The sequence below is a fragment of the Gopherus flavomarginatus genome, chromosome 5, assembly GCF_025201925.1.
Source record: "Gopherus flavomarginatus isolate rGopFla2 chromosome 5, rGopFla2.mat.asm, whole genome shotgun sequence".
NCBI classification, from domain to species: domain Eukaryota; kingdom Metazoa; phylum Chordata; order Testudines; family Testudinidae; genus Gopherus; species Gopherus flavomarginatus.
In genome coordinates, this window is record NC_066621.1 from 40,141,984 (window position 1) to 40,382,722 (window position 240,739).

At 46.0% G+C, this 240,739-nt stretch overlaps 5 protein-coding genes across 5 annotated transcripts; 2 read left to right on the plus strand and 3 right to left on the minus strand.

The window, feature by feature from the left end:
* The first annotated feature begins 5,022 nt into the window (after positions 1-5,022).
* Positions 5,023-24,726, plus strand: BEST1 (bestrophin 1). Its single transcript, XM_050952845.1, has 10 exons — positions 5,023-5,222; positions 10,538-10,697; positions 12,437-12,531; positions 12,700-12,933; positions 15,739-15,893; positions 16,573-16,650; positions 19,484-19,636; positions 20,581-20,661; positions 21,993-22,144; positions 22,722-24,726. The coding sequence occupies exons 2-10, from the start codon at positions 10,546-10,548 to the stop codon at positions 23,935-23,937; spliced, it is 2,316 nt and encodes a 771-aa protein (XP_050808802.1). The 5' UTR covers positions 5,023-5,222; positions 10,538-10,545; the 3' UTR covers positions 23,938-24,726.
* Positions 24,727-25,922: 1,196 nt separating this feature from the next.
* Positions 25,923-32,087, minus strand: FTH1 (ferritin heavy chain 1). The gene is made up of 4 exons (XM_050952992.1): positions 31,812-32,087; positions 29,373-29,519; positions 27,955-28,080; positions 25,923-26,248 (listed from the first exon to the last, which is right to left on the minus strand). The coding sequence occupies exons 1-4, from the start codon at positions 31,920-31,922 to the stop codon at positions 26,084-26,086; spliced, it is 549 nt and encodes a 182-aa protein (XP_050808949.1). The 5' UTR covers positions 31,923-32,087; the 3' UTR covers positions 25,923-26,083.
* Positions 32,088-68,881: 36,794 nt separating this feature from the next.
* On the minus strand, positions 68,882-94,053 carry LOC127051106 (inner centromere protein-like). Its single transcript, XM_050952995.1, has 17 exons — positions 93,513-94,053; positions 92,669-92,782; positions 88,265-89,040; positions 87,212-87,263; positions 86,239-86,272; positions 84,709-84,826; positions 83,675-83,768; positions 82,411-82,549; positions 82,201-82,335; positions 79,047-79,156; positions 78,587-78,707; positions 75,860-75,955; positions 74,940-75,070; positions 74,641-74,728; positions 74,219-74,320; positions 69,892-70,051; positions 68,882-69,239 (listed from the first exon to the last, which is right to left on the minus strand). Exons 1-17 carry the CDS (start codon positions 93,704-93,706, stop codon positions 69,025-69,027), a joined length of 2,679 nt encoding a protein of 892 aa, XP_050808952.1. The 5' UTR covers positions 93,707-94,053; the 3' UTR covers positions 68,882-69,024.
* A 725-nt stretch (positions 94,054-94,778) lies between these two features.
* On the plus strand, positions 94,779-124,893 carry INCENP (inner centromere protein). The gene is made up of 17 exons (XM_050952831.1): positions 94,779-95,134; positions 95,857-95,967; positions 100,397-101,178; positions 107,869-107,920; positions 109,793-109,826; positions 111,722-111,818; positions 112,523-112,574; positions 114,148-114,265; positions 114,354-114,488; positions 118,386-118,495; positions 118,576-118,696; positions 119,696-119,818; positions 120,600-120,775; positions 121,083-121,191; positions 121,462-121,560; positions 123,538-123,697; positions 124,554-124,893. The coding sequence occupies exons 1-17, from the start codon at positions 94,998-95,000 to the stop codon at positions 124,766-124,768; spliced, it is 2,631 nt and encodes an 876-aa protein (XP_050808788.1). The 5' UTR covers positions 94,779-94,997; the 3' UTR covers positions 124,769-124,893.
* Positions 124,894-125,511: 618 nt separating this feature from the next.
* On the minus strand, positions 125,512-230,819 carry LOC127051015 (NACHT, LRR and PYD domains-containing protein 12-like). The gene is made up of 13 exons (XM_050952802.1): positions 230,717-230,819; positions 212,180-212,319; positions 210,112-210,397; positions 206,461-206,502; positions 204,481-206,179; positions 195,816-195,932; positions 182,349-182,531; positions 172,970-173,140; positions 170,242-170,412; positions 164,205-164,375; positions 149,784-149,954; positions 144,404-144,574; positions 125,512-127,721 (listed from the first exon to the last, which is right to left on the minus strand). The coding sequence occupies exons 3-13, from the start codon at positions 210,395-210,397 to the stop codon at positions 127,547-127,549; spliced, it is 3,357 nt and encodes a 1,118-aa protein (XP_050808759.1). The 5' UTR covers positions 212,180-212,319; positions 230,717-230,819; the 3' UTR covers positions 125,512-127,546.
* Positions 230,820-240,739: the final 9,920 nt, after the last annotated feature.

Here is a 240,739-nt window from a genome sequence, read left to right on the forward strand (position 1 = left end):
CAATAGTTCACCCACTGCAGGGGTGCCCCCTCATGGCCAGATGTGGTGTCGCAGCTTCTTCATGTCTAGTGCCCCCTGCTGACGGTCATTCCTATCCTGCTGTGGTCTCACTTCTCAGCCCTCTGACTAGGTCATTTTAGAACAGGGGTTCTCAAACTGGGAGTCGGGACCCCTCAGAAGGGCATGAGGTTATTACATGGGGGGTCACGAGCTGTCAACCTCCACCCCCAAACCCCACTTTGCCTCCAGTATTTATAATGGTGTTAAATATATAAAAAAGTGTTTTTAGTTTATAAGGGGGGTTGCACTCAGAGGCTTGCTGTGTGAAAGGGGTCACCAGTACAAAAGTTTGAGAACCACTGCTTTATAATCTCTCCCCTTCTGGAGTAAACATGGAGTCCAATAAACAACATTCAGATAAATGTAGCTCTTTGCCCCCACCCAGAATCATTCCTCTGCAGACTCTTCACCCCTTCCCGAGTTTTGTGGGTTGTCCTCCTGGTCTTGTGCGGAGTGACGTCTCCCAGGGCGTTCTACCAGGAGGCTCAGCTCCAGAGTCAGTAGTCCTTCTCGCCCTTGTGTCGGGGTGTTTCTGCACCACCTTTCCCAGTGGATTGGTAGGAGGACCCAGGCTCATTCCAGTCCAAGAACCCTGTGACAAGCAGCTAAGATCTGCTCCCTACTTTGGGCTTCCTTCAGATACCTTCCCACAGCTCTCCTTGCACTTACTGAATATCTGCCTCTCTCTAGGTCCTTCCTTCACTCTCTAGCAGCCAGAGAAGGCCTGCAGAGTTCTTCCACCCTCTCCCTGGGCTGGGGCTTCCTTCTTATCAGGGCTTCCTCCCTTTATGTTCACACTCAGCTCCTCCCCAAGCTAGGCTTCATCTTCAGCTGGACCTGGCCCACCCTCCAGGGACAACCATGTGCCTTAATTGATCTCACTAACTCCAGTTAACCCTTTCAGTGCCACTGTGTGGTATACAAAAATTTGTGTCTGAACATGAATTTGCCCCTTGTAATCCATCTTTCTTCCATGGGGAACCCTGGGCCAGTCACAGCCTCCATGTGCCTGGGGTTTGCTCATTTGTACAATGCAGATAATGAGAATGACCCAAGGCTTCATCACCTGGTCCTACTAAAATGCTTTGCCCCAATTGCCCCTTTCCATAGATATAGCCACAAAAGAAAATTGGAGGTGAGATGCCGTGGGGATTCACCCACTGATGGTAGAATATGTAAAGACCCTAGGGAGCTTTCCATCTACTTTAAACTGAGACATGCAGTACTATTCAAAATACAACAGTAATAGTGCAAGGTACATATGATGGGGCAAGTTCAAAGTTGTGGATATGTCAAGGGGTATCCCTCTTGCAAGGGTTCATGGAAGAGGAGAGTTTTACAGAGGGACTTGAAGGAAGAGAGGGAGGTGAGAGAAGACAAACAGTTCTGAGCCTGAGGGGCAGCTTGCAAAAAGGTGTGAACACAGGTGTCAAGTTTTTTTCCCCCACTTTGAACTTTAGAGTACAAATGTGGGGACCTGTATGAACACTTCTAAGCTTAATTACTAGCTTAGATCTGGTAACACTGCCACCACCCAGAAATTTCAATGTCTAGGGCACTACCTGTCCCCCCTAAAACTTTCCCCTCCCTGGGCTGCCTTGAAGGACTTCATCAATTTCCTCATGAACACAGATTTAAACTCCTTGGATCTTAAAACAAGGAGAAATTAACCATTCCCCCTCCTTTCCCCCCACCAATCCCTAGGGAGTCCAGACCCAAACCCCTTGGATCTTAAAACAAGGAAAAATCAATCAGGTTCTTAAAAAGAAAGCTTTTAATTAAAGAAAGAAAAGGTAAAAATTATCTCTGTATAATCAGAATGGAAAATGCTTTATAGGGTCATCAGATTCCTATAGACCAGAGGGTCCCTCTGTCATAAACAGATAGCTAAGGGTTAATGTTCTTTTACCTGTAAAGGCTTAACACAGGGAACCAAACACCTGACCAGAGGACCAATCAGGAAACAAAACTTTTTCAAATCTGGGTGGAGGGAAGTTTTGGGTGTGAGTCCTTTGTTCTTGGTCTGTTCCCTCTCTCGGCTCTGAGAGTGATTTTTCTATCTCCAAGCTTTCTAATCTTCTGTTTCCAAGTTGTAAGTACAAGGATAGTAAAACAATAGGTTTATATTGTTTCCTTTTGTATTTACATGTGTGTAGTTGCTGGAATGTGTTAAATTGTATTCTTTTGGAATAAGGCTGTTTATTCACTTTTTTTCTTAAGCAATTGACCCTGTATATTGTCATCGTTATACAGAACCTATTTTTAATGTCTTTTTTCTTTCTTTTTTATATAAAGCTTTCTTTTTAAGACCTGTTGGAGTTTTTCTTTAGTGGGGACTCCAGGGAATTGAGTCTGCAGCTCACCAGGGAATTGGTGGAAGGAAGAAGTCAGGGGGAAAATCTCTTTGTGTTAGATTTACTAAGCCTGACTTTGCACACCCTCAGGGTGAGGGGGAAGAGAGATTAGCTCTCTCAGTACTTGTGTTTCCAGGACTGGAAGCAGGAAATCTCCTAGGGTCGTCCAGGGAGGGGAGCCTGGGAGGAAGTAACAAGGGAACAAGGGGAGGGAGTTATTTCCCTTTGTTGTAAGACTCAAGGCATCTGAGTCTGGGGGTCCCCCAGGGAAGGTTTTGGGGAGACCACATGAGCTAGGCACTGTATAATCCCTAGCCGGTGGCAGCGATACCAGGTCCAAGCTGGTAACTAAGCTTGGAGGTTTTCATGCTAACACCCATATTTTGGACGCTAAGGTCCAGATCTGGGAAAAAATGTTATGACACCCTCTCCACAGCCTTAGGTACAAAGTTACAGCAAACAGAGGTAAAATCCTTCCAGCAAAAAGAAACATTCACAAATTGAGAAAACAAACATAAGACTAATCCACCTTGCCTGGCTATTACTTACAATTTTGAAACTTGAAAGACTGATTCAGAAAGATTTGGAGAACCTGGATGTGCGTCTGGTCCCTCTTAGTCCCAAGAGAGAACAACGAAAAAACAAAAAGCACAAACAAAGACTTCTCTCCACCAAGATTTGAAAGTATCTTGTCCCCCTATTGGTCCTCTGGTCAGGTGTCAGCCAGGTTTACTGAGCTTCTTAACCCTTTACAGGTAAAAGAGACATTAACCCTTAACTATCAGTTTATGACAACAGGACTGTGAGAAAAGCACAAAGTTGGTGCTCAGGAGAGGGGGTGATTGCAGAGATGCCAGAAGGGAAAAAGTTGTGCAGGATTTTGAAGGTGAGCATGGGAAGCTTGGACTTGATGTGGAATGTGAAAGAGGATGTGATCAAGCCCAAACAAGGAGTTTACTGTAGCACCAGCATTTTGGACAGAGTTGTGGAAGAAAAGAAGACAGCAAGGTGAGCTCCAGGGAGGCCAGAGCAGAGTAGGTTGGAGTAACCAAGGTTTGAGCTGGCCATGCCATGGCTGGGATGGGAAAGGACAGACAGGGTTTAGAGATGCTGCAGAAAATGCTGTAGCAGGATTTGACATGGGCCTGCCTAAATATGGGTGGGAGGAAGAAGATCAAAGAGTTGAGAACAACATAGTGGTTGCAAACCTAGGAGAGAAGGAAGAGAGGGCCTATGGAGGGCGATGAACAAGGCAGGGAGAGTGGAGGTCTTGGGACCAAATATGAGGAGCTCAGGTTACTAAGCAGAGTTTAAGGAAGTGGTTGGACACCCAGGAAGGACTGTTGGAGAGGCAGGCAGAGAAGAAAGACTGAGCAGAGGGGAAGAGGTTTGGAATTGAAAGTCATCAGCACTGAGATAGTATATGGTAGAGCAGACAATGTCACCCAGGGAGAGAGGATAAGTTAAAGAGAGTAGGAGACTCGGGAGGAACATCAATGAAAGCAGACGAGGGGAGGAGGAGCCACTGAAGAAAACATTGACTGAGAGGTTGGTGAGATATTAGAACCAGAAGAGCCAAAGGAACCCAGGGAGGGCAAGGGAAGAAGGAGGAGAAGAAGGCGATGATGTAGTAGATAGATGGAGAAAGAACAGGCCCTTAGGCTCTGTCAGGAAGAGGTTAGCGGTGATCAAGAATGGTTTCAGGAAAGCAGAGGGAGCAGAGGCCAGATTTCAGGGCACCATGAAAACTAGAGGGGTGGAAATTGAGGCAGTGGGAATAGTGAGTGCACCCAAAGAATTTAGAGGCAAAGGAAGGAGGGAAACAAGATGTCAGCTGGGCAGGTAAATAGGGTTGAGGGTGGCTTTCTAGGGGGCAGAGGTTACCAGATTACATACCAGACTGCAGGAGAGTAGCCGGAGAAGTGAGGAAGGGACTGAGGGGACTCAGACATTAGGAGGGAGGAGGGGTTAGAGGTGGGCACTAGGAAAGAGACAGTGGCAAGGCCCTGGACACGGATGAGAAGAGGCTTTGAGAGGAGTGCGGATTGGCAAGGAGAATCTCTGTGGGCTAGAGGGCCAGGAGTCAGTCAGGGTGCAAATGGCTCTACAGTAGGGGAAGCCCCAGGTCCCTGAATTTTCTCCAGTGGTGCTGGGCAGTGCAGGAGTGAAGGAATTACAGGCTAAAAGAGAGACTGGGGTTGGTGGGGCAGACAGTGCCCCGGGTGGGGACGTCCATATAGCTTCTTGTCCACAGGGGCAAGGCCTCCTGCCCTCTTGCACCAAGGTATGAGCTGGGCCATGGCGGGGCCATGCAGGTCATGAGGGAAAGGTATTTTACAGCATTTGTGGAAAATTCCAACCTCTCTTAATCCCCGGGGCTCCTCTGAAACCGGGACACACAGGAAGGAACCAAACAGGAAAGAATTAGAGGAAAATGCCTCTCTTCTTGTAGCCACCTTGGCTGTGCCAGGAGTTAGCAGCAGCCTCCAAGCAGCCAGCCCTGCCTCCTCCCTCCCCCAGCCGCCTCTGTAAACACACAGGGGCTTACTCGGAAGATTAGAAAGGAACAGCGCAAAAGACAAGAGTCTCTTTTGTAATGGGAGTGGGATTAAAGAATCAAGTGACCGGCTGCAGCTCCCAAGTCTGTTTCAGGCTCCTTAGAGCACCCGGTCTCTGTCAGGTTCAATCCCCCATGAGCCGAGGGGGCGGTGGGAGGAGGGAGGTGGCGTGTGCCGACAAAGGACCCAGCGAGGACACATGCAGGACCAAACTTCCCAAGTATCCCGTGCAGTCCAGAAGCCTTTGCTGGTAAGTACTCGCACCCCATGGGGCTTTATCACATGGCTGGAAAGAGTCCCTCAGGGACTGCTGGTTTGATCTGTCTATCTATAGTATTATACTGTGCCGATCACCATGGTATATTAGCATCCATCTTTCCGTTGTGGACACTTGATTGAGTCTGTCTGTCTGTCTGTGTGAGGGCTGTGAGAGCTGGTTAATGTCCATCAGTTTCTGGATGTGATTGTTAATCCAAACGGAATGACCAGAACTATTCAGCGAGTAACCAGGCAGTGGCTGTGTAAATGCTGGGAGAACAGACCTCACTCATACAAAATGCCAGGCAGCTGGGTATCTGGCTATGCAGACTAACTAGAAATGATGTGCGAGTGTTTTTTTCTCTTTCTGCTTGTCTATCCCAGATCCCGATATGCCAGTCCCAACACTGACCTTATGCTGCATCCCTCAGCCCCAAACTGCAGAGAAAGCCACGCATGTAGTCCCATTCTGCAACATTTCCACCCCAATGGGCAGGATGGCAGGGAAACTACCTTAACCATCCAGAGCAAAGGGAAAAAGCATAGGAAATGGCCCGTGCCCTATGCCTGCAGCAGAGGAATTAGATGGAAGTGGGAAACAGCCATTATTTACATAAAGACGAGCTGAAGTTTTCCATGTTTGGTAAAAATTTATTCTGCATTTGAGTTATGTAAGGAAGAGTCTCCCTGGGTGCTTTGAGACATGACGGGAGGTGTGTAACACACACAACCCAGCCCGCTCTGTGTAATAGGTCCCCAAGACAGCTATGTAAGTGTGTGTACCTTTCTGGTACAGAACCTAGATGTAGGTTATGGAGCAGTTAAAGTTGCAACCAGCCTTCTAAGTCCTAGAAACATATATGAAAATGTACGCATATAACAGGCATTACAAGAGGAGTGATCTACTTGGCAGACAAAGGTCTCAGCTGTGCAGGTTTCTGATATCACAGTGTGGGCTGAGACTCAGCCAATTGTCACTGAAAATGCAACACAAAAGGTACTGCCAAAGCAGTAGCATCTTCAGAAAGAGTAATAACACTGGATATGTGTGTGTTCCTTTTGGGATGGAGGGTCACGTTGGTCTTTAAGATGGTCAGCAATGCAGCTTTCCAGGTCCATTTCCCAGGAGGAGGGTTGATTTCATGCTTTATAGTGCACCTGCAGTTTGGGGGCATCAGCTGGGAGTCAACAGGGTATGTGTGTGTTTGTGCGCTCACTTACAAGTGGGCAAAAGCTAGCAGCTTCAGCTATGGATAAATATTCATGAATTTGAAAAAAGAAGCACACCTCTAACTGTATAACTTGTATTAGTCTGTCCAATAGAGGCCTGCAGGTTCTGAATTGATATTTCATTACATCAATGTTATGGTGGTGTAACTCCTCTTATTAATTATTATTATCATTATTATACACTCACGGTTGTGCTAGAAATCTAGTCATTAAGGCTCACAGTGCCATTAACAGATATTGCTTCTGGGGGGGCTGATTTCATTTCCTGAACACACTTCCTCCCTCAACATGATTCATTAGGAAATATTCTGATTTAATTGATGGCTGGAGGGGTGTTGCTGGGATTGCTGTTCTTCCGACCCTGGGCATGCTCTGTCTCCAGCACTCACGCGTGGTGTCCGGGTTTGCTGTGCCGTACTGTCTTTCAAAATCAGAACAGACCCATCCACCCAACACCCAGCTCAGCATTAGGGGCAGCTGTCACTAGCTAGTGCAGGCAAATACTGTCCATTAGCCTTTATTTGAATCTGTGAAAGAAATCACTCTGCTGGTGTTCTTGCAACTTGTGTGTTCATTTTCCAAAAACATTCTGGGAACAAGCTTCCTGGCAGGCATGGTTGCAAAAAGAAGCAGCAGAATTTGAATTCACAAACCTGAGTCTTCATAGAATCATAGACTATTAGGGTTGGAAGGGACCTCAGAAGGTCATCTAGTCCAACCCCCTGCTCCAAGCAGGACCAATCCCCAGATTTTTACCCCAGTTCCCTTAATGGCCCCCTCAGGGATTGAACTCACAACCCTGGGTTTAGTAGGCCAATGCTCAAACCCCTGAGCTATCCCTCCCCCCATAATAAACACCTGATTCTAGGAGTTAGGCTCATCCAATTAGGGAACAGAAACTATATCACACAGGATCTATGTCCAGTCCAACTAACCAATGCGGCTTGAATTTTGACTATCATTGAGTCCTAATGAGATGAGACAATTTCTTGATAATGGTTCAGTGAATACATTGCATAACAAATAAATGCTAGAACGTTGTAACAGCTCACAAGCAATTCATGGTCAGAAAAAAGGTGATGCTCTTATTTGCTGCAAACTATTCACTCCTCTTTCCACTGTGCTGCTGGAGTCACTTTCCTTCACACCCTGGACAACACTATCATCCACCTCCTCAGCATGGTGTTAGAGCATATTATTGCAAAAGGTGCTATCTGCTACCCTCAGTGTGGTGTCGGGGACGTGGCCTTGCTGAAGGTGCCGTCCTTGAGAATGTGGACATGCACCTTCTTCTGAGCCCAGCATTAATAGGACAGATGCTGTGCTGTTGCAGTGCTGCCCTTCACAGCCTAGACACCTGGGGGGATGCACGCTTTTCTCCCCGGCCTGATCATTGTTCTCATTTGTCCTCAGTTCCCCAGAGGCCTGATGCAAACCCATGAAGTCAAGGGGGATCTTTCCTAAATGTATTTAGTGCTGGGGAAAGTTGTCTGAGCAGCAGCTCTGGGCAGCCTGGACCATTTCTAGGGCCTGATCCACTGCCCTTTGAAGTCAATGGACCGAAAGACTCAGCCTTCTGCTGAGGCTGCCAGCAAGGGGCCAATTCTCTGCTGCTTTGGAACATACTCCAGAGATGTCTTGATCTTGAAACCTCCCCCAGCAGAACTGCAGAGTGAAATGTCTAATAAAATAAACACTGGAAAGCTGTAAACCGTGATATTGAGAAACTGCAAGCACTGACGTAAATGCAAGGAAGGGCCATCCTTCAAAAGAGGGGTCCACAGCCCAAGAGGCTAGGAAACCTACAGTATGAGGAGAATTCAGCCACAGGAAGCTTTCTATTGTCTTCCCAGCCTTTACACTTTCTCCTTGGACAAGCCGCACTGGAGGAGGAGGACTCCCCAAAGCTGACGTGAATGGAACAGGAGGGGCAAGAAGATGTGAATGGCTTCTTCCTTCCACACTGCAGCCAGCACCACTGCCACCCATCCCCACCCCCTGCCACTTGCGCTCATCAAAGAGCCGCAATTCAAGTCAGGGCATTCATTTGCGGGTGGGATCAACCCACTTTGCTGTTCTCTGATGTGTTTAAACTACCTCCACTTAGTCCTGGAGATGTGCCCAAGCCTGATTTAAAACATTTCTTAACGAACTGTCTCCCCTCATCTTCCCCTCCCTCTTCCTCCCCTTCTCCACACACCTATCCTGTTCCCGTTTTGGTCTCCTGTCTCCACCTTTACCTCTCTCCTTCTGCCCCATTCTCTTTCTGTCTTATCTACCTTTCTCTCTCCCCTCCGAGCCTCCTTTCTTTCTTCCTTCCTTTCTTTCTTTCCTTTACTCTGTCTTCTCTTTTTCCACCTTTACACACATTCCCAGGGGCTGTACACCACTTCTCTGGAGTCTGCTTTCAGACCTTTTCCCCTCCAACTACAGCTGCCAATCACCCAGGCTCTAGATCTGTGTCCCAGTCACTTTGTCTCTGCCAGAGCAGCAGGTGTGACCCTTTCTCTCTCATTCCTGCCTTCAGATACTTTAAGCTGGTTCTGCCACCCATCCAAGGGTTCCTACAGAGCTCAAGGAATTGGTAATGAATAGGGAGCCTTTTGCTACTAGGTCACAGTATAAACCTAGACCAGGTCAGTTAGTGGCTGAATATTGATACCACTGCTTGGCTGCTTTGAGGTTTATGTGACGGGATGGGTTTCAGAGTAGCAACCATGTTAGTCTGTATCAGCAAAAACAATGAGGAGTCCTTGTGGCACCTTAGAGACTAACAAATTTATTTGGGCATAAGCTTTTGTGGGCTAAAACCACAAGGACTCCTCGTTGTTTTTATGTGACGTGAGTTAGTGCTGCCAGCCTGGATCTCAGGGAACAGGTCAAAATCCATCATCACAACTGGCTCAAATCTGCCTCCTTGTCAGCTACAGACCAAGGACTGAGTGGAGTCTGTGCTCCCTTCGTGCCCCTGCAGAGACGCTTTGGGAGGGGCATCTAGCACTGCCATTGGCCATGCTCAGGGCTGTCCATGCAGCATCTTCCAGGAGCTCTGAAATAACAGTAAAGAAGAGCCCTTTTTCTGTTCCTGAGCCTCAGTTCAATGGCTGGGAATGACAAGAGTCAAATACCAATCCTAACATAAAGTGACCTTTGCAAAGCATTATCCTGGGAAGGAAGGAAGGGTAAAGCTGGCAAATCCTTCCCCCTCCATGCAGCTGATTGGATTATATTGGTAAATGTCCCAGTTACAAGTGGAAGAATTTATCAGGGAAAAAGGCCTGAGCACTCTCTTCAAAGAGACTTGGACACTCCATCAGCTTCCACAGCACCAGTGCCCTCTGCTCTCCCTGGGATACTGGCCAGACTTCTTGCTTGCAACAAAGTTTGCTCTGCTATAGAAGGCAGCTGTTACGGGTTAGGTTGCTGGATATGGATCTTTTATACAAGACCAATCTGATCCAGGTTTTTTGCAATGGATTCTTTGAGGATTCCTTAGAAAAAACTATGAGAAACATGTATTTTAGCAAGATTCATCTTTCCTGAGACAGCAAATCGACAAGTTCTACAGGCACCCAGATACGGAGCTGATGGGCATGGTATAAACACCTAGATAGATAAATAATGATAAATCAGGGAAAGTCGAGATATGTCCTTCTGAGTCTTCCACAGCCAGACGCTACCAGTCCAGATGTTTCATTAAAGAACAAGGGCGCAGCTCCAGCCTAAACCATAGGAAATTCAATAGGCCCAGTTCCATCTAGCACATATGAACCATCCTCACTACTTCCTGTTGTTCTGGACTGTGTTTGCTTTTGATAAAAGGGCCATGGCATGATTCTCTGAATTGGATTTCTGGGCCTACCTAAAATGGACTTTGGGGTGGCCCCAGGAAGAGAAGAACCTGAGTCTCTGTGCACAGCTGGGATGGACACCTAGTGTTGCTGTTTCTGGACAGTGTCCCCACACTGCACAGAAATCCCTTACTAGCTCAGTCACACTTGCTGTACCACAGCCTCCTTCCACCCCTTTAGCAGTTTTCCTGATGACCTCAGCATCTTCATGTTTTGTTCCTCACAGGCTCTGTGATGACTGTTACATACACAAATCGGGTAGCTGATGCGCGCCTGGGCACCTTCTCGCAGCTCCTGCTCCGATGGAAAGGGAGTATCTACAAACTCCTCTACTGTGAATTCTTCATCTTCATCACTCTCTACTTTAGCATCAGCCTCACTTACAGGTAAGTTTCCTCTTTCACCTGAGCCCTGAGAGACCCATCCAGGTTCTGCCCATTATTCAGGCAGTGTGGGTTTGGGGACAATAATACTGGCTACTGGGGAAAAGGAACTGGGCAAGAAATGTTTAGTACAGGTCCTAGTCTTGGGAAGCAGTGTCAGTGATGGTGCATTGCAGAGGTTCCATTTCCCAAGAACAGCGGAGACTTGTTCCCTGGATCTACTGAGACGTGAAGAGAGGAAAGCTCTTTCCTCACTGTTCCAATAGAGTTTACTAGCTGACAGCTTTTCCTTATCAGTGGGGTTAGAGTTTCTCCCAAGTTACTAGTGAAATATACACAGGGTGACCCTTCTCCTTAGATGGATTCTCCGTGGAGGGAAAGTAAGTTATGTATGATGGATACCTGTCCTTCCAGAAAAGAGCAGATTATGGTTAAATGAATGCACATAAGCTGGATGTGCATATACAGGAGACATCCCCATCCCGCAGAAAGATGGTTTCTCTGGGCTTAGGTAGTGAACATACAGAGGATAACCCCGGAAGGGTGTTTTGGGGAAGAAATCCCTTAGATTGCACAGCATGGCATTTCCTCTGGTGTCTCTTACGGAGCAGACAGAATGATTGGGGCAGCAAGGAGTGTGGGGGCGGGAAGGGAAGAGAGAGCCCAGGGCTTGGGTGGGGGACAGTCAACATTTTTTTTTGCTTGGTGTGGCAAAAAACGTAGAACTGGCCCTGCTAAATCCAGTTCAATGGTACATTTCTGGTATCATACAACATCTCTGTATTGGCCACTACGCCTCTCCTAGGTTGGACATTTGTGTTTTGCCCATAGGGTCAGACAGCAGGTGTCAGGCATTGCTTCCGATAGTCAGGCCTAGTGGCTGCAGCCTGGGTCACAGCTAGGCATAGGGTTGGACCTGAGCCAAACATGGTCCTGGAATCAAGATCTGGGGGCAGGCTGGAGTCAAAACCGAAATCAGAGTCTGTAGCCAGGATTGGAACCATAGCCAGAGTCCAGGTACAGGCCAGAGTTCGAAGCTGGGTGGTCAGAGTTCAGCGACAAGACAAGCTAATACCGGAGTGCAGACATGCGCTGAAGGTAGAAATTGGATAGTCAGAGTTTGAGGGTTGCAGGGAGATCCAAAGACAGAAGAAAGGTTGGAGCAGGTCAGTGACGTGGCTGAAGTGAGGCTACTGCAGGGCAAGGACCGGGCTCAGGCAGGACTGGGGCTGCAGCTATAGTCTGCTGCACTGCGAAGCAGCAGGAGGGCTCCTGACTGGGTAGCACCATTACTCAGACTGACCTGCTCTACAGGTCTGCTGGGGTTGTGGAAATACTTGAGACTGGGGTCATCTGATGTAGTCTCTGCTTGGTGATAGGTTGCTACTGTATGCCTGAGGACTGACTCACTCACTGCAGCACCTGAGCCAGCAGCCCTAGTTTGGTTGCAAGTTTGCCTCACAGCAGGCCCGGAAGTATCTCCTGAGTTGGCTACTGGGTCATTTCCTTTAGCACAGTCATCTCCTAGATGGGATGGCAACACGTTTCATGTGATGCTTCCCCTGGGTAAAACATCCCCTGGGTTGACAGGCAAGGTGTTTCCCATGGAACATCTCCTAGGTCAGAGAGCACAGTGGTTTCATTGGCTTTGCTCATGGACTCCCATCCACGCAGGGCTGGGAAGGGTGAAGTCTCTTCTGCAAGGCTGATAGTGAGAATGTGCCTCTGGGTTTTCTTTTCAGGCTGATCCTAAATGCAAGCCAAAGGCTGATGTTTGAGAAGCTGGCTCTGTATTGCCATAACTATGCTGAACTGATCCCTGTGTCCTTTGTGCTGGGTAAGGAGTGTGGGCCTGGGGGGTGGGATGGTGCTACTCCTTCCTATCTGGACACTGCTCTGTGGGCCATTGGGATGCACTTGGGACATAACTAGCCACTCCTCCCCTGCAGATCCTGGTGTATCTAACAGGTATCTGGATGGACTAAGTAGGCCAATTCCGCCCTAGGTTTCTATGTAGCCCTGGTGGTATCTCGCTGGTGGGGTCAATATGAGAGCATTCCATGGCCCGACCGCATCATGAACCTGGTCTCCAGTAACGTGGATGGACAAGACGAGTATGGGCGCCTCCTGCGGCGCACCCTGATGCGCTACAGCAACCTTTGCAGTGTGCTGATCCTCCGCTCTGTCAGCACCGCTGTCTACAAGCGCTTCCCCAGCACAGAGCACATCGTGCGAGCAGGTAGGTGCCCTCTCCATCTCTAGCGCAGTTGCTAAGCCTAACCCAGAGGCTGCTACAGTCCTGGAAGGGCTGGCTGGGTCAGGTGTGGTGGAAACAACTGCATGACCTCGAGATACAGAGATACCCACTGTAATTCTTGTAGCTCAGGAGACCAGGGCTAGGGGGACAAGCCAGGAAATCCAAACAAATCTATCGGTCCCAAACAAGAAGCGCAGGTGCCAGGCAATGAGCATTATGGACACAGTCCTGTAAAGTGCTCAGTGATTGCTGCAGGTGCTGAGCACCTACCACTGGGATTTCTGGGAAACTGAGGACTCCCAGCACAGCCAGGAATTACTCAGGCTTGAGCCCTGTGTCATTAGCCCCCTCACTACTGCTACCAAGGAGAGAATGCATCTTTGAGATCGACCTAGCCAGTCATGTTTTTTCTTGTTGTTTGAGCTTTGAAATAATGCAACTGAAGGCTAGTTTCTGATCACAATTAATTTTTCCTGTACTGTGAGCACACACACATGTTGGTTATTGCAGGTTTGGGGTTGGGTACTCTGATTTGTTATTGCAGAGCTGTTCCTGAGGACATTGGGCTGTATACACTTGCTCTTTATTGCAGGGTTCGTCAGAAAGCTGTAGTGGCAGGGTCTGGTTTGTTTCTGTAGGGTCATTGGGAAGAACAAGATGGCTTCCATTGATCCCCTTGACACTTTATTATTGTAGGTTTGCTCATGAGCTGTGCTGACACGGTGAAATGCTCCCCCCAGTGCAAAGGGCCAGCAGAGTCCTCTGCACTACTTGAGCCTTCAGCATGAGTCAAAGTGGTGGAGCTTGAATAGGCCTCCTGCACTGGGGAGGATTTTACCCATGATCAGTAATTGCTGTGCATGATTATGCATTGTAAGTTATGCTCATGGGAGTGGTGGCTACTGACAATTTATGTACTGTTGGAGGGGAAGGGGGGAATACACATTAAGAGAATAACACAGATGAAAGAAGCACACAAAGACAAATAAAAGTTGAATCTCTTCATAACCGCAAGTCTCATATGCATTCTTGACTTGATTCTCGGATTGTTGCACTCTCTGGTGGTCATTGAAGGTCATTGCTTTTCATTCAACTTTCTACTTTTTCACCTTGTTTTCTCTGGTTTTATTAAATATGGTTTGTCTTTGTCAGTCGGAAAATCAGCACCTTGAACATGAGGTTTACTTCAAACATAGAGCAGCTCATAGCAAAGAGAATTCTAACAGCAGCTTAGATGCAGGTAACCCAGACAGCAGTGATGTGGTCATAGATTTCATCTCTTTAAAGGCCTTTTGTTGATATTGATTTAGACCAGATAGTATTCGTGGTCAGAGGTGTGTTCTGAGCAGCAGTGCGGAAGCCAGCAATTTGGTTGTTTTAGTTCTCATACTGACTGTGTGACCTTGAGCAAGCCGCAGCTGTCTTGTGCCTCAGTTTCCCCATCTACAATTCCCCCTATTTACCAAAAGGAATTAAAATAGTTCCTATCAGGGGTGTTGTGAGGGTTATTTAGTGGTGTGGGATGTGTTAAGTATTGTTATGGGGGTGCTTCATGGGTGGGACATCTGTTATTCCTCTTTAAAAGGCATGACTGCTGGATGTGAATGACACATTCTAGAGCTAATGCATCGCACATTTGGCCCTAGTGGGCTTCCGTAAAAGCCTGTTCTTACAAAGCAACAGTGAGCCCCAGCATTGAGAACAAGGAGGGAGGAGGCCAGGTTTCAGGGCGTGAGTACTCTGAGACCTAGACAGGCTTCACTAGGTACACAGGATAATTACAGTCTCCTCCAGAGGAGTTTGTAATTACATGGCACCGACCCTGTAAATATCCTGCTCCTCTGTTCTAAACACCTCATGCAATACCTGGTGCTTACAGATGCTTTCCCTGGAAATACCCTGACCCATGGCCCCATCCTATCAATACTCTGCCCCTTCTGGGAAATTACCCTGGAAGTAACCTGCCCTCTTAGGGTAATTGTCTTCAAATACCCTGCCTCTAGATGGCACCTACCCCACAGATATCCTGCCCTTTGGAACTACTCCAGCTTACATAACTAAGAACTACTTAGGCTACTCAAAATTATGCCAGGACTGGTTTGGCCGTAGACCAGGAGAGCAGACAGACAGCTTAGAGCTTTCTCCTCTGTTCCTGCACTGATCACAGCTCACTCAAGAATCTGGGCCACGGAGTGCAATATAGGTGTAAAGAGCTACCGGATCAGATGCACAGAGGCTGTGGCAGCAGAAAATGAGCCCCTCTCTATCAGACAGAGAGTGGGAGCCTGGCCCTTTGAACATTAGCTGATTTTCTACACTGAGAGAACTCTTAGGACAAGCCCAGAGTGTGTAGTGCTGACCTCTACACAGGGAACGTGGAATACAACTGGTGTAGGAGGTGGTGTCACCGTGGAGAGCTCAGAGGTGCATGCCAAACCTTTGTGAGCGGCAAAATCCCCAGACAATCAGAACACCAGTCAGGCTCTGCTGCCTTAGGTAGGGCTCTGCACCTGGATTCTTTCTCTTTCTCCTTGGTCCAAAGCTGGCCTGATGATTTGTAGGGCCAGATGAAGGGGACAGGCACATGAGTTTCCACAAGAGACTGGGCCATCCTGTGAGTGGCAGAACTTCCCTGACACCATGGGATCTCCTGATGTGTGGGTCAATTTGCTTTGTGACCTGAAGACCCACCCACAGGAGCCTGCGGGTTTTTCATGTGTCGAGGAAAGACTGGAAAGGGGAGGCTCTCTATTGTCTTCTGTCCCCCATCTCCTTTTGCCCATTTAGGCCTCATGACCCCAGAAGAGCACAAGAAGTTTGAGAGCCTGAACTCTCCCCACAACAAGTTCTGGATCCCCTGTGTGTGGTTCTCGAACCTGGCTGTGAAGGCGCGGAACGAGGGCAGGATCCGGGATAGTGTGCTGCTCCAGGGCATCCTGAATGTGAGTTCTGGAGACAACCAGAGGGCATGTCAAGAAGGAACCAGCTCTGCCCTCCTCTCTGGGTGGAGCAGAAGGACTTGCTGCTGGTCACCCAGGGGAGCAGGGAGGGTGAGGTGGGGCTTAGAGACTGCACCAATCACACCCATGGTGTAACTCCATTAACTTCAATGAGAAACATGCCCACTCATATCTATCACTCAGTGGAGGGGAGAAAATGTGAAGTTAGTCCAATACGGTGTGGGGTCCACTAGCATGGCAATTGTGTGAGACTGCCCAGGACTTTAGACAAGGAGACTGGCTGTTCTCTCACACTGCTTTACCAGGGTCTAATGCCATTGACTCCAGAGGAGTTACTCGCAGTTTGCACCGGTGTGAGAGGAGAATCAGGCCCTGAATCCCCTCCTGACTTCAGTAAAGAAAAGGTCCCTTCAGGACAAGCCAGAGGTCCCACTGGTGCTCCAGTGTGGCAGTGGGGAGGGCAGAAAGCTCAATATTTAAGAATGGGCAAAGCCCAGGAATGAATGATCATAGAAAGTGAATTCCCTGCTCTACCTGGGAGCTGTGCCCTGCATGGGGTTAAGCGTAGTCTGGAGGGGAAGGAGCATGGCAGGGTGTTAGTATGAGGTAGCTTTTCTGTGGAAGGGAGCCATTCCCTTTTCTCTGTTGTTCCCCACTCCAGGAACTAAACACCTTGCGTAGCCAGTGTGGGCGACTCTATGGGTATGACTGGATCAGCATCCCGCTGGTCTACACTCAGGTGAGTGCAGGAGGCCCTCTGCAGCCACTGCCCCACCCAATGGCCTCTGCAAGGTGAATTACAGCAACCAGAGACACAATGTGCTGGGAAATAGGCAAGGCTCTTTAATACAAATGTGGTTCTCCACATACACCCACCACCGCCCACATGGACCCCCAGATATACCCCAAAACCACACATGGACACCTCACCAATGCACACTCCGCATACACAGACTTTACCCACACACATAAACCGATCCCAGGCATGCATACCCACATTCCTCATCAATTCATAGACAGACAATCCATGGACAAACCTATGGTGGGTGACCCGTGTGTCCCCACACACACCATAGATATAAATGAACTCCAGACACACTCCCATGTATACCTCCTACATATACACCCCTCCAGTACCTGCTCATCAGCCTGTAAATGCATCAGCTTCTCCCCACTCAACAATGATGGTACCTTAGCCCAGATGACACTGGAGAATGCAGCACAGGTCTGAGTGGGAGGTGCCATCTACACTCCCTGTGGACAGGGAAAGCTGTTTATCTGCATTAGACACAACTCACCCTAACCGTTCAATAGCTCTCTGACAGCAACCCCCGGATAGACAGCTTGAGGCCAGCCCCATCTTGTATAATGCAGCTGTTTAGGCAATGCTCACTCCCATTAGTGTGGTCTGCTGTGAAAGAGGAACAACTCCAGTTCTGGATGGCTGCAAAGGTTAGTGGGGGATTTATTTAGAGTCCTGTGCAAATCAGATTCTCCTGCAAACTAGGATCAAAGGCAAGAGAATGTCAAGGCCACAGCTAGTCACAGTGCTGTTCCACAGGAGCTCTGTTACTACGGGTGGCTAGAGGATACTTTCCTGGAGTGCACGGCACAGCGCTACACTGCCTCTGCTCACACCCTCATGCGCACACCCACTGTGCACTAATGCCTTGAGCCAGCAATGTCAGCTCCACACAGCGGTCAGCTCTTCGGGGTGTCTAGGGATCCATAGACAACAGGGAACCGTACAGCCAAAGCCGTGTCCCAGGAGTACAGAGTGGGGATTCAGTTAATAATGGGGCATGGTCAGGGGATTCATGCCACTGCTGGGACATCTGGGCCACCGGCTGGGGCTCCAGTCACCGAGTTTCTCCAGGTCATCCTCTTGGATGAACCTGCCATGCAAGAGGAATGACCCCTTGTCCCCCTTTCCTCATTGCTTGTACCAGGATGTAGGGAAACCTGGAAGCCCCTGCAGTGCCAATCAGCAAAGGGGTGACTCCTCCCACCCAGGTGCCAGTTCATAGGAGCAATGGGACAATGAAGATAGAAAACTGAGAGAGTCTGATGCCTTCGTGTCAACCCTCTTCTATGAGAGACCTGGCTTTTATAGTGCTCCACAGACATCAATCAGCTCCATCCCTATGATCTTCCCATCCAGGCGCCCAGGACTCAAGAAGCCTCCTGCTCTCTCCAGCATCGTGGCCTGTTCAACTTCACTGAGAGACAACTTTGCCAACCTGTCATGGACCCCACCACCCCAAATGCACCATGGATCCTTGGATCCAGGGCCTGAATGCCGAGCAAGACCAGCCTGCTGAGGCTGCACTGCCTGGGTGGGAGGAAGGTCAAACCCTCAAGAAGGAAGAATCTGCCCATGCAGGCTCCTCAGTCATAATAATGGAAACAGTTTCTCTGTGCTTCCAGTCGCCTGAAATGGGAGTTCTGTCAGCGATATCCAGCCACAGTCCCCTGACCCAGGGCCCGACTCCAAGTGCATTGTGAGCCAGGCATGTCCACAAGTGCCCCTGAAGCTTTGCCATCCTGGCTTGGGTGCAGGGATTGTCCAGAGTAGAGTGGAAGGTCACTCGGCAGTGTTGCCAGCTCACAAGTCTTGCAGTATTTTTTTTTTCAGAAAGCCCCAACTTCTGGCATCAGGAGATCGCATGAGAATCTCAGCTTGCATTATAAAACTAAAAGGAAGTTTCCAGCCCTTATGGTTGTAGAGAAAAGCTTAAAAATGTGCTGCAAGTGAAACCTGGAGGTTGGGAAAGCAGAAGACAAATTCAAAAAAGATCTGTATAAAAACCCCTCAAGTTTTAAATCAATCACATCATTTTTGGGAGCCAGACTCATGATTTTTGAAAGTTTGGGGTCGGCAATACTGCAGGTACCACCCTGCTGGGAATTCTAGCAACCTCCAGCATTTGGTCCACACTGGTATCTCTTGGTTTCAGCTGAGAACCAGCCCAAGAACCAGTAGCCCAACAGTCCCATTGCTCCGGTAGGAAAGACAGCACTTTGCCACCTAGCTGAGACATCGGGCACTCAGGGAAGTTTCCTAGGGGTAGGAGAGGGAGACCAGGTTGCACTTCCCAGCTCTGCTGATGATTTGTTATGCAACTTCGGGCAGCTCACACAACCCTTCAGTGCCTTAATTTCCTCATTGGCCCTCACGGGGGTGTTGTGAGGCTTCACTGCCCCTAAGACATGTGCTTTGCAGGTGGAAGGTGCGGTAGAGGGGAAAAGCTAATGACAAGAGTTATATGGTCATTGAGGGAACAGGGAGATAATTTGAGGGGTAGGGGGTAATTTTAAAAATGTCTGCAGCAGAAAGACACATTCCTGCTGAGAGGAAGCAGGTGGATTGGGGCAGTGCCTGTCCAGAGACGCGCCCAGCTTTGCCTTCTTAAACACAGTCTTAGAAAGGCTGCAGAGGGACCAGTCCCACAGAGCTCCTCAGCAGCCTGCGGTAGTTTGGAAGGGTTGGAGGGGAACCCGAGGAAGGATGTCAAGGAAAGCAAGCTAGGAACTGAGATCTGTTTCTGACTGCATCCCCCTGCCCCTCCCAGGTGGTCACAGTGGCCGTTTACAGCTTCTTCCTGGCCTGCCTGATCGGCCGGCAGTTCTTGGACCCAGCGAAGGAATATCCTGGCCATGAGCTGGATCTCTTTGTGCCTGTCTTTACTCTCCTGCAGTTCTTCTTCTACGCTGGCTGGTTAAAGGTGAGTCCAAGGAAACATGCTCTGACCTTTTGGGAGCCTCCTTTTCCCAACATGGGAAGCCTGGAATTGTTTCCAGGCCCAGGCAAGAGTTTCTCATATCACTTGGGGGGGTCATACCACTGTCTGAGTGATCCAGGCCCTGCGCTGCCATGCAACAGGCCCACAATCAAGTCCCAGGGCTTAGCTTTCTCTGTCTAGGCCAGCAGAGGCTGAGGGCACTTCCCTGTATCTGAGGGCACCTCCTTGCAGGAGATCTGGATTCACACTTAAGCCCTATAAAATCGGGACATCTGGTCACCCTAGCTCTGAGGCAGTGGGCTTCGTTGGCCCTGCAGAGAATTGCTCTGTGGCCACCCCTCTGGCTGAATCCAGGAGTTGCAGTGACTGACTGATGGAGGCCTGGCTTCCTCCTCCTCAGCTGCAAGGCTAATGGAGTTTAACACAGTAAACAGCAAACACACATTAGCACTAAGGCCATGGCTACACTGGCACTTTACAGCGCTGCAACTTTCGTGCTCAGGGGTGTGAAAAAACACCCCCCTGAGCGCTGCAAGATACAGCGCTGTAAAGCCTCAGTGTAATCAGTGCTGCAGCGCTGGGAGCGCGGCTCCCAGCGCTGCAAGCTACACCTGTAAGGGATGTGGTTTACGTGCAGCGCTGGGAGAGCTCTCTCCCAGCACTGGCGCTCCGACTACACTCACACTTCAAAGCGCTGCCACGGCAGCGCTTTGAAATTTCAAGTGTAGCCATACCCTAACTGTCCCAGAAGCCACATGGCAGCTAATCTTCCCTTTTTAACCCCCTCACTGCTGCTCATTGCAAGAAGCAATGTAGCTGAAATGTGCTTCCCAGGCCTAGTGCTAGGGCACAGCGTCCCAGTGGCCCTGCAGGATGCTTTCTTGGGAAGGGGATTTAAACCCTTGCCATATGCTCTCAATGCGCAGGTGGCTGAACAGCTCATCAACCCATTCGGAGAGGATGATGATGATTTTGAAACCAACTGGCTCATTGATAGGAATCTGCAGGTAATGGTGCGCCCTGATCCCAAACAACAGGGCCATCAGAGATGAGAGCGGTGATAGGGCAGCACCCAAGGACTGAATAGACTCATAGCTCCAGATCTCCAAACACAAGGAGAGAGGTCAGGGGTGCACTCACATGGCACCTCTTCTCTATCATCCCCAGTTCCTTCTCTGCACTGCAGACAGCATAACTTTAGGGTGGGGGCCTGAGTGTTGCGGGGAGGGGGGAGACAAAGGGGTCAAAGTAAGGAGAAGGAGGGGAAGGAGTAAGCAGAGATTTGATAAAAAGCACTTTCTGCATGCGCGAGAAAGCCCGGCTCCTCGTTCCCTCAGTAGCTGAGGAACCAGCCCACATGCATGGAAGATTATGGGACAAGATCTGCCCCTATAGGACCACACCTCTGAGCATGTGACTTTCTGTGTATGCTGCTCCAGTTGCACATGCGTGAGGGGCTTCGTCCCTTCATGCTCCTCCTGTGTCATTCTCTATCCAGCCCAGGTGGCCTGTGCTCATGTTTAAGGCTTTATGTGACTTGTCTATATCAGGGGCGGCTCCAGGCACCAGCACGTGCTCGGGGTGCCAAGCCAGGGGGCGGCAGCATGTCAGTCGCCATGAGGGCGGCAGTCAGGCAGCGTTCAGCAGCTTTTCTGTGGGAGGTCCGCCGGTCCCACGGATTCGGCAGCAATTTGGCGGCGGCTACACCAAAGGCGCAGGACCGGCAGATCACCTGCAGAACCTCCACCGAATCCACGGGGCTGGCGAACCTCCTGCAGAACCACTGCCAAATCTGCGGGCCCGGCAGACCTCGCGCAGAAACGCCGCCGAAGGCTGCCTGACTGCTGTGCTTGGGGCAGCAAAACATATAGAGCCGCCCCGGGCTATACCTCAATGCTCTCCCACTAGGGCGTTGTGCTGTGCCATTCCTGCCCCGTCTCAAACCCAGCACCCCCTTCTCCCATCGATGACCTTGTGCCTTTTCCACACTGATTCTTGGGCCTAGAAGAGTCTCCATCCTACTTGGGACCAAGCAACAAACTCCACCTTCAAATCCCTCCTAAAACACACTGTTCTATACTCCAAATGCTGACTCCTTCACTTTCCCCTTCATTCCAATTTGTATACATAAAGAACAACCCTAGTAACTAACAACCCATGTACCAAACCCAGCTGCTTATTCATTGGGTGCTTTCCTGTTGTATCTCTTCCCTACTCCTGGGCCTAGTCATATTGCAAACTCTGTGGAAGAGAATTTGTTCTCTTAAATGAAGATACTGTACCATGCAGAATAATAATTTTACCCCCTTGAGTCTGACATTCCCATCATCCCCTGCAGGTCTCCCTTCTCGCTGTGGATGACATGCACCAGGATCTGCCCCTCATGGAGAAGGACCTGTACTGGAACGAGTCCTACCCCCAGCCACCCTACACCGCAGCCACTGCTGAGTATAAGCGGACATCATTTCTTGGCTCAACCTTTGACATTAGGTGAGTGAAGCTTTCCTGCCACATGAAATTATCAATGGAGGCCAGATTCACACCCCAGCCCAGAGCCACATTGTGTCAAATTATCTCTGGATTTTACCAATGCTCTTCTAGGAAGGCAGCAATTCTTCCCCTGCCACAAATGCCCCCCCTCTGGAGTTCACTGTTGCTCAAATCCTCTCTTGTGCATGTGAAAGCATGGTACGAGGTTGTGTCTATATAGCCCAGAGAGAGAGAGAGAGAGAGAGAGAGAGATTCGACTTCCTCAGTCAAAACATGTTTGTGTTTGCATTCCTTTGTGTATAATGATGCCTCTGCCCGTCTCCAACACGAGTGCCCATAACTGTGTGCCAGATACTGCTCCCCATAGCAATATAGAGGAAGACGTCAGGGGCTGAAGTTTGCCAGTGCTTGCCCTGTGCTGCAGTCATCCCCCCTGATCTTCACTGATCTCTACTCACTATTCTAGTGGAAGGCAAAAGTCCATTCATCAAGGTCCCTTCCAACACACTCTGGAGGAAAATTCCTTCCAGAATTCGCAGAGTCACTGTACATAACAGCCTGTTTTGCCTCTCCCCAGCATGCAGAAAGAAGAGATGGAATTCCAGCCGCTGGAGCAAATTAAAGAGAATGAGGAGGCAAACCACTCTACACCACTGCTGGGACATCTGAGCCGCTTGCTGGGGGTCCAGTCACCGAGTTTCTCCAGGTCATCCTCCCGGATGAACCTGCCACGCAAGAGGAATGACCCTTTGTCCCCCTTCCCTCATTACTTGTACCAGGATGTAGGGAAACCTGGAAGCCCCTGCAGTGCCAATCCGCAAAGGGGAGACTCCTCCCACCCAGGCTCCAGTTCACAGGAGCAATGGGACAATGAAGATAGAAAACTGAGAGAGTTTGATGCCTTCGTGTCAATCCCCTTCTATGAGAGACCTGGCTTTTATAGTGCTCCACAGACACCAATCAGCTCCATCCCTATGATCTTCCCATCCAGGCGCCCAGGACGCAAGAAGCCCCCTGCTCTCTCCAGCATCGTGGCCTGTTCGACTTCAATGAGAGACAACTTTGCCAACCTCTCACCTTCCAGGGCTAGTGATGTGGACAAAAGCCAGAGCTCCCTTGGTTCTGCAGTTAAGGAAACTTTTGTTTGGCAAGGAGAGCAAGACAAAGCCCCAGACTCCCTGGTGGTGACAGTAGAGGAAGGAGAGAATAACACGTTGAACAATAAAACAAATGAGGTTGCCACTGTTAGGAGTCCAGGGCCTCAATCTATAGTATCGGAAAGCCCCAAGTTTCCCTTCCTAGCAGAGTCTCCAGACCATGAAAAACAAGGCAGCTTCAAGAGCTTGAAGAGTCTGAAAAGCCACCGACATCCCTGGCTAACTCTGGAGAACATGACACCAGCAGCCACCCCAAACTCAGATAATCCCAGCAACTTTCATACTCCCAGCATGAGAACCCCTGGTAGCAGTGGGCCCCTCTTCTTTTCATTCACCCCCGTGACATCCCCAGTGCTGGAGAGGTCACGTTTAGGGAACTCAGGCACTGTTCCTAGACCAAGCTCAGATGATGCATCTAGTGCCCTGGTACAGGCTTCCATAGAGGTTTCTGGGACTGGAAGAGAGACAGGAAATGGAAATGCTAGTGCTCATCACACTGAGGAACAGAGGAGAGCAGAGAGTCCCTCACCTAATGATTCTGGTATCTCCTTAGCAGATGGTGACTACGTCGGGCTGATGGAGGTGATCATGGAAGCCAGTGAGAATGTGTCTGATGAAGTGGATAGATACAGTTAAATGAAGAGACCAATTGATTCCTTCTGACTGCTGAGATACCCCCCTACTTAGGATACTGCAGTGTCTTTACCCCAAATGATATCGGTGCTCAAGATGCATAAAGCTTCTACAAAGAAGCAATACAACCATACCAGCCATGTACTGCCAAAGTTTGGGGCTTCAGTACCTGATGGATGATGGCATGAACTTGTTCCTAGGGCCAGTTTACTAGCAATGAACCTCATGCAATAGAGTGTACAAGAACAGTTCATGGAACTTCAGTGTCATACCTATGGGAATACCTATACAATTAAAGCAAAAAATGATTTTATAAAATTCTTCATTAATTGCAAGTACCTTAGAATGGAGTAACATAGGACACCAGCAACTTGGGTGCAGATACACATAAAATCAGAAGTCTGTTTTCTAAATATGCCTGGAATGCTGACCCGTTACAAAACAACACCAGCACTCAGCCTTACTGGGGTCTGCCACAAGAGACCCAATAACAAGTGCCCCAATGCATAGTTGCTTAGTTTACACTGAATGGTGGTGGTGTTTCAGAGGATACTGTTTTCCCCTTCCCCTATATATACACCAAAGCTTTCACTAACTTTGCTTGCCCTTCATCCAAACTAAATTGAAGTATGACGACAGTTTTCAGTGGTAGCCATGTTAGTCTATATCAGAAAAAAAAAATGGAGTCCTTGTGGCACCTTAGAGACTGACAAATTTATTTGGGCATAAGCTTTCATTGGCTAAAACTCACTTCATCAGATGTATGAAGTGAAAGATACAGGAGCAGGTATAAATACATGAAAGGATGTGGGGTACTTTACTCTTTAAGTCAGTCTAATGAGATAAATCAATTAACATGATACCCATGGAGGAGAAATAATGTTTGAAGTGCTAAAAGAGTGGTCCATTACAGTTGACAAGATGTGAGTTAACAGTAGGGAGAAATTAGTATTGGGGAAATTAAGTTTAGGTTTTGTAATGACCCAACCACTCCCAATCTTTATTCAGGCCTAATCTGATGTTATCTAGTTTGCAAATTAATTCCAGATCTGCAGCTTCACACTGGAATTTTTGTTGAATTGCCATTTTGATGTCTGTTATTGAGTGACCAGATTGAAGTATTCTGTTTTTTGAATGTTATGATTCCTGATGTCAGATTGTGTCTATTTTGTGCAGAGACTGTCATTTGGCCCATGTACACGGCAGAGGGGCATCACTGGCACATATGTTTTAGATGTGCAGGTGAATGAACCCCAGGTGGTGTGCCTGATGTGATTAGGTCCTATGATGGTGCCCCTTGAATAGCTATGTGGGCAGAGTTGGCACTGAAGTTTGTAGCAGGGTTTAGTTCCTTGGTTACTGTTTGTGTTGTGTAGTTGCTGGTATTTGCTTCAGGTTGGGGGGCTGTCTGTAAGCAAGGCACTCCTTTCCCTGCAGAAGGAGGTCTTTGGAGGCAGCCTGAAAACCTCCTGCTGAAGAGTATTAGTTCACAATTCTTCCATTCTCTACTGAAGTGCCTCACTTTTCTTCTCCATGCCTTTGCAGCACAGGAAGCTAGCTAATAACATGAGGGGTTTCTCAAAGCTTCTGGGGGTGGTATCTGTAAAGAGGTCAGGGCACAAACGTTTAAGAGAACCAAGATTGTTCTTTGGCCACTTCATGATTATCTTCCCCCCCCTGTAGTTTAAGCTAAGCCTTCTCTACATACCAAGTGCATATGTACTCATGGACTAATCCCTACACTAGATCTTAGTGGTAGGGAACACCTCCCCTATTCACTTAAGTTTATGTTAAGTCATAGGCTGCGATCTGTGGTGAACCCAAAGGAATAGTGTGCAGTCAGTGATTCAAGATCTGTCCCCACTAATGTATTCACACAGCTGACCCCCATTCTGAGAGGTCATCCCAAAGTCAGTCAAGAATATGCTCTTAAACCTCCAAATGTAGGATTCACTCCCATATTACAGTGCAAGGCAAATGAAACAAACTTGAAACAAGTCACTTTATTGGATGTAAAGTGATACAAACACAAAGAAACAAAAAGGTGTGATTTTTTTGGTACAGGATGACATTATCTAAACAGTAGATGCATGCACTGCTGGGCAAGCTAGGAGACCTACTGAAACCCATGGGTCGCCTATGTGAGACTTTAGCTCTCGTTGTCACTGTCCCCCAGAGTGTGCTTGTCAAAGAGGTACTCTGCCATCCCATATTTGGGTGCCCCCATCTTGCGCAGGTTGGTCACATAGTCACCCAGTTGTTTGATGGCCTTCACCTGCTCATCCAGGTAGTGGGTCTCAATGAAGTCACACAACTGAAAAAGGGAAGGAGAGAGTTTTAATTCATGTCAGTATTTATTCAAAGGGGAGGTTCTTGACAGAATCAAAGAATGGATCTTGGGTTCTGGCACCTTCTAGAGTATGATTTGGAAGGGGGGCATGGCACTACCTCCTAAGCCAGTTTGTTAGGCATGGGAGTTTGATTTCGTACTACATGGTTTTTTCTAGGGGGAGAAAAGGACTTCCCCTCCCCAAACTCCTTGAGAGAGGGTTATACTCTTGAACTACTAAAGGAGAAAAGCCTTTGATTTACTAGACACACACCAAAACATCGCAAGTTATTTTAAAGTGGACAATCCCAGATCACCTATACATAGGCATATCCCAGTGCCCAGTAGTGCACTGACAGGGCTTCTGTTTTCCAGGGGTTCATTCATTTAATTTTTAGGGGGTTAGTTTAGTAAGTGGAGTTGTGTATGTCTAAAGTTTCAAGGTTTTTGGAGCTCTGTATATACCTTAATGAGTATGGCATTACACACATTACAGGAATATACTGTAATCAGCAATCTTTATAATGTTCCCTAGTTTGCTTTAACATGTACTGTTTCAGGCAAGATCTTTGCTGTACACAGACTAGTTTGTGCACAATACAGTGTACTTTAGTAATCACACCTCTGTACTCCACATTACAGCTCTATGCACAAAAGCCCTTAGATACCAGAAATGACTGTGTTTACTGGATAAACACCAGCTTCATTTTTAGAATCAGGATGTTTTATACTGACATCAAAACCAACTCCAAAGCAGCTCCCACCACTACCCAAAAATATGCTAGAGTTGGTCTCTTGTTCCTTCAATTAATTCGAGCTATGGAAGCCTCCCCCTGTAGTATTTAAATCTCCAATCTTTATTATTTACGCTCTTGGCAACTTGAACACTCCAAGTATTCATTTAGCCATTTAAAAGAACTAGGTATATTTACTCAATCCCCTGATCTTGTTGCTTGCCCCTGAATTTCTACAATTGAATCTCAGAAGATTTTCATGATACATGTTCATGCATCATGAAGTCAACCTCTTCCCACTCCCCTCCAAATTCTGTTTAAGTTTCCAACTTTGAGTCTCCATAAAGTTGTAGTATTCACAGGAGACCTGCTGGTTTTCAGACATTAATTCAGGATTCACAGCTACTTTTACCTCCCATGCATAAGAGCAGCCCAAAGCTTCATGGGCATCTTAGACAGCTATTAGAGTCATATTAAGCTGAGAATCAGAATGAATCCACAGCCAGTTACCAGGCTACTGAGATATGAACAAAGCTTGTTATGCTTATCACTCTAGCTAAGCATTATTTCTGGAAAGCTGACTAAAAATATGTTCTCTGCTGTTGAACAAGCCAGCTCCCTCAAGACAGCCTAATGTCACCCACATGCATATGACAGTGCTCTATCAGCCAATGCAACAACCCATTAGTTCTGTCAATGTTTTTCATAGGACTGAGTGGATGTTTATATTAACAGTAGTAAAGGGGCTAAGATGCAGGATGCCCTCCTTCAAAGAAAGATGCTCCACTCTGAATTCTATCCCTTCCTCAGGTTTGGGAAAGTCCCTGCTTGTGTTACAGAGATTGCATGGTTAGACACCTTCCCCCACCCCCCAAAAAAAAAAAAAAACACAAACAACCCTCCATCCTTAAAGGCTTGCATAACCACATTCCAATCACAGCTTCAGCTTCCACTTACATGAGGGTCATTCTTGTCAGTTGCAAGCTTGTGCAGATCAAGGAGTGACTGGTTCACATTTTTTTCCAGGTGCAAGGCACACTCCATTGCTGTCAGCCCATTCTCCCAATCATCACGATCTGGTTTCTAACATAGGAAAGAGAAAGCACATAACTACAACTTAGCTGCCATCAGAGGCCACACACAGCAGCAGGGTAGTGAGAACACTCAGTCTGACAGAATCTCTTTGGAACCAAGACACTGGACTTAGGTAACTTGCCAAACTTAGATCTTCTTTCTGAACTATGGTCCATCATACCAGATGGTTAGGAATGTTTTTGCCATAATGGCAGCATGGAGGTGCAGTTCAAGAATCTATATAACCCCAGAGCAGCATAGTACTCCTCCAAACAGATTTCAAGAAATGAAGCTTCTATACATGGGCAAAAGTGACCTAGTGTGCAGCCTGAAAATTAAGTATCACAAGAAGACTCACCAGCAGCTCACTACTACAGGGAAAATCTGGTCTTCAGCCAGATAAACCCCTGCTTTAAGCCAACCTAGGTCTCCAAAAGAAGGGGTGAGGAAGTGAGAACCAGAACATTCGTTATGCAAGGGCCAGTGCTCCTGACCCCTGATTTTATTTAAGTGAAGATAGTGTTAAATAATTACTGGTGTTCTGAAAGGCCTTGCAACACATGCAGTCTTATGACCAGACTGATGCTCAAGACACCTGTTATAGCACTGGGGATATGTTAAAAAAAAAAAAATCAAACAGAACAGTTCAACTGCTTCTAGAAGCAGGATTCTCCTGAACACCTTTACATTTGAGACTCACAATTAAGAATCCCTTTAAAGAGTCATGTCTACATCACATGGCCAATACAAAATTATCCAGACTGGCTTGGTGATATGTTGATTACAGGTTCTGCTAATCTGCTCCCATCGAATTCTGCAGTGAAGGCATAGCATGCCATTGGAAACACCATAATATTCATGTTTCCCTGGCAACCATGAATCTAAGCATACTAACATCACTTGCAAGACAAAACAAAAGCTGGGTTGAGGGAGTGCTCTGGTTGATATGATCTGCAAGAGACTAGCAGGGAAGGTGGTTATTTTTGTACAGTGTAGAACCAGCTCTAAATACATCTTAGACTAGATGTGTGGTGTATCACAGGAAAGACTGACATACTGTGAGACTTAACTATACCTTAGTACCAATATCAAACTATCTCTGCCCCGCAATTTCTCTTCTAGTGCCTATTCACAAGTTTATAATACAAAATATCTACGTGTCTACTGTTACACTACTAGTGACTTGTATGCCCATACTGGTTTTCATAGCCCCACTCTTCCAGCCTGGGAACAGATCAGAAGAGGAAGTTACCATACCACACTTTATGCCCTTGAGCTGTCTCCTTAGCACAGCTGCTAACCTTGATGTCCTGCAGAAAGATGCGACCGCCCCTCTGGTTCTGCAGCTTCATGAGTTTTTCAGCATGCTCACGCTCCTCGTGCGACTGGTGCAGGAAATACTTGGCAAAGTTCTTTAGAGCCACATCATCCCGGTCAAAATAGAAAGACTGAAAACAAAATTAAATACTACAATCAAGACTTCTGCATTCATAGGCTCCCAGACTGAAGATCTCAAACAACTGAATTCTGTTATTTCTACTGTTGCCTTCACTCTGCAGCTGTGTCAAGTTAGCAGGCTTTGGGTGTGGAGTACTTTCATTCTGTAGCAGATTGCATCTTGATACTGTGCTCCTAAAAGTGACTTGGTGCACACACACCCAGCCATTTCACCCCTGCACTCCCCTTCACCTGGGTTTGAAATCTACATACATACAGTTCCCAAGGGGGGATACGGAACTGTATCCCTTCTGAGCACCATACTTTAAAAAACTGACAGTAGAAAGGAAGAGAAACTGAATAAATCAGTTTAGCATGAATGAATTCTGTTAAATACCACTACTAGAGTAAAATCTGTTATCTGGCAAGTTGGGGGAATGTGGGAGGTGCCAGTGTCAAAAATGCTGGTTAAGTAAAAGTTATTACCAATGGAGGGAGGGAGTTTGGGTGCAGGAGAGGACTTGGAGCAGGGGGTTTTGGGGTACCAGATCTGGGCATCTCCCTGCAAGCAGCAATAAGTCCCTACTGCTCCTAGGCAGGAGGCACGGCCAGGCAGCTCTGCACACTGCCCCTGCCCACAGGCACCACCATCGCAGCTCCCAGTGGTTCCCAGCCAATGGGAGCTGAGGAGCCAGTGCTCAGGGCAGAGGCAGCACAGAGGTCTGGTGGCTGTTTGGCCTGTTCCTCCTCCTCCTACAGTTGGGACATGTCACTGCTTCAGGGGAGCCATGCAGAGCCTGCCAGCTCTGCGTAAGTGATTTTTTTGGCCTGATGTTTCTTTGTGCTTTAAAAAAAGGACTAAGAAAAAGGGAAGTTGCAGAAAGTTCTGGTCTCACTTTTGGAGAAAGGAACATGTTTGTAAACATTTTTTGCTAAACTAAGTTATGTTTTGAGCTCTGTACAGGACCCAGTGCTATGTTCGTCTGACATCTTGTTTTCTCTAGGTCAGATGTTAAAAAGTGTGTTGTTCTTTAACTTCAAAAGAACACTAAAGTGTGGTTAAGAAGTCTGAACATATGACCAGAATTGGGACATTTGGAAAAATACCGGAATCTGATCTACTTCAGAGAAGATTGGGAAGCTCTTTATGGGTCACTCTGCAAGTGACTTTTTTTTGCAACAGCCATTAGTTTTATAAGCCACTGGGCACATGACAAAGCTAAGCTAAAAACTAGTATAACAGAACTTTGATGCCACCGCAAATGAGCAGAGGTGAGCGTGTGGGAACTCTTTAGGTCAAAGGATCACTGTTTGCAGTATTTGTACAGAGCAGTAGGCACCTACTTAACTGAGGTCATTTCACAACTGAAGGGAGCAGTATGTACAAAACCCTGCTCTTTTCTGATTTCAAATGCCAAGCAAGTCTGAATCTTTATATTTGGATTAGCAGATACCTGAAAGTTTCTAGTTCTGTTGGGGCAATTCATATGGCACCTCAGATGTACACCGAAGACTCCCATTTACTATCAAAGGTAGTCTGAAGTTCTCTTTACCTCAAGGGGCAGCTCTGACTCCATTACTGAGGAGTTAATTATACATTTATGGGTTGTGATCTACCATCTTGAGCTCAATACTAGGGCTCACCAGCAGGGAGAAAGCCCTTGACATACAAAGTCACGATGTCTCTACAAAGAGGACCCCCTCCCAGAAGGAGCCCTAGGGCGAGGGACCCCACCCAGGTGCGGTAGCTGCCTCGCCAGCAGGTTCTGCTCCAGCCCCGACCCCGGGACAGGCTGGCGCCGATAACAGCCCCGCGGGGCAGTTCGGGGGCAGCTGCCTGCAGCGCGCAGATAAACACGGGCCGCGCCCGCCGCCGCAGCTCTGCCAGGAGGCGCCTCCCCTGCGGGCCAGGCCGCTCCGGGACCAGGCCGGAACAGCTGCGTCACGCAGCCCCGCCCCGGGGCACGTTCGGTGCCGAGTCCCCGGCGAGCACGGACCCGGGCGGGGAGGAGAGCGAGGCAGGGGCGCGGGGGCAAGGCCGACACCCCCCCCCCCCCGCCGGCTGCCGGGCAACAAAGGAGGCGAGAGCGCGGGCGGCCCCACAACGCCCCAGGCCGGGCCCCCCTGGATCCTCGGTGTCGCCTCACGCTGCTGACGTGCCTGGTAGAGGCCCAGCCCCCCGGGCCACGCCCCCTGCCCCGCTGAAACAGCCCCGCACCCCCCGGCGCCCCCCATGGGGAGGGGGCAGGACAAGCCCCGGCCCCCGGCGCTCCCCGCGCTGAGGTGCGAGGCGCGGCGCTCACCATGCTGAGGTACACGTAGGAGGCATAGAGCTCCAGGTTGATCTGGCGGTTAACGGCCGCCTCGCAGTCCTGGTTGTAGTTCTGCCGCACCTGGGATGGAGACGAAGACATGGCGCCGCCGCTGTTGTTGTTGTTGCTGCTACGGGAGCCGAGAGGATACAAGGGTAGGAGCTGGGGGGGTCCGAGCGGCGGCGGTTCCGTCCAAACACTGTTGAAGCAGGAACCTCCGGGCTCGGGGCTGTCTGGGTCGCGTGGTCTGAACGCCGCAGCCCCAGCCGCCGCCTTATATAGCCACGTTGCAGAGCGCGCAGGGAGGCCACGCCCAACCGGCGCGCGCAAGCTGGGGCCGCCGCAGTAAAGGAGGTTTAGGGCCTCTTGGCTCAGCGTGACTCAGCAGGGTCCGCTGGTGCGCGTGCCCGGGGCTGGGATGTGTCTCTGCTACCTCACAAGGGCAGTGGCCTCGTCTGTAGCAATGCAACCTCCCACTTCAGGACCCCCGTGCCCGCACGCAGCCAGCCGGCGCTGAGCCACAAGCTTAGTGCAGACAGAGCCTTGCGCTTCCCCTCTCAGCCCCTTCAGCTGAGCAGCTCTGATTCCTTCTCCTCGGGAACAATGATACACACACACACACACACACACACGCACACGCACACTCTCTCTCTCTCTCTCTCTCTGTCTCTCTCTCAATTGATGACAGAATGATACATCCCATTGCTTGGGAAGATGATCTGGCCCAGCTATGTATATGCCATGAAGGACTATCCACGCATGTAGCACTTTGTAATAATAATAAAGAAATAACAATAATTTGCACTTCTATAACGCCTCAGCTACAAGGATCGTAAATTGCTTTAAAAATATGTGTGGGTATCATTGCGTTTAGCTCACTAGCACCTTGCTGAGGGCTGATTTAAAAATATAAACAAGAAACCCTTTTAACACTTTAATCTTAGGTTTAATTTGTTATTTCCCAGACATTACTTTTGTTTCCTGGTGTGAGACAAATGGGCGTTGCTCTGATGATATCTTTTTGGGAACTGAATCTGCTTAGTTATAAAACCCAAGGAGACAGAATGGCCAGAGTCTGCTAGTCCATAATAAAAATGGTCTTGAAGCCAAATTTCTCTTTATGCATAACCCAAGTGAAATTAGTAGGGTTGCCAAGTGGTAAACTGAGGCAGAATTTGGCCCTGAGTGTTTTCAAAGGTAGATGCATAGTCTCCTAGAACTGCAAAAATAATATAATTTTTAACTACTTTGATATGAACGGTCTGAAGTACTTATTAATTAGGGTAGGGTATTTTGGGAAGAAGTAATTTTTTGATCACATACATAACCACTGTTTTTCTGTCAGTTTGTTTTGCAGATGGCTCCAGTTGTACAGGAAATGAGTGTAAATACTCCATTGGGTAACAATGACCGCTGCTAATTTAAGTTTGATATCGTAACAGGCAAGTGATTGGATGGACGTAACACAATGACAATGCAGTTTAAAGACACAATTTCACTCCATGCGGCAGATAACCACAGAAGACTATTTATGAATGACTGATTGGAGGATTACTAGGGTTTTAAAACACTTTTGACAGAGTCTTCCAGAAAAGGCTCTTAAGGAAAATAACCATCTAGTTTCAGTGAAAATCCCAGTGGGTCTTACAAACTAGTCAAATGATAGGGGATTAATTGAGTTGTAAGAAATCTCTATTTCTCAAAGTGAAGGGAATTCTTTGATAGGGTCTTGCAGCAATCAGTGCCTGGACACATGATTTTATATGTTAACGACTTAGAGGAGAAAGAGGACAAATTGGTAAAGCTGACAAATGATATAATAATGGTATGAAACACACAAGCCCTGGTAAGAAACTAAATTTTATCTGCTGGTTCAAGTCACTTGACCTAGGTCAGGGTGAGAAAGTTCAACATCCTTTTCATATGACAGGAATCAGTAATCACTAACTCCAGTGATGTACTATAGGATATTCTTTTCCTTATTTATATTAAATGCACAGGAAAACATGTCAGTTAAAATAAGAACCAAAACCTAAGAAGGCCAGTTAGTAAAACAGTAATAAAGAAGTCATGGATGAAGGTCAGGGTAGACGAGGGGTTCTCAAACTGGGGGTCGGGACCCCTCAGGGTAATTGCTTGGGGGCTGTGAGCTGTCAGCCTCCACCACAAACCGCGCTTTGCCTCCAACGTTTATAATGATGTTAAATATATAAAAAAGTGTTTTTAATTTATAAAGTGGGTCACACTCAGAGGCTTTCTATGTGAAAGAGGTCACCAGTACAAAAGTTTGAGAACCACTGGGGTAGACAATCCAAGCTCTCTGACAGATGGGGGAATATTTTGCATCTTATTGAGTACAGTCAACCCCACATGTTCAAATATCATGAGCCAGGCCCCCAAAATCATGAGATTTTTTAAAAATAATAAATCTTGGGTTTTCTTTCTTTGTTTTCTGGTTTCTGAGCCTTTAGGGCGCACTCTGGTCACAACCAAAGCTAAGGGCTGGAAACTAGCTTTTTCTTAAAATGAAAGCTAAGATTCTCAGGTAACTTCATGATAGGAGCTGGGACTTTATAAAAAACACCAAGTATCAGGAGACTCCTGATAAAACCACCATGACTGAAACTCGGTCCTTTTCTGATCAAAAGTTCACTTCTTGTTCTCAGAAATACAAACTAGATGAAGCTACTATAAGGTGGTTGCATAACTGGTTGGAAAATCGTTCCCAGAGAGCAGTTAACTGTAGTTCACAGTTATGCTGTAAGGGCATAATGAGTGGGGTCCCACAGGGATCAGTTCTGGATCTGGTTCTGTTCAATATCTTTGTCAATGATTTACATAATGGCACAGAGAGTACACGTATGAAGTTTGCGGATGATACCAAGCTGGGAGGGGTTGCAAGTGCTTTGAAGGGCAGGATAAAAATTCAAAATGATCCGGACAAACTGGAGAAATGGTCTCAAGTAAATAGGATGAAATTCAATAAGGACAAATGCAAAGTACTCCACTTAGGAAGGAGCAATCAGTTACACACATACAAAATGGGAAATGACTGCCTAGCAAGGAGTATTGTGGAAAGAGATCTTGGGGTCATAGTGGATCACAAGCTAAATATGACTCAAAAGTGTAACGCTGTTGCAAAAAAAGCAAACATCATTCTGGGGTGTATTAGCAGGAGTACTGTAAGCAAGACACGAGAAGTAATTCTTCTGCTCTACTCCGTGCTTATTAGGCCTCAGCTGGAGTATTGTGTCCAGTTCTGAGAGCCACATTTCAGGAAAGATGTGGACAAATTAGGAAAAAGTACAAAGAAGAGCAACAAAAATGATTAAAGGTCTAGAAAATATGACCTATGAGAGAAGATTGAAAAAACTGGGTTTGTTTAGTCTGGAGAGGAGAAGTCTTGAGAGGGCACATGATAACAGTTTTCAAGTACATAAAAGGTTGTTACAAGGAGGAGGGAGAAAAATTGTTCTTCTTAACCTCTGAGGATAGGACAAGAAGCAATGGGCTTAAATTGCAGCAAGGGTGGTTTAAATTGGAAATTAGGAAAAACTTACTGTCAGAGTGGTTAAGCACTGGAATAAATTGCCTAGGGAGGTTGTGGAATCACCATCATTGGGGATTTTTAAGAGTAGGTTGGAAAACACCAGTCAGGAATGGTAGATAATACTTAGCCCTGCTTTGAGTGCAGGGGACTGGACTAGATGACCTCTCGAGGTCCCTTCCAGTTCTATGTTTCTATGGTTCTATGTTTTTCATTGTCAGTGACTGAATGTGTGTGTGTATTACATCTGTCAGTACAGGAATATGGTCAAAGGCATTATGGATGTCCTAAAGAAATAGCCAATATCCTTCTTGGTTTTGTTTAGCTGTCTTCTGTCCCTCCTGTAGGACTAACCATCAGATATGGTTATCACATATGACCTTAGTGTGGATGATATATCAATTATTTTGGCAAGGTCTCAGCCACTCCTTGTTTGAAATCTTACATTTTTCTCCACTTGTAAAAGAAGTAACTTTTTGACATTCTCATCTCAGGGCTTGGCTACACTTGCAGGCGTGCAGCGCTGGGAGTTACAGCTGTCTTCGTACAGCTGTTTAGGGAAAGCGCTTCAGTGTGGCCACACTGACAGCTACCACCGCTGCAGTGTGGCCACATTCACAGCATTTGCAGCACTGTTGGGAGTGGTGCATTGTGGGCAGCTATCCCACAGAGCACCTCATCCCATTTTGGCGCCGTGGGTTGTGGGAAGGGGACGGAAGGGTGCGGGTCATTTCGCTTCCTGTCCCAACGCCCCGTGGTGCATCGCTTCACATCCCAGCAGTCACTGTTTTTCCGTCCACGTTTGGCGCCATTGTGAGTCTCCCAACGGTTTCTGTGCAGCGCGATTTCTGTGGGAAATGGAGCCCGAGCTGCTGAGGACTTTGCTGATGAGTGTTGCCAGCACATCATGTTTGGCAGTTGAGCTATTCCTTCAGCTCCAAAGTGACAGTGAGGAGTCCGAAGATGATATCGAGTCGCCTGACGTGTATGACACTAAATTGCTTGTGCCAGTCACAGAAATGCTCAGCACCGTGGAACGCCGCTTTTGGGCTCGGGAAACAAGCACTGAGTGGTGGGATCACATTGTCATGGAAGTCTGGGATGACAAGCAGTGGCTGCAGAACTTTTGGATGAGAAAAGCCACTTTCATGGGACTCTGTGAGGAGCTCACCCCCACCCTGCGGCACAAGGACACGAGATTGAGAGCTGCCCTGCCAGTGGAGAAGCGGGTGGCTATTGCAATCTGGAAGCTGGCAACTCCAGACAGCTACCGATTGGTCACGAACCAGTTTGGAGTGGGAAAGTCGACCGTTGGAATCGTGTTGATGCAAGTTTGCAGGGCCATTAATCACATCCTGCTAAGAAGAACCATGACTCTGGGGAACGTGCAAGACATTCTGGATGGCTTTGCACAAATGAGTTTCCCTAACTGTGGAGGGGCGATAGATGGGACGCATATTCCTATTCTGGCACCACCCCGCCTAGCATCTGAGTACATTAATCGGAAGCGGTATGTCTCTATGGTTCTCTAGGCGCTTGTGGATCACCATGGGCGTTTCATTGACATTTACACAGGCTGGCCTGGAAAGGTGCATGATGCACTCATCTTTCGGAACGGTGGCCTGTTCAGGTAGATGCAGGCTGGGACTTTTTTCCCAGACTGGAAGATCACAGTAGGGGACGTCGAAGCCCATTGTGATCCTTGGAGACCCTACTTACTCGTTAATGCCTTGGCTCATGAAACCATATACAGGGAAGCTTGACAGGAGCAAGGACCGGTTCAACTACAGGCTGAGCCGGTGCTGAATGACTGTGGAGTGTGCTGTTGGCCGTTTAAAGGGACGCTGGAGATCTCTTTACGGGAAGCTAGACTTGGAGGAAAGCAGCATCCCTGCGGTTATATCCATGTGCTGTACCTTCCATAATATTTGTGAAGGGAAGAGTGAAACATTTAGTCAGGAATGGACCTCCGAGGTTCAACGCCTGGAGGCTGAATTTGCACAGCCAGAGAGCAGGGCTACTAGAGAGGCCCAGCACAGAGCTACAAGGATTAGGGATGCCTTGAGTGAGGAATTTGAGGCTGAAAACCAACAGTAATGTTTGGTGCCTTGCACGGGAGTGAAGTGCAGTGGTTACAATGATTTGCAGTGCCTGTTTTTTTCCGGGGCTACGGTATCTTTCACTTTCTGCAATAAAAAAAACTGTTTTAAAAGCCAAGAATTCATTTATTGAAAAGAAAATAACTAAAAGGGCAGGGGGGTTGGGTGGTGAACTATACAGTCAGAGGTTTGAATATGTCCTGCCTGGAGTGCTGTGCAATGACTGCTGCACTTCAGGATGAAAATGCTGCATGGTGATGGGGGGTTGAGTGCAGAGGGTAAGGGTCGTAGTTCTCAGGGCTGGTAGGTGAACGTACAGGTGTTGGGGGCAGCTGGTGGTGGTAAGAACCTGGATCCTGGAGAAGGGGGTTTTGAGCTGACATTGGGGCACAAGGGAAAGAGCTTTGGGACTGGGGGGGTGGGGGCGGCATGGTAGTGCTCTGCCTGCATGGCTACGAGTGACTGGATACAGTCCGTTTGGTGTGCCAGGATGCTTATCAGTTGCTTCGTGCTTTTCTTCTTAGCCACTGCCTTTCTCCTGCTTTCTCTTTCCCTCTACTGCTGCATTTTTTCCCTCCAGTCCTGCAGTTTTTTACTCTCTCTGGCAGACTGATTCATAACTGCTTTCACTATATCTTCTTTGCTTTTTCGTGGCTTCTTCCTCAGGTTTTGTAGCCTCTCAGCAGTCTCTGATACAGCCAGTCAAGAATTCAAGGACACTGTTATTAGAAAGACAAAAATTGAAACATTTAACAGAGAGGCAGCATTGTGTATAATCACAGTGAAGGAGTTTACAGTTTCATTTAGCATACTTTCCACATACCAAACAGAGAACACAGAACCCACAGCAGCGAAGAAATGGTGAGTAAGGGGGAATGTATGCAGGAGTTAATCCTGGAAGATATCTCGCTGCTGTGGGTCACCTGAGAAGGGGGACTGATTGGTTCAGGGCTGTACTGGGGTTTCTGTGAGTTGGGGAAAGCAAACAGCTGCAGGGGGACCTACACTGAACACTATCCCAGCATTTTCCACAGGAGTTTATTCTGGAAGATATCTCACTGCTGCAGGTCATCTGGGAAGCAAGGGAGGGTTTCCGCCCTGGCCCCTATGCAGCTTGCCTGTGTGCAGCAATGGTCCCCCAACCCCTCGCGGCACAGTGGCGCGGACGTGTTAGCCTGACTGGGACAAGGACCACAGTGGCTCTCCCTATAAACTTGCGCAAGCGCATTGCCCACGCTCTGGCAGAAACTTTTGAAGAGATTACCAAGGCCGATTACCGCGACGTGATAGACCACATCAACGGACTATTCCACATCTAGGCATGCATGCATGCAGCCATAACCCCGCCTCCTCTCCTGAAACATTTCCATCCTGAAAATAAAAGCTGCTTACCGGGAACCCGCTCCTCTGCTTCTTCTTCACCAACAGGTTCCAGCTGCTGCGACTGGCTACCTTCCTTCTGGCTTGAGAAGAGCTCCTGGCTGCATGCCTCCTGGGACTCCGGGGTGTCTTCCCCCACCCCAGTACCCTCACTCTCAGTTTCCTCCCCCACCTCCCCCTCACCCTCCTCTCCCCGCTCTGAACTGTCCATCGTGGTTGTCGGATTGGCAGTGGGGTCACCCCCAAGTATCGCGTCCAGCTGCTTGTAAAAACAGCAGGTCGTGGGGGCAGCACCTGATCGGCGGTTTCCCTAGCGGGCTTTGCAATAGGCACTCCACAGCTCCTTTACTTTAACCCTGCACTGCACCACGTCCCGGTCATGGCCACTTTCCAGCATGGCCCTTGAGATCTGCCCATAGGTATCGTAATTCCTATGGCTGGAGCGCAGCTGTGACTGCACAGCTTCCTCCCCCCAAACACTGATGAGGTCCATCAACTCATCATTGCTCCATGCTAGGGCTTGTTTGGCGCGTGGAGGCATGGTCACCTGGAAAGATTGACTGATTGATTGCACTCCACACCTGGCTGAGCAAACAGGAAGGGGATTTTTAAAATTCCCGGGGCATTTAAAGGGCGAGTCACCTGAGGCCAGGGCTGTAGAGTGCGAACTGATGAGCAGAGTAGCTGAACAGGCATTCTGGGATACCTCTGAATACCTCGGAGGCCAATTAAAGCGCTTTTGGTGGCCACACTTGCAGAGCAGCGCTGCATCACCAGCACTGCAATCCTTATACCTGAGGCAGAGCAGGAGTACAACCAGCGCCGCAGCCAGGGAGATGCAGCGCTGTATGTGCCTTGCAAGTGTGGACGGTGAGTAAGTTGCAGCGCTGGTGGTGAGTTTACAATGCTGCAACTCTCCAGTGTAGCCAAGCCCTCAGTATTTTTCCTGCTTTAGTTTCCTGCCATATTGCTCTCTTTGCACCTACTTCAGGCTTTTTATTGTTATATTTGGCTCAAGAAATTTGCCACATGTTCACACTAAAGTTTTTCTCGTTTTGCTCATAAGTCTCTAAACCAGTGACCCTAAAAAAATCCTTGTGCAGTGCATGGCAACATTCGAGAAATGCTAATGTTGAACCTACGAAGTGGTGGTTCTCTTGAATCGAGTTCTTTCCTGTTTGCACTGACTTGCCTGCTAATTCTTTTGACTGTGCATGACATGGTGTATTTGAACTTATATAACAGAGAATTGCCCAAATGAATTACCTGTGAATTGTGGGCCAGTGCTATTTATTTTTCCACAAGCTCGTGGTGAACAAACTGTGATTTACAATGTGTTATTACGTTGCTACATGAAACATTGTGCAACAGCTCAGTTTAAAAACACTTGAGCAGTAGTCCGCTAAGAGATAACCTTTCTCATTTAACTCAGATAGTTCTGTGCCAGCCTTAGGCTAAAGGTGATCAGGAATGTCATGGGGTTTCCTCGGTTCTTTTACATTATGTTTTCTGTATTGATTGTAGATTTCACAATTGTAAACCTTAGATTTAATTAGAACATTTATGCCTGGCCAGGTATCCAGGCAAACACAATGAAGTAAGTGTAGCATTTCCAACCCTCATGCTGTGTGTTTTTTATAATATGATGCCCTTTGTGCAGAATCCCTTCATATTCAGCAATTTCATATTTATAATCCCAGTAGATTTTATGCTTGCAGGTTTGTAGGCTTTTTCTCCCTAGGCCATCTATCTAGAAATACTCTTTCAAACTGTTGTAGGTTTGTGTTTCTCATTTGTGTTTGCCGAATACTGTTCTAGAACTGGGTAGTATTTGAGTCATATTTACATCAGACTCTTCTCCCTGAAGCCTTGTGCTTTCACTGTTCATGGAAGCTCTTGAAAACAATTGTGCTCTAAGAAGGTTCTTGCACAGCCTTTATTTCACATTTAATGAGTACTTCTGCAATTTCATTATTATTTGCATACTTTTCACAATGCTTCTATAATAAGGTTTCCGGTGGGTTATAGTCTGTTTCTATCTTAACTGATTACTTCTCAAAAATGTATTCATGGAACTGCTCACAACTGGAAACAATTGCCAGCATTTCTTTTTTAATCTCCACATAGATCTGTTGTGTTTTACTGAGTGCACAAGGAAAAAGAACCTGATAGTCCAAATGTAGTCCTTCTAAGGAGTCTGTAACCTGACCATTATCACAACACCCCAGTGACTGAGCTAACTTCTCATGAGAGTACCCTTGCTTCATTGATTTCTGTCCACCTTGGCTATGGGCTGCTTCTGCAGGCAGATGCCATTGACTTGTTGGCCTGAGATGCAGCCATTTCCTATGCTGCTGGCAGGCCAAGATCAATGTATGGTCTTCCTACACAAGCACCAGATTGTTGGACCCCTGTGTACCTTTGGACAAATGGCGCCAGCTCCCTTGTTATTTATAGTTCAGCCATTTTGCATGGAAGGCAATGTGATCTAGTGGTTAAAGCACAGGACTGGGCATCAGGAATTCTGAGGACAATATCACCTAGCTTCCTCACAGGGTTTTTGGGAGGGGGATTAATTATATGTGCAAAATGCTTTGAGGTTCTCTGATGAACGGTGCTACAAAAACACAAAGTGCTGTTAGGTTATGGGACTGGGTGGATGAGGTCAGAATTTACCTGTATCTAGCATAAGGCAGCTGGGGCCCTGTTTTTGCAGAGCTCAGTCCTCCTGCATCTGTGGGGATTATGGATAACCAGCTGCGCTGGAGCATTTTGGACTCTGGAATGTAACGTTATGAAAGAGAAGCCAAGCCTATTTGGCTCAGGGCAGAGTTCAACAAGTTTTATGGGAAGGAGCACGTCTCACTTATGGTAAACAACTGCACATAGGACTGGGCCTAGCCCAATACTGATAAAAACTTTCCATGAAAATCAATTCTGTTTTTAATGTGATCTAATTCATTTTGACTGTGTCTGTGCCCCCTTTGATGTGAATATCTCAGTGAATGGGTTTGTGGGCAGGAATGTTGGCTTAAACTGTGAATTTTAAGCAAATATTGGAGACTATTTGCAGAAAGTGAATTTTGAACTTGTAAACATAGAAACCAGATATTAAGAGTTGGTCTTATCCAGTCAGGGAGCTAAAACATACCATGTAACCATGTGTCTCAACAATATTAAGTCCCCACTAATGCAGCCACAACTGGATTTAGGGGCAGGCGACCCAGGCGACTGCCAGGAGTGCTGGGCTTGGGGGATACCAGGCTCAGGTTGCTGTTTTTGTTGTTAGCAACAAAAGGGAAAATAGAATGTTTGAAGTAAAATGTTTCAGGTATTCCGTATGTGGATTATTTTTTCACTAACCTCCTTGAATGTTGTGGACCTTTGTAGAATCTCGAGGAACCTTCCAGACTTTCTGAGAATTACATTTTCCTGGAACCTCCTAGAATGTTGTCAGCCATGCCCTTGCAGGTATATAAGGGGCAAGGCGTCGCCAGTCAGTCAGTGAGATATAAAAACGAAGTGAAGCGAAGTGAGAGCCCAGCTGCAACATTGTTAGGGTGACTACTGTTAGGATATAGATATTCAGGCCTGTCTGCAAAGGCCTATGCTTTAAGAATTTAGGTCTATTCTTATCACTTAGCCAGTTATAGAGGTATAAAAGGGAGAATAAAAATCACTGTAAGGGCCTTCTCTTACTATGACAGTCTGAGGCCTGGTTCTTAAGCTAAGGCCATGGCTACACTGGCGCTTTACAGCGCTGCAACTTTTGCGCTCAGGGGTGTGAAAAAAACACCCCCCTGAGTGCTGCAAGATACAGCGCTGTAAAGCCTCAGTGTAAACAGTGCCGCAGCGCTGGGAGCACGGCTGCAAGCTACACCCGTAGAGGATGTGGAGTACGTGCAACGCTGGGACCACACTCGAAACTTCAAAGCGCTGCCCCGGCAGCGCTTTGAAGTGCAAGTGTAGCCATACCCTAAGGCCTTCAGTTAAGCAGCAGAGGCCAGCCATAAACTGGGAAATGTATGTCACATCCTCACATTCCAAACTAGTCACACTGAAATAAGGCAATCTGGGGCTGTTAGGAAGGTGGTCCGATCTATCACCACCAGAGAAAGGGAAGAGCCTAGAAGATGTAAAAGGAAACTTAGTCTGATATCATCCTGTCTGGCAAGAACTCACTTATCAATAGACACAGCTGGAAAACCCTTATGTCTGTATAGATGTAGTTGTGACATCCTCACTTCTGTACTGTTGTGTATGTTTATTTGCATGGTCTCTGTCTGGTCCCATGATTATTTCTGTCTGCAGTATCATTAATTTTGTTGGGTGTAAACCAATTAAGGTGGTGGGATATAATTGGTTAAATAACTATGTTACAATATGTTAGGATTGGTTAGTTAAATTTCAGTAAAATGATTGGTTAAGGTATAGGTAAGCAGAACTCAAGTTTTACTATATAGTCTGCAGTCAATCAGGAAGTGCGGGGGGATGGAAACAGGGACTGGGGATGGGGGTGGGGGAATTGGGATCATGTTTTGCTAAAGGGCGAAATGGGACCAGGGGATGGGAACAGAAACAGGGACACAGTCAAGGCTCTGTGGTGTCAGAGCTGGGAAGGGGGACACTTAGGGTACGTCCAGACTGCCCGCAGTATCGGTGGGTAGCGATCGATTTATCGAGGATCGATATATTGTGTCTAGATGAGACGCGATATATCGATCCCTGAACACGCTCCCCGTCATCTCCAGAACTCCGCCAGAGTGAGCGGCGGTAGCGGAGTCAACGGAGGAGCCGCGGACATCGATCCCGCTCGGTGAGGGCGGGAGGTAAGTCAGGATAAGATACTTTGACTTCAGCTATAGTATTCCCATAGCTGAAGTTGCGTATCTTACATCGACACCCCCCCTAGTGTAGACCAGGCCTAAGGAAGAAAACTGGAATCATGCTTGCTGGAAGTTCACCCCAATAAACATCGAATTGTTTGCACCTTTGGACTTTGGGTATTGTTTCTCTCTGTTCATGCAAGAAGGACCAGGGAAGTGAGAGGGTGAAGGAATAAGCCCCCTAACAACTATATGTCCCTGTTTTGGCCGGGAGAATCCCCTTTTTCAGCTCTGTTCTGCCTATCCCTACTTTTTCACTAAAATTGGGCATTTGTCCCTGATTTGTGCATGCAGTGCTGCCTTCAGAGCTGTCCCCCCGGGCAGCAGCCCCTTCCTCTCTGGCTGCAAAGCAGAGCGGAGAGCAGAGGCTGCTGCCTCGGGGTCAGCTCTGAAGGCAGGCACAGCACCGGAGAAGTGCTACTTCAAATCGGTGTTCCCCATTGCCCCCACTGCATGCTCTCCAGCTGCAAAGCAGAGCAGAGAGCGACAGCTGCTGCTGGGGGTCAGTTTTGTAGGCAGCGTTGCCTACAAGCAGCATTGGAGAACTTTGCTGCTATCAGGTGGCGCTGCTTTCAAAACTGTTGCCCCCCCAGGCAGCAGCCCCCACTCTCTGACTGAACACTACAGGTAGTTCTTATGTTTGGGTCAACCTGGGACAGCTGCCCATTGCTGTTTTGCGTGCAGCAAGCCTGGGAGGGAGGGGGGAGAAGCGAAGCAGTGGCGGCGTGCTCAGGGGAGCAGGTGGAGGCGGAGTGGAGGCAAGCTGGGGAGGCAGGGGCACTTTTTCCCCATGCCCTGGAGTCGGCACCTATGAGGGCCAGCACCAGAATGCCACCCCTAGAAATGTGCCGCCCCAAGCACCTACTTGTTTTGCTGGTGCCTGGAGCCGGCCCTGCCTGCCATAGAGTCAGAGTGCTGTGTTCAGATGCTGGGCCACTTGCAAATCAAATCAATTCTACCCTGTTTCAGAAGCAGATTTACCAGGCCATAGAGATCTCTGGTGTAAACCCTTTGATTTGGAGATTAACTTGACCCATAACAAGGAACTGATTCAGCAAAATGGGGCTATCAGGAGCAGGGTCCCAGCAGAGGCAGATTGGCATCATGTATCCAAAAATCCCTACAAGGAGCATAGACAGTTCCTTCACACACGTTCTCCTTTTTCAAGGGCTGGTTGTGTTAGAAGTAAGAGTGGCTTATGCTACCCTTACTTCTGTGCTGCTGCGGGAGGGGGCACAGTCTTCAGAGCTTGGCACCCCAGCAAGCAGCTGATGCTCTCCATTGCCCAGCTGTGAAGGCAGTGCTGCTACCAATCACATGATGTTGCCAGGTGATGCTTTTGTTCCTTTGGAAGGGGAGGGCCTGTGCATACCTGTGTCCTTAGAAGAATCAATAGTTTGTGTATGGTCATTTTTTGCTATAAAAGAGTCCAGGAAACATCTGTGTAATTTTAATGAAGACCTCCAAAAACAGTTCAAGTTTTTAAAAACAGATACTTCAACAGTGGACAACAGCAAAGCTCTATGCGAGACATGTGGAGCACGTCTCCATTGCCAGACATGTGGAGCATGTCTCCATTGCCCAATGTGGTTGAAATGACATTACCCAGCACCAGCACCTTCAAAGCGAGAAACACAGAGATGCTGATACAAGTAAGCGTTTAACACCAAGTGTTTCAGGATTTTTTCTGAGGCAAGACACAGAAGCTGAAAAAGCTTTTGCCAGTGAGGGAGTGTTTGTTTACCACTCAGTGCAGAACAGACACAGTTTCTGGTCTGGTGACTGTACATCAACATTAATTAGGAAACTGTACTAACCTACATTTTCATCTGCTTGCACAAAATCTGAGGCAATCATTTGCAATGTCTTAGCCCCTTTATCCATTGAAGAAGTGCAGCTTGAGTTGGACAAGTGTTCCTTTATTATGCTTAGTGTTGATGCATCAAACAAAAAGGAGTAAAAACGATTTCCTTTTCTTATATGGTATTTTCTTCCACTGAGTGGAGTTTGCACAAAAATTATTGACTTTTTGTCTGTACCTGGAGAAACTTCAGATTTGCAGTGTGCATTCATCCAGCAAGTGACTGAGGAGGACTCTCTTAGTGACAAGATTGTTGGAATTTATGTAGACAACACCAGTACTAACTTTGGGGGTGCCAGATGTGGAAAAAGCAATTTGTGGCGAAAGCTCCAGGCCAACTTAGGAACGGAGATCTTTGTGGTTCACCTCCAACTGCCTCCAAACTGCAGTCGACTGTCTTCTTTTAGATGTGAAGAGCTTTGCTGTAAAGGTTTACAAATACTTTCATATCTACATGATGTGTGTTGAAGAGCTGAAAGATTTCTGTCGATTTGTTGAAATTGAGTATACCAAATTCCTAGAGCACACGATTCCTCTCATTGGGACCAACAATACACAGGATTTTTTTTGATTTTTGATGGGCTTAGAGCAGTGGTTCCCAAACTTTTCAGCATCATGCCCCCTTTTTAATTTTTGAGAAACCCTCATGCCCCCCACCTCTCCTTTACCATCATCCAACCCTCCGATCCTTGTCCCCTGACTGCCCCCTCCCGGGACCCCCTACCCCAACCACCCTCCCGGGACCCCACTCCCTATCCAACCCACCCTGCTCTCAGTCCCCTGACTGCCCCCCAGGACCTCCTGCCCCTTATTCAACCCGCCCTCCCCCCGCTCCCCGTCCCCTTATCAGGCCACTCAGAGTGGCAGGACTGGCTTATTGGAAAGCCTGGGAAGTGGGCGGGCACAAGCTGCGCTACCCACGCAGCGGCATAACTGCGGGGGAAGGTGGACAGGAGGCGAGGGTCTGGGAGCTTGCCTCCCCAGCCGGGAGCTCAAGGGCCGGGCAGCCTCGCACCCCCCTTAGAATTTCTTCATGACTCCCCAGGGGGGCAAGCCCCCCAGTTTGGGAACCAGTGGCTTAGAGCATATTTTCTTTCTCAAGATAAATGCCCAACACTGCTAAAGAAGCTCTTTGATGATCCTGCCACTCAACTGTGGCTTCTATTTGCCTGCAAACTGCCATGTTACAAAACATAATGGAGATGACAGAGAAAAAGAATTTGTCAGCAACAGAAGCTGCACTACAAATACATTCTCTGCACGATAACTTATTGGAGAGTCTTGGAGAAAGATTTGTCACAACAGAAGTGAAGAACCTACTGCCCACTCTTGTAGAATGCGGGTAAATGAAAGAAAAGGAGTTTTACAATGTAGTTGACAATTTTTACACAACATGCCTCTCCTACATAAAGCACTGGAGATGTGCCTTTGAATGCACCGAAAACTTTGAGTAGGCTTTGCTGAGGAATATGCTGCAGTGGGAGCAAATGCAAGACCAGAATTCCCACTTTAAATATGTTGGATGGGAATCATCTCTTTGACGGGTGGTTTAATGCAAAATCATTTGTCTCCAGTTGTCTTTCAGACTGGAACCATCAGAGAACTCCCACCACTGAAAGGTGGCAGAAGTTTTTTTGAGAGATGGACCGAAATGCAGTACAATACACAAATCTAGCCAAGACTGTGAAATTTGTGCGATGTCTGCCTGGCACTACAGCAACTGTTGAATGTGTCTTTTCAATTACGAATGATATGTGGTCTTCTGAAAAATCACATCTGAATGAAGGCTGTCTTGTGCGTGCGAGTTAACTTTTCTCTAGACTGTACTGCATTCTATGACAAGTTGCTGAAAGACCAGCAAACCCTCAGAAAAATAGCATCGTCAGAGCAGCTTCACATCCTGAAGAACTGCAAGACAAGAAACAATGCCAGTAACTACTGAGTTTTAAGTAAAATATATGTAACCATGACATAAATATATATATATATATTATATATATATGAAACTGCCTTATCTTTTTTGTGTACTGTAAGTAAACTCCCTGGAGCACTGACCATCTTTTACCCAGTGTCCCGTTTTCAGTTTAGGGAAATATGGTCACCCTAGCTATTGTGAACCTCGTTTTATTGTGTAATTGTGAAAGTGTACTTGTGTTTTAAGACTTTGCAGAGTGTAAATAGCGACTAATAAAGGACATATTTAATAAAATGCCAGAGATATCTAGCAAATCCCTACCTATGCAACAATATAAAAGAAATACACCTCTACCCCGATATAATGTGACCTAATATAACATGAATTCGGATATAATGCAGTAAAGCAATGCTTGGGGGTGGGGGGCTGCGCACTCCGTGGGATCAAAGCAAGTTCGATATAAAGCGGTTTCACCTATAATCCGGTAATATTTTTTGGCTCCCAAGGACAGCATTATATCTAGGTAGAGGTGTACCATTACTTCTTTTGCCATGCTTAATACATAATGTCTGATGACTTTCTAAGACTGCGGAACACAGAATTTTTGCTCTCCCTAAGACTGTCCATTTCCCTCCATAGAAAATAAAAGATGCCCCCGAGGAAGCCTTTAGGAGCTCAGTATAGGAAGTGAAAAGCTCAATTGAAATCTTATTTGCAGCAAGGGGCAAATTTGATAGGAAAATATCTGAAACAGAACAACATAGACCAGGCTTTAGGCAGTAGCATTTGTCCCAGTGCAGAAGAAATTGAGAAGCAAAATGCAAATGATGGAAGTCCTAATACTAAGGAATTAGCAGATTAACCTGAAGATAAGGAATGGAAATGTGAGGAAAGTGATTGAGAATCATCCAGTTTACCTGGTGGCATAAAGGAGAGGAATGATAAAGAAGAATGTGGCTCTGTGATGGGGTGACTACCCTACACTCACCCTGCAGGGTTTAATGCAGGCCAGATGGATCAATTAACCCATTAGGCAACTGATTAAGGAGGCTCAGCTGAGCAGGAATAGGCAAGGTCTATAAAGCCCAGAAACTGAAAGCAGATAGGGCAGCTGGGAAATAGCAGACACTTCTAGGAGAAAGGGAGAAGTGAGTGGAGACTGCAGGCTGCAGTCACTCCCTGGGAAGAGGGAGGAGACTTTGGGAATTTGTAGGCCCAGGAAGAGAAGGGGAACCAACAGTAGGAAGAAACCCAGGGATAGAGGAGTGAGGCTAGAGAGAGAAGGCCCAGTCTACTGAGCTGAGGGCTTCTGAGCAAGAACCCGGAGAAGAGGGCAGGCCCAGGTTCCTCCAACAGCCACTGGGTGAGTGGCACTGAGGCAGTGAGTGAGAGGACTGCCTAGGATTATTCAGGAGTTAAATTCCCAGAAGGGGGAACACGGACAGCCGGAGAGCTGAGTCACAAAGGGGACACTGCAGTTCTTGAGGCTGTGAGAGAGGCTGCAGGCAGACAGCAGAGACAGAGTAACAGTGTGCAAACCACGGACGGGGTGGGCGGGTGGAGGCGTATCAGCCTCAAGCTAATCCCCAGAGTACTAGGAGGAGGCGCCAGTCGGGTGGTGAGTGGTGTACCTTGTGACAGGCTCACATGAAAAGAAGAATAATGACAAAGAAAAATCTGGTTTACATGAAAAAGAGAAACAATACAGAAGAATCAACCTTTCACGATGACAGAAACAGCAGTGAGAAAAACTGCACACCACAAATCGATACATCAGATCCTGCTTTATGGCCAGCAGTCCTAAACTCTGCTGATATTGCTCATACAATTTTGAATGGGTCGGGCAAAATCAAGGATAGGACATAGCCAGTAAATGGGCAGAAGCAACACTTCTCAAAGTCACACTGTTCAAGAGTGCTCGAGAACAATGAGAAACTGACTTGACATTGGTTAGTTTATTCAAAATCAATAGACAAAGTGTTCTGTTTTTGTTGCAAAATATTTAACAAGAATGCCAAATCGTTACTTGCGCTTTCCAGGTACAATTACTGGCATAATTTAGCTGATGCTCTGATGCAACATGAACTCCAAATGGATTCAGGCTGAGCCCAGACTCAACCTGAATAAATGCATAGATGCAGAAATGCATAGACCAGCACATTATTAATGTAGAAATCCAGCACTGGAGGAGGAACGTGCTCCAGCATCTGATCTCAATTACCTTCTTCCTTGCAAAGAATAATTTGGCTTTCTGGGCTCTTCATATAAGTTGTTCACAAAATATACCAGTAATTTCCTCGGTTTGTTAGAGCTCCTTGGGAAATACAACAATGTCATGCATGAGCACGTACGTCAAGTAGTTTGTAAAGAAGTTATCGAACATTACTGCAGCAAAACAATTAAAAAAGAATTGATTGGCCTTATGGCAAAGAAGGTGCTTGATAACATTGATGCTGCTCGGCAAAGCAAAGTACTATGCTGTAATAATGAACTGAACTCCTGACAATAGTCACAGTGAAAAGATGTCATTTACAATAAGATTTGTTGATGACAAGGATGGCTGTATCCAAGTAAAGGAATAATTTATCTGTTTTTGGTCTGTGGACAACGCTACTGGAAAAGGCCGAACAACTGTTTATGAACGTTTTGAATGAGAATAAAATAAAGCTTCAGGACTTCCATGGCCAAGGCTACAACAATGGTGTGAACACAAAGGGAAGAAACAGTGGCATCCAGACAAGGATCCTTGCGCTGAACCCAAGAGCTTTCTTCGTGCCTTGTGGCTGTCATTCCGTCAAATTGATTGTGTCAGATGCAGCATCATCTTCTTTAGATTCAGTATCTCTCTTCAGAGTACTGCAAAGAACATACATCTTGTTTTCAGCATCAACTATCAGATGGAAGATCCTCACAGACAATGTTACAAATCTGACCATGAAGCCACTAAGTGACACTCGCTGGGAGAGCCACATTGACAGCATAAGGCCAGTGAGGTATCAAGTGACTGAGGTTTATGACACCCTGATGGAACTAGTGCAGTTGAGTAAAGCTGAGGCTAGAATCCAACACAAGGCTCAAAGCCGGGCAAACCAGATCACTGACTTCAAATTTCTAGTCTCAGTTGTGGTTTGGAATGATATTCTGTTCCAAGTAAATGTTGTAAGCAAGGCATTACAAACTCAGTCGATGGACCCTGCGACTGCCACTACTTTGAAGAGATGTTGCCTTGATTTTGTTGTGGCCTCCAGAGAAAACAGATTTGAAGATGCCATCATTGCTGTCAAAGAAATGGTGGAAAAGTTAGGAGTTGAGCCTGTCTTCAAGGAAACTCATTTTCATTGGAAGAAGAGACAGTTTGGTTACAAGGGCAGAGATGAGGTGATGGGAAGCTTGGAAGAAAAATTCAAGAGGCAATTTTTTTGTTCACTCGTTGACACTGCTTGAGTGTCCAGCAAAGAAAGGTTTGGAGAAATGAAGCACCACAAAAAGACCTGGAGGGGGCGTGGGAGGGGTTGTATGACTTTAGTAAGTTGCTGGCAGACAGGAAAACACTCTTGAACAATTGTATGGACCTTCACTGGATGGTGAAACATGGGAAATGTTTGGATGTCAATGATAAAGACCTCGATGTCGAGTTGGACAACATCCATTACATTCTGAAACATGGGAAGCACTCTCCGTTCCAAGTTCTCCAATTCATTCACGATTACAGCTGAAGGACACTTTTTCTAATGTGTAGATGGCTTTGAGGATTATGCTCATGCTGCCAGTCACAGTCACAAGTGGTGAGTGCAGCTTTTTGAAGCTCAGGCTCATTAAAATATATCTTCAATCGACAATGGCTGATGAGAGACTGACATCACTTGCTATTTTATCGCTTGAAAATGTCATTGACCAGTCTTTGGATCTCTCTGACACTGCTTCAGTTCACAAGGGCAAAGGCGAGAAACGCAACCTTTTGAACTAAAGAAGTAGGATTAACATTCTAAAGCTGTCACATACTGTACCACTATTTAATACTGGTCCACCCAATGTTGGTGCATAGTTAAGTTTCTTGATATTAGTACATTTCAGTTATTCCTAAAGTTAAAAAGTTTTTATAAATTTAGAGGAATTTTTTTAATTGCTTATATATGGCATGAATAAATGCTGATTTACAGAGCCTAGTGTGCAAATTTATAATTGTATATGACAGGGATCACTCATGCATGTGAATTGTGCATCGAAGTAGTGAAATGGGCTACAAATGCAATAAAAGATAAGGCATTCAAAAGATTAACAAATGGAGGGCGGCGCCATTTGGTCTAGGACCGGCCCTGCCTGTAGCAACACCTGTGTAGACAGACCCCTGTGCAAGCACAGAACTCATTTCAGGATCAGAACCCACAATAGCCTGCGGGGTCCTTTTCAAATAGTCTCTGAACTGTTGATGCACAATATCTTATCCACAGAAATTATTCTGTAAATAATTGCAAGCAACACATAAATGTGAGCAACTTACAAGCTGCTAAAGGACAATTTATGAAACAGAATACATGGACCAAATAAATTATTCACTTCATCTCAAGGTCAGAGGTGCATTCTCTCAGCTGACATTCTGTACACAGGTTACCTTCTCTGACAATGTGTCCATCTAGGGATGCCTGCTGGCAGAGCGTTGAGACAGGATTAGATCCTGCTTCTATAGAGTTACAGTCACATCTAAATGAAATGTCACCCCCAACAGCTGCTTCAAATTCTTGTTTTAATTAAGAACTTCCTTTATTGCTTTAAAATAAGTTTTTCATTGGCTAAGTGGATAAAATAACGATAGGGAAGATCTGAGCTTGAAGCAACACATAAAATATTGGTCAAGTCCTGTCAGAAATAGAAAATGGTATGCTCCTCAGGTATTGTGGTTTTGAAATACAGAGAGATTTTTACAGATGAGACCAAGAATATTGTAAACTAGGTGAAAATATTTACAACTAACTATCCCATTGGAGAATTGCCATCCTTTCCATAAACACCAGTGCAAGTCAGTTCGTAGATGTTTACGTAAACACAAAACCAAGCCCTAGCTTAGCTCACAGGCTGGTCACAAGACCGTGGAAACCTGAAACCAGTCTTGACTGTAATTTATGTAGAACATCTGGGGTTTGTGTTTGTTCTTTAAGCTAGTTCCTATATCCGGCTGTACTCTGACATCCCTCCTTCCATCACACTGATTACATATGTGGATTTTATTGTGCAAATTCTTCAGCTGTTTCTCCAAGATGGCAGATTTCCACATCAGGGAATCCAGGTTTTAGGCAATACATTTCACTGAATACGTATTAAATATGCAGAGTATGAAAGGCTGCATCAAGCAGGATTTCTAGTTCCTGGAAAAAGTCCTCAGGCTCAAAACCAAAACTTATTATGGTGGAGCAGTATTTAAAGTTACATTGGGGAACTTTGTTTAAGCAGGGAATAAAACAAGAATATCTGCTAAATATTTTATTACAAAAAAAATCCCAAACATGCAAAATAGAGTGTAGGAGGGATTTACCATTTTCTATGCAGCTGGAATTTGTAGGGGAGTGACGTAAGGAAAAATATGTTGTAAATAAAAACAGATAGTTTTTGAAACTGGGTCCCTGGAGTCTGACTTTTCTTTTGAACCCTTTTGCAAAGAAACCTATGGAGATTTTATACTTCTAGTGTAGACGATTGTATCTGTATAGTTCACACAAATACCACTTTTTTATTTTTCCATTTTGGAGTTAGTAAGGGAAAAATAATTTTATTTCATAACTGATCAGAGCTACACCAATTTTAAAGTGCCACATTAGTGATATGATGGTGTTTGCTAGGCAGTGATTTATGGGGATATGTGGTAGTGAATTTAATTTCAACAGCTTCCTTTAATCTAATGTTGACTTTGACGTCAGCATCACTGATTTGAAAGCATCACTTTAACTATGACAGCATTCTGTGCTAGCTAGTGTCCCACATGTTTTACACATAACAGCAGATTCGGCAGATTGCAATGGCCACATTTAATCTAATGTTGATGTTTCTTCACAGCCAAACATGCACTGCAGCCATCGCCTTTTCTAGATTGTCGTTGTTGTTTGTGAGTCTGTAATTTGCTTTTTATTTTTCATCTCCATATTACCCAGTTTCTTTAAAAACCAAGGGAAATTCACGCAGAAAAACTCTGTTTAATGTTAGCTAAGGTTGCTCTGTTCTACTTTTAAAAAAAATTCCCTCAAATGCTGACAAGCTAGGAATGAAACAATTAAGGCAGGGGTGGGCAAACTTTTTGGCCTGAGGGCCACATCTGGTTTCATAAATTGTATGGCAGGCTGGTTAGGGGAAGGGGTCGTGGCCTGGCCCCCACCTCCTATCTGTCCCCCCCGGGACTCCTGCCCCATCCAACCCCTCTGTTTTCTGATGGCTCCTCTGGGATCCCTGCCCCATCCACACACCCCCACTCCCTGTCCCCTGACTGCCCTCGGACCCCCGCCACCCCAGCCAACCCCTCCTCTCATTCCTGACAGCCCCTCTGAGACCCCTGCCCCATCCAACCACCCCTTCTCCCTGTCCCCAGAACCCCTGCCCCTGACTGCCCCCTGCCACCCCATCCAACCCCCCTCTCCTTCCTAACTGCCCCCATTCAACCCCGTTTCCCCTCCAACCACACCCCCACCCCCTGACCACCACCCCGAACTCCCTTACCTTCTATCCAACCCTCCCTGCCCCCTTACCGCACTGCCTGGACCACATTGCCGCCACCACCACCACGCAGCACAGAGACAAGGTCAGGCCAGGCTCTGGAGCTGCGCTGCCCCAGGAGCTCACAGCCTCTGCCGGTGGTGGAGCAAGCAAGCTGAGGCTGCAGGCAAGGGGCCAAGGGCGAGCCTCCCGGGCCAGGAGCTCGGGGGCTGGGCAGGACGGTTCCATGGGCCGAATATGGCCCATAGTTTGCCCACCCCTGAGTTAAGGTCAACAATCACACTTCTGTTTCTCTACTTACATAGAACTTATCAACCCTTATCCATTACTATCCTTCTACTACACATTGTTAACATCCAAGACTTCAGAAATTACAGTGCAGCTTTAATTGCAACATACACACAAGAAGATCCTTCTTTTCAGATAGGCTTTTGCTTTGGGAGTTCTTTGAAAAATGGAGAGAATAAGTTAACATATATCCTTCTTGTACAGCCTTAACTCCAACATACATAAAAGAACACATGTTGAAGTTGTCATACCTTAAGGTATGGTTTTCTTTTTGGATTTCTGAGAAAAAGAGAACTTTAAACATAAACATCCTTATTGTATGTATATCAGAGCTGCCTGGCAGTTTATGAAGCTTTGGGTTGTTGACAGATATTATTAGCATAGATGAGAAACAGATGCATGGTTGATGACCTTCAATGTTTCAGCATTTGAAGTAAAATGTTATTAAAGTGTAACAGAGCAACTTTAACTAACATTAAATGAAGATACTTCAATACGAATTTAAATTGGCAGCAGGTCCAAGAGATGGGTAATAAATTACCTTCCATGTCTGGTCTACACTAGAGTCAAATCAATGCAAGGCAGCTTACGTCAACCTAACTACAAAAGTGTCTACACTTAAATTTCGCTTCTGTCAATGTGAGTGCCCAGCTATGCTGACTTAACTCCATGTCTGCTTGCGGCGTAGAGTCAAGGTTGATGTAGTTAGGTTGACGCAGTGTCAGTATAGACACTGCGTTGCTTACATTGATTGTTAGTGGCTTTCAGGAGCCATCCCACAATGCCCCACACTGACAGTACAATTGATACAGGCGCTCCTGGTGAGAATGCGAACCACCGACACTAGCAAAGTGTAGACACGAACAAGCAACGTTATTACTGCGGTGGCTGTGTGCCAACGTCAGTTATGTCAATTTAATTTTGTAGTGTAGACTTGGCCCTAAAATCATTCTCCTGTGTGTGATTATCTTTGAACACTAAGTAAACCTAGTATTTGTGACATGGTCTGAATGATAACCCCAGAGCCTCAATTCCTTGGTTTACTGATAGAACAGGAAAAGCATGAGCTGCAGCACGGCAAGCTTCCTCACATCGCTTCCCCTACTATGCCTCACCACTAACCTGCTGGTGTCACTTCTAGCTGGAAGGGGAGAACTGAAACCTCCATGGTCTTCACTCCTCAGTCATTCTGCTGAGACTGAGTATGGGCCTTGCTCAAGCATTCCAAGTTCATACCCCAAACATGACTTAAGGCTCTGGAGTTTGTATACACAAAGAAGCAGGGCTGAGCCCAAAGACGCTGGCGCAGTATGTGAACGTGGGAATCCCAAAGACGCTGGCGCAGTATGTGAACGTGGGAATCCCGTCCGTTAGGAAATGAACTGAGACCCCCAATTCATTTCACAACACTCACACAGCTGCCCGGGAGTAGATCTGAGCTGTGACCTAGTGATTCTAAAACACTCGAGCCAGCCAATCTCCCATACCACATATATTTGTTATTGTAATTATTGTTTATTATTGGGATTGTATTTTAATGGTCTGTGTAGCTCCATGGCAGGACAGGTGTTTTTATATATATCACTAAACCTAGGGGAGGCAAATGCTGGGTGTTCTTAAATGTAGATCTACTCTTCGAAGCATGTTGAAGAAAACAAGTTTATTCAAGGAACTGACAGCAACAGTGCAGCATAAAGATGGAATGTCCTTCCGTTACAAATGTCAGCTCACTGAATAAAGAACTTCAACCCACATTTCAATTTCTCTGTGCCAAGAAATGTTTCTTATGGGAACTTCCAGACCACTGCCCCTGTGCAGTTTCTCTTTTGGCACACGTCATGTCTAATTTAGAGGAACTATGAGGATTAAATCAGTAATTGGCTATCTTCATGTAGTAGAAGATAAGAGAGAGGGAGGGATTTTCCTCACTTTAATCTGCACGGAAGAAAAGTTGGTGCGGGGGGGGGGAGGGGAGTTTCCAGGCCTCTGTGGGCCAGATGGGCTCCTGCTATGACATAGAGGAGTATCTGAAAACGTCCAAGGAAAGGTCAGCCTGTTGTCTGTTTATTCACTCTTGGAATATGTGTGATGATTTGAGGAATGTGTCTGTACAATGTATGGATTCTGGTTGATATAATGAAAATTGATGTATATCAGAATGCTTCTGTGTCTCCATTGCTGACGAGCATTTAAACATGTGCCTCCCAGATCAGAGACAACAGCCGATAGTTGAAGACTTATCAGCTCCTTGTGTGAACAAAGAGTAACCATCTTAGGGAACAGGTTTCAGAGTATCAGCCCTGTTAGTCTGTATCAGCAAAAACAGCAAGGAGTCTTTGTGGCACCTGAGAGACTAACAAATTAATTTGAGCATAAGCTTTCGTGGGCTAAAACCCACTTCGTCAGATGCATGAAGTGGAAAATACAGTACAGAGATATAAATATGCAGCATATGCAAAGATGGGAGTTGCCTTACCAAGTAACCACTGACTCCCCCACTTGGTAAGGCAACTCCCATCTTTGCACATGCTGCATATTTATATCTCTCTACTGTATTTTCCACTTCATGCATCTGATGAAGTGGGTTCTAGCCCACAAAAGCTTATGCCCAAATACATTTGTTAGTCTCTAAGATGTCACAAGGACTCTTTGTTATCTTAGGGAAATCACTTCTCTCCAGCTTCCCTCAACAGGGGGCTGGTGTTTGGAGAATGGAAAATTCCCAAAAGAGACACAGAGACAGAGTCTCTCTGTCATAAAGCAGAGGTTTAAAGAAGACTCACAAGAAGAGGAAGACCCAGAAACACACACAGGAAATGTGGGGCAGGAGAGAGCAAGGAGGCAGAGCAGCCAAAGTCAGAGAAAGCAGTTTGGACCCAAGGCGGCGCCATGTCTTTGAACACAAGCCATGCATTGCAGAAGAAATAGTCTGGGTAGCCCTACAGTACTTGGATCCAGGCCCAGCCCAAAGAATGCCCCAGAGTGGTGAGGAAACTGAGGCAAGGAAATGCCTGGAGGGTTGATTTATTTCTGTATAGATCTGTGTATTTCTCATGCTATTAAAGAAAGACCAATGGAGTAAGAATTCTGTGCAAAGTGTCTGCGTGTTTCATGTGTTACACCTACCACACGCCCCTGGAAGAGGTAAAGTATGGGCCCAGAACAGCCACACCGCTGGAGTTCTGGGAGAAGGCATTTAAGCTGTGGGCGAGTCTGAGGGCTCAGGCGGAGCAGTGTGCTGCATGGCCGCAGCTCTCTGGAGAGTGTGCTAGATGGAGAATCTGAACCCCAAGAGTGTAACCAGAGACCCCAAGGCTAATGCAGGGCCTAGACTCTGTTCAGCTTCCAGTGGCTTAACACCCAGGGGATTCAGCAGCTAAATCCCCTCTCCACAGTGTGGTGAACAGCCACGAGGGAACTGTTAGCTGGACTTGTGACAACATGGGCACAGCACTGTTCACTTAGGACCCAATCTAGCCCTGCTGAAATCAACAGAAGTTTTGCTTTTGACTTCATTTTAGGACAAAACTTTGGTATAAAATAACAGCTGCTGCATACTGTTCAAATACAGTGAAGTGCAGTGCTACTAAAAGAATTTGCTGGGATTGGACAGACAGAAACAGGGTGGGGGAGGAGCTGTTTAAGTTCCTCTCATGGAGCTCTGTCAAAGTACCCCAATACTGACCTTCACCAGCCCTACTCTTCCACTCCTGGTCACTGGCACAGGTCTGCTGCTGCACCTCCCTTCTGACCAGTAACCCTCCCTGACATCCCACCCCCAAGCCCAGTGCTTAAAGTGGTGGCTGTGGGGTCACAAACTTGGCAAAAAAAAATAAGGCAGGTCACTGAGGGGCATACTTTAAACACAATTTTACCAAAACCATTGTTCCCAGATGATGATAGTCCCCACCCCTTTTTTCAGAACACTGTAAGCACTTCTCAACCATACACATCCTAATTCCTGACTGGAGGCATCTCTGATCCCCCATGTCCGACAGTGACCTCATTGCTGAGCTGGAGTCTGATCCAAAGCCCCCTAGAAGTTGGTGGGAGCCTCTTTATGGATTTAAATGGGCTTTAGCTCATGCCACTGAAGCACACGCTGCTATTTTGGGCCTAGGTGCATCCCAAGCAGAAAGCTGCCACCACACAGGAATTTGCAGGTCTGTGATCAGAAGTGAAAAGAGCATCAGACTCACTCCACTTGGGGCTGGAACAAGATAGAAGACAAGAGGCCCTGGGGTTCACTTCCATTGTTATACTTACAGATTATTAACACACATATCTTAAAACACATCCACTAGCTTCAGTTTTCTTACCAGCAGGCGAGGGCTATTCATCCCCCTGTTGGACTAACATCCATTTGCTTTGGTGGAACCAGCATGAAGTCTGGTCATGGTGGCTGATAAACCTTAATTTTCCTAGCACTTCCCCACTGATACATGCTTAGAGGTGGAGGTAATACCTGGGACTAGGAGGAGCCACTTAGTGAGCTGAGGACTGGAACCTGCTGCAGGCTGAGTCAGCACTGTTTGCTTCTGACAACAGCTGCAAGTTAATCACATCTCACTCACTACACAAAGCCTACTTGACTGGCAGTAGCTGCATCAAGAGGGTGGTGTCTTGGCCCCAGGCATCTCCCAGGAATTGCCCCCCTCTCTCTCACACACAGTCTACTCCCATTTTCATCCCTAGGCCAGCAGTATATATCCTGTATGTCAGTTGATGGAAATTTGACAAAAGCCATGGCATCTTTTTTCCACCATTGACTCATCTCCAGCCATTGCTCTGATTCCTCCACACAGTATGTCAGCCAAAGGCCTTAGAAATGGCAAGGGTCACAGAGATGCAGCAAATGACAGATTTCAAGTAATAAAATTACAGCTGATCATATCAATATAACGTGCACTAGGAAAGATTGTCTCTCACAAGTCTCTCCTCCACCTCTCAACAGTCACAACTGGAGGTAAGAAAGACCTGAAGTTCTAAATTTAATGGAGGCTGCTCTTAGATTAACACCCCTCCCCCCCAATTAATCAGCATTCAGCTGCTTCCCAGAATGGAGTTTAGGCTAAATTCCCTTTTACTTCCAGTAATCTGAGAGCAGGAAAAAGAAGCAACTGCCACTTAATTTACATGCCCTGCAGAGGTGAGAGACAATGATTGAAGAAACAATCTGTTTACTGAGCCACACCATTCCCAGTGGTATTGAAACCCCCTTTGAAATGAGGCTTCAGCATCATTTTAGGAGGAAAAGTTTATGTCGTGTAGATTATTAATATTTTTATTACAGCAGTGCTAAAAGGCTACAAGCAGGGGTCCATTGTGCTAGGTACAGAGTGCACTGCAAATTGTTTCCTTGTGGGGGAAGTGTCTATGGAGGAAGGGGGGGAGGGAAAGGAGGGTGCACCCATGAGCACGTCACCACTCTATTGAGCAAAGGCTGTTAAGCCAGTGATCCTTGGCCTCTGCCCTACTCTAAAGCCTACTGAAGTCAACTGAAAGACTTTCATTAGCTCCAGCAGGCTTTAGCTCAGGCCTCAAGGCCCACTGAAGCCAATAGGAATCTTTCCATCCAGTGCAATGGATATTAGACCAGACCCATAAATAGCAACTTTTCAGTAGCTACTGAAAGCAAAAAACATTTCCAAAATAATCAACAGCAAACTCAGTCAGCCACCAGCTGAAAACAACCAGCAAACAGCTGGGCTGTCAGAGCCCCCTTATCCTTCTGGGCTCCTAGAGAGTAGCCAGCTTAGCTTTAGCTCGGGTCAGGAATGTCAACTTTCCTGTCTGGGCTGAGAAATCTGACACTCCATCTCACCCTTGTGGTTAGTATAGGCTCAAGGATGAAAGGAAGGCTGAGAACAGTTAATCAGTAACTTTCTAGTTCTTCAGCAAAAAGCCCTGAGTTCCCTACTTATCCCACACACCCTTGAAGTGGACAACATGGCTGGTGTTGTCACTGCAGTCTGCATCTTTGCCTTTTATTCTCACGGTCACTATGCTGAAATAGACTCATGATAAATTATGGGGGGGAGGGGTGGTGCTCAGGGCCAGTGCAAGGAAGTTTCACACCCTAGGCAAAACTTCTACCTTGCACCCCACCCGCTATCTCCCTCACTGCAACAGCTAATCCCTGTCTCCCCATGGCAACTAACCCTGCCTGGGGAGACTTCCCTCTCCTCCCAGCAGCTAACTCTGTCTGGGGAGACTTCCCTTCCCCCTTGCCAGCAGCTGAGACCTCCTGCAGAAACTTAGCCTGCTCCAGCTCACCTCGGCTCCACCTCCTCCACTGAGCACATCTGCGCTGCTTTAATTCTCCTCACTACCCAGGCTTGCTGCGCTGATTGGAGGAGACTTAGAGCTGGGCTGTGTGCTCAGTGGAGGAGGCAGAGTGGAGGTAAGCTGGGGTAGGGAGTGGTTCCCCTGTGCGCCCCCCCTCGTTATTGCGGGCAACCCTCTCCGCACCCTCCCCAGCTCACCTCCACCTCCTCGCCTGAGGGGGCTTTTAGGCGCCAGCAGCCGCCTAGTTTGCCTAAATGGTTGCACCGGCCCTGGCGGTGCTCCCTTTTATGGACACCCAGCCAGCTCGCTATAAAATCCCTGTTAGTAGCTGTTCTCTACTTGCTGTACTTGTAAAGGTAAAAAGAAGGGAGTGGGCACCTGACCAAAAGAGCCAATGGGAGGGCTAGAACTTTGGGGAAAAAACTTCCCTTTGTCTGTGCTGCTGTTGTTCTCTGGAGAGAGGGGACAAAGCAGGGACAGGGCTGAAATAATGCTGTAAAAACCAGGTATGAAAAATCATCAAATCATACCTAGAACTATTTGGAAACCCTAGCTATGTAAGTAGATCAGGAATGTCTAGGAAGATGCGATTAGGGTTATTTCTTGTTGGCTTGTGGACTTCTCTGTGCTAACCGCCAAATACTTTTGTTTTGCTTGTAATCTTTAAGCTGAACCTCAAGAAGCTCAATGCTTAATTTTTGTAATTTTTTTAAGACCTAGCAAAAAGCCTAAATTCCAGATGTATTTTCTTTCTTTTTGTTTTTAATAAAATTTGCCTTTTTTAAGAACAGGAGTAGGGTTTTTTTGTGTCCTAAGAGGTTTGTGCACATGTTGTTTAATTAGCTGGTAGTAACAGCTGATTTCCTTTGTTTTCTTTCTCAGCTCTTCCCTGGAGGGGGGTGGGGGTGTGTGAAAGGGCTCCTTCCCACAGGAAGGAATTCCCTAGTGATTCTTCCTGGGTTCTCAAAAGGGAGGGTTTTTGCACACGGGTGGAGGCAGCATCTACCCATCCAAGGTCAGAGAAAAGCTTTAACCTTGGAAGTTTAAGACCAGCCTGGAGTGGCCAGTATTAATTTTTAGAATCCGTGCGGGACCCCACCTTCTGCACTTGATGTGCCAGAGTGGGGAATCAGCCTCCACAACTCTGAAAGCTGTTACTAAAGCACTAGTACAGTTACCGCAGGGCTAGTGGCGCTAGTCTGTGATGCCTTCCTCTTGTCCTCAGCTGCATTGCTAGCACTTACACTTCCCTAAGGATTCATTTGTGTCAATGTTTTCAAAACGCATATGGAACAAAGAATAAGCAGAAAGAATGCAGGAGGCAATGGCCTTGCCTCAGGGAACTGAGTAGTAGGATGTGTTCATGTCACTCTCTTGAGGCAGCTAAACATTCAGCACAGACTTTTAGCACCTTTAACCCTTCCATTATGCTTACATAAGGCCTGTTCAGAAGGAGAGGTGTCACTTTATTTTCCTTTGGTCACTGAGGACAGCACAAGCAGTAGCTGGCTCAAGCTACAGCAGGATAGAGCATGATAAGTATGAGGCGGGCAGGAGAAAACTTGAAATTGAAAAAGCTGCCACAGGAATTTTGAGTCCCTGCTCATGGAGATAGTCTCCCTTTGACTAGACAGCCATCTACCAGCACTGGCAGAGGACATTACTACCACACTGGTGGAGACCTCCCATGACAGACCCTGTCCATGACAAATGCTTGGAATGCTAGCCCAAGAGACTGACATCCTTATCCCCAGAACAGGAACAGTTCAACTAGTGGAATCTTCCCTCACAGTGCCTTATGCCTGTCCTGAGGGATCTGGTGACTAGGGTGGACAGTTGTCCACCAAGTCTTGGACTGAAGCTCCAGTTCCCCCCTATTGGCCACTGAACAGTCATTCAATACATTTCAATCTCTAGTAACTGAGGCTGGTGAAAAGATCCACAACCAATCTCGAGTAGAGCATTCACACTGCACATTTAGTTTTCAAGAACCTAAAGAACTGTAGCTACCTTTTAAAACTACTCTCACTTCAGATCTTAACTGTCTTTGCCCTGAAGCAATTGTACTGAGAAAGGGGCACACTTTTGAAGCACTATTTGGCTGCTTGAATAGTCAAAAAGTTTTTTTTTTTCTCATTAGTCATGAGGTGCCAGTTGGCTAAGCACGGGCATCAGCTGAAGTAACAGGAGGTGGGAAATAATGCAGTCTCCTAGTGCATGCTGTGTTGCTCAGGAGGACAGGATGTGCAAATAGATAAAACTTCTGCAATTAAATCACATGAAAACAAACCAGAACAGTAGCACTGTTTCTTAACCCAGAGGAGATGTCAGCAATATCCACTGCTCGAAGAAGCTGAGATTCTCAGTATGACTGCACAAAATAACTAGCTGTCAGCATTTACTGGAAGCCAAAACGTGGCTAGCTCAAGCAACTGTCTGCCTGGGAAAATGACAGAGGTATACTTATTAAAGTCCCTGCGAGTGCCCTGCCCACATCTAAAGGCCCCTCCCCCAGCCTAAGGGCAGGAGCTACTGAACTCAGGGCTCAAGCAAGTTAGGGTGGCAACAAATAATAAAACAGGGACAGAAGTGAGGGTCACAGGGTTGGAAGCAGGGAACCAGAGGAGGACACTGAGCAGAGAACCGTGGACAGCACTCACTGCTCCTCTCAGGTGTCTAGGGAGTCAGCGGCTGCAGCCCAGATGAACTCTGCCTTGAAGCGTGATCGAAGGGAGGAGCAGAAATAGGCCCCACAGTAGCACAGCACCTCCACATCTAGCGTCCACCTCCTGGCATGGTGGATGGGCACCTAGGCAAGCACTAGGAGACGGCTGATGAGGTCTTGTGACTTCATGGGGCCACAGATGGGGTGTGTGTAAATCAGGAGGTGTGGGGAAAAGTGCAGCCACAACCTAAGGAGAAGGTTCTGGAGAAGCCAGAAAAGGGTCTGGCATACTTGAGGTAGATGTGCACCAGGATCTCCCTCACACCACAGAAGGGGTAGACATCATGGAGCGGGGTGAACCGTGCCAGGTACAGAGCAGTGCTCCATGAATGTCCCAGTCAAGCTGTAGGACCAGGGTGGAATACAGACTGGACCATGGGGCTCCTCACCTCCCACAGGTAGTCTGACAGAGGTTTAGCTAAGCATGAAAACTTCTCTGTTCAGGCTGGGTTCATCACCTCTATTCTTCATTTAGGTGACATAGCCATTATTGTGAAACACTGAGGGAAGTTTGGCTACTCCAGCCCACCATCACAACCATACTTGCCCCCAACTCTCTTCATATTTTACACCTACAATTTTACTCTTTTCAATTCAAAACATGGGAAAGAATTGCTTAGGGCTTGTCTACATCACAAAGTTGCAGCGCTGGTGAGGGGGTTACAGCGCTGCAACTTAGGAGGTGTACACATCTGCAGGGCATCACCAGCGCTGCAACTCCCTGTTTGCAGCGCTGGCCGTACTCCCGTTTTGTCTCGGGTGTAGAGGATCCAGCGCTGGTGATCCAGCGCTGGTAATCAAGTGTAGACACTTACCAGCGCTTTTCTTGACCTCCGTGGAATAAGCAGGTATCGCAGCATACCTGAGGAAGCCTCTCTGGTAATCAAGCAGGTCTCCTTCCCCGGTTTGCTCTCGCGTTCCCCGAACCCCCGTGCAAGCAGGTCTCCTTCCCTGGTTTGCTCTCACGTTCCCCGAACCCCCGTGCAAGCAGGTCTCCTTCCCCGGTTTGCTCTCGCGTTCCCCGAACCCCCGTGCAAGCAGGTCTCCTTCCCTGCGGTTTGCAGGGGGGTTCGGGGAACGCAAGAGCAAACCGCGGGGAAGCAGGTCTCCTTCCCCGGTTTGCTCTCACGTTCCCCGAAACCCCGAGCAAGCAGGTCTCCTTCCCTGCGGTTTGCAGGGGGGTTCGGGGAATGCGAGAGCAAACCACGGGGAAGCAGGTCTCCTTCCCCGGTTTGCTCTCGCGTTCCCCGAACCCCCGTGCAAGCAGGTCTCCTTCCCTGCGGTTTGCTCTCGCGTTCCCCGAACCCCCCTTGAAGCCGCCCAACAGCGCTGCAGTGTGGCCACATCTAACACCACTTGCAGCGCTGGTGCTGTAAGTGTGGCCACTCTGCAGCGCTGGCCCTATACAGCTGTACTAATACAGCTGTAACAACCAGCGCTGCAAAATTGTAGATGTAGACATACCCTTAGTCTCATTGTTAAGCCTATTCTGGAGTCAGAAAACCCTAAAGGAGTCAACTTCACCACACTGAACTTAACAGTAATTAAGACTGTCTGAAAGAGCAACAGAATCAATGATGCAGCCCGGAGTGCGAGTCATATTGCTGAGCAGTAGCATCATGGGACTAGGATTTGTTTGCTTGTAAGAGATGCAGGTTTAAGGGCATCCTCTTATGCCCAGCCCATTTTCCTCTTTTTTCACTCCTGAAGGCATTACTGACTGATACTGTAATCACCTCTAGGACAATAAGTTGAGGTCATGCACCTCCTGTCTCCTTTGGAATCAAGGGGTTTCTGACAGACCAGGGCAGATCTTGGGGATAAGACAGCAGCCACCTCCGACCCCTCTTTTTATGACTTGTGTACCAGGAAGTCAATGAAGGCTCCTGGTTTCTCTTCCTCCTTCAAGAAGAGAGCTTGCTTCATTCTCACACACTCTCCCCTTGTTCTCCCCCCACTTAGTCACATCATCTCAGAGACAAGGACTGCCCACCTCTTCATGTCATGAGATTTCCATTTGACATAGAAAGCACTTAGCTTGTATTACACAGCTCAAGGCATGATGGCTCTTTAGAACTCCCCCACCTCCAAAAATGCATCATAGCCTTCGCTCCTCTAGGGAAAGTTTTACAGAAGTTTCCTACCAACACTTTCCTACTACCACTAACACTTGTTGAGCTTCACTAGTGCCACTAATGCTAGAAACTTCCAGTGTAGACAAGGCTCCTGCAGCTGCCATCATTTTCCTCCATGGGTGATTTGTCTTAGCTGGAGCAGGATTTAAAGGCATGGAATTTGAAAGAATTAAAGTGGAAACAGACCTAGACTACCGTTCCTCCACTGCCAACAACAGTGCTGGGAGAAGTAGTATTTACAAGTTTTTCCACCATTGTTGTATTTCCCTAGTATAGACAAGGCTTTTTTAAAGCAAAGATCTGTGTTTCCAAAGACACCCTCTGCTTTGCTAAAGTTTAAAAGGACATTATCCCCCACCGCTGGGCAGGTACGGCACAGCAGAATTGTTCTTCTGTCTTCCCTCTACTTCACTAGCAGAATGGATTTAAATGCTTCTTTCATTTAACTTGGCTGCCCAACGCTCTGTAGAAGGATGACCCTATACATCTCTCCCACCATGTGACAGTCTATAACTCAGAACTCAATGATCTAGTTCACAACAGTGTAAGCTGGCAACTGGGTTAGATAAGCAGGAAAGTTCCCCTTTCATAAGGTCTCTAGCTTATTAATGAAACATTCAGCCAGCATTCAAACAGAAGGTCATTTAAGCTTTGTATCTCTGAGTCACATGTCAAGATAACTTAGGGAGAGCAAAGTGATGCTGAGCAATGAAGCCAGCCTCAGTAACATGACTGAGCCACCCTTCCCTCCCCTCGGGCTCTGCCATTCTCCTACAGTATTTCAAATCTGAGCCGATATAGTGTGAGATTCTGAAACAGATCTGAATATCTAGCTTGACAGTTCCCAGCTTTTAATTACCTCGGTGAAGTACAGGGGACTGGGAGAGGGGCTGTGCAGAGATAGAATCGGCAGGTTTTGTTCAGTATCTTCCTCCTCTGAAGCATAGAACAAACTGTCTGCCAGCCACGCCCCAGGGGCAACACAGACAGTGGCAGGGAAAGCTTCCAATAAGACTTAGTAACCTCTGCAGCCCAAAGGAGTTTGGCTACGTATAGAGAACAAATTTTTCTAGAATCAGCTACTGTATAAGCAACAAGCTGTTGGACACAGGTTTGTATGTTGCAGAATGATTTTTGCTCCAACATCCACATTGGAACCTGGCCCAGTGGTACAGAACTTTCAAAAGCTCGGGTACATTCACAGCAGCACAGTTCCACTCTTTCACAGCATCCAGTGATGGTGTCTTCACTTCCAGCTTGTTGAGTACTTACTCATCTGCTGTAACCTTAGTGATCTAGATCCAGCCAGTGGGCAGGCGACAAGTTGAAGAGCTGAGGGGTGTTACTGTCCTGCATTGAGTATTGTATTGTTGAGTAGGGCTCATGCTGAGTAGAAAAAAAAACAAGATCCTTAGGGGACATATGAAGCAGCAGGGTGGATAAAAATCAATGATTTAAAAAAAAATCAGATTTTTTTATAAAATACTCTTTGAGGAAAAACCCTAACCTAGTTTTAATTAAGATACATTATAGCTCAAAGATCTCATATCATGGAATAGGGATTATAAATTCTAATTCTAAAGTATGAGACAATATATTCATGTAATGTTTAAGAAAAGTTTTGTAAATGAGTTCCAATAGTTCATGGATTATTGGGTTCCCGGGGCTTCTGTACAGATTATTTAGGTTAATTTTTCTATCTACCCCGTGGGACTCAGTCTAGAAGATACCATCAGAGATGCTTAATTTTGCAGTTCTCAAACTGTGGATTTGTGTCTCCAGAGATAACATGCTTATTAACAGCAATAATGTTTTTAAATAAATAAAATAGAGAGGTGAGAAATACCTCCTTAACTCTATTGTCCCTCTGCAAATTTGTGTACAGAGTCTATCCCTTCTCTCTCTCTAAAAAAGTGCAGTTTCAAAAAGTTGAATGAATAGAAGTTGATTGGGGGTGGAATAGGTCTGGACAAGGAGAAGTCTGGAGACAAATGTGAGAAGCGAGGAACATATGCTGGTTTTGTTAAAATATTATGTGTTTGCTGTTGAAGAAAAAAATCCAGAATATTTATTTTAATTAAACAAAACAATTTAAATGTCTCGCTGGTGATGTTCTCTTCCAAATACAGCAAAACAAGAAAATCCTCCAACTATTAATGATTAACCTGATGAATTAGAGATATTTATGAAGTCATTGGGAGCTGAACTATCTGCTTCAATTACCTTTGGTAAATGAAATAACCAAACAATCATTCATTTTCTGATATAGCTGTAAAACGAATCTGAAAAGTTTTCAAAATAAATCTGTTTAAAAATGTATAGTGTCTACCTTCTAAAAATGAAAACTACTTGTATATCTGAGTTGTGAAGAATATGTATTAAGGTTATAACTGCACGAATGCACTTTTATGTAGAAAACTATGATTAAATCCAGTCTTCCTGACTAGTGATTTAAATCAAATCCACCCTTTGAAGAAGTCCACAGGTTCAGTCCACCCCACTTCTTCCAGTGCATCAGACAGGAGTAACTGGTGAGACTAACTGCATGGACTGCCATACACTCAGGATGTCTCACTTTGGTACCTGACTTGAATGTAAGTCTGAAGATGCTCCTTCAGCTGTTACAGATTGGAAAGAAGTCAAGAGGAAAGGCTCCCAGTTGATATATACAGATTAGTAGAACTGCTTTTGAGTTGAGTGCAAGAGCAGCATTTGAAATTTGATTTAGTTTATTTTTTATTTTTTTAAAAACAAAAAACACTGAGTGATAAAAATCCATTCAGGCATACCAAACACTCCAAATAAAAGTCACTTCCAGCCTAAGACAAAGCATGAAGATTTCAGATCAAAGTTAGAGGCCACTATAAAAGCCATACATTTTAACTACTAAGGAGCAAGTGAAGAGCTCAGGCCCTGAAGACAGCAAGTCCTACTCATCTGAGATATAATCTTCCATGCAGCTCTTTTATTTGGGCATTTCGCTTACCCCAAGAAGATAAGCTATATAATGCTGTCAGTTGTCCATTCAGAACATCTGCACTGCCATCCAGAGACATACAATCAGATAGGGATTCTGAAGTACCACACAACAGCATGAGTACACATAAGGGAGCGGGCACAGAAGTAAAGTGACACTGAGGAAGCAGTGCTGTAGTTTAGTAAGCCTCTGCTCTTTCTCCCAGCAAAACGTGAAGTGCCAACAAAAACCCACTCCAGACAGGAAAGAAAGTGGCCCTGATTATTTTAACATGAACTTTTATTAAAGCTTTTATTCTTTGCAAATATTAAAAAAACAGATCTTAAAAAAGATTTTTTTTCTTTACACAAAAACCAGGACAACGTTGAAATGGCAGGTGGACAGAAGAGGGACATTCTCCTTCCTCAGTACTTTTTCAGGTTGTAAGGCAGGCCCAGTGTAGATTTGGTACCGGGAAGGGGTGGTGAGTGCCAGACAGCAGAGCTGGTGCGTTTGAAATATCGCGGCTTGTTCTTGTAGAAAATGTCCTCGAGTTTAGGGCTTATGATCAGCCCAAAGAGCATCTCAATATTTGGAGGGTTGTAATATTGATATGTAACAGCTTGATTAAGCCGAGCCCCTGGGAAAATAACCACCATGTTACACAAGCAATCTAAGTAGCATCTCATGGCTCCTGTTAAACCTCAGTCCCTTGGTACCATGATTACTGCGAATCAGTGCATGAAAGCCAAGATCTAAAAGCAACCCTCCAGGCTCTCTCGCCCTGCAGAAGGGCCCCACAGAGCCAGTCCTGGAAGAGATTTGGGGTGGACATAGCAGATACTGAATTCTCAGTACTGGATCAAGGTAGGGTTTTCCTGGCTTCATATAGAATCTTACATTCCCCCTCATGCAAAGAATATAATTGGTTTCCAAGGCATCTTTCACATTCCAGGTATCCCAAGTACTGTAGAAAACCCATTACTGAAAGAAAGGCACTGATGAAGTCCCTAGCCTTCTGTTTTCAGGCACTGCAAAAGTGCTTCAGTTCTAGGGATGGGCACAAGGGATTCCGAATTAACATTCAAACAAGAGTGCCTGCAGGAATGCAGCTCCTGCTCAGATTACCACTCAAAGCTAATACCATATGGCACTACAGTAAGCTGAAGTCTCATGCACTTCTAGCCTAAACTGTGGCTTCCTCCACTTCTAAGACTCCCTGAGAAATCTAGGGTCTTCCAAATTCTCATAGATGAAGTTTCAGTGAGTATAATAACAAGATCTGCACTTACCAGAGGCCCAGACAGGGATGGGCTTGCGAGGCTGGCTTTCATCATCTGTGGAGTCATCACTGTTCAGATCCAGCCCATAGTTATTTGGATTTACCTTGGGGAATCTGGGTTCTTTTGAGCCTAAAGGGGGCCCTTGATAAGAGTCAGTGACAGGAGATTTCTGTAACCATATAGAAAAGTTAGATATATAGCCTTAAAAAAAACCCAAACAACCCAATTACCTTATAATGATACTTCTACGTAGCGTTGCTGATGAGACAGCTTGAGTTTCTGGGAAGAACCCACTGTTGATTTTGATTAGTCTATTAGTTATTTCTGATAGAAATATTCCAGGTTCTAGGAGAAGGAGATTTACACTGTGTACTCCAAGAATCACTGGTGCCAAAAGCAAGTGGTAGGACAGCAAGTGTCAGCACCAACAAGTTTATTAATATATACAGCATTGCTGCTATCCAAACAACACTAGGTTTGAATCACACATTACTGTTCTGCCATGAGTCTCCATGGGCAGGAGAATGAAACAGATACTCTGCCCTGGAGGGAACAAAGATGAGCCCTGGAAGACAGGAAGTGGCAATGGTGTGACTCTGGCAGTCAATGTCACGTTTACACCTGATCTTCAATCCCACTCCAAAACATCAGATCCAGAGATCACGCCTGTCCATTTATGGGAAGGCAACAATAGTCACATGATAAGTCAGAAGAAATATACTGGTTAAATAATTTGGGCTGAGATTTTTCAATTGAGCCTAAGCGGCTTCCTTAGATTCTTGTCAAAGCTCATTTACAAAAAATAAATAAATAAAAACTTAACTGAGGGTATGGCTACACTCGCTCAGAGGGATGTTTTTTTCATACCCCTGAGCGCGAAAGTTGCAGTGCTGTAAAGCACCAGTGCAGCCATGGCCCTAGACTGGCATCCACATGCTCCAAAAGCAATACTGCAGGGCATTGTCCTATAATAACCACACACAGCAGAGCGTTTCTGAGATGTAAATACCATTGCTATAGGGCAATGACCTACAGAAAATGCAGCTTCCCTGTAACTGCAGAGGGCAGCCTCTGTAGCCACCCAGAAAAGGCTTACAAGCTTAGCTCTAGTCTTAAACTGCATGTTACAGCACAGAAAGTCACTCCATACGCCAGTGCAGATCCTTGTATGGTAAAAAAAAAGAGCACATTCTCTCCCCACCACGCATGCACACCCACCCACCCTGTAGGGACTGAGCAAGCTGTGGCTGAGCAGGCTGCTTTGGCTGTGCTTCCAATTCATGCCAATGAGAGGGTTTGTGAAGGGAGGAATTAAGACTTGAACATGGATCTCTCACATAGTAAGCCACCAGGCTGTGCTGAAGTGTAACATTTTCAGCTACAGGACCGCTGTATACAACACGGTTTACTCAGTTTATCTGAGTCACATTTGATGTCAGATATTTGCTATTCTATAATTAACCTGAAAAAAAATATCAAGCTAAGTGCAGAGACTCATCTAAAGCCATGTGTTGCTGATAAACATTTTTAAAAAAAAATAAGCTGTATACAATCAAAAGATCAACATCAAGAATATCATTCTTGGAAAAGCAGCAAGTTGCCCTGTTTTTTCACCCTATTGGTATTCAGCAGTGCCATCTTTCATGCAACAGGAATAATATGGCTGGAAAGTACAACTAAAAGTAGCAACAACAATTACCCTGATTGTAAACTCACTGATGCTTGTCTATGCAGTACACTGTACAGGACTGAGCACCACTCGCTGTTTGATAGTTCTTAGGGTAGGAGGTGGGAAGATGGAAGGAACAGGTCCTGTTCCTTCCATCTCACTCCCTCCTTACAGCAGCAGAGGCAAGGAAGCTACTTATCGCAGCCTGCTTAGCGCTTCTGTTCTACAGCATCAAAATCTCCTGAAAAGCACACACACCTAAGGGGCTTCGTACAACCACAAAGTGCTTCAGGAGTCGGACCTTTTTCAAACCAAAGGAAGGAGTCGCTGACTCATTTACACATCTTCCCCACACAAAGAGAAGGTAAGTGTCTTGCATTAGTTGTCAGATACTACGCATAGGGGACAAAAGTCAACATTTGAAGAGCCACCCACTTATCGACCTTTGAATCCCTTCTTAAGGTCTCACTCTGCTGTGATGCCTACAAATTGTTTCCATTTGGCACGGGAGAGGCAAGTGCCAAGAAGAGACTTGCATTTTTCTGATAATCTCTGTTCACTGTGTAACTTCATTCCCCTCACCCTCTCCATTTGTCCACTTGTCACGTCCAATCTGACCCTTGAACTGTAATCTCTCTGGAGCAGGGAGTGATTGTGACATTGCAGTCTATATGATTTTATAAAAATATGCTAATAAATGAATATAATGTAACTGGAATAGGCTTCATACAAAAGGTCTCTTGTAAGGTATCACTACAAAGCTTATAATCTACTGAGTGTGATCATCCTATTTGTATAAAGGTAACAGTCTTGTATCTGAAACTAGAAATATGAAATATAACTCTGAGGGCCTAGTGTAATTATGCAAAGTGTGGGCCATTAATGGTGGTCTGGAATTTTGATGACTCATTAACCAGAGCAATTGACTGAATGGCTGTTTGTGGGCAGGCCTTCTTGTGAGTCAGGCTGGGAGGAATGAAGGTTTGGGGTTTTACAGTGACATGTGATCAGGTCACATGAACTGGAATCCATCTTTAATCTGGTGTTTTTCCATCTAGGAGGAGGGGGTGGGAACCCAGAGGGACAAAGGATTCCCGCCTTATGCATAAGATTTTATATATAAGGTGGGTGGAACAAAGAAGAGAGGAGCCATCATGAAGAATCTCCTAGCTACCACCTAAGCTGGAACAAGAGCTATACTAGGGGAAAGAATTGTGCTCAGGCCTGGAAGGTGTCCAGTCTGAGAAAAAACTTACTGAAGCATCTCCAAGGGTGAGATTATCTGTATTCAGTTTGATTAGACATAAAATTTGTGTTTTATTTTATTTTGCTTGGTGACGTACTTTGTTCTGTCTGTTACTACTTGGAACCACTTAAGTAAAAAGTGATTTTATTAAATAGAGAAAGTAGTATTTATTAATTAACTCAGAGTATGTATTAATACCTGGGGGAGCAAACAACTGTGCATCTCTCTCTATCAGTGTTATAGAGGGTGAACGATTTGTGAGTTTATCCTGCATAAGACTTATACAGGGTAAAACGATTTATTTGGATTTAGACCCATTGGGAGTTGGGCATCTGAGTGTTAAAGACAAGCACACTTCTGTTAGCTGTTTTCAGGTAAACCTGCAGCTTTGGGGCAAGTAATTCAGACCCTGGGTCTTTGTTGGAGCAGATGGGAGTATCTGGCTCTGCAAGACAGGATGCTGGAGTCCTGAGCTGGCAGGGAAGACAGGATCAGAGGTAGTCTCAGCCCATCAGGTGGCAGCTCCCAAAGCGGGTTCTGTGATCTAACCCGTCACAGTGTTACTTGTTTGTATAGAGCCTAATACTGTGGGACTATGACAGGAATTCCTAGCCATAATACAAGCCATAAGACAACATGAAGTTTTTAACATTCAGCTCCTGACTACAGGTAAGTGCAACACCTAGTCATTTTTAGAAATAAGCGTAAGAACCCATGAGACGGTCACTTAGGCCAATTTCACTGCTGAGAGCAGAAAATAAGGGCTTTGTTCCAGCATGGCTGAGCAGAGGCAGTGTGTCAAAATGAGACCGACCACCTGCTGCAAGGACATTTCCTATGTGAACCCAATAAAGAGTCCCTTATTTTTCCAGTGAACTATAAAATACAGTCACAGAATACAAGACAAGTCAAGTTTCAGATGGTATCAGGCGTCAGACAACCAGAAGTTACTGAAGAGGCAGTAGCTGGCTGCTTGAAAAAGCAAAGCTGATCCCATGATGCCTTAAGTCTAGCTTTTCAGTTTGATTCACCAAACACATCTAAGCTAGAAACACAGTGGTGTTTCAACTCCAATGGGTGGTACTTAGAGTTTAAAGCAACTGCAGACACGTGGAAGTTTCTCAGCTACCTGGGGGGACTAGTGAGAGGCTACAATGCAGCACCAACTCCCAGGATTCCTCAGGATCCAGTGCCATCATGTGGCCATTTCCTATCACTTGTTTTAAATTCCAAACAAAGGAATTCTCTCCACTGTTTCTGTGTTGAGCCAAGTTTCTTATGGCTGCTCAGATAAGAGAGATCCCCGCCCTCTTTGAAGGAGAATGACCCAAACAAAGAGGAAAGGCCTCCATGGACCCAGGAAATTAGAGCCCAGTAGATACTGGAACCCCTGTCTTTGCTCAGGCTCTTGGCTCACTCACCTCCACTGTTATATTCAGCCATTTACTGGGAACAATAGCAACAGATTCAAGTGGCTTGGTTTTATTTTCCCGCCGTTCCTGCTCTTCTGGACTCTGTTCCTCCTGTTAACAAGTCCAAGTTATGAACAGATCACCCTGTTTTCACTTCTATTCAATCTGACTTGTCCTATATGAGAGACCCTAGTCTCCCATTCATCCCCTCCCTCAGCAGGATGGGACACTACCCAGACACTCTCTCCACAACGGAGGAACAGCAGCAATTCTTTGTCAGACTCCAACACAGCCTCTTGCTCACTTGGAGATTATAGGCCTCACTGCTACCCTTCACTAGGAGAATGCAGCTGGTAAAGCTAAAGGCATGCTCAAGGCCAGAGACATAAATAGAATAAAGTCCACTGCACAACACAGTCTCAACTCCCCACCTTCTTTTGGTTTTCCTCCTCCTCTGTAACCACTGCAAGCTCCATCTGCAGGTGAAGGGCCTTCCCCTTCTCTTGCTGTTTGTGACTCCTGGTAAATCAAAGCATAACCAAGTGAGTCACAAAGGACCCAGGTCACTTCCCATCCAGGATGCTCCGATACCTAACTTTTGCATCCTGAACCCTCCACTATAGCCCATCGCTCACACCCTTCTCCTAGTACTGACAAGATCTGCTTTGCCATTCTTGTCACTCTGCCCCCTTCCCTCTTCTCAGGAGTGTGGAAACAGGCCAGCTCTCACCTCTCCTTTGCCTGTTCCACCTGTTGCTGCTCTGCCAGTTTCTTCAGCTCCACAATCTTCCTCTCTTTGTCATGCTGTTCATCCTCTCTCCTCTTCTGCAGTAGCTCCTGCTGCTTGTGTTCATCCTCCTCCTGGGAAGGCAAAGCAAGTCCACTTCTTCTATGCTAAATGGGGAGGGTGGGTGAATTATGGGTCAAGTGCCCTTTCCTAGCCTTAAACCATAACCTACTCTGACCCATCCTCATCACCACCATTAGTGTCTTGGACCTTAGTTGTGCAGCCCCTCTTCCTGCCTGCCACATTTGCTGCTATAGAAAGAGGGACATCACCGCCCCCAGCACCTATTGCACCTGTGTCTAGGGGAAAGCACAAAGTTACCCATCTCCAGAATTCATTTAGTCATGGAATTGCTAGGAAGTCTGGGATGGAATTATGCACCTGAGCTTTCCTAGTCCCTTAGAGGAAATGGAGGGCTGAGTGTTTGGAAACTAATACCTACGTCTGAAAATTTCAGCCCTATGGAAAAAAGTGTCTATGAAGGAGAAGTCAGTAAAAAACACCATGCACATTTATGGTGCTATGCAACTCATAATGGTGAGCTGCATTAGAACATACTTGGAAAGTGACCGTACCCCACCCTCACTGGGAAGTAAAGAAGGCACTTCAGGTCACAAAAGCAGTAGGAAATTGGGGAGGTGGGGGAGAGAGAGAGTCTGTGTGTGCACGCGTCTCTCTCTCTGTATGTGAGTGTGGAGATAAATCTATTCTGACATACTCACTGGCCTGTTCTCCCACAGCTATTTACTGGTTATTGTTCTGCTCTCTTCCCCATATGAAGCACACTGTGCAGATTTCCCATCATTCTGTTTTTTCCAATGCAAACTCTTCTCCTTACAGATGGGACCTAATCTTGCTCTTACCATCTGCAGCACTTTCTGTTTTCGGGTCTCCACATCCCCAGTCTTCTTAACTAATTTTTTCTTCATCTTTTCTTCTACCACCTTCTCTTCTCGCACCTGAGAGAATCACACACATCAGGTCTGGACCCTGCCCAGCCTCACACAGGCCAGTCTTGACATGTTTATCTACCATAGAAAGAAGAGTCAGGAGCTCTTCAGGAGTATGGGGCTCATCACATCCCATGGGGGAAGATGTCTGGAGTGGAGTGAAAGTCCAAAGCCCCAGTGAAGCGTGTACATATTTTAAAGGCAGATGGCACCCAGTGCAGCGAGTTCAGCCTCAGAGTTCACAGGATGAGAAGACCATCACCAGGAATGACTGGAAAGAGTACATGAAACAGAGTTACACAGAATCCAAATTATAGAATGCCATACTGCTACGTGACCTTTCATCAGAACAAGGGAGAGCTAGCAGGCTTCCTTTTTGCTTGAGGTACAGTTTTCTAGCAGGCAAACTGATGTGCAAAATGAACAGGGGACATGGAGGTAAAACCACAAATGCAAGATTCCTTCACTTTAGCTGAGTGGCCTAGCAATAATCAAGAACATGTGGAGAGGAACACGTGGTTGGACTGTATGTGGTTCTGGCTGTCAGTGCAGGGGAAAGATATAGTTCTTTAGTCTTTCCCCGTAACCTTGAAGGATGGATCCTGAAAAGACCTGCTTTATGCCCCATCACCCAGAATGGGAACAAGCTCTGTAGCTTGTTGAGTTTTTGTCCTCATTTGGAAGGAGGAAGCAAAGGGGTTCAGTGAATGACAACTTTCTCCCAGAGCTTATCCAGACCAACCAAGCTGGATCCCCAGGCTCTTGGATTGCCCCTAGAACAGTAGTTTTCAAACTTTTTTTCTGGCGACCCAGTTGAAGAAAATTGTTGATGCCTGTGACTCAACGAAGCTGGGGATAAGGGGGTTTTGGGGTATGGGAGGGGCTCAGGGCTGGGATGTGGGGGTGAGGGCTGCAGGGTGGGGCCAGGAATGAGGGGTTCAGGGTGTGGGAAGGGGCTCTGGGCTGGAGTGTGGGGGGGGCGGGGGCACTCAGGGCTGGGGCACGGGATTGGGGCGCAGGCTTACCTCAGGCGGCTCCCGGTCAGCTTCCTGCCTGTCCTGGCACCGCAGACCACACTGTGCCCTGGAAGTGGCCAGCAGCAGGTCCAGGTCCTAAGCAGAGGTGCACAAGCCTGGAACTGACCAATGGGAGTGCAGAGCCAGTGCTCAGGTTGGGGGCAGCACGCAGAGCCCCGTGGCCTGCCCCTGCCTAGGAGCCAGACCTGCTGCTGCCACTTCCACAGTGTCGGAACAGGTAGGGACTAGCCTGCCTTAGCCAGGCAGCACCGCCGATGGGACTTTTAATGACCAAAGCTGCCGTGACCAAGTCCCTTCCATTCTGCGACCCAGTTCTGGGTCGTGACCCACGGTTTGAAAACCAGTGTCCTAGGACACCAGGTAGACCACACATAGCACATCTCTAACTCGGCAGCACCTACTGATGAAGTGTAAGAACAGCAGCAATACCCTGGAAGCAAGCAACATTCAACTCTGGAGTATTCTGCATATTCTCCCTGGTCTCTGTCATATGAACAGCCTGCAACAGTGTGCCTCACAGAAGTGGTATAAATAGAGACATCTGTCACACATGCACCTTTCAGCAGAGCTGTGCGTGGTTGTCAGCAGGCTGGAATCAAAGAAAGCAGTTCTTCTACTAGGAACTATTTCATCTAGGTGCAGGGGCATTGGCCTTTGCACTGAAGGTGGATTACAGGAGTAGCCCACATGCTTTAGTGCAGTGTGAACAGAGTGACCTCCCTGCTCCAAGTACAGATCTGTTTGGACCTAATTTTAGGACCGACCAGGACTGGAACCAAGCTCACCTGATCCAAGTCTGAGAGAGTCGAGTTGTTCTCTGACTTAAGTGCAACCCTTCCCATGAACCTCATAGACTCATAGACTTAAGGTCAGAAGGGACCATTATGATCATCTAGTCTGACCTCCTGCACAATGCAGGCCACAGAATCTCACCCACCCACTCCTGTAACAAACCCCTAACCTACGTCTGAGTTACTACCTGACTCAGCAGGATCAGCACTGTGGTGACCAAGTACACCCATAGCTGCATACTGTGTGCTGTGGAGTGAGTGTGCCAAGGAGCTGCAGGGCATGTCACTCCGCAGTGCGCACACAGCACAGTGAAGTGGTGGCAGCTGGGGCACACAACTGGTGCTGGGCTGACCGCACAGGCAGGAGGATGAGAACTGAGCCAACCCAAACCTGAGCACCCCACTCAACACTTGTAGTCTGGTTGCAGGGCACAGGCCTTCCTGATAAGACTTTGATCAGGAGAACATAAGACACCACTACTAGTCCTCAAAGAGCTTAGAGTACCATAGAGACTGAAATCCACGATAGGAGTAAACACTATTGCATGGACTTGACAGAGCAGAGTCTTTCTCTGTTGAACAGAGGACTACGAATAGGCCCTGAAGTGACTCTTTTTGCTCAAATACCAAGTGGCCTCATTACCCACTCATGGCCCGTGGTCAGTGTCACTAGCATCAAGGATTTTAGTAACTGCCGACATGTTTATCATGCAGTGAGGCAATCCATTGCTACCCCTACTAGGTTCACAGCCCATTGCCGTGAGAAAACCCAGCTGTCCCTAGGGGCTCTGTTTCCAGGTTGGTCCTCTTACCTTCTCAGTCTTCTCCTCACTTTGAGAGAATTTCTGCTCCATCCGCTTCTTCTTCTCCTCTTCCATCTGCTCCACTCGTTCACGAGCCTGGAGTGCCTTCCTCAGACGTTCTTCACGCTTCCTGGGGAACGAGTGGGGACAGTTAGCTTTGGCCGTACTGGGGATTTGCCCTGGTTACAGCTATCAAGGCCCCAGCACTGGAGCAGCTAGTGCACTGGTGCAACCCCCCATTGCAGAGTGTAAGAGCCTTGCATTGGCTCAGCCTACCCTTGCTTCAAACTGGGGTAAGCTCCACTGGCACCAGCCGCAGCTGTACACCACCGACACTAGCTGTTTGCACTAACGTAGCTGTAGCTAGCTACCAATGGCGGTAATCAGGGCAAGTCACCAGTGTAGACAAGACCTTGAAGTGCTTCAGAACTGAGCCAGAAAAGGAGCAGCTGGAGGGGCAGCCACTCACAATTTCATCTCCTCGAGGCGCCGTCTCTTTTCCTCCTCCACTTTCTGTTTTCTTAGTTGCTCGGCCTCCTGCTTCTTCCTCAGGCTCTCCAGCCGCTGCCGCTCCTTTTCCTGGGGTGGGCAGGAAGCTCAGATTATACCAAGCTGCTAGGTATAATCTTGTTTTTGCCCCAGGTTATTTGGGCACAGGAAGCCAGAGACAACACACCTAGGAACTGCAGCTTCAGTCAGAGACACATTCACACTCCCTCTGGAATAAGCACATGTGTTAGGAAAGAGACAGTGCTGTTTTTGCAGCAGTGCTAGTTCAACAACTCCATTTCCTGAAGAAGAAAAGTAGCTCGGAGGGTGAGTGGGGCAGTTCCTATAAGACACCTCAGGCCCAACATCCAAGCAGAAACAGTTACTGCAGATGACACATTCAGGCAAAGACACCATCAGTGACTGTGTTGCTATATTCACCACAAACCACCTAACCGCACTAGCCAGTGTCAGTGCTACAAACATGAAAATTCCTCCATTCTTTTCAGAGCCCTGAAGGGGACCTCTTTACGTCCTTTATAGACACGTGGTTTTTAGTCTAGAAGATAGAATGTGAGGCCTTTTAAGTCATCTAGTTCATTCCCAGTGGCCAAAGAATGATTATTCCCTACAGTATATTCTCCAGGGCCCTGGCCAGCCTAGTTTGAGTGACATAAATAGTATCACTTCCACTGTTTCCCTTGGAGAGCATTTTATACACCATGAGATGTCCAACAGCAATCCCCTTCATCAGAGATTCTCAGTTTGTATTTGTTATGGCTAAGTTTTATCCAGGTACTGTTGGATGTTAGTTTGCGGGGGAGGGATAGCTCAGTGGTTTGAGCATTGACCTGCTAAACCCAGGGTTAAGTGTTCAATCCTTGAGGGGGCCATTTGGGGATTTAGTTGGGGATTGGTCCTGCTTTGAGCAGGGGGTTGGACTAAATGATCTTCTGAGGTCCCTTCCAACCCTAATAATCTATGATTCTATGATCCCCTTTGGGCCACTCTGAACAATTCTACTCATTGCCTAGTGTACACACTCTCCATATGCTGCCCAGTACATCATCATTTCGCTCTCAGATGAGACTCAGAAGAAATATTAGGTCTGCATGCAGGTTAGTGGTGAGGGTAAAGAGCTGCCAGTGACCATTAGAGAGGTAATAAATGTGCCCAATATGAGCCCACAGACCCTGTGATTAAGGAGTCGTTACTTACAACAAAATCCCCCTGTTTAGAAAGAAAAAAGAGGAGAAACAAGGATTACTGCTTTTGGAACTAGTCAAGTAAACCCTAGAACCACAACCTTTGGACTCTAGTCTCATCTTGCTCAGTGGTTAGTTATGATGATCAAACAGCTTTGGTTCTCAATGTGCTGCTTGTCTTACAACTGTCTAGCAGCCTGTTGGGCAGCAAAGACCCAATTTCAAATTCTCAGAAGTGTCCACTGACCATCCTAGAGTTTGGCAATCCCAGAATATGATGAGTTTGGGCTGAATGTGAGAGAAGCCAAGATTTCTTTACATGCATAGGAAAGCTTTAAGGAGTTGATGTTCAAGGTCACAATATGTGTTGAGACTTTGATACTAGCTAACTGATATGGGTAATGGAAGACCAGATTCATTATGATTTTAAGGTGCTCCTAATACCATGAAGGGGTTATAAAAATGCACATTTTCAAACATGCAAACATACATCCAAACGGTTGTTTCCCTGCATGATCTTCCCCTCACCTCAATGCAACAGTTGATGCCACCACTACCCCAGGACCAACCTATACTCCTCAGGGAATTCTGTGCCACTGTGCAATGCAGAATTTTGCAGAAATTGTTGGGCATGCAGAATTCCCGCTCCCTGAAATCAGCTGCAGAGATGTGGGCCACCACTAGGGGCTGCTGGACCAGCTCGCAAAAGGACAAGGGCAGAGGGTGGCTGAGTGAGTGATCTGGAGGGTTCCCAGAAGCTGCAGTTCCTAGCAGACCCTGAAAGGAGGTAGTGGCGGTGCACAGGAAACTGTGCAAGCCCAGGACCCAGCATCAGGCTGCTTCTCCCTCTGGATCCCTATGCTCTAGGAAGGCAGGGTCTGTGAGTGTGTGGGCTGGGGAGGGGGTGGGGCATGGCTGGGCTCCAGGGGTGGGGGGGTAGGGAGTGAGTGTGAGTGTCTGACCCCCAACTGGGCTCTGTGGGGGAGATGGCAGAGAAGCAGGAACTGGGTTGTCGTAGGGGTTTAACTCTCTACTCCTGGGGTAGGGTGACCCAGACAGCAAATGTGAAAAATCAGGATGGGGGCTGGAGGAGGGGAGGTAATAGGAGCCCCTATATAAGAAAAAGACCCAAAAATCAGGACCGTCCCAATAAAATCAGGACATCTGGTCACCCTATCCTAGGGGAATGTATGTATGCATGCATGCATGTGTGCGTCTGTAACACACACACACACACATACTTGCTGACTGGTAATTTTGAAATAAATTACCAAAATAATTGAAACTGGCATGATTATATAGTGTTGTTGACAAATAAAATGTGCAGAATTTTGAAATATTGTGCATAGAATTTGTAATTTTTTGCCACAGAATTCCCCCAGGAGTAAACCTACCAGGCAACCATAAAGACAACTGCTACAGGGGAAACTATCCAAACCCAGTACTTGGCATGGAAGAGATTGTCAAAAGGATTTTCAATGGATTAAGCTAGACTACAGGCAGTCAATTTCATGCTGATGAAAGATACCAGCGTGGCAATGCACTCCTATACACCCCTTACCCTGACACAGCCTATGCTGCACTCTTGCTGGGGACAGAAGACTTTGCTCTCCCATAACACCAGCATGTCTCACTCTGGAGGGAGCATCTCCAGACATCAAAGGGGAAAGTAATCTTCATAGCCCATTCAGTTTTTAGCCTCTCTGCCAAGACTACTGAGAGGAGAGTTTGGGTGCTGGATCGGACATTCAGTCAGCATATCAGAATGTGAAGAGTTGTGATTTAAGTTTGCTCCTTGGTACCGTTCCTCATTTGGAATCTTGAGCGGCTTGTGATGCAGATTTGCAGTGAGCATTTCAAAGCAGACAACCCTGCCCCATACATTTGCTCTTCCCTTCTCACCCTCAAAGGAAAAGAGATCGTCTCTACCTTGGAATCCGGTCGGGTAGGAGTGTTGCGTTTGATAAGGTTTTTCATGACACTATTGTGCCCTGTGGACCCTGGGGTCACGAGCAGCTGGTTCTTCTGCACCGTCTGTAAAAAGTGTTTGAATGGACGCACGACCTATGAGGAGAGCAGAGGGCATCAGAAGGGGATTCAGAATAGGCAGAGTGATGTGGGGCCATGGAATCTACTCACCTTGCTGGCTGGGCTGGGTGAGGCTAGAGTCTTGCTTACAGGAGAAGAAGTGGCCTTATCATATGAAGGAGAGCGGTCACAGTCTTCTAGCTGTTGCCCATTACATAGCTCATCCACTGCTTGCTTATAACTCTGTCTCCTGAAAGAGTAAAGGGTGTGTTACATCGAAGCGGCACAGGAAACATCACTCCTGGCCTCCACTGCAGCCTTTGTTTTATACAACCCTTCCTGCCTACTCAGCACCATCAAGTGATCTGTGATGCCTATGTGAACACACCACATATTCAGAACACGCAGCCATGAAGATGCTAGAAAAAGGGGATGGGATGAGGTGCGAAGGATGGAGGGTTCCTAGACTTACAAAACAATAATAGTTGAGATAAAGCCTATCTTACTAAGCAACCACAATGTTATTCTCCAGCCCCAGCTTCAGTAAGTGATAGATGCGAGTTTCCGATAGATGCCAGTTTGTCACAGCCAGCATCAGTAACGCAAGGTGGGGCAGGGCACGTGGCATAGTTGAAAGCGTGTTGTGTACTGTCCATACCCAACACCATGTGAAAGGTTTAGTTTGCTTTGAAGAGTTTTTGTACATTAGCTTATTTGTAGTGCCAGAATTTGTTGCCACTCTTCCCCAACTATAGGAGATGCTGTAGATTTCACAAGATCAAACAGAGCCTCAACAGGGGGACAAGAGGTTGAAAAAGGACAGAACTGAGAGCAACAACTGCATTTAAATTGGCTTTGGTGAATCTTTCACTACCATTCTCTTGTGTATATAGGAGAATCAGGAGCTGCAAAAGCGATGGAAAGAGCCAAGCCATTAGATATTTTAGATGCTTAAGATAAGAGTCTGTTCAATCTGTTCAAACTATTCTATGAAGTTGCTGCGCAGCCATCCTTAGCCACCCTACTCCTCCCCTCCAAGCAGCACTTAGAGATTTACAAACACAATTCCTTACTATATCCCTGGGGGGAAGAGGGTGGAAAGCAGACATAAGTGACTTGCACATTTATATCTAGGGTTTAGTCCATCTGTGCCTAATTCACCAGGCCATGCTGCCTTTCAAGAGACCTATTTTGTATTAAACTGATGAAAATCTATAATCAAAAAATGTTGGTACATTATGTGGATTTGAAACCCCCTTTGATCAATCATACCAAAGCTTTCAACCAAGGTGCTTGATAGATAACAACTTATTCATTCCAGCTCACTAGTCTATTTCTTTTCTCTCTTCCAGCCTGAGGCCAAAGAGGAACATACCGGATACTCGAGGGCTGTTCTAGTGGCTTGGCATTCTGGGGCTGCTCCTTGCTCCCACTGCTCTGAGAAGTGCCCCTCTTTTTCAAATGGCTCTCTGTGAAGAATGCTACAGTTAGTTCCACATGAAAGGCTTCCTACAGCAGAGGTCGAATGTCAGAGGTTCTTGTCTTCATGGCTCCCAAGACAAGCCTCATAAAAATACTGCAGAACATTACTGCTAAGAGTTGTGCCAATCAGAAACCTTATACTGAGAAAACAGGAGCACACTAGCTATTTTAAACACAAGTTTTGTATCTGTGCATTAACCAACATCACGAAGAATAGCATTAGAGTATGCACCTTGTATGATCACACACCCCTCTATGTAGAGACCCTTGATGAGATAGATAGCACGTTAGTCCATAAGAGGACTCTGTCTTATTGGGGTGGGGGTGGAGTGTCCATTCTAAGAGGATCCTCCAACCAATGCCTCTTATGGGATTACACACTTTCTACAGTGAAAGCTGATCCTCACTTTGAGGCAGAGGGAGATGGGAGGGCCTGCAATCTCCACTTATTCCTCCTCAGTTTGTTTCATGTATCTCAAGATAGTGTTACTAGTCCAAACACTAATTACTTGTGCTCTTGAACACTAGACACTGAACCAAACTGAAGCTCTACAGTTCCCCACCCTGGACCTCGACTGGAAGGGCCTCTTCCAGTTGAGGTCCCTCCCGCTCCTAAGGACTCTGGAGTACCAATAAGTCCTTTAAGTTACTTTTACCTCTGGTGAGCGGGGCTGAAGTGGTTTGTACAGACTCTGTCCAATTTCTCTCATTTAGATCTTGTACATTTATGAAAAACTCTGCTGAAAGATCTAACACAGGACAAATCTTACTCTGCTCTGGAGACAGCAAAGAGCCCTTGCAGGGTAAGTTAGGTCAGTAGGTGGCAAAGATGCAAGACAGACTATCAGATCTTTCATAAACCCCCAAGGGACCTCCATAGTCCCATGCTTCCTTGCGCTTCATCAACAGAGTTTTAGCAATGTTTACCTTTACAGTTTCCTGCCTGCTGCTCTGCCCCATTCGGTGGTTCAGTCTGAGCTGACTGTCCTGCAACAGGACTGCCTTCATTTGGAATAATGAAGGTTTTCTGCAGGTGTTTTGGAGCCTGTAGGAGGAGGCAGACTTTAGCAAGACCTTCCACAGAAACAGGGGTTCAGCAAGCATTCTGTGTCCTGGGAAAGGGGGAAAGGAAGGCTGCAAAGCCAGTGACTCTGGATGCACTCTGCACTGACTGCAGCCCTGCCGCAAACAAGCCAGGAACTACTCTTTTTGGTTTGTAATGGCAAGAGGGCAGACCCACCAAGTGATGTTCTGCCTACTACGGACACAGGATGCCTGCTCATGGAGCAAAGGCACAGCAGGGAGGGGGTGTTACAGACACCACCCCTCAAGGAGTCAGATTTGTCCTTCCTCCACTGGGACTTTAAGGTTAACATTTTTCTAGACTGACTAAGTTGTCTCAGGCTGGGCACCCAAACTTCCTAGAGAAATCTGATTTTCAGTCTGTGCTCAGCAATTTCAAGGGGTGGTGGTGGTGGTGGTGGTGGTGGGGAGATCCCTTCAAGAGTTTCTAGTTGGACACCCACAACTGAGGCATCCAAGATCACTAGTCACTTTTGAAAATCTTGGTCAAGCACCGTTAAGCATCACTTTTAAACAGCCCTAGATTGAGGCTGCAAGCAATTCCCAGCTACTAGGGGGGGAAACAACCTCCCCGCACCAGAAGGATTAGAAAAGGCACAAACTCCATAGGCATTAGCACCCCTCTTCTCCTTACAAACCAAGCACTGCACTGTAACTCCCAATGCACACAGCTCTCTTGCATAGACGTGTGAGAAGGGAGGAAAGCGAGTGATTCAGCCAGAAGCCTACACAATCTGGGTGCACAGGTCTTCAGACAGGTCCGTCAAAGCTCAATGGAAGCAAGTTGTAAAATGATGCTGACTTGGGAAGTGAAATTATAAAATGTTCTGATACAAATCTTTAATTTTACTCATGTTCTACGATAGGGCCTAGAGATTCCAATGGAGGCTGGGGCCCAGTTGTGTTAGGCGCTGTACAAAACAGTAGAGCAGTAAGAATCTGTGCCTTAAGAAGCTGACATTGTAAACAGACACAGAAGGGTGAACAAAAGGGATACAACATAAAAGCAGAAGATTGGAAACCAAGACATTGAGGGTAAGGGCCAGATTTTTAAATACAAATATCATTAAAAATCTGTCCCTAAGTGACTCACCCAAGATAATACAGGAAGTCTTGTATTTGAAACCAGGTCTCTGAAGTCTCATAGTCTAGTGACATAATATACCAAGAACCAAGTTGAGGGGTCTTTACTTCCTTAGAAATTTTGACTTCTCAGACAGCTGAGACAGAACAATCCCCCAGACACATTCTCCAGTTTCAGTGACAGTGATTCTATCAGTTCAGCAGAGAGCTCTAGACTCAGGGACTAGCAGCTAAGAAGCAGTACAGTTAACGTACTACATTTGTCTTAGGAAAGCCCAACCTGGGCCTTACCTTGTCACATTCAGCATTTGGTTCCAGTTCAGGCCTGAAGAGAGAGAGGTGTTTTGACAAGTTATCTACTCCCACAGAGGAAGTAAGGAAATTATGGGTTTTATTCTTGTGGTGCTTCTGTCAGAGGCTTCTAGGCACCTTGGAAAAGCATGTTACAGGTGACCAAGACCACAATCTGACAGTCTACTTCAGTATATTAATTATATCTAAGTGTAGTGGGGACAAGATATTCATTCTGCTCAATGGAGGAACTGTTTGCACATGCTGGAGTCAAGACTCATGCACTGAAGTCTAACTCTACAATCTTCAGGCAGAGAGTGAATTTACTTCAGCATGAGACCCACAGACATAACCCTGTTTGAACAGGCCAGATGGGGGTGGCACAGTAAATTGCTGATATATATGCTAGTGAGTTTATGCCCCTTGTAGAAGGTCTTAGCATTGCTCAGGTCAATAGGTAGAATAAGCCACAACCCTGGGGCACAGACAGGTGAACCTGCCCTACCCTGCAAGTCTTGGAGACCACAAACTGCACACCTCTCCAATCTGGTGATGAGGGTGGAAAGGGACATTAGTTCACAGGGTTCAGAAAGTTAGTAAGATACATGGGACACAGCAAACAGGAAATATTCACAGACAGAGCCTAAGGAAACAGTTTCTTAGTCAAGCTGGCCAATATCTTGCAGTGCACTGACATATTCTGCACAAGCTGAAAACAACGCATCAGCACTGTACAGATATCTGAGAGGAAGAACAGAGATCATACCAGCCTTGCTGTCGGAGAGGCTTGCAAGATGGTCAGGGTCTGAGGAAGGGCCATAACTACGTAGCATGAGGAGTTTAACTACCAACCCCAATCACAGGTGAAGGTTACAGCACAAAGTATTAGTTTAGTGACTGGGCACAGGAACGACCTGTAGAGTTTTCTGCAAGATTTTCCATAGTTTCTGCCTATTCGACAGAGCAGCCTCACCTGACATTGCTGCTTGCATCTTCATCCATAAATACCTCCAGGGAGCTGTGGCCTGGAAGGAAAAGGATAAAGCAAGACACTAGCTAGCTTGGTGGTCTTAATCGGATGCATCTTATAAGCCGCTATTCCTGTGCAATACAACCCCTCTCTCCAAGGGACACATTGCATTCCCACCCATAGATTTCCATATAAGCTCAAAGCACTCTTGCTTGACTTTCTACAGCTAGAAATTGCTACACAGTGCAATGAACTTAAGCACCATAATGGCCCAAAAACCATTTCAGTACCTCCCAAGCTTCCTTCCACATCAGCTGGAGTAACTCTGGAAATACAGAAAGACGAACTCAGATCTGTATTATGGAGAGGTCACTAGTAATTCCATAGTTGAAGCTGTGGAGTATTTCAGTTAGAAGAGGGGTTTAAATCCTCATTAGGGATGAAAGTAAGCGTGTTTTGTATTTTTGGTAACTGTGTACTTATTCTGTGGGGGCAGATTCAATATTCTGCAGCATTAACAAGTAACTTGAGTAGGTTAGGACTCAGCAACTACTACCTGAAGTTTCAAGACTGGTGTTTCTCTTGCCCATCACTTTACACACGGTTTTGACTTCAATTGGATTTCCACGGTGTTTCAAGCATAGGTTAGGTTTCCTTTTTTTTAAATTACAGTTTTCACTATTACTGTATGACGACAGCGTGCCATAATAATAATTTGTTTGCCTAAAATCCACCTGCTTTAGCACTTAACTGACCCAGCTGGAAGCCACTTTGCTTCTACAAGCAAGAGAGTTTAAGGAATATCAGCAGACACTGTCAGAGCCCAGAGACTGTGCAGGAGTTTGAGCTGGAGACACAAGAGAACTGGTGTGTCATGAAGCTTTAAGACACTGTAAGGTGAGATTTAAAAATTTCAGTTGTAATACCCCTCCACAAGCAGCATTGCAGGTGGCTCCGAGCCCCTCTAAGTCAAACAGCACACTGAAGGACAGACAGAGCAGAGAGGCTTTGAATAAAAGGACACATTGAATTGCTTTTCAGACTTCACAAACTTACAGCTCACGTGGCTGGAGGCTGAAGAGGACTCCCGAGCTGCCTTCTTCTTAGAGATAGCCCTGCTGATAGATTTCCGGATCATGCTCTCTCTTTTGCTGGCCAGAGAATACTTCTCTGCTAGCGAGGTCCTGCGGTGCTTATGGGACTTACCCCTCTGGCTTCTGCGTGCAGACGGATGGCTCGATTTGGACCCTGTTGAGGTCCCTGTGCTGTCCTTTAAGTCCTGGAAAAGCTCCTTTTCTGGCCCCTGAGCAGAAACATCACTCTCAGCTCCAGGCTCCCCATTTACAGCAGCTTTTGGCGTGGATGTATTTGCTATTCTAAAGTTGGCAGCATCCCGGTCTTCTCCTGTCTCCTTTGCCTCAGGAGTGTCAGGGATCACCTGTGCCGAGGCTGCAGACATAGGTTGAAGTTCAGTAACCTTAGGCTTCTTGGGAGCTTGGTCATCAATACTCAGGGAGATGATCTCCAAGGTCTGGTCTATTATTTCAGGCCTATTCCTCTTCAAATACAAGTCAGCACCACTCTGGTTGTCAACACCGATTTCCGTCAAGGGAACCTGCCCTTCTACTAACAAGATAGTTGGTGTCTTAGCCACTGCCTCCGATGGAGGAGAAAACTCAGCTTCAACCTTCGAGTGGAATCTTGCTGTTGAAAAAGAAGCATTGACTTCCTTTTGAACATCACTGGGTTTTTCCAGTCCCTCTTTGCTTCGGTGCCTTTGGGAAACTTGCTTAGAGGATGCTGGTTTGAGGCTGCTTCTCCTTCTCGATAACCTTAAAACAAAGACTAAGTCAAATGAGGCAGGATTTTTCTCTGTGGCCATTTCAGAACCTAAAATTGACATCACTGACTGCAGACATAACTTTTACATGCAGCTATGCTTATTGTCCAGATACAACTATTTTTAATGAGATTAAGTTAATAAAACACTGGACCAGGACTCAGATCTGGGTTCTATTCCCTGCTCTGCCTGCTGGGCAACACTGGCAAGGCCTTCCTTTGGCTCAGTTCCCACCCGCCCATCTGTAAAATGGGTATGGTGATACTTATCACCTTTATAAAGCACTTTAAGATCTACTTATGATAAGAGCTAGATATTATTACTATCAAAGTGTTTAGAAAGATATTGTATACCAAAAACCTCCAGCAATTGAAACTATCATCCCATTTAAAACCTCATTATTTTTTCCTGGATCATTCTCTCACTCTTTACTAGGAATACTACCATGCAGATAGGATCTTGATATACAAGAGTCCCAGTTGGGGATACCATGAAACATGGGGCGGCTTGCTAGAAAGGAGCAAAGTGGATAGACTCCAAAGAATTAAATATGTAGAGCTTGGACAGGAAAGGGGAACATAAAATGATGTAGCAGTATCTGAAGTGGCAATGCTGTGTATGGGGGAGGAATAAGTACAAATAGGATGAAGTTGCCTAAAGATTTTTTACCTGAATCATCAAAAAAGCTTTTCCTGAAGAATGAGATCTGTGAGATTAGGATGTGTCTCCAGCATCATGGCTTAAATTAATCACAACTGACTCAATGTACAGAGCAAGCAGTGAGATCAAGTGAACCTCTTAAATGAGATCTTGATTCCACACCCAAGTGTCCTTGTGTAACTTGAGAGAAACAAAAATCCCTAGCATCATGTAATCAGATCTTTTTCTAAATGGAAAGACTCAGAGTTCAGGGGTAACTTCCTCATGTACCTTGAGATTTCTTTAAGTGGGAGAGTGTGTTTCTGGAATGCCCAATTTGTCACCTGTTAGACAGAAGCCTAATTTTGAGAAGGTGGGTTTACAACACTTCTGAGAAAGAAAACCCTTTAAGGGATCTCAAGATGTGCACCAAAAAAATATCACATCAGTTTTGAAAATCTTGGCCTAGGTGACTAAGCATAGGGAGGTGTGAATTTCTTCAAGACACCATTCTTTTTTGGAGGGTGGGAGGGGGCTAACAATGTAATTAAGCAGCTAGTTTCTATCTAGACATTTACAATTCCTCCCTGCTCTAGGCTCTGGGGAGGGAGGAGAACATGTCCATTCTTAACCACCTAGTTTCTGCCTCATTTTTAGTTCAAATTTCTCCTCCCTTCCTTCCCCCATGGGTTTAACTGTGGTTACTGAAACAATACTGAGCACAAGGTATCTTATGCTTGCAGCAATTCAGCTGCATACAGTGCGGACAGCTTGTCAGGAGTAGGCAGTTTTTTCCTATTGTATACAGATCATTAAAAACACATGCTCCTCAAATATCAGGTATCAGACAGCACACCTTTCCTAGATGAATTTAACTTTGTGAGCTTTATAGAAGTGGATTGGAAGGATAGATCTGAACGGAAATGATGGGTACTTTGCAAACAAGGTATAGGAGAGGTTCCAGGTCTAAGGAGTGATAGAGAAAAGAGTCAATAAAATAATTTAGAGGGCACAGCAAGGCAGGAGCAGGGAGACAGCAAACATCCTACTTACAACTCTCATATTTAGTTTTTGCATCAGAAAGCAAGTTGAAAATGGTTGTTGGGCCACAAAGAGGATGAGACAAATATTTGAGGTACTAAGACTTCCTGACTCTGTTGTTAGGATAAAGATATTCAGGCCTGTCTGCAAAGGCCTATACTTTAAGAATTTAGGTGTATTCTTATCACTTGGCTAGTTATAGAGGTATAAAAGGAAGAATCAGATCACTGTCTGTGTAATGGCCTTCTCTTAACTGTGACAGGCTAAGGCCTTCAGCTAAGACGTAGGTAGGCAGCCATAAGCTGGGAAGCGTATGGTCATAGCCTCGCATTCCAAACTAGTCACATTGAAATAAGGTGCTATTGGGATATTAGGAATATCAGGACAGGATTGTATTCCTATCACCTCCAGAGAAAGGGAAGAGCCTAGAAGATGTAAAAGGAAACTTAGTTTGATCACATCCTGTCTGGCAAAAACTCACTTATCAATAGACACAGTTGGAGAACCCTTATGTCTGTATAGATGTAGTTGTAAAATACTCACTTCTGTAGTGTTTTGTATGTTTATTTGCATGGTCTCTGTCTGGTTCTTTGATTGTTTCTGTCTGCTGTATAATTAATTTTGTTGGGTGTAAACCAACGAAGGTGGTGGAATATAATTGGTTAAATAACTATGTTACAGTATGTTAGGATTGGTTAGTTAAATTTCAGGAAAATGATTGGTTAAGGAATAGCTAAGCAAAACTCAGGTTTGACTATATAATCTACAGTCAATCAGGAAGTAAGGGGCGGGGGAAATGGGAACAGGGACTGGGGATGGGGGAATTGGGATCATGTTTTGCTAAAGGCGGAAATGGGAACAGGGGATGGAAACAGGAACAGGGACACAGGCAAAGATCTGTGGTGTCAGAGCTGGGAAGGGGGACACTAAGGAAGAAAACTGGAATTGTGCTTGCTGGAAGTTCACCCCAATAAACATCGAATTGTTTGCACCTTTGGACTTCGGGTATTGTTGCTCTCTGTTCATGCGAGAAGGACCAGGGAAATAAGAGGGTGAAGGAATAAGCCCCCTAACATCTGTCTTCCTATTTTCAAGAGTTTCTTCCCTCTGTTGTGTGTGGGGGTTTTTCCCCTCCACAGAGCAATCAACAGCAGAAACTTACAAATTATACAAGGATAATAGTGAAACCGACTATACACAAAGGCTGTCAAATACACAAAGTAAAGAAACTGTGAAAGCCTTAGTTAAAGAAGACTAATAGAAATTGAGAGTTAAGTTGGTAGTGTACCCTAGGTTTAACAATATTTAGGAGTGAAGAGATGTTAGCTTTCTCCACAGTTTTCTTCTTAGGAACTACTTTTCATCTTGAAGGACAGGTGCATAAAACCCTTCTTCCTATATTTTTTTGGAATCACATCTTAATTAAAAATGATATTTAAAAAGCCAAACATGATCAGCTACGTTAGACGCTTAGCTTATAAAAGTGGATCCTGAAAATCTACTTTAAATTTAAATCCATGCCCTTCGAATATTTCTTGCATTTCTCTCACGTTGGGCAATTAAAATAGAAAAGTCAGTTTCATTTTTAATTTATAGTTTCTAAAAATTTCACTTTCAAGTTATCATGCATTAGCACAAAGGATTAGATTGCAAATGGTTGAAATAATATATTTTTAAAAAGAATTCATTAGGATAAAAAGACCTAGGAAGATTTCTATTTGTCTTACATTACTGTAAACCAGAAGTTTATACAAAACTGAGATTTTGAACTAACTCTGACCTGGCAGTGTCATAGTAAGCATACTAATAAATTTTTAAGTTAGCACATGTATTTAGTTATTGATACAGGTGTTTTGTTTTGAAATGGGTAGTTTACTTTTTCCTCTGGCTTGTTTGGTTCTGTAGCCTGTTGGCACAGGAGATCCAAGGCAACCACCTACCTTTTTCTGGTCAGTTCATTGTTCTCGTCCTTAAGAGATAAGGAGCGCTTCTTCCTACGGTATTTCTTCTGTGATGGTGTTTTGGGCATCAGCTCAGGTTCAGCACTTAAGTTGCTGTTCAAAAAACAGAACACAAGAGAAGGACTTTATTTCCTTGCCTGAACACCATGCTGTTCAACCCTTAGCAGCAGCACGTTGTTCATTACAGTGGGGCAAGGCCAAGTGATGCCAAAAGGCCAAGATACCTAGGGAGATGGTGGAATCTCCATCCTTAGAGTTTTTTAAGGCCTGGCTTGACAAAGCCCTGGCAGGGATGATTCAGTTGGTGTTGGTCCTGCTTTGAGCAGGGGGTTGGACTAGATGACCTCCTGAGGTCTCTTCCAACCCTAATCTTCTATGATTCTATGAAGTCTTTCTCATCACCAGCTTGGGGACATTCTAGCAAGACCACAGATACTGAACACTACAGGCTAAAACAAACTGCCCAGCATACAGATAAGGTAAATCACTAACATTTCTTTTTGCCTCCGCTTACTATAGTAGCATCTGGAAAAGCCAGGCTCCCCAGTGGCCTTTAGTTTTAAATCCCACCGAGACTGGTATTATAAACCAGACCCTAAGAACTCTCCATTGCGATGGTTAAAAGTTCCCATTGGCTAATCCTATAAAACAGTAGGAGGAAAATGTCAAGCAAAGACTGCTTTTCACAGGGGCGGATTTGCCCAGATGGGCTCAAGACTCATGAGATGCACTGTTGCACACATCAGAAGGATCCATAGTACTGACAGCTGAGAGACACAGAACAGCCTGTGAATGAGCCCTTCTGCCACCCCGATGGTCCTACCTATCGAACATCTTCATGGCCTCCTCCTCAATTTCCCGTAGCCATGCCAAGTGCTTGTGCTCGACATTGCACAAGAACTCGGCCAGTTTCTGACGGCAAACCTCTAGCAGGTGAGTGGGACCCTCAGCCATGGCTCTGCCTGAAACACGAGGGGGGGGAAACAGGTGTTCATTAGCACCTGCCTGCAGCACCATTCACCTGTGATGTCACAGCCACCCACACTTACCCCCAGCTACTCCCTACATGGGGGCAACGAGACATTGTCTCAGCCCACACTGGAGGCACAGGGCACCCACCCCCCCTGCCAGGCCCTGGGGCTGGGCTAGGCCCAGGCTGTCAAGGCTCCCCAGCCCTCACGTGCCGGGCAGGACACAGCAGCTCCAGCTCCCTGCTCAGAAAGAAAAAAAAAAAAAAAAAAAAAGGACCCAGGCATCCTGCCAGGACCAGCACCAGGGTTTCTCGTGCCCTAGGCGCACAGCCGTTTCGCCGCCCCCCGCGCTGATCCTGTGGCTCCGGTGGAGCTGCCGCAGTCATTCCTGCAGAGGGTCCATTGGTCTGTGGCTCTGGTGGAGCTACCGCAGGCATGCCTGCGGGCAGTCCCCCAGAGCCGCGGGAGCCAGCTAGCCAGCCGACCGTCCATAGGCATGACTGCGGCAGCTCCACCGGAGCCACGGAACAACGGACCCTCCGCAGGCACCACTGCGGCAGGTCAACTGGAGTCGCCTGCCGCCCGCCCCCCCCCCCCAATAATCCTGGCGCCCTAGGCGATTGCCTAGGCTGCCTAAATAGTAGTGCTGGCCCTGCATCCTGCCCTACCCACCGCCTCAGACACTGGGGGGTGGGGGGCGCAGAGCCCCAGCAGCACAGCGCGCGCACAGACAGGGGAATGGCGCCCCCTGCAGGCAGCTCCCCTCCCACAGCTCCCCTCCCCCAGTCCGGGCACCAGCTAGTGCATTTCCCGCAAAGACCTCCAGACCACAGAGAGGACGGCTAGAGCGGCATCTGTAGGGCTTCAAAGGAAACACGTTCCATCAGGCACCACCCAAGCCTCCGGACGCGTCAAGAGAGCCACTCACTAACCGAGACGCGCCGCGCCCCCCGCCCTTCGAGGTCATCCGAGATCGCACCAATCACAAAGCGCCCTGCCGGAGCGCCATATTCATTGGCTTCCGCCTCTGTCCGTCACGGTCAGGAGGGGGCAATCCTCCTAGAATCCCGCCCCCCGCTACTTACTAGCGAGCTCCTCCCAGAGGCTCCGCATCATAGACTCTAGTGGCTAGAAAGGCCTGGGTTGGTCTCTATGATGCGGGCTGCGTACCTCGCGAGACGCTATGTGATTGGGTAGGACGGGTGTGACGACACGCGTGTCGGCTGACAGTTAGATTTGAAAATTGAGGCGGGTAGCAGCGCGCCGCGCACCAGGAAAAGGAGGGTTTCTGCCACGGGCCTGCCCTGGGAGAGCGCCAGCTGCGGACGGACGGAGCCATGGAGGCGGCGTCGGGCCCCGCGCACCTACCCGCGGTCTGTAACCGCAAACTGGCCGAGTTCCTGCGGCAGGTGGACGCCATCGACATGGTCTGGCTGCGGGAGATCCGCGAGGAGGCCGCCAAGATGTTCAGCAGGTAGGAGCCGGCTGGGGGAGGGGAGATCTGGTCCAGCCGCGGGCGGGTTGATCCGGAACTGGGGATAGGAGTGTGCCGGGGGGAGTTCATCCATCACCAATTCGCGGGGAGGAATGGATGGGCTGGTGGGAGGATTGGCCGGGCGGGGCTGGCCGTGCCACGGAAGGAGGAGTTTGGTCCGGCGCTGGCCAGGGGCAGTGAAGCGCACCGGGGTGGTGAACGCTGGCAGTGCTGTCCGCTTTCCCCTGCTGCCCAGCCTGTCCCCGCACCCCGCCAGCCCCTCCTCTCCCCAAATAGAGACCGACGAACATGTGCAGAGACCCCACAGACAGACTGACGCCGAGAGAGGATCCCCACCCTCCACAGAGACAGGCGCGCACCCGCAGATAGAGACAGATACACAAACGAAGAGACCCTCCTCTCCCACCCAGGGATCGGACATATAGAGAGACACTCCTCCACCCCCATAGAGACGGACAGAGAACTCCCCTAACGGACTCAGCTACATAACTGGTGCCCAGTGGCTGGCCCTGTGACTGGCTGGAGCCAAGCCTGTTGCGTGACCTGTAGTATCCTGTTGGACATGGGTCCTGCTCCTCACCTGGTAGAGGCAAGACTTTGTGGCCATCCCTTTTGTTCGCCAACTGGAGACCTACCGGGGTGCAAGTATCTTGCCCTGGTGATGTTGATTTCTCTTCCTTGCCACTTTGTTGTTAAAACAGCAGCTGCAGCGATGAGCCCGAGCTGATGCCAAAAACACCGTCACAGAAAAATCGTCCAAAGAGGCAACTTTCAAGTGTTCAGGATGAGAACAAAGACCCAATCAGGAAAAGGTGAGAGAGGTTGTATCTGCAGGTGTTAAAGTAGACTCTCCTGATTTGGAATATTAGAGATTGTGCATTAAAAAAATATTTGTCCCTGCTGCCTCTGTCAGCCAACTCCCCATCTCCCTTCCCTGCCCCCCCTCCCCCCCCGGGCCTGCTGCTTCTCCTGCCCACCATTGCCATGAGCTCCCTTCTGCAGCTTTACACCCCAACTCACTCTGCTCCTTTCCTCTTGGCCATGATATCCAGTAAGGCCAGCCATCGTGAAGCCCAGAGCAGGATCCCCATGGCTAGAATGGGGAGGGAGGGGCTGAATCCCAGAGCCCACTGCCAGAGCCCCAAGGCTGAAGCCGCAGAGGTGGGGGAGGGGTGAAGCCCATCCCCAGAGTCCTGCGGCTGAAGATGGGGGTGAAGGGAGGGAGGGTGAAGCCTGCTTCCGGAGACCCATGGCTGAAGCTGGGGCAGTGGAGCTGAAGCCGAACCCCGGAGCCTCTGGCTGAATCTTGTGTGTGTGTGAGTGTGTGTGAAGCCCAGCCCTAGAGACCTGCAGCTGAAGATGGGACAGGGGAATGGGACTGAAGACCTCCCCCGAACCCCTTGGTGCTGCAGGGAGGGGCTGCTGCTTTGCCCCCTCCTTCATCTCTAGCCAGGAGACTGTTGTGGCCACAGCAAAAACCCCTGGTGGCCACATTTGAAAAAGGCAGCTTTAAAGTACAATACTGAACTGCACAGACAATGTTCTGCGTGCACACTTGTTAATATTCTCTAACTATAGCAGCCCTAAACAAACTATATATGCACTGCTAGTATTCTGTAACATAGCAGTGCTGGTTAGACTGCTCAAGAAGTTGCGCAAAGGGCATCTAAGATTCTGTGACTTTTTAAATTACAAAAATCTCAGAATCCATGCCAAGCAACCGGTCTTAACTACTGCATGAGAACTTGTGTGAAAACAGGATCTTGCTTCATTAATTCCTGTACTCACATTGCTCTCTACCCACCTAGAATCAGTTGTGACTACCTCAGGACAGAGTTGGAGACATGCCATGAATATCCATTTTCCCAATGGTGCAGCCTACATTTGACTTGCTGAAAAGCTGTATCCCCTCAGTTCTCCAACCTGGCGTGCCTTTACACTGCTTTGCTACAAGAGCAACCACTCCTGGTCTGCTCTCACACAGTCTCCAGCATGTAAATTACTCCCAGTTACACTGCATGAGTGCTATAGCCAGCCACTCATGAATTACACTGCAGAGCAACACCAGCAAACTCTCCAGTCCCAGACTGCGCTGCCAAGCACTCTCCTGGACAATACAAGCTCATATTAAGTCTGTCCTTTATTAATAGAAAATGATATGCACAAGCCTTGATAACCCAAGTGGAATTTTCCAAACACACAGGTTTAGATAAAACAATAGACACATTTATTAACTAGAGAAACAGATTTTAAGTGATAAATGGTAAGGCACAAAAGTCAGAATTGGTTACAAAAGAAATAGATAAAACCACAAGCTAATTCCTAAACTTTACCAAGCTAAATAAGATTGGAAACAAACATCGTTCTTACTACACCAGATGCTCCAGGCAATTCTCGGAGTGTTTGCTCACGTCCATTCCATATTAGATGTGTGCACTTGCCACATGCACTGGTGGTGCCAGAAGTTTTTTCTCTCAGTGGTATCTTTAGGGGACTGGCTCTGGCGCCCCCTGGAGTGGCACACACATGGCATAGTATAAGGGGCACCGCTGGCTCCCTCCACCCTCAGTTCCTTCTTCCTGCCAGTGACAGTGCTGGAACATCTGCTACTTAGGCTAGCTTTCTTGCTTGCTCAGTAGTTAGCAAACTGTTCTTTTAAAAAAAAAAAAAGTTGTAAATAGTTGCGGTTAGTTTTAGAAAACCCTTAGTGTTAGATAAAAATTTAGTGCCGAACAGGACTCAGACAGGGGTTGGGGCATGTCCCAGTTCCCAGGCTACAAATCCTGTAATTCCTGCAGAAAACCTGTGCCCATCAGTGACCCGCACAGCACTTATCTGAGGTGCCTGGGTGAGTCCCACATAACCAACAAGTGTTTAATTTGTAAGGCCTTCAAATCTTGGACAAAGAAGGAGCGAGACATCCGTCTCAGAGCGCTTCCAGTGGAGTCTGTGCTAACTCTGGCACCAGAGCAGCTAGGGTCTGACTCTGCTCCCAGCACTGCGGCATTGGTGTGGAGTGTGCCCCCCACCAGCACCGTTGACGGACCGGTGCCAATCTCCCTCCCTGGCACCTGCCAAGTGACAGAAGACCAGGAAAGGAAGATCTCCTACGTATCGCAAGGGCAAGGAGAGGGCGGGAAATAAGCCAAGACTCAAGGCAGATGGCTCCGATCCTCCTCCTATGTGTGGGGTCCCAGCTCAGAGATAAAGTGGGCTAGCCCTCCCTGACCATGCCTGCATCACTGGACAGTGATGTAGGCCTCAGGCAACTGGATGTCCCTTCAACACCTGAGGCCCTGCAGGCAGCACAAGATATCATGGCACTACCAGTGCCACCCACACCATCAACGGTGGTACCACAATCCAGGGGGAAATCTGCCTTGGGACCGTTCTGCAAGTCCCCATCTGTGCAGCACCACTCCCCATTACAAGTGCCCAGATTGGTGACAGGGGCCTCAGACAAACCATCGGCTACTGTGTCTCGCCCCCATCCAGAGACAGTCATTCCATATGGGGAAACCTCTCAGGTCCACCTGGATCCCGAGGAATGGCCGCTAGGACCACTACCAGAGGTGGCGGAGCCCATGGTACCGACCGACCTCATCCTCCTCGTCCCCGATGAAGCGATTACCCCTGCCTCCCCTCCCCCCAGTTCCACAAGATGACGCTAAGGCGCATCAGGAACTATTAAAACGCATTGCCTCTAGCTTGTGGATCCATGCTGAGGAGCTGGAGGAAACATAGGACTCCTTGTTCGACATCCTCTGCTTTATGGCACCAGCTAGGGTGGCGCTATCCTTAAATGAGGGGGAATCTAAAATTATTAACTCCTTGTGGCAGACCCCCTCATCCCTGCCTACCCTATTTCAAGAAGGGCAGAGCGAAAATACTATGTTCTGGTGACGGGTCATGAATGTTTATACACCCATCTGGCCCCAAGCTCCCTGGTAGTTGTGGCCATTAACGAATGAGAAAGGCCAGGCCAGCTGGGAGCAACCTGAGGGTGGAGGGAGCCAATGGTGCCCCTTATACTGCGGGATAGACGTGCCACTCCAAGGGGCACCAGAACTAGTCCCCTACAGATATCACTGAGGGAAAAACTTCCAGCACCAGTGCATGTGATGAGCACACACCCCATATATGGAATGGACACGAGCAATGCATCTTGAATACCAGTTACGGAACAGGTAACTGTCTTTTCATAGTTTGCAGTTCACAGGCTGGATTTTCTTTCCGCCTGGGACCAGTCCCCTTAGTTCAATGTTCTTCAGATATTCATTGATGTTATCAGCAGAGAGATGTAATGTGGAGAGGAGAGGAGGCCTTCCCCCTCCCCCTGCCTTCTTATACTCCAACCGTTTGTACTGGAAGAGTCTTTGCTGAGTCATGGGGTCAGGCAGTTCCATTAGGTATGTGAGCTGCCAGCTATCCCTCAGGTGAATTGTACATACTTGTGGCCCCTCCCCTGCGGGCTGGTGAATGTCCAGTTAAGTATGGAGGATAGGTTCATCAATGGCTATTAGCTAAGATGGGCAGGGATGGTGTCCCTAGTCGTTGGTTTGCCAGAAGCTGGGAATGGGCAACAGGGAATGGATCACTTGATACCTGTTCTGTTCATTCCCTCTGAAGCATTGTTGGCAGACAGGATACTGGACGAGATGGACCTTTGGTCTGACCCAGTATGGCCACTTTTATTTAAGTAGGTAATGGCTCTTTAACATCTTGCTGGCATGGTATCTTTGTGTCTGAGAAATTGGCTTGTGGGTGTTACCCAGAAATACAACCTATTTTAGTAACCATTATACAGCAAAATCTCATAATTTTACATGTAGTGTTGTTAAAATGTGTGCAACAGGACAGTAATGATCAGCAAATCATGAGTTTTCAAATGATACCTCAAGGTATACTTTGTACAACTTTTATGATAGTCTTGTAAAAGGAGTACATATAGCGGTACAGACACCATCTCTTTCTGTTAATTTTCCTGCTTTTCTCTATAGCATCTCAATTTTGTCTTGTAAGTGCCCCAAACCACACATCATCACTAACACATAGATGTGTACACAGCAACATCAACTTTCCGTAAATGCCTCGGGAGTAAAGAATCATGGAATCATCCACAGAAAGGTGCTTTTTGACTTAAAAAAAAACAAAGCTGTCATCTCCAGCTCTAGCCTGCAAATGTAAATGAAATGTTTGCTTTTATGTGGCTCCAGTTTGCTTCACTGTTTCTGTTATTAGGTTATCAAGGAGAAGTATTAAGCGAGCATCTGCTAAACGATGTTCCAGAAGACTGCGAAGCAAAGAGGACCTGGAAATAATCAGGGCTGTGATGGAAGAGGCCTCCCCGCCTCGAAGGGTGACAAGATCCCGGGCTGTAGTTTCTGATATGCACTCTATGGCACTCCCTGAGAAGTCAGCTGTCCAGCCAGTGGAAGGCAGGGTCCCCTTAGTAGATATCAGTGTCAATGATCGCAATAGCGCTGAGTTGCATCTGAAGAGAAATCTGCCCAAGACAGGTGCTATGGTCTCCAAAGCCATTGTCCTGAGCTCAGATGATGACTCTCCCAAGAAAACTGGGATGGTAGAACTTCAGCCTATGTCTGCAGCCTCTGTGCTGTTGATTCCTGAAACTACTAAGCCAAAGGGGGCAAGAGAAGGCCGGAGTGCATCTAAATTAAAAATAGCAAATACAGCCACTAGCAAAGCCAGTGTAAATAGGGAGCCTGCCACTGTGGAGATGGATGTCTCTGCTCAGGGACCAGAGGGTAACCAAGGGTCAGTAAAGGAACTTTCCCAGGATTTAAAGGATGAAACGGGGACCCCTACAGGCTCCAAATCAAGCCGTCACTCTGTTCGTCGAAGTCTGATGTGCAGAACCTCCATGAGATGCCAGACCTCATTGGCGGAGAAGTACTCTCTGGCCAGCAAAAGGGAAAGCATGATCCGGAAGTCTGTCAGCAGGGCGAGGTCCAAGAGAATTGCAGCTCGTCAATCATCTTTAGCCTCCAACTGCGTGATCCGTAAGTTTCTCAGGTTTACAAGGCAGTTTTGCTTTGCTCCATTCCCAGGCACTCTGCCTGTTTTTCTTCAGCACTGGAAAGCTATAGTATAGAGTTAGTTCTTCAGTGTGGATACAGCAGGTATCCTTGGGCTAGATACATTTCAGTTAATGTCAATGTGTTTAAACTGGCTTGCTAAAAATAAGCACCAGTTCTAGAGAGACTCATCTGAGTGTGACACCTATAGTGCAGTGTTAACTTCACAAAAGCCAGCACTTCTAGCCAGTAACTGGTCACTTAAATAGTGAGTATCTGTGTAGATCAGGGGTGAGTAAAATATGGCCCACGGGCCAAATCTGGCCCATCTAACATTTCTGTCCAGCCTGCTATGACTAATATTTCTGTCTGACCTCCTCCACCCCCTCACAATCTCTGAGTCTGGGCTGCTAAAAGTCCCACAGTGCAATGGGGTGCTCAGGCATGCTGCCTGCCTGCTATGGCCCCAAGCCACTCCTAGAAGAGGCCAGATGCTGCTGGCGGGGGGGCGGTGACTCCGTGTGTTGCTCCCCCCCACCCTGGCCTCGCAGCTCCCATTGGCTGGAAACCGGCCAACGGAAGCTGCGGGACCAGTGCTTGCAGGCGAGGGCAGCGCACAGAGACTCGCTTCTCCCCTCATCCCAAGGGGCACGCAAAGACATGCCAGTAGCAGCTGGCCGCAGCCGCTTCCATAATAGAGGCCCATAATAGAGGCCCAACTTCAATGTATACCCCAAATTAAGAAACACAGTAAAAAAACTAAAAAAGAGCCACCGTGGCGTAACAACCATGTAAAACAAGCCGTGACAGAGAAAAATACTTCCTTTAAAAAATGGAAGTCAAATCCTAGTGAGGCAAATAGAAAAGAGCATAAACACTGCCAAATTAAGTGCAAGAGTGCAATAAGAAAAGCCAAAGAGGAGTTTGAAGAACGGCTAGCCAAAAACTCCAAAGGTAATAACAATGTTTTTTAAGTACATCAGAAGCAGGAAGCCTGCTAAACAACCAGTGAGGCCCCTCGATGATCGAGATACAAAAGGAGCGCTTAAAGATGATAAAGTCATTGCGGAGAAACTAAATGGATTCTTTGCTTCGGTCTTCACAGCTGAGGATGTTAGGGAGATTCCCAAACCTGAGCTGGCTTTTGTAGGTGACAAATCTGAGGAACTGTCAAAGATTGAAGTGTCACTAGAGGAGGTTTTGGAATTAATTGATAAACTCAACATTAATAAGTCACCGGGACCAGATGGCATTCACCCAAGAATTCTGAAAGAACTCAAACGTGAAGTTGCAGAACGATTAACTAAGGTTTGTAACCTGTCCTTTAAATCAGCTTTGGTACCCAATGACTGGAAGTTAGCTAATGTAACGGCCAATATTTAAAAAGGGCTCTAGAGGTGAAACTGGCAATTACAGACCGGCAAGTCTAACATCGGTACTGGGCAAATTAGTCGAAACAATAGTTAAGAATAAAATTGTCAGACACATAGAAAAACATAAACTGTTGAGCAATAGTCAACATGGTTTCTGTAAAGGGAAATCGTGTCTTACTAATCTATTAGAGTTCTTTGAAGGGGTCAACAAACATGTGAACAAGGGGATCCAGTGGACATAGTGTACTTAGATTTCCAGAAAGCCTTTGACAAAGTCCCTCACCAAAGGCTCTTAAGTAAATTAATCTGTCATGGGATAAAAGGGAAGGTCCTTTCATGGACTGAGAACTGGTTAAAAGACAGGGAACAAAGGGTAAGAATTAATGGTAAATTCTCAGTATGGAGAGGGGTAACTAGTGGTGTTCCCCAAGGGTCAGTCCTAGGACCAATTCTATTCAATTTATTCATAAATGATCTGGAGAAAGGGGTAAACAGTGAGGTGGCAAAGTTTGCAGATGATACTAAACTGTTCAAGATAGTTAAGACCAAAGCAGACTGTGAAGAACTTCAAAAAGATCTCACAAAACTAAGTGATCGGGCAACGAAATGGCAAATGAAATTTAATGTGGATAAATATAAAGTAATGCACATTGGAAAAAATAACCCCAACTATACATACTATATGATGGGGGCTAATTTAGCTACAGCAAGTCAGGAAAAAGATCTTGGCATCATCGTGGATAGTTCTCTGAAGATGTCCATGCAGTGTGCAGAGGTGGTTAAAAAAGCAAACAGGATGTTAGGAATCATTAAGAAGGGGATAGAGAATAAGACTGAGAATATATTATTGCCCTTATATAAATCCATGGTACGCCCACATCTCGAATACTGTGTACAGATGTGGTCTCCTCACTTCAAAAAGATATACTGGCACTAGAAAAGGTTCAGAAAAGGGCAATTAAAATGATTAGGGGTTTGGAGAGGGTCCCATATGAGGAAAGATTAAAGAGGCTAGGACTCTTCAGCTTGGAAAAGAGGAGACTAAGGGGGGATATGATAGAGGTATATAAAATCATGAGTGGTGTGGAGAAAGTGGATAAGGAAAAGTTATTTACGTATTCCCCTAATACAAGAACTAGGGGTCACCAAATGAATTTAATAGGCAGCAGGTTTAAAACAAAAGAGAGTTCTTCATGCAGCGCAGAGTCAACTTGTGGAACTCCTTACCTGAGGAGGTTGTGAAGGCTGGGACTATAACAGCATTTAAAAGAGAACTGCATAAATTCATGATGGTTATAAATGGCTATTAGCCAGGATGGGTAAGGAATGGTGTCCCTAGCCTCTGTTTGTCAGAGGATGGAGATGGATGGCAGGAGAGAGATCACTTGATCATTGCCTGTTAGGTTCACTCCCTCTGGGGCACCTGGCATTGGCCACTGTCGGTAGACAGATTCTGGGCTAGATGGACCTTTGGTCTGACCTGGTATGGCTGTTCTTATGAGTGGCGTGGGGCTATGGCAGGCAAGCAGCCTGCCTGAGCCCTGCTGTGCCGCCGGCCAGGTGCTGCCTGTGGTAAGCACCTTCCGGCCAGAGTCCGCACCAGTAGTTCTCAAACGTTTGTACTGATGACCCCTTTCACATAGCAAGCCTCTGAGTGCAAACCCCCCCCACAACTTATAAACTAAAAACACATTTTTATATATTTAACACCATTATAAATGCTGGAGGCAAAGTGGGGTTTGGGATAGAGGCTGACAGCTCACGACCCCCCGTGTAATAACCTCATGACCCCTTGAGGGGTCCTGACCCCCAGTTTGAGAACCCCTGGTCTATACCTCACACCCCTCCTGCACCCCATTCCCTTGCCCCAGAGCCCCCTCCTGCAGCAAACTCCCTCCCAGAGCCCACACCCCTCACCCTCTCCTGCACCCCAACACTCTGCACCAGAGCCCCCTCCTGTAGCAAACTCCATCCCAGAGCCCACACCCCTCACCCTCTCCTGCACTCCAACACTCTGCACCAGCCCAGAGCTCCTTCCTGCACCCAAATTCCCTCCCAGGCCCCACACTCCTCCATTAATATAGTAGAAATGTGAGGCCCATGATGACTTGCCAAAATTCGTGGAGTGGCCCCCTTGCGAAAATTATTGCCCACCCCTGGTGTAGATGGTAAGAGTGTGATTTATGAAGCCTTAGTCCTGGTATCTGTTCCTCTGGAATCTCTTGCCGTTGTAAAGTTGCAGAAAAAGCCAGTGATCGTGATTCCCCTTTTTAAACTGCTGCTGCCAGTAGCTTGACAGGTGGTGTGGGCTCTCAAGACCTGTGCCTTTCCCCTGGAAACAAAGTAGCTATTTTTGTGACCCAGTCACTTAAACAGAAACTGGCCCGTGGTTTTGGAGCCCCCGTTTTCTGGGAAGGCAAGGAGGGGCTGGAGTTTTCAAGACCTAGTATGACTAGAAATGTTCTCATGAAAATATATATAATTTTAATAACTTGCAATGGGAACTGATGTTTGTGGGGGAATAATTGGATTTTAAAGATCCCCATTTTGCCTTGCTGGGAAGCAAACATTGTTTTAGTGCAGGAGTTTCACTTTCTGGCTCTGTTATGGAGCTGAGTGAAATGCAAAAATTAAACAAACACCAGGTGAATGAGTAAGAGAATCCTGAAGTGTAAACACCACAGTCTTTCCCTTGCATCTAAAGAAGGTTTGGAGATAAGCTGTGTGATGAGACTAATTGTGGAAAACAGGAAGAATAGACTTGGCAGGCTGGACAGTTTACTGCCTGTTTGACTGTGATCAAATATCGCCAAATATTCCAGCAAGTATGCTCTGATGTAGGTGGTGACCTTTTCTAATTGCATTACAGTGCATTTAATTGTGTTTTGCATTTTTTAGTTAAAACAACTCAGTTAAGTAACTTGTTCTTTGTAATTAGGCTTAAGTATCTAAGGCTATATGCTTGTTGGAGACTAAAGTCCTTACTCTTAAGTTACTGTTCTAATAAATTAGTACTTTAAAATATGAATATTTTGACATTATTTGACAGTATTACACTGGTCCATTAACCAATTATTTTTCAACTGATCAAATACCCAACCCTAAGAGAGAAGGCTGCTACACTAACATTTTTTTAAGTTCTATTGTTTTGCCTCAGGGGATTCCCAAACTTTTTGCCATCACAACCCTATTTTGATGAAGTACTTCCTGTGCGGATCCCAGAGAGCATAGTGGATTCAGTTTTGTAGCGCAGAATGGTGTCTCTTGTGTATCATGACCTCGCATGCAACATACGTGCGAGGACACATTATGCAAAGCAAAATGGCGTCCTCCGCACAGGGGTCACTGCTGATGGCCCTCAGTTTGGGAGCCACTGATCTATGTTTTTTAGCTGAGGACTTCCATGACTCTTGAAGATAGATCTGTAGCACAAACAGAAGAGCTTTCACAGTTTAACATGCACCATTAACACAACTGCTAAATTGTTTCAATTAAACCATTTCTTTAGAATGACGCTAGAGACTGTGGCCTTGTCTACAGTGAGGTTCTCATGGGTCCTGACAATGGCTCAGCAGAATCTGGAGAATTCTGTATAAATTTCTGCAGCAAAGACTCTGCCCAAAGCACTCTGTAGACAAGGAGATGGAAGCGGTGCTGACAATATTCTCAGCATAGATCTCCGTGGGCCACTATTGAAAACAGTTTTGTACAGTTTGTTAGCACTTAAACCAGGGGTGGGCAAACTTTTTGGCCCGAGGGCCACATCTGGGAATAGAAATTGTATAGCAAGCCATGAATGCTCACAGAATTGGGGTTGGAGTGTGGGAAGTGGGTGTGGGCTCTGGTTGAGGGTGCGGGCTTCAGGTTGGGGTCAGAAATGAGGAGTTCAGAGTGCGGGAGGGGACTTCAGGCTGGGGGGGGTGGGCGCCGGGGATGAGCAGTTTGGGATGTAGGAGGGGGCTCCGGACTGGGACCAAGCCATTTGGAGGGCAGGAGGGGGATCAGGGCTGCAGCAGGGGGTTGGAGTGCAGGGGCTGGGGATGAAAGGTTTGGGGTGCAGGAGGTTGCTCTGGGCTGGGATTGAGAGGTTTGGAGGACTGGGGTAATCAGGGGTGGGGCAGGAGGTTGGGGCATGGGGAGAGGCTCGGGGTGCAGGCTGCAGGCGGCGATTACCTCAAGCAGCTCCTGGAAGCAGAAGCATGGCCCTTCTCCGGCTCCTACACGGAGGTGCAGCCAGGTGGTTCTGTACGCTGCCCCGTCCACAGGCACCGCCCCTGCAGCTCCCATTGACCGCAGTTTCTGGCCAATGGGAGCTGTGAGAGCAGTGCTTTGGGTAGAGGTGGCATTCAGAGCGGAGCCCCCTGGCTGCTCCTAAGCGTAGGAGCTGGAGGGGGCCGATGCCACTTCTTCCAGGAGGTGCTTGGAGCGGTCCCCAATCATGCTCCCTGGCTGGAGCGGGGCAAGCCCCAGACCCTGCTCCCCAGTGGGAGCTTGAGGGCCGGATTAAAATGGCTGGTGGGCCAGGTTTGGCCCATGGGCTGTAGTTTGCCCACCCCTGACTTAAACAGTTGTCATCAATTGGAATCCATTGCTGACAATTTGTCCTTCAGTAGAGTAAACCATAAGCCTCTTGCAGGGGTTTTTGCTCTTAATGCATCTGTAAAATGGCTTAAAAATCCATGTAGATTGGACAGGGCCTTCCACAATGAATGTCCAAATCTAAACACTTTGTTTGATGTAAATACTCAGTGTGGGCATGGGGGCTTGGCAGCAGCTAGATCTTGCTTTGCTGAGCCAATCTATGTTCATGTACTTTGCTTGTACCATTCTAGAGAGAGAACTGCACTATGGGAATCTGATTCATAACTGTCAGCAAGTATTGCATGTTCATGAGTGCTTCACAATGACAACAAAAAGAAATACATCGGTTGCTGGGGCAGTCAAAAGCTTTTGTTCAGTAGTTTACTCATAGACCTATATATAAGTTAGGCTGTTGTCTTGATTTAAGAGAGTCTGCTATTTAAATCTGAGTGATATGGGGAGCTTATCCATTTCTGAGGCAATAAGGGAAGGCAGTCTTCTTGTCGTTCGAGAATTAGTTCACCTCATTTGTAAAGCAATTTGTGGAATCCTGTGGCTGCTTGCATTTATTAAAATATGATCACACTTGGCAGGAACCTTCTCAAAATACCCTAGCCTGATAGATGTGCAGGTCCCAGGTTCTGAGCTTGATTGACAGGAATAGGCTTTGCTGGGACTTGTTTATTTACATTTTGTTTTTCACGCTCTTTTTTTCCCTCAGGTCACACCTCTGTGGAGAGCCTTACGGATGAAGAAAAAAACGTCAAAGTCAGGTAAGGCTACTCATGCAAGGTTTCTCCATTCCTCAAATATTCTTGAGGCCCATCCAGCTCTCCAGGCCACATCCCGAGGAGCTGCTCAAGTGGTCTTCCTGTTCCTTACTAGCCAGAGCGACTACAGAACCAGGCTTTTCTCTCAAATTTGAGCTTCTAGAGTCTAGTATAAATAGTTAAACTACCTGATATTAAATCTAAATTTTAGTATAGTGGATTTCTTACTATTTCATTGCATTTTGTTGCCTTCAGTTTTGGCCAAGGTTGCAAACCCATGCAAGAAATTAGGGTTGACAAGATGTTCTCCTTGCCTCACAAGGTTCCTCGGTTTCAGATGGGCTTGGAAAGTGCCGTTTAGGCATTAGAGAAAGGCATTTGGCTAAAGGCTGTGATGTTTGTAAAGCCTTTTCAAAAAGGGCCCAAAAGAACGATAACACTCTGCTCCAGAGCCTGCTCCTCCAACAGGTTCTGGGAGATGCTGTTCTGAAAGGGAGCCTCTGGACTCAGGGAGGGTGATCTCTAAACCTGTGTGAGAGCTGAAGCCTGATGAAGAATCCCAGGCTAAAAGGGTTCATTCTCTAGCAAAGGTGCTCCATAAGGAATTAATAAAATGGGTTCTGCCAGCTAAGGTCCTGGAGTCTGACTGTGGCTGAGAAAAGCAGCTCTCAGTTACAAGAGGGTGGGTGGCAAGAAAGGTGCCCCGGCAAAGAATCCCCCAGTTGCATTTGGGTTCTGTGGATTTTAGGGTCCTAAGAAGGATAGGGGCCTCTTCAGATTCAGGCCAGTCAGATCAGTCCTCTGCATCAGGGCACCTTTTATTCACTTATTATTATCATTATTGTTTTTGTATTTTCTCTGGAATCTGGACCTTGACTATACCTTGACCAGGGAATTCGGACCTTGACAAAAATAATTGATTATCCCTGCTCTAGAGGAAGAAATATCTGATGCTCCAGAGCAGTGGTTCTCAACCGAGGGCCCATAAGCCCTTTCAGGGGGGCCGTGGAGCCTCATAGCTGAAACCCAGTGTCCCAAGCCCCAGTGCTGAAGCCGGGAACGGTGTGGGGCTGAAGCTGGCAAAGCTCTCCTCTCCCCAGGCCAGGAGCAGCGGGGGCTGAGGCCAGGAGCAGCGGGGGCTGAAGCCAGGAGCCCCAGTGCCCCCCTTCCCGAAGTTGGGAGCAGCTCTGGGAGTCCCACTCTCCTCCCCACATACACAGCTCCTAGCTATCCCCTGCTTGCGCCCCTAGCTACCCCCTCCCTGCACCCAGCCCCTAGCTACCCCCTCCCTGCACCCTGTGTGGTTTTCAGACTTTTTAAACTGAGTCTCCTCCTTTGAGTTATATATTTTGGTTGCATCCCCCCACAGCCTGGGTGGCCTGTTGAGTGAGTCAGGGGGGTGGAGATGGTGCTCCCTCCCTGGACCCCGCTGTGTGGAGCTGGCTCAAGCCCTGCCAGCTCTTGCCCCCTCCCCTAAATAGAAGTAAAACTATGCCTATGCTCAAGGGTCGCACCCCAGCGAGGAGCCCTGAGTTATGTCCCCCCCACTGGGCCCTGGTGTTTTTATAGCATGTTGAGGGAGGCCTCAGCAAGAAAAAGGTTGAGACCCCCTGCTCCAGAGCGCTGAGTAACTCCTTCATTTGTGCTCTTACCTGGTTCATTCTTCCAGAGTTTGGGAAAGGGAAGATTTCTGTGGTGGCTTATTTTAAAAGCAATGTCTGCTTGGAGTGGAGTTCTTGTGCATAAATAAATGCATTGAATTTCATGGTTGGAGGATTTCTTCAATAGTTATCCTGGCATAAAATGTATTATTGCCCGCAGACAGGTCTGAGTTGGTACTGTTTTTGCCACTAAGCATCTAACTCTTTCTTCCAGGTCTGAGCTGGAATCTACCAACCCTTGTAAGGAGGTAAGATCCGGGTAGGGCTAATGCAGCATAAATACTAGGAGAGAACTATGAAAAGCTATTTTTTGTCCATGAGCTCCTTAGTTCAACTTGTCCTGGGCAAATTGATGGCATCACTGTTCCAGAGCACAGCACGGATTGGGGCGGGGGGAGACTTTTGGCTCCTGTTTCCTGGTTCAGTTTTATGTGCTGATGGTGATCAGAAACTTGGTGGGAAAACTCAGAATCTTCAGCCCTTGCCTCAGCAGGCAAACAAATGACTTTTCATAGTAGTGGAAAGTGTTTTTACTGAACTGTTATTCAGTCTGTACACGATTACTAAATTGAGAACTTAAACAGAGTGCAACTTTCAGAACTTTCTTGTTGACCTTTAAATAATATTTAGGTCTAATTGAAGGGCTTGTCCATTTCTGCATATTAGAGAACTACTGAATATTGTAACTACCATGTAGGCTGAAACCACTCCCTCCCTGATTTGTGCTCCCTTCAGTTGGTCTTATGAGGAAAAGCTTCAAGATTGTGTGAGCACTTGTTTCAGCATCACTTGCTCTTTCCTCAGCCGTCTTCAATTCGTTAAATCCATGGCCCAGCACCAGCTCTTTTCTCAGAGTAGAATCCTGTGATTCACCCCATTTTTAGACTGGATCGTGGGGTTACAGCATCCCCCTTTACCAACAGTGTTTGGTACCTGCCAGAGATTTCCCTTTGGGGGCCTGTGATCAGTATGAAAATGTAGTGTTTCTGAACAATCTCTTCAAAGCAAAGTATTTTTCTCCAATTGCCGTAGGAATATAGGAATCAGAAGGGTTAAAACAATTAAAAAAAAAATCCTACAGGCATATTGTCTTAACTAAAGCCTGAGGGAAATGTTAACTGTTAGGGAGGTCTGACTTATCCCTCATGCTCCTGCTCTTCTGAGGACCAGGTTAGTCTGTTTCTCTGCAGACCTGCCTCCCTGGGACATTTCCCAGAGTTATCCAAGGACGTGAGGCACCTCACCACCACCTACGCTTAGTTTAGTCTGAGGAGGTCTCATCTGTGCCTGCTGTAGATGGGCTCCCTGAAACAAGCAGCATTCTGACAGCATAAGCACTGTCTTCCAGAGCTCACTCTCTGTGCCTATAGCAAACCTGTACATAATAATCCCAAACTCCTGTAAGCAGTTCCTCATCCACTGGATGCTCACAGAATTACCAGGCCAACTCAATTCCCTGCTCCCAGCTCTGTCTGGCTGCAGTCTTGTTCCTTGGTGTGTCAGACGCTGCTGCTGGAGCCTGCTAACACTGCAGCTTCCTTGCTGGCTCTTTGTAGATACCAGCTGCCCTCTGTCAGGCTCCATTGTGAGCCTGTTAATGAAACACAGGTGAACTGACCCAGTTCCCTCTTAAAGGCCCCAGGACACCCTGTGACACACACCCATGTAGCAGACAGCAAGATACACATCATATTAATAAAATAGAGCTCTTCTATGTTCCTCCAATCTCTTAGCATGGAATTAGATATCTGAAGTAACAGGCACACAATCACCACATGGAATGTTGATCTGCCCTTGCCTGGACAAGGCTGCAATCAGCAGTTATCCAGCCTTGACTGTCTTGGGTGTCAGATGGCCTGTGTTCAGCCAGCTCAATATGAGCAAAAAAATCCCTGCATGTTGTGGCCACTCTTGTGTTCTATGCGAACAGCTGCTATTTACTTCAGTGCTGCAGCTTGTTACTCAGGTGGGGCTTTCTTTCTCTCTCACAGTTGCAGGGTGGGACTTCACTCAAAGGGTCTGTACCTGTTGTATTCCCAGTGCTTTGCCTTTGCCAGTAGGACACAGAATACTTTAAAATGCTGACAGAGTTTTTATTTCTCTCTGTGGGCATCACACTGAAATCCAGTTGCCTTTTCTGCAGGATCCCCAAGACCCCGGGATGTCCCTTCGTCCTAGGAATGCCAAGACAGCTGTTGGCAACCTTGTCCAGGCAGAGCAGCAGGAGGGGAACAGTACAGGTACTCTCTTCCAGACCCCCATTGCTGAATGAGGTTCAGGAAAGGGCAAGACCCTGCTTTGAGGGTTGGTTAATTTGTCTCACATTCTATTAACCAGGTTCCTTGTGCAAGAAACTGGTCTGATCTTTCAAACTGGGAGTAGTCAGAAACAGTTTTCACATGGCAAAAACAATAATGATGATAAATAAATAAAAGGTGGTCGATTGAAAAGTGTCTGGTTGTCCACATGTGGCCTACGGTCTGCCAGTTCACTGCCCCGTCTCAAACCAAGTGACATTTGGCCGTGCTGGACTCTTTTGTTATAGTTTTTCCTTCAGGCAATATGGTAAATGTGCTTTCCCATTAGAAGGTTGGAGGATTGTTATATCTTACATGGGTAGGGAAGGAGGATCTGAAACCTCTTATGGTTTGATGGAGGCCGTTATCTCGGTGGATCTACATGTAGAAGGCCAGAGCATAGTGCGTACCACAGACAACGTTCGTGGGCTGTTCCCTACAGTGTTTTGTAAAGATAACACTTTGTATTGGTCAGAGTGCTGGGGTTTAGAGATGGCTAAGTCACTTTCTGTTAAGTTCATGGCAACAGCAGAAGAGGTTCCCAGCAATGTACTCGGGGGGTGAGCTGGTAGGCCTGATGACTCTGGCTTTGGACTCTCCTGAAGGGAACCTTTTAGATGGAATTAACTGTAACTCTTTCTCTGCAGAGAGCCATTCCGATAAGAGTGATGAGGCTCAGGAACAGCCCCAGAGTGTCAGGTACATTCTCATCAGAGGGAAGGGGAAATTGTCTGGGTGGGCTGGACTGATTTCATTCAACATTATAGGGTTTCAATGAAAGCTTGTCTGTATCTCTGAAGAAGGGTTTTAATCCACATCTCCTAGCATGGTGTTATAATACCTCATTAGCCAGGTAATTGTACCAGATCAGCAGACAATTGCTTTTAAAAGCTCTGATACACATAGTTTTGTGGCTATGTATTTTTGAAAAATTTAAAATATGTTGCTTTGCCTGTGGGATATTCATAGCGTTATTGATACACTAGTCTCTAGGTAGCTTTTTGTTCCTGCCTCATTGGGAGAGTTTCCCATGGAATCTGGAATGACTCAGGGAATTAATGCAGATGCCCAGTGCTAGTTATGCAGGTACTCATCCCTTTGACTCTTTGCTTTCTGGAGGAAGTGCGCTGGACTGATTTCTTTCAAACCTGGATCAGGAGGCCTGGAGACAGAGCCTCCAAAACTGTATAAAGAGTCAGCCTGGTCTGACTCCGACAGACTCGCTGTGGAACACGGAACTGACAAACTTTTCTGTGGGTGATGGGTAATACCTGGTAGAGCTTAGCATGCATGTAAACTGTTAATTTGTTTTCTGAGTAATGCTTTTATCCTGGGGTGGCAAATGTTTTGGCCTGAGGGCCACATCTGGGAATAGAAATTGTGTGGTGGGTCATGAATTTTTACAAAATTGGGGCAGGGGTGCGGGAAGGGGTGCAGGTTCTGGCTGGGGGTGTGGGCTGTGGGGTGGGGCTGGGGATGAGAGGTTTGGTGTGCAGGAGGGTGCTCTGGGCTGGGATCAAGGGACTTGGAGAGCAGGAGGGGGATCAGGGCTGGGGTGGAGGGTTGGGGTGTGGGAAGAGGCTCAGGGGTGCAGGATCCGAGCAGCACTTACCTCAAGCGACTTCCAGAAGCAGTGGCATGTCCCTTCTCTGGCTTCTATGCTGGGACCTGGGCAGGCAGTTCGGCACGCTGCCCCATCTGCAGGCACTGCCTCTGAAGCTCTCATTGGAGCGCCGGAGGGGGCCATCGGAGTGTGTAGAAGCTGTAGCGGGGACGTGCCGTGGCTTCTGGGATCCATGTGGAGCGGCCCCTGGCTGGAGCGCTAGAGTGGGGCCGAGCCGTGTGGTGTGGCCCCCAACCTGGCACCCCTCTCCCCAGGAGGAGCTTGTGGTCCAGCTTAAAACGTAGTTTGCCCATCCCTGTTTTACCCTAATAAACATTTTGTGCTTTGGGAAAGCTGTCTGGTCACTGATTAACTGTCATTATTCCTGAGAGAGAACTGCAAGTGCTAAATGAAAGTCAGATCTGGTGGAATAAACATTGCAGATTGCAAGGGAACTGCAGCCCTAAAAGTCTGGTCTGGAGGAAGAGCCATGCATGTTCCCTTCACAAGAGAGGTCTGAGTCCTCAGGGGGGTGCTCTTGAGACCACAAAGGATACTGAGGTGCAGTTAACCCTGGAACTGCGACAGTGTGAATCATGAGTGCTGCTAAGATCAGGAGAAGAATTTCCTCTGGGTCGCTGTGTAATAGATATGTATTAACTTTTGCAGGAGAAAGCCAAGTTACAAGAAAGCCGTGGATGAGCTGTATGATGGGCAGCAAGCAGAAGAAGACGGGCTCTCCCCTCCAAGAAAAAAGACTCCGTCACCACTCTGTCCAGCCAGCAAAGTGAGACAGAGTCCCAGCCCCAGCATACTTCCTCTAGGACTCTTCCCTTCTCCTTGAGCTACCAGTACTCTCTGTGCTCTCTTCACAGGTTGTGCGTCCATTTAAGACATTTTTACATACTGTGCAGAAGAACCAGCTGCTGATGACCCCATGTTCAGTGGGGCGAAGTAGTATAAAGAAATCCTTCATCAAACACAACACTCCACTCCGAACTGATCCCAAGGTAAAGCCCTTTCCCTCTGTTAGTGGGACGGGAGGGGAGAAAGCCAGAGTGGCTGCAAAGGCCTGGGTGGGTCTCAATGCAGTGTGGTAACTGTAACCAGCTACTGGCAAGGATGGGACTGGGGTCCTGATTCTGCAAACTGCTCCATGCAAATGGATAGTTAAATCCAGGTGGGGCCACTTACTGCCCTCCACCTTCGAAGTCAATGGCATTCTGGAGGCAGACCCCTGCAGCCACCTAAATGAGCCAAGAAGGTCTGGTTCTAGGTTTATATTGTGATTTCCAAAGGGAGTAACTGTTGTTTTTCCCAATGTTCTGTTTACACAGGGTGAATTTGTCGTAAGTAATGACTCTCCTTAATCATAGATTGGGCTTACAGTAGGTGCATGTTTCACATCACTAATAGGCAGTGGGTGCTTTTTAGTTTGCTCACTACCTGCACACAGTCCTAATATTTTTGCTTTACAACAGTGAGAAGAGAGGTCCTCATTCAAAGGGCAGCAGGAACCAGCCAAAGTCACAGCTGTTTAGAACATCAGTAAAGTACAAAGGGATCAGGTTCACAGGAATGCCCAGTAGAGGCAAGGGTGCCATGGATGTATGCCTTCTGCTTATGCTCGCTAATACAGGGTGCCTTTAAAATAAACAGGAGGTCTGCTTGGGATGGTCACTTGTTCCATTGTCCGAAAATTAATTGAAAGTAGTAAAATCTAAATTGTATGAAATCAGGTCTTGCTTCCAGAAACTTAGACCACTGAGTCCTGTCTGTCATCTACAGCCTGTTTCCAGTAACAGATAGCAGAGCTGCTAGTGCGTTGCTGGGAATCTTTGGGCCTGCACCAGTTGGTAGGTTCTGCTGTACTCTGAAGGTGAACTTCTCTTCTCCACACAAGTAGTGAAGGATTTAATCTCCCTGGTGTACTGCTAGTGACACACGCAAGCTTACTCCACAGATGGTGGTGCCACCCGACATTTTGATTAAAAAACTAGAATGATATAAAATTAACATGGCACACACTAAATGGATTAAAAGCTGGCTAACCAGTAGATCTCAAAATGTAATTATAAATGTGGAACAATCATCGAGCTGTTGTGTATCTAGGGGGATCTTGCAGAGATCTGTTCTTGGCCCTATGGTAGCTGTCATTTTCTTCCATGTCACTGATAAAAAACACAAAATCATCACTAATAAAGTTTGTAGCTGACCCAAAAATTGAGGGAATGGTAAATAATGAAGAGGACAGATCGATGATATAGAGTGATCTGGATTGCTTGGCGAACTGGGGGCAGGCAAACAATAGAACCATAGAAACAAAGGATTGGAAGGGACTTAAGTTATCTAGCCCAGTCCCCTACGCTGAGGCAGGATTAAGTATTTTCTAGACATCCCTGACAGATGTTTGTCTAACTTGTTCATTATTGTAGGTACTTAACTAGATTCCACAACCTTCCTAGGTAACTTGTTCCAGTGCTTAACTTCCCTTCAGTTCGGAAGTTTTTCCTAATGTCTAGCCTGAAACTCCCTTGCTGCAATTTAAGCTTCTTGTCCTGGCCTCAGTGGTTAAGGAGAACAATTTATCACTCGGTATTTATGAAATAATATACATCTAGGAACAGAGAATATAGGTTAGACTTGCAGGGTGGGGGGATTCTGTCCTGAGAAGCTCTGAAAAAGATTTGGAGATTGTGATTGATAATCAGCTGAACATGAGCTCTGAGTGTGACAAAGGGTCAAAAAGGTTAATGCAATCCTTGGATGCATGAAAGGGAATTTTGAGCAGGAGAATACAAATTATTTTACCTCTGTATTTGGCACTTGTGTGACCACTGCTGGAATACTGTCCGGTTCTGGTGTCCACAATTTAAGAAGGATAAATTGGAGAGGGTTCAGAGAAGAGCCATAACAGTGATTTATAATCTATTTAACATAACAAAGAGAAGGTTAAAGGGTGGCTTGATTACAGTCTAGAATTACCTCTGTGGGGGTGCTAATATTTAATAATGGGTTCTCCTATCTGACAGAGAAAGTTAGAACACAATTCAATGGCTCGAAGTCGAAGATATGCAGATTCAGACAAGAAGGTGTACATTTTTTACAGTGAGGGTAACTAACCATGGGAACCATTTACCATGGGTTGTGGTGGATTGCCCATTTTTCCGATGTAGGAAATATTTTGGGGAAGTTCTCTGGCCTGTGTTATACAGGAAGTCAGACCCGTGATCGCAATAGTCCCTTCTGGGAATCTATGACTCACCTACTTGGTGAATGCTTTGTCATTCCTGCCTGGGCTATGCTACTTTGTGCTTCACTCCAGTCACAGCCAAAGGTGATGCAGGATTCCCCAAGTCTAAACAATGCCCCCACAGGGCAGGTTGCCTGTCCAGAGAGTCCTCCCTTTATCAGATGGTTTGGCACAATATAGGTTTTTGTTTGGTTAAGATCTGTCCCCTCAGTTAAGAGCAGGGAGGGGTCAGAGGCGTTACCTAAGCATCCTGGGATGGACTGTGACACTAATACAATGAGAAGACTCTTGTGGAACAAGTGGTCAGAGCTGTCCCTTGAGTAGAGTGAATCAGGGTGACCGCCCTGGGCTCCGCACTTTGACAAAATCGGACTGTCCTGATATTTAGCCCTTTGTCCTGCATCCCAACTGATGTACAATCGGGATGCCATTTGTTCTGATATTCAGGTGAGGAGGCGGGGCGGGGGGCGAGTGGGGTGGGGAGGTGAGTGGCAGGTGGGAGGGGTTGAGGAAGCAGGTTTACAAGGGTGCAGACAGCAAGGAGACTAGCAAGGAGGTGGGTGGGTGAACAGCAAGGAGGAGAGCAGGGGGGGCAGGAGGGGGATGAGGAGGCAGGTGGGCGAGCGAATGGCAAGGAGGAGAGGGTGAAGAGACTTAGTGGGGAGGAGAGCAATGGGGAAGAATATGTGGGGGGTGGGGAGGCTGATTTGTCCCAGGCCCTGCACCCCCTTAGGGACCGCTTTGCTAGTGGCCTCCATTTCCCTCATCCTGGCAGCACATTCAGCATGGGTCACGTGGGATGCGTGCGAGGGGAACTGAGTGCTCTGCATTGATTTATTCATTTGCTGTAGGGAGCTCACTGCTGTAATTGGGAGTCCATTGTAGTCTGCCTCAACAGGAAGCATGGAGGCCACAATTCAAATCTTTGAGAGAACCTTTGGGTGGAAAGTAGGGGCAATGGGGGATCTTGGGGTGTGATGTGAGCAGAGGCAGGAGCGGCGCCAAGGTTTTTGGTGCCCTACGTGCAGGGCCGGCTCGCTGGTCTCGCGGCTCTGATGGACCTTCTGCAGGCGTGCCTGCGGATGCTCCACCGGAGCCACGAGACCAGCGAACCATCCGCAGGAACGCCTGCAGGAGGTCCACCGGAGCACTCTGCCGCCCGCCCAAATCCTGACGCCTAAATGAAAGCGCCGGCCCTGAGCAGAGGATTACCTCGGACATCACCTGTTCTCTTATCTCATGCTGAAGTCTAGCACTGACGCTGGCTGATGACAGTTGAACTTCTGTGGTGAATGCAGCATAGAAATCAGACAGTGTTGCTTGCCCAAATGCACTCTATGCAGTAACATACTGATCTTGGGGTAATGCTTCTGACACACAAGAAGTGCCTCACAGTTCCTCTCCTGCTCCTATAAAATGAGGTGGCTGAATTAGCACTGCTGCTTTGTCTCTCCCATTGCAGCTGGGCTGACCACCTTGCTGAGCCACTGTGGTACTGGGGCCCTTTGTGCCCCCTTCCAGAGAGGTTTGTATTGGCTCTGGTTGCAACTGCAAGTTCCCTGGTGTGTTGTTTTTGGCTGCCTTTGGCCACCCAGACTGCACCAGAAACGAGCCCCAGCAGCTGGGTATAATCTGAGCTTCCCATCCATTGCAGGAGAAGGAGCGGCAACGGCTGGAGAGCCTGAGGAAGAAACAGGAGGCCGAGCAACAGCGAAAACAAAAGCTGGAGGAGGAAAAGAGACAGCGCCTGGAGGAGATGAAACTGTGAGTAACTGTCTCTCCAGCTGCTCCATCTCTGGCTCATCTCAGAATTGCTTCTAACTGGCTCTCTGTGTATCCTACAGGAAACGGGAAGCGCGTCTGCGCAAGGTGCTGCAGGCTCGGGAGCGGGTGGAGCAGATGGAGGAGGAGAAGAAAAGGCGGATTGAGCAGAAACTTGCTCAATTTGATGAGAAGAGTGAGAAGGTAAGTGGGCTCAATCTGACCATGGAGCCTCTTGAGACAATGGTTTTCTCATGGGAGTGGGTAGGGTGGAGACGGGGTCACCTCACTTTGGGTCATGTCCTCTCTTGTATAGGGGCAAAGGGGACTGACGTTGCTCAGACCAAGGGAACCAATGGGGAAATCTTTCATTAAAGGTCTGACTTGAACTTTGGGGCTAAGGGAGTTTGAGTTCCTGCTTTGTTTTGGGATTATAGCTAATCCTGATAGGAGTCTCTGTTGGCTGGAATGATGAGGGAGAATACAGGGGAAGGTGCATTTAGGTCAACAGAGACTCCTTTGTCAATTAATACCCAGTCTGGTTAATAGCCAAAGAATGTGCGCAAATAAACCATCTCCCCCGTTAGCCTCCTGTGTCTGAGGGTCTTAGGCTATTACAAATAGGGCAGGGCCATTCAGATAGGTATGAAGAGCCAGAGCAGCCTTGTCTGTGGAGCCTGCTCTCTTCTGTCCCCTTTGCCACCGTGGGCCATGTTCCCTCTTAGGAAACCCTTAATTTGAACCAGATGGAAACTGGCTTACCCTTGGCCTTTGGTTTGCAATGCAGCTGCCAGAGTCTCTGCTAAGTGACACTCATTCTATTTCAGATATGCTCTGTGTGTTCTGCAGAGCTTCTCCTCATGTGAACTGTCCCAGGTGCTGCTGGACTCACAGCACTGTGTGCTGCCTGCCTTTAAGATAAGGTAGCACCCAGAGGCTCCAACTGGGATTGGAATCCCATTGAGCAGACCCAGGGGAAGACAAGGTCACTGCCCCAAAGAGCTTATGCTCCAAGAAATATGCACAGAACCCACTGGGCCTCTAGACTCTCTGGTACAGGGAAGGGCATCTTTTACCCTTTGGGGAGAGATGTCCCTGGCTCCCCGATGAGCTTGATGTGCCAGAGAGGATGTAATACATACAGGGGAGTTGTCCCATGTGCAACAGCAAGGTCCAGACCCGATGTATGTGTGACTGTCTCAGGTGCGAGAGGAGAGGCTGGCAGAGGAAAAGGTAAAGAAGAAGGTAGCTGCCAAGAAGATGGGAGATGTTGAGGCGCGGCGTAGACAAGAGGAGGAGGCCAGAAAACAGAAAGCACTGCAGCTGGTGAGCTGTGCTGGGGTCCTGTATGCAGGAAGGAAGGTGGGCTGGGGGAATGGGTGTGGTGACAATGCTGCACTCTGCCCTATACATGGCAGGGGAGCAGCCAGAGTAACACTGATCTGTCACAGTCCTTGTACATGGGGAGGAGGGCAGGACTATATAGTGAGTAGCTGAGGGAGAATTAGCCTACAGGAGGGAAAAGTACAGTCTTCTGTCCCCCAAGGTCCCTCGGGTCCCTTTGGGACTCCTTGTTGCCACCCTATCCTTCCCTTCACTACAGACCAGTTTCTGTGCTTTTCATGAGTTTCTAACCATTTCTTCCACATGGTCCATGAGCTGCTTCATTCTTCTCCACATCCTCAAAAGTCATAGTGTTTTGGGGAGCTCAGTGCTTGTTAATCCATCTTCCCCGGTTCCTGGGGTGGGCAGGATGTAAATGGGGAGATCTCAGACATCAGATAATCTTTAAAGAATCTCAACTGCAATTAACAGAGGATCAGAACTCAGGAACCACTGTGATCCTGGGGCTGAGGGCCATCGGCATTCAGGGTGACAGAGCTGAGACCTAGTCGGATATCACTCTCCAGTGCCAGTGGGATGGGGAGAGCTAAGCAAGTGTCTGTGCATCTCAGAAAGGGAAGCAGAAACTATACTGAAAGCTTCAGTCCATCAATGCTGTAGTGATGAGCTGCAGAAAGGCATCAGGCGGCTGACCCTTGTGCTTTTCTGCATATCCCCCTCTTCCCTTGCAAGGTGGAGATAACTGCTTCCTTTTGCTTGTCAGGAGGAGGAGGAACGCCGACACAAGGAGCGAATGCAGAAGAAGAAGGAGGAGGAAGAGCAAGAGCGAGCGAGGAAAATTGCAGAGCAGAGACAGGCGGAACAAGAGAGGGAGAAGCAGCTGGCAGCAGAGAGAGAGCTTGAGAAGAAGAAGGAACAGGAGAGGATTCAGGCAGAGAGGTGAAACATGACCCTCCATATCCTGAAGCTTCTGCCATGACTCTGCAGAGAAGAGCAGAGGTTAAATGGCCCAGTGAAAGGGCCTGGCAAAGCCCTATATTCTGTCAGCACAGCCCTGGAGTGAAGGATGAGCGATGAGCAGCCAGGAAGAAGTTCTGGGTCCTATAGTGGGAGATATGCACTTGGCAGCTGGTGAAGGCCCTGGACACTGGAGCGAAGGAGGAAGTGCAATAGGCATCATGGGGGAGATGCAGTCTGCACACTTGTTCTTTCTGAGCGTGACCTGGTGTGTTTCATTGGTTCCCAGAGAACGTGAGCGGCAAGAGAAGGAGAAGGCGGCTCGCCTACAGAGGGAGCTGATGGCAGCTAGAGAGGAGCGGCTCCAAAAGGAGATGGAAGAAAACGAGAAGAAACGGGTAAGGAGACTCAACATGTATCTGGCTTAAGCAGCCATTATAACAAGTGCTGTCTCCAGCAGCAGCAACTTGGCCACCAGCCACAGGTGGGCTGTGGTGCTCCTGGAATAAATTGTCATAGAGTTTAATCTCTGGGAGAGTCCTAGCTCTCCTGTCCATTACAGGCAGTGCTGCTTGTTCCCTATAGCAGCTGGCAGCCCACCCATGCCACAGAGGGGGTTAGTTACTCCTAAAATCTTAATACTTACGCACTGGTGATTTCTGCTTTAGCAAGAGGAGCAGCGTCTAGCAGAGCTGGAACGGCAGGAGCAAGAGAAGAAAGCCGCAGCTGCTGCCAGTAACCATCTGAATGTAACCATGGACGTGGAGGTGAGAGGGGACATCAGTGAGATGCAAGCCTGAGCACAGCAGTCAGAGGAATGGGGCTGTCCTGCTGTCTCCATTTGTTTTCATAAGAGAGGTGGTGCTGGGTAGTGGTTACAGCAGGAGATCTGGCTTCTGTTCCTGATGCCAGCACTGACCTGCCCAAGATCACACAGCAAGTCATTTAATCTCTGTCCTCCCATCATTAACATGGGGATGAGCTAGATTTGTATGCCATGCTCATCACTGTGGTACCTGAGCACCATCTCCCCTCTCTGTAAATTGCTTTGAGGTTCTCAATGAAAAGGCCTTAAGGAAAAATATCAGTGTTTGTCATGGACCTTCAGCCCATGATGGATGCAGGGAGGGAGGAGTCTCTTGATGTTCTCACTCTTCCCTGAATTCTTCCATTTGAAGGAGACTGAGCCCCACAGAGAGCAGGAATGTTATCAAATGAGGGTGAAGCACGGAAGCTTTAAATAAGAGAAATAGCCATAGGAAGGTGCTGGGTTTCTGTCCTATAGTGTAGCATCTGCAACTATGTGGCTGAGAAACTGCCCCTGAAAACTCATGTGAGTTGCTGACCTTTCCTCAAGTGCTTCCCTCCTGGTCTGATCCTGGAGGGGAATGATTGTGGCTGAAACATTAAAATGAGCACACAGACCGTTGAAGTACATGCTTGTTTTTCTAGAGTGGGGCTCTTTTAAAACAAATTTTAAATGCACAAAAGTTAATGAAGTTGAGGCTTCAAGTAAGGAACAAATTTTCTTTCCCCACTTGCTTGGGGTGGGAATTTTGATTGAAACAGGAGGTTTTAATTCTCCTAGGAAAGGACTGACAAAAATGTTTGTCAATCAGTTAGTACCTTTTTATTATTTTTTTAAAGGTTAAAATAAGGCTTCTTCCTCTTAGCTACACCTTCCCCAGTTTAGTTGTCTCTATCCGCATTCCAGTAACTGTCTTTACACGATTATATAAATCCCCTACTATAAACGTTGCATATGTGGTTGTGATTAAGTATGTGTAGTTTTAAACATAATCAAACAAGACTTCAACTTTAGTCTTACGGGAGAAGAAGAATGAATATTCAGTTTAGATAGTCTGCACCCTAAAATCACCACCAGCTTTGAGAGGAGAGCAGTCATCTGTGATTTAAACTTTATTTACTGTGTAGAATTGCTGCAGCCATCTATTAGACACTCTAGCTTTATCTTGCCAATATGACGCTCACCTAAGTTAGAGAAGGGAACATGAAACCTTGTTTGTACCAAAACACTCACTTTAGGATCCTATCATTTTAATACAAATAACTAAGGCTACGTTTTAGTCACGGGTATTTTTAGTAAAAGTCATGGACAGGTCACGGGTAGTAAACAAAAATTCATCGTCCATGACTTTTACTATATACCTCTGACTAAAACTGAGAGGGGGGCAGCTTGGGGGAGAATCCCTGAGGGCGTAGCCTGGGGGGCACCGCAGGGGCTGGGGAGTTGCTGTGGCTGGGGCAGGTTTCCTACCTGGCTCCTGGGAAGCAGTAACCTCCAGCTCCTAGCTCTGTGTGCTGCCTCCGTCTCAAGCCCTGACTCTGCAGCTCCCATTGGCTGGGAACTGAGGCCAATGGGAGCTATGGGGGCAGTGCCTGTGGGCCAGAGGCAGCATGTGGAGCTAGGAGCTGAGGGAGAGGAGTTTCTATTGCCCTCTAGGGAGCCCCCCCACCAGGTTAGCACACTCCAATCCCCAGCTCTGAGCCCCTCCACACCCAAACTCCTGTTGCTGGGGGGGTGGAGTGGCCCAAGACTGCCCCAGGGCAGCTCCTGGGCCAGCTGCCTTGGCCAATGCAGAAGTGACAGAGCCTTACAGATAGCCTGGTCTACCACCCAAGATGCAAAGTTAGGGGTTCCTGGGGCTCAGTGTGTCACTAGAACCCTTCAGTGTGGTGCTGTTATGATCGCTTAGGGCTGCTTATCTACTTTCTGTTTCTAGAATTCCCCTGTCTGTAATTCCTATCAAATGACCCCGCAGGGCCCAAAAGGGCCTAAGCCCCCCACCATCAATCCAAATAATTACGGGATGGATCTGAACAGCGACGACTCTACAGACGATGAGAGCCAGCCCCGCAAGCCCATCCCTGCCTGGGCCAATGGTATGTGCCAGCTCACTGTGAAATCTATCCCTGACCATTCAGAAACCCCTGCTGGGTCCCTTGGACTGTTTAATGAGACTTGGTGGTAGCTTTCTCTGCCCGTGGCATAGGGAGATGAGATGTTGTGCTGTTAAAGATGCCAGCCTGGAGCTGTGCCGATGGAATGTTATACCGAGATGTACTGAGGCTCTCTGGAGGCGCATGGGACAGCATCAAGATAACAAATCACTTCCTTTGAACTAGCAGCCTTAGCACATAGCGAAAGGATGAATTTTCATGTACGTTTTTGAAACCTACATTTTGGGCCTAAACCTGCTTGCCGGTGACTGTTGTTAAAGACCCTGTGCTCCTTTGTAGGGGTAATACCAATGTCCAGGCCACCATTCCCTCTGAGTGCTGCTTTCTAAGGCTGTGCTCTGCAGCTGAGCTCCATGCTGGCTGCTGTTCTTACACTTGTTATCTCACTCAGTTACCTTATTAACCCCCTTTTGGGATACCTGGAACAGGACTAAATAGATAGAAACCCTAATTTTCTCTCTGAGAGAAGGTGTAGGGTTCTCCTGAGAGATAGGCAAAGTCTCCTCTCCACCTTCCCCGATTTACTGCAGATCCTTTCGTTAAGCACAATTTAATGCTTAGCACGTTCACCCTCTGTGCTACCGAAGTCCATGCCAGGGTTCTGATTTCCTAGTGGGCCAAGGCAAAGGTGCTCCTCCCCAGGGATCTGCAGTCTTGGAGGCGATAGGGGGATGGGGATGTACAGCTTCCAGAGCAGTCTGAATGCACCTAAGTTTCAGTGAAGGAATCAAAGGCCAGTTCAATCAGTCTAATAAACTGTTCACTCTTACTTCTCCAGGGACTCAGCTTAGTCAAGCTGTCATCCACCAGTACTATAACCCTCCTGATGTCACCACACTCTTTGGGGCCATCATAAGCCCTAAGCTGGAGAACATTTTCTACAAGAACAAGCCGCGATACTTTAAGCGCACCAGCTCTGCTGTCTGGAATTCCCCACCTTTTCCAGGTGCCAAAGCTGTGCTAGGCCTGCCCTACAGCCTGAAAAAATACTGAGGATGGAGGAATGTATCTCCTATGGAGTAGTGGGGGTTTAGTCTTTTTGTCTATGGAAGAAAAAGGATTTTATAATATTCAATCTCTGTAAATCTCTTAATGTTTGTAGATGAATAAAGGTCAGATGTTACTGGGGCTTTTCATGTTTTTCGCACATGGGATTTTTGTTGAATTTTCTCTAGTGGGGACGTGGGGGAGAGACCCAAACCTACAGGGGATATTCCCTCTGGTGCACACTACTAGCTTCTTTTGCACACCTTTTCACTGTATGTTCAGTCATTGGAGAGATCAAGGTGTATCCTTAACTAAACTGTAGGAAACACCGATTTAGCTCTCTCCTTTCAGAATTTTGCAAAGATACAGGTATATGCATTAGGCTAATTTTCTTCCACACTTTCCAGCAGATCCTCTACTATGGAAATACTTCAACACAAAGGACTACTGTAATTTTAATAAAACAGTCACTTTTAAAAAACCAAATGCAAGATTTTGCAATAGAGCCTGAAAGAGTTCTTAGCGGAATGAACTGATGACCGCACACAAGGTCCACAAGACAGGAACTGAAAATGAACACAGCTTTGTCTAGTAGATAAATGTATCTATCTAAAACTAATTCCACGCCTCATCATAGGCTAGAACAGATGTTTTTAACCTGTGACTCCCCCATCCCAGGATCCTCTTCAGTGTTTCAGGAAAAAAGATGTTGTAGTGTACAAACTTAATTTACATTCAGCAGTTTAATAACCAAAAGAGTTGACACTTTTCTTAATGGAAGCACAGCTCCTTACCAAAACCATTGCCACCCAGGAAAAGCAAGTTTGACAAACCACCCTGCATGTAAGGTGGATTGAATTTGCACTGGTATGCCTTAGTCATTACCAAAGAGAGGCTAATGCACATTGAGTAGTATAATTAGGTAGTACATGTTTACAGACTAGGAAGATACACTATATCCATACATTCAGATTAATTTTATGTTGAAGTGATGAATTATGCATTTATTTACTAGTTAATTTTTAAAGCATGATTTATTTTGCACTGCATTTAGATGGCACTTGGAATTGTAAAACTATTCATTAAACAAAACTTCCTTAAATAGGCTGGATAAAATATAGACAAATTTATCAAAACATTATGCATTTTAAAATTGATTAATACTTTGTTTAGTTCTCTGCACTTGCAGAAGAAGCTAATGCTGACAAAAGGTTTAGCACCTCAAACTGTTTCCACATGCTTAGCTAGAGAAGTTCAGTGGTTTGACTTTAAAACTTTGTCTGCAACCATGTACTGCTGTGGTATTCAGTTACAAATTTGGGGGGTCTGGATAAGGCAATGTTCAAATGGTGGACCAGAGGGCTGTTCAGGTGTTTTCTCTCTTGTGCAGGTACACTAATTCTTCACTTAACTGGCAGGGATTGGCAACCTATGGCATGTGTCAAAGATGGTGGGTTGGTTTCTGAGTGGCACACAGACTGCTAATCCAATTGGGCACATTTTATACAGGCCATTTATCCAGTTTTCAATGAACTGAAAATCCTGGTTATCCAAATGAGCAGTGTGCTTCCCCTGTTCAGTTGGGTAATTGGGATTTTTGGTCCCCAGAGGGGGGAGAAGGAGTAGCAGCAGCAACAGAAGCCTCCATACTGCTTGAGTGGGGGGAGACCCAGAGGAGCAGGGGCAACTCCCAAGAGCTCATCCCTGCCTGGGCTTGCTCCTGCTCCCAGTTGGAGACTGCTGTAAGGATGGCTCAGCTATTCAGCTCTGACTTCCTGTGCCCCCCGGTTGCAGCACCTCTATGCTAACCTGCCTCTGAGCATGCCACCCTGCAGGCTTACAGGATGCTCTGCAGCCAAAAGGGAAAGGGCTGCCTGGCAGGGGAGCACACAGGCTGGAGCTGCCTCTGAGGGCATGCTAGACATCAGCTGGTTTCCTCCCTACTAGGGGCTCTATTATAAGGGCACTGAGCAGCCCAACTACCTGGCTCCAGTTTGTTCCTGTGCTCCCATACCAACTGGTCCCTTTCACTCCCCAGCTGCAGAGCATCCTCTGTGCTAGATGGAGGGAGGGAAGGGGGTTGCTCAGGAGAGGCAGCATGGGGATGCTGCAGCTGCCAAGGGCAGAGTCCCCAGCAGACCTGTAGCCAGGCAGCAGGGCCCCCCAAGGGGAGCAGGTTCAACAGCTAATGTCCAGAAGGCCCTCATGGGCTAGATCTGGCCCCCAGGCTGCGAATTGAAAAACACTAACAAAACAACATTCAAGCAGTACATCATACTGTTTTAATTAGGTAATCAGTTTAGCCCTTAATATAAGCTGGCATCATTTAAAATTTCACTATAAATGTAAACAACAAGGAGTCCTGTGGCATCTTAACGACTAACAAGTTTGTTTGGGAATAAGCTTTTGTGGGCTGGAACCCACTTAGAATCATAGAAGATTAGGGTTGGAAGAGACCTCGGGAGGTCATCTGGTCCAATGCCCTGCTCAAAGCAGGACCAAACACCAACTAAAACTGACAAAGTGGGTTCCAGCCCATGAAAGCTTAGGCCCAAATATATTTGTTAGTCTTTAAGGTGCCACAGGACTCCTCAATGTTTCTGCTGAAACAGACTAACATGGCTACACCTCTGAAACTATAAACATATATTTCCTAAACATGGATTTAAATAGAGTCAATGATTTTATTCACTCTGCCTGTTTGTCATGACACCAAATGTTAATGGCATTTGCTTAAATGAATAGCCATCCCACAATCCGCAAATGGATTAGAACATATGATTTTTACATTATTATCTTTAGATTGCTTCTGCGACATTTCAGCTCCTTATAAAGATAAGTAACGAAAGGAAAGGCCAGGAGGTTAAACTGTAGATCCAGCTCATTCAGGGAGTGGTTTATACTAAGAGCAAGTGATAGGGCTCTCATACAAGCGTCTTTGAAATAGCAGCTCCTCAACCTAGAGAAGAGAGAAGAACGTTATTGACTAATGTCTCTTCCCCTTTATGGAGGTTAATACATCTTAAAAATAGTTATCTTGTGCACAAAAATCCTCTAGTCTTTTCTTCAAGTTTTTCTATAAGGGCAGCATTTATGTTGTATCATGGAGGAAGGCCTTTGACAAAGCAGTGTATGGTCTCATGAAGAACAGTATCTTTGTGAAAGTGCCCTGCCCTGAAAGATGAGCTCTGCTGCCAGCTGCGGGGCTTCACAAAGATCTCAGTTTTTGTGAAAGTAACCACATCTAGGCTGAAGAACCTTTTTGAAGCTACAAACACTGGGACATGAATCCACAACCACTGCATTGGCCGGTATGGGTTCAGGTTGCACTATACACAACATAACAAGCAGAAAAGCAAGGAAATGAAAAGCTAAGTCATTTGACAGGACGTATGTTCCAGACAGAGCCACAGAAAACACACACACAAAGCTTTAGCTCAGCCCTAGTGAGGATGGCAGCCTTCCAGGCACCTATTTCCCAAACATTAGTAAGTGTGACTTTCCAGAACTGCACAGAAGGAATAGGGATAGGTGAGAGTGGGGAAGCTGGTCTGAGTCTCTCGATGGGGAGCCGAGGATGGAGTATTGGAAGGCTAGCCTCCCTACTGCGGCAGAGTTGAGGTTGCAGTGTAATGGACATATGCAATACATCTTGAAATACAACCATTGTAAAAGGTCAGCAAGCATTTAATGCAGTTTGCACGTTTCACTCCTTCACAAAGTCATTTGCCCCTGAGTATCCCAGTTTGTTTCTCTCCAGATCCAGCTCTCTGAGTCTAGCTGGTTCTAAGAACAGAGGAGAGATCCCCACACTAGCAGTTGTGTGTTTGCAGTAGACAATCTGCAGCAGTCAGAGATTTAGAATAGCCTTAGGATTTGAAATAATCCTTTTTGTTACCTAAATCATACTGCAACCCTCTGGTAAAGGAAAATGAGACCTGCCCTATGTTAAATGGACAAGAGAGAGAAACAGTGACCACTTGTGAATGGCCAAGACACATTAACTACAGGCAAAGATAATGGACTTGGAGTTCAAACAAAGTAAACTCTGTCATTGAGAATATCAAACACATTACAGGCAAAACCTTCACAAAAATCACATAGGTAAATGTCCACACGGTGATGCTTCCCCATCTGGTTTTGGACACTAAAGGTGGAAGGGATGATATTGTTGCCCCTTTTCAACCCAAGCAGCCAGTCAAGGTTCAGGGCCCTGAGGATGTTCACATTGGAATTGATGGACTCTGCTATTTTCTTTGATGTAAATAAACAAGCTTACAAGGAATGTACAAAGTCCTGCTACCCCCAATGGGAGAGGAACCAAGAACAAAAGAAGTAGCTTATTAGCTTACAGCCCCAAACCTCATTAGCCAACAGATCCAAAAGCTCTCACACTTTTGCCAGGGTCACGCTGTGCTCACAAGCTACTGCTCGGCTTTTGCCCTGCTCTCTGTTATTGTCTGTCCCCAGTTCTGTTTGTTCTTTCCCACCCTACCAGGTCACAAGATGCAGTGGAACGCCCCTGTCCACATGGTGCTAGTTTCTGGGGAGACTGTCCGGCTTTGTTATAGGAATATGGGCCCTGTAAGCATGTCTTAGAACTATCTTAAGTAAAGAGTGTATTTACACATCAGCTCGAACAAGGTTTTAATTCAACCCCTAACAAGGTTTAACACAGCACACCGGTGTTTGGAATTGTTTTGAGCTGCAATGGATTAAATCTAAATAGGCTCCAGATAGACACTGAGTCCCCAAGACCACACCTGCACTCCGCCTCCCATATACTATAAGGGAATGGTCTCGAATGTTCTAATGCACCTCCTATGGCTAGGGTCACCAACCTTCTGGGATTGGCCTGGAGACTCCTGGAATCAGCATCGGGCTCCCGAAGGCAACTGAAAGCAAACCAGGAGATTTTAATAGGATAGTTTAAGAAAATGACATTCTTATTCGAATGCTTGCTCATATTGATTCCAATTAGGTGTGCGCGCGCCGCGTGCACAATCGTCAGAAGATTTTTACCCTAGCAACACTTGGTGGGGCGGCTGGGTCGCCCCCTGGAGTGGCGCCGTTATGGCACCGGATATATACACCTGCCGACCCAACGGCCTTTCAGTTCCTTCTTACCGCCCGTGATGGTCGTTGGAACTGTGGAGCGTGGCTTTCCTGATCTCCACTTCCCTAGCATTCTCGTAGTTATTACTCTTAGTTCGGTTTATAGTTCGAGTTTCACAGTTATAGTTAGTGTTAGTTGTTGTGTACATATAAAGTTAGTGTATATATTTGAGGGGGGATCAGGGATTAGCCCCTTCCCTCCACCCCAGTGCTGGGGCTCATGCCCAAGTCACCGGGATTCAAACCGTGCTCGGCGTGTCAAAAGCCAATGCCAACAGGGGATTCCCACGACACCTGCCTTAAGTGCCTTGGGGAATCCCACCTTGCTGATAAAGTGCCATATCTGTAAGGCATTCAAGCCGAGGACGAAGAAGGAGTGGGACTTTCGCCTGAAACAGCTCCTCATGGAGGCGGCACTTAGCCCTGCATCCTCGGTACTGAGCACTCCACATCCTGTTTCTGTAAGGAGTGCCTCTTCGGCTCCTGACCGCCCTGGCACCATGAAGGAGCCATGGCACCGACCATCACTGGCACCGTTGCCGGCTCGGCACCGCTCCCTGTCCCTGCGGCCCAGGAAGCAACCCAGCATTCCAGCTGCCTCGACATCCACACAGAGGAAGGAGGGCCCGTCAAAGACAGATAGCCCAGCACCGTCATCTGCCACGGCACCGTCGACTGCAGCCCCGTCAATTCCGGTCCCGCAAGGTCCGTTGAGTCCGGAGCCTGAACACTCCCTGGCTCGCACTGTGGTCGAGCTTGCACTCCCATCTATGCTGAAGACCTTCTCCACGGCAAGGGAGCCTGACAGCCATGACAGAGACCACGCTGCTTCAACCCCCGGCACCGTCGGTGCAGGTCATCCAATCCATTAGCAAACCTGCCTTGATGAGGCTGCCCTCTGTCAGTCCCGCACAGAGACTTTCACGATCTCATTCTCACCGAAGTTCTCGATCATGCCGCCGATCCCGCTCCCAACGCTGCTCGCAGTCCTGGCACCACTCTCCATCGCGGTACCGGTCACACTCGCAGCACCGCTCGGCCGCCAGTTCACCTGCCAGACATTCTCGGTACCGGTCTGGCTCCCGGTACTGTTCATGGCACCAGGCATCTCGCAGCCGCTCTAGGTGAAGAGACTCGAGATCCCAGTCGACCTCCCGGCACCGCCACGATCGTAGGTCCCGGTCTCGCTCACAGTACCGTTACAGCTCCCGGTACTGCTCCCCAGTGCCGTCCCGTGACAGACCAACCAGAGCCCTCGTCCAGACTAACCCGCGGCATCGGCGGGTTAAAATCGATTGCTCGGGGATCGATATATCGCGTCTAGTCTGGACGCGGTGTATCGATCCCCGAGCGCGCTTACATCGATTCCGGAACTCCATCAATCCGAACGGAGTTCCGGAATCGACACGGAGAGCCGCGGACATCGATGCCGCGCCGTCCAGACTGGTGAGTACCTCGATTTTAGAAATTCGACTTCAGCTACGTTATTCACGTAGCTGAAGTTGCGTATCTAAAATCGATTTTAATTCCTAGTCTGGACGTGGCCAGAGACATGGCTTCCTCGCAGAGTCTGTCAGCACTACCGTGGCCGTTGAGGCACACCTCGGTGTCGTCACAGGCTGGTAGTGTGTCCTATCCACAGGATTGTGACTCTGATGTCCTCAGCCATATATTTCCAGAGAGCCAAGGCCACAAGCAAGGATCCCATCAGTGGTCTTTTTGGACACCATGGGCGTACCACCAAGCCCAAGGTGCTCCATCAGCAGCACCGCGGTCCATTCCGTCTGAACACCGGGCACCAGAGGCAACCATAAGCCGCCCCCCCATGGGTACGGATGTGGCTCCGGTACCGCCTACAGACACCCACGTCCCACTTGAGCCTGACGCAGCTCCTCAAGATCAGGAGCCCCCACAGGACCCTCTTGTCCCTGGCCTCTCATCTTCCTCGCCAGATGAGGCTGTGGCAGGGACATCTTCCTCCGGCCTTCCCCCAATTGACATAAGGACCCATCAGGACCTCCTGCGATGAGTAGCGCAGAACATGAACCTGCAGATGGAGGAGGTCCCTGAAATAGAGGACCCTGTAGTGGACATCCTATCTGCAGATGCCCCTACAAGAGTGGGACCGCAATCTGGTTCTAGCCGAGCTAATGGGTGCTCCTTTCGAACCACTGGCCACCTGCTCGCTGCTGTACCTCTCCTGGAAGACAGCCTTCCTCGTCGCTATTACATCGGCAAGGCGAGTATTTGAGCTCCAGGCCCTCACAGCGGACCCCCCATGTACGGTGTTTCATAAGGACAAGGTACAGCTGCGACCACACCCCGCCTTACTCCCTAAGGTGGTATTTGCTTTTCATGTCAATCAAGACATCTTCCTCCCGGTCTTCTTCCCGAAATCGCACTCGTCCCGTCGGGATCAACAGCTGAACTCCCTGGACGTCCGCAGGGCCCTAGCCTTTTATATCGAAAGAACAAAACACTTTCGAAAGTTGCCTCAGCTTTTTGTAGCGGTGGCGGATCGTATGAAGGGCCTGCTGGTCTCCTCGCAGCGAATTTCATCATGGGTGACATCCTGTATCCGCCCCTGCTTTAACTTGGTTCACGTTCCAATGAGCCACCTCACCGCCCATTCTACTAGGGCTCAAGCTTCATCTGCTGCCTTCCTGGCCCATGTACTCATACAGGAGATATGTCGGGCTGCGACCTGGTCATCATTTCACACCTTTGCATCACATTACGCATTGGTACAAGAGGCCAGAGACGATGCGGCATTTGGCTCAGCAGTTTTACATTCTGTAACATCTCACTCCGACCCCACTGCCTAGGTAAGGCTTGGGAGTCACCTAACTGGAATCGATATGAGCAAGCACTCGAAGAATAAAAGACGGTTACTCACCTTTGTAACTATTGTTCTTTGAGATGTGTTGCTCATATCCATTCCAAACCTGCCCTCCTTCCCCTCTGTCGAAGTAGCTGGCAAGAAGGAACTGAAGGGCCGTTGCGTCGGCAAGGGTATATATCCGGTGCCATAATGGCGCCACTCCAGGGGGCGACCCAGCAGACCCATCGAGTGTTGCTAGGGTAAAAATCTTCTGACGATCGTGCACGCGGCGCGCATACATCTAATTGGAATGGATATGAGTAACACATCTTGAAGAACAACAGTTACAAAGGTGAGTAACCGTCTTTTATGTCATGTTGGGGGAAAAAATCTTCTGGAATAGCTTCAGTCAGAGTTGGCAACCCTACCTATGGCTCCTTATCCTCACATCCATAGGAGTGAGAGTGATAGAGAAGGGCAGAGAATGCTTCTTTCTTTCCTTCATGACATGGTCTGGGATGTTCTAGCAAGTCCTCTCACCCACGTAAATACCTTCACAGCGCAAGGCCAGGATTAGTCTCTCTTGGTTGTGTTTTTTTTAAAACAAAGAAATGATTTTATTTTCCCCACCACTGGAATTATAAAATCACAGCAGCAGAGGTCAATATTTACAAAGTAGCCGAATGCCCACTTGAGATAATGAGAACAAACCCCAGGAACAGTGTGACACTATACTTCATATTCTTTATGAAAATATAGTTATGGTAGGAATATGGCATAACCAAGATATGCTTCATGAAAGATAACTCTTGTGAGCTATCACTGGATAGATTATGAATTACTGAATATGATTATTCTATTTGTATGTCCATATCATTTCTGTATCTGGAATTGGGAATATTGACCATGTATCTGTATTTCAGCTATGTTACTTTAGTTGACACCCCTGCTAACACTTCAAGTACAACAATGGAAAAGCCAGACAGCACTGATGGGCCATCAGCACTGATAATGAACTGTGAAAAGGCTTGGCCTTCCTGAGGCTGCTCCATGCTGCTACAGACTTCTGGACTCCAGGATACTACAGATACTGAATATTACCTGGGACGACTGCTATCTTTCCACTGGAAGGGAAGGGGCATAGGCGCCAACTGCATGGGTGCTGGAGAACCCACAAGAAAAATTAGCAGGTGCTCCACACCTACTGGCAGCCAAGCTTCCCCCCACACCCCCGCACCTCACCTCTTCCCCACCTCCTCCCCCCAGCATGCCACATCCCTGCTCCTTCCCCTCCCTTCCAGAGCTTCCTGCCTGCCGGGAAACAGCTGTTTTGCTGAGCTGAGGAAGCTCCGAAAGGGAGGGGGAAGAGCAGGAGGCAATGCACTCAGGGGAAGAGGTGGAGTGGGGGTGGAGACTTGGGGAAGGGGGTGGAATGGGGGTGGGGAAGGGATGGTGCAGGGGCAGGGACTAGGGAAAGCGGGTGTGGCAGGGAGACGTGGGGTCTTGGGGGAAGGGGTGGAGTGGGAGCAGGACCTGGGGCGGAGGGGGTTCAAGCACCCACTGGCCAGAGGGGAAGGGGGGATGAAGTGGGGGGTCAAGTTTGGGAGACAAAGGATTCTCGCCTTATGTAAATCCTATTTAAGGGTGGGGAGGAAGGCAAACTTGTCTCCTCTCCTCCATGGCTGCCTGCCCAAGAAGAAAGACTATGAAAGCCTCCTGAAGGAAAGGCAAGGGGAGAGTCCAGACTGAGACAGAGGTCCAGTCTGGAAAGGAATATAACTGGAGCTCTGAACCACTGAAACTTTGCAACCTGCTTAAAATAACATTTAGGGTAAGAATTTACATTTTGTAACCTGCTTCTTAAGTATATTGGGCTTAGTCTGTGTGCTCTGTTTTATTTTCCTAGTAATCTGCTTTGTTCTGTTTGCCACCTCCTTAACTATTTAAAACATAATTGTTATAGTTAATAAACTTATTTCTGGTTTATAATATAACCCAGTTTATGTGATTTATAATGGGGCAGGGTGAAGGGGGAGAAGTTGTTTATTCTCCTCCACGTTGAGGGAAGAGGCAAATTTCATATAACTTTGGGTGTGTATCCCAAGGGAGATGGACATCTGGGTGCTGTAGCAAGTTCCTTAAGCTGAGCTTTCTCAGAGCAGATATCTCTCTGTGCAGCTGGGTGTGGCCCTGCCTGTGTGCTTGGCTGGAAGACGTTTGTGAGCCACAACAAGATCAGGATAGGGGCTCAGGATGGTAGAACAGGTTGACTCAATGGAATCTCAGCACACCAGGAGACATCCCAGGGTCTCCCGGGCCCCTGAGAAAGAACAGAGTTAAACCCAAGGAGCTCTGGAGCAGAGCTGCCAGAGACAAGCAAAGGAGAGGGTAAGGGGGGACTTGACCCAAGTGAGAGTGCGCCTTTAAGAGGGAAATATAAAACTATGGAGACACCTTATCATTAGGTGTTAAACTTTAAAACAACTTTTCTAAGAGGGACAGCATGCACTGTATAGGCAACATGAGGAAAGTTGAAAGCAGCCCTCTGCCATAGCCACCCACTTCAGCCTTGTCTACATTAAGAGGAAAAAAAATCAGATGTATGGCTGTATCCAAGAGGAGCTCTGGGTTAAACAACAGATAGTGATAAAAAAAACACCACCTGCCCCATCTATATGACAGCTTCCACTGCCGCTGCTGAAGCTTGATGGATCTGAATTTTGCCAGTAGAGATACAGGCCTCTGTTTTTTCGCTAATGTCTCTTTCCAAAGCCCTGTTCCTCCCAGGTTCCTTTGGCCAGTTCTTCTGAGTGGAACCACTTTGCACACTCAGGGCATGATATTTTAGCTGGCTGCAGGGTAGCTAAACTTTGGGATTCTCTCTAGCGAGTTATCTATCTTAGGAGGATGCCCTGAACAGCTGCCAAAGACCCCTGCATGCTACTCCAGCATCTGTAAAATCAGGGTCAAGGCCTGAGTGAGGGCTGTCCATTCAGGTAGGACTCACACGAAGCACCGACCCCAGCTCTGTCACTGCCATGGCAAAGTGCTCACATTCATTCCTAGCCTGTTACCTGAATCAATTAAAGGACTTGACTGGCCAATGCATTAGACAATTCCCATGTCAGATCCTATAGTTGTCTAGTTTGGAGCTGTTCATGTGTTTCTAATGCTCCTTGCAAAGAGAGATTCTGGTATGTGGGTGGTTGGGGGAAGAGGAATCAAACACTTCCTGAATACACAAAAGTCTGGATTGTTGCCAGTAGATTTGATGCTGTTTCAGCCACTGCCAGTATTAAAATTTCAGCCATTATGGTTTTTCGTCTTAAAATCAACCAATTCTCGATCTTCATGCGTCCCATCACCAAACACTTTTTAAAGGGCCTCTCAAACACCTATCTAGATGTGCGAAAACCAGTTCCACCATGGGACCTCAGTTTGGTCCTGATGTGTGGATGCAGATTGAGAGTATGGAAAGTCCAGTTAGTTTGAGTTCCAGTAGGTAGTCTAGAATAAGCGGTAAAGAGGCTGACACAGGTGTGGTCTGTTTCCACTGGCACCATGATTCGATGTGTTTCCACTTATATATGTATGTATGTGTGCCAGGTAGTTTCCCTATGGCTTTTTAACAATATGTTCTGTACTTCTGTGGAACACGTCATTTTAGATCCTGAGAGCCATGGAGTAACCATGCTTTGAGTTGAAGTTTGTGGGGATCTGGATGGATGATGCATCCTGCAATAGGAGTTGAGGCAGAGGTGGGAGCTTGCGCAGTGAACAGACTGCCAAGCGGAGAAGGTATGGATACCAGGTTTGTCATGTCCATGTGAGTGCTACTAGGATCACTCTGACCCCGTCCTGTGTTATCTTGCTGAGTACTTGGGGTATGAGAGGGATGGGGGGGAAGGCATAGAGTAGGGGGGTGGTCCACTTGTTGTGGAAGGCATCGCCCAGAGAGTGATGGCCAAGTCCTGCCCTGGAACAGAATTGGGGGCATTTGGAGTTTGGAGTTTTGTGAAGTTGCAAAGAGGTGTCTTGCTGGAAGCCCCCACAATCGGAAGGTATCTTGGAACTCCCATTCATGGTCTTGAACCTCCTGTTCAGAGCATCTGCCATGTTGCTTTGGCAGCCAGGTAAGTACGATGCTATCACACGGACGTTGTGTTTGATACACCATTTCCAGAGGCGCATGACTTCCATGCACAGGGAATGTGATCATGCTCCCCCTTGTCTGTTTATATAGAACATACTGGTGACATTGTCCATGAGGATCTGTATTGTTTTGTTTCGGATCAATAGCAGGAAGAGTGAGCAGGCACTGTGAACTGCGTGAAGTTCCAGCAGATTGATATGAATTTGGGACTCAGCTATAGACCAGTCGGCCTGCACGGAATGTGTCTGTAGGTGTGCCCCAAGCCTAGGAGGGATGCATCCGTCATAATGGTAAGGGTAGGCAGATTCTGTGTGAAAAGCACTCCAGTGCAGATGTTTTCTGGGTTGGTCCAGCATACCAGGGAACCCTTGACTCCATTGGGCATGGTGAGGAGTTTGCGTAAGCTGTGCCTGTGAGGAATATACTGTGTCCATAGTCAGGATACAAGACAATGCATGTGTAACCTTTCATGAGGGACAACAAAGGTCGTAGCAGCCATATGGCCTAGAAGCTGTAGGCATGTCTTGGCAGAGACCAGTGGGCTGTTCCGTGCTGTTGAGACTAACATGGTTAGAGTCTGGAAGCATTTTATTGGAAGGGAAGCAGTTGCTTTGAGGGAGTTGAGGTGTGCCCCAATGAATTCGAGGCACTGGGTTGGTGTTAGGGTGGACTTTTGAAAGTTTATTTGAAGCCCTAACGAGATAAAGAGGTGGATCGTACATTAGGTGGACAGTATGGCTGTCTGCAGTGCTGGTGCTTTCAGCAGGCAGTCGTTCAAGTACGGGAATATCATTATGCCCTCTCTGCGTAGGTGGGCAGCTACTACAGCGAGTACTTTCGAAAATACCCTTGCTGCAGTGGAAAGGCTGACGGGCAGGACCTTGTACTGAAAATGGTCCTGTGCTATTGTAAACCACTGGAACTTCCAATGCGATGAGTAGATGGAAATATGAAAATATGCATCTTGGATGTTGAGGTACGAGAACCTCTCTAATGCTGGGATTATGGTGCTTAGCATGACCATTTTGAATCTTTGTGTTTTTACAAATTTGTTGAGTTGCCTTAAGTCTAGAATAGGTCTCCAACCTCCTGTCTTTTTCTGTGTGAGAAAGTAGTGGGAATAGAACCGTTTCCCTCTGTACTCGGCTGGTACAGGTTCTACAGCTCCCACGGATATAAGATGGCTCACCTCTTCGCAAAGCAGGTGTTCATGAGAGGGGTCCCTAAAGAGGGATGGGGACAGGGGGTGGGTAGGGTGGTTGGAGGTAAGGGGGATGGAGCACTCAGTCTTGATTATTTCCAATACCCATCTGTGCTCAGTGATGGAACGCCAGATGGGGTAAAATTGGATTTGAGGATCTCCAAAGATTTTGCCATTGGGCGATGGAGCCAGCATTGAGAGTGATGGGGTTCTCGAGCCCTTGACCAAGCCTTCAAATCTGCTGCCTGGCTGTTGATGACTGGGAAGCAGTAGTCAAGGAAGTGGACTGTCTTCTCCTGGAGGTTTTCTGTTTGCGGCTCTGCTGGTCATTGAACTGTTGCGCTGAGTATGTGAAGGGGTTCAGAATCACTGCTGAGTTTGGTAAGTGATTTGTCATCTCTCGTTCCTAAGTGTGTGGATACCTAGGGATTGTAAAGTAGCCCTGGAGTCTTTCAGTGTGTGTAATGATTCGTCGGTCTTGTCTGTGAAGAGCTTGGCACCTTCAAACGGTAAGTCCTGTACAGTGGACTGTACTGGCTTTGGAAAGCCAGACAGGTAAAGCCAGGAAGCTCTCCTCAAAACAACTGCTGTGGCTATGGATCTCACTGCAGAATCAGCAGAGTTGAGGGCAACTTGAAGTGCTGTTCTAATGATGAGGTGACCCGCTGTAATGATGGCTTTGTACTGTTCTCTTTTGTCTTCAGGAATAAAGCCTATACAATTGGAAAGGCTTGCGTGGTTATTGTGATTGTATTTTGCTAATAGGGCCTCATAATTGGCAATTCTCAATTGTAATGTCACTGTCGAGTATGCTTTGCGACCAAATGGATCAAGCTGTTTCCAGTCTTTGTTGTATGGGGTATTCCTATAGTGCTGTTGTTTACCCTTTCATTTACTGCATCAATTTGGCGTTAGATGTGAGAAGAGAAATTCAGTGCCATTGGCTTGTACATAATATTTCTTATCGTATCTTTTACAGGTAGGTAGAATCATTGCTGGGGTTTGCCAGAGTAATTTGACAGGATCCATAATCGCCTCATTCAAGGGGAGGACGATTTTGGATGAAGTGGACATGTGTAATATGTCCACTAACTTGTGGTGTTATTTCTGGACCTCTTCCAGAGAAATGTCAAAGGATGCTGCCACTCTCTTGAAGAGATCCTGAAACTGCCTGAAATTCTCTGTCGTGGTTGGGGGTGGAGGCATCAGTGCATCACCCAGGGAGGAAGAGGAAAGATGAGTGTCGGTTATGTTATCTGGATCTGAGAATTCTTCCTATTCATCGACCCCCTGTTTGGAGACACTAGGGGGTGCGTGTGATGGCAGCATAGGTGGTTGGTGTGCACCAGTTGCAGGCAGAGTGTTGGGTGTTCCCTGTTGTTGTGGGTATGGTGCCCACGGTTGCCAGAATGGCCACTGTGGTTGGAATGGGAGGCATCCAAGGCTGGCCGAACCAGGGTTGTTTTGCAAAGTTTGCTGAGAAGCCAGTGGCTGGTGGTGCCTGAGTGGCAAGATTAATTACAGGAGTGGAATGTTGAGGCGAGCCTATCATGTCCTCTTCACCCTCATCCTCCTCCCCACTGTAGCAGTGTGTTGACAACTGTGGACAGCTGGGCTGTGAAAGAGCCCTGTGTATAGAAGCACCATTGGAACTGAGAAGGGGAGACTAAGGTACCGAGGAAACAGATAAGTCTCTGTGGTGCAGGAGTTGTTGTGATGTGGCCAAGGTCAGTGCCGGTGTGATAGGTGAGCATGGTATAATGTGCTGCATTGTATTCAGAGGTGTCTGGCTGAAATTCACGGTGCCGACAAGTTTCAGAGTGGTAGCCGTGTTAGTCTGTATCAGCAAAAACAACGAGGAGTCCTTGTGGCATCTTAGAGACTAACAAATTTACTTGAGCATAAGCTTTCGTGGGCTACAGCCCACTTCATCAGATGCATGGTGTGAAAAATACAGTGAGCAATATTATATATATAAATATATATTTTACAGCACATGAAAAGATGGGAGTTGCCTTACCAAGTGAGGGGTTAGTGCTAATGAGGCCAATTCAATTAAGGTGGAAGTGGGCTACTCTCAGCAGTTGACAAGAAGGAGTGAATATTAAGAGAGGGAAAATTACTTTTGTAGTGCTAATGAGGCCAATGCAATCAAGGTGGACGTCGCCCATTTCCAACAGTTAACAAGAAGGTGTGAGTATCAGCAGAGGGAAAATTGCTTTTTGTAGTGACCCAGCCACTCCCAGTCTTTATTCAGGCCTAATTTGATGGTGTCCAGTTTGCAAATTAATTCCAGTTCTGCAGTTTCTCATTTTTTGATTTTTTTTTTGTTGAAGAATGCCACTTTTAAGTCTGTTATTGAATGTCCAGGGGGACTGAAGTGCTCTCCTACTGGTTTTTGAATATTACAATTCTTGATATCTGATTTGTGTCCATTTATTCTTTTGCGTAGAGACTGTCCGGTTTGGTCAATATACATGGCAGAGGGGCATTGCTGGCACATGATGGCATATATCACATTGGTAGATGTGCAGGTAAACGAGCCCTAATGGTGTGGCTGATGTGGTTAGGTCCTATGATGGTGTCACTTGAATAAATATGCAGACAGAGTTGGCAACGGGGTTTGTTGCAGGGATTGGTTCCTGGGTTGGTGTTTTTGTTGTGTTGTGTGTAGTTGCTGGTGAGTATTTGCTTCAGGTTGGGGGGTTGTCTGTAAGCAAGGACTGGTCTGTCTCCCAAGGTCTGTGAGAGTGAGGGATCATCCTTCAGGATAGTTGTAGATCCCTACGCTCTACGCAAAAGAATGAATGGACACAAATCAGACATCAAGAATTGTAACATTCAAAAACCAGTAGGAGAACACTTCATATTGCTGATGAATGCTCTGACTGGAGCCAACGGTGGTAGAGAAGGAAGTGGGTGGGGGATTGGCCACACAGCATCAATTAACCACCTGAGGGAGTGCAAGACAGGGTCTGCGCATGTGCAGCCCAACTGGGCACTGCTACTTTAAATCTCTGGCTATAAGCGCAAGTATGCATCAACACCTAAAGCGGAGCACTCACAGGGACAGCACTTGAAGAAGAACAAGAGGCTACACTGTAGCCCTACAAGTTTATTTAAGCCCTTTTGTAGCTTACCCTACATTTTCTTAGGCCACGTCCACACTACAGAGTAAAATTGAAATTAATAAAATTGATTTTATAAAACAGATTTTATAAAATCGATTTTACGCGTCCACACTAGGGCACATTACTTCGGTGGTGTGCATCCATGGTCCCAGGCTACCATCGATTTCCGGAGCGGTGCACTCTGGGTAGCTAAGTAAAAGAATGGGACCAATAACTTCGATTTCCGTCCACACTAACCCTAAATCGATTTAGTAATATCGATTTTAGGGTTACTCCTTTCGTTTAGCTGGAGTACAGAAATCGATTTTAAGACCCCTTAAAATCGATTTTAAGTGCCTTGTAGTGTGGACGGGTACAGCGTTAAATCAATTTAACGCTGTTTAAATCGATTTAACGCTGTAGTGTGGACCTGGCCTTAGACTCCTAATTTTTCCATTTTTTATGATGTTAGAAAATGGTGAAGTACGTATTTATTTATTACATGAGGATTACATTTTTAGTTACGATTAGTGTTGAGCAGTATTTGAATGGAAATTGGATTTGAATTGAAAATGCACAAACAGCATTTTAAAATAGTTGTACTCAGTAAATAAAACTTAATGTGCTAGACGCATAAGAAAAAAGTATCAAAGCACATTTTACATTTAAAAATAACTGTTTTATTATTAATGTCTTTGTTTATCTGTAGTTATTTAATTGAACCGATTGACTGTGGTCTTCTTAGTGTACACGCAACATGATTCAGGCAGCACATGACCAGGTCCCAACAATGTTCTTCAAGATTTCAGAACTAGTAGATCTTATCCTCTCACACCTCATTTCTGTTCGTAGATTTGAAGAGGAAAACAAACTTTCCACTTTTTCCACTCCCAACTGGTTTCTCAACTTTGAAAGGGGTTGTCATTGAACTGAACTACTTGTATAAACTGAAATGAAGAAAATATTCTGTCTATGCCTGTAGATGAGGCTACTGGTGACAAAAGCTAGGTTATCACTTCAACAAACTCTGGTTCCAGGTGCTTAGCCAGTGACTTCCAACAACTTTTGTCAGCAGTAGCCTCTTCTCCTGATGCAGAGAGGAATGCTTGTTTCTCTTCAGTTTATTCAAGTAGTTCCGTTCAATTACTAGCTCATTCAAAGCTGAGATTGGTAGTTGAAAACACTCTCAAACTGCTCAAAGCACGTGATTTTTGCATCTTTATCTTTAGATTACTTTCTGTGACATTTCAACTACTTGTACTGACAAATAATTAAAGGAAAGTCTCTTTGCAGTGTTGTTGTAACTATGTTGGCCCTGAGATATGACAGAGACAAGTTAGATGAGGCAATATCTTTTATTGAGCCAACTTCTGTTGGTAGAAAGTATAAACTTTCAAGCCACACAGAGCTCTTCTTCAGATCTGAGGAAGAAATTAAAAGTGTCTGAGCTAAATACAATTTGGGTCAGATTGTTAAGCATAAGGGGTAATGCACGTCATAGGAGGCCACCTGAAATGGAGTGGGAAATAACGGTTGGATTCTTATGCAAAAGAGGTATGAGGTGGGCCATTAACAGTTAGCAGGCAGGTGTGTGTTACAAATTTTTGTAATAAACCATGAAACCAATGACCCTGCTAGCTCCATGGTTTTTAGTGTCTAGCAGTGCTATAAATGTGAGTTCCCAGGCTTGCCTTTTGAAGGTGTTGTGGAGGTTTCCACTGAAGAAGAGTATCAAAAGATCAGAAGAGAAGTGATTGCTCAATGAAAAACATTTGCCCCTGGGCAAGAGGGTGTTTTTATCTTATTATTTTTCTGTGTGAATTCACTCAATAAATGGCAAAAGACAAAAGTAAGAGTGTGTGTGTGTGTGTGTGTGTGTGTGTGCGCGCGCGTGTGAAAGAGAGAGAGAGAGAGAAAAAAAACTGGTTTGTTTCTTATGGTGGGGAAAATTGGGGATGGGGTATTGGAAGACTGGCATCCCTCCTATGGCAGAGCTGAGGATGTTATATAATGAACAAAAATAATTAGCATGACTTGCCTGAGTATCTCCAGTTTGCAGGTTTCATCCTTCAATCCTTCACAAAGCTGCTGCACTCCTGAATATCCCACTAACAACATTGAATCTCCCAGTTCATTTCTCTCCAGGTCCAGCTCTCTCAGAGTCTGATTGGTACTGAGGACAGAGGAAAGATCCCCACAACAACCAGCTGTGAGTATGCAGTAAGACAGCCTGTAGAAGTCAGAGATTTAGAACAGTGTTAGGGTTCGAAATCTTCCTTTTCGCTAGCTAATTTGGGGGATAAAGGAAAATGAGAACTGTCTTATGTTAATTCAACAATAGAGAGAAGCAATGAATGGCAGACACACAAACATAGGCAAAGAAAATGCACTTTATATAGACACATGGAAACCAAACAAAGTAAACCAAGCATCTATATTGGGAATATAAAAAGTATTACAGGAAACTTTTTTTTACAAAAACCACACAAATAAATGTCCAAGCGGTGATGTCTCCCCATCACCTTCTGGACACTAAAAATAGAAGTGATGCTATTACAGGTGTTTGGAATTGTTTACAGGTGGGGTGGATTAAATCTAAAGAGAGTCCAAAAGAACACTGAGACTCCAAAACCACACCTCTATTTCACCTCCCAGCTGCTGTAAGAGAGCAGTCTCAGATGCTCACTTCTAGCTTATGACAGGGTGTCCCACTTCTTATGGCTCCTTATCTTCACACTCACATGGGTGAGAGTGATGGGGGAGGGCAGAGAACTGTCTTCTCTCTTTCCTACATGCAGTGTGTGGTTGGGATGTTTTAGTGATACCTCTGACCCAGGTGAACACTCATACCACAAGGCCTGGATTAGCGCTGTTGGATCTGGCCTTAATTATCATTGGCTATTTCTATCATTTATTCAAGATTTCAAAACAGTTACATATTTTGGGCCACAGTTGCACCCTTCAGATGTGCAGTGAGGAGAAAGACCTGTTAGTGAACTATTGGTTGTCACCAGAGCCCTCAAGTTTCAGGAAGATCTGTGCTCAGCATTTCAGCCCCAGGAGCACTTATTTCCATAATTACCCTTTCTGCACCTTTCTCAGGTCTTTAACATCATTTATAAGATGGCACCCAGCACAATGTTCCACTTGCTATCTGTAATGAGCCACATATACACAGACTGGAGAGTGAAGCAGAACTGCACTTAATGGAAAACCATGACGGGAACCCCCAACTACTTACACCAGTCTCTGCAGTTTGCAGTTGGGATGTTTCAATCCTTCACACAGCTGCTTCACTCCTAAATCTCCCAGTTTGCTGCCTCTCAGGTCCAGCTCTTTCAAAGTTTGATTTGTACTGAGAACTGAGGCAAAATACTTGCAACCAGAGGCTGTGATACCACAGTCTCCCAACCTGCAACAGACCAAAAAAAAAAAACAACAGGTGGAATTGTTTGCTTGATTCTCCAAAATTAACTGTATTAATTAATCATAGAATCATAGAATATCAGGGTTGGAAGGGACCTCAGGAGGCCATCTAGTCCAACCCCCTGCTCAAAGCAGGATCAATCCCCAACTAAATAATCCCAGCCAGGGCTTTGTCAAGCCTGACCTCCAAAACCTCTAAGGCTTGGTCTACACTACAGGGTTAGGTCGAATTTAGCTGCGTTAGGTTGATTTTAAAATGAATGCGTTCACACAATCAACCTTATTCTGTCAACTTAAAGGGCTCTTAAAATCGACTTCTGTACTCCTCCCCGGCAGGGGAGAGGTGCTAAAATCGACCTTGCTGGGTCGAATTTGGAGTAGTGCGGACGCAAATCGATGGTACTGGCCTCCGGGAGCTATCCCAGAGTGCTCCAATGTGACCGCTCTGGACTGCACTTTGAACTCTGATGCACTAGCCAGGTACACAGGAAAAGCCCCAGGAACTTTTGAATTTCATTTCCTGTTTGGTCAACATGGTGAACTCAGCAGCACTCAGCAGCACAGGTGACCATGCAGTCCCCCCAGAATCGTCAAGTGTAGAATGTTTCTACGTTCCCTCTATCATCTCCGTCCCTGAGGTTATCACAGATTAGAAGGCAAAAACACCTGAACATGTGATGACATGTTTTCCAAGCTCATGCAGTCCTCCCGCACTGATAGGGCGCAGTTCAATGCATGGAGCATTCAGTGGCAGAGGCCAGAAAAGAATTAAGTGAGTGTGAAGAGCGGAGGCAGGACGCCATGCTGAGGCTAATGAGGGAGCAAACAGACATAATGAAGTGTCTGTTGGAGCTGCAGGAAAGCCAACAAGAGCACAGACCCCTGCTACATCCACTGTATAACCGCCTACTCTCCTCCCCATGTTCCATAGCCTCCTCACCCAGACGCCCAAGAACTCTGTGGGGGAGGCTCTGGGTACCTAGCCACTCGACTCCAGAGGATGGCCCAAGCAACAGAAGGCTGTCATTCAAACAGTTTGATTTTTAGAGTGGCTACAATAGGCAATGTGGCCGTGTCCTTCCCTCTCCCCCACCCCACCCGGGCTAACTTGTCCATTATCTCATTTTTTTTAATTAATAAATGAATGCATGGTTTCAAAACAATAGTTAATTTATTTCGAAGTGGGGAGGGTGGTTGGCTTACAGGGAATTAAACTCAACAAAGGGGGCAGGTTTGCATCAAGGAGAAACACAACTGTCACACTGAAGCCTGGCCAGTTATGAAACTGGCTTTCAAAGCTGCTCTGATGCACAGCGTGCCTTGCTGTGCTCTTATAATCACCCTGGCGTCTGGCTGTTCAAATTCAGACACCAGGCGATTTGCTTCAACCTCCCACCCCACCATAAATGTCTCCCCCTTACTCTCACAGATATTATGGAGCACACAGCAAGCAGCAATAACAATGGGAATGTTGGTTGCGCTGAGTCAGCAGACAGCACCAGCAAGCTTTTAAAGTACATGATGGTGAGCTGAGTAGGCTCCATGCTTGCCGCTGTATGGCATCAGCATGAATAATCCAGGAAAAAAAAAAGACGTGAAATGGTTGACAGCCGTTCCTTTCACGGAGGGAATGGCGACTGATGACATGTACTCAAAACCACCCACACCAATGTTTTTGCCCCATCAGCATTGGGAGCTTAACCCAGAATTTCAATGGGCAGCGGAGACTGCAGGAACTGTGGGATAGCTACCCACAGTGCACCGCTCCGTAAGTTGATGCTAGCCACGGTAGTAAGGACATACTCTGCTGATTTAATGCACTTAGTGGGGACATACACAATTGACTGTATAAAATCGATTTCTAAAAATCGACTTCTATAAAATCGATTTAATTTCATAGTGTAGATATACCCTGAGGAAGGAGATTCCACCACCTCCCTAGGTAACCCAGTCCAGTGCTTCACCACCCTCTTAGTGAAAAAGTTTATCCTAATATCCAACCTAAACCTCCCCCATTGCAACTTGAGACCATTACTCCTTGTTCTGTCATCTGCTACCACTGAGAACAGTCTAGCTCAAGGGTGGGAAAACTTTTTGGCCTGACGCCACATTGGGTTTCGGAAATTGTATGGAGGGCCAGTTAGGGGAGGCTGTACCTCCCCAAACATCCAGGCATGGTATGGCCCCCATCCCCTATCTGACCCCCCCGGCTTCTCGCCCCCTGACAGCCCCCCCAGACTCCTGCCCCATCCAACCCCCCCAGTTCCCTGACTGCCACCAGAACCCCTGCCCCTGACTGCCCCCCGCCTGCCCATCCAACCCCAAGCTCCTTTCTGACTGCCCCCCGGGATCTCTGCCCCCATTCAACCTCTGTGGTCCCTGCCCTCTGACCACCCCGACCCCTATCCACACCCCTGCACCCAACCTCCACCCCGAACTCCTCTGCCCTCTCTCAACCCCCCACCCCCACTCTCTGCCCCCTTACCACGCTGCCTGGAGCACCAGTGGCTGGTGGTGCTACAGCCGCGCCGCCCAGAGCATGAGGACAGGCAGCTGTGCCACCTGGCGGGAGCCAGTCATGCCATCGTGCAGCACAGAGCACCAGGTCAGGCCGGGCTCTGCAGCTGCATTGCCCCAGGAGCTCGCAGCCCCACCACCCAGAGCATTGCACCAGAAGCGGAGCGAGCTGAGGCTGCAGGGGAGGGGGAACAGCAGAGAAGGGGCCAGGGGCTAGCCTCCCGGGGCAGGAGCTATGGGGCCGGGCAGGAGGGTCCCGCAGGCTGTAGTTTACCCACCTCTGTCTAGCTCCATCCTCTTTAGAACCCCCTTTCAGGTAGTTGAAAGCAGCTATCAAATCCCCTCTCACTCTTCTCTTCTGCAGAATAAATAATCCCAATTTCCTCAGCCTCTCCTCATAAATCATGTGCTCCACCCCCCTTATCATTTTTGTTGCCCTCTTCTGGACTCTTTCCAATTTTTCCACATACTTCTTGTCATGTGAGGCCTCATCAATGACAAATAGAGGGGAATGATCACGTCCCTCGATCTCCTGGCAATGCTCCTACTTATACAGCCCAAAATGCTGTTAGCCTTCTTGGCAACAAGGGCACACTGTTGACTCATATCCAGCTTCTCGTCCACTGTAACTCCTAGGTCCTTTTCTGCAGAACTGCTTCCTAGTCATTTGGTCCCTAGGCTGTAACAGTGAATGGGATTCTTCCATCCTAAGTACAGGACTCTGCCCAATCCTCTAATTTGTCTAGGTCCCTCTGTATCCTATCCCTACCCTCCAGTGTATCTACCACTCCTCCAAGTTTAGTGTCATCTGCAAACTTGCTGAGAGTGCAGTCCACGCCAGCTTTCAGATCATTAATGAAGATATTGAACAAAACCGGCCCCAGGATCGACCCTTGGAGCACTCCACTTGATACTGGCTGCCAACTAGACATGGAGCCATTGATCACTACCCGTTGAGTTCGATGATCTATCCAGCTTTCTACCCACCTTATAGTCCATTTATCCAGTCAATGCTTCTTTAATTTGCTGACAAGAATACTGTGGAGACTGTATCAAAAGCTTTGCTAAAGTCAAGGAATAACACATCCAGTGTTTTCCTCTCATCCACAGACCCAGTTATCACATCATAGAAGGTAATTACATTAGTCAGGCATGACTTGCCCTTGGTGAATCCATTCTGACTGTTCCTGATCACTTTCCTCTCCTCTAAGTGCTTCAGAATTGATTCCTTGAGGACCTGCTCCATGATTTTTCCAGGGACTGAGGTGAGGCTGACTGGCCTGTAGTTTCACAGATCCTCCTTCTTCCCTTTTTTAAAGATGGGCACTACAGTAGCCTTTTTCCAGTCATCCGGGACCTAATCCAGTTGCCATGAGTTTTCAAAGATAATGGTCAATGGCTCTGCAATCAGATCCACCAACTCCTTTAGCACCCTTGGATGCAGCACATCCGGCCCCATGGACCTGTGCTCGTCCAGCTTTTCTAAATAGTCCTGAATCACTTTGTTCTCCACAGAGGGCTGGTCAGCTCCTCCCCATGCTGTGCTGCCCAGTGCAGCAGTCTGGGAGCTGACCTTGTTTGTGAAGAAAGAGGCAAAAAAAGCACTGAGAACTTAAGCTTTTTCCACATTCTCTGTCACTAGGCTGCCTCTCCGATTCAGTAAGGGGTTCACGCTTTCCCTGTTTTCTTGTTGCTAACATAACTGTAGAAACCCTTCTTGTTACTCTTAACATCCCTTGCAAGCTGCAAGTCCAAGTGTGATTTGGCCTTCCTGATTTCACTCCTGCATGCTTGAGCAATATATTTATACTCCTCCCTGGTCATTTGTCCAAGCTTCCACTTCTTGTGGAAGTGTGACAGGTTCTCCTTTCCAAAGTCCTAGCATTATAGTAATGCTATGAGGATGGTGTGACAGTTGCCCCACAGTTAAGGCTGAGTTACACAACTCAGTTTAATAAAAACACTTTTTAAAACAAAGTGCAAGTTTCTGCAGCAGAGCCTGAAAAGAGTTCTTATCTGAATGAACAAATATAAGAGCACTGATGCCATCCAGAATAACACTGAGACTCCAAAACCACACCTCTATTTCACCTCCCAGCTGCTGTAAGGGAGCAGTGTCAGATGCTCACTTCTGGCTGATGGTAGGGTGTCCCACCTCTTATGGCTCCTTATCTTCACACTCACATGGGTGAGAGTGATGGGGGAGGGCAGAGAACAGTCTTCTCTCTTTCCTACATGCAGTGTGTGGTCTGGGATGTTTTAGTGATACCTCTGACCCAGGTGACCACCCACACCACAAGGCCTGGATTAGCGCTGTTGGATCTGGCCTTAACTATCATTGGCTATTTCTATCATTTATCAAGATTTCTAAACAGTGACATATTTTGGGCCACTGGTGTGCCCTTCAGCCATGTTGTGAGGAGAAAGATCTGTCGAGTGAACTGTCACTACAACCTTCAAATTACAGGAAGATCTGTGCTCAGCATTTCAGCCCCAGTAGCACTTATTTCTGTAATTACCCTTTCTGCACCTTCCTCAGGTCTTTAACATCATTTATAAGATGGCACCCAGCACAATGTTCCACTTGCTATCTGTAATGAGCCACATATACACAGACTGGAGAGTGAAGCAGAACTGCACTTAATGGAAAACCATGAAGGGAACCCCCAACTACTTACACCAGTCTCTGCAGTTTGCAGTTGGGATTGTTCAGTCTTTCACACAGCTGCTTCACTCCTAAATCTCCCAGTTTGCTGCCTCTCAGGTCCAGCTCTTTCAAAGTTTGATTTGTACTGAGAACTGAGGCAAAATACTTGCAACCAGAGGCTGCAATACCATAGTCTCCCAACCTGCAACAGACAAAAAAAAACAACAGGTGGAATTGTTTGCTTGATTCTCCAAAATCAACTGTATTCATGAATGTGTTTCAACAGGTTCTCTTTTCCAGAGTTCTAGCACTATAGTAATGTCATGAGGATGGTGTGACAGTTGCTCTACAGTTAAGACTGAGTTACACAACAGTTTGTTTTAAAAAAGTATTTTTATTAAACTAAAGTGCAAGTTTCTGCAGCAGAGCCTGAAAAGAGTTCTAATCTGAATGAACAGATATAAGAGCATACAAGCATGTGAGGTGTGTATAATAGGTCAAGGGAGACTAGCATCCCCTACTCCAGGCCGTGGCCCTGCCCATGCTCCACCCAGAAGATGTGCCCTTGCTCACTCTCTCCGCCAAAGCCAGTGGGCACTCAGCTCGGGCAGTGGTTTGGAGCTCAGGGCGTCCTGGGTCAGCAGGCGGCTTGGGCCAGTCTGAGGGCAGCCAAAGGCTGCTTGCATCAGCCTGGATGTTGGGCCACTGCTCAAGCCATTCAGTGATCCAGGACTCGGGGTAGCAGGGGCGGGTGGGCCGGTGCTTGGGGTGGTTCAGCTGGGGCTCCAGCACACGGGGGGGTGGAGGAAAGGCTGCAGAAGGGGCAAGGTAGGTCGAGGGCCTCAGGCATGGTCAGCGGGCTAGCCTCCCCAAAGGGGGGTGCTTCACATGCTGCCCATGCATACAAGTCAACGAGATCTGTAGTTAATGAATTGAACAAATTATCTGTGGTCACCATGTCCTTCCACGATTTCAGAATTGATAGATCTCATCTTCTCACACCTCATTTCTGCTCGTAGATTTGAAGAGGAAAACAAACTTTCTTGCTTTTTCCACTCCCAGTCGGATTCTCAGCTGTGAGTGAAGCAGTCATTGAACTGAACTACTTGAATAAACTGAAATGAAGAAAGTATTCTCTCTGTGCCTGTAAAAGGAACTAGTGATGACAAAAGCTGGGTGCTTAGCCAGTGATTTGAACCAGTTTATGTCAACAGTAGCCTCTTCTGCAGGCACACAGAGTATATTTTCTTCATTTCATGAGAACAGCCAGACTGGGTCAGACCAATTGTCCATCTAGCCCAGTATCCTGTCTCCCAACAGTGGCCATTGCCAGGTGCTTCAGAGGGAAGGAACAGAACAGGCAATCATTTAAGTGATCCGTTCACTCCCAGCTTCTGGCAGTCAGAGGGCTGGGTAGACTCAGGGCCTGATTAAGGTTATGAGGGGCTTAAGGCTAATACGAAGGAAGGGCCTAAGTATGAATCCAACATTAAACAAAAAAAAAAAGACATCACACATTTATCTACGTACATATCTATTTATGTAAAATTAACAAGTATATTCTACTCTCACTACACTCAATTATTCAGACAGATACTTCTGAGTAAGAGGTAGCATGACGGATCTGTCCTTCTTCTTGGGTAGTGGAGTGCTCATCTGTATGAGGATGAACACTGCAACATTCCCTACCTGCTCACCTTTCAGCCTTGTGTTTCTACCCTCAGCTCTCCACACGGCCCACAGGGTAAAGCCAATCCCTGTTGCAGGTGTTTTCCCCAAGCTACGGACTCTACACCACATACCCTGTCTCACTCTGACTGCAGTCTGGGAGGCAGTCAGCTTTTATTATGTAAAAGAAAACCACTCAGGTGTAAAATCCACTGAAGTAGAGGAAGCAAGGCCCCGTCTACACTGGCAGGTTTGTGCACAGTAAAGCAGCTTTGAGCGCTGTAACTCCCGAGGTGCACATACTGCCAAGCCACTTAGTGCACAGAAACTGCACAGATGCAGCGCCCTAAAAAAATCCCACCCCGATGAGAGGCATAGAGCTTTCTGCGCTGTGGCTCCCACGCAGCGGAGCCAATGCAGACACCATGGTGATTACAGAGCTGCAACTGGCCTCCAGGAGGTGTTCCACAATGCCTGTTCTCACCTCTCTGGCCATCGGTTTGAACTCTACTGCCTCGGCCCTCAGTCCCCTTCCTGTTTGTTCAGTGATGCTATGGAACTTGAGGAGAATGGCTGTTGGTTACACAGGGCCTGTAGCGGTGGTCTGTGCTCCTGCTGCCTTTCCTGCAGCTCAGCCATATGCTGGAGCATATCAGTTTGATGCTCCAGCAGTTGGAGCATAGACTCTTGCCTTCTGTCAGCAAGCTGACGCCACCTATCCTCTTCGGCCCGCCAGCTCTCCTCGCATTCCCGTTGTGCTTTTCTGCACTCTGACATCGTCTGTCTCCACTCATTCTGGTGTGCTCTGTCAGTCTGGGAGGACAGCAGTAGCTCTGAGAACATCTCATCTCATGTGTGTTTTTTTTTCCCTTTTAATCTTCGCTAGCCTCTGCAAAGGAGAATCATTTGCAGCAGCTGGGGGAAAATGGAGATTGGTGGTGAAAAATTTAGAGAGCAATAGGATCACTCTTTCCCGTTAAACCTTGCTGTTCACATTACACAGCTCATGTGCTTTGGTTACACGGTAGCATTTTGCCTCTTATATTGAGGGCCTGCCAGTGTGGTGTGAGAGATCACTCACGCAGTGCCAGGCAACAGAATTTGGCTTGCAGGCAGCCATGGTAAGCCACAGTCTTTTGGCTTCTTTAACTTTCATAACATGTGGGAATGGTTTCAAACAGCAGCGCCCTCATTTCCTATACCAAGCGGCCATTGGGTTGGCCATTTAAAATGGGCTTACAATTTAAAAGGAGGGGCTGCGGTTTGTGAGTTAGTGTGCAGCACAAACCCAACCCCTCCGCCCACCACGCTATTCTCTGGGATGATCACTTCACCACTCCCTCCACTGCGTGGCTAACAGAAGGGAACATTTCTGTTCAGCCACAGGCAAACAGTCTAGCAGGAACGGGTACCTCTGAATGTCCCCTTAATAAAAGCACCCTATTTCAACCAGGTGACTATGAATGATATCACTCTCCTGAGGATAACACAGAGAGTGACAAGGAATGGATGTTGTCCGAATGTCAGCAAACACCAGAATTTCCGCTCCATCCCCAGACATTAACAGACTTTTGCAGGAGCTGTACTGGCCGCAAATGCCAGGGCAGATTAATTATTAAACATGCTTGCCTTTAAACCATGTGTAATATTTACAAAGGTACACTCACTAGAGGGTCCTTCTCTGCCTCCAGGGTTCGTGAGCATGCCTTAGGTGGGTTCGGGGGGTACTGGCTCCAGGTCCAGGGTGAGAAACATATCTTGGCTGTTGGGGAAACCGGTTTCTCCGCTTCCTTGCTGTGAGCTATCTTCATTGTCCCCAAAACCCGCTTCCTTATTGAGTGATTCTCCACTGACAGAGTCAAAGCACAGGGTTGGGGTAGTGGTGGCTGCACCCCCTATCATGGCATGCAGCTCAGCGTAGAAGCAGCATGTCAGTGGCTCTGCCCCGGACCTTCCGTTTGCCTCTCTGGTTTTGTGGTAGGCTTGCCTTAGCTCCTTAATTTTCACATAGCACTGCTGTGCATCCCTATTATGGCCTCTGTCCTTCATGCCCTTTGAGACTTTTTCTAATGTTTTGGCATTTTGTTTACTGGAACAGAGTTCAGCTAGCATGGATTTTCTCCCCATACGGCGAGCAGATCCCATACCTCCCGTTCGGTCCATGCTGGAGCTCTTTTGCGATCCTGGAACTCTATCATGGTTACCTGTGCTGATGAGATCTGCACTCACCTGCACCTTGCCACGCTGGCCAAACAGGAAATGAGATTCAAAAGTTTGAGGGCCTTTTCCTATCTACCTGGCCAATGCATTTGAGTTGAGAGCACTGTCCAGAGCAGTCACAATGGAGCACTCTGGGATAGCCAATACTGTCGAGTTGCGTCCACACTACCCCAAATTCGACCCGGCAAAGCCAATTTCAGCGCTAATCCCCTCGTCAGAGGTGGAGTAAAGAAATTGATTTAAAGAGCCCTTTAAATCAAAAAAAAAGGGCTTCATTGTGTGGACGGGTCCAGGCTTAAATCAAAGTAACGCTGCTAAATTCGACCTAAAGTCGTAGTGTAGACCAGGCCTAGGAGTTGACAAAACAGAGCTATTTCCTGTTGTGTTCTCTGCCCCCTTGAACAAAAAGACTTCACTGAAAATCAGCATCTTAAAAGCACCATTAAGGATCTTTCAAAAGAACTGCTGTAGTGACACTCTTCTTACATCAGGTCTGGTGTTTGTTTAAGGTTGGTGTAGAATGAAAGGAGAGCTTCCTGTTTCATTTGCATGTGTAAATCAAGCAGACCTTGTTTATTTTTTTCCCCTTAAAGTGCTCAGAGTTTAGGGGAGGAAATTGAATGAGATTCTGCTTATATGAGGTGTGAAAAAGCAGAACGGACCAAAATCCATTCTTTGCAAAAATTGGTTCTCCCGGAAGTCAATAAAGCTACCCAGGTGTAACTGTCAACAGGAATTGGTCTGTGTTCTCATTCCCTTCTAGAATCAAGCTAAGTCTACACTAGAAAGTTCAAAGCGCTGCTGTGGCAGTGCTCCCGCGGCAGTGCTTTGAAGCATGAGTGTGGTCACCGGTGAGCAGTGGGAAGAGAGCTCTTCCAGCACTCCTGGTAATCCACTTCTCAGTGCTCAGAGCTTATCCACAACAGTGCTTTAAAGCGCTCAAACTTTCTGCGCCGAGGGAGGGGTGGGGAGGGCGTGTTTAACGCCCCTGAGCTGGCAAGCTAGGGTGCTTTAATTTGCCAGTGTAGACAGGGCCTCTCACTCATTCCATGCCTACCCACGATTTTCCACTTGGGAAAGAAGTTAGTTTGAGTTGGGGCAGAAAAATGAGAACTAACTTAAGCTTTATTGAGCTTTAACTTTTTGGAATGAAACTCAAAAGAAATCAAATATGAGGTACTTTTCTGATGGATTGAGCTGCTAGAGACCCAGCAAATGGACAGAACCCTGTCTTAGACTATTAGCCTGCTAAGAAGTGGATTTAAAATTGTTGAGGGAGAGAAGAGGGAGAAACCTACAACGTTGTGTGTTGAGTTTCCTCCAGTGCTTTTTCAACCCCTTAAAAGTACAAAGTTGTGTTGGCCTGTGGAACTAGGCTGAGTACAAGGAAAGAACTTGGTTGCCTGTGCACCCCAGAACAGAAAACACTTCAATACAGTATTGTACACAGTGCATCATAAATCAGAAGCCCCTTAATGGAAGGAGCTGTAAAAGTTAAAGTACTCACTGGTATCCAGAATGGGATGTTTTGTTTTGTTTTTCCTACAAATGTGTGGGAATTTGTTGCTTATATGGAGGTAGGGGAGGGCAATAGTTGTGGCTGGACCTGGACAGAGTGTGTGCAGGTTCTGTGCAAGCTTCCCACCCTACCACTCTGGTACTGCCTCTTCCTCCTGCCAATGGCACTCACTAGTTGTCCAGAAATGGAACCCAGCACACATAGAAGATGGCGATGACAGGCACTAGGACCCAGGACGCAGTGTCCTGGAGCTGCCTGCCAACCTCAGCCGAGGAGACGGAAGGGGGAGCCTCCTCCTTCCCTGACAGCTAAGCAGAGATCCGGAGAAATCGGGGATGGTGGAAATTGGGGCGGTGGGGACAATGCCTGCTCAAACTACACAAGGCGGGCACAGGTTCCTGTGGTAACTGGATTTTTGGTGTCCGGTCACCAGTGTTAATCAAGTACCTGGCTGATGGCAGTGAGTTCTTGCAGTGTGGGAAGCTGCAGACAGGAGGGAATGGAAGCAACAGACTGCTGGCTGAGCTCCTTCCAAACCACAGGGACCTGCTTTGCCTTTCCTGCTAATGTTATTGTCTTCGTCTCTCTGAAACTGGTTGATTTTCATGGTAAACCATCTGTAAACCATTTTAGTAGTCTGGACGGCTGTTATCAAATGCATTATCTTTGTATGGTCCATTGAATGTGAAACAATGAAGATCGCAGACTGTCTACATTTTCTACTTATTAAAGTCCACCTGGCAAAGATGTCTTACAACTTGTCAGCCTGTTTCAACTATAAAAGACGTAGCCTGGGAATGATTCTGCATCTCTGGAGTGCTTGGCTTTTGGCAGGGCGAATCCTAAGCAATTGGACAGAGATCCTGAAAAGTCTTTTTTGGGAACCCCTGAGGAACATATGAAAAGATTCTAAGAGACTGGCAGATTATTATATCTCTTCATTTTGGACTATATACTCTGATCCAACTAGAATATATTTTATCTGCTTTAACCATTTAATAACTCATTTCTCTTTCTCAGTCAATAAAATTTTAACTAGTTTACTAAGGATTGGCTACAGCATTGTTTTTGGTGAGATCCTGAAGAATATTTTGACCTAAGTGGCTAGTCCTTTTGTGACTGGGAGAACCTAACGTGTGGTGAATTTTGCTTTTAATAATCTTTCATCATAAAGTCCAGTTTATCTGGGTGGTAAATTGGACTGGAGAGCTTAAGGGAGACTGTCTATGGCTCCATGGTGAATCTAATATAGTGATCCAGGAGCATACATTTATTGCAGAGTTGGTGAAATCTAAGTATAGACTATACCATCAGGGCCAGCTCTAGCCATTTCGCTGCCCCAAGCACGGCGGCATGCCGCGGGGGGCGCTCTGCCGCTCGCCGGTCCCACGGCTCTGGTGGACCTCCGGCAGGCGTCCCTGCAGAGGGTCCGCTGGTCCCGCAGCTCTGGTGGACCTCCCACAGGCGTACCTGTGGATGCTCCACTGGAGCCGCAGGACCAGCGGACCTTCCGCAGGGACGCCTGTGGGAGGTCCACCAGAGCCACCTGCCGCCCTTCCGGCAACCGGCAGAGCGCCCCCAGCGGCATGCCGCCCCAAGCATGCGCTTGGCGCGCTGGGGCCTGGAGCCGGCCCTGTATACCATCAACTGGGGTGTGTTTGCCCTGTTTTCTGACAGTCTGATCTGAGATTAGCACTCTTAGCTGTGAGCCACGCCAGGCAGCGTGATACTGCAATCAAATGCTCTGCCACTGAGCTCTACCCCCTTTCAATTCATTCAACTAGTTCAGATCAATTACTAGTTTACTGAAAGATGAGAAATCAATTGGGAGCTGAATGAGCCCTCACACTGCTCAGAACAAATAATTTTCTGAGCTGAGCGACGAACAGCAGAGGCTAACAGAGAGAGTTTGCCTGGGAGTTCGCCTGGGGAGAGCCCACTGAGGCTTTCATCTCGCGGGCTTCTGTGAGTAGCTGCAACAGCTGAGGAAACTCTTAGAAGGAAGAAATTATGGAAGGTGAGCATTCAGCTGTTGTAACCTGCACAGGTTGTGCCATATTTGTCTTTGTTCCACAGGACAGAAGTGACTTTGTCTGCACAAAGTGCAAGCTGGTCTCCATATTGGAAGAGAAGGTTCGAGGTCTGGAGCAACATGTATCGACCTTGCGTAGCATAAGAGAAAATGAAGATTTCCTGGACAGACGTCAGGATATGCTTCTACGGGCACAACGTCCTGAAGAATCGGAGCAGGCTGTGCAGATGGGAGAAAGGGATAGTGAAGAAATTTGGCAGCATGTGACCTCCAGAAGAAGAAAGAGGAGCGTCCATGTACCAGCAATGGAGATACAGATGAGCAACCATTTTCATGTTCTTTCCAAAGGTACTAATGTGGAGAGTGGACTAGACGGTACATCTGAGAGAAGGGAGCAGAAGGAGACTCCACTGATTGGAAGGCACGAGATGCACTGTACTAGGGATGGGGGTTCCACGACTACTGCTCCCAAGACAAGGAGGAGGGTGGTGGTGGTTGGGGACTCCCTCCTCAGGGGGACTGAGTCATCTATCTGCCGCCCCGACCTAGAAAACAGAGAGGTCTGCTGCTTGCCAGGAGCTAGGATTCACGATGTGAGGGAGAGACTGCTGAGACTCATCAAGCCCTCGGATCGCTACCCCTTCCTGCTTCTCCACGTGAGCTCCAATGATACTGCCAAGAATGACCTTGAGCAGAACACTCCAGACTACGTAGCTCTGGGAAGAAGGATAAAGGAGTTTGAGGCACAAGTGGTGTTCTCGTCCATCCTCCCTGTGCAAGGAAAAGGCCTGGGTAGGGATCGTCGAATTGTGGAAGTCAATGAATGGCTACGCAGGTGGTGTCGGAGAGAAGGCTTTGGATTCTTTGACCATGAGATGGTGTTCCAAGAAGGAGGAGTGCTAGGCAGAGACAGGCTCCACCTAACAAAGAGAGGGAAGAGCATCTTTACAAGCAGGCTGGCTAACCTAGTGAGGAGGGCTTTAAACTAGGTTCACAAGGGGAAGGAGACCAAAGTCCTGAGGAAAGTGGGGAAATGGGATACTGGGAGGAAGCACGAGCAGGAGAGCGCAAGAGGGGAGGACTCCTGTCTCAGACTGAGAAAGCAGGACAATCAGTGAGTTATCTTAAGTACCCATACACAAATGCAAGAAGTACGCGAAACAAGCAGGGAGAACTGGAAGTCCTGGCACAGTCAAGGAACTATGATGTGATTGGAATAACAGAGACCTGGTGGGATAACTCACATGACTGGAGTACTGTCATGGATGGATATAAACTGTTCAGGAAGGACAGGCAGGGCAGAAAAAGTGGGGGAGTTGCACTGTATGTAAGAGAGCAGTATGATTGCTCAGAGCTCCGGTATGAAACTGCAGAAAAACCTGAGTCTCAGGATTAAGTTTAGAAGTGTGAGCAACAAGGGTGATGTGGTGGTGGGAGTCTGCTACAGACCACCAGACCAGGGGGATGAGGTGGACGAGGCTTTCTTCCGGCAACTAACAGAAGTTACTAGATTGGAGGCCCTGGTTCTCATGGGAGACTTTAATCACTCTGATATGTGCTGGGAGAGCAATACAGTGGTGCACAGACAATCCAGGAAGTTTTTGGAAAGTTTAGGGGACAATTTCCTGGTTCAAGTGCTGGAGGAATCAACTAGGGGCAGAGCTGCTCTTGACCTGCTGCTCCCAAACAGAGAAGAGTTAGTAGGGGAAGCAAAAGTGGATGGGAACCTGGGAGACAGTGACCATGAGATGGTCAAGTTCAGGATCCTGACACAAGGAAGAAAGGAGAGCAGCAGAATACAGACCCTGGACTTCAGAGAAGCACTTTGACTCTCTCAGGGAGCTGATGGGCAGGATCCTCTGGGAAAATAATATGAGGGGGAAAGGAGTCCAGGAGAGCTGGCTGTATTTTAAAGAATCCTTATTGAGGTTCCAGGAACAAACCATCCCGATGTGTAGGAAGAATAGTAAATATGGCAGACTACCAGCTTGGCTTAACAGTGAAATCCTTGCTGATCTTAAATGCGAAAAAGCTTACAAGAAGTGGAAGATTGGACAAATGACCAGGGAAGAGTATAAAAATATTGCTCAGGCATGGAGGGGTGAAATCAGGAAGGCCAAATCACACTTGGAATTGCAGCTAGCAAGAGATGTTTAGAGTAACAAGAAGGGTTTCTTCAGGTATGTCAGCAACAAGAAGAAAGTCAAGGAAAGTGTAGGCCCCTTACTGAATGAGGGAGGCCACTTAGTGACAGAGGATGTGGAAAAAAGCTAATGTACTCAATCATTTTTTTGCCTCTGTCTTCACAAAAAAGGTCAGCTCCCAGACTGCTGCACTGGGCAGCACAGTATGGGGAGATGGTGACTAGCTCTCTGTGGAGAAAGAAGTGGTTTGCGAATATTTAGAAAAACTGGACGAGCACAAGTCCATGGGGCCAGATGCGCTGCATCCAAGGGTGCTAAAGGAGTTGGTGGATCTGATTGCAGAGCCATTGGCCATTATCTTTGAAAACTCATGGTGAATGGGGGAGGTCCAGATGACTGGAAAAAGGCTACTGTAGTGTCCATCTTTAAAAAAGGGAAGAAGGAGGATCCGGGGAACTACAGGCCAGTCAGCCTCACCTCAGTCCCTGGAAAAATCATGGAGCAGGTCCTCAAGGAATCAATTCTGAAGCACTTAGAGGAGAGGAAAGTGATCAGGAACAGTCAGCATGGATTGACCAAGGGCAAGTCATGCCTGACTAACCTAATTGCCTTCTATGAGGAGATAACTGGGTCTGTGGATGAAGGGAAAACATGTTATTCCTTGACTTTAGCAAAGCTTTTGATACAGTCTCCCACAGAATTCTTGCCAGCAAGTTAAAGAAGTATGGGCTGGATGATTGGACTATAAGGTGGATAGAAAGCTGGCTAGATCGTTGGGGTCAACGGGTAGTGATCAACGGCTCCATGTCTAATTGGCAGCCAGTTTCAAGTGAAGTGCCCCAAGGGTCGGTCCTGGGGCCGGTTTTGTTCAATATCTTCATTAATGATCTGGAGGATGGCGTGGACTGCACTCTCAGCAAGTTTGCAGATGACACTAAACTGGGAGGAGTGGTAGATATGCTGGAGGGTAGGGATAGGATATAGAGGGGCCTATACAAATAGAAGATTGGGCCAAAAGAAACCTGATGAGGTTTAATAAGGACAAGTGCAGAGTCCTGCACTTAAGACAGAAGAATCCAATGCACTGCTACAGACTAGGGACCGAATGGCTAGGCAGCAGTTCTGCAGAAAAGGACCTAGGGCTTACAGTGGACGAAAAGCTGGATATGAGTCAACAGTGTGCCCTTGTTGCCGAGAAGGCTAATGGCATTTTGGGCTGTATAAGAAGGTGGATTGCCAGCAGATCGAGGGATGCGATCATTCCCCTCTATTTGACATTGGTGAGGCCTCATCTGGAGTACTGTGTCCAGTTTTGGGCCCTACACTACAAGAAGGATGTGGAAAAACTGGAAAAAGTCCAGCAGAGGGCAACAAAAATGATTAGTGGGCTGGAGCACATGATTTATGAGGAAAGGCTGAGGAAACTGGGATTGTTTAGGCTGCAGAAAAGAAGAATGAGGGGGGATTTGATAGCCGCTTTCAACTACCTGAAAGGGGGTTCCAAAGAGGATGGCTCTAGACTGTTCTCAGTGATACCTGATGACAGAACAAGGACTAATGGTCTCAAGTTGCAGTGGGGGAGGTTTAGGCTGGATATTAGGAAAAACTTTTTCACTGGGAGGGTGGTGAAGCACTGGAATGGGTTACCTAGGGAGGTGGTGGAATCTCCTTCCTTAGAGGTTTTTAAGGTCAGGCTTGACAAAGCCCTGGCTGGGATGATTTAGTTGGGAATTGGTCCTGCTTTGAGCAGGGGGTTGGACTAGATGACCTCCTGAGGTCCCTTCCAACCCTTATATTCTATTATTCTAATTTTTACATCCTGATTTTTTCATTACTTTCTGTGACATTTCAGATCCTTGTACAGACCACTAACCAAAGGAAATGTTGTTAGGGAATGTCAGGAAATGGTTTATACTAACAAATGATAAGTCTCTGAGGCAGGGAACTGAGGAGACGAAGAACATTATTGCATATATGTGTTCTATTCTTAATATAGATTAAAATACACTTTGATAAATAGTTCTCTCATGCACAAAAATCCTCTAGTCGTTAGGAGAGCAGAACACTGATGCCATCCAGAATAACACTGAGACCCCAAAACCCACACCTCCAAGCTGTTGTAAGGGAGCAGTCTCAGATTCATAGATTCATAGACTCTAGGACTCGAGAGGTCATTGAGTCCAGTCCCTTGCCCTCATGGCAGGACCAAATACTGTCTAGACCATCCCTGATAGACATTTATCTAACCTACTCTTAAATATCTCCAGAGATGGAAATTCCACAACCTCCTTAGGCAATTTATTCCAGTGTTTAACTACCCTGACAGTTAGGAACTTTTTCCTAATGTCCAACCTAAATCTCCCTTGCTGCAGTTTAAGCCCATTGCTTCTTGTTCTATCATTAGAGGCTAAGGTGAACAAGTTTTCTCCCTCCTCCTGATGACACCCTTTTAGATACCTGAAAACTGCTATCATGTCCCCTCTCAGTCTTCTTTTTTCCAAATTAAATAAACCCAATTCTTTCAGCCTTCCTTCTAGGTCATGTTCTCAAGACCTTTAATCATTCTTGTTGCTCTTCTCTGGACCCTCTCCAATTTCTCACATCTTTCTTGATATGCGGTGCCCAGAACTGGACACAATACTCCAGTTGAGGTCTAACCAATGCAGAGTAGAGCGGAAGAATTACTTCTCGTGTCTTGTTTACAACACACCTGTAAATGCATCCCAGAATCACGTTTGCTTTTTTTGCAACAGTATCACACTGTTGATTCATATTAAGCTTGTGGTCCACTATGACCCCTAGATCTTTTTCTGTCATACTCCTTCCTAGACAGTCTCTTCCCATTCTGTATGTGTGAAACTGATTGTTCCTTCCTAAGTGGAGCACTTTGCATTTGTCTTTATTGAACTTCATCCAGTTTACCTCAGACCATTTCTCCAATTTGTCCAGATCATTTTGAATTTTGATCCTGTCCTCCAAAGCAGTTGCAATCCCTCCCAGTTTGGTATCATCTGCAAACTTAATAAGCGTACTTTCTATGCCAACATCTAAGTCGTTGATGAAGATATTGAACAGAGCCGGTCCCAAAACAGACGCCTGCGGAACCCCACTTGTTATACCTTTCCAGCAGGACTGGGAGACATTAATAACTACTCTCTCAGTACAGTTATCCAGCCAGTTATGCACCCACCTTACAGCAGCCCCATCTAAATTGTATTTGCCTAGTTTATCGATAAGTATATCATGCGAGACCGTATCAAATGCCTTACTAAAGGCTAGGTATACCACATCCACTGCTTCTCCCTTATCCACAAGGCTCATTATCCTATCAAAGAAAGCTATCAGATTGGTTTGACATGATTTGTTCTTTACAAATCCATGCTGGCTATTCCCTATCACCTTATCACCTTCCAAGTATTTGCAGATGATTTATTTAATTACTTGCTCCATTATCTTCCCTGGCACAGAAGTTAAACTAACTGGTCTGTAGTTTCTTGGGTTGTTTTTATTTCCCTTTTTATAGATGGGCACTATATTTGCCCTTTTCCAGTCTTCTGGAATCTCTCCCGTCTCCCATGACTTTCCAAAGATAATAGCTAGAGGCTCAGATACCTCCTCTATTAACTCCTTGAGTATTCTAGGATGCATTTCATCGGGCCCTGGTGACTTGCAGGCATCTAACTTTTCTAAGTGATTTTTAACTTGCTCTTTTTTTATTTTATCTTCTAAACCTACCCTCTTCCCATAAGCATTCACTATATTGGACATTCCTTCAGACTTCTCAGTGAAGACTGAAACAAAGAAGTCATTAAGCATCTCTGCCATTTCCAAGTTTCCTGTTACTGTTTCCCCCTCCTCACTGAGCAGTGGGCCTACCCTGTCCTTGGTCTTCCTCTTGCTTCTAATGTATTGATAAAAAGTCGTCTTGTTTCCCTTTATTCCCATAGCTAGTTTGAGCTCATTTTGTGCCTTTGCCTTTCTAATCTTGCCCCTGCATTCCTGTGTTATTTGCCTATATTCATCATTTGTAATCTGACCTAGTTTCCATTTTTTATATGACTCCTTTTTATTTTGTAGGTCATGCAAGATCTCGTGGCTAAGCCAAGGTGGTCTTTTGCCACATTTTCTATCTTTCCTACCCATCAGAATAGCTTGCATTTGGGCCCTTAGTGTCCCTTTGAAAAACTGCCAACTCTCTTCAGTTGTTTTTCCCCTCAGTCTTGATTCCCATGGGACCTTACCTATCAGCTCTCTGAGCTTACCAAAATCCACCTTCCTGAAATCCATTGTCTCTATTTTGCTGTACTCAGACGTTCACTTCTGGCTGATGGGAGGATGTCCCACCCCTTATGGCTCTTTATCTTCACACTCACATGGGTGACAGTGATGGGGGAGGGCAGAGAACAGTCTTCTCTCTTTCCTACATGCAGTGTGTGGTCTGGGACGTCCTAGTGATACCTCTGACCCAGGTGACCACCCACACCACAAGGCCTGGATTAGTGCTGTTGGATCTGGCCTTAATCCTCATTAGAAATCTTGAATAAATGATAGAAATAGCCAAACAGTGGCATATTTTGGTCCACTGGTGCACCCTTCAGATGTGCAGTGAGGAGAAAGACCTGTCGAGTTAACTGTCACTACAACCCTCAAGTTTCAGGAAGATCTGTGCTCAGCATTTCAGCCCCAGGAGCACTTATTTCTGTAATTACCCTTTCTGCACCTTTCTCAGGTCTTTAACATCATTTATAAAATGGCACCCAGCACAATGTTCCACTTGCTATCTGTAATGAGCCACATATACACAGACTGGAGAGTGAAGAAGAACTGCACTTAACTGGAAAACCATGAAGGGAACCCCCAACCACTTACATCAGTTTCTGCAGTTTGCAATCGGGATGTTTCAGTCCTTCACACAGCTGCTTCACTCCTAAATCTCCCAGTTTGCTGCCACTCAGGTCCAGCTCTTTCAAAGTTTGATTTGTACTGAGAACTGAGGCAAGATACTTGCAATCATAGAAAATGATACCACAGTGTCCCAACCTGCAAAGGACAGAATAACGGAGGGAGCTGATACCTTGATGCACAACAATTCACTGTATTAATGAATGTGTTTCAAGTTAACAAGTTCTCTTTTCCAGAATCCTAGCGCTATGGTAATGCTATGAGGATGGCATGGTAGCTGCATAGTTAAGGTTGCATTACACAGTTTAGTTCAACAAACAAATTACTTGTTTTGTTTTTTTTTAAACAAAGTGCAAGTTTCTGCAGCAGAGCCTGAAAAGAGTTCTGATCTGAATGAAGAGATATGACAGCATACAAGGTCAGGAAGACAGGAATAGAAAACGAATGCAGGTTTGTGTAGAATAGATAAATGTGGGTTTAATACTAATTCCACACATCTTAGTGCTTAAACTTTTTTTGTAGGTAACACCACATGTATCCCAGCATCCTCTTCACTTCTTTCACGAAAAAGTACTGTGATGCAGAAACCTCATTACTGTAGTTATTTGAATTCAGAAATTTCTTAAACAGCAAAATAGCTAGAATTTTTTAAAAATAAACTCTTAGTTTCCATAGACGGCTTTGCCACCAGTGGATTTATTTAAAACAAAGTGATTTAAACTACCAATATTAATCATCATTTAAATCAAGGTTTCCTGTTTACAGATTTAAATAATTAATTTAAATCTTTTTTAATATGTACTTTTTAGGTTTTTTCCCCTAAAGAAAGGTTGATCCTCGGTTGTTGGTATAATCTGGTACTACCTTCTTTTTTTCTTTTTCTCCAAACCAGGAGGCTACCCTATACCCATACCCATTTAACTGAGCAGTTATGCAGCTTAACATTTATTCAGATTCCTAAATTTTACATTTTTAATTATGCTAGAGAATGGTGAATGATGCATTTATTTACTAGATGAAGATTAATTTTTTATTCATGATCTCTATTAACTTCCATTTGGATGGAAATTAGAATGAATTTAAAATGAACAAATGGGATTTTAAAAATCTTTTTTAGTAAACAGAACAATCTTAAATGTGCTGGATACATAAAGAAAAAAGTATCAAAATGTTTTGCATTTAAAAGTCACTGATTTATTACTAATTCTTTTGTTTATCTGTAGTTAGTGAATTGAACTGGTTGTTTGTGGTCATGATGTTTTTCAAGATTTCAGAACTAGCAGATCTCATCCTCTCGCACTTAGACTCATAGACTCATAGGTCAGAAGGGACCAATCTGATCATCTAGTCTGACCTCCTGCACAAGGCAGGCCACAGAACCCCACCCATCCAATTTTATAACAACCCCTATCCCAGGACCGAGTTATTGAAATCCTCAAAAATGGTTTGAAGACCTCAAGCTGCAGAGACACCACCAGCAAGCGACCCGTGCCCCACGCTGCAGGGGAAGGCGAAAAACCTCCAGGGCACCTGCCAATCCGCCCTGGAGGAAAATTCCTTCCCGACCCCAAATATGGCAATCAGCTAAACCCTGAGCATGTGGGCAAGAGTCACCAGCTAGCACCCAAGAAGGAATTCTCCGCAGCAACTCAGTATCCATCGCATGCAACATCTCCCCGCAGACCATTGAGCAGACCTGTCTGGTGGTAATTCAAGATCAATTGCCCAAATTAACGATCCTATCATAACATCCCCTCCATATACTTATCAAGCTTTGTCTTAAAGCCAGGAAAGTCTTTTGCCCCTACTACTTCCCTCGGAAGGCTATTCCAGAACTTCACTCCCCTAATGGTCAGAAACCTTCGTCTAATTTCAAGTCTAAACTTCCTAATATCCAGTTTATACCCATTCGTCCTCGTGGCTACATTAGTACTAAACTTAAATAATTCCTCTCCCTCCCTAACGTTAACCCCCTTGATATATTTATATAGGGCGAGCATATCCCCCCTCAGCCTTCTTTTGGCCAGGCTAAACAAGCCAAGCTCTTTGAGTCTCCTTTCATAAGGCAGTTTTGCCATTCCTCGGATCATCCTCGTAGCCCGTCTCTGAACCTCTTCCAGTTTGAATTCATCCTTTTTGAACATGGGACACCAGAACTGCACACAGTATTCCAGATGGGGTCTCACCAACGCCGTATACAACGGTACTAACACATCCTTATCCTTGCAGGAAATACCCCGCCTGATGCATCCCAAAATCGCATTTGCTTTTTTAACAGCCGTATCACATTGGCGACTCATAGTCATCCTGCTATCAACCAGTACCCCAAGGTCCTTCTCTTCCTCCGTCACTTCCAACTGATGCGCCCCCAACGTATATCCAAAATTCTTATTATTAATTCCTAAATGCATGACCTTGCACTTTTCACTATTGTATTTCATCCTATTTCTATTACTCCAGTTTACAAGGTGGTTCAGATCTTCCTGAATAGTATCCCTGTCCTTCTCCGTGTTAGCAATACCCCCCAGCTTCGTGTCATCCGCAAACTTTATTAGCACATTCCCGCTCTTTGTGCCAAGGTCAATAATAAAAAGGTTAAATAAGATCGGTCCCAAAACCGATCCTTGAGGGACTCCACTGGTGACCTCCTTCCAGTCCGACAGTTCACCTTTCAATACGACCCTCTGGAGTCTCCCCTTTAACCAGTTCCTTATCCACCTTACAACTTTCATATTCACTCCCAGCTTTTCCAATTTAACTAACAGCTCCGTGTGCGGAACCGTGTCGAACGCCTTACTGAAATCTAGGTAAATTATATCTACCGCATTTCCTTTATCTAAGTAATCCGTCACCTTCTCAAAGAAGGAGATCAGATTGGTTTGGCACGATCTACCTTTAGTAAATCCGTGTTGCAATTCGTCACAATTCCCATTGACCTCTATGTCCTTAACTACTTTCTCCCTTAAAATTTTTTCGAAGACCTTACATACTACAGACGTCAAGCTAACAGGCCTATAATTACCCGGATCACTCTTATTCCCTTTCTTAAAAATAGAAACTACGTTAGCAATCCTCCAGTCATATGGCACAACCCCCGAGTTTATCGATCGCTTAAAAATTCTCGCTAACGGGCTCGCAATTTCATGCGCCAGTTCCTTTAATATCCTCGGGTGGAGATTGTCCGGGCCCTCCGACTTCGTCCCATCGAGCTGTTCAAGTACGGCCTCTACCTCAGTTGCAGTAATATCCACTTCCATATCCACATTCCCGTTTATCATCCCTGCATCATCGCAAGGTTCCTCACTAGTCTTATTAAAAACCAAGGCAAAGTACTTGTTTAGATGTTGGGCCATGCCTAGGTTATCCTTAACCTCCATTCCATCCTCAGTGTATAGCGGCCCCACTTCTTCTTTCTTTGTTTTCTTCTTATTTATGTGGCTGTAGAACCTTTTACTATTGGTTTTGATTCCCTTTGCAAGTTCCAGTTCAATGCGGCTTTTAGCCTTCCTCACTTTATCCCTACATGTTCTGACCTCAGCAAGGTAGCTTTCTTTACTGATCCTGCCTTCCTTCCACTCCCTGTAAGCTTTCTGCTTTTGTCTAATCCCCTCTCTGAGTTGCTTGCTCATCCAGTTTGGCCTACAACTCCTGCCCATGGTTCTTTTCCCCTTTCTTGGGATGCAGGCTTCCGACAGTCTCCGCAGCTGTGACTTAAAGAAATTCCAGGCCTCCTCCACATTTAAATCCACTAATTCCTCCATCCAGTCCACTTCCCTAACTAATTTCCTTAACTCTTTAAAATTAGCCCTGGAGAAGTCAAAAACCCTAATCGCAGATCTACATTTGTTTATCCTTCCATCTAGTTTGAACTGAATCAGCTCATGATCACTCGAACCAAGGTTGTCCCCTACCACCATTTCTTCTACGAGGTCCTCACTGCTCACCAACACCAAGTCTAAAATGGCATCCCCTCTCGTAGGTGCTTCAACTACTTGATGAAGAAATCCATCCGCTATCACATCCAGAAAAATCTGACCCCTATTATTCGTGCAAGTACTCGTCCTCCAGTCTATATCCGGGAAGTTGAAGTCCCCCATAATCACACATTTCCCCTTTGTGTTTACTTCATTAAAGACATTAAAGAGGTCTCTATCCATATCCCAATCCGATCCCGGCGGTCTGTAGCACACCCCAAGCACTATCTCAGGGGAAGCTCTAGTTGCTTTTTTACCCAGCGTGATTTTTGCCCAGACGGACTCTGTCTTATCCATTCCATCGCATCTTATTTCGCTACATTTAATTTCATCATTGATGTACAAGGCTACTCCCCCACCTTTGCCTTTCTTCCTGTCTTTTCTGAACAGCACATAGCCTTCAATACCCGTGCTCCAGTCATGAGTACTATTCCACCAGGTTTCGGTAATCCCTATAATATCCGGCTTCACTTCCTGCACGAGTAACTCCAGTTCCTCCATCTTGTTACCTAGGCTCCTCGCATTAGTGTACAAACCTTTTAATTTTCGGTGTTTGGCGTCAGTGACATTCTTTCCCCCGTCGTGCACAAACTTTCTACCACCAGCATCACCCGTTACTCTGGTTTCTGCTCCACTATTCCTCCTTGGATCAAATCTTGGGGCCGCAAGGGTATCCCCGCTCACTTTGTTTACTTCCCTCTCCAGGTTATGTTCTGGCGTGGAGATCTCCCGAACATTTCCCAACCATCTCCCCCAACTTTCTAGTTTAAAGCCCTCTTGATGAGGTCGGCGAGCCTCCATCCTAGAATTCTATTTCCCTCCTTGCTGAGATGAAGTCCATCGTGAGCAAACTTCACTTCTATTCATAGATTGGATGAGGAAAACAAGCTTTGCTGCTTTTTCTACTCCCAAATGGTTTCTCAGCTTTGAATGAATTAGTTCTAGAAGTAAGGTAGTTTAATCAACTGAAATGAAGAAAATAATCCCTGCAACTGCAGAAGAGGCTCCTGCTGCTGACAAAAGCTGGTTTAGCACTTCCAACAAACTCTGGTTCCATGGACTTAGCTAGTGATTTCCACCAGCTTCTGTCAGTAGTAGCCTCTTCTGCAGGTACAGAGAGAATATTTTCTTCATTTTAGTTTATTCAACTAGTTCAGTTCAAAGACTAGCTCACCGAAAGTTGAGAAACCACTTGAGAGTTGAAAACACCCTGAAATAGCTCAGGACAGGTTCATTTTATACCTTTATGTTTAGAGTATTTTCTGTTACATTTCAGTTCCTGCACAGACCAATAACTAAAGGATAGGTTGTTAGAGAATGTCAGGCAATGATTTATACTAACAGTAAGTCACATGTCTGTGACACAAGGAGCTGTGAGATTGAAGCCATTCTATCTAGAAGACACAGAAGAATATTATTGCCAAGTGTCTAAAACTATCGTCTTCTTAATTTAGATTAATTTGAAAAATAGTTATTTCATGCGCAAATGTCCTCTAGTCATTAGGAGAGCAGAACAATGATACCTACTGTCAGGTTCCTTTACTGCAAAACTGGGCCCCAAGTTTTTCTACAGGGCAACATTTGTGTTGCTTTGTAGAGGAAGGCCTTTCCCAAAGCAGTGTCTACTCTCACAAAGAAAAGTACCTTTCTGAAAGTGCCCTGCTCAGAAAGAGGAGCTTCTGCACTAAGTGGGTAATTTCACAAAGATCCTTTTTTGTGTGTGAAATAAACCACTGCTGGTCTGGAGATGCTTCCTGAACCCCCAAATACTTGGAAGTGAACAGAGATCCACAGAACACACACACAGCTTTAGCTCTGCTCTAGTGAGGATGTCAGTCCAACAAGCACCCTGTTTCCCAAATATTAGTGAACTGTGCAGAACTGTGTAGAAAGGAGTGAGAGATACAGAGAGAGAAAGCATGTGCATACATCCAGTTTCTCATGGCAGGGAATTGGGGATGTGGCACTAGAAGGCTGGCATCCTTAGAGGCTGTGGTATAATGAACTAATGAGTCATTAGCATTACTTGCCGGAGTATCTCCAGTTTGCAGGTTGCATGTTTCAATCCTTCACAAAGCTGCTGCACTCCTAAATATCCCAGTTTATTTATCTCCAGGTCCAGCTCTCTCAGAGTCTGGTTGGTGCTGAGAACACAGGAAAGACCCTGACAACAAGCAGCCGTGAGCATGCAGTAAGACAACCTGCAGCAGGCAGAGATTTAGGAGAGAGTTAGGGTTGGAAACCATCCTTTTCTTTACCTAATTCATTACTGTAACCGCCTGGTAAAGGAAAATGAAATCTGTCAGATATTAAATGGACAATAGAGAGGACCTATGATCACTTATGAATGGCAGAGACACACTTTAAAAATAGGCAAAGATTAAAGAAAATGCATCTTGTATAGGGACATGAATTCAAACAAAGAGAACTAAGTATTTATCCTTACAAATATCAAACATTATAAGCAAAGTGTTTATAAAATTATACAAATAAATGTCCATGTGGTGATGCCTCTTCATCAGGTTCTGGACACTAACAATGAAAGTAATGATATTACAGGTGTTTGGAATTGTTTCTAGGTGGGATGGATTAAATCTAAATAGTGTCCAGAATAACACTGAGACCCCAAAACCACACCTCTACTTCACCTTCCAGCTTCTGTAAGGGAGTAGTCTCAAATGCACCTTTATGGGTTATGGGAGGATGTCCCACCTCCTATGGCTCCTTATCTTCACACCTACAAGGGTGAAAGTGATCGGGCAGGGCAGAGAATTATCTTCTCTCTTTCCTACATGCCTTGTGGTATGGGATGTCCTAGCGATACCTCTGATTCAGGTGACCACCCACAGCACAAGGGTTGGATTAGCGCCGCTAGATCTGGCCTTAATCCTCATTAGCTGTTTCTTTCATTTATTCAAGATGTCAAACCAGTTACTAACTTTGGGGCACGCCAAGGAGAGAGACCTGTCAAATGAACTATTGATTGTCACCACAATCCTCCATAACCCATGAGGGCAGGGGACTGGACTCGATGACCTCTCGAGGTCCCTTCCAGTCCTAGAGTCTATGAGTCTATAACCAGGAAGTTCTGTGCTCAGAATTTCAGCCCCCAAAACCTTATTTCCATAATTACCCTTTGCAGCAGAATATACCCCTGTATTCACACCCTACACTGTAATGATCTTTGTACAAAGTGTGTCATTTGAAAACTCATAATTTGATGGTCAGTTTTTTCCTGATAAAATATGTGTGTCAACATTGTATGTAAAGTTATAAGATTTCCCTGTATGCTTTCATTAACCCATGTTCCAAACCTTAGAGACCTGCCCAAACAGAAGCTGGGAAACAGGTCTGTCTTAAACAAAGTAATTGTGCTCTGCTTAATTTGCATTTAAGCGGTAAACAGAGTAATCAAGCAGAAAGGAAAGACAAAGGAAACTCAAACAGGTGAAAAAACCAGCAGAGAACATCCTTCCACATAGACTCTTTTTTTCCTAGTGCACAGCTGGAAAGGTTTCTGAATGGAGGGATTGAACCTAAACAAAGGAGGGACAAACACCCCAAGGCACTCCTCTCCATCTCCATGCCCATCTGATTCACTGCACCTAAAGCAATGAAGGAAACATTCGTTGAACTCTGGGACAAGGTGTCCTGATCGACAGAGTTTGGTCAGTAAGACTGCTGGAAGCATGTGGTGAGAAATTTTGCTTGAATCTGATAAAGTTTGTTAAGTTAGGTAATAGTAAATATTATTTTTCTTGTAACCATTTATGACTTTCATGCCTCATTACTTGTATTCACTTAAAATCTCTCTTTGTAGTTCATAAACTTATTTTATTGTTTTATTTAATCCAATGTGTTTAAACTGAAGTGCCTGGGTAACTCCATTTGGGGTGAGAAGTTGTGTGCATACAAATATATTAAAGCAATGACGGACATAAAATAACTTGAATTGTCCAGGAGAGGGCTGGGTAGTACAGGACGTATATCTCTGGAGGAAAATCTAAGACTGGAGATGTGTTGAGGTCACCCTGCAGTATAACCAAGGCTGGTGAGAGCCAGAGTGTAACCAAAGTGTGGCTGGCAGGCTGCAGTTACACCCAAAGACACAGGGTGTGACTTGCATTCTGAAAGGCTGTTTGTGAGCAGCCCAGGTGAAAGCAAGACATTGTAAGGCACCCAAGGTTGCAGGGCAGAGGTGACATCTGCTCATTAGTTCATAGACTATCAGGGTTGGAAGGGACCGCAGGAGGTCATCTAGTCCAACCCCCTGCTCAAAGCAGGACCAATCCCCAGACAGATCTTTACCCCAGATCCCTAAATGGCCCCCTCAAGGATTTAACTCACAGTCCTGGGTTTAGCAGACCAATGCTCAAACCACTGAGCTACCCCTCCCCCCAAAAATGAAGGTCATTGAGTCCAGCTTCCTGCCTTCACTAGCAGACTAAGTATTGATCTTGCCCCAGATCCCTAAGTGGCCCCCTCAAGGATTAAACTTACAACCCTGTGTTTAGCAGGCCAGTGCTCAAACCACTAAGCTATTCCACTCCCTCCTCCTCCCTCTACTTTGGATTGTATCCTGGTATGTCACACCCTTTCTGCACCCTTCTCAGTTCTTTAACATCATTTATAAAACGGAACCCAGAAAAATGCACAGCATCCACAGGCTGTCTGCAATGAGTCACATATAAATAGATTGGAGAGTGAAGCAGAACTCCACTTACTGGAAGATTGTAAAGGGGACCAGCAACTACTTACACTAGTTTTTGCAGTTTGCAATCTGGATGTTTCAGTCCTTCACACAACAGTTTCACTCCTGCATCTCCTTGATTATTGCCTCTCAGGTCCAGCTCTTTCAAGTTTTGATTTGTACTGAGAACTGAAGCAAGCTGCTTGCAGTCAGAGTTATTGATACAACAGTTTCTCAACCTACAAGAGACAGGGAAAAACAGAGAGAATTGTTTGCTTGCTTCTCAAAAATTCACTGAATTCATTAGTGTTTCTCTCCTTCTGAATTATAGCACTATGATAATTCTATAAGAGTGGTGGCAGCCACCCCATAGTTAAAGTGAACTTTGTAACACAATGCCTCCAGGAGCATTTATTTTTCAAACATTTATTTATAACTTTTATTTTTCAAACATTTAACTAAAATGCCAAAAAACCCAAGATATAGAATATAAACATTGAACACTATTTGAATTTTTCATTGTAATTTGATGAAAATATCATTTTGCAAGAAATTTACAAACTATACTACACTCTGTGACCTGCCCTTTGGCCATGTTGTCACTCCTTATGTGTTGATTATTAGAATCAGTAATATACCAGGAACGTTTGTTTATGGAACATTTTATAACTTTTTAGCTAGACCAGAAAATATGTGCACCAAAGCGATTCTGCAGAATTTGACAACAAATCTGCAGCAGCATGAATACTGTTATTCACTTAACACTTCTGGAGACAGAAAAATAAAGAAAGAAAAGACAAACTGACTGGCTCAACAAACCATCAACCTCCCCTGTAGTCTAAGAGAAAGTTCCCTGAGTTGCGAAGATCTAGAGTTCAACTCTCACCTTCTAACTGTTGTTTAAATTCCAGTGCAATTATTATTGACTAACCTAGAAGACACTTAGGGAAGAGCTATTGAACTTTAACAGTGACCATTGCCAGAATAACTCCCGAGGTGGGAGGGTAAGATGTATTGCTCTATTAATATAAAAACAGATGACATCACTGCTAACGGGTTGCATTAGAATACAAGTTTGATGTAGCTGGGGTACATATTGCTTTTAGGTATCTACTAGAAATGGAAGTGAAAGCCTTACATTCATAGACTTTATGGTCAGAAGGGACCATCATGATCATCTAGTCTGACCTCCTGCACAACGCAGGCGGCAAGATCTCCTCCACTCCAGAAATAGACCCCCTAACCTTTGGCTGAGTTACTGAAGTCCTCAAATCATAGTTTAAAGACTTCAAATTACAGATAATTCATCATTTACACTAGTTTAGATCTGTAAGTGACCTGTGCCCCATGCTGCAGAGGAAGGCAAAAAACCACCAGGGTCTTGGCCAATCTGACCTGGGGGAAAATTCCTTCCCGACCCCAAATATGGTGATCAGTTAGACCCCGAGCCTGTTGGCAAGACCCGCCAGGCAGATACCTGAGAAAGAATTCTCTGTAGTAACTCAGAGCCCTCCCCATTTAGTGTCCTGTGTCCAGCAGTTGGGGATTTTTGCTGCTGGCAGTCACTGATGGGCCACACACCATTGTAGGAAATCTCATCATACCATCCCCCCCATAAACTTATCCAGCTCAGTGTTGAAGCCAGTTAATTTTTTTGCCCCCATATCTCCCCTCGCTTTCTTTGGTTAGGCTAAACAAGCCAAGCTCTTTGAATCTTCTCTCATAAGAGAGGTTTTCCATTCCAAGGATCATCCTAGTAGCCCTTCTCTGCACCTGTTCCAGTTTGAATTATTTTTTCTTAAACATAGCAGACCAGAACTGCACACACACTGTTCCAGATGAGGTCTCATCAGTGCCTTGTACGAACATTCTACGTCTTTACTGGAAATACATCGCCTGATGCATCCTAGGACTGCATTAGCCTTTTTCACAGCTGTGTCGTAGTCACAGATCATAGTCATGCTGTGACCAACCAATACACCCAGGTCTTTCTCCTCCTCTGTCACTTCCAACTGATAAGTCCCCAGCTTATAGCAAAAATTCTTGTTGTTAGTCCCTAAATGCCTGACCTTGCATTTTGCACTATTAAATATAATCTCATTTATATTACTTCAGATTACAAACTCATCCAGATCTTCTTGTATGACATTCTGGTCCTCCTCTGTACTGGCAATACCTCCTGGCTTTGTTTGTCTGCAAATGTTATTAGTATACTCTCACTTTTTGTGCCAAGGTCAGTAATAAAAATATTAAATAAGATGGGTCTCAAGAACAATCCCTGAAGAACTCCACTAGTAACCACCCCACAGCTTGACAGTTCACCTTTCAGTACGACCTGTTGTCATCACCCCTTTAACCAGTTCCTTATTCACCTTTCAATTCTCATATTAATCCCCATCTTCGCCAATTTAACTAATTTCCCATGTGGAATTGAATCAAATGCTTTACTGAAATCCAGGCAGATTAGATCTATTGCATTTCCTTTGTCTAAAAAAATCAGTTCTCTTCTCAAAGAAGTGGATCAGGTTGATCTGGCACAATCTACCTTTTGTAAAACCATGTTGTATTTTATCCATGTCCTTAACTACTTTCTCTTTCAAAATTTGTTCCAAGACCTTGCATACAATTGAGGTCAACTAACAGAACTGTAGTTTCCTGGATCACTTGTTTTCCCTTTTTTGAAAATTGGAACTATATTAGCAATTCTCCAATCATAGGATATGATCCTTGAGTTTATGGATTCATTAAAAATCTTTGCTATTGGGCTTGCAATTCATGTGCAAGTTCCTTTAATATTCTTGGATGGATATTACCCGGCCCCCCTGATTTAGTCCCATTGAGCTGTCTGAGTTTGGCTTCCACCTCAGATGTGATCATTTCTACCTCCATATCCTTGTTGCCATTGGCCACCCTGCCACTACCTCTAAGATCTTCATTAGTCTCATTAAATACTGAGGCAAAGTATTTGTTTAGCTGTTGGGCCAGGCCTAGATAATCTTCAATCTCCACCCCATCCTCAGTGCTTAGTGATCCCACTTCTTCTTTCCTTGTTTTCTTCTTATTTATATGGCTAGAGAACCTTTTACTATTGGTTTTAATTCCCCTTGCCAAGTTCCAACTCTACTTGGCTTTTGGCAGTTCTCACTTTAACCCTACACTTTTTGACGTCCAAGAGGCAGCTTTCCGTGCTGATCCCTCCTATCTTCCATTCCTTGTAGGCTTTCTGCTTTCTCTTAATCACCTGTTTGAGATGCTTGCTCATCCAGCTTGGTCTGTAACCCTTCCCTATGAATTTTTTCCCCTTGTAGAATGCCTTATGGAGTGCATTGTCTAACAATAATGTAGACAATATGAAGATGGAAAGAAATGCAGAGTATTTCCCCTTATTTTTGTTCTTTCAGCATTTGACTGATTGGCATATGTCCTTGTCATAGGTTGATTCCTCACTCTGGCATTTTGAGTGCAGAATGTGGGAGCCTGCAAGGACTTTCAAAATTAATACTGGCCACTCCAGGCTTGTATAAAACTCCCAAGGTTACAGCTTGTCTCTGACCTTGGATTGGTAGATGCTGCCACCACCCAAGTGCAGAACCCCTTTGAGAGCCCAGGAAGGTGCATTTGGGAATTCCTTCTTGTGGAGTACCCTCCTGCCCATTCACTCCCCCTCCAGTGAAGAACTGAGAAGGAAAAGAAAAAAAAAAAGAAATCAGCTGCTGCCACCAGCTAACTAAAAAACATGTGCACAAACCTCCTAAGACACAGAAATCCAATTAGCAGCAAAGAATCCTGTGGCACCTTATAGACTAACAGACGTTTTGGAGCATGAGCTTTCGTGGGTGAATACCCACTTCCTCGGATGCATGTAATGGAAATATCCAGGGGCAGGTATATATATGTGTGCTAGCAAGCAAGCTAGAGATAACGAGGTCAGTTCAATCAGGGAGGATGGGGCCCTGTTCTAGCAGTTGAGGTGTGAAAACCAAGAGAGGAGAAACTGGTTCTGTAATTGGCAAGCCATTCACAGTCTTTGTTCAATCCTGAGCTGATGGTGTCAAATTTGCAGATGAACTGAAGCTCAGCAGTTTCTCTTTGAAGTCTGGTCCTGAAGTTTTTTTGCTGCAGGATCCAATTAAATTCTTTAAAAAGGTAAATTTAATTGGAAAAAGAAAGAAAACACATCTGAAAACTCAGGATGTTAGGGATTAAACACCAACAAAAACTTTCTTGAGGTCCATCTTAAAGGTTACAAGCAAACAAAAACAAAACAAAAGCACCTGGGATTAGCACAGGGGAATCCACAAACCAAAACAAAGAAAATCCCTGACTGCATCTTTCTAACATTTCCTAATCTACTTATATACCTAGGGTTTCAAATGAGCAGTTTCTAGGTATGATATAGATGATTTCTCATACATGACTTTCAAGTTTCTTACAGCATAGGTACTATCCAGTATCTCTCGGTGTCCAAGAGAGCAAAGACACAGACCACCAGCAGTTTTTCCCAATTTGAAAAGGTACAGCTTCCTATTGGTTCCCCATGTCAGGTGCCAACTCATTTTGAACTTACCTCTTAACCCTTTACAGGTAAGGCAGTTAGGGTACAGCTGCCAAGGAGGATTCTACAGCTAACTGAATGGTTGGGGAGTTACACAAGGATGCTATCCCCCTCATTTATCAGAGTCCTGCTGTAATCTTAACTGTAATCTGTACAGTAATGAATCTGAACCTGTAATGAATGGTCTGTTCAGATGTTTTGAAGGATCAGATGCTCAGGTAAAGGCACAGGAATTCTTGTTTCCTTTGATGAAATACCCTTTCAGCTCTTAAGGTTTTGTCTTTTCAAAAACTCAATAAAGCCTTTAAAGAAAAAAGTAGTTATATTAATGAAATTATATACTGGAGAATTTAATTACACAAGTCTGGAAATTCAGACATACAGTACAGTATGTTACAATTGGGCCTTTCTTTATATTGCTCATACAACACTGGGGAGTTTGTCTTAAAATGTATCAGGGACAATTGAGGAGGAGGAAGAAATGAAAACAAGTTATAGCCAAGAACTTCCTGAGGGTTCCTCTTCTTCTTCCTCCCAGGATGATAATTGGACATCACCCTTTAACCACCATTTGATCAAGAGCAGTTTTTAGGCTGTTCTGGGACACACTGCTACAGCTCTAGAAACCAAGGCAGCAACAGTCTAGGAAAATATCACCAGCTTTTCGCTACGTGGGAACTGCCCTAGAGAAGGAAGGTGGCTCTCCCTGTTATTTAACAAGGGTTTTTTTTTCAAGTCAACAAGCGCCTCATCACTAGACATTTGAGTCAATAGGAGTCTTTCCACTTCAATGGGTGCTGGTTTGGAGCTTAAAGGAGTTAGTTATCATAGATGACCATGGCTATGGTAGAGCTCTGCCTCAGGAAGGAGGTCACCTGTGGAACTCAGGAGATTTGCAGGAGAAAGTTGGGAGTAGAGAGGAGCCTCTCTCTTCACACTATATCCCCAAATCCTCCCTGTCCTAGAGGCTACTGGTATAAATCTTCATCTTCTAATCTGGCTAATCACCAGCTAGATTGTTGGTAGAGAGGTTGCAGAGTCTGACTACAGCCTGCAAAGAACGCTTCGTACATGGCAGCCCTAGTGTGGTTGAAGCATGTAACGTATGCTGGCCAAATCCTAACCTGCCCCAACTCCTCTCAGTTATACATCCCCTCCCTGCTATCTTCTCTCTCACAATAAATTATAACAGTGATATTGGAGCTTAATGCTGTGGGGACATTTTCAGTCTTAGCCTCTGTTTTCACTTATTCATAACTTTTATAACATTTATTCTTTGGGGGCTGAATATTTTATGCTTCTCAAACCCAGGGGGAATTTGTTTGAAAATGTGGTCAGAGTCCATTAGTTTTGAATGTTGTTTCAATTTGATTTTTTATTGCATGATAAAAGGGGCCTGTATCCCTGGATAGGCATTGTTTATGTTTTGTAGAACACCAAATAAATACCCAGGGGAAAATGTGATAAACAGACTTGTGGACATGCTTTCTTTGTGCTCAGATACATAGAATACAGCTGAACCTGAAAACTTTAAACTGCTTGTAGACATGGGGCCAGATTTTCAAAATTGCTCAGCACTTGCTGTGTACCCAGCATGCTGAACTCTTCTGAGAAACCGGCCCTGAGGAACTAACGAGGACAAGAACTTTTGAGAGGTCTGAGGGAGTTTACTTTAAACAAATAAAGATGCCTTAGTGTAGCACTGGGAGCTCACATTCAGCTGATTATCCACCAAGACCCTCAAGTCTTTTTCAGAGTCACTGATTCCCAGAATACAGTCCCACACCCTGTAAGTATGGCTGACATTCTTTGTTCCTAGATGTATGACCTTATATTTGCCAGTATTGAAAGGCATATTGTTTAACTGCACCCAATATATCAGGAGATACAGATTGCTCTGTACGAGTGACTTGTCCTCTTCATTATTTACCACTATCCCAATTTTTGTATATCTGCAAACTTTATCAGTAATGATTTTGTGTTTTTTTCTTGGTCATTGTTAATTCGGTTAGAATTAATTAGAATTTTAATTAGCATTGGGCCAAGAACTGAGCCCCATAGGCCCTCACTAAAAACTCACTACTAGATAATGATTCCTGTTTACAATTACATTTTGACACCCATCAGCCAATTTTTAATCCGTTTAATGTGTACCATGTTAATTTTGTATCATTCTAGTTTCTTAACCAAAATGCTGTGCAACTCTAAGTCAAATACCTTACAGAAATGTATTACATCATTGCTATTACTTTTATCAACCAAACATGCAATCTCATCAAAAAATATATTAACTTAGTTTGATAGGATCCATTTTCCATAAACTCATGTCAACATTAGTTATATTATCCTCTTTTAATTTTTGATTAATATAATCCTGTGTCAGCCATTCCATTATTCTGCCTAGGATCAATGAACCTGACAGGTTTTATAATTGTGCTCTCATGGACAATAAGTGACTTTGACTAAATGTTTAGGCACATACTAAGATGTGTTTGTTTATTTCAGTGACTGGACATTTAAATACATGCAACTCGTGCTACATTTATTTGAATGTCAACCCAAATTTAGGAAGAGAATTCATATGCAAAAACATTGGGAGCTTTTGGCGTGTGTAGATGTAATATGTATTGCAGTATTTAATGTGTAGGTATGTAAATATACATATATAAAACTAATTTGTATTCTCACATCACAAAGGTGGGTTTATTTCCATTAGCATTCTTTTGACATTTTGCTTGGTGTTTAATTTAAAGGAACCATGGGACTTCAGATATAAGCACACAGCAGCATGTGAATACTTATAATAATCTAGAAAATTGTGTTGATTTAACATTATGGCTGAGCATTTAAATGCACAGCAGGCAAAAAAATTCCCTTATTACTATTATTTATTTGTATGGCAGAAGTGCCCAGGAGCCCAGGTCATGGACCAGGACCCCATTGTGCTAGGTGCGGCAAAAACACAGAATGGCGCCCACAGTAACTTCATCCCGCTGCATAGTGCGACAGACCCAGACCAGTGGGGCACAGGAGTCTGGTAGAGGGCAAATATACTGGTCCTTGGATGAGTAGTTTTCTGTTCCCTGAGTGACCAGAGCAGGGGCTGCACTACAGTAATCAGGAACCTGCTAGAACCAATTAAGGCAGACAGGCTGATTAGATCACCTGCAGCCAATCCAGGCAGGTTAATCAGGGCACTTGGGTTTAAAAAGGAGCTCACTTCAGTTTGTGGTGTGTGTGTGAGGAGCTGGGAGCCAGAGGCACAAGGAGCTGAGAGTGCGCTACTGGAGGACTGAGGAGTACAAGCCATAGACATCAGAAGGAAGGTCTTGTGGTGAGAATAAAGAAGGTGTTTGGAGGAGGCCATGGGAAAATAGCCCAGGGAGTTGTAGCTGTCATGCAGCTGTTACAGGAGGTATTATAGACAGCTGCAATCCACAGGGCCCTGGGTTGGAACCCAGAGTAGAGGGCAGTCCCGGGTTCCCCCCAAACCTTCCAACTCCTGATCAGACACAGGAGGAGTTGACCCAGACTGTGGGTTCCACCAGAAGGGACAATCTCTGAGGTGAGCAAATCCACCAATAAGTGCAGAACCTACCAAGGTAGAGGAGGAGCTTTGTCACAATAGATACACCAAACATAAATATGACAATGTATTCAAAATACTAACTATGCACACCAGCTTTCAGTTATGCTCACAATAGGAACTATTGGCCAGATCCTTCAGTATGGTGGAGATCTAATCCATGCAGCTTGTCGAAGGAACCAGGGCAAAGGTTGACTCTGAGCTACCATTACAGTCTTTTGACATCTGGGTTTGCCCTGTGCAAGTAAGAGCATCCTCAGAACCTTGTGGGCAGCTCTGCTGGCCAGAACTGTCAGGGTGCAGTGCACTGTGATTATGCATTTTCCCCTGGCCTTGCCTACACAGGGGCTTGAGCAAGCTATATCTCTATGCCTCCCAGGGATTCCCTCATGCCAGAAGAATCCACAGCTGCCCTGTTAGGGGCTTTATGGCCCATTTATGCCACTGAAATGATATAAAGGTGCCAAACCAGGATCAAGGATCTGGCCTCATAATTTTTACTTTCTTATGTTTGCTATGTGTGAAATTACCACTATAATGTTGCATTAATGGCGTTTTGCATTGAATATAAACCTGATTTTTTCAAACCACTACTCATATTACTTATCCATAAGCCTCTTTCTTACTCTGGTGTAATGGAGTAGACTCTAGGACCCCGTATATGCTAGGGAGGAAGTGCTCTTCTGCTGCATTCCTTTAATGTCAGCTGCCAGACTCCTGAATAAAGATACAGAGTAATATGTACTGACAGGTGGCTCCTATTACATCCAGCACAGAAAAAAGGTTGGAATGTTTCTGTGAGACAGAGGGAACAAGGTGCTGGGGCTGAAGGGTCACGTGGAAAAAGCCCTAGGAAAATCCACACTCAGAAGAAAGCTTAGACTGAATTTTTGTTTGTTTGTTATTTTGTAAGTTACTAATAAATGCAAATGCCAGGAGAGGGAAAAGTTTGGGTGGTCCTTTGGTCCAAATTCTCTGCTGCTGTGAATGGGTGAAGCGCCATTGACTTCAAAAAAGTTTTGCTCATTTACACTAGCAGAGGATTTGGCCCAGTGTGCATATACTTTGCTCATGGCAGGTTGGGAACTCTATCTACTTACACATAATTACCTATTAAGACACTCTTAAGAACATAAGAATGGCCATACGGGGTCAGACCAAAGGTCCATCTCCCCAGTTCTAGCATATTCTTGATGTTATGTAGCACCCAGAATAGCAGGCAATATTTTGAGTGTGGCACCAAAAATAGTGGGCAATATTTTGGGCACTTACTGGAGAATTGTAAAGTAAAACAGCAGTTACTTACACTAGCTTCTGTAGCATACAGTTGGAGTGTTTCAATCCTTCACACAGGAGACTCAGTCCTTCATTCATCATACTACTCCGAAAACTATTACCTCTCAGATCCAGCTCTGTCAGCATCTGCTTTGCACTAAGAAGTGAGGTGAGATTCTTATAATCCTCATAATTGAGCTGGAACCATGGAAACCTGGAGGAGATTGAAAAGAACAGAGAGGTGATTGGCTAGTTCTAAACAATCTGGAGAGTTCACTTCAGTGTGCCAAATTCATGTGAACCAAATTCATCACCAGTCTATATTCATTGTGTTCAGTAGAATTACATCAAGGAAGGAGTTGGCCATGTGTTGTTTCAATAGATTCTTTTATCCAAAACAATAAAAATACAACAATAGTATAATGAGTGTTTAAATAAATGAAATGATCCCTGAAAGAACACTGGTTAAGGCACAGGGAATAAATGCTGTAGAGATGCCATGTGTAGCCAATGATTTTAGCTTAGTATTCATTTATTGTGTGATACTATAATTAATCAGTGTTATACTACCTATATTCATTGTATGTTAATCAGAGTTGATTTGTAGGATTATAAATCACAGGTGCCAGACTTATCAATGTGCCGGGGATGCTTGACCCCCTGGCCCTGCCCCTACTCCATCCCTTCCCCCAAGGCCCCACTCCGCCCCTGCCCCACCTCTTCCCACTCCCACTCCCACTCCACCCCTGCCCGACCTCTTCCTGCCTTGTTCCTCCCCCCTGCCCCCAAAGCCTCCTGCACACCGCAAAACAGTTGATCGTGATGGGTGGGAGGCATGGGGAGGGAGAGATGGGGAGGTGCTGATTGGTGAGGCTTGCTGGCAGGCAAGGAAGCATTGGCAGGAGAGGGAGCCTGCTGGAGCATTTTTTCGCAGTGGGCCAGCCCCGGAGCACCCACAGAATTGGTGCCTATGATAAAAGTATAAGATTGATCAGTATTTAGAAGAACTATGTAGTTAGGGTGACCAGATGTCCTGATTTTATAGGGACAGTCTTGATATTTGGGGCTTTTTCTTATACAGGTGGCAGTTACTCCCCACTCCCTGTCCCGATTTTTCACACTTGCTATCTGGTCACCCTATATGCATTAGACATGAGTAAGACAAGCTGAAATGGAAGAAACTGTGGGATGAAGTTCATTTTCCTCTGGGTCAGAAACAGGTAATGCCGCTTCCCTTCAATCTTTCCTAAATAGGTTATAATCATTGATTTTAATATTCCAATTGTGTGGATCATCCCACCAAGTTTCAGTAATACCATCTAGATTGAATTTATGCTCATAAATGAGCAATTCCAATTCCTACTATTTATTATCCAGCTCCTGGCACTGGTGCATAGGCAATTCAATATTTTCTTTTCACGTTCTTGGTTTCTTGATGAATTTTGTTCTCAACATCTCGATTTTGTGCTAAATGAATGCTATTTTCCCTTTTTACCCTCCCCTTCTATTATAGTTTAATGCCCCTTGACTAATCTATCCAACCAATCCCTGGGAAGATTGGTCCCCCTTCTACTGAGGTGATGAAGGCCATTCAAAGTATACAGCTCCCTATTCCCAAAGAAAGTGGACCAATGTTCCACAAAACCCAAACCTCCACCCTGCACCACTTACCTAGCCAACAGTTCACTTCCAGAATCTTCTGCCTTCTGTCTTCCTTCACTTGTGGGACAGAAAGGATCTCAGATATCACTTGGACATGCTTCTTCTTCAGCACATTTCTGAGATTCCTGAAGTAACCTATTAACTATGCAATATGCCACAACACAATGTCATTAGTGCTAATATGAAACATCACCTATGGATCCTTGCTCATCAGCTTCAGAACCCAAGCCAATCTTAGAGTAAGGTCTCGTGTTTTGGCTCCTGGAAGGCAGTGCGCCATCCTGTTGTCCTCTCATCCCTCGCAGAATATTCTTTCAATTCATCTGAGTACTGAACACCCAAGAAGGATCATTTGTCATCCTTGGAGGGTAGGAGAACTCTTTGTGGGCAAGCTTAATTTTCTTACAGGTTGGGCCAAGTTGTCTTCCACAGGTGTGTCCCATACACCTCTCCATTCCCTTAGACCAGCTACACCTTGAGAACTATCTTCCACAGTTTCCATGTTGAGGATCTGGCATTGATTGGAAATTTTGAATTGTGTGGAATTCCTCCCGGTCCTCTTTTCTCTGGTGGCCACAGCCTGCCCATCCTTGTCTGTCTCCAAATGTTGTACAATGCTGCTGTGACCTCATGCCTCTGGTGGTTACAAATTGCCAGGTCTCTTTCGACTTCCTTTCTCTCTGACTCCTTGCTGGCCAGACCTTTTCTTCCTTGAACTTAAGGTACTGATGTTTCCTGAACCCGGCTACATAAGAACTTCTCAGAGTCTCTCATTTTCAATAGCATCTGTTACTAGTCCCTCCAATCCAAGAATCTTTTCCTCCAGCACTGCCATGAACTTGCACTTCATGCCCAGGAAAATTCTCTTGGCATCAGGCAGGAAAGAAAATATGGCACATCCATTGCAGGTCACCACCTTGTTCCATCACTGGCCATCTTGAAATCACATGTAGAGCTGAACCTGGAAGGAGAGCCTCTCACACACAACCCCCCACCCAGCCCCAACCACCTCCAAAATTACCCTGTTAGCTGCCTCTGTTTGCAGCTCTCAAGTTCATCTAGCAAGTGACTTTTTATACCAAGTCTCCCTGCTTAGCTCAGCTCTATCCCTACCACTAGGGAGTAAGTAACCACTCAGAGACTTCAAACATCAGGACTGATCAAAGCTGCAAGGGTCAGAACCTCATGGTTTCATGGCCCTTACCAGGACAGACCTGTCTAAACTGTTTCCTCAGGGGGCCATGGCCCAGCTACACAGCCCGTATACAGAAAACCCGCAAAGGGACCACATATCATTCACCATGTCCCACTGCCTCTTAGCCAGGAATGGCGAATTGTATGGGCCTGGGGTGCCCATGCTCCACCAATGTCGGGGCCAGGTCTTTCTCCCAGCCCCACCTGCCACCCCTTTGACTTTGATTTATGCATCATCGTTAGAGCCTGGTCCTCCTGGATTTCCAACAGTTCTGTTTTTACAGTAGATGTTTCCAAAACCATGGTTTTGGGAATCAGACAGCCGTCGTTGATCACATCAACCATGAATGGGTTTACAAGAAAGGCGAAACAGGATCTCAATTTCTACAAGTCTTCAAACCTGGCCCAAAAGTCATCAGACAGTCCTTGTAATTTACCTCTGTATTTCTCACGTTTGTGATCTTCTACTTTGATTTCAGGGAATGTGTTTACCCTACTCTTGAGATAGGTAAAGTGGTTGAAGACTCTTGACATTTTGTCTCTTTGAAGAAGCTTTACCTTGTTCTCGAAGCTGAAGACTCTCTGAGTAAGATCAGAAATAATCTTATCCTTCCCTTGGAGTTGAGAGTTTGCAGATGCTGCATAGTATCAGTGAAAAACATCAGATCCTGCATCCATTTCTCATCTTCCAGTTATGGATAGGACGTTTTCTTTTCCTGAAGGAAAGCACTGATAGGCTCCATCAATTCCACGAACCTATTTAAGATGCTGCTGGTTGATAACCACCTCACAATACAGTAGAAAGAGACGTTGTTAGGTTTGTCTTCAAGATCCAGCTCTTTGATTAAATTTTTGAACTGTTGATGAGTCTTTCCATTCAAGCGGATAAAATCAACAATTTCTAGGACCATCTTTGCAACATTTTTGTACTTGAAGTGTCTGCCTGTGAGATGATCATGGTGGATGATGAATGAAAGAGAGAAACTCCAGAAATCTGGGATTGCTTTTCAAGAGTCTGATAAGGCCTAATTCCCCCACACTTTGCAAGTGCTCCCTTCGTTGCAATACTGACAAGTTTATCCAGCAGTACATCAGCATTTGTCAATGTTTTGTCAAGTGTGTTCTTTACAGCAATACTATGGGTTGTTTCTTCTAGCACCACCAAGTCCAACATTTCTTCTTTCACTATTAGATCTGTAGAAACATAGCAAACAAATATCGCTAGTTGGGGTTTATCTCGTATATCTGTGGATTTGTCAACAGGTAGGCTGACTGCTAGAGAATTCTTCAGATCGTTTTGCATCTTTCTTGCAAAATCAGCACTGATCTGGAATATATATCTCTCCGTAATGTGGCGCGAAATTGGAATTTGCTTTATTAATCTTTGAAGTTTTGTGTTACTTGGATCTAAAATTGCAACCACTTCTGCAACGTTCTTCTTAACAAATTCTCCATCAGAATATGGATGCTTAGCACAAGCGATATTTCATGACAAAAAAAAATTAGCTTTGGTTATTTTGTCAGCTTCCTTACTCAACATCAAAGGTAGCGTCTGTTGACTATTTAGACACAATTTTAAAGTGAGTAGATTGTCTTTCCTTAATTCTGATTAGAGTATTTAGACTAAAATTATTGTGATTCATTTCGTAGTGACTGATGCTGTATGGACGACACTTGAAGATATTATGAATATCAATATTGTAAAATTGTAAAGAGTTGTCCCAGATATGTCATGTAAGGAGTTTGCAAAAATATTATAATTTTCCAGATATAATAAGCTTATTTGTGTTCTATCACCTTTGTATTGTAAGTTATATGTATGGTATATCTGTAGTTACAAACTTGTGCTGTGCATCTGGGTGACACCCCAGACAGATTAGCATTAGCACTGCCTAGTCAGCTTGATGACCCATCAAGGGACATCAGCTGTGCAACTGACTCATTGAGGCCTTGTCTACACTACCAAGTTTTGTTGTCAAAAAATGCCTTTTGGTGACAAAACAGTGAGAGCGTACACACTGCAATGGGACTTCTGTTGAAAAAAATCCCTAGTTTTGGCAACAAAAAACTTCCACCCCTTCAAGAGAATTTTGTCTTTCCCTCTCTCTTTATTGTCAGCAAACAGCCAGTGTAGACAATACGTCTTTTTTTTTTTTTTTTTTTTTTTGCTTTTAATGGCCTCCAGAAAGTGTCCCACAATTCCCATGCTGCCGCTCTGGTCAGCAGTTTGAACTCCGCTGCCCTGCAGCCAATCCGCCTGTCCCCCTTGCAAGCGCTGGGAATTTTAAATCCCATGACCTGCTTGCTGGCTCAGCATGGAGAGGTATCCTGGCATCTTCCCAGGTGAGCATGGCTGGCTATCACACCAAACTCGCTCCTGCTTGGACCACTGTGGAGCTGTTGGATCTGATCAGTATATGGGGAGAGGAGTCTGTTCAGTCACAGCTGCAAGTGACCCATAGGAATTGGGACACATGGGCAGATTTCTCAAGGTTTGTGTGAAAAGGGCTAAGATGGGGACACGCAGCAGTGCAGAATGAAGATAAAGGAGCTGAGGTTGGCGTACCATAAGATGAGAGAGGAAAACCATCACTCCAGTGGTGCACCTAAGACCTGTCGCATCTATGAAGAACTGAATGCTACCCTCAGTGGCGACCACACCTCCATAGCCAAGAGCTCCAAGGATACTTCAGAGGCTGCAGAAAGAGGAGCTAACTCAGAGGCTGTAAAAGCAGCAAAGAATCCTGTGGCACCTTATAGACTAACAAACGTTTTGGAGCATGAGCTTTCGTGGGTGAATACTCATTTCGTCAGATGCATGTAGTGGAAATTTCCAGGGGCAGGTGTGTGTGCGTATATATATATGCAAGTAAGCTAGAGATAACGAGGTTAGTTCAATCAGGGAGGATGAGGCCCTGTTCTAGCAGTTGAGGTGTGAAAACCAAGGGAGGAGAAACTGGTTTTGTAATTGGCAAGCCATTCACAGTCTTTGTTTAATCCTGAGCTGATGGTGCCAAATTTGCAGATGAACTGAAGCTCAGCAGTTTCTCTTTGAAGTCTGCTCCTGAAGTTTTTTTGCTGCAGGATGGCCACCTTAAGGTCTGCTATAGTGTGGCCAGGGAGGTTGAAGTGTTCTACAGGCTTTTGCATATTGCCATTCCTAATATCTGATTTGTGTCCATTTATCCCTTTCCATAGAGACTGTCCAGTTTGGCCGATGTACATAGCAGAGGGACATTGCTGGCATATGATGGTGTATATTACATTGGTGGGCATGCAGGTGAATGAACCGGTGATGGTGTGGCTGATCTGGTTAGGTCCTGTGATGGTGTTGCTGGTGTAGATATGTGGGCAGAATTGGCATCGAGGTTTGTTGCATGGACCACCCAGAGGCTGAAATTCTTGATGAAGAAGTGGAGGTAGAAGAGGACGTGGAACTCCCAGCAGTGTTTCCCGGTGGGGCATGCAGCCAGGAACTTTTCTCCACTCCAGAAGTGCTCTCTGGGGAGCAGGAAGCAGATGAGATGCAAGATAAGTTGCTGTGTAGGGAATCAAAAAGTGGGAGGCAGGTTGTCTTTTTATGTCAGCTGGACATTGTCTTGTGTAGCTAATCTGCGTGGCCAAGCAGGGTGTCAATGGACATCGAGATCTGCATGGAATCCTCTAGAGAGAGAGGCTCTGGAAAGTTTCCAAGAGGCAGTTGTTAATCCTCTGCCACAGATTCCAAGGGAGTGCAGTCTTGTTAGTTCCCCCATTGTAGGAACAATGTCCCATGGCATTTAGCAATCACTACAGCTGAGACCAAAGCGGCACATGGCTGAGCTGCATATAGACCGAGGTGAAAGTTGCAAGCATGCAGTAGTTGTGCCCTGGTTTCCCTGTTTGCCCGCAGCAGTGAGATGTCAGCTAGGGGGCCCACCTGTGGAAAAGTGTTGGATAATTTTAGAATGAGTTCCCTGCAAAGCTACACTGGAAGCAGTGACTGTTTTATCCATATGCACAACCGCCCTCCCCCCCGATCCGACACTCACCATGATTTGTGTATTTGTGGAGCTGTGTGCCTGCCTAGAGTCAGTGAGAAACTGATTGCTATTAGTTGCAAAAGGCCCGTTACTGAAATGTTTCAGTCGTTTGCTGGAAGGTAACAATCCCTCACCTGTGCATTGTCCACAGCAGCTGAGACCTTGAGGAACACACCACACACCCCTGCCATCCGGCTTCAGCAGATAAGGAAGAAGATGCAGCAAAGAAGATATGTTCAGAGAGATGATGCAGCGTGCTGACACACAGACTAGGGAACGGAAAGAGTGCTGGGAAGCCAAAATTCAAGACAGAAAGAAGAATCAAGCGTTTGCTAGGGAAGCAACTGAGCAGATGATAAAAGTAATGGAGGATCAGACAGAGATGCTCAAGTCTTTAATACAGCTGCAGACTGAGCAGATCCATGGTCAACCTCCACTGCAGCACGTGCACAGGCACAATTCTTTGCCAACCCCACCGCCCTCTACACCCACACATTCCTTTTCACTTCACAGCATTCCTGAGTTTCCCCATCTCTCCACCTCCTCTCACAGCTTGAACAATGATAGCTGGAGCTACATGCAGTTGTGAGGTCTTGCCTTTTTAAAAATAAATAAACGCAAAGGTTTTTAATGGTACAACGTTTTTATTCTGTATTCTACAAAATCGTATGGCAATCAGTTCACTCTCGGGAACAGGTTTCTAAAGCATTTTCTTGCATGGATCTTGGGCCTTGTAGCGAGGCGGTGTGGCTCTCCTCCCCTTCAGGGAGGGTCGAGCCCCGTCAATCATCCACGGGGGCGGGGCCGCTGGACGGAAGTCCCGCCCCTCAAAGGGTCAGGCGGCGACCCGGAAGAATAAAAGCCGGGCCCCAGCCTTCAGTTGCGGCTCGGCCACCAGCAGGAGCAGATGTGCCCGCCGCCGCTCGTGACTGGGAAGCTACCCAAGGCAGAGGCCGAGACCAGGAGCCGCCAGAGCTGCCTCGCCCCTACTACGACGAGGAGCCGCCAGAGCTGCCTCGCCCCTACTACGACGAGGAGCCGCCAGAGCTGCCTCGCCCCTACTACGACGAGGAGCTGCCAGAGCTGCCTCGCCCCTACTACGGCCCCGAGGAGCCCCCAGACCAGGCGTGGCCCGAATTCCCCGAAACCCACTGGAAGAGACATCCAAAGAGAAGACCGCCTTTGCCACTCCGTCCGGACTGTACCAATTCACCTGGATGCCTTTCGGTCTCCATGGGGCCCCCACAACCTTTCAGTGGCTCGTGGATCACCTCTTGCGGCCACACCAGGAGTATGCCGCTGCCTACCTGGATGACGTGGTGATCTACAGCCGCTGCTGGGACGACCACCTAACCCGGGTTGTGGCAGTTCTCCGGACCCTTCGACAGGCGAGGTTGACCGCAAACCCCAAAAAGTGCCGGATAGCCTGGGAAGAGATGACGTACCTGGGCTATACCGTCGGACAGGGACAGGTGAAGCTCCTCGTGGGGAAAGTGCAGGCCCTAGTGGAGTGCCCCATCCCGACAACAAAGCGGCAGGTGCGGCACTTCCTCGGGCTCGTGGGGTATTATCGGCGGGTTATTCCCCGTTTCGCGGCCACAGCAGCCCCCCGACCGAGCCGCTAAAGAAGAGCAGCCCTCGGACGGTACAATGGAACCCCGAGTGTGAGGCAGCCTTCAGGACGCTCTGTAGCTGCTTGTGTTGAGAACCAGTTCTATACAGCCCCGACTTCGACAAACCCTTCGTCCTCCAGACAGATGCGTCTGACGTTGGCTTGGGGGCCGTCTTGTCCCAAGAAGGAGACAGAGGTGATCACCCCGTGCTGTATATCAGTCGGAAACTGTTTCCCTGAGAGCGGAATTATGCCACGATTGAGAAGGAGGCCCTCGCAGTCAAGTGGGCCTGCGAGGCCCTCCGGTTCTTCCTCTTGGGTGGCCCGTTCACCCTCGTTACGGACCATGCCCCCCTTCAATGGCTTATGAGAATGAAGGACAACAATGCCCGCATCATGCCCTGGTATTTGGCCTTGCAGCCCTATGCGTTCACCAGCCAGCATAGGGCAGGCAAGGACCATGCCAACGCGGATTTTCTGTGCCGCCTCGAGGAGATGGGACAGCCTGGCCCCGACAGGTGGGGGCCGGACTTGAGGGGGTGTGTGTGTAGCGAGGCGGTGTGGCTTCCCTCCCCCTCAGGGAGGGTCGAGCCCCGTCAGTCATCCACGGGGGCGGGGCCGCTGGGCGGAAGTCATGCCCCTCAAAGGGTCAGGCGGCGACCCAGAAGAATAAAAGCCGGGCCCCAGCCTTCAGTTGCAGCTCGGCCACCAGCAGGAGCAGATGTGCCCGCCTCCGCTCGTGACTGGGAGGCTACCCAAGGCAGAGGCCGAGACCAGGAGCCGCCAGAGCTGCCTCGCCCCTACTACGACGAGGAGCTGCCAGAACTGCCTCGCCCCTACTATGGCCCCGAGGAGCCTCCAGACCAGGCGTGGCCCGAATTCCCTGAAACCCTACCGGACCTGCCGCCCAGCCCGGATTGGGAGGAACCGATGGTCCTGGACGTCTCTGGAACAGAGGCCCCGGACCAGGTAGGAATACAGGGGGAATTAGGAAGAAGCCCGGGGGCAGCTGACTCCAGTCAGGCTGCAGAGCTACCGTTGCCCATGTCAGTGTGTTGCGGTCAGGACTCCACTGACTACCGGTAGAGGTGACAACCGCTACCAGGGCCCCGGGCTGGAACGCAGAGGAGTGGGTGGGCCTGCGTTCCCCCTGCCACTCGTAACCGGGTGGCAGATTCCTCCTCTTCCCAGTCGGAGAGGTCTGTATCTGTTTAAACTGTGTTTGGTGCCCCGCCCGAACCAAGGGCTGGGCCCCCACTGACTTTGTCACTGCCCTGCCCTGCTCCAAAGGGCCAGGGCTGTTTAAATTGTGTTTGGTGCCCTGCCCGAACCAAGGGCTGGGCCCCCGCTGACTTTGCCACTGCCCTGCCCTGCTCCAAAGGGCCAGGGCTGTTTAAACTGTGTTTGGTGCCCCGCCGGAAACAAGGGCTGGGCCCCCTTTGACTTTGTCACTACTCTGACCTGCAGAAAGGCCAGAGCAGACTGTAATTGCAGGGAAGACATCGAGGCCGGTGTGGCTCCCCTCCCCCTCAGGGAGGGTCGAGCCCCGGCGGAACCCGTCTACAGGCCCCAAAATTGTACATGGCTGCACCAGGGAAGCAACTCCCAAGCAGACGTGTTAGTGCCCCTCATTGTCGAAGTGGTTCCTTAAAGCCTCTCTGATATTAATAGCAGCCCTCTAGGCTCCTCTGACAGCCCAAGCATCTGGCTGTTCAAACTGTGCAGCCAAGAGCTCTGCTTCAGTGCTCCAAACCTGAGCAAACATTTCTCACTTAGATTCACACACATTATGCAAAGTGCAGCACACGGCTATGGCCACGGGAATATTATCCTCGGTATTGTATACGCTGCCATTAAGACCCCTCCAGAGAGCTTTCAAATGGCCAAAGACTCATTCGATTACCATGCAGCACCTGCTCAGCCTGTTATTAAAATGCTCCTTGCTGCTGTCCAGGTGGCCTGTGTAAGGTTTCATGAGCTAAGGCTACAAGGGGTAAGCTGGGTCTCCCAGGATTACTATGGGCATTTCGACATCCCTCACTGTGATCTTGTGGTCTGGAAAGAATGTCCCCACCTCCAGCTTTCTGTACAGTCCACTGTTCCTGAAGATGCGTGCGACATGCACCTTTCCAGACCAGCCTGCACTGATGTCCATGAAAAGCCCACTGTGATCCACAAGTACCTGCCACATCATAGAGTATTATCCCTTCCTATTGATGTATTCTGAGGCAAGGGGTCTGGCACTAAAATTGGAATGTGTGTGCCATCAATTGACAGAGTTAGGGAAACCTATCTCTGCAAAGCCATCCACTATTTCATGCACATTTCCCAGAGCCACAGTCCTCTATAACAGGATGTGATTTATTGCCCTGCACACTTAGAGTAATACAGCCCCAACAGTGGACTTCCCCACTCCAAACTGATTTGCAACTGACCAGTAGCAGTCTGAATTCACCAACTTCCACACGGCGATTGCATATACTTCTCTACCAAAGGGCAGTTCTCATTCTGGTGTCCTTGCGCCACAGGTCAGGGGCCAGCTCAGCACATAGTTCCAGGAAGGTTGCTTTATGCATCCTAAAGTTCTGTACCCATTGCTCTGTATCCCACACCTGCATGACAATGCGATCCCACCAATCAGTGCTTGTTTCCTGAGCCCAAAAGCGATGGTCTACCGTATGCAGCTGCTCTGTGAATGCCAAAAGCACTGATAAGTTGCTGCTGTTCATATCATGCAGAATGTTGGGCACCTGCGAGTCATCCTCTGTCAGTAAAAACTTTGTGAGTAACTGCGCTGCCATACGCGATGTCCTCACGACACTTAACAGCACATAGGATGGATCCTGCACTTCCTTTCTCACTGCAGATGCTGGCATGCGCTGCAAAAACTGACAGTTGGAGAAACAGCCTGAAAGGAAGCCAGAAACCACTGGAGGACTGGGACATAAAGCGGTGCATGACGGTACATTTTTCACATCCCAAGATGCGCTGCACTCCGGTTCCACCTTCCCACAATACCTAGCAACAGTTGGTGTCACCAGGGACTGTGGAATACATACCCACAGTGCATTGCTCACACTGTCAATAATAGTGCCCAAAATGTGGACACAATCTGTCGACACAGAAAGCAAATGCAGACTCACTTTGGCGACTTCAATTTTTCAATTTTTTTGTGTCGACAATAGTTTCATCGACAAACTTGGTAGTGTAGACAAGCCCTTAGAGAAGACAAGGGATACACCTTATGACTCAGCAAGGCATGCAGGGGCATGCCTATGGAAAGAACTCTACGGCTTCCAGGCCATGTACTGGGCAGCCTGTGTTTGGAACAAAGGAAATCAAGTTGCGTGGCAAAAATCTATAAAAGGCAGCTACATCTTCTGCTTTTTGTCTTCATTCCTGCCTTCTTACCTCTGGAGTCACCTTTCTACAAACAAAGCTTTGAACAAAGGGCTGAATAACCCATCCAAGCTGTGGATGTGTTTTAGACACTAAAGGATTGGCTGGCAGCATGGTATTTTGGGTAAGATCCAAACCTGGCGACGTGGGTGACCCTTTGGGGTCAGAAGAACGTTTTTCTATATGTAAGAGTTTTTTAAATAACTTCACTGTACTGGACCTATGTGTTGATTGGGAGCCAGAGAACTGGAATGCAATACAGGGGGCTGTGTAATTTCTTTTTTGCTTCTTGATAACCAGTTTGGGAGATCACAAGCACAGTTTGTAACTGGTTGAGGAGCCTAACTTCAGTGTTACCCACTAGTGTTGGGAGTATATCTGCTCTCCCTTTTGCAGCCTCCCTGACCTTGACATTTCCAGTGAGGGCTGCCCTAGGCACACTGAGTCACAGTGATGTTTCAAGTTGCTCCCTTTGTAGTAAGCTATGCATTGCAGATAAGATAGGGATTTGCCACCTGTAATGGTGAATGCAAAATGTTTCTCCCAATCTGGTTTAAAACTTCCATTTTCTTCTTCATACTTGTGTTTCTTACAATTTGAAGATTTCACTGTAATTCGTGAAATTAAAGTAGGATTAACACTTAAATCTAAAACTATTCAAATGCAATTTATGAACAGTAAACACAGCCTATATTCTGCAGAATGAAGGGAGATTGCGAGCACATGAGGGCTGCACAGCACAATGTCTGAATACAGAATGACAATTTCCTGATATAAAACACATGTGACAGCTTCTCTTTCTATTGGTCTCACTCTCACAATAGCTCAGCGCTTAAATTCTCTTGAAGTATTTTCCAGAGTCCCTGCCCCTCATTCTCCACCTACCAGACTGAGGGGCCGCGGAGGAAGCTTAGGGATTCTGCCCTATGGCGGGGTGGTGGGGCTGGGTGCTTCTGCCCCAGCGCCTCCCATGGGGCAGGAGCTCCAATGGCTAACAAACCATGGCTTGACCACATCTGTCCTAGACTGATACAAAGAAATGCCTCAAAGCAGTCATCTCCCAGCAGGTCCAGACAGTCTGTTTCATCCAATGGTCAGAGAGAAACACAGTAATTTGAGAAAATCTGTAAACTGCAATAACTTGGTCATCTCTCCACTCCTTCACAAAACAACTTCAAGGTGCATATCAGCTTCCTCAGAGGCTATTGTTGGTCTTCAGATTTTGCAATCTTTCATCTGTCCTTAATTTCTATCTTTCTAACTGTTCTCTCCTTCCCTCTCTGGGTTCTGGACTGCTTGCTAATTCTTTGTAGTCCTTTCCAAACTAGTGGTATTAGACTACCTATGTATGAGAATAATACAATTTCATTCTTAATTGCAAATTTGTCATCTTCTAACAGAGAATCCAGCTGTTTGGTTTTTTTCCCTCCCATGTCAGTGTTTCAGAGAACTTAGGGCATTGGAAGCTATTGAATAAACTCGTGGCACAGTACCTGAGTATATACGGGGGCTGGGGTAACTGGGCACCAGCTCTTTGACCTGGCAGCTGCCTCTGTCTTTTATAACAAGATAAATTCACAAGTAAAGGCAAAACTATCATACTACTCACCCAAGTTTCTGCACTTTGCAGTTTGGATGCTTCAATCCTTCCACCAGCTCTTTTTTTATTAAATTACTCTGGCAGGCCTTTTCATCCTCATCCAACTGTGTCAAGGGCTGGTTTGCACTGAAAACAGAAGAGAGGTCTCTACAGTAAATAGCAGTTGTGAGTCAAATTTGAGTTAATTAAAACATCCAATTATCAAGCAACCTGCCCACATGTGAAGTTTCTCCTAACCTTAGGTAGTTAGTGGTTGGCTTATGACTGGCAGCAGGTTTATATGTGGAGCTGGTAGTGATCCCTGTATTTGGGATACCTAACGCTACCCATTTTAAATATTCCATTGACCTGTATTTGAGAAGCTCAAACACCTTGATTGTTTGCAGCAGCCCTTTGAAATCTGGCACAGAGCCCTCAGCCTAGAGAAGGCCTTCCCCTTGTCTGATTAAATTCCATTCACATGCAGCTGAGTTATAAACTGTTAAAAATCATCATTTCCCTACTGTGGCTGGGTTCCACAGGAAAGTTTTAGTAGCATCCAAAATAACAATGGTCTATGAACATTCTAAAAAGTCAGGCCTGTGCCACCACCAAAGTAGAAGTGACATCACCATTAACAGTACTGAGAATGCCTGGAAGTGGGGTTTCCTGAAAATTAGAGAGATAAGACTGAGACACAGTCCCATAAGGGAAGTAGTGGAAGTCCCAGTCCAGGACACATTTAACAGGGATTGGCATGGAAAATATATGAAGGGGGGGAAAAATAAGCAAAAGTCCTTTTGAGGTGCACTAATTTGGACCTAACCAATCTCATTCATTAGTTTCTATTATTCTATCAAATGATGAAACAACCTTATCTAATATGACATGAGTAGGTATTGCTATAACTAAATGTAAGATTAAAAAATGGTTACCTACCTTTTCATAACTGTTGTTCTTCAAGATGTGTTGTTTATGTCCATTCCATTCTAGGTGTGTGTGCACCGATGTGTGTGGTCATCAGAGATTTTTGCCTTAGTGGTCTCTGTAGGGTAGTCTGTGGCACCCCCTTGAGTGCCACACCCATGCATCGGTATATCAAGCACCACTAGCCCTCCACCCTCTCAGTTCCTTCATGCCAGCAACTCTGACAGAAGGACAAGAGGGTGTGTAATGGAATGGACATAAGCAACACATCTGGAAGAACAGTTACAAAATTAGGTAACCGTTTTTAATTCTTTGAGTGCTTGCCCATGTCAATTCCATTCTAGATGGCTCACAAGCAGAGTCCATGGAGGTGGGCTTGCAGTTCATGGTCGTCCAGCTTGCAGCACCGCTCTGCCAAAGCCAGTGTCATCTCAAGCTTGCTGGATAAGTGCATAATGCGACGCGAATGTGTGGACAGATGACCAGGTAGCAGCCCCAAAGATCTCTTGGATTGGCACCTGCGTCAGGAAGGCCACTGATGACACTTGCGCCCTAGTTGAGTGTGCTGTCACAATTACCAGTGAAGGCACTTTTGCCAGCTTATAGCAGTAGCAGATGCAAGCAGTGATCCAGGACAGAATCCTTTGAGCAGACACTGGGAGACCTTTCATTCTGTCTGCCACCACAACGAACAACTGCGTTGACTTACAGAATGGCTTTGTCCTGTCTACATAGAAGGCCAGCACCCTTCTGATTTCCAGGGCATGCAACTTACATTCCTCATTGGATGTATGAGGTTTTGGGAAGAAGACAGGTAAGTATATGTCCTGGCCAGTATGAAACTGGGAAAATACCTTGGGCAGGAATGCCAGGTTGCAGCCGCAGTTGGACCATATCCTTGTAGAATACCATATACGGCGGTTCTGAAGTAAATGCCATGATCTCAGACACCTTGCAGGAAGAAGTTATTGCAACCAGGAACGAAACATTCCAGGAGAGAAGCAGGAGAGAGCAAGAAGCCAGCGGCTCAAAGGGAGGCCCCATAAGCTCTGACAGCATGAGATTCAAGTCCCAGGGAGGGACAGGATCCTGGATATTTGGGTAGAGATGCTCCAGACCTTTAAAAAAACAGGCTGTCATGTCGTGAATAAAAACTGATCTGCCTTGGAATGGAGGGTGGAAAGCCAAAATGGAAGCCAAGTGGACCCTGATCAATGACAGGAACAATCTTTGGAGTTTGAGGTGCAGAATATAATTCAGGATCTCCTGAAGCAAGGCCTGCGCAGCCCAGACACGTTGTTCCAAGGCCCAGCACATGAATCTTTTCCACCTGGCCAGGTAAGTCGCTCTGGTGGAGGGTTTTCTGCTACCCAACAAGACCTGTTGAACCCGGGCCAAACATTCCTGTTCCACATTCAGCCATGCAGTAGCCATGCTGTCAAGTGCAACGCCACCAGGTTTGGGTGCAGAAGACTGCTGTGGTTCTGGGTCAGCAGGCCTACCCAGAAAGGTAGCTGCAGCAAGGTGACCACCAAAAAATCCAGCAGCCTGCCAAACCAGTGCTGGTGAGGCCACGCAGGGGCTATCAGGATACCCTTTGCCCTTTCCTGTTTGATCTTCACAAGGGCTCTGTGAATTAACAGCACTGGCGGGAAGGCGTACACCAGAGCTCCCGACCATGGGAGCAGAACAGAACGTGTGGCATTTCCTATTCTGACAGGATGCAAACAAGTCCACCTGGGGAATCTCCCATCTCTGGAAGATCGTACTGACTGCCTCTGGGTGAGATGAAAAAGTCCTGCTGAGGCAATCTGCTATTATGTTCTGGGTCTTGGGCAGATGCACGGCTACCAGATGAATGGCATGCCACACACAAAATTCTGAAAAGCAGAGACCTTCATGGAAAAGGGCTGACACCTGGCTTCACCCTGCCTGTTGATGTAATACATCGCAGCAATATTGTCCGTCAGGACCTGCACTACCTTGCCCTTCAGGTGGGGCAAGAAAGCCTGACAGACCAGGCTAACTGCTCAGAGGTCCCTGACATTGATATGGAGGTCCAGATTATCCCACAAACAGTGACCTTGTGTGCTGAGCTTACCCAGGTCTGAAGCATCGGAGACCAGGGTCAGCAACTGGGCCAGGGCTGTGAAGGGAACTCCCTTTAACACTAACCCGGGTTCCAAACACCAATCTAGGGATGACCAGATGTGATCCGGCACCCAGACTACCCGGTCTAGGTCATGCCTGTTGGGAATCTAGATTGATGCCAGCCACACTTGTAGAGGCCAGAGATGTAGCTGGGCATAACTGACCACATATGTACATGCAGCCATATGGCCACGGGCAGTGGGTGAACCCACAGCTTGAGGAGACTAGCCTCCCACCCCGCCCCTTCCATGCCCATCAGAGCCCAGCCCACCCCCCGCTGTGGCTGCTGCTGGCCCATGCCCAGCCCCCCCCACTCAACTGTGGCTGCTGGTCCCTGTCCCTGAGTAGCACCTCCAGTCTCCCCCAGCCCCGGAGCTCCAGGCAGTGTGGCAACAGCCTTTCCCAGCCCCAGAGCTCCAGAGAGCAGAGCCACGTGGCTGCAGCCTCCCCCAGCCCTGGAGCACTGGAGAGGAGAGTCGGGTGGCGCGGCGTCAGCCTTCCCAGGGCATGCCTGCTGGCATGACCTCCAACCATGAAGACGACACCTCTGCAGCCAAGCTGCCAGCCCTAGCGCTGGACATTTGACGTGGCCGGAGTATCCCCAACGCCTAGTACTGGGTGGCCACAGTGGCCACAGGGCTAGGACAGGCAGCACGGCATAGCCCCCAGCCTGCCTGCCCCGGCCTCTGGCATGGGAACAGCAGATAGCAGGGGGTCTGGACTCTGGTGGAGCATGGGTGGGGTACATGAGGCAGTTTGGGAAAGAAACACCTTCCCTTGCCTATGATACCTGCCCCCCATGCATGTGGCCCAAAAACAACCATAGGGAGGTGTGAGCTGGTGTGAGCGGGTGGTTCTTGACATTGGAGATTACGGCTGACATGGCCTGGAAACGCACCTCTGGAAGGAAGGCTCTGGCACACATGGAGTTTAGAACAGGCCCAATGAACTCTATTAGTTGTAACAGCCTTAAGGTGGCTATTTCTCTCATTTATCAACAGGCCCAGGTAATGGCAGGTGGAACACACCAAATCGAGGCTCCTCTACACTTGTTCATGAGATCTGCCCTTAATGAGCCAATCGTCTAGATATGGGAAGACCTGGATGCTTCATGTAAGTGGCCATTAGCACCACATATTTTGTGAACGCCCTTGGGGCTGATGAGAGGCCAAAGGGCAGTTCTGTGAACTGGAAATGGCATCCGCCAACTATAAAACAGAGCAAATGTCTGTGGCCTTGGAATATGGAAAAAAGTGTTCTTCCCATCAAGGGCGGCATTCCAGTGTCCTGGATCCAGGGATAGAGGAGCCCACAGCGACCATGAGAAACTTCAACTTCATGAGAGACTTGTTGAGGCGTTGCAGGTCCAGAATAGGTCCAAGGTCCCCTTTTGCTTTGGGGATTAGGAAGTAGCAGGAGTAGAACCCCTTTCCTTCCATGTCCCAAGGGACCTCCTCCACTACCCCCAGTTGCAGTAGGTTTTCAACCTCCTGAATGAGGAGTTGCTCATAAGAAGAGTCCTCAAAGAGAGACAGGGAAGAGGGGGCGTGGTATGGAAGGGTGGCCGAGAATTGCAGGGTACCAAGATACTATTTCTAGCACTCAGCGGTCTGAGGTGACCTGTGACCAGGCCAAACGGTAGGGATGGAGATGGCTGAGGAAAGAACAAGGTGGATTGGGGGAGTTGACTGGACTGTCGCTTTTGAGTGCACCTTCAAAATGAGCACTTCTGGCCCCCTGGATGCTTTGCCAGACTGGGAGAGTAGGAGGAAGAAGGGTGGCGACGACAAAAGCTCATTGTTAGGATATAGATATTCAGGCCTGTCTGCAAAGGCCTATACTTTAAGAATTTAGGTGTATTCTTATCACTTAGCCAGTTATAGAGGTATAAAACAAAAATCAGAATCACAGTCTGCCTGTTTATAGGCCTTCTCTCACTATGATAGTCTAAGGCCTTGTTCTTAAGCTAAGGCCTGTGGCTAAACAGCAGGGGCAGCCATAAGCTGGGAAGCGAAAGGTCACATCCTCACTTGTCACATTGAAATAAGGCAATTTTGGGCTGTTAAAAAGATGATCCAATCTATCACCTCCAGAGAAAGGGAAGAGTCTAGAAGATTTAAAGAAAACGTGGTTTGATAGGATCCTGTCTGGCAAGAACTCACTTATCAATAGTTGTGATTGTGAAACACTCACTTCTTGTTATTTTGTCTTTATGGTCCCCACTTTTCCACTGTTTATCTGTATGGTCTCTGTCTGGTTATTTGATTGTTTCTGTCTGCTGTATAATTAATTTTGCTGGGTGTAAACCAATTAAGGTGGTAGGATATAATTGGTTAGATAATAACATTACAATATGTTAGGGTTGGTTAGTTAAATTTCAATAAAATGATTGGATAAGGTATAGCTAAGTAGAACCCAAGTTTTACTATAGAGACTGAGGTCAAACAGGAAGTAAAGGGAGAAATTGGAACCATATTTTGCTAAGGGGGGAAATGGGAACAGGGACACAGGCAGGACTCTGGGGCATCAGAGCTGGGAAGGGGGACACAGGGTAAATGCTCTGCGGTGTCAGAGCTGGGAATGGAACACTGAGGAAGGAAACTGGAATCATTATTGGGATTAACTTCCAGCAAGCAAACATCGAATTGTCTGCATCTCTGGACTTCGGGTACTGCTTCACTCTGTTTACGTGAGAAGGATCAGGGAAGTAGGAGGGTGAAGGGATAAGCCCTCAAACACTTATGTCTCTATCCCTTCTCTTCATAGATTCCTGTGAGGTTGTCAAGCCTTGGTGGAGGAGGCAGCTAGAACTGTTTCCTTGCAGACTGCGGTGTATGGAGGCCTGAGTGTCCTTTAACCCATGCACCCTCACATACATCTGCTCTGCAAAGAGTCCATTCCCATCAAATGGGAGATCCCGGACTGAAGCCGGCATTTCTTGGGACAGGCAAGTGGTCTGAAGCCAGGAGCTGTGCCTCATGACCACCACCAATGAGACCAGCCTGGTTGCCAAGTCAGCTGCGTCTCACACCATTTGAAGAGAGCACCTTGCTGCTGCTGTACCCTCCTCCACCAGGGTGCCAAACTTCTGCGCCAAATCCTGGGGCAGGGACTCCTTGAACTTACGGAGGTTGTCTTACAAATTGAAATTATACCTGCCTAAGAGAGCTTGGTGTTTTGCCACACAGAATTGCAAGCTGGCCATAGAATAAATCTTCCTCTCAAAAAAGGTCCAGTCTCTTGGCCTCTCTGTTTTTGGGGGTTGAACTGAAGTGCCCCTGCTTGTCCTTTTCATTGGCCGCAGAGATGACCAACAAGTCATCTCTTTGGCTGGGATGAAGTACTTTTTCTCAGCCCTCTTGAAGGTGGGAGGGATGGATGAGGGGGTCTGCCAGAGGGCCTTGGCAATTTTTAGGACCCCATCATGCACTGTTAGTACGACACAGGCAGGGGCAGATGCCCAAGAGTAGATTGAATAGAGTGCCTGCCTGCTCGGCCATCTCCTCTGTCTCTAGGCTAGGGGTCGGCAACCTTTCAGAAATGGTGTGCCGAGTCTTCATTTATTCACTCTAAGTTAAGGTTTTGCGTGCCAGTAATACATTTTAATGTTTTTAGAAGGTCTCTTTCTATAAGTCTATCATATATAACTAAACTATCGTTGTCTGTAAAGTAAATAAGGTTTTTAAAATGTTTAAGAAGCTTCACTTAAAATTAAATTTAAAATGCAGAGCCCCCCAGACTGATGGCCAGGACCTGGGCAGCGAGAGTGCTGCTGAAAATCAGCTTGTGTGCCGCCTTCGGCATGCATGCCATAGGTTGCCTAGCCCTGCTCTAGGCCCAAGTTCATGGCAACCCGACAATGCAGGGCCTGTGCTCTTTAGAATCGTCCGGCAGGCTGGCTCTCGAGGGACCCACCACCACCTTGTTCGGGGAGGACGATGATGATTGTATTGCTGGGGAGGCCCCAGGGCATCATCCCCCGTGGAGAAAAGGGGTTTTGGAGTTGATGCTGGCTCCTCTACCACAATCTCCAAGTGTATTTCCCGCACCGAGACTGGTGCTGCTGGTGCTGTCAACTGTTGCGGTGAGGCAGCAGCAGATGAGTGGTGCAAAAGGGGCATCGGCATCTGCATCACAGGCAGGTATGCACCATGCACTGCAATAGGGCCACTGCGCTGGCCACTGGCCATGTTGCCAAGGTGGCACTGTAGAGGTTGACGCAACCTTTGATGGCCAATCACGCTGGTGATGCCTCAGCGAGGGGCTAACCTCCTTTTCCATGCGGGAGAAATCCCCTTCCAGTGACCATGGTGGGCATGTCAATGCCAGCATTTGCCAGCTGACCATCACCACTGGAGACCAGAACTTTGACTAGGAGGATGGGGCTGGGGGGACTGGTACTGCGATGGAGATCATTCCCATCTGTGCCAATAAGTCGACTGGCAGGAGGGTGAACGGTGCTGGCAATATGGTGACAGTGCCTCCCACTAGGTGACCCGTGTCAAGGAAGCAGAGACCGTGAACGCAGTGCCAGTGATCTAGGGTGAACCCCAGAGGATCTGGGCTGAGAAGCTGGAGATCTGCAGCATGGAGTCAGAGTGCTGCCTTGGCTCAGGGGACTGGTGATGCTCAACTGCTCTGTGGGGTGTCTGGTTTGCCCTCATACAGAGCCTTTGCCAGTTTCTATGGCACACGCAGTGCTGGCAGCGCTGGTAGAGACCTCTGCTCTCTGTGGTCCAGGAAAGCCTGGGAATGCATTGGTCCAGCCACGTCCATGTGGCTCTGGTGTGGATGGGTGGCCCAAACTGGGACCTTTGACAGACACCCCATGGCCTTTCTTGCCCAGAGCCAGGGAGCCATGCTTTTTGGACTTTTTGGGCGCCGGTGATGGAGAGCGGTGCCAGAAAGAGCCCAGTGCCATGGCTGTGCTACAAACCCAGGCCAAGGTACTAGGGGTAGAGACTGGCCGGAAAGGCTCAGAAGCTGGGCAGAGGGCAGCCTTCATGAGGAGAGCCTGCAAACAGATTTCATGCTCTTTCTGGGTCCTGGTTCAAAAGTTTTTACAAATAAGGCACTTGTCCTTCACATGTGATTTCCCCCAAGCACTTCAGGCAGCTGCCATGGGAGTCACTAACAGGCATAGGCCTGTTGCAATCTGAGCAGGCCTTAAACCTCAGAGACTGGGGCATGCCCTGCCTGGGGCAAAGTCCCTGATGGGAGTCTAACTTCTAAACATACTTAACAACTACTTAACACTAACTACTATAAACAAACTATTTACAAGGCCCTAATGCTCGAAGTGAGAAGAGACAAAACTGCTAGTCCTTGATAGGCCAGGAAAGTTGCTAAGACCAACTATCACGGGTAGTAAGAAGGAACTGAGAGGGCATAGGGTCAGTGGTGCCTGATATACTGACACATGAGCACGGCACAACAGGGTGACACAGCTATCCCTATGAACACCGCTAAGGCAAAAATCTCTGACGACTGTGCACATGAGTGCGCACACACCTAGAATAGAATCAACATGAGCAAGCACTGGAAAAAGAACTAATTGTTGTCATAAGGAAGTTATATTTACTTTCTAAATATAAAATCTCAAACTGTCTCTCCCTACCTTTTTGGTTTTCTTGCACTGGCTTGAGATGAACAAAAAGACAGAAAAAGTGACTGCATTCTTCGACAGTTCTTCAAACAGAAGGAAAGAACTGTAAACTGCATTTTTGAAAAACAAGTCCGTTCCAGGTGAATACGTGGGAAACAATCCATTGCATGTGTCACAATTTCTTCTTCTTGAATCTCAAACAAAAAGTGGAACAATTCAAACTTGAACTTATTTTCGTTCCGGTCTTTAGAGGACAGAGACGCCAATGCTATGCCTACTTCTTCAACCCAGTTCAGTACTTTGTTCTTTGTTTCAAGTGAAGTTTTACAGCCTAAGAATTTCTCAATCTCCTTCATTCTATCCATGTTTAAGAGACCAAACAGGAAACGCATTGTTAACATTAAATAATCATTTTTAGGTTCTTCATAACTTTGTAATAGTTTAGACACATCTTTTGTAACTATCACTGACTCTTCCACTGTTTCTTCCTCTTCCTCCAGTACATAAAACAAAGCTGCAAAAAACTCTTGAAAACTTAGGTGAATGAAGCTGTAGGCATGTTCACAGTCAATATCTTTTTGAAAAATGCTCTTGTTGAGAAAGAGGGATTGAATATTGGATACATCTAAACCATGCTTCTTGAGATCATCTTCTTCAAACAGTATTATCTTTCGCCAGACTCCTTCTCTGGCTAAGGAGCACAGCTTTCTCAGATTAGTTTGTCTGGAATGCTTTGACATGCAGCTGTGATCCCGTAATAAATTGGACAGAAAGAGCATATACACTGCAGTGGTTGTTTTTGAAGTTTGTGTGAGATCTTCACCTTTTTCAATCTGTTGTTTGATCACAGTGCAGATAATCCAACATACAATTGGGACAAAACACATTGTAAAGAGAATTTCATTCTCTATTACAAATCCAAAAGCTTTTGCTGCTTGTTTTTTATCTTCAAAGAACTTGTGGAAATACTCCTCCCTGTCTTCCTCAGAAAATCCCAAGATCTCTGCATAATGCGGAAACTTTAGACAGTTTTGGAGTTTTTCCAGAGCAGTCGGTCTTGTTGTGATCAGTAAGAATGATTTTGGAAGAACTTTTTTCCTAAATAAACTGCCCAATATGATTTCCACTGGCTGCTTCTCACAGGGATCAGTGTACAAATTAGTGATTTGTTGATCAAATGAAAATTTAAATTCGTCAAAACCATCAATTATAAAAAGGAGTTTTTCTGGATCCATCAAAATATCTTTAATTGGCGCATTTTTGTTAGGGCAATTGTTTAAAATCAAATCAGCAACACTTATCTGCTTGGTAGACAGGTTCATTTCTCTGCAGCTTATGTAGAAAACATAATCAAATCTGCCAGGATAAATTTTTTCAGATGCCCAGTCCAACATGATCTTTCTTACTGTCATTGTTTCCCCAATCCCAGCAGCTCCCTGAAGCACAATGGTTCGTGGTGTTGGTCTGTGTTTATCAATGTCGAACAAACTTTCTATCTTAGTTGGAGTAGCTGTCTTAGCCAGGATCTCTGCATGTCTCTTTCCTGTTGCCATTATTTCATGTTGTTTGGCCTCCCAATGGCGATGTTCCTTTACAATAAGCAGCTGTGTGTATCTTCTGTTTAGACTCACACACTCACCCAGACGAGCATTCCTGTCTTCTATAAATTGGTATTCTTCCTGTATATGTTGACTGTATATCATCCTGTAATCTAATTCAGTGACATGAAGCATGAGAAACATTGAGTATACAATACAAAAAACATTCAACAAAAGGAAAGACATTATAATGAAGCCATTTAGATGGACATGAAATCCTGAAACACTAGGTCATGGACATCACTGACATCCTGTGTGACCACAGCACAGACCACTCCTGGGGGGATGAACGATCAGCTGGTTCTCATGCCATGAAGCCACTCCCTCACTCACACAATTCCACTGCTGCTCAATCCTCACTGATTATGCAACATACAAACTAGATAACACATACCATTTGCTGCTATCCCAAATGATTTTGGATTAGGGTCCAGGGCTGAAAAAGAAATCATATGTTCATATATTAAGTCACATAGTCAGCTGTCAGCAAATGGGTATATCCAGAGGGTTAATGGACTTTAAAAAAGAATCAAAAGAGTAAGAACAATGAAACACTCATGCTCAAAAAAGAAAACAAATTATTAACACAGAGGACAATGGTGCATGGGGTGAACTGTGATGTCCTGCTCAAGAGACTCAAACCTATGAGTCACTGTGTACCTCTCTGCCTTAGAAAGAGTAAGAGCGTTTCTACTAAGCTGTGTCAGATCCCTGTGTGTCTGTGTGCCTTGCCAGTGCACTCTTCAAGACACTGCCAGTTTCAACCTTGCCTTGCAGATAATTCCAGCTCCCGAGTTCCCCAGACATGTCTCCCAGCAGCATCCAGTACCTCTCACTGGACACTCACAGAAATTGTTAAGCTCCATTGCTGCCTCCCAAGAGGCAGAGCACACACCAGCCTGTTAGATTAGCCAAAGACTCTCACTTCATTTTAGTCCACAGCACTGAGATGGTTTGGTAATAAAACAAGGTAAGTTTATTAACAAAGATCAGAGATTTAAGTGATACTAAGCAAGATACCCACTAGGTGACCAAGGAGATCCCTCTTAAACATGCCATTTGTAATGTCAAGAGAGATCCCTAAAACCAGACAGATAGGCAGTGAGAATTATATTACAATTGTCTCTAAAACAGGCGTATGCATGGCCATGTTTGGAAAGAAAAAAAAATTGTCAGCAGGAAAAATCTCTCAGTCAATTGACTGCATAAGGATATTCACTAGCTCCTAGCGTGGCCCTTTGGATTCGACTCTGTAACGTGCATTGTTTTAATCTCAGAGTGATATGGGCAGCGCCAAAGAGACGCAGAAGATTATCAAGAGATCAATAGATCTATGACATAATTTCCTGACTGGAGGTTCAGCTATTCTAAGTGTTTTAGCTTCGGTGGCCTCACTCCACAACACAATCTAACAAACAAACACACATTTCAAATAACTTATTTCTGCAAATTAGCACCTAAGGCCCCTCTCCTATAAATAGAGCAGTATACCCAAGATCACTTTCTGAATTTAAGGGCAACCCAGGATCTACCCTGTCCCTTCCCCAAGACTCTGCCCCTTCCAAGAAGCCCTGCTCTGTTCACTCCATTATTCCTCCCCCTCACTCGCTCTCCCCCAATGTCAATCACTTTCACTGGGCTGGGATAAGGGGTTGAGGTTTGGAGGAGGGGTGTGTGGACTCTGGGCTGAGGGGTTCGCAGTATGGGAGGGGGCGCTAGGCTGAGCCTGGGGCAGGTGGTTGGGGTGCAGGAAGGGGTGCTGTGTGCTGGCTCTGTGAGGGGGGTCAGGGTTGAGGTGCAGGAGGGGATAGGAGTGCTGGCTCTGGGAGGGGGCTTAGGGCTGGGGCTTGGGGTGCAGGAGGGGGTTTAGGGTGCAGGGGGGTATGGGTCTGGGAGGGAGGGTTGGGGTACAGCCTCCCACCAGGCAGCACTTACCGCAGGCAGCTCCCAGTTGGTGGCTTCCAGTCTGCCCCAGCCCCACACTGCTTCCAGAAGGGGCCAACACACCTCTGTGGCCCCTGAGGGTAGGGCACGTGGCTCGCCGCACTGCTCCTCTCTACTGGCACTGCCTCCTCAGCTCCCATTGGCCACAGTTCCCTGTTCCTGGCCAATGGGAGCTGTGGGGGTGGTGCCTGCAGGCAGGAGCAGCGCGCTGAGATCCCTGCTCCCCCCTACATGGGGCCACGGGGCTGCAGTGACCGCATGGGGAGCAGCATGGGGCTGAGGCAGTCAGGGAGCAAGCCTGCTTAGCGGCAACCCCGCTCCATCACTGGAGATCACGATTGACTGGGAGAGTCCCCAGGATCGACCAGTTGATTGCAATCAACCGGTTGGTGACCACTGAAATAGAGCCCCATGTGAATTACACCAGGGGTCCCCAACGCAGTGCCTGCAGGTGCCATGGCCCCCGTCGGGGCATCCAAGTGCACCTGCCTGCTGGCCAGCGGATGAGCATCTGCCGAAATGCCGCTGAGAAGCGGCGTCATCCAGAGGCGTTGCTGCTGAAATGCCGCCAATTTTGTTCCCCAAAATTAAAAATTCTGCAAATTTTGTCAAAATAACGCAGTATAATCACTCCAGTTTCAATTATTTTGCTAATTTATTTCATAATACCTGCCAACAAGTATGTCAACAATATGGACAAGAGTTAAAGAAACCCCTACAACAACCTAGTTCCAGTTGCGGGGTACTGGAGGGGGCTGTGTGTAGCCCCAAGAGTCCAGACACCTGCACTCCCTTCCGCACAGAGCCCAGTCGTGGGGCAGCCCCCAGCCCAGACACCAGCACCCCCAGAGCCTTTACTCTCCCCAACTTGTTTACTGTCCTGCTGGAGGACATGGTGTGGCACAGCCCTCTTCCTCACACTTTGTCAGACCTGGCTGGATCTCCCAGGCTCTCTCTTGTCCACAGGAGAAATGAGGAACAAACAGCATGCAGCCTTCACCCCTGCCAGGCTGGATGCCCAGTTCACTGCCTGGTGGGCTCTGCAGAGTCCAGCAGCCCCTATGGTGGCCAGAAATTCTGCGGGGGAAACGGAATCGTGCAAAATTCTGTGTTCTGCACTGGTGCAGAATTATCCCAGGAGTAAAGTGTAATGTAAAACATTTAATCAAATAATGAAGTCTTATCAGATGTCATGACCAGGCTGTTAAATTAGCTGAGAAGTTAGGAGAAATCAACATTTTTGATGTAAGTTATAAGAAGTGCACATTAGAAAGGTTCTACTGTAGACAGGGCTCTGATGGACTGATGTGGCATCTTTAATAGGATTTGTAGCTCAGATGAAATTAACTTGTAGTTTAAATTGAGTTAAAATGATTAATTTGTGCAGTGATTTTTTTTAAAAGTGATTTTATATTTTTAAGTATTAAGAGAATAAAAGAGTTTTCCAGCTTTGGATGCTTTTCTGTCAAGGTAAAATTTAAAAATTGTGCTTTTTAAAAAAAAATTAAAACTTTCAAGTCTCCTGTAAATCATTATCGGACATTAAAACATATTGGATCAAACAAAGTCTAGGCATACAAATATGGTCATTTTGGAATGAATTTCTCTTTTACTGTTCATATAAAACTCTGCTTCAGTGCATTGTAAGGTTCCTACACAGGTTGTAATTCATATATGCCTTATATTTTTAATGAAGTTTGCAGTTCCCCTATAGAGTAAATCCATGCTGTCATGTCTTATATTCTTGAGGAACATGGAAAAGTACAGAAATTCTGGGACATTTCAGGCTTGTGCTCTACAGATTTTGTTGCTGCTGTTTGAATATTTGTAGTTGCCTAATTTATCTTTTTAATAATAATATATCTTGTAGAAGAAGTTCCTGCCTGAATCTGTTTTTAAAAATCTTAGAAAAGATGTATGTTTATTTAGCTATTTTTTGTGACAACGAAGTGTATGCATCTTGGTTTTTAGTCTTATTGTCTTAGAATTTCAGATTGGTGTCAAAAGCCTTTTCCTACTACTGCTTCTTTTACCGCACCTAATCTGTGAATATTCAAGGGGAAAAAGATTTAAAGGAGTTACAGGAATGATATGTATTTACCTTTTCTTTTTTCTTCTTTGAGTTTAACTGCAGAGTCTCTCAGATTGATCTGGGTGAATACTTCTATAGCTACATCTAACACAGTGTCTTCACCGTAGAATTTCACAAGGAGATTCTTCGTATCTATTCTGTCCGCATTCTCCAGTGGACCTTGGGGGATGTTACCTCCTCCATCAAAGTCAATAAAAGATAATTTGTCTTTAAATCTTTTAAAATTTTCCTGAGAGAGTTCATCCAGTGCACATAAGAGAAGGTCATTAATTTTGCTGCTTGTAATTGCCATCATCTGGAACCAGGAGGAAATAAAAATATAACAGTAGGACTGAGGATTAGAGTCCTTTTACTAGGAATCAGCATACAATCACAATTTTTCCTTGTAGAGAAAAGAAGAGCTAGAACAGCTTTCAAGACTCCTGGGTTCCTTTCCCAGTTCTGACAATGACTTGCTATGTGACCATGTCTACTGACTTCTCTGGGGCTTGTTTATTTATCTGTAACATGAGCATAGTAGTAGCTTCTGTACATATATCACAGGTATTTTTAAACTCAATTAACATTTGTAAAGTGCTTTGAGATCCTCAAATAGATGGTATATGCACAATATTATTACGTAACCAGTTTAAGATAATAAATTCATAAATTTTACCACCCAATTACTTTGGGTTTCATACAGCATGTTCTTTCAGGAGAGAATATTAAACTGAATTGCTTACCTGAAGGAGAAGTTTGAATTACATATGCAGTGGTTTTACAGCCTAGAAAAAAACGAGTGATGGGATAGACTCATAGACTTTAAGGTCAGAAGGGACCATTATGATCATCTAGTCTGACCTCCTGCACAACACAGGCCACAGAATCTCACCCACCCACTGCTGTAACAGACTCCACGTGAGTCTATTGCAACACAGGGTCAATTGCATCTGTAGTGTAGCACATGACTTAATTTGAACCATGGTGTGCCTATGATGTTCATATTTGACAATCAAAGGGGAACAAATTTTGATCAATTTTGTATAAGGGGTTAACAGCTATTTAGTGCCTGAGATCTTTTTACTGGCTGATCTCTGGAAACACAGGATTGTAGTAGCACCAGTATAACTAAAAGTGAAGGGTGGCAGGATGAAGACTCCATCCAGCTCACAAAGCTGCAGCAGAATGCAGGGGTTAGGGTAAGGGCTATAAACCAGCTTCCCACCCACAAACAGACTTCTCCCCAGGCCACTCACCATCACTAGAGTAGTTAGCCACCGGCTACAGAAGTGTGTATGGGAATAGTTGTTCAGATGAGAGAACTGTGCAAATCAGGATGACAGCAGAAATTGACATAGTCTGGGATGTGCTGAAATTAATGTTTCTCCAGTTGGGATTATACATCTTTCCCATATCTGTGCTTAAGTGGACTGAGAGTGCAAGTGGGAGGTTATGGTGGGGATCAGACACAAACCCCTATTAAAAATGATTTTTTTTTTCAGTAATTCTGCTGAATTCAGTTCTCAGAGCACCCGAGTTTCTTAGGATGGGACCATTCAACATAAATATCACACTACTATTGTCTTATCTCAGCAGAACTTGTACTGGGAGCAGTGCCTTCAGGCAAAGGGGTGGCAGGACATGCTGGCTGCCACCTCCCACAGCTCCCATTGGATGGGAAACAGGGAATTGCGGCCCCTGGTAGCTGTGGGGCGGGGAGGACTTCCTGCAGACTGTCAATGTCAGCAAAATGTCTTGCAGCCTGCAATCAGATTACCTTGATGGGCCACAGGTTTCCCTCCATTGATCTAACCCCTACTGACTAAACAAACTTGTTTTGTAATGATGTCCTGCGTTTATGTGGCCTGTGATGACCTGAAAGTTACATATAATCGGTTACTTTTAATAATGGTAAAGATTAAAGTCGTATGAAACCAATAGTTCTCTCTCTGACTCATGAAGTTTCAGGCTGCAAACTGAAGTTCACATACCAGAAAGGTCAAGGCTGAGGCCCTATTCCAACAAGGCTGTAAATTTCAAGAGACAAACTTACTAAAATTTAACAAGTTAAAATAAAAATGCATCCACATATAAATACCTGTTGGCCAGGAAGACGTTATACACAAGACATAATCAGTTCAATGTACTTGTCCTTCAATCTTCTCAGTGGTCAGACGCATGAATAAAAAAAGCAGGAAGTCCAAGCTGCAATACTGTCACCAAAAAGCCACATCAGCACTGTAACAAAAGCAAATTCCTTCCATAAAACTAGCACAGATGGCAATACTACACTGATAGGTAGCTTAGCAATACCTAACAGACATCCTGTTTTTCTTTTACTCATATCTGACTTTTAGATAACATTGGGACTTTGGACACTTACCATTTTAACAACAGTAACATAGTTTCTCCACATTTTTATGGTATAATAATTGTGCCTGTATTTTTCTTAATACCACATATAGGTCAAAATGTACAAATTCCCCCTCATGATCCTATTCTTTCAAATGAACAGTACTCATTTTTACTAGCTAGAATGCATTTCATTGGAGAACAGGGTCTTTGGAGGGCACCTAATGGAAGCCTCAAAAATGAGGAAAGGGACTGTTTACAGTTAAATAGGGAAATATTTTTCATAGTAAGGGGTTGAAAAAATGGGGGCCTATATGGAAAAATAGATTAATTTGGTGTTTTTCAAACAACTTTTCTTATGAGCTATAGGCTATTAGTTAAACCTTCCATGCCTCCTTACGCCTGTCTCTGAGTGAGATTTGAAGGCATCAGTGAGAGAATTACTACGGATTCAATCAGCATTAATGCTTGAGTTGCCTATGCCAATACCCACCAGTAGCTGAAGAAGCATGGTGCATAGAGCAGCCCTTCCCTAAGAGGCTTGTTAGTCCAGATGCAAGTAATAGTAGCCATGAAGCCACCATAACTTTTGCCAGGGGCTGAAACTGAGCCATCTTAGGGACTGGGGGAGTGCAAAGTTGGCATACAGTTAGATACAGTCCTTGGATCCCATGTTTAGCAGAGCTTGATCAGACTTGAGGACCAGAGCCACTGTATTAATTTATGGAAACTCTCAGCACCAGAAAAATAGAGATAAACCAAAAACAGCAAAAATAATCTGTAAATGCTGTTGAGGCACTCAAATGCCTCCACCGATTTATAATAGGTTAAAAGAGCGAACTATGTATAATATAACATGATCGCTATGAAGCACTGTATCTGAAGGCTATAAACATCAAAGACAGGGTTTGTTTAAGGCAGTTTATGGAAAGGAGTAACTGGCTGAAAGGAAAATTTAGGATGAACGTCAGGAAAAAAAAATCTCCTAAACATGAGAACTATTGCTACTATTATTTGTACTGCAGTAACGCAAACTTGTCAAGTTCTTTGCATCACGACAAAGGGGAGTTTTAAGACAGCATATGAAGGAAGAAAAAGTAGCAGCTAGGCTGGAGGATTATAGGGTGCTCTATAAGCGGCTGCATGGGAGACACCATGAAGGTCGTTATTTGAAAAGCCAATAAGTGGGCAATTCAAGCTGGCATAATAGGTCAGTCAGAGGCAGGAGTCAACATTACTCCTCCCTTTCTGCTCATCTGCAAAAGACAAAACAAGAAAAGACCATGGGCTCTTGCTCGCTTTACTGACTGAGGCAAAACTACCATTGCCATGGAGCTCCCTGTTACACAAAGGGAGGGGTAGCTCAGTGGGTTGAGCATTAGCCTGCTAAACCCAGGGTTGGGAGCTCAATCCTTGAGGGGGTCATTTAGGGATTTGGGGCAAAAATCTGTTTGGTGACTGATCCCGCTTTGAACAGGGGGTTGGACTAGATGAGGTCCCTTCCAACCCTCATATTCTATGAACCCATAAAGCTGACTTGGTCTGCTTTAAATTGTATCAATTTGCATGGGAGGTTTGGAAGTTCTGATGAATGCTATAGAAACAGAGATTACAGAAAATCATGCCTCAGGCAACATAACCTCTGACTTTACCTCTGTGTGTCTTTTTCTGTACATGTCAAAGATTCTAGCTTTCTTCTTATCATCATCAACTGTAAATATGATCCAACTGAATTAATAATATATAGACTCATAGACTCTAGGACTGGAAGGGACCTCGAGAGGTCATCGAGTCCAGTCGCCTGCCCTCATGGCAGGACCAAATACTGTCTAGACCATCCCTAATAGACATTTATCTAACCTACTCTTAAATATCTCCAGAGATGGAGATTCCACAACCTCCTTAGGCAATTTATTCCAGTGTTTAACTACCCTGACAGTTAGGAACTTTTTCCTAATGTCCAACCTAAATCTCCCTTGCTGCAGTTTAAGCCCATTGCTTCTTGTTCTATCATTGGAGGCTAAGGTGAACAAGTTTTCTCCCTCCTCCTGACGACACCCTTTTAGATACCTGAAAACTGCTATCATGTCCCCTCTCAGTCTTCTCTTTTCCAAACTAAACAAACCCAATTCCTTCAGCCTTCCTTCATAGGTCATGTTCTCAAGACCTTTAATCATTCTTGTTGCTCTTCTCTGGACCCTCTCCAGTTTCTCCACATCTTTCTTGAAATGCAGTGCCCAGAACTGGACACAATACTCCAGCTGAGGCCTAACCAGTGCAGAGTAAAGCGGAAGAATGACTTCTCGTGTCTTGTTTACAACACACCTGTTAATGCATCCCAGAATCACGTTTGCTTTTTTTGCAACAGTATCACACTGTTGACTCATATTAAGCTTGTGGTCCACTATGACCCCTAGATCTCTTTCTGCCATACTCCTTCCTAGACATTCTCTTCCCATTCTGTATGTGTGAAACTGATTGTTCCTTCCTAAGTGGAGCACTTTGCATTTATCTTTATTGAACTTCATCCTGTTTACCTCAGACCATTTCTCCAATTTGTTCAGATCATTTTGAATTTTGACCCTGTCCTCCAAAGCAGTTGCAATCTCTCCCAGTTTGGTATCGTCCGCAAACTTAATAAGCGTACTTTCTATGCCAGCATCTAAATTGTTGATGAAGATATTGAACAGAGCCGGTCCCAAAACAGACCCATGCGGAACCCCACTTGTTATAACTTTCCAGCAGGATTGGGAGCCATTAATAACTACTCTCTGAGTACGGTTATCCAGCCAGTTATGCACTCACCTTATAGTAGCCCCATCTAAATTATACTTTCCTAGTTTATCTATAAGAATATCATGCGAGACCGTATCAAATGCCTTACTAAAGTCTAGGTATATCACATCCACTGCTTCTCCCTTATCCACAAGGCTCGTTATCCTATCAAAGAATGTTATCAGATTAGTTTGACACGATTTGTTCTTTACAAATCCATGCTGGCTATTCCCTATCACCTTACCACCTTCCAAGTGTTTGCAGACGATTTATTTAATTACTTGCTCCATTATCTTCCCTGGCACAGAAGTTAAACTAACTGGTCTGTAGTTTCTTCGGTTGTTTTTATTTCCCTTTTTATAGATGGGCACTATATTTGCCCTTTTCCAGTCTTCTGGAATCTCCCCCGTCTTCCATGATTTCCCAAAGATAATAGCTAGAGGCTCAGATACCTCCTCTATTAACTCCTTGAGTATTCTAGGATGCATTTCATCAGGCCCTGGTGACTTGCAGGCATCTAACTTTTCTAAGTGATTTTTTACTTCCTCTTTTTTTATTTTATCTTCTAAAGCTACCCTCTTCCTGTAAGCATTCACTATATTGGACATTCCTTCAGACTTCTCAGTGAAGACTGAAACAAAGAAGTCATTAAGCATCTCTGCCATTTCCAAGTCTCCCGTTACTGTTTCCCCCTCCTCACTGAGCAGTGGGCCTACCCTGTCCTTGGTCTTCCTCTTGCTTCTAATGTATTGATAAAAAGTCTTCTTGTTTCCCTTTATTCCCATAGCTAGTTTGAGTTCATTTTGTGCCTTTGCCTTTCTAATCTTGCCTCTGCATTCCTGTGTTATTTGCCTATATTCATCCTTTGTAATCTGACCTAGTTTCCATCTTTTATATGACGCCTTTTTATTTTGTAGGTCACGCAAGATCTCGTGGTTAAGCCAAGGTGGTCTTTTGCCGCATTTTCTATCTTTCCTAACCATCGGAATAGCTTGCTTTTGGGCCTTTAATAGCGTCCCTTTGAAAAACTGCCAATTCTCCTCAGTTGTTTTTCCCCTCAGTCTTGATTCCCATGGGACCTTACCTATCAGCTCTCTGAGCTTACCAAAATCCGCCTTCCTCAAATCCATTGTCTCTATTTTGCTGTACTCCGTTCTACCCTTCCTTAAAATTGCAAACTCTATGATTTCATGATCACTTTCACCCAAGCTTCCTTCTACTTTCAAATTCTCAACGAGTTCCTCCCTATTTGTTAAAATCAAGTCTAGAACAGCTTCCCCCCAAGTAGCTTTTTCAACTTTCTGAAATAAAAAGTTGTCTGCAATGCAGTCCAGGAACTTATTGGATAGTCTGTGCCCCGCGGTGTTATTTTCCCAACATATATCTGGATAGTTGAAGTCCCCCATCACCACCAAATCTTGGGCTTTGGATGATTTTGTTAGTTGTTTGAAAAAAGCCTCATCCACCTCTTCCACCTGATTAGGTGGCCTGTAGTAGACTCCCAGCACGACATCACCTGTGTTTTTTACCCCTTTTAGCCTAACCCAGAGACTCTCAACACTTCCATCTCCTATGTCCATCTCCACCTTAGTCCAAGCGTGTACATTTTTAATATATAAGGCAACACCTCCTCCCTTTTTCCCCTGTCTATCCTTCCTGAGCAAACTATACCCATCCACACCAACATTCCAGTCGTGTGTATTATCCCACCAAGTTTCAGTAATGCCAACAATGTCATAGTTGTATTTATTTATTAGCACTTCCAGTTCTTCTTGCTTATTACCCATACTTCTTGAGTTTGTATATAGGCATCTAAGATACTGGTTTGATCTTGCCTCCCAGCTTTGCCCTGACCCTCCTTTCTCTCTGCCAATATAGCCCATGCTCCCTCCTGTTTCCGACCCATCTCCCAGGTCTGGTTCCCCACTTACCTGTGGGGTTTGCTCACCTGTCCCCGTCGAACCTAGTTTAAAGCCCTCCTTACTAGGTTAGCCAGTCTGTGCACAAATAAGGCCTTTCCCCTCCTCGAAAGGTGAAAGCCATCTCTGCCTAGCAGTCCTTCCTTGAATAGCATCCCGTGGTCGAGGAAGACAAAGTCCTCCTGGCGACACCATCTTCGCAGCCAGGCATTCACCTCCACGATGCATCTGTCTCTGCCCGGGCCCCTACCTTCGACAGGAAGAATCGAAGAGAATACCACCTGCGCTCCAAACTCCTTAACCCGTACTCCCAGAGCCCTGTAGTCACTCTTGATCTGCTCAGTGTCACACCTCACAGTATCATTTGTGCCCACACGGATGAGTAGCATGGGGTAGTAGTCAGAAGGCTGGATAATCCTCGACAATGCCTTGTAACATCTCAGATATGGGCCCCTGGCAGGCAGCATACCTCCCGGGATGAACAGTCAGGGCAACAGATGGGTGTCTCCGTCCCCCTCAGCAGAGAGTCTCCAACCACCACTACCCTACGTTTCTTATTATCAGTGGTGGCAGCAGACCTCCCAGCCTTAGGGGTACGAGGCTTCCCCTCCTTAACTGTTGGGGGTGATTCCTTCTCTCCTGTATCAAGAAGAGCATAACGGTTATCTATTACCACAGCAGGAGGGTTCGCAGCAGGGGTGGAGCACTGCCTGCCGCCAGAAGTAACCAGCTTCCAGTGTCCACCCTGAGCCATCTCCTCCTCCACTGGTGTGTCAGTAGTCCTGTGAACTGGGACAGCTACGTCAGTTGTCTCCACATGGATACTGTCCAGGAATTGCTCATGGATACGGATGTTCCTCAGCCTAGCCACCTCCTCCTGTAGCTCTCCCACCTGCTGCCTGAGAGATTCCACCAGTAGGTACCTTTCACATTGGATGCCACCCCCAGCCTGGATATCAGTAAGTGGAAATTGCAAGTTACATTCTTTGCAAACCCACACCAGAATCTGGGTAAAAGCATCCATGCTTTGGTGCTCTGTCTGGCTACAGGCGCAGGTGGAGGAGACAGAAGCAGTGCTGCCACAGGCGTTGCGGGTCCTCCTAACGATCGTAAGCCTCCCTCTGTCAAACTCTCTCAAATTCCCGTATGCAGCTCCCTGTCTGTTCTGCTCTGCTTTAAACACAAAGGTTTAGGATGGGGCTTGGTTTATAGGTTCAGGGGACCAATGGGTCACAGATGAGACCGACATTGAAGACTCACCTTGAAGCCTGCAGAGAGCTTGTTTAGGTTGAATTTGTATCATTTCCCCCAGAGTAAATGGAGGAGAATGGTCTCTGAAATCTTTTGAGAACTGAAAACAGTTCCACTTTCACTTAACTAGCTTAGTCCCTAACCCAGTGAGGTTGGGGTGGGGAGGGGAAACAACTTTGCTAAGGTCAAATAACAATTGTAAATATGTATCATACAATTCAAACAGGTGAACTATCTTTAAAAACAATTAAGGGGGTGTAGACCAGGGTCCAATGTGTCTCAGTTGCTGCAGCAGCGAAAACTACAGTTTGTGCACTACAAACTAGGGTTGCCATTTTGGTTGGATATATTCCTGGAAGTTTCATCACATGACAATCTTTAATTAGAGATTAATCTTTGATTCCTGGAGACTCTAGGACAACCCTTAAGGGCTGGTAACCCTAATACAAACTGCTGTATGTTGAGAGAACAGCCTGGTTCCTGTCACGAAGCACCCTCTACCCCCCCAGCAGAAAATTTCAGCACTGACTGAAGCTGGGAGCCCAAGGTAAGCAAGCAAAGAGGAGGCTGCAGCACTGTAACCCTATTCTGTGTTTTCTTACAGAATAAAACTTTGTTCCTGGTGCTTTGTCTGAGTGGGTATGGTCTGAGAGGTGATGTACTCTACGTCGTGTGCCAGTGGGTATCGAGGCTTCTCAGGCTCAGTTCCCCAGAGCTGTGTAAAAAGCAACAAGTTGGGTGAGGTAATGTGTTTTATGGACCAACTTCTACTGGTGAGAGAAGTTTTCAAGCTACACAATGAAAAATAATCTCTGTCACCAACAGAAGATGATCCAATAAAAGATATTACCTCCTCCCCAATATCCTGTGACTGACATGGGCAGCTACAACAATACGGCATAACACGCCACGAAGCAGACTACCTTGAACAACCTCATACCGGGACAGTGAACAGGAATGGGTGGGGGGAGAAGGGTTACAATCGCTAATGGCAAATACCACCAAATGCAAAACCACAATACGGAATAAAGCCATACAACTACATATATCACCTTCTTATGCGTATACACTACAAATATCTCCTGTTCTTACCCAAAGCTGATCATCGGTAACTAGTCAGAGTCCTCTTGGCATGAAAAGTGTTCTGAGTGACTCTATATTTCGTAGTTTATGTGGTTTTGATTTGGGTGTTATTTTCCTTTATGAACTTTACCTATTGCATAATGTGTTCGGGATTTTTTGTGAGGGAGGGTTTGTGTTATTTTGTAACATTGGCTTTGTGAACTATATTGTTGCCTCTTGGCTGAGTGGAGATCAACATGAGAGGCTTGCTACAGGTTAGTTGTTGTTGTTGTTGTTAGAGAAATCAGTGACATGGAGTTATTTCCACTATGTATGAACACTAAGTACAGTCACGGTCCATTTTGGTCTCCAACTGTCTTTTAAACAAACACACACTGTTCCAGAGCCCCAGACACCTTGCCACTATGATCCAGTCTTCCCCAGCCATCGTTCAAAACAGCATGGAGGGTTCTCCTTCCTGGTGCCCTATAAGCCGTTGATGCAATAGGGAAAAATAAAGACGTTTCATTTCTTAGCAGATTCATCACTAAGGGACTGTCTACACTAGGAAATTAGGTCGAATTTATAGACGTTTATCTTTAGAAAGCAAATTTATACAGTTGATCTTTAATGTCTGGCCTTCTAGAAGACAGAGCATTACAAATAGCCCGGTCCAGGGTCTATGGTCTCCACACAGAACTGTGTTTGGCCATGGTGCAGGCTTCATGTACCCTCTCCCCAATTTCCATGGCAGGGCCTAATCTGTATCATAGCATTTAACACAGTAACAATGACCTTGGAGATAAATATCATGCAGCTTATTAAAACTGCCTAAGCCTCTCCTTCTGTCTGTAACTTTCCCTTTCCACAGGCCAAGAGATTTCTCCTTTTCACCTGTTATGGCCTTTCAATTTAGCTTTTTCCTTATGTTAGCCCAATCGATTGTTTGTGTCACACATAGCACCAGGTCCTAGAACAACAAATAAAGGAACAACTCCCCAAGCAGCCTGCAAAACCAAACCCTGGTACCTCTTGCCAAGAGAGCACACTGCATTTCTGGAGCTTTTTTCCCAACCCCTGATATCTATTTGCCTCTAGGTTAAATTTTTTCAACTATTATTCTTCTTTTTAACTCTCAGATATGACAGTGATTTTCTAGCCAGTGAGGGGCTACTGCATTTAATTATTGCACTTTTGTAGCATGTAGTCCAGGGGGACGCAAATATAAGTCAGGACACAGAAGGGATGTGATTGTTACATATTTAGCTATGACAAAAGCAGAAAAAATAAGCAAAGTCTGAGTTATAGAATAGGATTCTTCATCCAGGCTTCATCACCAGCACAGATAAACTGCCCAGTATGCTCAAAGGGAGTGATTCTTTTCTCAGTTAAGTCAATGGCAAATCTAATTGATTTCAGTAAGAATAGAATTGGCTCCACAGGGCCAAATTCTTAGATATGTGCCCACTCAGGATCTGAGCTGGACATTGGGCAGATACGTGAGGTCAAGTGAAGGAATCCTCCCATCCAGACAGTGGTATGGCTGCTGAGCTACTCCCTGGAGGCTACTTCTGAAATATCTCTCCCTGTCCCTAGTACTTCCCTCTTGTTGCTGGGGAGTGAGGACTGCAGGTAGGGTGACCAGATGTCCCGATTTTATAGGGACAGTCCCGATTTTTGGGTCTTTTTCTCCCATAGGCACTTATTACCCCCCACCTCCTGTCATGATTTTTGACACTTGCTATCTGGTCAGCCTAACTGCAGGATCCTGGCAACACTGTTTTTCCCAGAGGTGACACATGGCCAGAAAGAGTTAAACATCCTGCAAAATAAATAACCCTCAAAAGACATGTGGGGATGTAATGTTTGTGATTTTGTGTGTTTACATATGTATGAGTAGAGTGGACAATGTAATCAACAGTCCCTGTCTATGCTGTATTCTGATAGTTCCGAGATCAAAAGAATATAGGGTGACCAGATGAGAGGAAGAAAATATTGGGACACTTGGGGGCGGGGGAGTGCGGTTGCTGGCAAAGCAAAAAAAATAAAATAAAAAGGAGTGCCGTGAAATATCAGGCCAAATTGCGTCCCAATTAAACATCAGTCGGGACATGGGACAAAACCCTAAATATCAGGACAGTCCCGATTTTATTAGGACGTCTGGTCACCCTAAAAGAACATCCTAGCATTTAAATGAATTGTAAACACGGGAGATCTTGGTATTCATCTCTCTTTGAAATATACTGTGAATGGTGGAGGAACAAGCAAATTGCCTTATGTTAATTTGTATAGCTAAGTACTGGTGATAGAGCTCCTTCAAAGTCATCCTATTGACCTTTTGTTCCCTGAAGAATTCCAACTTGTCAAAAGACATGAAATTGTAGAAAAGATCCTTGGGTCCTGATTCTGTCATCTCAGATCTGCTCTTCACCTCTCCCCCTGGACCCTGCAGAGTTCTTTTTTGCTTCTTTAAACAGAGTACTGCCTCCCAGGGCTTTGTCACTTGGGACTCTTCTTCCCTGCAGGTTTCCCCAACTGCTTCCCCCACCCTGAGAACTCCAGCAGCTTCTTTAAGGCACCGCCCTGCTTCCAACAGGCCCTACTTCAGAGCCCCCACAGCAGCCTATCCTGCTCCCCATAGGTCTACTGTCATAAAAAACAAAATTGTCAGACACATAGATGAACATAATTTGTTGGGAAATAGTCAACATGGTTTTTGTAAAGGGAAATCATGCCTCACCAATCTACTAGAATTCTTTGAGGGAGTCACCAAGCATGCAGACAAAGGAGATCCAGTGGATATAGTGTATTTAGATTTTCAGAAAGCCTTTGACAAGGTCCCTCACCAAAGGCTCTTTAGCAAAATAAGCAGTCATGGAATAAGAGGGAAGGTTCTCTCACGGATTGGTAACTGGCTAAAAGATAGGAAACAAAGGGTAGGAATAAATGGTCAGTTTTCAGAATGGAGAGACGTAAATAGTGGTGTCTCCTAGGGACCTGTACTGGGCCCAGTCCTATTTAACATATTCATAAACAAGCTGGATAAAGGAGTCAGGGCCAGATCTAGCCATTTCACCACCCCAAGCATGGCGGCACGCCGCAGGGGCGCTCTGCCACTCGCCAGTCCCGCAGCTCCAGTGGACCTCCCGCAGGTGTCCCTGTGGATGCTCCACTGCAGCTGCGAGAACAACGGACCCTCTGCAGGGATGCCTGCGGGAGGTCCACTGGAGCCGCCTGCTGCCCTCCCGGCAACCGGCAGAGCGCCCCCTGCGGCATGCCGCCCCAAGCACGTGCTTGGCCCACTGGGGCCTGGAGCCGGCCCTGAAAGGGGTGAATAGTGAGATGGCAAAATGTGTAGATGATACAAAACTACTCAAGATAGTTAAGTCCCAGGAAGACTGCTAAAAGCTACACAAGGATCTCACAAAACCAAGTGACTAGGCAACAAAATGGCAGATGAAATTTAATGCTGATAAATGCAAAGTAATGCACATTGGAAAATATAATCTTAACTATACATATACAATGATGGGATCTAAAGTAGCTGTTACTACTCAAGAAAGTTCTTGGAGTCATTGTGGCTAGTTCTCTGAAATCATCCACTCAATCAGGGGAGGGATAGCTGAGTGGTTTGAGCATTGGTCTGCCAAACCTTGAGGTGGCCATTTAGGGATCAGGGGCAAAAATCTGTCTGGGGATTGGTCTGGCTTTGAGCAGGGGGTTGGACTAGATGACCTCCTGAGGTCCCTTCCAATCCTGATATTCTATGATTCTATGTGTAGTTGCCAGTCAAAAATGCAAACAGAATGTTGGGAATCATCAAGAAAGGGATAGATAGTAAGACAGAAAATATCATATTGTCTCTATATAAATCCATGGTATGCCCTCACCTTGAATACTGCATGCAGATGTGGTCGCCCCATCTCAAAAAAGATATATTGGAATTGGAAAAGTTTCAGAAAAGGGCAACAAAAATGATTAGGCGTATAGAATAGCTTCCATATGAGGCGAGATTAATAAGACTAGGACTTCTCAGCCTGGAAAAGAGGTGACTTAGGGGGGATATGATAGAGGTTTATAAAATAATGAGTGGTATAGAGAAAGTAAATAAGAAGTGTTATTTACTCCTTCTCATAATACAAGAACAAGGGGCCACCAAATGCAATTAATAGGTAGCAGGTTTAAAACAAAACACAAGTATTTTTTCCATACAACGCACTGTCAACCTCTGGAACTCCTTGCCAGAGGGTGTTGTGAAGGCCAATACTATAACAGGGTTCAAAAGGGAGCTAGATAGATTAATGGAAGATAGCCATTGATGGACCTATTAGCCAGGATGGGCAGGAATGGTGTCTCTAACCTCTGTTTGCTAGAAGCTGGGATTGGGCGACAGGGCATGGATCACTGTTTGTTCATTCCCTTTGGGGCACTTGCCATTGGCCACTGTCAGAGGACAGGATTCTGGGCTTGATGGACCTTTGGTCTGACCCAGTATGGCCGGTCTTATGTTCTTTAGGCTGCCTTCACCAGGCCCTTTTAGCTTCCTGGGTCATCTCCTCCAACTTCTTCTCTTCCTCTGTTCAGTCTCCCTGACACTTCTACAGCAGGGATCACTAGCTATAATTCAGTCCCTAGATCCGGTGGTGGTGAACTGCTAAATCACAGGCAAGGTTGAGCCCGATTGCCCTGAAAGGGCTAGGCAGTTTGCGATAGAACCCAACCCCACAGAAGAGCAGGTCTCTCTGGCCCGAGTCCACAAAGATGTAGGTGTGGCCATGCTGAGCATGGCAACAGCTAACTTTTAGGCACCTAGAAATTCATTGGAAGAACAAAAGCTTCCACAAAGCCTGAGTTAGGTGACCCGGTTCCCTATACAATGAATGGGGAGCGAGAGATGCCTAAGTATAGGATCCCTAAGAGGCAGCAGGCTGGACAGATCCCTGCCTAAGCTAGCCAATGGGAGATGCTGATGATAGGGGTATGTATTGAGCCATGCTCTTCTTACGGAGTTAGGTGCCTGCATTGGGCAGCAGGGAGGCACCTCTCTCTATTTGCAATCCACAGCCAGGAAACCCTTTCCTGGAGTCAAGCAACCTAGGCACCTGAACTGTTTCTTGCAAGACAGAGTTAGGCACTTGCTAAGAAATGGATCCAAAGCCCACTAAAGTCAATGGAAAAACTCCCAATGACTTCAGTGGGCTTTGATCAGGCCCTCAATCAGACTTTTTTTGTATTTTCTGAATGGCTTTTCCACCCTTTTCCCTAAAACAAGCCGAGTGATTTGGGTTAGAAAATTTTAATCACATTCCATGGTAGCAGTTTTCCTCCAGTCTCTGAAACATTTCCCTTGCAGTACATTTTGTGTCATTTAGTTTTCACGTCTTCTGGGGTTTTATGCAAAGCAAATTCAGCCACAGTCTAGTCTTATTAAGTACTGAATTGTACCCTTCTGTCATCCCATCACAGGGACTCAGTGAGGGGAGAATCCATGTTTGATTTTCTTTTGCAGGAATGAATCCTAAAGTTCATTTGTGACTGAGAGACTTTTCTACATATTCTGATCAACGCTAAACCAAGCAGCAAGGACTTGAGACCCGATGCAAGTCCATTGAAGTTTATAGAAAGCTTCTCACACAGTAGGCTTTGGATCAGGCCCATGGAAAGGGTATTATTTAGGTTTTGTGAGACAACCAGAGAAAAATGAGCAACTTTATACTAAAAAGAACGAGGAGTACTTGTGGCACCTCAGAGACTAACAAATTTATTTAAACATAAGCTTTCGTCAGCTAAAATCCACTTCATCAGATGCATGCATTGGGAAAATACAGCAGGAAGATATATATGCACACACAGAGGACATGAAAAAATGGGTGTTGCCATACTAACTATAATGAGAGTAATCAGTTAAGGTGGGCTATTAGCAGCAGGAGAAAAAAAAAAACGCTTGAAGTGATAATCAGGATAGCCCATTTCAAATAGTTGACAAGAAGGTGCAAGTAACAGTAGGGGAAAAATTAGCATGGGGAAATAGGTTTTACTTTATGTAATGACCCATCCACTCCCAGGCTTTATTCAAGCCTAATGTAATGGTGTCCAGGAAAATTAATCCAATTCTGCAGTTTCTTGTTGGAGTCTGTTTTTGAAGTTTTTTTGTTGGAGTATTATGACTTTGAGGTCTGTAATCGAGTGACCAGGGAGGTTGAAGTGTTCTCCGACTGGTTTTTAAATGTTATAATTCTTGACGTTTGATTTGTGTCCATTTATTCTTTTGCGTAGAGTCTGTCTGGTTTGGGCAATGTACATGGCAGAGGGGCATTGCTAGCATATATCACATTGGTAGATGTGCAAGTAAACGAGCCTCTGATAGTGTGGCTGATATGATTAGGTCCTATGATAGTGTCCCCTGAATAGAAATGTGGACAGAGTTCGCAACAGGCTTTCTTGCAAGGATAGGTTTCTGGGTTAGTGTTTTTGTTGTGTCGCGTGTGGTTGCTGGTGAGTATTTGCTTCAGGTTGGAGGGCTGTCTGCAAGGACTGGCCTGTCTCCCAAGATCTGAGAGAGTGAGAAATCGTCCAGGATAGGTTGCAGATCCTTGATGATGTGCTGAAGAGGTTTTAGTTGGGGGCTGAAGGTGATGGCTACTGGCATTCTGTTACTTTATTTGTTGGGCCTGTCCTGTAGTAGGTGACTTCTGGGTACTCTTCTGGCTCTGTCAATCTGTTTCTTCACTTCAGCAGGTGGGTACTGTACTTGTAAGAATGCTTGATAGAGATCTTGTAGATGTTTGTCTCTGTCTGAGGGGTTGGAGCAAATGTGGTTGTATCTTAGAGCTTCGCTGTAGACAATGGATCGTGTGGTGTGGTCTGGATGAAAGCTGGAGGCATGGAGGTAAGTATAGCAGTCAGTAGATTTCTGGTATATGGTGGTGTTTATGTGATCATCACTTATTAGCACTGTAGTGTCCAGGAAGTGGATCTCTTGTGTGGACTGGTCCAGGCTGAGGTTGATGGTGGGATGGAAATTGTTGAAATCATGGTGGAATTCCTCAAGGGCTTCTTTTCCATGGATCCAGATGATGAAGATGTCATCAATGCAGCGCAAGCAGAGTAGGGGCGTTAGGGGATGAGAGCTAAGGAAGCATTGTTCTAAGTCAGCCATAAAAATGTTGGCATATTGTGGGGCCATGGAGGTACCCATTGCAGTGCCGCTGACTTGAAGGTATACATTGTCCCAAAGTGTGAAATAGTTGTGGGTGAGGACAAAGTCACAAAGTTCAGTCACTAGGTTTGCCGTGACATTATCGGGGATACTGTTCCTGATGGCTTGTAGTTCATCTTTGTGTGGAATGTTGGTGTAGAGGGCTTCTACATCCATAGTGGCCAGGATGGTGTTTTCTGGAAGATCACCAATGGATTGCAGTTTCCTCAGGAAGTCAGTGGTGTTTCAAAGATAGCTGGTAGTGCTGGTGGTGTAGGGCTTGAAGGGAGAGTGTACATAGCCAGACAATTCTGCTGTCAGAGTGCCAATGCCTGAAAGGATTGGGCCCCCAGGATTTCTAGGTTTATGGATCTTGGGTAGCAGATAGAATACCCCTGGTCAGGGTTCTAGGGGTGTGTCTGTGCAGATTTGTTCTTGTGCTTTTTCAGGGAGTTTCTTGAGCAGATGGTGTAGTTTCTTTTGGTAACCCTCAGTGGGATCAGAGGGTAAAGGCCTGTAGAATGTGGCGTCAGAGAGCTGCATAGCAGCCTCTCGTTCATACTGCGACCTATTCAAGATGATTACAGCACCTCCTTTGTCAGGCTTTATGATTATGTTGGAGTTGTTCCTGAGGCTGTGGATGGCGTTGTGTTCTGCACGGCTGAGGTTACGGGGCAAGTGATGCTGCTTTTCCACAATTTCCGCACATGCACGTCAGCGGAAGCACTCTATGTTGAAGTCCAATCTGTTGTTTTGATCTTCAGGAGGAGTCCACATAGAATCCTTCTTTTTGTAGTGTTGGTAGGAAGGTTTCTGTGGGTTAGTGTGCAGTTCAAAGGTTTGTTGCAAATATTCCTGGAGTCGGAGACATTGAAAGTAAGATTCTAGGTCACCACAGAATGGTATCGTGTTCATGGGGGTGGAGGGGCAGAAGGAGAGGCCCCAAGATAGGACTAACATGGCTACCACTCTGCAACTTTATACTGAGATTGTTCAACCCAACAAGTACCTCATTGGCAGCTTGATGGAGTGTGATTAAAGCTCCCAAGGAGGTCAAGAAAGAGCAGGCGTGAATAATGTATGAAGTGTTCCACAGGTATTAGTGTCTGTAACAGTAACCCTGTGGACAATGCAGGGCCTGGCAGGCCTTCGTAGCAACATTAACTCTGCCAAGCATTGTACCTTACCAGCTGCAGCACACTTTGTCAGTTTCACACATTCTATCCTTTCCTCTTATTTATCAATTGGGTCCTGTGCTATAAATTAGAGATGAGCCTGTGCCAGAATACCAGAGCTCTGGAGACGTTAAAATCTGGATCCAAATCCAAACAGTTGCTCAGGCCTATTTCTGTAATAGGCTGCTGACATCTGTAAACTCTCTAAACCAGCTAGAAAATAAGAGCAAGAACAAATTCAAGGGCCTGATTTTCCTCTCACTTAACCCAGTGTAAATCAGAATGAGCTCCATTGCACTTAGCTGAATGTACAGCAATGTAAATGAGGGAAGAATCATACCCCAAAACAGAGGATTAAAGTAACTTTGGCACAATCTCATACTGAAGATGACTGTATTACCCCTTTGTTGGGAACTCTAGAGTAATTTGGTTCAGCAACACCACCATGTTGCTCCCCAAACCTGCAAAGATCACACAGAAGCTAGCATCATGCAGGGAAAGGGCCAAAACACAGCCAGTACTCCAGTAGCCTAATTCTGCTCTGCTACATCAATGCAAGACCAGATAACTCCACTGACTTCAATGAAGTTACTTCAGATTTACACTGTATTAGGGTGACCAGACAGCAAATGTGAAAAACCAGGACAGGAGGTGGGGGCTAATAGGAGCCTATATAAGAACAAGACCCAAAAATTGAGACTGTCCCTATAAAATTGGGACGTCTGGTCACTCTACACTGTGTAGACAAGAGAAGATTTGTCCTAACACTTCTGAATCCAAGTCAAACAAAAAACCTGCTATGCTGCGTTTGGGGACTAAGGACCACACCTTCGTTCTATTTGACCTATGTGAACAAGAACTAAATCATGTTCTGTGCCCTTATTTTATTCCTCAACATCAGGGTGTTCTCCTCAAAGGAGGAGGCCCTCAGCTCTGTGGGCTCACTGGTACCACAAGGGTGAAGATCCATGCTGTGTAGTTTGTTTTCATTGTACATAGGCTGACGGACCTTCATGTGATTCAGACAAAAAACTGAGCTTGCTTCTACCCCCGCAGGATGGCTGTAATGCAACCCAGGTAAGCTTATGCTGCAAGAGAAGAGGAGATGGAGGATGGAGACAGTCCTGCTTTGCAATCTTCTAATAGGTTGCTAGCATGAAGCATCGGAACAAGTACGGGCACGACTTCACCACGAGCTTCACCGCTAAGAAAGAATTTATCATGAGATGGGAAAAAAAACAACTTATCTGACATGTGGTTTAAAGGAGGAGGGAAAATAGTCCTCCCATCATCCAATACCATCAGGGAGGTAGCAATTAACAGAAACGCCTGCCTATCCCTGCAGCCATACAGCACTATGGAGGATAATGGCATCCAGGGGCTTGTTGGCCTACTGAGCCACACAGTTTCATTCAGGAAGGAAATTCTCTACCATGGCTAATTTTTACATGTCTGGAAGCTTAGCGATCAAGTATAACACATTCTCTGACAAGCAGAGAGGAAAATCTCACATTTTACTATCTTTGATGTGGACAAGGTAACATACTCTTGCATGTCTTTTCCTCACCAAGGGCCACATTCTGCCACCTTATGTTGAGTACTGATTTAAATGGAACTATTTGTGGAGTAAGACCATGCTGAATGAGAAAAAGGGTAGCAGAATTTGTCTGAGTTAGCTGTGAGCATGAGCTACTGCAGAGAAGGATGGTGCTTAGTTCAGACAGAGCTCGTAGGCCTGTCATTAACGCTTTTTCCAGTGGCAATGGAAGTTTTTTCATTGCAAGGGCAATATCATGATGTGTGTGATGTGAAATATGACATGTGATATTTGTGATATCATATGATTCATAAAGCCTTTAATCTATTTTTGGCACCTCAAGTGGGTGGAGCCTGGCCTCGGGGAGGACCGTGGGTGGGTCATGCTCCTTCCCATGGTTTGAGTCATGCTCCCTCTCATCTAACCATAAAGAAAGAGAAGGTGGTTGTGGGGTCCTCTGTAAGCTATCTGCGAACTTCTCAGGGTTTGCAACCCACAGGTTGAAAACTCATGCAAGTTTAGTCTTTTCTTGGGGTGAGAAAGGCCTGCACAACAATAGAGAGGAGAGATAAAGGGTCATGTAGATGAAAATAAGTATTCCTGGTCATTGCTGCAATATGTCCCTGGGGATCTACCACCACCTCCAAACGGTGAACTGAGGTGATCAATGGAGGATGAACACTCACAGTCAACGGGGACAATGTTACCTCTGCCTCGTCCTTCAGCTGCTTCCCCCATTTTCCCCACTATTACCTCACACTCATCTGGATTAAGTCTTGGCCATCCTGCCCCTTTCCATGCCCAAATCTCAACCAGACCTTTGCTACGGAGCTTAACTGCACTGTCCTAGTTAGATTAAGCAGACACACAAAGCGGAGTATCATCAGCATACTCCATATAGACTGAACCCCATGCTTCATCATTAACCAGCCTAATGGCTCCATTTAACATATTAAATAAGATAAGTAACAGAATGACTGCCTGCAGAATCTCATACCTGAGGGCCCTTGGGGAAGCAGAGCAATTGCCAACAACTACTCCACATGGCTTCTCCAAGAAAAAAAGAACAGAGCTACATTAACACAGATCCATTTAATCCTTCCAAGGGCCACATGAGAGCCAACACCTCATGATCAAAAGATCAAGCGTCATGATCATGACACCTGGTCTTCATCCACCACCCTCTGCCAACACAACCAAATCAGTCTGTGTGTCAAATCCAAGATGCACCTTTTGAGCAAGGAGCTAGCAAAGGCTTGTCTGAGGGTTGCTAGCAGCATACTCTTTTTAAATAATTCATTGTCAATAATTGACAATACCTGTCTACTTGATTTGAACAGCCAGAAGAGTCACAGATCCAGCTTACCAGTAACTGCTCAAACCTCTATCAGTACATCATGAATTTCAACCAGAGACTGTGTGCATTTGTCCTCTCCTGATACAGATCTGCTTCCATGGATGTCGTGAGTCCAGTCTGAACACGAATGGTCTAATCTGTAATAAAAAAACACCCCAACAACAGAAAATTTATTGCAAAAAGTCACAAGGATTAAATGCCTGAAAATAACATGGAGACTATCTATAAACACCATAATAGAGGTTCAAACTAAATGTATACCCCAAATTAAAAAACAAAAAAGTCAGAGGACCAAACAAATGCCAACATGGCTAAACAGTAGAGTAAAATAGGCGGCTTAAAACAAAAATGTATCCTTTACAAATTGGAAGTCAAATCCTGGTGAGGAAAATAGAAAGGAACAAACTCTGGCAACTCAAGTGTAAAAATGTACAAGCACCAAGAGAGACTGAGGCACATACCAAAAATGCAGAGGAGGAAGAGGTGCTCTAAGAGGAAGGAGAAAGTGTGGGAGTGGCTGTTCTGGGGTGGAATCCAGAGCACCAGGCAAAACAAACCCTGAAGTGCTACAAAAAACACAGCATTGCTGAGGCCAGGGTAACAGAATTCATGCAACCTACCAAACTGACTGGAAGGATGCATAAATCATATAAAGGACAGAGAAACAGAAAAAGCTGGAGCAATGCAGAAGCACAGCAAACTGGGAGCTCCTCTACTGACAAGAAGCAACTATTTGGAATGCTCAGAGGCAGCATTTATACCTATAGGGAGTGGAGGGCAGTGGCTCCAGAGGTGATCCCAGCAATTACAGACTGGTAAGTTTAACGTCGGTACCAGGCAAATTAGTCGAAACAATAGTTAAGAATAAAATTGTCAGACACATAGAAAAATATAAACTGTTGAGCAATAGTCAACATGGTTTCTGTAAAGGGAAATCATGTATTACTAATCTATTAGAGTTCTCTGAAGGGGTCAATCATGTGGACAAGGAGGATCCAGTGGACATAGTGTACTTAGATTTCCAGAAAGCCTTTGACAAGGTCCCTCACCAAAGGCTCTTATGTAAATTAAGCTGTCATGGGATAAAAGGGAAGGTCCTTTCATGGATTGAGAACTGGTTAAAAGACAGGGAACAAAGGGTAGGAATTAATGGTAAATTCTCAGAATGGAGAGGGGTAACTAGTGGTGTTCCCCAAGGGTCAGTCCTAGGATCAATCCTATTCAATTTATTCATAAATGATCTGGAGAAAGGGGTAAACAATGAGGTGACAAAGTTTGCAGATGATACTAAACTACTCAAGATAGTTAAGACCAAAGCAGATTGTGAAGAGCTTCAAAAAGATTTCACAAAACTAAGTGACTGGGCAACAAAATGGCAAATGAAATTTAATCTGAATAACTGTAAAGTAATGCACATTGGAAAAAATAACCCCAACTATACATGTAATATGATGGGGGCTAATTTAGCTACAGCAAGTCAGGAAAAAGATCTTGGCGTCTTCGTGGATAGTTCTCTGAAGATGTCCAAGCAGTGTGCAGAGGCAGTCAAAAAGCAAACAGAATGTTAGGAATCATTAAAAAGGGGATAGAGAATAAGACTGGGAATATATTATTGCCCTTATATAAATCCATGGTACGCCCACATCTCGAATACTGTGTACAGATGTGGTCTCCTCACCTCAAAAAAGATATCATCATACTAGAAAAGGTTCAGAAAAGGGCAACTAAAATGATTAGGGGTTTGGAGAGGGTCCCATACGAGTAAAGATTAAAGAGGCTAGGCCTCTTCAGCTTGGAAAAGAGGAGACTAAAGGGGGATACGATAGAAGTACACAAAATCATGAGTGATGTTGAGAAAGTGGATAAGGAAAAGTTATTTATTTATTCTCATAATACAAGAACTAGGAGTCACCAAATGAAATTAATAGGTAGCAGGTTTAAAACAAATAAAAGGAAGTTCTTCTTCACACAGCGCACAGTCAACTTGTGGAACTCTTTACCTAAGGAGGTTGTGAAGGCTAGGACTATAACAGCGTTTAAAAGAGGACTGGATAAATTCATGGTGATTAAGTCCATAAATGGCTATTAGCCAGGATGGATAAGGAATGGTGTCTCTAGCCTCTGTTCAGCAGAGGATGGAGATGGATGGCAGGAGAGAGATCACTTGATCATTGACTGTTAAGCTTCACTCCCTCTGGGGCACCTGGCATTGGCCACTGTTGGTAGACAGACACTGGGCTAGATGGACCTTTGGTCTGACCCGGTACGGCCGTTCTTATGTTCTTATGCTCACCCCTCTACCATGCTACAGCTGTGCTCAGAGGCCAACTTTTTTTTTTTTTAAAACAACCATGGGTGTTCCACTGGTCTCCTCCTAAGGAGTTAAGATCCAAGAGTGAGAATCTAGGCAGATGGTATCTTAGGAGACCATCTGTCTCTCTGAAAGTGTAGAAGGCTACTCAGTTTGCACATGCCGTTCGCTCTGTCATTAGACTAAGTTAGGGAAGGGCAATACAAATAATTTAGGGGGATGTTTATTTGTATCAAACCAAATATTAACACAAATACTGAAGACTCATAGAAATTACAGATGGAAGAGACCAATTATGTGGGGTCATCTAGTCCATCAGAACTGTCCTTTACATAACATCTGATTCTTTCCTGCCCTTTTCTTGATCTCTAGTGCACATGCTGCACCTTTACATAACAAGAACTGGAAATGTTTAACTCTTCAGATCATTTCATTCCCAAGAGAACAAAGAGGAATATTTACATTTTTTTCTTATTTCTACTCCACTGGCAAATATGGGATGGATTCCAGTGTTAATGAGGCCATGTGGTCTGGCATAGAGTCTGCTGGCAGGAGCAGATGTTGCTGCTGTGCTTATATATTGGATCTCTGCATGCAAAGTTCCTAAGCGAGTTCATTGGCTCTTCCAGTATGAGTTGTGATACGCGATAAATCATCATCTTTACCATGAAACTGCCAGTTGCCCTTCTGCTGATCAGCCTGACATTGTGCTGCTAACTTTGGTGAGTATTACTTACAGGCCAGACAGTAAAACATTTACTGACTGAAGTCAATGGGATGATTTGTATGAGTAGGTGTTTCACAATGGAGCCTTATATAATTGTCCACTCTTTATATGAAACCTCAAGTTCTTGAAGCCTCAAGAATCAAACTATTTGAAATCAGCCTTAAGAAGTTTATAAGGTTCCCATAGCAAATGCATTCCAGTTTCTAGGCTGGAAAGACAAACAACTGAGGTCTGTTACACTTATTTTGCACTCACTGAGGACCAGATTCTGCCACTTTAGTCTATGAAATCAATAGGGTACTCAAGGAGTAAGGTACTACTCAACACTAGTGATGGTGGTGGAATCTGGCCCTGAATGTCACATAGTGGAAGCTACACAGCTGTGCAATTTAATTACCTACATCGGAATTCTGACCTGTGCATAACTTCTACCACCTTAGATCAGAATCATGTTGTGTTGCTTCTTAATCAAACGTTGGCTTTAGATTGATGCAACTCCACTGACTTTATTGGAGCTACTCCTGATTTACATCAGGTAAACTGGGAGCAGAATCAGGTCAATTGATGTAAGTATATCTGGGATTCAAAGTAGCACTGATAAAGACGGGCATTAGTATATCAAATTGGTATTGTAGCCTAACATGTAACACTACCTTACATATTATGAATTTGGGTTAGCAAGGGCTATTAGAGTTTGATTAAAATAGGGATGAGTGAACTTGGGGGGAACTTAAGAGGTTAAGGGATCCTCATGCACTGCTTTATTTTGTTTCTTGAGGTTCACAAAATTAGTTTGAACATACAAAACATTTTGCTTTCAAACGAAAACCAATGTGGTTTCCCCCACTCTCCCAGTGAGATTCAGTTTTTAAAAACTGAATGGCAGGGTGATTTGGTAGAAGAAAGCCTATACTATGTACTAGGAGACCAACCCCAGTCCTAGAAAGAGCAGCTGCTCTCAAAAGCTTGGTTGGGATGAGTGGGTGTCCTAAGTATAGATTAACCGATTCTAAGAAATAATGAACAATTTTTATTTCCCATCTCATCTCCATTTTTCAGTCTCTCTCTCTCTCTCTCTATTTGCATTTCAGTCTTTCTGCTCACTCATTGTCATACTATCTTTTCATCATTCCCCCTCCCTCAGAAGTGGGGCAGGCTGGGGAAAGGCTGACCATTTACGCAATGTCAGTTTTTAATGTTATTTGAATGTGTATATCCCACGTCTGTACATTGAGACATCTACACCCATATCTTGCTTAAATCAGTAAAAACAGTAATATAGTAGACATGCTTACTGTGCTGTACTCAACCAAATTTCTTCAAAAATATCCAAGGTTCTTGGTCTTACTGAGAAAAAATATACACATCCATGGTCTGTTTGATTTTTCAAAATATAATTGTTTTGGAGTTATCGCCAGGCAAGAAATCATCCACAACAGGACAAATTATAATACCCTTACTCTCATTAAATAGTACCTTATTCTACAAGTATTCCCTATTCAATGAAAATGAGGAAAAATTTCAGCCATACGAACACTGTGATAGAAGTATAAGCACAAGATCAGACATTTAGAATGAAATAGCCATCACAACCTCTACTATGGCATCGATACCATGAGTTTTAAGACAGTAGAGAAATTGCACTAAATATTTTAGCAATAAATAGTTTAAAATATTTTGATATTATCCTGCTTAACTCTATTTCATGTGTTGGCATTCCAGTTACTGCTGATACGTGTCCACTTCTCATTAACATTCTTAACAAGTACCTCTTGGGCTCTCCTCCGGAATACATGGAGTCAATTGCTCCTTGTGTAACCAGTGATGTGATGAAGACTGCTGCTTACAAGTTCAAGAAATATATACACTTGCCCCTGGAAATTTCCATTATATGCCTCTGACGAAGTGGGTATTCACTCACGAAAGCTCATGCTCCAAAACGTCTCTTAGTCTATAAGGTGTCACAGGATTCTTTGCTGCTTTTACAGATCCAGACTAACATACATAAGTTCAAGAAATGTATGCTTAAAATTTCACAGGAACATTCAGAAGCCATGGGGGAACTGATGGTAATTTCATTGATTAAATTATTATTAAATAAAGGGTACCAGGGTAAATCAGGAATAACTTCACTGAAGTCAAAATAAATACCCCTGTGTAAAAGCAACGTAAAGGCCTAATCCAAAACAAACTGAAGTCAGTTGACTCTCACTGACTTCATTGGGTTTTGTATCAGGCCCTACGTGAAGCATATTCAGGTCCAAAGGGTTACACTGGTGAAAAAAATAACAATGAGATTTTACTCCTCTTTCTAGAGTAAGAAATAGCTCCTTTCTTGCTTATCATGACAATTTTACTTAGGCATATTTAAAATAAAATGTGCTTGGCAGAACCTACTGTTTGAAAGATGAAATCTCATGGTTTTAAGAACACCCAGATTTAATACTACCACGACAAAAGTGACTGTGCGGCCAGTCAACATGCTCTTACACTCCAAAACGTTGTACTAGAACCCTAATGTTCAATTTAGTTGGTTGTATGGCACTTTACCTGCATTATCTTCTTAGCAGAGTCAAGCCTTCTCCATTCACTGTTGTTAATCTCTGTTTCAGAAAAATATCCTGGCAAAGTGTTAAGAGGCACCATAACTCCATGGATCTGCACCACTGAAAAAATCATCATAATCCTACCTGCTGATTGCTTCTTGTTGATTCCCTCTCTCTAATTTTCTCTTCTTCCTGATTCTTTGATCAAGAGTTTTTAATCTCTAATGCATAAAAAAAGCCACAGATGATGTTTTAGATTTAAACTTTTTATTCCAATAAACCAAAAGCAGTTCAGTTCTCTGTTTGTATCCTGTTTTAATAGTGCAGGAGGCAGAGGGCTTGATTTGGGAAAGGATCTAATTAGCTATTGAAATTTATACTTGATACATTACTGAAAAATAATGAAGGTTAGATGGTAAATTGCTTAGAGATCATAGGATGACAAACACTATATCAATGCACAAGTCATTCATTTACACTAATAACACTGCTCTACAGCCAAAATGCTTCTGAAACAAATGTAGTCCAACTTTACTAATTCTGGGTCACTGAAAACGAAAACGATGCTTAAAATTGTTGATTGGCTCTAGTTTTCAAGATATGCTATTGGGTCAGTATATACGACCCTTGACTTGGAAATGGCAGAGGATAAGTGAGTTATAAAGGGAAGGGATCTCAATTTAAACCAGAAATGACTAAAATACATCTTTGACTGGATCTATGAATAAATCTATGACTGGGTTTAGACAGTACTTGCTTTTTAGGCAAAACAATGAATGATGCAATCTGAAGCTGGTATTGCGTTATACATTATATGAATTGCATCATGTTATTCCTAGAAGTCACGGATGATGCAATCATAACGAAGCTTACATCACTCTGCTGAACAAATTGCCCTATATCAGCTCTAGAAATCATACAGTGTCGTGCTCTCTTATTTGTCAGTGTTTGATTTTGCAAAGTGTTTGATTTTCTGTTTAGCCAAAGTGAGCAGAGATGCCTCGTACTTGTGTGAACAGTGCAGATAACTTCTGCTTTGTTTGTGGTGAAGTGACTTTTGCATCACAAAAGCTCAGTATAACCACTATGGTTAAGAAAGCCTATCACCTTTATTTTGGCTGCAAAATTGGAGATCAGGACAAGAGGTGGGCCCCACACATATGCTGCAACACTTGTGCAACAAATCTTGGCCAGTGGTTGAACAGGAAAAGGAAATCTATGCCTTTTGCAGTGCCAATGATTTGGAGAGAGCCAACAGATCATACCAGCAATTGTTACTTCTGCATGGTGCCTCCAGTTGGGAAAGGTGTGTCAAAGAAGAAAAAGTGGACTGTGCATTATCCAAACATTCCATCAGCTATACGCCCAGTACCCCACGGAGAAGCACTGCCGGTCCCTGATGCACCAGAATCATTCTCATTTGAGTCAGATGGGGAAGAGGATGAAACTTCTGGTCCTGAACCACCAATGTCACAGGACCCACATTTTCTCCCATCCTCCTCCTCTGAAACATACCTCATAACACAAGGTGAACTGAATGACCTTGTCAGGGATTTGGAACTACCCAAGAGTAAGGCAGAGCTGTTGGGCTCCAGACTACAGCAGTGGAATCTCCTGGCAGGCTATCAGGGCAAATGGAGCCCATCACTGCTTGCAGACTATTGCTGGACAGTGACAAGAGATGCTCCATTTAATGAATACAAGTGTAAGCAGAGTCAGGATAAGCTCAACCCTGACATCTGGTGGAAAGAATGTCAGAGAGTGTATTTGCATAGGCACGCCTACCCTATCCCAGACTGCTGAGCGGTGGGACTGCTTGGTGACAAATTACTCACCCTCAGTTGGGTGGTACTTGCTAGACAAGGGACATGGATTCCAAAACCCAGTGAATGGAGAGAGGCTGGGGATAGGTATCTGTGCCTGGTGGTGCAGTCTCCTTGTGGAGCCAGAAGCACCAGTTGCACCTCCTCCTCTCTCCACTGTGGAATGTCAGAGTTGAATTTTTTATTCCCTCAAGAATCTAAATACAGGTTACTGAGCTGAACGCACTTTGGGCTAATGGTGCACTAGCACTGGGGCTCCCCCACGAAGACCTGAGATCACTAAGAGTTGAAATCACTAAAGAGCTAAAATTACTGAGTTGAGAGCACTGAGTACTGTGCTAACTAGTGGGGGAGCCTGAGCTGGCGGAGTGGAGCAGTTGCGGGGACGGCTGGAGCGGATCACGGGACAGCTGGTAGCGGCAGAGCAGAGTAGCTGTGGGACGGGTGGAGCGGCCCACAGAGTGAGCGGAGCCGAGCAGTTTGCAGAAAGAACTGGAGCAGCTCATGGAGCAGAGCAGCTGGTGGAGCGGAGCAGTTTCTGAGGACGGCTGGAGGAGCAGAGTGGAGCAGCTGGTAAAGCGGAGCAGTTCGTGGAGAAGGCGGAAGCAGAACCCACGGAGAGGCAGGGCAGTTGGCCCCGGACCACGTAAGGTGCCCCTTTCTACCCAGGCTCGGGGGAGGGACCTCTACAGATAAACTCTCGAACTCTGGGGTGGCATTGACCAGAGTCTTTTGGGTTGTTGGACTTTGGGGTGATTGGACTTAAAACCCTAAGGGGAAAAAGGACAGTGCCAAACGTACTTGGAGGTGGGTTTTTGTTTATGGTTTGTGTTATAACCCTGTTTGTGGTGTTTCTCCAATGGGATGCCGCATTGATTCCTTCCTTTATTAAAAAAGATTTTGCTACACTCAGACTCCGTGCTTCCGAGAGGGGAAGTATTGCCTCCTAGAGGCGCCCAGGGGGGTGTGGTACGTGAGTGTCCCAGGTCACTGGGTGGGGGTTCGAGCCGGTTATGCATTGTGTTACTGAAACGGAACCCCTGGATACTGAACCCAGCCCTTGTTGCTGCCAACTCAGAGGGGCAGAAGGGTTACACAAGAGACAAGCCAAGAAGCGCCGAGTAGACACTGAATAGGACTAAACTATGTGCATAATAGTTTTTTGCCTTTTGTTTCATAATAAATTTTATTTATATAACCCTTTTGCTGATTTTTAAAGTGTTACATAAACAGGACAGGTGAAATATTATCATGTAAAGCAACCATAAACACATGAAAAGACCTAGGTTTACAATTTATGATTAAAACTCTACTATCTACACAATATACATAGACATAAAATGTAAAAACTTAAATATCTTAGAAACAGTAGCCAATCAGTTGTTTTAATTGTCATATTTGAATTCAGCACATCAAAATACATAATAAATAGCACATTTTATCTGTGAAGCAGACGACTTCTCAAAAATTGTAGACCAGCGTAATTCAATATTACAAAGAAGAAATCCATGTATCACTACCATTGTTGGTACAGTAGGTATGAAAGGAAAATGCCAGATTTTGTTATGATAATAACTGAGGCAAATCTATGTCAAACTGGCAACATTTACTAAGTTCCTCGGAGTTTCCTTTAAACCACATACATTAAAACTGGTACCTGAAAAAGATCATACAAAATAGTTGCTTTGAACCCTAAGGTTGGAACAAGCATGTGGACAGTATCTTGGAAATGATGCAGCCACAGCTCCAGCAGAGATGCACTGAAGTGTTTAATTACTTTCATAAAAGCAAACACTGGGACTGGTTAAAAGATCCTTCATGTTTCCAAGCACAATTTACTCACTATACTTCAAGCTGGTGGATTTTTTGCATATGAATTTCTCTCCCATTTCAAAAATGAAACTTCAGAAAATAACACACACAAATTAAACAGAGGAGATTCCCCACAACATAATAAAATGGAGAATCTGAGCTGAGAATCATGGCAATGGGACAAAAATATTTCACAAAAGAAGACTGCACACACTTAACCTAAAACTGTCTGGCCTCCATATTCGTTTGTCCTGCTGTTTCTGTACATCTTGGTCACTAATGATGAGGACTATAAAAGATTGTTAGGTCTCACATAGTGGTGAGAGAGGGAGTACAGCTAGGAAGCAGGGAAGACCAAGAATGAACCAATGAATCATCAAAAAAGCAGGAGCAGTTCTTCAGTGCAAAAATCAAATTGGAGGATTGAACCAAGTGAGCTCAGATGCACCACAAACTAAAAGGTTTTACTGAAAATTCTTTTAATCAATCCCTGCCCTTCTGTCTCTGTATTTCTGCTTCACAAGTCCACAGGATACTCACTAGAGATATTCAAAGCAGACTAGGGCGCTTAGACACACAACTGCCCTAAAAGTCCCAACCTCTGTGACTTGCTTAAACTCCCCTTACAATTATTTAGTCACTTAAATTCATACTTACTAACCAATTTGTACCTTCCCTCTTTAAATGAGCCTTTAAACTAGGCTCACTGATACTGAATGAAAGGAGTCTAGAATAATACATAAACTGAAGGGTCAGAAGACAAAAGTAAATAAAGGAAAGAAAACAACTAGAGATAAGAACTTGTAAGTTATA

What these genes read in the sequence shown, in the direction of transcription:
- FTH1 (XM_050952992.1), bottom strand. Translation starts at nt 31,922, where the DNA reads ATGTCTTCGTCTCCATCCCAGGTGCGGCAGAACTACAACCAGGACTGC. An exon ending in TCTTTCTGCAGGACATCAAG is followed by an intron (nt 28,081 to 29,372) that starts GTTAGCAGCTGT and finishes TTCCTATGTTAG; the next exon opens with AAACCAGATCGTGATGATTG. An exon ending in CTGACAAGAATGACCCTCAT is followed by an intron (nt 26,249 to 27,954) that starts GTAAGTGGAAGC and finishes TCCCTTTTTCAG; the next exon opens with TTGTGTGACTTCATTGAGAC.
- LOC127051106 (XM_050952995.1), bottom strand. Translation starts at nt 93,706, where the DNA reads ATGGTGCTGCAGGCAGGTGCTAATGAACACCTGTTTCCCCCCCCTCGT. An exon ending in GCAGGCAGGAAACTGTAAAG is followed by an intron (nt 83,769 to 84,708) that starts GTAAACATTGCT and finishes CATTCTTCACAG; the next exon opens with AGAGCCATTTGAAAAAGAGG. An exon ending in GAACAGCCCTCGAGTATCCG is followed by an intron (nt 82,550 to 83,674) that starts GTATGTTCCTCT and finishes TTACTCTTTCAG; the next exon opens with GAGACAGAGTTATAAGCAAG.
- BEST1 (XM_050952845.1), top strand. Translation starts at nt 10,546, where the DNA reads ATGACTGTTACATACACAAATCGGGTAGCTGATGCGCGCCTGGGCACC. An exon ending in AGAGCACATCGTGCGAGCAG is followed by an intron (nt 12,934 to 15,738) that starts GTAGGTGCCCTC and finishes TTGCCCATTTAG; the next exon opens with GCCTCATGACCCCAGAAGAG. An exon ending in GGCTCAACCTTTGACATTAG is followed by an intron (nt 22,145 to 22,721) that starts GTGAGTGAAGCT and finishes GCCTCTCCCCAG; the next exon opens with CATGCAGAAAGAAGAGATGG.
- INCENP (XM_050952831.1), top strand. Translation starts at nt 94,998, where the DNA reads ATGGAGGCGGCGTCGGGCCCCGCGCACCTACCCGCGGTCTGTAACCGC. An exon ending in GAACAGCCCCAGAGTGTCAG is followed by an intron (nt 112,575 to 114,147) that starts GTACATTCTCAT and finishes TAACTTTTGCAG; the next exon opens with GAGAAAGCCAAGTTACAAGA. An exon ending in CATCCCTGCCTGGGCCAATG is followed by an intron (nt 123,698 to 124,553) that starts GTATGTGCCAGC and finishes TTACTTCTCCAG; the next exon opens with GGACTCAGCTTAGTCAAGCT.
- LOC127051015 (XM_050952802.1), bottom strand. Translation starts at nt 210,397, where the DNA reads ATGATGGCAATTACAAGCAGCAAAATTAATGACCTTCTCTTATGTGCA. An exon ending in AGTGCAAGAAAACCAAAAAG is followed by an intron (nt 195,933 to 204,480) that starts GTAGGGAGAGAC and finishes TTCTGTTTTCAG; the next exon opens with TGCAAACCAGCCCTTGACAC. An exon ending in TGTATGCTACAGAAGCTAGT is followed by an intron (nt 173,141 to 182,348) that starts GTAAGTAACTGC and finishes TGTCTCTTGTAG; the next exon opens with GTTGAGAAACTGTTGTATCA.